This window comes from Myotis yumanensis, unplaced genomic scaffold (assembly GCF_028538775.1).
Source record: "Myotis yumanensis isolate MYYU_CA2020_CCGP unplaced genomic scaffold, mMyoYum1.0.hap1 SCAF_18, whole genome shotgun sequence".
Lineage (NCBI taxonomy): Eukaryota > Metazoa > Chordata > Mammalia > Chiroptera > Vespertilionidae > Myotis > Myotis yumanensis.
Window position 1 is genome coordinate 20,876,981 of NW_027223769.1, and position 288,358 is coordinate 21,165,338.

The 288,358-nt window shown below is 43.1% G+C and overlaps 3 protein-coding genes and 1 non-coding gene across 9 annotated transcripts; 2 read left to right on the forward strand and 2 right to left on the reverse strand.

Moving 5' to 3' along the window:
* Window positions 1-39,365: 39,365 nt before the first annotated feature.
* Window positions 39,366-167,435, forward strand: ADAMTS18 (ADAM metallopeptidase with thrombospondin type 1 motif 18). 2 transcript variants are annotated; one of them, XM_070397880.1, is made up of 23 exons: window positions 39,366-39,455; window positions 39,557-39,644; window positions 42,799-43,115; window positions 100,947-101,229; window positions 103,463-103,656; window positions 103,909-103,992; window positions 105,813-105,972; window positions 107,341-107,446; window positions 110,930-111,067; window positions 113,750-113,903; window positions 119,569-119,664; window positions 123,946-124,094; window positions 129,960-130,132; window positions 133,033-133,163; window positions 133,868-133,991; window positions 134,700-134,944; window positions 150,763-150,904; window positions 153,318-153,444; window positions 156,594-156,798; window positions 158,358-158,543; window positions 160,425-160,637; window positions 163,271-163,418; window positions 165,654-167,435. In XM_070397880.1, exons 1-23 carry the CDS (start codon window positions 39,366-39,368, stop codon window positions 165,767-165,769), a joined length of 3,669 nt encoding a protein of 1,222 aa, XP_070253981.1. In that variant the 3' UTR covers window positions 165,770-167,435. The 2 variants fall into 2 exon arrangements, with proteins under 2 accessions (XP_070253981.1, XP_070253983.1); XM_070397882.1 differs by lacking the exons at window positions 39,366-39,455; window positions 39,557-39,644; window positions 42,799-43,115 and having other exon boundaries at window positions 100,972-101,233.
* Window positions 74,229-74,367, forward strand: LOC138997475 (U4 spliceosomal RNA). The gene has a single exon (XR_011468941.1). It is a non-coding gene; the product is annotated as a U4 spliceosomal RNA (small nuclear RNA).
* A 57,801-nt stretch (window positions 167,436-225,236) lies between the features above and the next one.
* LOC138997225 (vacuolar fusion protein MON1 homolog B) lies at window positions 225,237-246,323 on the reverse strand. Of its 5 annotated transcripts, XM_070398770.1 has the most exons (12): window positions 245,618-246,323; window positions 243,129-243,458; window positions 231,937-231,996; window positions 230,299-230,358; window positions 230,055-230,129; window positions 229,447-229,494; window positions 229,158-229,212; window positions 226,906-226,969; window positions 226,024-226,096; window positions 225,846-225,933; window positions 225,543-225,627; window positions 225,237-225,371 (listed from the first exon to the last, which is right to left on the reverse strand). In XM_070398770.1, exons 1-12 carry the CDS (start codon window positions 245,763-245,765, stop codon window positions 225,294-225,296), a joined length of 1,164 nt encoding a protein of 387 aa, XP_070254871.1. In that variant the 5' UTR covers window positions 245,766-246,323; the 3' UTR covers window positions 225,237-225,293. The 5 variants fall into 5 exon arrangements, with proteins under 5 accessions (XP_070254871.1, XP_070254870.1, XP_070254869.1 ...); XM_070398769.1 differs by lacking the exon at window positions 225,237-225,371 and having other exon boundaries at window positions 225,389-225,627; window positions 226,024-226,093; XM_070398768.1 differs by lacking the exon at window positions 225,237-225,371 and having other exon boundaries at window positions 225,389-225,627.
* A 14,247-nt stretch (window positions 246,324-260,570) lies between these two features.
* LOC138996929 (metalloproteinase inhibitor 1-like) lies at window positions 260,571-262,308 on the reverse strand. Its single transcript, XM_070398209.1, has 6 exons — window positions 262,293-262,308; window positions 261,955-262,077; window positions 261,707-261,780; window positions 261,441-261,555; window positions 261,043-261,164; window positions 260,571-260,765 (listed from the first exon to the last, which is right to left on the reverse strand). The coding sequence occupies exons 1-6, from the start codon at window positions 262,306-262,308 to the stop codon at window positions 260,592-260,594; spliced, it is 624 nt and encodes a 207-aa protein (XP_070254310.1). The 3' UTR covers window positions 260,571-260,591.
* Window positions 262,309-288,358: the final 26,050 nt, after the last annotated feature.

Sequence of the window (288,358 nt, forward strand, 5' to 3'; positions counted from 1 at the left end):
CCTTCCTTCCTTTCTTCCTTCCTTCCTTCCTTCCTTCCAATCGATCAATAGATCTTATCCATCAACAGGGAGATTTATTTTAAGGAATTGGCCCATGCAATTATAGAGGCTTGGTAAGTCCAAAATCTGCGGAGTACATACTACTGGTAGGTTAAAGACCCAAGAAGGGTTGTACTTCCAGTCCAAAGGCAGCCTGTTGGCAGAATTCCTTTTTGCTTAAACCTTCAACTGATTGGATGAGGCTCACCCATCATGAAGAGTAATGTGCTTTCCTCAAAGTCCACCAACTTAAATGGTTAATCTCATCCAATAAATGCCTTCACAGAAACTTCCAGAATAATGTTTGACCAAATATTTGGGCACCATGGCCCAGCCAAGTTGACACATAAAGTTAACCATCACAGTTGTATCTATCTAAAATTGGGAGCTGTGTAGCTTCTTATATGCCTCAAATAATTATATGTATTAAATAATCATAGTCAATATAGACTTCTTTCTTTTTTTTTTTTTTAAAGATTTATTGATTTTTTCACAGAGAGGAAGGGAGAGAGATAGAGAGTTAGAAACATCGATGAGAGAGAAACATCGATCAGCTGCCTCCTGCACATCTCCTACTGGGTACATCGATCAGCTGCCTCCTGCACATCTCGCAACCCAGGTACATGCCCTTGACCGGAATCGAACCTGGGACCTTTCAGTCCGCAGGCCAACGCTCTATCCACTGAGCCAAACCGGTTTCGGCAACTTCTTAATACCACTAGTGTAGTCCCTGAATTTGTGTGGAAAAAAATGTTCAACAATTTTGGCTGCTCATTCCCAACTTCACATTTCGGATCTTTCAAAATTTATTCCACTCTGGTTGTGTGTGCCAAATCTTGAGTAAAAGAAAAAATTCCCCTCTCCGGCTGACCTGAAGCAAATCCTTTTTGGGGGGGGAAATAGAAGCATGTTTAGGCAAGACAAGTGCTGAAGAGAAAGGAAATGCAGTCACTCTGTCCTCCAGCAGACATGTGACCTCGTCTGCAACTGTAAACTCCTCCTTGTGGCTTCAGTGGCACCGTCCCCGGCGCTGATGGAGGGACCATTTAGCTTTGTCAGTTCCTTGAGGTCTATGGGCCTTCCCAGCGTGGGCAGTGAGCTGCTCGTTCTCTTACCACCCCAACCACATGGAGCAGAGTTTGCACTCATGGCACTCCTTAGAGCCCCTTGAAATGAGCCTTTTATATACATAAGGACAGGCTCCAACACAAGGACTCTTGGATCTGCCGACGGAGTCACTAGCATTGCAAACCTGGGTGCAAGCACCTCTGGTTCACGAGGCTCCCTTTCCATAGCAGCCTCTTGGCTGGTGGGACACTAGTCTTGGCTTCCCCACTTGTGCCTCTCAGCTTATGGTGTCTCTTGGTGTCACTAAATTGTATAGGGCTTTGACCACACCCATAGGCTGCCTCCACAGAAGAACATGTTTGAGAAAATGCTCTGCTCCCCTGGCCCCTCTCCCTGCTATGGCTTTTCGCTTTCTTCTGGATGCCAACGACCATCTTGAAAGAAAAGGCTGATGTGAAATGAGATAGCACAAGTTAGATCGATCGGGTTCTTGGATATTTTAGGTTATTTTAAGGCAATTATTCCAGAGAGTACATTTCCACGGATCCCTCCATGTAGGAGGTTTCCTGAAGAGGCCCACATCCCAGTGTGTATGTGAGGTGGCCAGTGTTTCCACTTTTCCAGCTTCCCCTCCTCTGTCTGTAGCGGCTGTGGGAGGTAAGGGCTTTCTCTCTCATCTCCACAGAGCCTCTCACGTGTCTGTGCTGTTTTCCTAACTTGCCTCCCTCTCCCCCTGCTGGGTCGCCTCTCAAACTCTTCCTCGCCCACAGCATTGAGTTCCGCTGTAACTCCATCCAGAATGCCTTTCCTGGAAATGTGACCTCTTTCTTCTCTGTGCTTCTACAGAATATATCGTCTCGATTACAGTTCTTAATCCATGAGTGTAACTGTTAGATACGTGTTTCTCTCCCTGCTCCCCAGACAGGGCATGGGGGTCTACATCCTTAAATTCCCACCATCCATCACAGATCACAGCAAAGAAGACCCTTCATAGGAGTGTGTCAGGTGGCTGGATAGAGGGATGAAAGGAGCCTATGGGAAGATCTGAGGCATCCCAGTCAAAGTTTGAGTGCCAGCTCTACCCCCAGCTTGCCGTGGGACACGCAGAAATGTGCTTGCTCTCTCTGGTTTTTCTCATAGGTCAAAATGAAGGTACCTTTTAGTGGATAACCAAACACTTTACTGTTCAACGAATCACACTGTCGGCATGCCGCTAGGTCTCCGTGTGGCAGGCAGCTTCCAAGCCCAGAGGCATCACTGTGGTATGGTCCCAGCATCCCACAGCAAGCCCAGATCATGGTGTCACACTAGCCGGGACTCAGGCAAAAGTCTTGCTCTTCTGATGCTGTTGCTGGATTGATTCACTAGAATGAGAAAAAGAAATACTAAATGCTGAGGAGTCCTTTCCAAAATTCACATGTCCTGTGCAGTCGGCTTAGTGGGGTGGGCAGGATCATGTATAACTTGATGGCAATGGTACAGTCTGAGAGATACAAGGAGAAAAGCCAGAATTAGCAGGTCAGAAGCCAAGAAGCAAGGCCTGGAAAGCAAGTCATAAGAATCATAGATGCCCAAGAGTAAAGAAGCCCTAAGGTTAATGGCCTCACCCTGGACCACAAACACGTGTGTGTGTGTGTGTGTGTGTGTGTGTGTGTGTGTGTGATTTGATTTCAGAGAGGAAGGGAGAGGAAGAGAGATATAGAAACATCAATGATGAGAGAGAATCATTGATTGGCTGCCTTATGCACACCCGCTACTGGGGATCAAGCATGCAACTCAGGTATGTGCCCTTGACCAGAAATCGAACCATGACCTCCTGGTTCATAGGTCGATGATCAACCACTTAGCTACACCAACTGGGCCAGAGGCATATTTTCTCAGTGCACATCCCACACCTGCTCGATTCCCGCTTCTGATGTTGAGCTCCCTACATGCGGAGGCCGTCCTCACTATTGTCAGAACACTCAGAAGGAATAACGGTCAAATTCTACTCAACATCACCAAAGCTGCCCCACATTGTTTGAGAACAAAAACAGCTGTGGTCCTAAACACCCATGTGTCCCAGCCACTGGGAGTGTGAGTGTGGGCCCTGCATTCAGGTGTCACAAGCCAGCCGTGTGCGAGCTGTGTGACTTTGTACAAAATCCTGAACCTCTCTTGCCTGCTTTCTCCTCTTCAAAATGGGGGTAATAATAGTACCCAAGTTGTAGTATCATTTGAGATGATACATATAAAATGCTTACTTAGCTTAACGATTGGCATAAACTGATAACATGTATTGAACACATACTACTCTTAGTAGCACATCAACTGCCATTCATAGGAGCCTCTCTTTAATGGAGAGGTGATGATGACAGACACCAAAACATGTTCCAGTCACCAAATGCATGAATGTCATGAAAGGGGGGTTGAGTTGAAATTGGAGTATTTGGAATCAGAGTATCATGCCACTTCCACTAGCTGGGTTGTGTTTCGTAAGTGACTCCTGGCATCAGTGTACCTATCCGTAAATGAGAAGTCATTACTAGATCAGCATTACTCCCTTTTTAATAAGTATAAACAGCTCGATCCTTTGAAATTTCCAAATAGATTAAATTGTTTGAACACCATGAAATCTAAGCAGTGCAATAATTTTTAAAATCTTTAAAAATGAATGCATTTATTTTCCCCTGGGGAAATCTGCCTCATGCTTTCCCATTTCCCACCCTCCCCACAAGACTCATGCACAGCAAGTTAAGCCTTTCTTCTACAGGTTTCTCTGTTTTGTCTCCCAGCCTGGCAATGTTCGCCCATTATGTACATGCAAAGTAACCAATGGAGGTTATGACTCAAAAACCATAGACATTTGTTCATCTGTCAAAACAATAACAAAATTGCATTGAGGGGAACGGGGGTATAATATTTCATAAGCTCTTTCAGTGGCATATTTAAAAATAAGTGACAGATAACATGGAGTGGCATAAAACCATGGCGGATCAGGATTAATATTCCTTATCTTAAAATACTTGTGCACACAGGGAACTATAGTGTATTCATATTACCCTCCCCACAAAGAACTAAAAAACCATTAAGCCCCGGAAAGTTCCATTTGTCCACAGTGCCTGCATTTATCTTTTCCTCTTCTCCACCCATTTATCAGTGGCTCTCTTCCTTCTCCTCAGGTTCTATTTCCCACCACTACCCATCTCAGACTGAATGAAACCGGATGGAGGCTTGCAAATACCCGAACAATAGGTTTCAGTAGGTTTCACTGGCCGGGTGACTTCTTACCTCCATCCCCTGAAGGCAGCATCTCTGCCCCATATTTCCCTGGCTCCCACCCTCAAAGGCAGCAAAAGGAAACAATAGTTGTCAGCCCCCGCCCGGCTGTGTCTTTCTGAGATGCAGCTGAATAATCAATGATGGGGTGAGTGTATCTGAATTTCCCTGGCTGCCTTCCACATGCCTTCACCACACCTGAGACGACGGGAGCCCGGGCACTCTCACCATCCTGCCACTCATCCTGAGCCGGAGGCAGCCCCTGCCCTCCTGGCCTCCTTGCTTCATCATCCTTTCCCGGGGCGAGGCGCAGGGCGTCTGGGAAGAAAGACCATTGTTCCTTCAAAGGGACCCGTTGGGAAGGAGAGGGTGCAGACAGCACCATTTGGCAACTTTGTGGCTCAGGGCGAGGACAGGGAGCTGGGAAATAGATACTTTCAACAAGTTTTATTTTCATTTTGGTACGTTAAGTGGCTGTATTAAAATAAAGCAACTAGGTCCAAACTGGGAGGACCTCCTGAGAGAAACAAGGACCCTGAATGCCCTCGTGTTCCCATGTACCCAGAACCCACACAGTCGGAGAGGGCGTCTGCGCTTCTGGTTGTCTGAAGTTTACTGTAAAAAAAAAGTCAGAATATCAAGTGATTCAACAGAGGCGTCTTGCCAGCTGGGAGAGCAAGCTGGGAAACCACTTAGGAGGCAGAAAAATCCTCGTCTGTGAAGATGTCCAGTTCTTCTGAGTGTTGGTGTGGATAGTGATGTCATTTGGGGGAGGTGATGGCACAGGCAGCATGCCCCACAGGAGGGTGGTTGGCGGGCAGCTCAGACAGCAGAGTGTAAGGGTTCAATTTAAAAACAGATATTGTTTATAGAACAGGTTGCGCACCCAGGCCAGAATCAGCCCTATTAAGACAACCTTTTCTAAGAGGTATGACTTATAACTTTTGCGTTTTGTTGCTTTGCTAAAGCTGAGAACTCAGACAGATCTGTGTTGAGCAAGTGGGTTGATAATTCTCAAAATCAGCCAGCTAGCTGCGAGGGAGAGCTAGGCTTGAGTGTTCTTATCTGTAAAATGGGAACTATAGTGATTCCCTCCACAGATGTCTGTGGTGGGGGTAAGATGAGATAGTTGCCAGCTGCCAGAGTGTGAGGTTTTATTTGTGGTGTTTTTGTATGAGGGGTGGGGTGTTTGTTTGTTTCTGGACACCAGGGTAAAATGATCAAGTCCACCAAGTAACAATATTTATTTTGAACAATCTTTGGAGGGAATCTATGACTTAAAAATGTGTGATGACAGCACAAAGATTTTAACTAAGTCCCGTACGTATTTATTGAGGGCACTGAAGATGGATTTGTTGCTTTTTTAAAACATAGAAAGTAGATGCTTTATTGCTTAGGATGGAAACAGTGGAGGGGAAAATGGGGAGCGACTGCTAAAGGATATGAGATCCCTTTTGAGGCAAAATTCTTTAAAATTAGATAGTGGTCACGGGTGCAGAATTTTGCAAATATACTTAAATACACTGACTTATACACTTTAAATGGGTGAATTGTATGTACATGAATTATATCCCAATAAAGCTGTGGAAAGAAAACAATGTATAGAAAGAAAAAAATGTATAGAATAATATAAAACAAAGAGAGGAAGGAAGGAAGGAAGGAAGGAAGGAAGGAAGGAAGGAAGGAAGGGAGAGAGAGAGAGAGAGAGAGAGAGAAAGAAAGAAAGAAAAGAAAGAAAGAAAGAAAGAAAGAAAGAAAGAAAGAAAGAAAGAAAGAAAGAAGAAAGGAAGGAAGAAAGAAAGAAAGGAGGAAAAGAACAAAACAACACAAAAACAGGTCTTGGGCAGGAATATGCCAGATTGACTTGGTTCCTATCATCATGGAGCTTAAAGTCTTGCAGGTAGCGCCACATTTGCTAATTGGTCCAATAAAGAGGGGTTTGGACAAAGGACAGGTGGGAATAGGGCAGTGAGGCAGGTACTGGTAACCACCCCCCATGATCCTGCACATGTTCTTTGTGTCCTGGAAGCAGTAAACTCCCTGCGCTTGGAGACTGTGCTTGTAGGCATCCTGGCAGCCATGTTTGGTGCTGGGACTCAGTTCTGGCCAGTGGGTGTGAACAGAGGGAATGTGTGCACTTTTCAAGTCATGCCCCTTAGAACATGCTCTGTTCCCTTTTCTACTCTCCCCACAGACTGGGAAGCCAGATCCAACCTTCCAAACAGGTCAGCACTTTGGATGGTAGAGCATGAAGACATTGTGGCATGCCCAGCCAGTGTGGCTCAGTTGGTTGACCATCATCCCCTGCATCAACAGGTCACCAGTTCGATTCCCAGTCAGGGCACATGCCTCGGTTGTGGACTGGATCACCAGTAAGAGGCATGGGGAAGCAGCAGATCAATGTTTCTCTTTCATTGATGTTTCTATATCTCTCTCCCTCTCCCTTCCTCTCTCTCCCAAATCAATTTAAAACATTTAAGAAAAAAAAGACAGTGTGGCCTGCTTCCTGCTCTGGACTGCCTCACTCTCTTCTTGCTGGCCTCATCTCCAATGAGATATCTGTTTTCATCCTTACCGTAGTCTTTCTGTACATAACATGTCTCTTTTCCATTGGCTGCTTTTGAGATTTTCTGTTTATACTGGTTTTAAGCAGATTTTAATGGTGCTTTTTATTGTTTTGAGCAGGTTTTTATTGGGATGTGCCTTTGTATAGTTTTGTTCGTGTCTCTTGTGCTCAGGGAGACACTGTGTTTCTTGGATCTATAGGTATATAGTTTCCATTACATTTGGGAAAAAGAACAATTGGCCATTATTTCTTCAAGTATTTTCTGCCCCCACCTATCCTCTCCTTTACAGAAGACAATTACACATACATTAGGCAGCCTGAAATTCTCCTTAAGTTCACTGATACTGTTTAGTGGCTCAATATTTGTATATATTGCTCAATGATCAACACAATAAGTCTAGTTTACATTCATCACCATGCATAGTTATAAATTTTTTTGCGTGATGAGGACTTTTAAGATATGCTTTCTTGGCGACTTCCAAATATACAAAACAGTATTATTTTAATTCTTTTTTTTTTTTTCTCTCTGGATTTTATTTTGAATAGTTTCTGTTGCTGTAGCTCCAAGTTCACTAGTCTCTTCTTCTATAATGTCTAATCTGGAATCAATCTCAGCCAATGTATTCTTCATCTTACACATAGATTTCATCTCCAGAAGTTCAGTGTAGGTCTTTTAAAAAAATCTTTTTCAAATCTTCTATGTCTTTTTAAGTCATCATCTTCAGTTTAAAATGTAATGTTTGAACATCTGGAATACAGTTATAATTGTTTTTAATGTCCTCATCTACTAATTATAACATAATGTCAGTTCTGGGTCAGTTTCAATTTATTGATAATTCTCGATTTGGGTCATACTTTCTGGTTTTATGGCATGCCTGGTTATGTTTGGATGTTAGCCATCGTGAACTTGACCTTGGTGGGTGGTGGATATTTTTATATTCCTATAAATATTTTTGAGATTTTTTGGGGTTGTAGTGAAGTTAGTTGGAAACACTTTGATGATGTTGGGACTTCACAGTTGTGATTTCCAAGGCAGGTGTGGAGCAGTGCTCAGTCTAGAGCTTACTATTTCCCTACCACTCAGGGAAGACCTGCCTGAGTCCCCTCCCCCACGCCCATGACATTGGAGTTCTAGCCTGGGTAAAAGGCATGCTTCCTGGCCTTGTGTGCATACCAGACGTTTCCTTTCATCCTTTTAGGTGGTTCTTTCAGTTATTTTGAGTAGTTTCCTCACATGGAAGTGCTGATTAGTACTCTGCTGGATATTCAAGAAGGACCATCTGCTGGTCTATGGGGTGCTCTCTAAGTACAGATCTTTCCTCCCCCAAATTCTGCCCTGTGGACAGTGGTCTACATACTCTCCCTGCCTTGTTCTCCCTGCACTCAGCTCAATCTTTCAGCTCGGAGTCGTCCAGATCTCACCTGGGTTCCCCCTCATCACCCCACAGACCTCAAACCTTTTCAAAGAAGCAAGCTGGGGCAATCGTAATGCAAGCTTCACTTCTTCCCCCGCTCAGGGGACACTATCTCTCATTGCTTGATGTGCAGTGTCTTGAAAATAATTCTCCATGTACTTTATCTGTTTCTGTTTGTTGGTTTATTTCAGGTGGGAAGGTAAATCTTGTTCATTTATCTTGTCTAGAAGCAGAAGACATGCTTCTCCAGTTTCTATTTAATTGTATCCATGAGCCCTTGAAATCGTTAGCCCTACCCCTACTTACAGGGGAGGAAGGTGAGGTTCAGACAATAACATAGCTTGTCTAAGCTCACACAGCTCCTAAGTGGTACAGCCCAGATTTCATCCTAAATGTGTCCCTTGGAAATAGTTCCTTATACTATTTCCTGTACTCCGCATTCCCTTCGCTTACAGTGCTCTGGTGTGGGAGGGGGAGTGGGAGGAGAGGGATTAGGCTGGAAATAGGACCACAAAATACTGTTTGGAACACTGTAGGCCAGCTCCCTGCTCCTTTAGGGTGTGAAAATTAAGTCAGGGTGGAAATTTGAACATCTGATCCAGACACAGGGACCACACCAGTGGTCCTCATAGCAAAGGATCTTCTAGCTCAGTGGGTCTCACAGTTGAAAATAAACAAATGCACTCAACTCAGGAGTTATTGAAAACAATAAAATTAGGAAATTAAAGAAAAGATTGAACATTAATATACTTAAATTTTCCCCCTGAGATTTTGGCATGTGGCCCTAACAAGAACCATTAACATCTAGGTATAAATTCTTCAACCTAGAGAATTTCATATAGTGAAAATGTACAATTTTTTTTTTCAACACCCCTCTTTCTTCTGTGGATATGCTCACTCCATTCAGTAAGGGGTCAGCCGAGCCTGGGTGGGGCATGTAATGCAGACCCAGCCAATCACTAGAACCACACTGTCCTAACCATGGCGACCGGCCCCCTTTCAGTCCGAGGCCCCACGCTGGGTCATTCCAAATTCTTCCCTAGGACTTTGTTCATCCAGGGTTGAAAGAAAAAAGGGGTTTTTGTCTTGTGGGATACACAACTGGAAGGCATGAATCAGCGCGATCGGGGAGCCATCTACCAAAACATGCAAAGAAAACCTGTGTGCAGTAGGAGAGGATAAGACGAGACACAGAGAAACACAGAGAAGAATTGGAGTACACTGGGGATGCTGGTAATCCATCAGAAAAAAAAGAGACCATCAAAGTTTAGTCCTTCATCGTTTCCAGATCCCATAGTGCCTGTAGCCAGTGCTTGGACTTCCCAGTTGTAGGATCCCATAAATCCTACTTTATGTTTAAATTGGTTTGAGTTGAGTTTCTGTTCCTTACAGCCAAAATAAAGTCCTGGTAAATATAGAGAGGAAGTAATTTACCCAACAGCAGATCCTGAATCAGTAGGGGGGCTGGTAAGAACACTACTCATTCTATTTCAAGTGTAGCATTGAGGACCCTGGGGTCCTTGCACAAAAACTACTAACATTTTTTATTGTCGTTGGCACGCGCATGTCAAAACCATAAAAGCTCACAGCCAGGCACATCCTAAGGGTAGTCTATGACCTTTCCACAACCTGTGGGGAGGATTTGTTAGGACCTCCCTTTTGAAGATGAGGGAGTGTTGGCTCCCGGATTCTCACATGAAGGCAGCCTGACTTCCCAGCCTTGCTCTTGCTGTCCTGCCTTACCTGTGCTTGTCCCCAGGAAATGAAGCTTTGTTACTGACAGCAAATGATGGATTTTCATCCTGTTTCAGGCTCTGCCATGTGGATTTCTCACTGAAGAAGGAAAGGGCAGGTGGAAGCTGCAATTTTAGAGTAGGGGAGAGAGAGAGGGATATATATATATATATATATAGAGAGAGAGAGAGAGAGAGAGAGAGAGAGAAAGGAGGTTGGGATATGGAGGAGCCAACCGGGGATCGAACCACAACCTAGGAATGTGCCCTGACTGTGAATCAACATTCGAACTAACTGAGCATCCGGCCAGGGCCCTCATTTGTTTGCTACTAGAGAGTGCCATGCGGATGGCTGCCTGCAAGTGGGTCCTGGTACACAGGGGAATATCCTTCACACACGTTTCCAAAAAGGGTCACACTTTCATCACAGGTGTCATTCTAGCAAAATTTAGAAGCAATTCCTGCTGAACCAGCAAATCTGAACCAAGCCAATGCACTTTGCCTTCAGTGACACCAAAGCACTCGATTTTATAGAATTTGCAGTTGCTCTGATGACAAAATACGAAAAGAAAATCCCGAAGGGGGGCGCGGGATTGGGCCAGTGCCATCTTTGCAAGTTGTGGTATCTGAATGTGTGCACCACCCAGGATTCAGTAACATGCCTGTCACTCCAAGGGGACAGGCGCCTGCTTGGCCAAGTGAGGCCAGGAAGCAATGTTCCTTCTGGTGATTTTGTTGTTTTTGTCAAAAAGTAAGTGGTCCTAGTCTGGCTGGCATGGCTCAGGGGTTGAGCGTGGACCTATGATGTAGCGGTCCTGGTTCGATTCATGGTCAGGGCACATGCCCATTTTGTGGGCTCCATTCCCAGAGTGTGGTGTGCAGGAGGCAGCCAGTCAATGATTCTCTCTCATCATTGATGTTTCTCTCTCTCTCTCTCTCTCTCTCTCTCTCTCTCTCTCTCTCCCTCTTCCTTCCTCTCTGAAATCAATAAAAATAAATATATTTTAAAAAAGGAAGGGGTCCTTCATCTCTCAGTGGGACCAAATCTAATAAGCAAAAATGACACAGACACCACCGGCATTTGCTACAATTGCTCTTGGCTTTTCTCAGCAGTGGGCTGGGGCGAGGTTTTGCTGGGTCTGCTGCAGGGAGCCCGGTAGGGGCGTCCTGTCCAGACAGGGAGGGGCTGGGAAGCAATCTCTGAAGGCCCACCCTGCGCCTGGGCTGTGGGAACAGTAAACACAGGGTAGACTCCCCTGTCAGAGGAAGGAAGCGGTCGTCAGTGAGCGCTCAGGAAGAAGGAACGGAACGGCTGGGTCTCCAGTGGCTGGGGGCTGGTGTCATCTCATCCCTGAGGTCATCGCCACACATGTCTTTCTCACACCCCAGATGGTCTCTGCCTCCGCGCTGGCAAGCGGTGGCTCCTCCCGTCCCAACTGGCCAACACCTACAGGCTAGCATTCGCAGGAAGGAAGTACGTTTGGGTGGAATATTGCCCCAAACCTTCGTGGGCAGCTTTGCTCGGCAGATGGCAGACGGGGAGCCAGGAGCTTGGTACTGGCTCTGCCCCTCCCCAGCCCCGTGAATTTGGGCTAATTCCATGACCTCCCTGAGCCCCAGGGTTCCCCTCTGAAAAGTGAGAGTTACAGCTTGAAGAAACCTTAGCAATCGCCTAATTAAAACCAGCCATGATTCTAGAAATGAAGACAATAGCCAAGAGACCATTGTTCTATTGTCTGCAGGATTGCCAGGAGATTCAGAATTCCTCAAGTTCTCTACTCTCTGGTTGGAGGTAAAGGGGCAAAAAGTAGGTTATAGGGACACATCAGAATTCAGGACATATCTAGAGGACCCTGTGTGCTGATATTTCTTTAATATTTGTCTTCAAGCCAACTCACTGTTTTTTCTCCAAAAAGAAATACTTTAAAAAGGAATCCTTCTATCATTTGCCACAATAAGAATTTTTAAACATTGCGTTATTTTCATTGTATTTTTTTTTTTTCAATTACCTTCTAATTAGGTACTTTTTGCCTGCCAAGGGTTCTCGCCTCGGGCTTGTTCTCTCCTGAATGCTTGCTAATCTCTCTTTTTAACAGAGAGGTATTAAAGACCTACTCCTTCTGAGCCAAAATGCTTCCCCTTGATGTAATCAGCAAGTGAGAAGTGAGCCCCTTTCAATTCTGTTCCCTCCCGAGATTTCATTGTTATGTCCTGTAGGCACTTCTGACAACTCTCTCCAGAACCCTCAGTGGCGCCTGGTTCGCTTTTCTGCACTCTGGCGTGGGGGATGCGGACTCCCCAGGCCTGACCAGAAGTCCAATTAAACAGCTGAATCCTTGGTAGGCTGAGATGAGTGCTGGCCATTAGAGAGCTCTCCTTGCAAAGGGCAGGACCCTGTACTTTTTATCCCTGTGTGCTTTGGTGCAGGCTTTGTACAGTCCTTCCATAAAGATAAATTCTTCTCCAACATGCAGTCCTGCCCCATGCTTCCTGGACAGTGGCACACAGACGCCTCCGCAGGTAGCACCAAGCGTTGCACAAGCCACCCTGGAAAGTCAAGCTCTTGACAACTGGCAACGTGCGTGTATTCATGCAGAGCTGCTGAAGTCAGCTCTTCCTCAACACACCAAACAGCTGGCCACATCGGTCAGAAGCTAGGCACGGCGGGACAATGTGAAGACGGAGGTTTGGTAGAAAATCGCTGTTTTCCTTTTTAATTGGCAAATTTTAATCGGAGCGTGGTGGTGGGCACTTGGGAAGGAGGATACCCTCAGCTGCCTGGGTACGACAGGAAATGCTGCTGACAGTTCATGAGCTTCATGTAAACAGTGACTGGGGGACCACATCTTCGGGAATGTGGCCGCTGCTCCCAGTCCAGGGGCCGCCCAGCAGATCCAAGGTCTTAGGGCCCAAGATGGGTTCGGGGGCGGGGGGGGGGGGGGGGGCTAGTAATGGAGAGCTGGAGTCCTCTGTAGCACATAGATTTTCCATTTACTGTATGAGGGAGGGAATGGTGGTGGTGATAAGAATAGCTTCATTAGCCCGGCCGGCGTGGCTCAGTGGTTGAGCATCGACCTGTGAACCAGGAGGTCACGGTTCGATTCCCGGTAAGGGCACATGTGCGGGGCTGTGGGTTGGATCCTCAGTGTGGGCCATGCGGGAGGCAGCCGATCAGTGATTCTCTCTCATCATTGATGTTTCTATCTTTCTCTCCCTCTCCCTTCCTCTCTGAAATCAATTTTAAAAAATATTTAAAAAAAAAAAAAAAGGAATAGCTTCATTAACTACCTGAATTCAGGAGCTATTCTACTCATCATCTCATTTAACCTGGCCATGAGCAGTTCTGTCGGTCTAATGATTCCACTTGTGCCAAAAAGATGCTGAAACTCAAAGAGGTTAAGATGCCCACAGCTGCAGCGGAAGAGCTCCCTGGAATCTTATTGAGGAGGGAGCTTCATCTTCTGTCAGACTCGCTCCAATGTGCTCCCTGAATCCTTCAGCCTCTCTCTCCCTCAGGACGCTTCTGCCGTCCCCGTTCCTCTGCTGCCCTTCATTCTCTGCCACATGTGCTTTGGTTCCGTGGAAGCTCTAAACAGAGCATTTTCAATGCAGAAATGTTATGTTTAGAAGACATTAATATCCCTAAATGCATATGTGCATACACACACACACACATACACAATCATGAGATTCTATGTTTGGAGGAAAAGAGTTTACTAGAGTTCCTTAATGGAACTTTGAATAAATTATATGGGGCATTTTTCTACCCGTAGTAACTCAAATAAATACATGCTATTTGAAATAGTGGATTTGGAGCTTAAAAAAGAAACACACTATATCTTTGCTGGAGAATGGCTCTTGATGAAAAAAAGAAAGCTCACACTAATTTGAAGACTTAACGGAGTTTGATGCTATTTATGAAATTAAATTGCTATAATTTGTCATCATGATGCCCTACGATACTCTGGCTACATTTACTGCTTCCACCCTGTAATAAGTTTTTATTGAGCACCTACTATGTGCCACATACTGCAGTAGGGAGACCAGTGTGAATGAGCATTAGGGAAAGTCCCAGCTTTTTCCTTAACCTAGTCTACAGCTACAGAGAGGGCTTCCCAGAACACATGTTTTGTAAGCTTGCTTCCGAGGAAGAATATATGCAGGTTCAGAAGTTCCCAACTCACAAAAATTATATTAATATACCTCCAAGCTCACAGTAAAAATAAAATCCAAATAGAAGAAAAAGCTTCTCAAATATAGCTTTTGACTAATGAATATTAGTTAAAACCACCAATCATAAAAGTCTTATCTGGGGGAAGACAAAGAGTAGTGTTATAAATCATTATTCACTTAATTTTTTCCCTTTTTGTGGTAATGTTATAAAAAAATTTTGCCTTTTTACCTATTTTAAGTGCGCAATTCAGTGACATTAATTGCATTTATTGTGTTGTGCAACCATGACCACTATTTCTGAAATTTTTTCATCACCCCAAAAAGAAACTCTATAACCATTAAGCAATAACTCACCATGCTTCCTGTCCCTAGTTCCTGGTAACCTCTCATCTATTTTCTGTCTCTAGGAATTTGTCTGTGGTAGATATTTCATACAAATGGGATCATACGCTACCAGTCTTATTTCACTTGGCATGATGTTTTCCAGGTTCATGTACATTGCAGCATGTATCAGAATTTCATTCCTTTTTATGGCTGCATAGTATTCCATTGTATGGCTACCACTTTTGTTTCTCCATTAATCTGTTGATGGACAATTGGGTTGTATTCACCTTTTGGCTATTGTGAATAATGTTACAATGGACATTGATGTACAAGTAGTATCTGTTTGTGTCTGTTTTCAATTCTTTTGAGTATAGGATTAATAGTGGAATTGCTGAAACTTAATTCCGTGTTTAGCTTTTTGAGGAAACATCACACTGTTTCCCACAGGAGCTACAGAATTTTACATTCCCATGGCAATGTGTGTAGGTTCCAGTTTCTCTACACCCTCACAACACTTATTTTTTCATTTTGTGATTATAGTCATTCTAGTAGACATGACGCGATATCTCTCTGGTTTTGATTTGCATTCCCCTAAAGATTATGTTGAGCATCTCTCCATGTGCTTATTGGCCATCTGTTTATCTTCTTTTGAGAAATGCTTATTCCAGTATTCTTCCTGTTTTTCAATTGTTTTATTAGATTTTTTGTTGTTGAGTTTTAGAAGTTCTTTATGTATTCTGGATATTAAACCTTTATCCAGATTTATGACTTGCAAATTCCCCCCCCCCCCCCGCCCCCCATTTTGTAGATTATCTTCCCACATCCTTAATAATGTTCTTTGGTGTATAGAAGTTTTTTAATTTCGACGAAGTGCAATTTGTCTATTTGTTGTTGGGTTGCATGGGCTTTTGGAGTCTGCATTGGTTTGCCAGGGCCGCCATAACAAAAACACCCCTGGTTTCCTGTGAGGCCTCTCCTATTGGCTTGCAAAGGGCTTGCGTCTGCACATGCTCTTTTCTCTGTTTATGCACATCCTGGTACCTCTTTGTGTGTCCAAATTTTCTCTTCTTATAAGGATGCCAGTCATATTGAATTAGGGCTCACCTATGGAACCTCCTGTAGCCTTAATTGCTTCCTTAAAGACCCTGTTTCCAAATATAGTAATACTTTAAGGTCCTAGAGGTTAGGGCATCAACATATGAATGTTTGGGGGGACACAATTCATCCCACAACAGTGTCATATCTAAGAATTCATTGCCAAATCCCATTTGTTTCACTTTGCTTTAAAAAAAATGTATTGACTGCTTACCCTAAGGCAGCCAATGTGGCAAGCACTAAAATGAATATGACAGAAAAGAACTCTCCCCGCATGTAGCTTACTTTCTTGGTAAAGGAGACAAAAGGTAGACCAACAAATTAGGTAATATTGGATAGTAAGAAGTTCTATGATGAAAAATAAAATGAATATACAATTTTAAAAATTAAATGCCAGCATAAAATAGAACTGAGAGTGATTGGGGGAGAGAGAGGCTACTTAAACCGAAAGATCAGGGAAGCCCTCTCTGAGTAGTTGATATTTCAGCCCATACCTGAATAATTAGAAAGGACCAGTTCCTTACAGATCTAGGAGAAAATTCAATCTCCTTGCATAGGAAACACACTCTTGAATCCAGTCCACTTGTTCATAATGGCAGAGTCAAGATTTACACCCAGGTTCCCAACTTCCTTATGAAACAAATTGTATTGTACATGTCCAAGAGGAATCAGCCACGTTGAGATGGCCATAGTGGGCGTTCTGGGTGGCCAGTGAGCTACTCAATAGCTCACTGCTAGTGGGAGAAAAGGTAGAGTGAAAAAGGGGATGTGATTTATATTTATTTATGTATCAAATTTATGGAATCTTTGGCAGCCATGAGGGGGTAATCAAATGACATATTAATTTGACCAGTATTTTGACAAGCTGCCCTGGAATGTAGGTTCCCAGAATCACTTAAGATCAATAAACAACATTCCTTGCTGGGTAAGGTGGCAGGCACCCTGGTCAGCGATCCCAGGGAAGGAATGCAGTGCGTACATTCCATTCTCCAGACCTAGGGCTGGCCACAGTGGGAGTTCTGGGTGGCCAGGAGAAACAAGAAGACCTAAACGCTTGGTCTTTGGTGGACTCGCCGGTCCCCAGAGCTGGGCTTCCACGGTCCCCAGAGCTGGATGGTTCAACATGGTGGTGGCCCAGTGTCCGAGTCACATTCCACTCTTGCGGGATTGCAAGGAACCGTGTCCAATTCTCTGAGTCCTTCTCAGACCAAGCTCTCCTCCTTGGGAAAGTATCGCCCAAAAGCAAATGCACCACCCAAAAGCAAACACACCCCAAACATGTGTTTATAGTCATTCTAGTAGACACAACGCGCTATCTCTCTCTCTGGTTTTGATTTGCATTCCCCTAAAGATTATGTTGAGCATCTCTCCGTGTGCTTCTTGGCCATCTGTAACGTGGTGTGTATGGGATGTGTTTGCTTTTGGGAGGTGCTTTCGAAAAGCGTTGCCTGTCTCAGCACAATCTCAGCTTTTACAAAACCAAAGTAGAAGACCCTTCTCTGGGGAGAGAGTTTATTCCCCATTCCCTGGAAACCAGCCTTCTTTGGCAATCTTTTCTAACTCGAGCAGCAGAGCAAGTGTCTCATTGGGGCTTTGATAGGTCCTCATCATCATGAGCTCCACCCTCTCCTCCGGCCCCACAGAGGGAATTCTGAATCCCAACTTCATTTCTCCAACCTTTGCCCATCGCATTTTGTACACTCAAGGCATTTTGCACAGTCTGTCCCCTATCGCTGTATTTTCTTTCCCCTTCATTGCTCCGCATCAATGACATGTTTCTGAAGATAAGGGTCATGTCTCACTCATTCTTGCTTCACAGCACTACCATGCTTGGAACAAATGTGTTCTCAATATTTTCTTTATGACAGATAAATGCAGTGAGTTTTGAAAGCTGTTGCGTATCTTGTGTGTGCTTTTCAGAGTTTCAAGCTGTCATTGTTGGTTTCACGGCTGAACTAAAGTTAGCATTACAGGCAACTCTGATGCATGTACTAGGTAGATCTGATAGAAAAAAAATGATGTAAGATTGCCGAATCAAAAAAATCTAGTTGCAATATTTTAAAAGAGAGAGTTAAACAATACCATTGTCTTTTTAATTTACCACGTGGGAAATTGATATAACAAATGTCACAATTTGTATACTGTCTAAATAGCTACAGACCACGAATGTAAGGCCTGATGGGATAAATACCAAGGAGAAGGGTCTCTATTGGAACAGAAAACTTTAAAAGTTAACAGTGGATATAACACACGTGTAGTTTAAAGAGCATAGCTATGCATGAATGGTAGCAGTATAAGTTATTTTACACATAAATGGTGATAGACATTAAGAGGAATGAAGGTCATCGTTCACTTTGACCCAATTCTCTGTCTCAGGGGCAGTAAGATCAAGGAAATAACTCGCATAGATAAAAAGCAATACTTTACTAGTAGAGACAAGATTTTTTCTATATTTATATAAAAGTTAAATTGAAAAATGTTTTAAGGTCTACAATATAGTCTGGACAGTTGATATATGAAAATTGGCTTAGATGTTACCACAAAAATATATAACAACAAAACAATATATTTGAGATTAGTTTAAAAATTCAAATGTAAAAGTGTATCAATTATTATAAGTAGATCAATATGAACTATGCATGCATATAAACAAAAACTGATTTGTTTTAGTTACTGGGCTGACATAACTCTATTAAAGAAATGTAGAGATTTACAAAAAGCTTTGTAAATGAATTTTCTCAATTCAAAAGATAACAAACGAGAAATGACATAGCAGGAAGAGCCAAAACGTGTTGAATAAAAGAATAATGTATCATTCACATACTGTCCATTCCTCTCCTCTGCTGGTCTGAAGCGAAGCTGCGTGACACTGTCTTCTAAAAGCAAAGAAAAGATCAAATACATTGTTGATCAGCAGGAACTTTCTTAGATAGGAAAGAATATAGCAAACAATTGCATAAAAGCAGTTCTCTTCCTTCAGGGCTTGTGAAGACAATTTTAGGGTCTGAAGATTCATTAGCATCATTTTCTGTAACTTACAAATTTTATTAGAAAATAGCAAAGATGCCATTAGATTAGAAGTACCCAAATGTTCTAAAATGGAGGCCATCTAGTTAAGTCACGACTATAAACCGAAGAAGTGACTGCATCTTTCTAAAGCGAAGTAATCTCTGAAAGAGTCTCATGACGATTGTTAAATGGATGAGCGTGTTGATAGTAATGTGGTTTGGGTTTGAGGGCCAGAATTACTCCACAGACTATAGTGATGGTTTGACTGCGAGGCTGGGGGACCAGGAGACTAGTGCATCCTGGTTTCAGAGAAGCATTTGATAAAGTTTCCCTCAGAGTCTCCTGTGTGGGGTTATGACGTGGGAATGGGATGGTAGGACTGCCGAACACACACCTCGATGACTGGGGAGGCTGATTAATGACTCCTTGTCAACTTGGTGGGAGGTCTGCGGCAGAGGGACAGGGGGATCACTCCCTGGCTCCATCCCCTTGCCCATTTTTTATCAGCTACTTGGGTTGAAAGTGTGCTTATCACATTTTCAGCTGCCACCCAGTGGGGAGGGTTTGCTAAATAGCCCAGAGGACAGAACCTGGAGACAATGAAACCCAAGGCAGGAGCAGTGGCCTTGAACTTTAGAAAATGGAATGTAATCAGGAGAAAAGGAAGTTTTACCCTTTTGAGACCAATGGAAAAATCAGTAAGTTTACCATGGGAGACTGGAGACTTGGATAGAAAGTAGGGAAAAGAGGTCTGATTGTTTTTATCCATTTCCAGGGCAAATATGAACCTTTGGAATGATGAGGACATTTAAATTAAAAAGTCAGAGTGTTTATGTCCTGGGATCTGACAGTTCCACCTTCCTTCACATCAGAGTATTTTGGGAGCGTTGTCTCGATGGGAGCCTGGGTTCATGGGAAAAACTAGAGGAAAATCAACAAAACAGTGAAATAGAAGAGAAAACCATGGGTACTAGATTCTTATTCTGTGCCTGGCACTATGGATACTGGGAACATTATTTTTCCCCAAAAAGCCCTATGACATGGGTAGTGTGTTCATGAATTTATAGATAAGATTGAGACTCAGAATTTAAGCAAGTTGCTCAAAGATGAATGACTAGTACCCAGCTAGTGTGGCTCTGGGGTTGAACCAGAAGGTCAAGGTTCAATTCCTGGTCTGGGCACATGTCCAGGTTGTGCACTTGATCCCCAGTGGGGGGCATGCAGGAGGCAGCCAATCGATGATGCAAAAGAAAATTTCTCATCACTGATGCTTCTATCTCTCTCTCCCTCTCCCTTCCTCTCTGAAGTCAATTATATATATATATATGTATATATATAATTTAATATATATCCTATATAATAAAAGGCTAATATGCAAATTGTCCCCTCGACCGGGAGTTTGACCAGGGGGCGGGACCGGCCAGCCAAACATCTGTGGCCCCTCCCCCCCGGCCAGCCCCACCCCCAATCGCCCCCCACCCCCACCCAGATTGGGGGTGGGGCCAGACCGGCCCTATTGGCCCCAATTGGGGCAGGCCGGCCAGACCCCACCCATGCACGAATTCATGCACTGGGCCTCTAGTCTACTTTAAGATTTAATATATATAGATAGATAGATATAGGTATCTATATCTATATCTATCTATCTATCTATATCTTTATGGTTGAAAGTATTACATATGCCCCCTTTTTTCTCTCATTGACCCCTTATAGCCTGCCTCCACCCCCCACCACAGGCTTTCACCACCCTATTGTCTATGTCCATGGGTTATGCATATATGCATACAAGTTCTTTGTTTTATCTCTTCCTACCCACTCACCCACTGCCCCCCCCGCCCCCCACCTCACCACCTTCCCTCTGAGATTCCACAGTCTGTTCCATGCTTCTGTGTCTGGTTCTATTTTGTTTAGCAGTTTATTTTGTTCATTAGATTCCACATATGAGTGAGATCATGTGATATTTGTCTTTCTCTGACTAGCTTACTTCACTTATCATAATACTCTCCAGGTCCCTCCATGCTGTCTCAAAGGATAAGAGATCCTTCTTTCTTACTGCTGCATAGTGTTCTGTGTCAATAAAAATATATTAAAAATAAATTAATTAATTTAAAAAGATTAAATACTAGTGAAAGGCCAAACTGAGATTTGAGTGTAGGACTCAATTGTCTAAACCTTAACTACTTTTTCCTCCAGAGAAACCATCCAAATGTATTGAGAAAATTAAATATTTTAAGCATTGACATATGGAAAAGGAAACAGGTTTCCAGAGATAAGAACTAAGGCATTTGGTGCAGTTTCGTTAAGCAGCCGATTTCTGCCTAAATTAAGGAAGAAGTTGTCATTAGAATTATTCAACAGGACAAAGATCTATCCACATAAATCTTGAATTTCCTTTTGCCAAAGCTATTTAGGCAGAGAATTGGTCATCTATCATAGATATGTGGAAAATATTCCTTACTCTTTTCATGAGGTGAAGGTTGAGCTCAAAGACCTGCACCATCCCTTCCAACACCAAAAATTCAGAACCTAAAAGCCACGCCCACAAGAAAGTCAAGTATATTCAAGGACCAATTGGCCAACTTCTCTGCTTTGGTATTTTGAAGTCCCTGCTCTTTAATCCCACCTACAGCCCAGACTTTTGGAATTTAGCTTCCAGTTCTAAAACTTGCGAGCCCTGTGACCATAGATCAGGTACCTAATCTTTCTAGTATAATTTTTCCCTTATGTAAAATGGGGGTGACAATGCCTTCTTCGAACAGTTGTACAAACATCAAATGAGGCATTCACTTAAAAAAAATACTAGGCATCATTCCCAGATCAAAGCAAAATACCAATAAGTGTTAATGATAGATAGTAATAACATTGAGACCATTTTTTTTTTCGTGCTTCAAGTTCACTAAGGCAGTTTGAGGCTTGAACAGGCCAGAATGTCTGAGGTGCCTTGCCTATTACTCCACTGCACAGCTCACCTTAGAATCAAGCCAGCCCCTGGCCGCATGCCTGCCATTCTGGGCAGAGCTCGGGATGCAGGCGAAGGACCGAGAACCCCTTCCATGGGCACCTTTTGTCTTATTGCTGGTTTTATTCTGCAATATCTTTTTCATCGCTAGCATTTATACATGAGGCGTGTTTGTTTCAACCCATTCAAATAGTTTGAAAACATGTAACATACCCAATGGGATTTCTCTGTCGTGCCGTGTACTAATCCCCATCCCCAACACACACCTTCAGACACATGCACATTCCCCCAGGGAGAGCTGGGTTGAGAACTAGCTGTGTATCCCTCTCAGATTCTTCTTTTCTGTCCAACCACGAAGAGTTCCCACTTGACTATTTCTTTTATATCCTCAACGATCGTATGAAGTGTTACTACTTTACATATGGCGGCTATAAAGATCAGAGCGAGAGGGGGACCTTCTCCAGCAGGTAGTAAGTAGCTGTGAGGGTTGGAACTCTGCTCTAAATCCGCTGATTCTTATCCCAACACCAGCTGCCTTGAGGTTGTTTCAACCAGTCTCCTGGCTCATGGTATAAAGAATCATAAGCAAGATTATGAAATCAAAATTGAATTCATTAGTATTTGCTTTGAAGCTTTTACATTGAAGAGGAAACTAACTTATAAAAAAAACTCTGTAAAGAAATAGATAACCAAAACCTTTACCATCCAAGAATGTGTCAGACTGTTTTCTCTAAAATGTAAGACAAAGCAATAACACTTAAAATTTTAAGAGGCAATTTAGGCACTTTGATATTTTATGTTTAGAGTAAAATATGATTTGATAGAGCCTCAATTTCTAGCTAGTTTAGTCTTTTCCTACCTCCAACTGGTGAGAGGAGTTCAAAATGCTGCAATTCAAGGGAAGAAAATGTTTGTCTTTCTCCACAAGGCTTCCTTTTTTGGGAGTTGTTTACTTAATAATCAGAATCAGACATTGTTTTGCAGGCTTGGCAAGTGGCTACCAGTTTTGAACCCATTCTGATTTGATTAATTGGACCACAGAGAAGACACTGGAGCAGAACGGACTAAATGTTTCCCTTTTTTTGAAACATTTGGGCTTTGCTGAATTTTTTTCTTCTTGTGTACATGAGCCACAGTTCATGGTTGAACTTAGAACGTTTCACATATTGTTTTGTGATACCTTCTCTTCCTGATGCCTGACGTTTTGAATTTTAAATTCAGAGCTCGTTGTCCATAAAATATTCCGATGCTGGGTGACATGTCTATGACAGGTCCTTGGTGTGGCTAGGGAGCCCTTCCATATGTCACGGGATGACATGTGGTCAGGTTATGCAGACCAGAGTTTCCCAGGCAACTGAGCCGTGCCCTATGGGGAGTCCTGGGGAAGTTGAAAAAAGATGTTGCATCTGAGAGGTCTGGAGCCACCATGTCTCCAAGCCATTGTTTGCTTTCTTTTGTCTTCTTCCCTGCATTCCCCATCCTTCTAACTGGAGTCTCCAGCCTGGGGGACGCATTCCACTGCCCGCACTCCAGAAGGTTCTTGGGGGCACATTGAATTGAAAAAAATTATAATGTTTTAAACTATGAATATATTCACTTTAGATAAAGTCATCTTAAAGTTTGTTAACTGAATCAAGTTACATAAGAATAAGTAAATAATTCAGGTGGTACACCAATTTGACAGAAGGAAGGAAGGAAAGAAGGGAGGGGAGGGAGGGAGGGATGGAGGGAGAGAGGGAGGAAGGGAAGGAGGGAGGAAGGAAGGAAGGGGAAGAGAAGGGAGATTATATGGATGGCACAGAAACTATTGGATTCAGTTTCTAAAATTCTACCATTCTAGTTTTTCTATTTATATCATTGTTAAAATATCCTTAACAACAATGATAATGATACCTAACACTGTATTTTACTTCAAATGCACAACATTTTCATATCTATCTACATAACTATATGATCTCTCTTGACTTTTTTTTCCCAACAAGGAGGAAGAATTATTATTTGTTGGCTGAAGGGAGAGAAAGACCTACAAAACTGCCTCCTGGTTCATGTTAAGAGAGCTTAGTCTGGCGTCAGATAAGCCATTTGTACATAGTAGTAGATCAATATTTGAGCAAAGACACTGTGATGAAGCACGATAGGATTATCACATAATTTAATAAAGGGACTCGTGCTCTAGTTATTGGTGAAAAACAATTCCTCAGAACAGGAGTGCTCCGGCTATAGTGACGATCAGTCACCTGGAGGGCTTGGTAAAACAGGGTGCTGGGCCCTGCCTCCAGAGGTTCTGATTCGGTAGGTGCCACTGTGTCAAACATGTCCATTTCTATGCGTCCCCTGGTGCTGCTCCTGCTGCTGGTGTGGGGACCAGGCTTTGAAAACCACGGTGCCGGCCCACACCTATTTTTGGAAGCGAGTTCCTACATCCATGTGTTCCAAACATTTTAAAGAAATCACCCCTTCTTCATTTATTGCACTAGGCAGTGTCCTGGGTGCTACGGGAGATGGACAGGTTTGCTCTTATCTAGACCTGGGAGAAGCTTCCAGACTTTAACAGCTGTGCCCACCCCACTCAGTTCCCAGCAAGGATCTGCTCACTAGCAGGACTCTCCTGAGCCTCCGCAGGGACAAGCACCTCCAACTGAAAGCAAAGTGGGGAGAGGAGGTGGGAAGCTTCGGTTTCAGGCATCTTTCACTGAGGAATTAGTTTTAAAGAGACACACGACAATAAAGCATGAACTGAGTCCAGACACCGTCATTCAGAGCGAGCTCACCCTCCGAAGCTGGCTCCTCGCCAGCCTAGAGCCAGGTGCCTCTCTTGGATGTGAGTCAAGTGCCCTGCGGCCACCTTCGGAGCACTCAGGTAGGATCCTGAAAGCCTCTCACCTCCATCCTTCCTGCCTGATTACTAGTTTAGGTCCCACCAGAGGACTCCCAGCGGGCTGGCCAGGGTCCAGCAGCACAGGCTCGCCCCTCACACTGTTCACGACGCCCTGGGAAGGACGGGCAGGTTCCTCGGGGAGAAGAATGACTATCGAGCTACCTCCTTGGCTTGGGGCTCACCTCCGAGGGGTATTGTTGACACATGATTACAGTGTTTAGAGTGTATTTATCCCAGGCCTAGTGGCTGCAGAAAGAAACAGGAGGGCCAGACGATCAATGCTGAGATACAGGTTTTAATATGAAACAAAACAAAATAATAGGACTTTGGAGGGGAGAGAAAGGTGGGTTGGGAGCAGGTCAACTGTACACAGAGAAGGGCATGTGTAGCATGTCCTGCAAGCAGGTGAGCTCACTGGCTTTAAGCTAGTCCCACAAACTGATGCTCGAGTGCAATTCAAAGGGCGGGCGGGCGGGTGACAGCTGTTTGCCCAAGTGGCATGTGTTTGGGTCCATGCCTGTCTAGCTGAATGGAAGGCAGAGGATTTGTACGTGTTTTATTAAACATTACAAAGTACCTAGTGTGGTGGTCATGAGAAAGCGCCTCACAAACTTTCAGCTGCAGGACGGGTAACTGACCAAGGGCCCAGCTGCCAAGCACTGAACGCCATTGCAGCAACTGTGCCGAGGCCACACTTCCGGTGGGGTGCTCCTGACCAGTGAGTGAGCAAAGCAGCTGTTCTAAGGAGGCCCATTCCTAGGAGACATGGAACTCCTGGAGGCCTCTTCAATGGCCTTTTGGAGCATTCCTTACACCACATGAAAGTCTAAGATGCTTCCACTCAACATCCTGCTTTTTTTAAAATATATTTTTATTGATTTCAGAGAGGACAGGAGAGGGAGAAAGAGATAGAAACATCAATGATGAGAGATAATCATCTTTTGGCTGCCTCCTGCACAGCCCCTACTCGGGATCAAGCCTGCAACCAGGGCATGTGCCCTGACCAGGAATCAAACCATGACCTCCTGGTTCATAGGTCAGTGCTCAACCACTGAGCAACACCAGCTGGGCTCAACCATCCTTTTTTCTCTCCTTCACTTGGGGTGATGGGTTTTCCAGTCTTCTTGGCTCCTTCCCACTTCTTCTCACAGATGGCCCCTAAAAACCTTGCACATTTCCTCATTCTCAGAGGATCCTGGTAAAATGGGAGAGCACAGAGAGAGGTCATCAACCCATGTGGGGACAGTTTGAGGGGTTGGGATAGTTTGAAAGCTTCGCATGGAGAAATCCAGGCTCTGGCCCATGCAGGTTGTGGCCTGCTGGATTGACCTTTATAAATGGACCTATTAGGTCCATCTGAACTGGTGATGAGCAGATATGCTTTTATATTTTAGAAACTGACAAAAACAACAATGGTTTTGCTGAAGCCTAAGCCAGTGATTAATATTTCTGCTTCTGAGCCAATTGGCCTCTGTCCAGCCTTTTCACCTGTGGAGACTGGGTGAGCGGAAAGGGATAGGAAACATCAGTGCTTCTGTTATTCTGTTCTACTGAAGGGTGAGGCAGGGAGTGAAGACACATTGATGAGTTATTTGATGTGCTGAGATGGACCTGGAACTGGACAGGGGGTGGAGGCTGAATTGTTCTGCACAAAAGCAGGAGAAAAGGAGAGGAAGGGACAGTCTTTGGGTTTCTGGAAACCTCAAGCAACACGGTGGGTGACCAGATGGCTTGAAAGAAAGGGCTATCTGGTCACTTTAAATCAGGTTAGTCCTGGGATGTAAACCTGTTTGATGGTGGAGATGGTTGCACAGCATTGCGGATGCACTTAATGCCACTGAATTGTTCACTTTTAAATGGTTCAATGGTACACTGTATGTTATGTATACTCGTGATGATTTATCTGAGGTGTCAGCTTGATGGGGCTAAGGGGTGCCCAGTGAGCCGGCAAACCATTATTTCTGGGTGTGCATGTGAGAGTATCTCTGAAGAGATGAGCATTTGAATGGTAGACTGAGTAAAGATCACCCTCACCAATGCCTGTGGGCATCATCCAATCCACTGAGGGCCTGAATAGAACAGAAAGGTGGAGGAAGGGTGAATTCCTGCTCTCCTCGGAGCTGGGACATCCATCTTCCGCCCGTATGGACCTCAGAGCTCTGGCTCTTAGGCCTCTAGCCTCAGAGTAGGACTTACACCGCTGGCTCTGCTGGTTCTCAGGCCTTTGGGCTTGGCCTGAAGTACACCACTGCCTTTCCTGGGCCTCGAGCTGGCAGATGACAACAGTGAGGTTTGTCAGCACTATATATATATTTATATTGATACAGGGTTTTCTGACTAATACAGTATTTTATCACTATAAAAAAAAAACATTGGAACCCCAAACTTTAGTAATAACTGCTACACACACATATGCCTTTCTTGAATGTTTTGAGACAAACAAAAGAGGTTGTCTCCTATGTCTGGGTCAAGGGGGGACAGAGGAGAGAATAGGAGAAGAGGCAAGAATCCGTGATGTTGAGAGCTCAGTGGGAACCAAGAGGGACATGATAAAGTAGATGTCTAAGAAATCACTCAAATTTCAGCAAGGCCACCGGACTTCCAGTAGTTGAAGGGATTTAGGGACCCTACTGACCATGTCCACATTTAAGGGGCAGGGTGAACTGAGCTTACATAAAGATGGAGTATAAAAGGTTCAAAAGCGCTGAAACCTATACGCTGGTTTAGAGTGTATTAACAGCTGTTTATATTACTTATCTCACAGGGCTGTTGTAAGTGTCAAAGCAGTTAAATGGCTGTGCAAATTTAGTACATTCCTATGTTTATCATCAGATGCTACCTTTTCATAGACTATTCCCTCTCTTTGCACCTGTTCAATGTTTACTTGTCTTTCTATTGTGTTCCATTCATTTGATAGTTATTGCCTTTGGTCTTTTTCTCGAAGTTTTTGTCTTCCTACATTTCCTCCTCTCTCCAGCACATGCCCTGGTTTTTGCTTCCCTGATTCCCCCCCCCCTATAATTTAAGCATATATACCGCATCTTGGGTCAGGCCTGTGCCTTGCCTGAGTGAGTGTTCTGACACCCAGGGATAGCCCGTGTGAATTAGGAAGGTCTTTTTTGAAAGTTAGGATGCATTCCAAACACGGCCCATTCCCAGCTGAGGTCTTACCTACTCAGGCCTTCAGGGTGGCTACACAGACGTCTGCTGGTGACTCCAGGAGTACAGGGCTTTCTTCTCCCTGGAAGCCTGAACTACTGCTGGCATGACTGGGGGTGGGTTATACCTGCTGGCCCAATGCATCCTGATCCCCAAGAAAGGATGTGTTTCTGGAAAACAGCAGGTCCGGTTCAAATTCTCCCCCTGCCACTCATCCAAGTTATGTCAGCTGGTAATTACTTAACATTTCTTTATGCTTTAGACATTCTTACTTTCATTTTCCAGATTAGGAAACTATTTTGCAGAGTACTTTGATGCTTCTTTTCTTTAAATGTCCACAGTGCTTGGCCGAGTACCAAACAAGCAATTAATTAGTGGGAGTAACTTTGTTATTGTTGTTACTACTGTCCCTTTCTCAACCCAACTAGAGTCTCTCGCTTCTGCAGCAGAACTTTCTGAGAAATAGGCCTTGTGCTTCTATTTTCTTAGTTCTACACTATTAACTAAACCTATGGCATTCTTCATATATAAAATGGAATTCAAAATGGGAGCTTTTGGGAGAAGGTGCCAGCCTTGCACATCTGCTGTTTTGTGGGTGAGAACACCCATGAAATGTGAGGAAGAAAAGGTATTTATGCAACATGTATTTATTGGACACCTACTGTTTGCACATTCTGAGGCAAACACTTCGGCTCATTTTTCTTTTCTTTTTTTTCTTTTTTTTTTTTTACCTCTTTTGACTGCACTGCTGTGTGTCTACAAATCAAATAGAGAGTAAGAGTGGAGATCCGAGTCTTCATCCTGGCCCTGCCTCTCTAACTCTGTGGCCTTGGCCAGTGACCTCTCCTGTCAGGGAACCCCAGTTTCCTTACCTATGAAGGGGATTAGTATACACTCCCTCACAGCGGTGCTGGAGGATTGAATGAGGTTCCCTACCGGAGGTCCCCGGGCACAGTGTTTGGCCCAGAGTAACTCAGGGAGCATCAGTCTCCATCTTCCTTCCCCAGTGTAGGGTTGAAGGAGCACAAGTCCCTGCAGCTGCTATTACAGTGTAGCTCATCTGTCCCACCCAAGGGAGCTCCCACAATTTTGCTAAGTGTGTTATGTTACTTTCCTTTAGTGGGTTAGGTCCCAGCTTTAATGATGGTACCAGCAATTTTACTATCTGCAACATCATATCCCATGTCATAATACCAAACGAAGCAGCACACGGAAGTATACACAACGCAATCTCAACTACGTCAAACAGTGCCTACAGATGGAAGATACCATGTTATCTGTGGTCATCTCTGGTGGGTCGAAGATGAATTATTCATATTCTCTCATTACACTTTCATTTTGCAACATTTTCAAAAAGAGCTTTACTGGTTTTGTCATCATAAATACTTATTCCTATTTCTAAATTACATAATATCTGCAAACCCTCCATATTAAACCTGCTTGTCAGTTCTATCATATATGTGCCAATTCATCTGCTTTTTCTGGGAAGCCTGGTTGCTTTTGTTTTGTTATTTATTGGTTGATTTTAGGGAGAGAGGAAGGGGAGGGAGAGAGAGAGAGAGAGAGAGAGAGAGAGAGAGACTTGCTGTTCCACTTATGTATACATTGATTGGTTGATTCTTGCATGTGCCCTGACCAGGAATTGAACCCATAACCTTGGTGCATCGGGTTGATGCTCTAACCAACTGAGCTACTCGGCCAGGGCCTTGTTTTGTTTTTGACTGCATCCTCCTTATCTGCTTTAAAACCAAGTAAATGTTTCAATAATGAAATCATGGTGTTCAAAGCTGTGTGTTTGTGAGAGATCTTTCATTTACTGTACAGTTAACTCATCGGACTAAAGCAATGTTTAGGCAATTCTGAAGAAGTGGACGGTTTCTAGGCAAGAGGGAGCGCGGGGTGTGGGGGAAGTCTCAATCGTAATGATTTTCCTCAGTGTCACTTAGCCGTATTCCAGGGCTTTTTCCTTATGGCAGCGCTGGGCCATTTGAGGTACCTGCTTGCTAATCAGCCTGGCTGCCAGCCAGTCAGCCTGGGCGGAAACTCACTAGGCACAGGGTTTAATTGGGGCCACCCACCATGGAAGCGCTTCCCCCCTTTGTCCAGAGAGATGGAAGCTCTTAATGTAATGCACATAAAAACGTCCAGGACTGCAGGGCAGGCACGGGCTCTGATGTCCCGGGGCTGTTATTATGTCCCAGCGCAATGTTAGCTTTTCCGAGAGCCTCCCTCCAATCACGCGGGGGCTAGAGCGCCTCAGAAAGAGAGCGATAGAAAGTATTGGGTTGCAGTCTGGACACAGCCCCTGATGTTTGGAACCTCTCTAAATAGATCCCAGACTGCTTCAAACATAAGAAATACCCGCTCCCATCCCTTCTACTACTCTCCCTCTGGCACCTCGGATTCCTTAAATTAATTCCTTGCAAAGGCCGGTTGCGTTCCAATAATTGTTTTTAAATGATCTGCCTCTTGACATTGTGCCTTGCAGACCCGTGCAAACGCCAGCCTCCAGCACAGTGGGGGCCTGGCCGCTATGTACGCAGCTTCTGGGAAACAAACTGCCTGCACAGCGGGGTGCAGCTCCCTGCAGCACTCTCAGAAGGGGGGCGCTTGTGGAGCTGGGGAGACATGGTGTCTGCAAGGCCAGGTGCTGCAGGTCAGTCAAGGGAGCTGCAGCCCTACAGCGTGCTTAAAATTGCATGTTGAGCCCTTGCCGCTTTGGCTCAGTGGGTAGAGCATGGCCTGCAGACTGAAGGGCCCTGGGTTAGATTCCGGTCAAGGGCACATGCCTGGGTTGCAGGCTTGATCCCCAGTATAGGGTGTGCAAGAGGCAGCCGATCAATGATTCTCTCTTATCATTGATGTTTCTATCTTTCTCTCCCTTTCCCTTCCTCTCTGAAATCTATCTATCTATCTATCTATCTATCTATCTATCTCTCTATCTATATGTCGCATGTTGAATTTGGACGTGAGTGTTGGCGTCTACAAGCTTCCTATGGTTTGTGCTTCCCAGGATAATGCAGTCAGCATCCTGGGAATAAAGAGTATGCTTGCTCTGCCTGCACTGGCCATAGTGGGCTGAGGGATGAAGAGAGAGAGACAGGAAGAGAGAATGATAATGAGGCCACCACTGATCTAGTGCTCAGTCTGGCCCTTAACCTGCTGATCCTGATGATCTCTTTACTCCCCCCTACACTCCTGGGAGACGGTACTGTTATTAGCACCACCTTCTAGGTCAAGCATGTCGAAGTCGCGGCCCGCGGGCAGTGTGCCTCATTTATTTGGCCCGTGTTAGCCTTTGAGTTTGACATGTTTGTTGTAGATGGGTAAACCGAGGGCAGGAGACTACCTAAGTTCACCCAGTTAGTGTCCAGGTCCTGTCTGTCTGACTCCACTGCAGCATTTCCAAAAAGTTAACGACGGACCGTCACCTGGGGATCTTGGTCTGATGCAGGTCCTGACTCAGGAGGTCGGGCAGGGCCTGAGACTCTGCATGTCTTGGGAGCTCCCAAGTGATATGTGGATGCCGCTGGTCTGGGGACTGCACTCGGAGACAGACAATGGTATGGTCCAACTGGATGCATATTAGAGTCCCCTGGAGCCAGGGGGCTTTAAAAATATCCCCAATGGCAGTCAGGCCCATCAACACAGAATCTCTGGGGGTGAAACTTGGCCGTTGCGCACCCAGGTTGAGAACATGTGCGGAGGTGGGGAATTGTACAGCTAAAATGGCTAGGGCAAGCCTCCAGGCACTTAGACTTATGTTAACAACAAAAGCAAGTGTGTGGTTTAGTCAGGAAGGGAAGGAGAAAGAGACCACTGTGTTTGAGAGGATGTGGGAGGGAATGGAAATGAGGTCAAGGTGGGAATGCTTGCAGGAATAAAACAAATACAAACAGCTGGAGCTGGTTCCCGGCAGGTGTGCAACCTGTTCGGTGGTGGAATTTGGTCCTTACAGGAGGCAGCGTAACCAGGTTCCATTGATGGCTGGCTGAAGAGGTGATGCCAAGGGCCTGTCTCAGCAGCCTGGATCCATTCCTTCTGGCCCTGAAGTTTCCATTCAATGCATTTCCAAATGCGGATGTGCTAGGCCTGCTCCTGGTGCTGGACACAAAGAGGACAATGGCACCCTCAGCTCTAGGCAGCCCAGGAGGCCCAGAGGCTGGGTGGGGCCATGGCCTCCATTGTACTTGCCTTGCTTATCTAACGGAGGCCTGAGGGATTGGCAGGTTCTTGTGGGAACCAGAGCGGCAGCCAGGAAGATCAAAGAGGTTTGTCTGTCCTGGTTGAGAGGTTTCCTTTCCCATCCTAGAGGGTGGCCAATGCCAAGAGCTTGAATCAAGGCAGGAATGAAGGCAATGAGATGAGGAGGAGAGGGGCTGGTCTGGGGCATTTTTAAAGTAGGTTTGGTGACCAAATGGCCCCTCTCTGCTCCCCTTCACCTCCCACGTGCAGGGGAGGCACCAACACTTCCCAGCTTTGGATTGGGGCAGATGGCGGCTGATGGAGAGCTGCGGGTGGTTTATGGTTGGCTTGTGCCTTCTTGAGTTCAAGGCACCTTTGACACATCCAGTTTAAAATGTCCCATAAGCGGTTGGAGATATGTGTCTGGAGTTTGGGACAGAGACCTGGGCTGGCCCAGAAGATCTGGGAGTTATCAACCCGTCAGATGGGATCTGAATGCTCAGGAATGGAGATCTTTTTATGAGCAAAGATAACAGACAAGGATGGCAGACTGGGAAGCACCAGTGTTTCAGGGACATAAAAAAAGGACAGGGATAAGTAAAAAGTAAACACGAAAGAAAAAAGATGGGACAAAGGAAAGACGGGGAAGAGGAGAAGGCGAGAGGGTTGGAGGAGGTGGCGATGGCTAGTTTCAAAGGCCACGACTGTTTAAAGATAAACACTGCTGAGAGCTCTCTTCTCTCTCAACATGTTTAATGGTTTTCTTTCAGTGAAAGGAGCAGTGTCCATGTCTTTATATTTCTCTGTATTTATTGTTAAGTAGCTTTATTGTCCTTTCATGGTTAGGAAATTATATTTTTGGAGTCTGGCCTTGGTGGGGACGGTTTCAGGGAGCTGGGGTAGAAGTGAAGGGTGAGTGACTAAGGACAGAATGCGTGGACCTCCCCCTGCACAGCCCCACGGTTTCTAAGAGCGGCCTGAGATAGTGCGAACACATGGGAAGGATGCTGAGGGAAAAGGGGGGAAATGATGAAGTTGGTAATTTAGACATAGTCGCCCAGTACATTGCAGTAGGTGGGGGCAGATCTTGGCTCCTGGTCAGTTGCCTGCTCCAATAAGAAAATGCCTAAGAGGAGGTTGCAGGGAAGGCTGGCTGTGCGTGTCTGTGCCCACTCTGGCGTGAGTTCTAAGTCCTGTCCCCCAACGGTGTCATTAGCCCAAAGTGGACACTCTTGTCCTAATTTGCACAGCTTCTGAGTTCTGGCTACTTTCATGGGCCTGTCCAGAAAAGAGCACCATTTTTCTAATGCTCATGTGGGCGCTGTGTATGTGAGCTGCAGCCCTGAAATCACATGGGAAATATCGGGGTCCAGCCTGGAGTTGGGGTGAAAGAACGTGCAGGTGGCATCCATCTCTAAACAAGAGTTCACAGCCTCGGAAGTGGAGAGGCTTCAGGAATAAGGGTCAGAGGAAGTTCATAAAAGGGGAGATTGGCTGCCATTCCTTGAGCACTGGTGGTGCTGGGTTGCTTCATTCAATCTCATGAAAATAAAAAGGTGTGAGGTAAGGATTGTTCTCCCTGCGTGAGAGATGATCGAATACTGCTTTGTGTTTGAGGTCACCTAGAAAAAAACACTAGGATTGCTTTGGTGAAAGCGATAGCAACCCCATACAGACCAACTTCAGACAGAAGCCTGTGGCTTCTCCTCTTTCATACTTGTGGTGTATTTCTTTTTGCAGACGGCTGCTGACCACTTGAGGCTGTAATCATATATTGTGACAACCTCAGCTGAAAAATGGGTTCATTCTCCCAACTTTGGCAGATCAACACCAGTGAATGATTCTAATAGGCCACACTTGAGTCCAAGACCTACCTCTTGACCAATAATTCTTGCCAAAAAAGGAAGTGTTATTACATGTTTGGGCAGGTCTCTATCATGGATTAAACCAGAAAAAGGAAGACAAAAGGGAGATAGAAACATTTAGAAGTCAAATTACCCTCTGCTACCCCAAAATCTAAGTAACAAATACTTACAGTTCATTACTGTAGCAAGAATTCAACCCCTTTGCTTTCTCCATGAATAAGAAACGAGTCAAAGGCATTCCCACAAGCTTTAGATCCCATGGACTAGGAAGTAGCTCTGGCATTCAAGTAGAGGCCTAAGTACCCTGGACCGCAATTACTGGGTTGTAGTATATTTAGTTACATCAGAAACACCCAGGTGTTAGTTAAAAGACAGATGTCTGGGCCTCATCCCAGACCCACTTAATTGGGCTATTCCTAGGGATGCCCAAGAACGCAGTTCTAACGATCCCCCAGGTGGTTTTGATTAGCAGCGGTAGTTCCCAGTCCTGGCTGTCCCAGGTGTGGGGAGGCCTGGCTGGTGTGAGATGCGATTGGGGAACCACTGGGGCAGGTGTCAGCCTGTGTGCGATGAGGTCATGGTAGGGGAGAATGAGAGAAAAGGTCATGTGGACAAAGCTCATCTCCCTATCACAGGCAGCCTGATATTTTCCAGAGCTTTTGCAAGATCTATATAACACTCTTGAGAGCTCAGAACTTGGCCTTGGGTTCGTTTGTGGAAATAAGTAGTCTAGTTCTAATACTGCCTCTAGCCTTGGGCAAATAAACTACTTTCAATAGTAGGACTTGGGAAAGGACTAAACATAGACCAGGGAAGCAGTATACAGCCAGAGTGTGACCAACAAAGGAAGCTGAGTGACACCTCATCCTATAGATAAGTCAGACAAGCACAGGTTGCAAAGGGAAGAAATCCATTGTAAGAAAGTGCAATGAGCCCGGCCAGCATGGCTCAATGGTTGAGTGTCGACCTATGAACCAGGAGGTCACGGTTCGATTCCGGGTCAGGGCACATGCCCAGGTTGTGGGCTCGATTCCCAGTGTGGGTCATGCAGGAGGCAGCTGATCAATGATTGTTTCTCATCATTGGTGTTTCAATCTCTCTCTCCCTCTCCCTTCCTCTCTGAAATCAATAAAAAAAAATATATATATATAAAGAAAGTGCAATGAAAGACTGAATAAAATGCGAGGAGGGAGAATAGTTGATAATTCCTAAATTGTGTTTGATGACACTATTTCCAGAGCTAGTTGGTGAGAGATCCTGTTCCCCATATGTGTCCCTGGCAAATGAAAAATAAAAGCCTCTGCATGCCACTTGCTTGGATTCCGCTCTGTTTTGTGCGATGAAGCAAGCAGCTCATCTTCCTGGATGGTTATCTCTAAGGAAGTTAGAAAATGTCCAGACCTGCTGCTCTGTTGTCTCCACCTCCTCCCGCCTCCCCGCTGTCTTTGAGGACCGGGTGGCTCGCTGCACCTGTTTCGGAGACATTGGCCAGAAGGCAGCCCTTGCTTCTCAGGGCTTTGAGGATGTTGGTGCGTTTCCATCTCTCTATTTTTCTCGTTGGCTCCCGTATTGAAATAAGTGAAGCCTTGTTTTCTGTTTCTGTTTTATCCTGTGCTAGGTTTGGATGTGTGGCTTTGGATAGCTTTCTCTTCGGACATGAAAATACTTTCTACGGGAAACTGCCCGGAGTGTGTTGCATAAAACCTGACAGACTCGTCATTGCAGCTTTGAGATACTCAAGGAAGGGCAGTCCCTCTGCTCTGCATGGAAAAGAGAGGAGAAGACTGAGGTCGGTGATTATAGGACCGGAAAGTCAGCTGCGGTGGGGGAGGGGCTGACCGTTTCTTACTTTCCATGGAAGAGACACTTGCATCTTCGTGGAGCAGAGACCAAGGGAAAAGGGAAGAAACAACAGGGATTGCCATTTACTTCTTGCTGTGGCCAGGAGGAGGTCCTTGACTTAAGGCATTTAATTTGGAAAAAAATGGTTAAACTTATATCAGTGTGAAAAGAAAAACCAGTGTACCACTGATTTTAGAGGGGGAATGGGGAAAATTTTTTACATAGTTAAGAGTGAATGGTGTGACCTCTCCACCTCAAATTTTCCCATTTCCTTCCTCCTTCCTTCCTTCCTCCCTCCCTCCCTCCCGCCCTCCCTCCCAACAAATATTTGCTGAATGCCTTCTGCGTGCCAGGCTCTAGGCTATGTTTGACAGAATACAGCACAACGGGAATTTTTTTTTCTTTTTCTTTTTCCTCATTGGTTGATGCAATGGACTGAATATTTTTGCCCCTCCCCCCAATCCATATGTTGAAATATAAACCCCGATGTGATGATATTTGGGGCTGAGCCCTCATGAATGGGACCTTATAAAAGAGACTTTAGAGAGCGCCTTGCCCCTGCACCATGCGAGGACACAGTGGAAAGAAGGCTTTCTATGAATCAGGAAACCTGCTCTCACCAGACAGATCTCTGCAGGAGTCTTGATCTTGGGCTCCCCACCCCCCAGAACTGTGAAAACTTTCTGTTGTTTATATGCCACCCAGTCTATGGTATTTTGTTATAGCAGCCCGCATGGACTGAGACAGATTACCGTGATATTCATTATGGTGTCTTAGATTTATAGTTTTAAAATCAGCTAAGATTTGTATTTCCAAGTGCACTTCCTAACTGCTAGACTGGACCACTTGCTCACGACTCTCTGTCACCATCTAGAGACAATTTATACATATTGCAGGGCCAGTTCCTAGAACATTGAAGGCCGGAAATCATTCTGGAAGTTATGACTATGTTTTTGTATCAGCTCCACAGAAAGAATTGGTCCTGAGCATCTTCAAATGAATGAAATTGCAGGTTTTGACCTCCAGATCTACTAACATGTGAGAAATAGGTCTTGGTTTCTACATCAAACCATGGAGGGCTGGGATCTACCAAGTGCGAAGGTTTACTGGGGTGTGGGAGCAGAGCTGCAAAATTGGTGGGGCATGGGGTTCTTACGTTATCGGTTCAAGAGGAGGCCTCCAGACCCTCAAAGGGTGAGCACTCAGCAAATATAACAAGTATTTGTTCATCGGAATGAGAGGCTTTGAGGCTCTAGGCTGATGGAGGAAAAGATCCCAGAATGGGATTGGGGTCCATGCTGTTTACCGGGGTTCTCAGCAGGGGTGATTTTGCTCCCCAGGGACATCTGGTCATGTCACAACATTTTGTCACAGTTGTGGGGGTGCTAAAACCCTACACGGCACAGGACAGCCCCCAGCACAAAGACCAATCCTGCCCCAGATGTCAGTGGTGCCGAGGCTAAAAACCGGCACAGTCTAGCACTGAGTGTGGTAAGAGCGGGTCTCTGAGAGTTTCCTGGGCCATATAATTCAGTGCTGTCCACCCCAGTCTCCTTTTTTATCTAGTCTGTTGCTTGGTGACCTGACATCAAGCACGGTTTTTGCTGCGTGTCCTTAATGTCCACTTTCCCTTAGCGTCCAGTCATTTGCTGAAATCGCATAAAGCCCTGACGTCACGGTGTGGGGGTCACCCACAGGTGCTGGCTGCAAATGCTTATTTGGGGCCTGCACCACATCTACTGGATCAGAATTTCCATGGCTCATGGTTCAGGAATCTGCCTGGTGAGCCAGCAGCACAGGTGAATTTTGTGCACATTGAAGTTTGACCCGACGATCTAGAAAGCAACAGAATCACGGGGTATTCTCTCTTCTTACTTTAAAAGCCCATTTATAAAGCCCAGAAAAATATATTCACCTAATCCTTGCAATATTCTTTTGATGTATGACTTGTATTCCTATTTTATAAGTTATAAAATGGAAGACACAGTGCTTACGCAGCTGATGCAGGGAAAGCTAAGTGTTTTTGTTGAACCCAGATCTTCTCACTGGGAGGTCTTTCAAAAAAGCTTTGCCCTGGGAGAAGCTGTGCCCTTTCTCTGTCTCTGCCGCCCAGGTCTACCTCTCCACTGCTGCATCCAGGGAGACAGACGTACACTTGTTGGGCTGTCACTTGTTCTAAACTGTGACATGGACCTCGTCTTAACCACCTCCCTGCCCTGAGGACCGGAGCAGGGATATGCCCACTCCACTGCCACTACCTGGGTCCAGGACACCAGCGTTGCTCACCATGATTCTAGCACAGCTTCCTTGCCATTCTCCTCTGCTCAGCACTTCCAGCATTATCCACACATGATCCATCTATTGCCTCCTACACATTCTCTCTCTGTCTCCCCTTAAATCTAACTGATTCCTACATGCCGCACCCCAGCCTACAAGGTCCGGTTGACCTGGCCATGTCTCTGCCTCTTGCTCTGGCCTAGAACTTTTCCATCATGGCAGCATCTGAGAATATATTTTGCTCATCACTGCAAACAGTAGGGATCAAATAAATGTACTGAGTAAATGAGCAGGCACATTGCAGATGGGGTACCCATCTGTGGTGATAGCAGCGCTGTTTGTTAGGGCTGATTCCTGCAGATTGGGGTGTCTGGGGCCAGGGTTCCAACTTTAGGAGTTGGAAGCATGGTTGCTTGGAGAAGAGAGAAAGATCCTGAAGAGGTGAAGCCCCTGCCAGCCGGCTGTGTGATGTTCTAATTTATTGGGATAAACTGGTTAATAACATTATATGTCATCATATTTCAGGTACAACCTGACGGCATCTGTGCATGCCACTGTGTGCTCACCACCCTGGCCTCCCTCAGTCATGCTGCCGACAAGGCTCAGGGTTCCAGCCCTCCGGTTGCCTGGATTTTCGAGTTTCCAAAGTATATGTGCTTCTTGAGCCCATCTGAGCCCAGTTTCTTCATCTTCATCAAGGAGTTAATCATTCCCACCTTTGCGAGGATAGGGCCCAAGGTAAAGGAGATAAAGCAGGGGAGGCACCTGACACTTGGGAGGTGTTGCGAAGGCCCTCAGTACCTGTCTGCCCCGGCACCCAGAAGACTTGTAGAAGAGAAGACGGGCAGCAAAGAAGTCGCGCCACTTACCTGTGCCTCCCTCCCCCTTGCTCAACTCATCTCTTCCTGCGCTTAAAGCTGAAATTCCGTCTTCCAAGCCCGACCCAGGGCGCTCCGCGCTCTCTCTCGGCGGTGGGTCCCTCCCTCCCACTTGCACTCACCCAGCCTCCCTCCCTCTTCGCCCCCTCCCTCGGAGCAGGAGCCGGGAATCCCACGCCCTAGCACCAGCCCGGGGGCTCGGACGGGCCCGGGAGCCGCTGGTCGCCAATCACCGTGCGGTGGAGAGGCGGGCGCTTGGCTCCGGCGCGCTGGGGGAGCCAGCTGGCGCTGCTTTCCCCGGGAGCCTCAGACGCTCGCACAGACCCAGACAGACGCACAGACTGGCGGGCAAGCGCGCGGGCAGGCACGGACAGAGTCCCCCGGCCGTTTGCACTCGGAGGCGCGCGCCAGCCCCGGCCCGCGGAGCCCCCCGTTCCCCAAGGGGAGCCGCAGGCGGCCGCTCCGCAGCCGGCGCCCGCCGAAGGGAGGGCGCGCAGGCGGTCGGAGGCGGGGAGGCCCCAGCGCGCCCGGCCCGCGATGTGAGCGGCGGCGGCTCCCACCTGGCGCCGCACCTGGAGCGCCGCGCTCCGGGGCGGCGGGGAGAATGCGCGCCGTCCGCAGCCGCCTCGCCCGCACCTGACCATGGAGTGCGCCCTCCTGCTCGCGTGCGCCCTCCCCGCCGCCGGCGCGGGCCCGCCGTGGGCTCCGGCGGGACTGGGGCGCGTGGCCAAGGCAGGTGCCCGCCGAGGGGGCGCGCCGAGAGTGGGTGGCGGGGGGCGCCAGGAGCAAGCCCCCCGCGCCCCTCACGCGCCACGTCCCCTTTTCTCTTGCAGGCGCTCCAGCTGTGCTGCCTCTGCTGTGCCTGGGTCGCCGCAGCCCTAGCCAGTGACAGCCACTGCGGCGGCAGCGGATTGAATGACGGTTCGTACTTGTCCCCCCACCCCACCCCTAGGAGTCTGTCCAGGCACTTTGTCCCTTCTTTTCCCCCCCGCAAAGAGGGAAAAAGGTACAAAGGCTCACCACCTACCCCCCCCCCCCCGCCCCCAACGTGGCAGGTGTGTGTGCGTGTTGGAAATGGTTCCTGTTTGTAGAGGGGGGAAGTGTGGCAAGGACTCAGAACTTATCAAAAGAATCAATGCCTCAAGCTTCAAGTCACATAAATGAGAAAACAATACTTTCCCTTGTTCACAGATGGCTTGTTTTAAAAATAAAATCGTACTGTAGTGAGAAATTAGGAAGTGGATATGGACTAGGCGGTTGGTATCAAAAGGCACCTTGCTCCCCTCCCTTCCTCTCCTGGGCAAGCCTGCAGGACCTACTGTCATGGGGATGAAAGAATATGGACCCCTTTCCTTCCCCACACCTCTCCTCCTCCCTCTCCTCTCCACTTCTGTTCCCTTCTCCCTTTCCTCTCCACTCTGTTTCTTTGCCCTTGTGCCCTGGATTCCCAAAGGCCACTGTTAGAGGGAAGAAGATAGCTTGAGGTATCTGGAGTCTTTATCTCTTCCGAGGTTCCCCAGCTGAAAACCTCCAGACCACCCCTTCCTTCTATCATTTATTAACTTCTCATGGCGCCCAGAAGGAAAATCCTTGTCTCCACGTTCCCACCAGCTACAGACCAGCCGATCCCTGATCCAAGGTGTCCAGCAAGACCTGAGGTTCAACCGATTCTCTAATCTTTAGCCTTGCAGGATCATGTCCTCCTACCAGGGGACAAGGGATCATCTTGGGGACGGGGAATGGCAGCGCCATGAAGAGGGACTGGGGCCGGGGGTGAGTCAGTGAGGGAGGCAGGAGGACAGAGCAGGAATTAGCTATTGAGAAGAGCTTTGGTCCAACCAGAAAGGCTGGCTGCAGTTTCTAAAACAACCTCCCATTGTCCCATCTGGTCAGATGGCTGCAGGCCCCCCCTGTTCCAGCTGCCACCTGTAAGGACCTCGTCTTCAGTCAGCCCCTGAGCTGATTGATCAGATCACTCTCCACAGGGGACTCTCATTGCCCCTTCCCATCAAGAATGGAATAGCATCATCAGCCTGCTCCTTCTCCCCTTGGAAGCAAACTGGTTGCAGGTGTTGGTGTCTGAGTGGGTGGGGCTGGGGGCGGGGGGAAGGCTTTTCAGGCTGATTCCCTTAAAGCAGCGGTTCTCAACCTGTGGGTCGCGACCCCTTTGGGGGTCGAACGACCCTTTCACAGGGGGTCACCTAAGACCATCGAAAAACACATATATAATTACATATTGTTTTTGTGATTAATCACTATGCTTTAATTATGTTCAATTTGTAACGATGAAAATACATCCTGCATATCAGATATTTACATTACGATTCATAACAGTAGCAAAATTACAGTTAGGAAAATAATTTTATGGTTGGGGGTCGGTCACCACAACATGAGGAACTGTGTTAAAGGGTCGCGGCATTAGAAAGGTTGAGAACCACTGCAAAGGCTGGCTAAGGATCCCACAGGGCCTCCCAGGCAGGGTTTCAGATGGTTCTAGACAAGGAGGTCAGAAACAACTTATTGGAGAGGCTCTGTTGCACGTGTCAGGGATGGTTCACACAGTTAGGTTTTAGTAAGGGAGGAAGTGGATTTTTCACTAAGAAAAAGCTGCATTGAATTGAAAGCCACATACCTGTAAAGCATCATAATAGAGATTTTTTTTTAAAAGAAGAGAAATAGTATACACCTGCTTTGTTTCTTAAGGTTAAGAGAGGAGGAAAACTTCTTTTCCAATTATTTTTTTAATACGTATGTCAATTTGGAAGTATTTCCAGTTAAAGGAGTCAGAGAAGGAGAGAGGCAGGACATAGAGAATATTGTAAGAAATAGAGTTGCTCAAGCACTAAGAGTCACAGATGGTCAAACAGGAGAAAACATTTTAAAGTTGTCATATTGGTATTTTTTTCAAACATAATAATACCTTGATATGATTCCTGTTAGCTACAGGGCTTCTTTATCTTTATCTTTTTTTGCTATTTTGGGAAAAGGGAAATTCCTGTTTTCCTCCTCCTAGAACCGAGGACCCCGGTGACTCAAACATGCCTCTTAGTTATTCGGCATCTTTCTAAACACTTTCCAAATTAGCTTCCCATTCTGTGCCTAGAAAGTGGAAATGCAGAGCGTTTTTTTTTAAAGCGCAGAGGGCATATTCCACATCATTTTGTGGGATGAGACTTTTCAGTTTCAATGTGTTGTGATAGAAAGCAGTGTGCTGGCTTCTCATTTTTTTTTTTTTTTCTTCCAAGCAGCAAATTGTTTTTTAGCTCCTCCTCTCAGGAACAAGCAGCAATTAGTGCAGCTCCAGGGAGCAATGGTGAAGGTATTTCTAAACATGCCTTTCCAGGTGTCCCTGCTCTGACAACATGTCTGAGCAATTTGAAACATCATCCTGCTTAGGAAAAGCCCTGACAGTGTTGAGCCATTTTTACGCATCCACTCTATTGGGTGCTTACAATTAAATGGGATTGTCCCTGCAAAAGCTCATAGTAAAAGGTTAAGAGTGCTACAGGTTCTGGAGTTTTATTGTCACGTATAATTAATATTGGAAATAGGAAACTGCGGTTACTTGTGCATTTTCTGAGGAATCCTCTCAAGTTACTCAGCACTGTGAGTTATTTGACATTTAAATTCTGCCTCCCCTCCCCCCACCCCCAACACACACCCAATTCAGATTAAACACAAAGATGGTAATCTCCTTAAAAAAATTCAATTCTTTACTTTGGTAGTTTTATATGTATGTTGTCTCCCAAAAAGCAATGTTTATGAATGAATGGCTCTGTGACTAATATAGGAAAAGTCCATCTCCTCCCCAGACCAGGAGAGTTTGTGGCCTTTTCCACAAATATTCTTCACATTCATCAAGGTTGTGCTTGGCTGTTAGTGTTTATAGTAATCAGTGAGGCAGAGCTAATGGGAAGGACCATGAGTCCTCCTCTGAATTATATTTCATGTAGACGCATGGCCACAGGAACAAAGATACCTTTGAGCCGTGCATCGCTCTCGGCCAGCCTGGTGGGAGGTGACGGGTTGGCATTGTGGGCTCCGGGTGCTGACAGCTAAACCTTCCCCCTTGCAGATTACGTCTTTGTCACACCAGTCGAAGTGGACGCGGGCGGGTCCTATATTTCCCACGACATTGTGCACAGCGGCAGGAGAAAGCGGTCAGCGCAGAGTGCCAGCAGCTCCCTGCATTACCAATTTTCAGCATTTGGACAGGAGCTCCACTTAGAGCTGAAGCCCTCGGCGATTTTGAGCAGTCACTTTATTGTCCAGGTACTTGGAAAAGATGGTGCTTCAGAGCCTCGGGGACCCAGGGTGCAGCGATGTTTCTATCAGGGATTTATCAGAAATGACAACTCCTCCTCCGTGGCCGTGTCTACTTGTGCCGGCTTGGTAAGTACCCCGCACTCTGCGTCGACTCCCTCTTCTGCGTGCATTCTGTACAACTTGAATGAACAGATGTCTGCAATATTAAGTGCTCTTCCAGCCAGTTCGACCCATTCACACTGTCAGCTTTGATACTTATGATATTCTCAATTGAATTAATCTGCTCCCAGAAAGAGAAAATAGAATAGAACTTTAATGACCATTTAGAACATTTCTTTTGATGTTTAATGGTCTGGGCCTCTTCATTCTCTGTGTTTGAGACAATCCCCAAGGAAATTAATTTGATGGATGCCATTCGCATTGTAAAGTCTTGGGAGACCAGGCATTATATAAATCGAACAAGCTGCGTGCCTCCGCGTTGCTTTGAAACGGGAAAACTGTATTTCGGTGCAGAATTGCATTCGGCAGCCCTGCTAAGTCCAACCTTCATGGAGAAGGGAGGCCTTTTGTTTTCTTTGACCTGTTCCTGTTCTGCTCGTGTGAGACATCCTTGTAGAGTGTGGTGTGTTCTGGGCTGCCAGGCTGAAGTGTGCTGTCCAGGGACGCAGACCGCTTAGAAGCATTTGGGACAAGTGTTCTTTCCCCTCTTGTGTGATCCTCATCTGTTGAGCTCAGGGCCAAGAATATTCGTGTAAATGATACTTGACTCAGAATTCAATCAAATGCATGAGGCAGTAAATGGCATTTGGGGTTGATTTCATTCTGTGTTGCAATTGAGAAGTGTCTGGAACTGACAGAAGTGTGTGTGTGTGTGTGTGTGTGTGTGTGTGTGTGTGTGTGTTGAGATACTGAAACACATGAAAGGCATGCTCTGGGATGACTAGAAGAAGGAGAATGTGAGAAAGCCCAGTTGCATATGTAGTAATGTACATGGTACATCATGACACAAAATAAGAGTGGCTCCACCCAGCCAGCATAGCTCAGTGGTGGAGTGTTGACCTATGAACCAGAAGGTCATGGTTCGCTTCTTGGTCAGGGCACATGCCCAGGTTGTGGGCTACATCCCCAGTGTGAGGTGTGCAGGAGGCCGATAATTCTCTTTGGTCATTGATGTTACTATCTCTCTCTCCCTCTCCCTTCCTCTCTGAAATCAATAAAAAAATATTTAAAAAATAAAAAAGAGTGGCTTGGGTGCAGGTGAATGAGGACTCCCATGTTCCTGGCTAGTTGAAACTTTACTATTTAAGTTTATTTTCCTGACACTGTGGCTTGAAATTTAGCTAAAATATTTTACTACCACCAGAGTTATGATATCCTTTGGTACAGTCTTTAAAGCAGCGGTTCTCAACCTGTGGGTCGCGACCCCTTTGGTGGTCGAACAACCCTTTCACAGGAGCTGCCTAAGACCATCCTGCATATCAGATATTTACATTACGATTCATAACAGTAGCAACATTACAGTTATGAAGTAGCAACGAAAATAATTTTATGGTTGGGTCACAACATGAGGAACTGTATTTAAAGGGCCAGAAGGTTGAGAACCACTGCTTTAAAGCATAGAGTGAAACAAAGATTTAACAATTCCCAACTAAGCTTGATCCATTTAAATGATCAATGTGGCTCTCTAATAACCTGTATATCATAACATGGTTGTATGCACATATGTGTGCCTGCACAAACATGAATATCTCTTGTTTTTTTGGTTTTGTTGTCATGAGTCTCCTGCTCTTTGGGGAGCTTCCTTCCATCTTTCCCTCTCTCTTGTCTAGTCCAGTGTCCTGGTGTCTTCAGAAGGCACCCACCATCGTGGCTTACACTATCCCAGTCCATACAGCAGTGGTTAAGAGCAGTCTGGTCAGGATCATTCTCACCCCAGCACTCACTAGTAGGACCTTGGGCAAGTTACTCATCTCTGTGTCTTAGTTTTTTCACTTCTAAAATGGGGACAATGAGAGTTTAGATAATAGCGCCGTTGGGAGGAAGTGACTTCTTACATGGGAAGTGCTACAGCTGTCCCTAGAAGGGAATAATTGCTCTGTATGTGTTCTGGTTCCCACAAAACGTAGTCTCCTCTCGTTTAGCTCTCTCAGGATTCCACTCTTGTGAGTGATGGGAAATCTGATCAGTTGTCTCGTATGACTAGATGTTGGGTTATTTCTCCTAAGGAGGAGATTTTCTTTTGAACAGAGAGCAAATGATCACTTAACACATACGAATGAGGCAAGTTAATGTTCATCTTTGTGATGGATGTGAAAGAGGTCAGTGTCAGCCACATCTGCCTGTATATAAGGCTGATACAAAGTGGATTCTGTTCCAATGTGCAACATACTCTTAATTAACTTTACTTCTGTAGGCCTCATTTCCCTCTCCTGAAACATGTACAGTGATTCCTGAGACCATTGCCATCTCTAGGCATCTGCCTCTGATTATCCAATTTGTTGGTCCTGGCAGGACCCATTTGGCATGGGGTAGGGGGAGAATCAAGCTTATCTCATTGCATTACCCACCTCCCCATGACCCTGCAAAGCACATACACCCAGACTCTACTCAACAATAAGAAAATAAAACAAGAAAGAGGACAGAGCCACAACTGAGAAGCCAAGACACTGCTCTGTATTAATTTGTTTAACCTTGTGTTGAAATATACTGTATATACAGAAAAATGCAAAAATCATTGAGTACAGCTTAAGGAATTTTCAAAAAGTTCACATGCATGTGACCACCAACCAGATCAAACAAGACGTTGCCAGTGCTTTAGAACAGCGGTCGGCAACCGGTGGTCCGCAGACCACTGGTGGTCCATGAGGTCTGAAAGGTTGGCGACCGCTGCTTTAGAAGATCCCCCATGGCCCCTTCCCAGTCACTACCCACCATAGGTGACCACTCTCCTAACTTATAACATTGCTCAATGTTGCCTATTTTAATGTTTTACATAAGTAGAACATACAATATTCCTCTGTATGAATACTTTACAATGTTTCTATTTCATGGTCGACATTCAAATTGTTTTCAGTTTTGGGTTGTTATGAAGACTGCTGCTGACCCTTCTTCTGTATGCCTTTTGGTGACCTTATGGACACATTCTGTTGGAAAACTACCTAATAATGAAGTTTCTGGATCACAGGTTATGTGTATATTCAGCTTTAGTAAATTCTGCCAAACAGGTTTTCAAAGTGATTGCACTAATTTACACTCCCATCAGCTGTGTGTGATTTTCAGAGTTCCAGTTGCTCCACATGCTCACCAACACTTGCTATTGTCTATCTTTTTCTTTTTAGCCACTCTGATTGATGGATGTGAAGCAGTTATGGGTTTAGTTTGTATTGTCCTGATGGGTGTTGAAGTTGAGTATCATTTCTCATGCCTTTTGCCCATTTATATATTCTCTTTGCCGACCTATCTATATCATACTTGGACAAGAAATAGTACAAATATTTTCAACCTAAACTGTGGTTGTTTTTCCTTTCTTGGTGAATAGAAGCAGGAATTCTGAGCAAAAACACCTTTGTCAACTTAACATCATGGTTATTACGGCTTTGGCTCTCTAACAGGGCATTGACCTGCTTGTGAACCTATCAAATAGCAATAGGTGAGCACTGTGAAATCACATGAGATGCCACATGGAGGGGACTCTTCACTAGGGACGTTGAGAAATGGGGATGGAGGGAAATAACTATGTTGGGAGGAAGAATTTCTTCATCCTTTCTGCCACCTGGAACCCATAGACATTGCCCAGCTTCTTGGGCTAAACAAGGGGTTAATACTTTCTCTAAAGTTAATTAGCAACTACTGTAATGGATTCAGGATAATGAATGATTCACGAGTTCAGGAGAAAGACAACGTGCTTCTAACATGCTTGTTGGAGAGACTCATCCAAGTCCACCTGCTAGAAGAGATGAGCAACTCTTCTTAATACAGAAACTGACATGAGATGACTGAGACTAAGAGATAGAGCTCCTTCCACTCAAAGTCTCTACATTAGTGTTTCTTCAAGAGTGGGGCAGGGCAACTGGCATCAGAATGCCTTTAGGGGACAGAGCAATCTCCTAGTGTGCATGCAGTGTGCACTGGGAAAGTAATAAGTCACCTTTGGATAACCAAGTGCCAGTAGGGAAGCTAACCATTGTCTTGACTGCTAGGGAAACCCCGGGAGAAAGCAACAATGGTTCAAAGGGTTATAATAGTGAAATGTAAGTACTTCCATGTATACATGTCCACTCCAGCTAGGGTTTCTCAGGCAGGGAATTTCCCTCAATAATTCAAAATTAAACTACTTAAAATATTTTCTGAAAAGGCGCTCCCCACAACTGACAGGTCTCACTTTACTCAGGAGTTGAGTAGGCAGTTATTGACTTGGAATAATTCATAAAACAGGAGTTGGGAACTACCCTGAGTGAATACTGCCTACCTTTATGTCTGGGGTGATTGTTTTTAAATTTTGAATGCCTTTATCACCTAGCAAGCCTTCTCCAGCTTAGCACTGCCCCCTACACCTGGCTGCCTTGCACTCTATGAAGGTATTTGGATTTGCAGCCCTTGATCCAGAATCTCAGGGTTGCAGATTAACCTAATCTATATCACTATCTGCTGTGATGTCCTCTTTACCATATCCAGCCTCTTATTTATATTATATTACTAGAGGCCCAGTGCATGAAAATTCATGCACTGGAGGGGGGTTCCCTCAGCCCGGCCTGCCCCCTCTCACAGTCCCGGAGCCCTCAGGGGTGGGAGGCGATGCCCCCATTACACCTCTGCTGCTGCCACTGCCAGCAGCACAAGCCTCAGCCTGCCCTGTTTATCTGAGCCTCAGGCAGCTCTGGGTGACTGGGCAGCTGACATCCGAGGCTTGCCTGTGCCTCGGGCCAGCCCTGGGCAGCTGGGGGGCTGAGGGCGAGTCTGGCCACACCACGCGCCTGCCACCACCACCCCTCCGCCCCCCCCGCCAGCGAGGCTAAAAGGACGGGGGGACTCCGGCGGGCTGCCATCTTTGTGACAGTGTGATGGTCAATTTGCATATTCCCTCTTTATTAGATAGGATTGATTTCCAAGAGTAAGGGAGAGGGAGAGAGAGATAGAAACATCAATGATGAGAGAGAATCATTGATCAGCTGCCTCTTGCATGCCCCACACTGGGGGATCAAGCCCACTACCGGGCATGTACCCCAACTGGGAATTGAACTCTGACCCCCTGGTTCATGAAGAGAAAGTCATTTCATCCAGGAAGTCCATGCCATTGTTGAGAGACTCTTCCTCTTGCTGTTGAACTTCAACCTACCTTCTTATTACTTTCACCAATATTTCTTAATTTTCTTTTCCGGGGTGATAGAAAAAGAACTATGTTTTTCTTCTTACATGATGGGAGATCTAAAAAGACCTTTCTCCCCAGAAATGTTCCACCTTGGTGATCCCTTTTATTAGGAGAGTGATTTTCAGAGTACAATCAGAGGCATTAGCTTCACTTCAAGTGTTAAATTTTTGAATTTCTTTACCCACAACAGAAGCTGGGCCCAGGAATGTATATTTTTAATCCTCCAAATCATTTCAATGCATACTAACAGTAGGGAACCATTGGATTAAGACCTTGGATATGCAGGAAAATCTTTTTAATTGGTTTATTGTTTGTTTGACAGATTGATTCCATTTTTGGAAGTTGGTGGAAGGGTATTTTGAGAAGTGACTAATGATTAGTCTTTCATTCAACAACTATTGATGAGCTTCTGTTATGTCAGGCACTGTCCAGAGCACTGTGAGTAAAACCAGAAGAGAATGAATGCTGTACTCTAGCCCACAGGATTTTGTTCTAAGGGAGAAATGGAGCAGCAATTTTAGCTCTAGAAATTGGTGTTTTATTTTGAACCAAGCTATGGTACAACAAAACCCTGGAACAAAGGACTATGGGGCATGGTTTTAGAAAAGGGGACAACATGGTCAAGATAGGGTCAATGCCACCTTTTAGAGTTTTACCAGGCACATTAGCACATTAATAATTCAGAAATATCCTGCATTAAAGATGTTTAACTCTGTTTAAACCTAGAGTTTCCCTAATTTAGTTGGTCATGAAAACCTTTTTCAAGGAGCATCTCTTGGCAGTCTTTTAGTAACAAGAAAGTCATGAGAGCAATAATTCCCCGAAGAGATATTATAATATTATGTATTGATTTCTAACTGTTAAGCGATGCTTCAGGAAAAAAAAGGATTTCATGATCATATAAATGATTTCTTGGCCATATATCGTCATATAGGTAGGGATGTGTTAAATTTAAATGCAATTAGGTGAATGTGTTTTCTGTAATACATTTCACACCTTTTAATATGCCAATAGGTGTGAAAACTCTAAAAGGTGGAATTTTGATACTAATTTAACTACTCCCTTCCTTGTAAGCCATAGTTCTATCAACAACTCGTCCAGGGTTCTGTGGTTTGCCATAAAAGAGCAATACCTAGGTCTAAGATTATTTGCCCTTGACTGGTACCTGATAAATCCAATACCCATGTGTTCCAGTTGCGCAAATGCACCCCTTGCTTAAGAAACTCAACACCAAGCGCCATTCGCAACATGAAGATCAAGTGAAAAGATGTAAAAAAACCCCAAAAAACTGTTCCCCCTGCTGCATTTGCGCCCAGGTCTGTAACACATCAATGCTTTACCTTTGATGAATGACCTGAGCTGGTGAGAGTGGCAGACGGCTGTGCTGTTCCTCTTGGCACCTTCCGTCCGGTCTCTGATTAGGAGGATCAGCCTCCGCATGACATCAGGGGCTCAGCAAGGACTGTGTGCCAGGATCCAGGCTGCCACCAGATCCTTCCAGCCTCCACTCGGACGCACTGTCCAGTTGTCACTTGGTTTTCCTTCCTCGCTCTTTGCTTTGTCCCCGACAGTTAAACTGTAAGTGGGTTTCTCCTCCATGGCTGGCTGCCCTCATGTCCAGATTGTATCTTTCTGAGCGTTGGCCTTTGTAGATTGTGATGGCAGGGGCCCGTTCTCCAAAGAGCCTGGGTCCCTGAGAGGAACTTGGAAGCAGTTAGGTTTCCATGGGTGGTAGGGAGGCTTTGATCTCCTCTTTTCTGAAGTATTTTATGACTCAGAAGGCTCAGCCATTGACTTGTCTGTTGCTGGCCACTGCCTGCCCAGCAGTCTTTAGAAAGCCGGTTTCCATTCATAAGAGGGCTGAAGTTAAATGACCTTAGTCCAGGCGGGCGGGCTCTGCTGCTTCATGGGGCCTTGTTAGCTAGCAGGGGTTTGCTGAATTACACAGACCCCTTTGGAGCTTTCTAGTCACTTGAGAGGATCATGTGAAATTCAGGATTAGCCTGAGTTGTATTTACAAGTTTTTGGATACAGGCTGATCCAAACCAGTGATTCTTTCTTTGGTTATTACTTGATTCATCAATAGTAGAAAGATTTTTTTTTTTTTTTGTCTCTGTCCTGTATGCCCTCTTTTGACATGGTTTGTGAAGACAATTATTTGCATATAGCAACATTTTTTTTTAATCAAAATTCCACCCAATCTCTTTTTGTAAAAAAATGGCCAAAGTTTTAGACCGAGAACTGGACCCCTAGGACTGAGTTGAGGGTTGTTCAGATGGGAGGGAGCAAGACTGCTCCTTCCCCCATGCTCTCTGCCTGTCAGTGAGGCCACCGAAGCATCAGACTCCCCAGCTTCTTCAATGCTCCGTGCCTCGGTTTTCTCATCTGCAAAGTGGCCATGGGAACGCTGTCTCTCACCAGGCGTAGCATTGTGACACGTTACAATGAGCGCTTAGCCTGGTACGCACCCGATTGTTCTTGACCTTGGACGAGGAGAGGGTCTGGGAAGGAAGTGGCAACTTGGGAAGGCTTAGTCCTGGACTCTCTCCCAGCCAGTTGGGACAGGAAGAGAGCTCTTGGGTATTGGCCATCATCCCATTGAGAACATTTAGGGATTTTGTGTGTGTGTGGGGGGTGGGGGACTAACCACTTTTTATCAACTCTGAATAAATAAAATTGGAGAAAGATAAAGAATCAAAGAGGAAGGCTCCACAAATAAAGATGTGGCTGAATGCATGTGTGCGAAAGCGGTGTGGCGTAATGGCCTTGAGGGCCCACTCCGACGTCCAAGCTCTTAACTGCGTGATCCACGTCCAATTATTTGCCCTCTCTGGGCCTCATTTCCTCACTGGTAAGATGAGGGTAATAGTAGTCCCTCCCCCGTGGGGTTTATGGATGCTTAACAGAAAGAAAAATACTCCATGTGCAATGCTCAAACTAGTACATGGCACCTAGCAATAATATGGGTAGTGGTAAAGAGAGAGTGATATTGTCATTATTGCAGACCTTCTCCCATAAAGGAGCTTTCAAATCAGCTAAGGCCAATCCTCCTCACCACCCACAGGCAGGGAAATTTCATCCAAGACAATAAGAATAGTTTATATTTAAGCACTTGCTGAGCTATTAACCCTGGAGCTGTGGAGAGAAGAGTGAACTGAGATTCAGCCCTTGGCCTTTATAATATTTCCTGCCAGTCGGCATATGGGCAGTCAAGGTTCTCAGTGGCATGTTTTTTTCTCAATACACTTCAAAAAGAGCTGGGCACTTTGGGGGAAAAAACACAAACATATAGTTGGGCCCCACTCCTGCAAGTTCAGTAGGTCCTGGGTAGGGCCTGGTGTCCATTTGAATAAAGGAGAGAAAGCTTCCCAGGGGTCCCAGCGGCCACTGGGGACTGTGAGTCAGTGTCCTAAAGGGGTCTGCAAGGCACCAGCTCAGGGCAGGGGAGGACGACTGGGAGCTCTCTGGAAGGTTGCCTTTGCTTTATGGCGTGCATCACACCACGTTAGGGTGGTTATCCGTGCTCTGACTAGCGTTAGCCAGTATGTATGCCGGGGGGGGGGGGGGGGGGGGGGGGCGCGCAGGCAGGGATGGCTAGGGTAAATCAAAATATAGAGATTGTTTTTACTTACATATTACAGGACTTTTCATTTACAAGCAGAACAATTCTACCTACAACTAGATTAAGCATTTAAAGAACGTTGGGGTTTTTTTGGCTCTGGAGTGATCTTTCTAATTCATCCCTCCCTGGGCTAGGACGGCTAGCTTTCAGCAAGGTTGGAGCAAAGATCCCCAATGATGTCAGCACTGTGGTTCTCTCTTCTCGGTCTCTCAACAATTTGCTGTTGCTAGTCTTCCTTTAGCATACAGGACATCCTGAGCTCCAGAGATCATTCAGAATTTCCTTGAGTGGCTGGTGTCTCAAGAGACGTACTCAGCAATAATAACACAGTTGTCACCTATCCTATATAATAAAAGCCTAATATGTAAATTGACCAAACAGCAGAATGACCGGTGGAACAACTGGTCACTATGACACACACTGATCACCAAGGGGCAGACACTCAATGCAGGAGCTGCCCGCAGGCCCCAGGCCAGCCAAGGTAGGTGCCAGCAAGGGCCCCCCGATCACCCTGCTGGTCACCCCACAGATTGGCCCTGATCGCCAGCCAGACCTAGGGATCCTACGCACGCACGAATTTTGTGCACTGAGCCTCTAGTATCATATATGACAGCAAGCATGTGGGACTGAGCTTTATTTGTTCTCTCACCTGTCTGTAAGCCTCAGAGGGCCAAGTCAATTCATCTGTGTATCTGAACAAGATGCATCTTCTATTTTAATTTATGTATTGCTATGTGAATTACTGCATAGGAGGTCTGGAGTGTGGTGTAGAAACCTGGGATCTCCAATTATCCATCAGTCTGAGCTCTTTTTGAAACCAGAGTTTATTGTTTCTGTTGTGTGTGCTCACGTGCATTAAAAATATGGACAAATTTCATTAGTACCTTTCCTGAAGTATTTTGGGGAAGGAGGTGTGCCTTAAAATAATATGTATCTTGGAGTTCCTTCCTCATCACATATACATCTATCTTATCCTTTTAACTTCTGCATTTATAATCATTACCTTCTGGGTAATGGTTTTTTAAGTTGTTGTTGCTGAAAAGAACATGCATATATATATATATATATGTCTTCTTAGTTGCATGCAATTCTATATTTTATGGGGGGAGAGGAAGGAGAGAGAGAGAGATCCTTTGTGAAATGCTGAGGCACCAAACACACATGGGACAGTAGCTGTGGCCCAAAATGTGCTTGCAGATATTGGCGTTAGCCACCCAATATCACTGTAGCTATCATCTTGGTTGTGCAACATGCAAAGTTACTGGGAGCTCATTTATCTTTGTTTTCCCCGAGCCTACAACTGAGTCAGTTCGAAGTATAGTTCTGTCCCTCGGAGCATGTGTGTTGGTAAAATCGCACGGTGTTCCACCATCAGAAATAAACAATTTAAGAGAAAAGCGTACTGAAGTCCAACTATATACAGGCCCAAGGATAGCCCTGCACATTAAGTCTTTCACAACCAAAAATATTTGCCTGGGCTTCCTGCAGATCTCGGCCCACAAATGCAGGAGTTCCTCCTCAGTTATATCCAGTTATTCCCATGAAAGCCTGTTCCCACAGTTTTTTTCTGTCCAATTACAGGGCAGAGCCTGCTCAAATACCATAGTACAAGTCTGGCGAGAGTGGTCTGTCTGGACGGCATGCTCACCTCTCCTGCAGGGATGCCTTTGATCTATCTAGGATTTCATTTTCAGCTGAATTCTTTTGATTGCTTATTCATGCTTCTGAGCTTGGGAGTATTTTATCTGCCCTTATTCCCACTGCAAGTCAAGGGGGCATGCCTTCTAATATAAATTATCTAGCGCACATCACTAATTTACTAGACGTCGGCTGTGTGCACAGCCCTGCTCTGAGAGACGGCACTTGAAAGGGATTGAGATAAACTAGTAAAAGGAGATTATCTCTCCGATGATTTACTGAGTTCTCCTCCACAGGAGTGCTGGTTAGTGTCTGTGGGTTCATTCTGTGATTTTCCAGTTTCTCATCTCTCTTTTATATCTTACTTTGCTGTTTCCAGGAGGCAAACAGTTACCCAGCGTAAATTTCCCTGTGAATAGATAACGAACACCTTTTTTGTGTTCCACCTTAATTACTGAGTTTAGGTCTGTTTTAATCGGCACAGAGATGCGGTGGAGAGAAAATATTAGCTGACTGCATTCTCACTCTTTAAATTTGTGAGCGTATTTTCCTGCTTCTTATTTTATCTCAGGCTTTTGCAGTCCTTGCTTTCCCGTCAAATGCATTGAAGTAAGATGAATTTCATCCTTTCAAAAAGATTCCTTTGGTGGGTAAATACTAATTTCTGTTTCACATACATATTTAGCATTGCCATTTATGATTCAACAGTGTCTAGATCAGTGACTCATAACATGCAGAGCTTTAAAAAATACAGAAGCCCAGATCCCACTCCAAACCAATGAAAGCACCATGTCTGAGGGTGGGGCCCAGGCATCTGTATTCTTTAACAGGTTCCCAGTTGGTTCTAATGCAGAGTCAAGATTGAGAACCCCTGGCCTAGATCAATGTCAGGGGCTTTAGAGATGCTATCACTTTAGAAATGTCATGTTCCAGGAAGCATGGGATTGTAGAAGCCTCGCTTTCACTCACTAATTATGTGGTCTCTGTGAAATCATTCTTTTTGAAGGCATTTTATTTTGAAATAATTTTAGACTCACAAGAAGTTGCAAAGGTAACGCAGAGGGTTCCCATGTGCCCTTCGCTCAACTTTGGGACATGATCACATTATCTGAAAATCTAGTTTCCTCGTCTGTAAAGTGGAGATGAAAAGAGAACGTCAAAGAGCTGTTATGAGAATCATTGAGATGATGATATGTAATCATACATTGCTGTAGGTAGAACTGTAAGTTGGCCCCAAGCTTCTGGGCCCCTGGTGTACACACACCCTCTCTCAACGATTCCATCACTGATTTAGATCCTGCCGGGAAGGGGTTTTACAGGTAGAATCAAGGCTTCAAGTCAGTGGACCTTACGAAAGGGAGATTTTCCAGGTAGGTTTGACCTCATCATGTAGAATCAGAAAGAGTCGGTGGTTCATAGCTGGAGGGATTTGACATGGGAGAAAGGCTCCGTTTCTGAGAGCTGGGGCCACGTGGCGAGGCATGCAGTGGCCTCTGGGAGCCGAGAGGGCCTCCAGCTGACAGCCAGCGAGGAATGGGCAGCAGCCCGGCAACTGAGAGGCACTAAATTCTGCCAACAATCTGGATGAACTTGCGGGTGGATTCTTTCCCAGAGCTTCCAGAGAGGAATGCAGCCTGGCACGCATCCGGATTTTAGCCTCAGGAAACCCTGAGCAGAGAACCCAGTCACGCTGTGCCCAGACTTCTGACGTGCAGAGCTAATAAATGGGTGTTGTTTGTAAGCTGCTCTATATATGCGGTCATTTGTCACACAGCAATACAAAAAAACTACAGAGGATGTCTATGGTGCTTACTCTGTAGCAGGTGTGAGCACCTAATGAGTTTCTTCCCTTTCTGGAATCATAGTCATCTTAAATGATTCATCAATTACTCATCTTAAATTATCCATCAGGCACTCATGCTACCTCCTGGGGCAGGTGGGACAGTGGATCCAAGGAGAAGAGCAAGTGTCCTCAGATCCTCACTATTTGAAATTGCTTAGGAAATTGTCATATTTACCCAGGGTTTCTCCACGGGGTACTGTTGACATTGTGGATGGGTTCTTGTGGGGCACTTCCTGTGCATTGCAGGATTCTTAGCACCCTGAGTCTCTACCCACTAGAGGCCAGTGTCAACCAAAAGTGTTTCCAGATATGGCCGAGTGTCCCCTCGGGGCATAATTGTCCCGAGCTAAGGACCATGGATACAGCACCATTGCAAAGTGGCCTCTTTAATAGAATGCATTTATGTAAGCTCCTTTTTTTTTTTTTTTCAGAGCATACTTGCTGTTTATTAGTGTCATTAAGAATAATGATGTCAGGTACTTTACCCACTTTTTGAAGAACTCAGCTGGGGAGGCGGAGTATGAAGATGCCTGGGGCTAAGGTGAATTGGGTAGCAGCAGCAAAACCGTCTGTAAATACATTACAAGATGTGTATTTGCTTTTGAATTTCACAGCATGCTATACAAGCTACTGAAAAAAATAACTGGATCTCTGAAGACATAGAGGTGTATTTATAATAAAACTTGAGGCCCGGTGCACCAAATTTGTGCAACGGGGGCAGGGGGGTCCCTCAGCCCGGCTTTGGGGGATGTCCAACTGACGGTTTCTGGCTGAGCGGCGCTCCCCCTGTGGGAGCACACTGACCACCAGGGAGCAGCTCCTGTGTTGAGCGTTTGCCCCCTGGTGATCAGTGTGCGTCATAGCGACCGAGTTTTGCCATTCAATCAATTTGCATATTACCCTTTTATTATATAGGATTACTCTCGCCTTCTTATGAGGGAGGGAGCCTAACCAGGTGGATTCTATTTCTGTATTTGCAGTGGTGTATAGATAAAAGTTCATTGCCCTGTGTGTTCTCTTGACCTATAGGAATGAGGGCAGTGGGCAGTTCTGGGGATGAAATGGGGAAGGGTCTTCGTGTTCTGTGAGGTGTGCTCAAGCCAGAGAACCTTATAAAGTTCTATTAGATTTTTCTGCCTCCTGCATGGAGTTGGGGAATTGATACATTTACTAAATATATAAATTCTTCACTGTACTTGGAGCTCTGTTTTAACTGGAATGCAAGATAAGGAGCCCAATTCTCTCAGATGCTTAGACTCACCAGCTGACCTGATCCTTTAACCTGTCTCTGTTCCCCCTTCCTCGAATAGACCCGTCATCTAAGAGTGAGAAGTACACTGGTATCTGTATAATTTGCAACATCCTTTAAATTCCTCAACCTCTTTATAAGTATATCAGCAAATAAAGTTGAGGTCACTTTGGGGCTTATATTCCAAGCTATCAGCACCTAATTGCTTGACATTTCTTATTTTCCCTTTATTACTTCCTCTTTCCTACCCACCCATTCACTCACCCACACATCCACCCACCCACCTATCCACCTACCCACCCATCCATCCATCCTTCTAACCCAAACATTTATTCCCAGCTTACTGTGTGCCTTAGAACTATGATAGACTGTGGAAACTCAAAAGTGATAATACGGTTCCTAAATTCTAGGATATTCTAGTGGGAGAGTGGGGAGTAATAGGAATGTAAACACTTAAGGACAATGCAACGAAATCAATTTTATACTTAAGATGTGGTTAAAGCACCATGAGAGCACAACCAGGGGAGTGATGTGTCTAACTTTTAACATCATGGCTGAGCAATTTAAATGATTGTGTCAGCCCGTGAAGGCATGTAGATGCCTGGTGATCTGACACACACGTCCTTGCACCTTTCATTGCTCATAGGTCAACTCATAACACTGACCACTTCTTATCACCTCCGCTGCGACCTCTGTGATCTAAGCTACAGTTACCCTCTCGCCTGGATTCCTGCAGCAGCTTCCTGTCTGGTGCTTCTCTTTCATCTCCTGTGTCCCCATCATCCTTTCTTCTCCACCACCTAATGGTCTTTCCCTTACCCACAGCATGTAATCCAAATTTCTTACCATGGACTACAAGACCCTGTGTGATCTGGCCCCTTTGCCCTAAATTTCCTATCCCTTTTACCATCATACACTCCACCCAAGTCCTTCTGGACTCCACTGTCTTTCAATGTCCCCGAGAGCCCTTACTCCAGTGACTTTGCACGTCGAAGGCTCTTTCCCAAGGTACTCAAATGCTTCCTTCCCTCTCGGTGCTCTACTGTTCTCTGTGCAGATGTCAACATTGCAGAAAGTTCTTCCCTGCCACCTGTCACTCCCCAACCCCTCATCCTGCTCTCTTTTTCTTCATACTCTTCACTTCTATTATCGTATACATGCCACCTTCGCCTCTGAGAGGGCCAGGCAGGGCTTCATCCCTGCTGTCTCCCAGAGGCTAGATTGGTCCCTGGCAAATAGTAGGCACTCACTAAACATTTGTTCCATGAATGTATGTAATTAACATGCTGGTAATTTAGAAACAGACACATCATTTCTATGTTTGGAATACATCATGATTTGGATATTTCTTAGGCATCCATTCATTTATTGAAAAAAAATGCATTAATTGGGTATCTTTTATGTGGATATTAGATGTGGAGATTTAGAGATGGCAGAGGCCACCTGTAATTTTTTTGTCTGGCCGGCAGCTGTTTCCCTAGTCTTTTGGTAAAAAAAAATTGCAGTTTTCCTTGGGCACCTACCTTCCCCACTTCTACCGCAAACCCTTAACATTTCAGTAGAGGTGACATGTTTTCCATAATGACCCGTGAGAACATCAGATACCCTCGAGGACAGTCATTGGTTCAGGGATAAACATGGAACAGGATCAGAGTCCATGAAATCAAATTCCGGGGCACCCTCGGGGGTAGTGAAGTGGATGGAATATAAGTCCAGAGTTGCTGGCAACCACCTTGTCACCTGAGAATAGGGCCATCCCAGCCTTGATGTCCAGCTGTGCCTGAAATTAAAGCACTCTGGGCTTTTCATTCATATGAACAATACCGCCCCCCCCTTTTTTGTTGTTCATCTAGTTTAACTTGAGTTTCTGTCATTTTGAAATGCAAGTCCTCACTGTGGGAGGGATGAACAAGTTATGGAAAGTGCTCATAGTCTCACAGAGGAAACAGGCAAGCATAATGCAGTTAGGGCTCTTGGCACAGAGTAGCCGACCGGTAAACACAGAGGCAATTTGCCCGCACACGTCGTGAATCAACATTTATTGGGTGCAGTGCCCCACCGCAGTCTTACTGCAGCCAGCATCGTCAATATTTGTTCCTACCAGTGCATCTTGGACACATTATCTGTCTTGTTGATTCACTACTCTGTCTGTCAATTGTCTTGTTATTACACACCTCACCATGTCTGCCAACAATAACTGCAGATGGCTTTAAAGCAGCAAATACCAGCGAGCACATTATATGCCTGTCAGAGCGCAGTCGGAAGGAGAGGGAGATGCCATGGTTGGCTTAGGGGATGACTTCACACGCCGTAACCACTTTTAATTGACTTCTTTGATTTGTTTGGACAATGACATGTGGGCCAGTGTTGTAAACCAAGAATGCTTATTGATGGATGACATCGCTCAGCTTTCATATGCTGTTCAGTTGTGTCTTTGAAGATGTTTATTTTAATGAATCTAATTTTAGTGTGCAGTGGATTTTTATTTTTAAGTAATGACAACATTTAAAAAATGTCTCTCCCCCCCCCCCCCCCCCATAAAAATCCTCTATTTTCTTTTTATGATGCATGGAATTCCATCTCCTCTTTGCTCTGGCACAGTGGTGTCTGGTAGAATATAACACAAGCTAGCATATGTAGTTTACATTTTTCTAGTAATCATTTTAAAAGGCGAGGAAAAAGACAGGTGAAATTCACGTGGATTTTCGACTGAGTGGTGGATCAGCGCCCCTAATCCTCGCTTTGTTCAAGAATCAGCTTTATATTTTATTTAATCCAATATGTTGAAAATATTATTTCAAAATATAATCCACACAAAATTATTAATGAGGTACTTTTATCTTACATAATCCAGTATGATTTTACAGTTACAGTTACTGGACAGTATAGGTCTCTACATCTCCTATCCTGAAGTTCCCTCACACGTACAGCGAAAGCAAACAGGCAGGAAGGATTCACTTATTGACTAGTTTGCTGAAACTGCGTGTCTTCCAAACAGAACTTTCACAGCATCTTTAGTTTGCTTTTGAATACTTTCTGCATGGGATAGTTTGATATTTTTGTTTGGAGGCATCCCATTTATACAGTTACATAGTAATTGCACAATTCTGCTAGTGAAGCTCAGATTTAAAATAAGAATGCTAAATGGAATATTTCTCTTGAAGGTGAAAGAGAGTATGTCTTGAAAATTTTCAGAATTTTCACATGGATTTTCTTCTAATTATATTTGGTCAGATCCTGCTAGTTAACTTTCACTTTTCTAAAAAAAAGAAAGAAACTTTATTAAGTCTCACGTCTCTGGTTTGTTTTTATAATGTTTCCTAGTTAACTAATTACCAGATTGCAAAAGCAAAGCAGAATTATAGTCTTAAAAGCATTCATGCTCAGGACGTTAAAAGCTAAAGTCACACTATTATAAAATTCTTTTGATAATGGAGGGGTTCAGTGGCAAAAATAATCTAAATCAGTGAACATTTAAAAATAGATCGTATCTGACAGGATGACACTTAACATATTAGAATATGTACTTAACGCATTGTATTTCTGCAATGGTGTCTGGGCCCATTTTCCTGGCTGGTGGCAATGCTGACTGGGGTTTCCCACGCCTCCCCTGCAGTGGGTCTGCCCTTGCTGGGGAGTTCCAGCTGCCTGGCTTTAACTCTAATGTTACAGCCCTTTGCTGAGTCTGACTTTCTTGGGCCAGAAAAGAAGAGGGTTCCTTCGAAAAGATATGAAGTGAGGAGCAGGTGGCCTTGATTCACAAAAAGAAAGGAGACATTCTTGGCCCAGCGAAACAGCGCACCCCCTTGTCAGGTGCACCCCCTTCCTCTTTCTATGTGTGGTGGTGGGCTCAGCGGGAAGGTTCTCTAGAGAAACAGAATGAGGTGTGTATTATAGATGTCATATTAATATATAATTATTATAGAATACTTTATTAATATATAACATTGATATATTACATATTATAACATTGCATATATGTAACTAAGTATAAGGAATTGACTCGTGCATTCTGGAGGCTGAGAAGTCCCTGGACCTGCAGTTAGTGACTGGAGGCTCAGGAGCGCCCGTGGTGGAAGGTCCAGGCAGAGTCAGAAGGCAGTAGATGACCGAGGTCCTACCTAGTGACAGGCGGAGAGACCAAAGGCACCCTTACTCCGACTTTTCGTTCATCCAGACCTTCAACAAGTAGATGAGCCCACCCACACTGAGGAGGGCGGTCTGCTTTACTCTGTGCACCGGCTCAGATGTTCATCCAGAAATGCACTCACAGGCACACCTGAATGCTCAACCAGCTACCTGGGCACCCCGCAGGGATTTAATAAAACAACCATTGCAGGGTCTTTTCACCTTCCTTTGGAGAAGTTGGTGTGTCTTTTGTTCTCATAACTCTAGTTGTGCTTTTATAGTTGGTAATGTGGTTGTTTCATTAAGGTCTGACTCTTGAGCTAGACAGCAAGTGTCATGAGGCCATGCACTCTGCCTTTAATTTTTTTTTCCTTGTAGCTTAAGGACCTGTCATAGTGCCTGATGCTGACTTGTTTACCTACTGTCTTCATACATATATTCAAATATAAATGTATACACACATGTAATTTCACATTGATTGTATATGAATGTAATCAAATAATATTTTTTTATAATTCCTTTTAATACCATTTACCACTTTTCTGAGGGAGAAGAAAGACCACACCATCCCAGATACTTCCTTACACACTACCCAACTTTATTACACCTCCCATATAGACCATCCATGAATTCATGCTTAATGCAAAGAGTTTTGCATTGAGAATTCTGCATGCAGAATTCTGCATACACATTCAAATAATATTTTAAATATTGAAAATTTGTCCAAAGTAATACACTCAGTAAATATGTATAGCGTGCCACCCAGGTAGTGTCAAGGGAACAGTCTAGCCTGGGGGCCCTGGCGAGGGCCATTAGCATCAGACCGACGGTGTGAGTTACAGCTCTTCATCTCCTGAGCTGAGAAACCCTGAGCAACCTGAAATCTGTGCTCCTGCGCTTCTCATTGTCCTCATCAGTAACATGGATAAGATCACCTGTCTCTTATGCTTGTGGTGAGTCTCACACCCTTCATGCAGAACGCATCACCCATGCCTTGGAGAGAGCAAGCACCTATCTCTTGGCCATTTACCATGTAATTTTTGGTGCCTTCTGTCTGCTAGGATGTGTTCTGGATACTGAGATCCAGCAGCGAGTAAAGAGAAAAAGTCCCTGCCCTCAGGCCGGGAGGAAATCGGACAACAAACACACAAGCGAATACATAATCTGTCAGAAGGTCAGCATGCTATAAAGGGCCGGGAGGGAGACGGGAAGGGCTGGTGGGGCAGAAGCCTGGGGAGAGGGGGTATTTGCTCTTCCCACTGGGTGGTCAGGAAAGGCCTCACTGATGAGTTGAAAACTAAGCAGAGACCCAAGGCCATAAAGGAGCCAGTCATGTGGCCTTGCTGGGGAGGAACGGCCCTGGACAGGCAGCAAGTACGAATGCCCTGGGGTGGGCGGTGTATTGCAGGAGCCTCAAATGTCCAGTGAGCTCCTACCATCACAATAAATCGTTGCTGCTGCCCTCCTCTCCAGCTCCTCGCCAAAAACAGGCAGGCGGTGGATACTTACGTCTCATTGGCACTTTGTTAGAAAAAAAAAATTTCAAACACATCAATGAGTTTGAAATGATGTGAAGTTCTTCCAAAACTGCTGGGTAAGTAGGAAGTAGCTGAAAGGCCAGAATATTATCTTGTTGGCCACACTGTGCGGTTTGAAGTTGAAAAGGAAGATGCTAGAAAGGTTCACCATGGTGAAGACATTCTGTTGCCATGTTCAGTGGAAGGAAGAAGGTGTTCTCAGTTACCTGTGCTCAGTCCTGGGTTTGGGTCTAGCTAATTTCTAATGTTATTCGTTTTTGCTTAAGCTCAATTTTATGTTCACTTTTCCAACAGAACTTAAAAGAAGGGGGAAAGGTTATTGGATGCCTGCTGAGATGGTCGGCGAGCCAAGAGACTTGGTTCTAGCTCCTAGACTAAGCATGTCAAACTCACGGCCTTCGGGCCACATGCCTTGTTTATTTGGCCCAGGTTAGACTTTGGTTTGACATGCTTGCCCTAGCCAGTGGTCGGCAAACTGCGGCTCGCGAGCCACATGCGGCTCTTTGGCCCCTTGAGTGTGGCTTTTCCTAAGCCTTAGGAGTACCCTAATTAAGTTGATAACAATGTACCTACCTATATAGTTTAAGTTTAAAAAATTTGGCTCTCAAAAGAAATTTCAATCGTTGTACTGTTGATATTTGGATCTGTTGACTAATGAGTTTGCCGACCACTGCCCTAGACCCTTATGGCTAATCCTTTCCCTTCTCTGGGCCTCAATTTCCACATCTGAAGGCGAAGGGATGCGATTAGAGACACATGTGTCACGCTGTCACCTCGGTCTTCCTGCACAGGCATTGTTGGAGTGCCTGATAAATGGTCCCATTCCTAGGCCCCACCCCAGATCTAAAGAGTCATCGTCTCTGGGATTGAGACCCTCAGAATCGGCACTTTCAATAATGCGCATGCTCATCACACTTGGGGGAAAAAATCTGATTCGTTATAGAGAATTTTTGTTTCAGAATTTGGGTTGCAACCAACTAGTGCGTCATGAGTCAATTTAATCAGTTCTGATGACCATTAGCAAAAAGAGAAATATTACAGGTAGCATTAAGTACACTAGGCTAGACTCCTCCGGTTATTGTCTCGGAAGAGCACTGAATGAGATTTTTCAATGTGCGTGCCCACTGAGCCATGTTATAACATGTATGCTAATTTTCTTAGACATGGCTTTTAGCCAAAATAGTTAGAGACACTATTATAGAGCATCCATATTTAATGGCTGTGTAATGTGGTTTATGTAATTGTCCCTCAAGAAGGTGGTATTGTGTGGACCACTTAGATCCAACCCAGACAAACACGCAGGGTTGTGCTGGGGCAACATTCGCAGGAGCTGTGGAGACCCCAAGTAAATGTCTCCTCTCTCGCACTGATGGGTCTTAAAGATTATGTAGGTCTCTATACATTTGTGCCATTTTTTTTCTCCCTCTCCCTTCCCCCCCCCCCCCCCCCCCCTCCCGAAAGCACGAGAAAGGTTCCCAGTGAGTATTTGAACAGAAAGGGAGCACTTCCCCTCCCATGTCAGCAAACGCCTGCCTTTGATAGCCCAGCTTTTAGCTGAGCTCAGATTCAAGCCGGGGCTTGTTTGATGAAGCAGCCCTGTCAGAGGGCTCCGCCGTAAATGCCATAAACCTGTTGATTTAAGGGGTTCAGTGTACACTGTAGGTCATCAGCCCCAAACACAGCACATGGTTTTTGATCTGAGGATTCAGTTCTCCATTGTAAATCTGTCAGCCTGGCCTGTTGAGTCAGCTACTGAGAGCAGAACGTCTGTGATACTGTTTATCCTGTCATATCAGCTTAGGTGAACAGTTTTTTGTTCCTCTCCGCTGTTAAATGCTACTTTTGACTCTAATGCAGTTCCTTATCTCTGCTTTCTGCACCGTCTGTTTCGGTGGGACAGGGCTCCAGGCGATGTAGCTTTAGTCTAGCTTTTGACTAAAACGTGGCCACTCCGTTTACAAGGTGCTTCTGAAATCCTGCATAGCACTTCTCTCCTTTAAAGAATGTTTCACTTTCTGCTCTAAAACGTTCATTGGACTCGCATAAATATAAATAGATGCCCAGATAATGAGTATAACGCTCAATCAATTTTTGCAAAGTGGCCACACTCATGGAACTGCTAATTCAATTAGAATATAGAATGTTATCAGCCCCCAGAAGTCCCTGGCTACCTTCTCTCAGTTCCTCAAATATTATCATTACTAGGGACCCGGTGCACGAATTCGTGCACAGGTGGGGTCCCTCTGCCTGGCCGGTGATTGGGACCAATGGGGTGGGGGCAGCCAGCCCCCCAATCAGGGGTATTGTGGGGGCTAGCCAGCCAAGGGGAGGGACCGTGGGAGGTTGGCCCCAGCAGCAAGCTAACCAATGGCCGATTCTGCAAGGAATTGGGCTCCCTCCTCCCTCCTGCCTGGGTCCGGGGTGCAGGTCCAGGGTGCAGGTGAACCAGATTCAAGGCTGTCAGGGCCCCAACAGCAAGCTAACCAATGGCCAATTCCATGAGGAATCAGGCTCCCTCCTTCCTCCTCTATGGGTCCAGGGTGCAGGTGAACCAGATTCGGGGTTGTCAGGGCCCCAGCAGCAAGGTCTGTGTCAGTCGGTCATTCTGGTCATTCGGTCTTAGCGGTCGTTTAGGCTTTTATATATAGAGATAATGAGTTCTATCACTGATACAGGTGCCAGAGGTATGCTCTCTTTTATTTAAACTTCTTGAAGTTTGTTTTGTTTTGCTTTGTTTTGTTAATCTTCACCCAAGGATATTTTTTCATTGATTTTCAGAGAGAGAGAGTGGAAAGGAGAGGGAGAGACACACAGAGAGAAACATCGATGTGAGAGACATATTGATCGGTTGCCTCCCACATGCACCCCAACTAGAGCTGGTATCAAGCCTGCAACTGAGGTACATGCCCTTGACTGGAATCGAACCCAGGACCCTTCAGTCCACAGGCTGATGCTCTATCCACTGAGCCAAACCAGCTAGGGCTTCTTGAAATTTTCAGTGCTTCCTAGATGTGTGACCGGAAGTCATTTTTAGTTTTGGAAAATTCTTGGCCATCATATTTCATCTGCTTCATGTTGTTTCATCTCCTCTTTTGAGACTTCAATGGCACATGTACCACACATATATTTTTAAACTACCCAGAGCATGTACATTATGCGCTTTCCACTGACCTGTTTTCCAAAACACTAATCCTCCCTTTAACTGAGTCTGAATTTTTGTGAAATCATCTGAGTTCTTAATTTCAATGATTATCACTCCCATTCTAAAACTTGACTTTTGAAATAAATTTTGCTTTTCGAGTGACATTTTTCTCACCTGCAATTTCTTTTCCTGGGCGTGCTAACCATGGTTACTTTAACGTGGCCAGTGACATTAATATCAGCTTCACCTGAGCCACTCTGTCTAGTTTCTGGGGTTCATCCCCACTTTGGTCCCGTTTATTATTATGCCTTGTGATTTTAATTACATGGTGAGCTTTATGTATGAAAAGTTATAGGGATTCCTTTAGCTTCTGAGGTAGTCAGGTAAGGGTAGAATCTGCCAGGTAGATCCATTTAATCCAATCAATGTTTTGAGGGTGAAACTTCAGCTTTTGTAGTCTCGTCCACTTCCCATTGGCCATTATACCTGTGCTGCACTGCTTCAGGCGGGCTCAAGGGGAGACTGCAGGTCCTTACCAATCTTCTTCTTCCTTGGTGGTTGCTGAACCCCATTTACTTTTTATCTCCCCATGAAACTGCCAACACCATGGTTTGGCCCCCTCAAACTTTGGCTTGTCACTCTCTGCTCAGCTTCTCTGAATCAGCACCATTTATTAAGTAGAACATTCCTCAAAGAGATAAGCATTTCAGACTATTTGGATTCACTTCTTTGTACTTCTCTCCTCTGTAGGATGTTGGAACTTCAAGTCCTGGATATTTTGGTAGCCTGACACGGTTTCTGTCTTCCTAGTTTGTTGACTCAGCAGAAAATTATGCTGACATTTCTGTCTCTTTGCAATGTCTAGATAGTCATGTAATATCTTATTAACAGATGTGTTTTGGTCTGTGGGGGTGGAAATCTTATAAAGCTTATCTAGTTGTCATCAAGGATGATCTACTATAAGATAGTTTCAGTTTAATTTTCTATTAAGGACTCTATAGAAAAGAAACAGACTTCCATTGCACACCTGTGCTTTGGTTGGCACTGTGAGGGACTGAGAGACAAAACACACAGGTATTGACCAAGAGGACTCATCATTTTTCATGTAGCGCCATCTTGTTTTTTATGAAGTTGTACTTAAGAAGGTAATGGAAGTCTTCATCCCCTTTCAGAATTCCTTCCACATATGTTAAGATTTAAAAATGTCTTTCTTGGTCCAGGGCATAATATTTTGAGCGTTCTGTTGTACTACCTTTCGATTGATGATAACAATGTTTTCTTCCTTTTAAAGTATGTTCTGAGTGCTTCACTTTGTTATTCAGCTATGTCTTACTAGAAACACCTGCTAGGAGTTCGTTATGATCACCATTTTGCAGAAGCAGAAATGGAATATCAGAGAGGTGTTGTGAACTGAATTAATTGGACATTGCAAGAGGTTTTCCCAAGTGGGTTGGAGAGGTGCTCAAGATATTGAAAAAAATTTCCTTGTCTGAGTTTGATTTTCAGGATGGACATTTTGGGATGTCTGGACCTGAATTTAGGTTCACTTTGCTGTCAACACACTTCCGAGGCATCCAGATTTTCTCTCCCTGATCCGACAGACCGCACAGGGGTGGCCAGATGCTGCTTCAAGACAAAGTCTTAAATTTCCTCTCTCCTTTGCATTCCCCCTGTCCGCACATCAATACCACTTTTAGTCACAGCCAATCTGCCCAAGATCACTTGGAATTATTTTCCTCACCAGTGGCTAAGGTGATTAACAGCAGCGCTAAAAACATTGTTTTCTGGAAGTACTGGCCTTGTTAAGATTTTGTTCAAATATCCTTTTCACCAAAGAAATCTTCTCTGATGCTCCCGCACTGAGTTAAGGACTCATTCTTTGTGCTCTCGGGCTTCCCTTTGTCATTATGCTGTATTGCAATGACCTGTCGGTTTGGCTATCATCCCCACAAGATAGATAACTCCTTGGGGAAAGAGACCAGATCATAATCTTTGCAGTCTCATATCCCGGCACAGAATCAGTCACAATAGATGCAAAGAATCACAGAGTGGACTGTGTCAGAAACACATTAGAAAAGTACATGGATAGAATGACCTGGACTGGGCTTTGAGAATATATAGCCTTTCATTATACAAACAGGATAAGCAAACAAAGAACTTTCGCATTATTAAAAGTCCCATCTACCATGTATTTGAGAATCAAGTCATGTTTGCTATTGTTTTTCATGTTAATTTAAAAAAATATTTACCTATGGAGTTTACAGGCAGTTTTCAGTGATTTTATTTCTTATTTTCTTATTATACTACTGTCATTGGTTCAGGTATTTACTTATAAAGAAACCTTGGGTCCATGTGATAATATGGTAGGGTAGCATTGAGGTTCACACTTAAAATCCATTTTCTGTCAAACATAATATTTTGTAACCTTGAGAAGTTATCCTCAAAATCTACTTTCTTATCTCTCTTCTCTGGTCACAGGCATTCATTGCCTCATGGAGTTTTATGATGTTACAACAGGAATGCAGAACTCAATTCAAGCTCCTGATTCATTCATTTATAGCTTTTTTTCTTCTCTACTCCCTCCTCCTCCTACTCCTCCTCTGCAAATGGACACTGGATTCTTAAAGACCGAGGCCTTTGATTTACAAGAACCAGCAGTGGAAGACTTTCAGATGTCGTTCCCTGATGAAAGCTTGCCCCATGTAACTCCAGTTGTCCTCGGGTCTCTGTTCCACCCTGAGGAAAGCCCTCTCCCCACTGGATCCATTCAAGTCCCTTTGGTTACACGTTCACAGCACCATGTCTCTGCCTTTTAAAGTACTTGTCTCCATTCATAATTGTACACTTAATTGTGTGATTCTTTGAGTATTGTTGATCTCTCCCACTAGGCCGTAAGAACTGTGAGGCAGGACTCTGATTTCCCTCACAAGATCGAACATATACAAGTACTCTTGATAAATATTTTGGATGACATGAATGACTCCAGTTGTGGTTCTGTACAACATGAAGATCATTTAGATGTTGTTCAAAGGACCTAACTCGGCAACAGGCTGTATTCCAGGCAGAGGGACCTGGATATTCAGAAGCAAGGAAATTGTTGACTTTTGATCATATGGATCCCAAAGATCTCCCACCCCGCCCTCCCTTTCCCAGCCTCATATGTCGTACTGCAGTGGAATATACTGGGATGAAAGCACAGGCTCTAAACATAGACAATCCTAAGTTCAAATCCTACCTCTGACACTTGATAGCGTGTTACATTGCTAAACTTGCTTAAGCCTTCATTTCTTCACACTGTCCCCCAAATATGGATAAAATCTTCCCTACATCCAAATATCATTATGTGGATTGAATGAAGTGACTCAAAGAAAGCATGCTCAATGTATGCTTGCATTATTATTTCCAGTAATATCAAATCTTAGCCCAGGGATACAGTCTCTCTTGACTTACATCATTCCACCTCTTAAAGGTACCAACACCCTCCTATCATAAATTCCTGTATTTTCATCTTTTCTATATGATAGTGGGCAAGTGACTTAACCTCTTTGTGCATCAGTTGTCTTAACTATAAAATTGACATTGTTATTATGTGTCTCATATTTCTAATGAACATGAAATTGAGTTAATGCATGCAGAAGGTTTTAAACCATGCTTGGCACATAATAAGAAGTTCACATATTAGCTTTCTTTGTTATGATTTATAGTGATGATTATAAAAGTAATAATTATTAATGCTGTACCACTATGTGATTGCCCAGTAATTGCTTCATGTGTATTTGATAGAGATTGTATTTTTATGACATTGTGGGGCATTTCCCACAGGGAAGCCAGATGCTGGGGTAAAGAATTCAGGGCATTCAACCATGGCCAGAGTTCTTGGTCTTGAGCCAGGCATCTCTTAAGTTAGGATACTTTTGTAAAAATAAGAACTGGAAAGTTAAAGCTTTGTGGGAGTTTTTTTTTCGGGGGGGAGCAACAAATGCTAATCCAATTTTCCTTTGTTTTATAAAAATGTATTTTCTACTGTTAGTCTTTAGATTAATTATCCATGTTGATCAAATGCAAGTTTGTATAGTAAAAAGGAAGAGAAGGCACATAAACATTCTCCAACTTTGGTTGATTTTTAAAGTTGTTTATATGCTACTTAAATCTGGGGCTTAAAATGGGACTCTCTGGGTTCCGGTTCCCATTAGTAACCTCAGCAGCACTCAATGGTGGGCTCCTTCCCACTTCTCCTGCCCGAGTCTCCCAGGCCACGCTCCAGGCTTTGCAGGAGACCTCTCTGTGGGAATCTCTGTTTAGAAGGATGTCCCAGGACTGTGAGGATAAGGAACACTGCTGGGTTCTGGAGTTGCCTCCAGGAAGAGGACAAGAATGATCAGAAGTGGGGCATCTCCCAGTAGAAGGGTCTGCTCTGGGTGGAAGACAGTAGTGGGTCATATTTTGTGCTGTAACAGGAAACTTAAGCGCTTGACTATATCACTGTATAACTGAAGTTCTTCTGTCTCCGAGCTTTTCCCACTGTTCAGAAGGAGACAGAGCTCATGAAGTCTAGTGTCTGACGAGGGCCGTATAACGGTGATTAAGGCTCTGGAGCCAGACCAGGTTCAAATCCCAGTTCCACCATCTGGTGGAAGGTGACTTAAGGTCCCTGGACCTCAGTTCCCACATATCTCAAGCAGGGTGCAAAATATGACTTACTTCAAAGGACTGATGAATTAATTCAGGGAAAGTTCTGGAAAGGGCACCTGGTCCACAGTAAACATGTTTGCTGTGATTATCTTGGATCATTGGGCCTCAACTCTTGTCTAAATTTGTTTTTTCCCAAAGTAAAACCTGAGACAAGGATTTGGGTGCTTCTGATTTGGGATATTTTATTGGAAAGATGATCCCAGAAGTGAGAGGGCAGGGAGAACATGATAAGGAAAGAAAAACAACAGGATTCAACAGTATTGGGGTGCTTTCTGGAGGATTCTTTGGGGCCACAGTGAGCTCAGGTCTGCCAAGATCTCTTGAGAAGCACACAGATGTCTCCTAGAACTCTCCCTGGAGGGTGACCTTCACTGAGCCCCATGCTCCACTGGTTGAGGATTACCCCAGGGGGGTTGTAACTCACTCCATCCTCAATGCTGGGCTGGAGGCTGAGTGGGCGGCATAGAAGAAAGCCATGAGGCAGACATGCTAGGAGACATAGCGCGGGCTTGAGGTGGGATGTGGTCATCTGGCTATAAGTCTGAGCTCACCCTGAACTGTCCATGGTGGTTGGGTTGAAGCCAGGGTTCCTGAAGGATATGTGATATAAGCACCGCAGAGCTTCTATGAGGTCCCGGGTCAGAGGTGGACTTTCCACTGTGCAGGGTCAGAGGTTCCATTTTAAATGTTATTAACTTATTCGAGAAATCTGCTGTGGACATTAATTCACTCTAACTAGTTGCCACCATATACTTCTTGGTACTAGAAAGTCTTGGTACTTGTTTTAAAGAGAGAGATGCCTGGCCAGGTATTCATAAAAGCCACTATCTTCTTAAAGATAGATCCATGTAGGATTATAAATTGTAGATAGCAAAGTTATCTGTAATTAATTTGTATAAGGGACAGAATTTGGGGGGCTTATTACAGTTGTAGTTGTAATTATCACTAATTAGTAGTAGTAGTAGTAGTAGTAGTAGTAGTAGTAGAGACATGGGCGCTTCTTATTTTGGGTAGTTTATTGTGGAGATAATCAAGTCATGATTGCATACTGAACAGTAATTATTGACATGTGTTATGTATTGTGCTTGTTATAAGCCAGCCACTATAATTTGTGCGTGGCAGCATAATCTTACTTGCAGCCCAAGGCAGCTATATGAAGTATATAATTTTATCTTCTCCATTTCATGACTCAAGCCACCGAAGGTCAGAGAAACTGAGCAACATCCCAGCATCGTAACACCAGCAAGTAGTAGAGTCTCTGACCAAGAAAACACAACCAACATCACTTAGTTTTATCTTCTTTTAGGGAGAAAATAAAATAAAAACTTCGGAATTCCTCTAGGCTCTAGCTTTTATTTCAAGAATGAAAAGATTGACTCACCTGGTTTAAGGGGAAAAGGAATGTCTGGTTTGGGCTCTGCAGGATGTAGGTGCTAAGTGAGGTCAGCAGGCCCGGGTCTCTATCCGATGCCTGGGCCTGCTTCCCTCTGTGTCGGCTTCCTCAGGCCTCCCTGCATGAGGGCAGGGATGACCACAAGCAGTCCTGGTTGCCTTGCTTGCAGTTGAACAATCTCAGACTAAAGACAGCCTTTTCCCAGGAGATCCAGCTAAGTGCACAGGCTGGCCCTCATCGGCCGGGTTGAGGTGGGTTGGGATGGGCTCATCCCTAAACCCAGGTGAAGTGGCACAGCCTCAAAAGGCTAGTGGTAGGTCCACCTCACACCTGAACCACATGGCGTGACAGTGAGGTAAGGCATTTTCCCACCAAGAGGTGTGGCTTCCGGCCCCAAAGAAAAAAGGCCGGGCATGTTGATGACCACTGTACAGGCTCATGTCATCTCTGTTTTTATGGATATAAATGAATAAACTATCTTTTTGTACACAAGTAGTCCCCCCTTATCCATGGTTAAATTACCCACAGTTGACTGCAGTTCTCACAATGGAAAATTCCAGAAATAAACAATTCGTTCATTTGAAATTGTGTGCCATTCTGAGTAGCATGATGACTTTTCTCTGTCCTCTCAGGATGCTAATCATCCCTTATCCAGTGTCTCCACGCTGTAGAGCAATGATGGCGAACCTATGACACGTGTGTCAGAGGTGACACGTGAACTCATTGTTTTGGTTTTTTCTTTGTTAAATGGCATTTAAATATGTAAAATAAATATCGAAAATATAAGTCTTTGTTTTACTATGGTTGCAAATATCAAAAAATTTCTATATGTGACACGGCACCAGAGTTAAGTTAGAGTTTTTCAAAATGCTGACACGCCGAGCTCAAAAGGTTCGCCATCACTGCTGTAGAGGCTACCCTCTCGTTGGTCAGTCAGTGGTCAGTTATCAGGGCTCGTGTGTAAGCAGCCCTTATTTCTCTTACTGTGTCTCATTTATGAATTCAACTTCATCATAGGCCCGTATGAATAGGAAACATATAGAAATCGGCACTATTTGCAGTTTCAGGCTTCCACTGAGGGGCTTGAAGCGTATGCCCCGCAGATGAGGGGGGCTGCTGGACTCAGCATCTCCCCCAACTGTCATTCTATGACCTCTTCCTCACCAAACCTAACTTCTGGATTCTACAGATTTTAAATCCTCCCTTTATACAGTTCTTGGATTTTCACTTCTTAACCCATTTCTGTTAGTTTTCTACCTAGAACAGCGGTTCTCGACCATGGGCGATTTTGACCCCAGGGAACATTTGGCAATGTTTAGAGACATTTTTGGTTGTCACATCTAGGAGTGGGGGCCGAGCTACTAGTATCTAGTGGGTCAAGGCCAGACAGGCTACTGAATATCCTGTAACACACAGGACAGCCCAACACCACAAAGATCAATATCAGTAGTGCAGACGTTAAGCAATATCAATAGTGCAGATGCTAAGAAGCCGAGGTCTAGATCAATGCCTTAAAACTGTTGTGACCAAAGTTACCATGTCTCCTTTTCGCTGAAGCGGGCACATTGGTGTCATCCCTTAGGTTGCCTGTTAGAAGTATTTGACCATTTTGATCATGGCCTTCTGGAAGCCCTGCACGTCCTTGGAATATGTGATTGTTACACCATCTCCTGGTCTCTTGCTATACTTTTGGCTGCTGCTTCTTGTTTCTTACCTTTATCGTTCTTTTTATCAGGTGTCCCAAGCTCAAGTCCTGAGGCCAGGCAGGACACGTGAGGAAGTCAAACAATCTTGATGCATGTGAGAGGGCACAGAGGGGTCGGTGGCGTGCAGGGCAGGGTCCCCATCTAAGGAGGGGCCCTCCAGCTTGTTGTCACGTCCAGTTTCTCAGGAATGAGATAGTGCCACCAGCTTCTCTGAGTTTCCCAGACAAGCCATACACCTGGACAGTCTGTGAAGTCTTTCCATGTTTAATGTGGGCGACTGAGTCAACATTTTTGTACAAAGCTCTGGGTGGACAAAGCAAAGCTCTCAGTTACCAGAGTGAAACCACCTCTGCCTTAACGATCAGAATTTCCTGGGGATCCCTTTTCATAAACCTCATTATCTTCTCAGGCTCTCGATAGTGGCAGGTTTACCCAGTTCCTTGGAATAGATCAGTGATTCCCAAAGTGGGCGCTACCGCCCCCTGGTAGGCGCTGCAGCGATCCAAGGGGGTGGTGATGGCCACAGGTGCATTTGGGGGTGATGAGTAACTGCTATTAAAATTTTTTAAAAATTAATTTCCAGGGGCTGAGTAATATTTTTTTCTGGAAAGGGGGCGGTAGGCCAAATAAGTTTGGGAACCACTGGAATAGATTAATATCAATATGCTAATGACTCGAAATTCTACAAGGTCTATGTATCTAGTCAATATGGATCTATTAAGCTTGTTAACAGAATGGAGTTCATTATGCTTTTTAAAAAAGAAGTGTATTGCTTTTTAGAGAGAAAGAGGAAGATGGAGAGAGAAACATAAATGTGAGAGCACAACATTGATCAGCTGCCTCCTGCATGCCCTCTACCTGGGATCGAGCCCGCTACCCAGGCATGTGCCCTTGACTGGGAATCACACCAGCAACCTCCAAGCTTTGCTCAGTGGAAGTATTGTAGCCAATGATGTATCCAAGGTGCGATTATTGCTAATTGAAAACTTTTCCCAATACCCCGCCGTGACGACTTGAAATAGAGTCGGCACTGGCAATATTTGATGGTCTCTAAGGAGACTGAAAAAAACAAACACAACAAAAATAAAAACAGAAGAAGCAACCTCCTGGTGCAGGGGACCACGCCCAACCAGCTGAGCCACACCAGCCAGGGATAATTATGCATTTTTAATCTAATATCTGCTGGGTAATGGTGATGAAACCTATTACAGCAAAGAAAAACTTAACGTGATGTATTAACATAATAGCCACAGCAGTTGGGAAGTCTGACATCCTCTTATATTTGTACTTAAGAAAATTGGAAAAATTAGGATCCTGCCCCTTTTTTCTATAAATTTCACTCATAAGGGAATAAATAAATGTGCAAAGTTCCTCTTTTCTATATGGTTGGTTTTTCTTCTTTCCCACATCTAAAACAGATTCTAAAACTAATTTTTACTCTTTGCTGTACTTGTGGTAATAATAGCATCAGATCTGGAATAATTTGATTGGCACATGTTTAGTGGACAAAACTGGGATATTGTTGAATGCGAACTCTCTGAAAATAATAATGTTTTTGGAATCCACCTGGTTTGTGATTTGGGTTTACAGAATAAACCAATCCCTGTTTCTCATAAGTCTTCCTGGAACCTATATTTCCCCTGTGTGCCGGAATTTGGAGCTTACTCTTTGCAGGTTTCCTCTTGACCAATCGCCTTACCTTCAGCATTTGTTTTTCCATTAAGATTTTTACCTTTGAATATTTCCTGCGGTTTTGGTCTAAAATGATTTTTCAACCTTGTGGTTCTGATAACAACTTCCTTCAGAAATTATACTAATCATGTGAAACTGGTACATAACCCATATGGTGTCTGGAAATAGTTATTTTTAAATGACTTTATGCTGAAATGTAGTCATATTTTTGTAAAAAAAAAAAAGGCTGTGATCTGTTTTTAATTTGCAGCAGTTTGAAGCCATATTGATTTTTTTTTCTGCTGATATTTCAAATTTCCCTTTATGGCAAACACAGTAAGTCGATTAACCTCTTGACTTCCCTTGCAGTCAAGTGGCAATAGCTTTATTTACCCAATTGGAATGTCTAGAGATTAAGAAGTCTTTGATTCAATGTACGACTTGGCAGAGGGCGGTGGGGAGTTACAGACAGATGGCTGTGTCTAGAGCTCCAGCTTGGTAGCCAAATGGTTAGCGAACGCCCTGGTGTTCCCACGTTCCCACACCAGCTGGGTGGCCCTGGGCAAGTGGCTTCACTTCTGCTGAGTCTCGGTTTCCTCATCTAGGAAATATTAATCGTGTTTTTCCTACTCGAGAACGCAATGAGATGAAGCAGCTTGGCACTCCGCCCGGCTCCCAGTGGGAAGTGCTTTGTAAGCATTGGAAACTACTACTCCTAACACTGGTACTTGTAGTAACTGTGGCAGTGGTTAGAGTAGTAGCCATCCATCACATTTCCCTAGAGTGGATCTAAGACTGCCCAGAGGCTTTTTTCAATTTAGGTTTCTCCAGAGTCCTGTTTGCTATTGTCCATTCCATTCTTTTATTAATTTTTTTTCACTTCATTCTCGATGTCAGGGCCTTTGGTTAGGTGCAAGCGATGGAATGATTGTTTTTTAAAAGGTATGTTCCTGCCCTTGTGGGATTTATAGCTTATAATCTTGTGGGAGCAGATCTGTCCATTAAGGAATCACGGAAACATGCAATTATAGCTTCGGTAAGTGCTTCCGAAGAAAGGGACGCGGAGCAAGGAAGGCATGCTTGGTGGAGGGGGGTGCAGAGGAGGCTGCTGTGAAGGAAACTGTGATTAAGCTGAGAAGTGATGGGAAGAGGAAACCTCATGAACCTGCTGGGTAGAGGGAATGGCTCAGTCCTTAGGAGGAGGAGGAAGTGTGGCATGGCTGGAGGAACCAGGGAGGCCACCATGGAGGGGCCACACCGGATGGGCAGCTGGAGGAGCAGGGTCCTTGGTGCGGCTGCAGCGGTGGGCAGGGCCAGACCCCAGGGACCTAGTGCGCTTTCAGAGCAGTTAGGCCTCCTCTCTACCAAGCACTCTCCCTCCCCGCCTTCTCCCTCCATCTCAACACACATTTACCAACTGATAATCCAGTTGGAAAGAAGATGTAGGTATGGTTTCTAGTTTCTCCTGAGGTCTCCTTTGGCACTGTGGCTCAGTCTCTCTTTCCTCAGACCTACTTGGGCCTGTAATAAGATTGTGGTGAAGCGAGGCTGATAGGGAAGATGGTCCATATTCTCACCAGCCACAGGCAAACAGCTTCCTGTGCCTATGATTTTCTGTATGTTGAGAGCCCGGACATGGAGGGAACGTGGGTTGTAACTTAGGTGCAGATGATCTTGTTACCTTGCTGCTTTGCTGCACACCCAAGTGTGAGGAGAGCTGCAGTGGTTCACCCATGGAGCTTATAAAAGCAGTTGCTGCCCTAACTGGTTTGGCTCAGTGGATAGAGCATCAGCCTGCGGACTGAAGGGTCCCAGGTTCGATTCCAATCAAGGGCATGTACCTTGGTTGCGGGCACATCCCCAGTGGGGGGTGTGCAGGAGGCAGCTGACCGAAGTTTCTCTCTCATCGATGTTTCTAACTCTCTATCCCTCTCCCTTCCTCTCTGTAAAAAATCAATAAAATATATATATTTTTTAAAAAGCAGTTGCTACAGGACCATCCCGGACTTGATGAGTTGTAGTCTATCATGGTGTGTGGCCTGTGCAGTGATAATCATCTCAGGCTACCCAGAGGTTCCAAAGCATGCTTCCTCAGCTCTGCAAAGGTGGTGTCCTCACATCTGTGTGTTTGGATCCATAAGCCAGAGATCTCTATTATTTTATTAACTAGAGGCCCGGTGCACAAAACTCATGCACTCGGGAGTGGGGGGTCCCTCAGCCGGGCCTGCACCCTCTCGCAGTCCAGGAGCCCTCAGGGGATGTCCAACTGACGGCTTAGGCCTGCTCCCCCATGGGAAGCAGGCCTAAGCCGTCAGTCGGACATCCTTAGCACGGCCACGGGGGCAGGAGAGACTCCCACCACCACTACTGTGCTCGCCAGCTGTGAGCCTGGCTTCTGGCTGAGCAGCGCTCCCCCTGTGGGAGCGCACTGACCACTAAGGGGCAGCTCCTGCATTGAGTGTCTGCGCCCTGGTGGTCAGTGTGTGTCATATTGACCAGTCATTTGCCATTCAGTTGATTTGCATATTAGCCTTTTATTATATAGGATTCCTCAAAGACAAATACACCTGTGCAGATTGGTTTTCAATGAAAAGAGAAGAATAAGAAATAAATTTGCATTTGTTTGTTAAACATATGTGTGTATACCTGTACATAGTTACACATATATACATATACATGCATGCATACATATATATATCTGGGTGTGTGTGCCTATTCTTTGTCACCTATTGGTGACAAAATATCCTGTTTTGTATTTTATGAAATGATGTTGCTAAAAGATTGCAGTTTGGGGAATAAATGTGGAAATCTATGTTAATATCAATCAATTAAGTTTTTATTGACAGGTCCAAGAATTTCAAAAGCCTTAAGAACTGCCTGCTTTTTATGTTAAGTGTTAAATTTTTTATGTTAATTTTTATGTTACATTTTTCTTGAAAAATTTCTTGTAAGTTACATTTTGGGTGGGAATGTTTTGTTAGCAGTGCAATTTTTATTTCTTTCAAATTGAGGTAGAATTAACACATAGCATTGTATTAGTTTCAGGTATGCAGCATAATGATTAAATGACTGTGAAATGATCATCACGATAAGTCTGGTTGACATCCACCACCACGCATAGTTAAAACGTTTTTTTTCTTGTGATGAGGACTTTTAAGATTTACCCTCTCAGCAACTTTCAAATATGCAGTACCAATCTGTTCTCTGTATCTCTGAGTTGGCTTTTTGGTTTTTTTTTTCTTTCTTTTTCTTTTTAGATTCCACTTATAAGTGAGATTATACAATATTTATCTTCTCCATCTGACTTAGTTCACTTAGCATAATGCCCTCATGGTCCATCCATGTTTTTGCATATGGCAAGATTTCCTTCTCTTTATGGCTGAATAATACTCCATTGTGTATGCGTATCACATCTTCCATTGATGAATACTTAGGTTGTTTCCATATCTTGGCTAATGTAACTATTGGTGCAGTGAACATGGGGGTGCATACACCTTTTCAAAGTAGTGTTTTCATTTTCTTAGACTAACTACCCAGAAGTGATATTTATGCTGGATCATGTGGTAGTTCTATTTTTAATTTTTTGAGGGATGTTCCTACTATCTTCTGTAATGGCTGCACCAATTTACATTCCCACCAATTGTGCACAAGGGTTCCCTTTACTCCACATTCTTGCCAGTATTTGTTACTTCTTACCATTTGTTAAACAGGAAAGCTATTTTATTCTTATTCCTAAGGTAAATCAGATGTACTTAATCTCTGGTAGATCTTTTTTTGTCCTCCTTTCTGTTTATTAGGATATTACAAAATATGTTTGATTCCTTTTGACACAAATTTCTAATGCCTATGTCATGTTTGCTTCCTTCCAAAACTTGCTTCTCAAAAATAACACTGATAACTAATATTTCTCTATGCGCTAGTATTGAACAAATATCTAATTCTCTCATCGGCCACGCAAAAAAAAAGCTTTTGTATTCTCAATTTTTAAATGAGATTACTGAATTTCAGAGAAGTTAAACAACCTGAAATCTATGATCAGTATTTAAAACTAGGCTTAACTAACTTCTTATCTATTCTGTGACTCTGGGCTATCTCCACGTACAAAGCAATGAATAGTTTATAAACAAACGCCTAAGTGCAGGAACCTAGTTGTGAAGTTATGTTCAAAAATCTCTTGGCAGCAAAATCAGTGCCTCCCCACCCCCACTCCACCCACATGACTGCTAAGGTTGTATATTCATGTACAGTGGTATCAAGTTTAATGGTTTCTGGGGGGGCGCAAATTTTTATAACAAAGTTGATGGTCTTGAAAGAAAACAAACAAAATTATCATTAATCATGCGGAGCCCTGTTAACGTGAGTCAAATATCTCAGCAGCAACAATCCCATTGGGCTACATGCAGGGTTCATAGCCAGGACATTCGTCAGTGTCAGAGGACGCTGGAAGGGAGAATGGACCTGGAGTGAGAGTCATATTAGAGGCCACTGGACCATAACGGGCCCGGCCCATTGGAGGTGTTTTTTTCAGGCTGGATTTTATGGCAGCTCGGGGTTTTGAAAACTGTCCACTGGGCTGTGCGTGATGTCGGTGCAAACTGCCGAGCCCCTGCTGACTCAAACCTGCCTGGCTCCCCGTTTGGGGTGAACTGCACACCCCCAGGCAGCCTTGCATTAAATCCATGGTGCGGTAGAGACTGTGCTGAATTAGCAACTGACTTGGGAGGGTTGCACATTGGGTTCTAGGCAGAGCTTGGCCACTCCATGACCTCCTACAAGCCACGCCATCCTCTGGACAATTATTTTCACTTCCATGGTGACCAGATGGTCACTGGGACCCTTTTAGTTTTATTTTTATATATTTTTAAATTACAGTTGATGTACAAGATTATATTAGTTTTAGGCGTAAAACATAGTGGTCACACATTCATGACCTTACAAAGTGATCGGTCCCATAAGTCTAGTGTCCATCTGTCACCATGGGTAGTTATTACAATATCACTGACTATATTCTGTGTGCTATACTTTATATCCCTACACTGTTGTTAGAATTGGCAGTTTATACTCCTTAACCCATTCACCTTTTTCATCTCTCCTTCAAATCACCTCACATCTGGAAACCATTTATTTATCCCTATTCATTTGTTCTCTATATCTATGAGTTTGTTTCTGTTTCATTTATTCATTTATTTTCGTCCTTAGATTCTACATAACAGTGAAATCATATTGTCTTTCTCTATCTGACTTATTACACTTATCATAATACTCTCTAGGTCTATCCATGTTGTCACACGTGACAAGATTTCGTTCTTTATTACGGCTGTGTACTATTCCATTGTATATATGTACCACATCATCATTATCCAAATGTCTTTCAGTAGACACTTAGGTTGCTTCCATATCTAAGCAATTGTAAATAATGCTGCAATGAACATGGGGATGCATATATCTTTTCAAATAAATGTTTTGGATTTCTTTGGATATACACCCATAGTTGCTGGGCATTTGAGGACCCTCCCCAGAGGTCCTCAAACTTTTTAAACAGGGGGCCAGTTCACTGTCCCTCATACATTCCACACATGCGCACTGCGGGCCCGGGACGAGTCGGCTGCTAAGCAGGACAGGCAGCGGCAGCAAAAACACCTGGCGGGCCGGATAAATGTTTTCGGCGGGCCACATGTGGGCCGTAGTTTGAGGACCCCTGCTCCATACTATTTTCCATAGTCCCACCAAAAGTACATGAGGATTATTTTTTTCTCCAAATCCTCACTAACACTCATTGTTTGTTGATTTATTGATGATAGCCATTCTGACAGGTGTGAGGTAATATTTTATTATGATTTTAATTTGCATTTACATAATGATTGGTGATGTTGAACATCTTTTTATATGTATAGTGGCCATCTAAATGTCCTCTGAGTTTGCAGGCCTTCCCTGAGCTAGTCAGGTTAGCACGTGACTCCTTTTTGTCCGCATTCTTTAATGACACCTAGTCTTTTAGACACTGTGAGCTCTCCATGCTGCCTGAACGTTTCCATGCCAGCCCACTCATCATGTCAGTATAGCAAAGGATTGAATAGTTCACACTTATTCTTTGACTTAATGCCTGATTAAACTTAATAGTAAATGAAATGCATTGCTATTATTATATCAAAAAGATATGATTTTAGTACTTAATGCAGAGGGATTTGCCAACGAGGGTTCAACAAGGACAGAAATACTGATGCAACAAGTAATTTTCATGCCCAGTCTATGCCAGGAAAGGACCAGGCACTGGGAAGACAGCAGTGCACAAACTGAAGTGAGCGCTCCCCTAGAGCTTACACTGTAGTGGGAGAAAATGGACCATAAGCAAATACATGTGCAATCATCAGCAGGTAAAGTATTATGAAGGAATGTAAAGCAGGGAGGTGAGCATGGGGAGTGATGAGGTGGGAGGGCGTCAGGGAAGGTCTTACTGAAATAGACCCATGAGCAGGAAGGAAATGAGGGTGTGAGGCAGGTGTGGGTGAGTGTTCTGGGCAGAATAAACAGAACTTATAAAGGCCCTACACAGGAGCATTATACTTAAACATCTTGAAGAACAGCCGTCAGGCCAGTCTAGCAGGTGCTCATTTAGTGAAGGATGACCATTAGGAAGTGAAGTCAATGAAGAATGCCCGAGTTCAGATCATGCAAGTCATGAAATAAACATGACAACGCCATGGAGACCATGACAAATACTTTGACTTTCACTCTGACCTGGACCGGAGCTGACCAAGAGTTTTGAACAGAGGAGCAAGGTGATACCACTTGACCTTTCCTTGCCCATAAGATTACCAGTTGTGCCCGGCACATAGTATGTGGTGAAAATTTTGATTCAGTGGTTCTCATTGTTTTTGTACAACTTCCTGTATGATGACTGAGTATCCTCTATGTGGGAGGCACTGTTTTTCTGTGATGGAAGTTTCTGTGAGCACAGGTGGTCAATGGAACTGTTTTCTTAGTTAATAGCGGTACGAGTTACATTTCTCAAAGTTGAGGCACCTTTGTCCAAATCACCAAGCCCCCTTCTCCCATGATAGAGATGGACCCCTTGGCAAGGCCGCTGGGAAACTTAGAAAGGGACCTCTCTGTTGATCTGAAGTAAACTCCTGGAGCCCCTTGCCTGCCACCTGCATGAAGAAAATAACACCTTTTCTTTCTGTTCAACCTGAAACCAAATATAGTTGTTGTAGTTTTTTTTTATTGTTTTAAGATATTATCATTCCCATTATTTTTTTCCCTTTTGTTGAGTTTATTGGGATGACCCTGGTTAACAAAACTGTACAGGTTTCGGGTGCACAATTCCACAACGCATCATCTGTACACTGTATTGTGTGTTCACCACCCCAACTCAAGTCTCCATCCATCACCATTTATCCCCCCTATACCTTGCTTTCCCTCTAACCCCAGCAGACTATAGGTTGTTCATAGGGTCTTTGCAGGTATTAAAAGGGAGATCAATAGAACCTTACTGTTGACTCCTCCCCCTCCCCCTGGCTATTGGTACTTTATCCGAAACACCCTCATAATCACCATAATGACTTGTTATTTGACATTAGGAGGCTCCAGCCTGTTTGCAGCAAGCCCCTTTTAGTTTTATCTAAGACTGAGGAATCATGAAGGGTTGGTTTCCAATCCTGCCTCCCTTCTCTTCCAAGTGCATGTATGCCATGACATTGAATTTCTGCGTGTAAGTAGATTGAAATTCCGATCTTTAGAAGTGGCTTGACATCTTTTAATTTCAAAAGGAAAACAAAATATAAATGTGTGGGACCATGGGCAACTTACTAAAGTTGATGGAAGAATGGGAGCATGGTGCAGCCAATATAACTTTCTGCTCGGTTCAACGTGGCAGCCGCTAGCAACATGCACTTGGAATGTGGCTAGTGTAGCTAAGAAACTGCACTTTTAATTTTCTTTAAATTGTGTTAATTTAAACATAAATAGCCACATGTGGCTAGTAGCAGCTGTATTGGACAGTATAGCTTTGGTGGGCTGAAGGAGTTGTCTATAGGAAGTCAGCAGAGTGGGTGACAGAAATGAAATCAAAGGCTCTTTTCATCGTTCATCTATCCAGTTGCCTACCAAAGAGATCTGAGTACTTTCCTTAACTACCCAAACCCAATAATTAAACCCTTGTAAGTCTACAGTCTTCTTTTTCCTAATTCATGTGCTTTATTCCATCTTTACTGCCGTTGCCTAATCTCCATTGCCCTTTTCTCGTGCAGAAACCAGGGCAGTAGGCTCGGAGGGATTGCTTAGTCTCGATTCTTGTCTTCCTTTCAATTAATTCTTCCTCCATTGCAGCCGCATTAACTGCTCAGGATTAAGTCCCTGATGACGCTCCCATTTTTCTCAGGATGAAGCTCAAAGTCCTGAGCTTTAATGAACATAATGGCTTTTTTGCTTTGTAAGTTGTAAAGCTCTGACTATTTGAACAGCAGATTAATGTACGTTTTATTAATGATATTTCTATTTGGAGTTACATGTGGGTACACATTATCTTCTTAGTATTGAGGGCTTTTAAAAGTCTGTCCCTTTCTGCTCTCAAAAGCATGTGCATGCCAGTGCACATAAGCATTCTATGCTTGACAAATCAAATAGCTGCAGGCAACCAGCGCTCTTTCTCTTTCACCTCTGCTCCCTCACCTGGATACCCCGCCCCCGCCCCTTGCTCACCTGGCTGACACCAGCCTCATTAAAGACTAAGCTAAGATATTCCCTCTTCTAAGAAGTCCTTCTAAGAATTTGTTAGGTGCCCCTTCTGGGATTTCCCCAGCTCCTTGGGGGGATGGGTGGGAGGGCAAAAGGGGGCTGTCTTTCTTGTGATGTCTGTTTAGCTGTTGGTCCCCCTCGTCAGAATCTCAGCACCCCTGGGTGCAGGGGCCAGAACTGTTTTATTCCTGATCCCCAGGGCCTAGGTCAGTGCCTGGTCCATTATAAATATTCAATATTCATGAATGAGTTGAACTGACAGTTACATGTTACCATGTGGGGAGTTTTCCAAAACCCCTGCCCCAAAGAAACAAATTAAAACCAAACTCTTCATATAGGCTTTCATTTTATATACAGTTCGTGGAATAGATAATACAAAGCTTGAGATACTCTTATTCTCATTAAATCACATCCCTGGTTCTCCACCTAATGACTTCTTTACTTAGGTGACTGCCGCCAGCTGCATTAGTGGCTGCTGTCTTGTCACAAAAGCATCAGACACTACTCTTTTGTTGTTGTTGTTAATCCTTACCTGAGGATATTTTTCCATTAATTTTTAGAGAGAGAGGAAGGGAGCGGGGAGGAGAGAGAGAGAGTGAGAGAGCGAGAGTGAGAGAGAGCGAGAGAAAGAGAAAGAGAAACATTGATGTGAGAGAGACACATCGATTAGTTGCCTCCTGCATGTGCCCTGACCAGGGCTGGGGATGGAGCCTGCAACTGAGATACGTGCACTTGACCAGAATTGAACCTGGGACCCTTCAGTCTGAGGGCCCAGGCTCTATTCATTGAACCAAACCAGCCAGGGGGAGACACTACTCTTTGGTACTTGGAATTTAGGAAGAAAAAAAAAAAAAACAGGACAAGATCATGGCAAGGTTCCTCCTCTCTGCTACCCCACATGCTACTGGGACAAGATAAATAATCAGTCAGAGAAACACAATACTCGCAGGTATTGAAGCAGCAAATGAAATAGACCAGCCAGGCGCCGGCCGTATGTCAGGCACTGTTCTACACAGTGTATGTCTTCAGTGCTCATCGCAAGCCCATGTCTTTCATTCATCCTCAGGAAGCAGGCGCAAAGGGTCAAGTAACTCAACCAAGGCCACAAGTAGTGGAACCAGAACTTGAACCCAGATATTTGGTTCTGGTCTGTGATGTGACAACCATGCTGCCCACCGTTGTGATGTCAGGAGGGGTGTTTTTAATGAGAAGGTCAGGGAAGACCTTGCTGAGAAGGTGAATTCAGCCTTGCAGAGAGCTTGGGGTTTCCAGTGTTCCTCCCAGAGAAAGCCCCAAACAGGTTTGACAAGTTTCAAGGACAGCAGAAAGGCCTGCCTGCTCAAGAAGTATTAAAGCGGGGTTGGGGGTGGGCGCAGTGGTGAGAGATGGAGTCCCAGAGCACATCAGAGCAGGCGCTGTCTTTCTTACTCCAGCTGCATTAGGTGGGTCCCGGCACCCAAATGCAGGCAGCAGCCATTAGGTAAATAAATCACCTGTTGGGTAGCAAAGGGCCAGTTTTGCTCGCAGGCTTGGTTGTTGATGGATAAATGTAAGATATTAGCTGTAATCTCAGTACACATGTTATCTTAGCTATGGTTGTAGACACAAACAAAACTCTCTTTTTTGGCACAAGCTAAAGAACTCAGCATCCTGCTGCCGATGTCCTTCATGTGATCATGGTAAACCACCACTATGCAGCCTGTAATCTCTGATTCAAGGAGAAACATGACAGCAAAGCAATTCGCTTGAAAACACTTCACGCTGCAATATGAGAACAGGCCATGGGGTAAACTGCAGGCAGCGGATGCAGCGTGAGCGCTGAGTTATGATGAGGCTGTCTCCGTGTGCGCGCACTGGCTGGGGCACCCAGATTGCTACCAGCACCTGGCCGCCTGTTTCTATCAGCAATCCGGAAGCCTGCACATACTTGAAGCACAGCTTAGCCTAGGACAGTGTGGCCGGAGCCGTCTGACATTTTGAATAACTTTGCAAACCAATCCCTAACCCACAACAGACTAATGTGTAACTATTGACATCAGATGGAAGTGATCCAACATCTGGCAAGAGACCACTTCTCGTCTCCCTGCCACCCTGCACTTGTAGCAGGAAGAGAGCTCGCATGACTGTTGGGGAAGCCAAGGAAACTCTGAGAGCCGGAGGGAAAACTTGGAAATCACCACACATACTTAATTAATCCCTCTGTTGTATGTTAACGAGTTAACAGCATATGCCTTTGCCTGACATCCTATCTTATTTATGTCATTCTGAAGCTGGGGCTGGATGGAGGGTATGACTTTAATTTAACGCAAATGGTCCTCGGCTATTTTTGCCCCCAGGCTCCCTTCCTCCATCCCCAGCATCTGTTTGGAGGAGTAATTTGGATGCTACAGAAGGCGAGTTTGGTTCCCATAACAGAAATGTTTACCCATTTGCAGGCTTCTGTAGTTTGTTTCTGCATGAAGGCACCAAATATTTGCAAACTCACAGGCTTTACAAGGTAAATAAATGATGCTTCTGTTGCAACCTTCTGAGAAAGCTGTCTATCTGCCGTCCCATGCAAACAGGGATCATTTATCGATCTCTTAGTGAATGCCTGTCGCCAAGCAGTGTGCTTTGCCTTATATAATCCCAAACAGTGCTACAAAGTAGACTTCTATGTCGTTCTCGTTTTACAGGTGAGGAAACTAAGGCTAAGGGGGGAAGGGAGGGAATGCAAATGGTTCAAGGTTGCAAAGATTTTCGTGTGGAACCAGAACTTGACTCCAAATCCCCGTTCTTTTTCCCTTTGCTCAATATAGACTCTTCATTCATAACCATATTCTTTTGGGTCAATAACTACATCTGCAGAGTTAGCACTATATTCGGTGATCTGGCAGGTAAAAAAAGAAGGAAAAAGAAATGTCTCTGATAATAAGACATGACTCATATAAACAACGCATCAACTATAGGGTTGAATTAGGGGAAAGGTCGCAAAGCCAAATGTGGAAGCACCAGACTAGTAATGTAATGAGGGACCGTGGGACAGTGGGGAGGGTGGGGACTGTGATAAACTAGAGAGCATATGCCATATCTGTTCCTGGTGGGGACAGGTCCTCGTCCCCACCTGTTGCTACTGGGCATGGATTTCCCTGAGACTCACACAGGAGAACAAGTGATTTTTATTTGCATGGAATCAAACCCTTGAGCTTCCAAGGTCTCATTTCCCTTTATCCCGCCAAGAAAAAAAGTCCCATTTTGCCTTCAGCAGGGCTAATATCAGAGAGTGTCCAGAGTTTCCTCTCCATGTTAGGGCATAGTCCAACCCAGCGTCAGGCTAGCTTAGCTTGTGTTTCCCGCTGCAGCCCATCAGTCCATTGCATGGGGTTGGGGGGAGGGTGTTGCATAGCCAGAGAGCCAAGAAAGGATCCAGAGCCAAGAGCCAAAAGAGAGCATTCCTTTGCTTAGGGGAGCGTGTATTCCCAGCTTTTTGCGGGCTTGCAGTGGCCCTGGCAGTTCGGCCCAATGATGTCTGTTCCCAGTTTTGACAGAGCAGCACCTTCCGAGTCACTCCGACTTCACTGCCAGGCATCCATTTCCCCTTTGTCCAGTCTCTTCCCCAGAGATCTGCGGGGAGTGGGCCAGTGGTTCCCTGGGGAGTGTGAGGTTGCAGCTTCCTGCTGAAGCTGCCCAGATGACATGCCTATAGTGTCTGGCGCCCCCCTTTGCTCCTGTCCTGTTATTAATAACTAATTACAATGGTATCATATCCTTAGGGGGCAGCCTTAGCTGCTGCCCAGTAGTTGTATATACAAAACAGAATTTCTGACTTCTCTTGAAAAATTGAATTGAAATGGCAAAATTGGGTTCACATTCCTACATGGAAAAAAAAGTGTTAACACAGAGTTGAACAGCAGAACCTAATGGGGAGTGTTTTCAGCAAGATGGAGGAGTAGAAATTTACAGGGCTTGTCTCATAGAAACGTCAATTTGAACCCATCCATTTAAGCAAAAACCTTCACAACAACTAAGCTAAGTGCATTAAAGACTTAAACGTAAGACTGAACGCTGTAATGCTACAAGAAGAGACTATGAGGGAAAGGCTTCTTGACATTGGTCAGGGCAAGGAACTTTTGGATATGACCCCAAAAGTACAGACAACAAAATAAAAATAGACAAATGGAATGGTATCTAATTAAAAATGATATGCACAGGAAAGGAAACAGTAAACAAAGTGAAAAGACAACTTTTGGAATGAAAGAAAATCTTTGTACACTGTACATCTGTTAAGTGGTTAATATCCAAAATATGTAAGGAACTCAAGAGCAAGAAAACAAATATCCTGATTTTCAGCATGGACAAATGACCCGAATAGACATTTCTCAAAAGAGGGCATTGAAATGGCCAACAGAGATATAAAAAAAAATGCTCAGCATCACTAATCAAGTAAACCAAGTCCAAACCACAATGAGGTATCACCTGACACCTGTTAGAGCAGATATTATCAAAAAGACAGGAGGAGATAAGTTTTGGGAAAGATGCTGTACACTTTGGTGGGAATGCAAAGTCATTATGGAAAACAATGTGGAGGTTCCTCAAAAAAATTAGAAGTACCATATAACCCAACAATTTCACTTCTGGGCATGTATCCAAAGGAAATGAAATTGGGATCAGAAAGAGATATCTGCACTCCCATGTTCATTGCAGCATTATTCACAATAGCCAAAATATGGGATCAACAGATAAGTGGATAAAGAAAATGTGTATGTGTGTGTGTGTGTGTGATATATATAATGGAATATCATTCAGCCATAAAAAGGAGAGAGTCCTATCATTTGCAAAAACAAGAGTGAACGTTTTGCTAAGTGAAATAAGCCAGGCACAGGAGGACAGACACTGCATGATTTTACTTATATGTGGAATCTAAAAATGTCATACTCATAGGATCAGAGTAGAATGGTAATATCAGGGATTAAAGGGGGGAGGGGATAGAGAGATATTGATCAAAGGATACAACTTTCAGTTATGCAGGATGAATAAGTTCTTGAGATCTACTTGAGGCACAGTGACTATAGTTAATAGTACTGTGTTGTATACTTGAAATTTGCTAAGAGAGTAGCTCTTAAGTATCCTCCTCACATATGCAAAATATATGGCAACTGTGAAATGATAGATATGTTAATTAGCTTGATTTGGGGGATCATTTCCCATATGCCAAAAGATAATATACAGTTTGAATCAATAGTTCTCAACCTTCTAGCCCTTTAAATACAGTTCCTCATGTTGTGATGCAACCATAAAATTATTTTCGTTGCTACTTCATAATTGTAATGTTGCTACTGTTATGAATCGTAATGTAAATATCTGATATCCAGGATGGTCTTAGGTGACCCCTGTGAAAGGGTCATTCGACCACCAAAGGGGTCAAGACCCACAGGTTGAGAACCGCTGGTTTAAATATGTACAATTTTTATTTGTTGATTATACATCAACTAGAGGCCCAGTGCATGACATTTGTGCACTCAGGGGGGGCGGGGAGGGGTGTTTCCTCAGCTTGGCCTGCACCCTTTAGCAGTCCAGGAGCCCTCAGGGGATGTTCAACTGAAGGCTTAGGCCCACTCCTTGTGGGGATTGGGCCTAAGCCGGCAGTCAGACACCCCTCTCGCAGTCTGGGGCTCTCGCAGTTTGGGACCCCTTGTTCCTTACCGCCCACCTGCAGCGGAGGCAGGAGAGGCTCCTGCCACTGCCGCTGGTCTTGCCAGCCGTCAGCCTGGCTTGTGGGAGCGCACTGACCACCAGGGGACAGCGCCTGTGTTGATCATCTCCCTGGTGGTCAGTGCAAGTCATAGTAACCAGTTGTTCTGCCGTTTGGTCAATTTGCATATTACCCTTTTATTATATAGGATAAAGCTGGGGTGGAGAGGGAAACCCTACCAAGGGCCAGCTTGGACCTGCAGGCACCTGTTCGTAGTCTATTCTGGAAGACTGGTTTTCAAACTCTAGAAATGTAGACTGTGAAGGTCTGAGTTGGGCACAGGTGTCTACATCTTTAAGCTTGATGTCCAGCCAGGTTGAAGGTGGGCTCTACGGCCCCTGACTGGGCTCTGATGCTACGCTGCACCACCAGGAAATGTGTTTCTTGCTACATGTGTACCAGGCTCTCACACAGGCTTGCCATCTTGTGCAGAAATTGTATTTTGCGTCACAGTAAGTAACCTGCATGTCATCCCAACTCATAAAAAGAATAGAATTACAGAAGTAGTAAGGCCCTTAAATTATCAAGTCCAATGCCTGCATTAAGTAGGTGAGAAAAAAAAAAAAAAGCGAGGCAGGAACGGTCTGCTGCTAAGCAGTTGTGAGACTTTGGTCAATTTCTTTGTTCTTTCTGGATCCCATTTCCTTTCCCTGTAAAATCAGGGGGATGAAGTACATAATTGCTAACATCCCATAATCCTATGATTATTTTCATTGGTTTTACCTTCAGGCGGGGATTGAGGAGGGGCAGGAGGAGATAAATAACTGAGGAAAATTGGGACCAGCCGTTTCCAACGTGGTGTTCATCTCTGGCTCTTCCGCACCACCCGCGGGAGAGCGTGGGCAGTCCGGTCAGTCACCCAGCCCCTCTGTGCAGCCACCCAATCGGCGGACGCCACGTGGTGTGCTTCATCACATCTCTAACAGCTGGTTCTTGGCATGGCTTCCAGCTCCAGCTGTCTCTTTAAAAAATGAGTGCTGTCAGTTCCAAGGTGGGCAGGGCAAGGTAGGGTGGAGGGCTTGACATAACCCATCAGCACTACAGAAACAAGTATAAACATATGTCTTCCTGATGCTGTGCATCCGCAGGCCGCAGCCGTGGGGATGCAGGAGCACCATTTATTTCAAAGCGGGTTGCTCCAGTATCTTGCAAGTATCACAGACACGGTTCATGCAGCTCCAGCTGAGTCGCTGGGCCCGTGTCAGCTGTTCCTCCCAGAAAATCACTGTTTTCGGCAAGTGTATGTTAAGCATCAACTACATACATTCCTTTCTGTCCAAACTCAGGGACCAAATAAATGTGGACAGTGAGAATTGAAATAGCAGGAGACACCAATAATGTAGTGATTATTGATTATCAGATAGCAAGGAGTTAGAGTTTTCATAGCAAACAATACTAATCTTATATGAAAATGTTCACCATAATTGATTCACTACGGAGTTACTTTATTTCTTTTTTCTTTTATTTTTCAACTAGAGGCCCGGTGCACAACATTCGTGCACTGGGGGAGTGGAGGGGGCCCCTCAGCCTGGCCTGTGACCTCTTGCAGTCTGGGACCCCTCGGGGGAATGTAAGCCTCCCCCAAGGGGTCCTTAGTGCTGCCACAGAGCCTCTCCCGCCACCGCTGCTGCGCTCGCCAGCCATGAGCCCGGCTTCTGGCTGAGCTGCACTCCCCCTGTGGAAGCGCACTGACCACCAGGGGTCAGCTCCTGCTTTGAGCGGCTGCCCCCTGGTGGTCAGTGCACATCATAGTGACTGATGGTTCTCCTGTTGAGTCGATTTGCATATTAGGGTTTTATTATATAGGATTACAGTTTGCATTCAGTGTTATTTTATAGTAGTTTCAAGTATACAGCATTGTGGTTACACTTTAAGAAGTGTTCCAATATTTCCAGTACCCACCTGACACCATACATAGTTATTACAATATTACTAACTATATTCCCTGTGCTATACTTTACATCCCCATGACTGTTTTGTAACTACCAATTTGTACTTCTTAATCCCTTCACCTTTTTCACCCAATTCCCCCAAACTCCCTCCTCTCTGGCAACCATCAGTCTGTTCTCTGAGTCTACGAGTCTGTTCCAATTTTGTTTATTTTGTTCTTTAGGTTCACATGTAAGTGAAATCATATGGCATTTGTCTTTCTCTGAATGACTTATTTCACTTAATATAATATCCTCTAGGTCCATCCATACTGTCTCAGATGGTAAGATCTTATTCTCTTTTTTCATGGCTGAGTAATAGTCCATTGTGTATGTGTACCACAGCATTTTTCACCCATTCTTCTATTGATTGGCACTTGGGTTGCTTTTATATCTTGGCTATTGTAAACAATGCTGCAATGAACATAGGGGTGTATATATTCTTTCAAATTAGGGATTTGCATTTCTTTAGATATATACTGAGAAGTGGAATCACTGGGTCATAAGGCAGTTTACTTTTTTGAGGACCTTCCATACTGTTTTCCATAGTGGTTGCACCAATCAGCATTCCCACCAATAGTGTGCAAGGGTTCCCTTTTCTCCACATCCTCACCAGCATTTGTTGTTTGTTGATTTATTGATGATAGTCATTCTAACAGGTGTGAGGTGATATCTCATTGAGTTTTTAATTTGCATTTGTATGATGAGGAGTGACATTGAGCATCCTTTCTATTGGCCATGGGTATGTCCTCTTTGGGGAAGTTTCTATTCAGATCCTATCTATTTTATAATTGGATTGGTTGTGTTTTTTTTGGTAGTTTTTAGGTATATAAATTCTTTATACATTTTGAATATTAACCCCTTATCTAATGTATCATTAGCAAAAATCTTCTCCCATTAGGTAGGCTGTCTTTTGGTTTTGTTAATGGTTCCTTTGCTGTGTAAAAACTTTTTAGTTTGATGTAGTCCCATTTGTTTTTCTTTTGTTTCCCTTGCCTGATGAGATATAGCAGGGAAAAAAATATTGCTAAAAGAAATGTCAGAGATTTTACTGCCTATGTTTTTTTCTAGGAGTTTTATGGTTTTGAGTCTTACATTGAAGTCTTTAATCTATTTTAAGTTTACTCTTATATATGGGTTGATATGGTGGTCTAGTTTCTTTTTTTTTTTTGCTTGTATCTGTTCAATTTTCCCAACACCATTTATTGAAGAGACTGTCTTTACCTCATTGTATGCTCTTGCCTTCTTTGTCAACTGTTAATTGACCATCTAGGTGTGGGTTTATTTCTGGGCTTTCTATTCTGTTCCATTGATCTACATGACTTTTTATGCTAGTGCCATGCTGTTGGAATTACTATGGCCTTATAGTATAGTTTGATACCAGATAGTATGGTACCTCCAACATGTTCTTTTTTCTCAAGTTTACTAAGGCTGCTTAGGGTCTTTTGTGGTTCCATATAAATTTTTGGATTATTTTTTCTAGTTCTGTAAAATATGCCATTGGTATTTTAATAGGAATTCTGTTGAATCTATAGATAGCTTTCGGTAGTATGGACATTTTTGTGATGTTCATTCTTCCTATTTATTAGCACAGCATATGCTTCCATTTATTTGTATATGGAGAGTTTAGATTTCCATACTTGAATACCTATATGTATAATAATTAGGCTCCTTAAAATGAAATGTGAAGCAAAGATGGCATAGTAAGAATTGACAAAGTGGATGTTAGCTGATGTGTGTTCATTATATAATTTTCTAGTCTTGCCTAAATTTTTGACACATTTCACGATAATACCAAGCACAATAAAAAGTGTCAAATTAGTTTATTCTTCACTGTTACAGGAAGCAGAGAGTCCCTACAACCTGAGTCCAGCCAGTTTTCTATAACATAGATTGTTTCTTATGGCTTTTCCCTTCAAAACCTTCTGCTCTTCCTCACTGTACAAGAGTTTGAATAGTATCCTCAGAGGTGGTCTGCCCTGACTTTGTACTCCCATAGGATTCTGTATGTTTCCTCATTCACTCAGGATGATCTCAGTGTCATGTCAATGCTATCTGAGTACCAGGGGCACACTATCGCCACTTTGCAGGGATGTACATTACAATGAGGGAGGAGGAAAGACCCCTTCGATGAGTGCCGTGGCAAAGTACAGACTAGTAGAGAAGCCTACGCAGGGGCATGTAAATCAGAATGACGAATCAGGAAAGGACTTCATCTATCTCCCACAGTAGATGTGTCCTTAAGTATTGACATCAATGTCTTGCTTGTTCTTATGTCTCCCTCCGTACCAAGCACATTGCCTTGCTTCTAGCTCATTCCACAAATATTTACAGAGCATCTACCATGTGCCAAACACTGAGCATATGAAAATGAGCAACATAGACAAAAGCCCCAGGTTTTATGGAGCGAGTAGGCGCAATGGACAAAAAGCAAACAGTTACATGATGCACCGTCAATAATGATAAGGGTTCCATAGACAAATAAAGCTGACTGACATGGAGAAGGACAAGGTTGGCTGTGTGTATAGGGTGGTTTGAAGAGGTGACCTTTGAGCAAAAATCGAAATGCAGCGATGTATCTAGGGAAAGAACATTCTATTCTAGACCAGCGATTCTCAACCTTTTTAATCTCATGGTACATGTAACTAATTAATAAAATTCCTCAGCATACCAAACGTATATTTTGTGTCAATCTCACAGGAAATAATTTTGATTCATTCACACTGGACAGTTATTGTCACTTTTTTACTTGACAATCTAAGGGAAAAGAGGTCAGTGCCCTGACTAAATAGTCAGGGATTGCATGTTTTAAACATTCTTGTGACACACAGATTGAAAATCACTGTTTTAGACACAGAAAACAGTAATCACAAAGGTCCTGGGACAGGAGTGTGGCTGTCCTGTTGATGGGACAGCGATGGAGCAGGTGTACCTAGAGTCCAGTCTAAAGGGATAGAGGATGGGTCCAGAGGCGACCAGGCACTGGACTTAGGCTGACCTGGACTGCAATGTTGTTTGAAATCCCTGTTTCTTGTTCTGGCACTCAGCGTGTAATAATACCGTGTGAATAATACACTCTGCAAAGTGGTGCTTTAGAAAAATGACTTTGGAGCCCGAGAGGGTAGGCATTGCCCACAGGGAGATAAAAGAGGGGGCCAGTGCTTTCCTCTACGACCGGGCGATACATGACACACTGGAATCAGAACACAGGGAAGGACAGAGTTAGGGGCCCAAGGGATCAACTGCCCGTTTAAAATTGTCAACATTGTTTAACCACATAATACTGCATTTGGTAGGATGTTATTTGGAGGAAATGGAAATTTGAGATTGGGAGAACAAATTTGGATTCTCAAATTGACATGAAAAAACACAGCTCTGATGGATGTGAGTTATGACTGTCTCCTCCCAGACTTTTAGCATGCACACCCCCTTCCCCAGGACGTCAACGTGACACGTGACGAAGGAGGACTGTTATTAGCAGACACAGCACCAAAGCCTGGAATGATCCAGGGGGAAAGGCTGGCTGCATGGACCCATGTGAAGTTCGTGCAAAGTCTGGTTTCTATTAAATCCAGACGTGCTAGGTCTCTCGTCTTGGTCCCTCACAATTAACCAACAGCCATGATGGCCGTCATGTGTTTTCCAAATGGAATCCTTCCTTTGAAATGATCCGATCTAAAGGAAAGTCTGGAGCAAAGAGGGCTGTGTGACACAAGACTGTCAAATAGCCCCTTCCTTAGTCTTCTCTCCATGAGAAAGTCCTCGTGACCAAGCTGCTGGTCTGGGCCATGCAGCTCTGACATCGGGCCTCATTGATGATCAGGGCCTAATAAGCTATTGGAGGAGCAGAGAAGTCAGGGTGTCACTTATCACTCTCCCGAAGATGTGTGGAGTACCTCTGACACACAGGAGGACATGCCTTGGCTGTTGCCAAGCAGAATAGCCCAGCCGTGCCCTGCAAGTACTTGCAATGCAATAGAAGGGAGGAGACCCCAGAGCATTGCAGGCTGGACCTGAACTAGCTTGGGAACGTGCAGGTGAGCCAGCTGTCTCCAGATCCAGGGAGAAGCTTTCTCAGTGACACTACGCAACACCCTCCCTTTGGTGTGAACACTGAGAGGGGAAGCCAAAGGGATGACTCTGATTTTAGCATCCCTGGACCCCAGCCTTCATTTCTAGACTCTCTCAGTTCTTGTTCCCTATGAAGTGGCAGTAAAAGGTAGTACGCACTTAAGTTAAGCCAGCCCAGAAGTATTTTGTTCTTATCCTCTCTGGAGCCTTTCTTGTCTTTTTTCAGCATTACTGGAGTATAACTGACAAAGCTGTAAGATATGGAAAGCCTATAATGTGATGATTTGACTACCTGTACATTATGCAAAGATTTTCCCCATCGAGTTAATGATCACATTCTTTCACCTCATATTATATACCTTTAAAAAAAAACTTTTACGAATACATTCAAGTTCTCTTTTAGTAAATTTTAGTTATGCAATACAGTGTTCCTGGAACTTTTCCTGAATCCTAATGGGATACATGTTTATGGGTGAAGAAAGGCTGTGTGATAGAGAAAGTTTAATAAGAGAGCTAATCAAATAGGACTATTGTGAGAGGCAGGTGCGATTTCTCAGACAATGTTGCGCACGCGCAGTGTCTGGTAGGAAACAGTAAACAACTGCTCTTTCAGGCAGGGCAGTGAGGAAGGTGGGGAGAAAAGGAGAGAGAATCTGTCAGTCATGATTAAACAACTTGGATTCGTTTATAAGTCTAAAACCACAGATTTTGACTGCTTATAAAAACTTTATTTAAGAGCATTTGTGGATTTACATTTTTTTAAATTAATACTGAAATTTATACAATACGCTATGGTAAACATGCCAACCCCTTTGATATTAATACATTGTTTAAAAAATAAAAAGAGCTTCTTATAAGCATATGGCCTTCTGAGGAGGGGCACAGCCAGGCACTGGACAGAATTGGCTCACACCCCTCCACCCCATGCTGAGTTGCCAGCCACTGCATGCTGGTCTCATGAGATTTGGGCTGTTGAAGTCATTAAGTAGTTCTTTCAATAGAAATATCGTTAATTGGCCAAATAAATAAGTTTCATCACTATGTTATTAATATCGCTTAAGAGCCACTAGCATGGCATGATCTATACCCGCACAGGCAGTTTGTAGTTACAGTGCTTTGAAGAAGGGACCGAGAATATGCATCTTTGTGTCAGTAGCATAAACCATTGCATATGGCCAGAACCGTGCTGGCCGATAATTGTTTGGAGCCCAAATTGGTTAAGTCTGAGTGAAAGAAAGGGATAATTTGTTTTGAGCCTACTGCACTGTTTGAAGAAGGAGCTAGGAAAGAGGGAAAAAGCCAATCATTTCTAAGAACTTCTGAAGCAAGATTTTTGGACTTTTTTTTCCCTAATCCATCACTATCAGTGTGACTCGGAAAGACATAGAGACTGAGAGTGCATGAAGACTCTACCTGCCTAAGCTGAGGTCAGAGGTCACCTGGATAAACACCTTTGCCAGTGATGCAGCCGCATGTACCCCGGGCAGAGTGCTCAGTGAGCATCGGAGGAACAGCCTCAGAGTGATCTGCCCAGGTGCTCCCTGGGAGGAGGTGGGCCTGTACCTGTCCCATCGAAACTGATGGCTGGCATCAGAGAGCTCTAGTCCAGAGGTCGCCAACCTTTCAGACCTCAAGGACCACCAGTGGTCCACGGACCATCCGTTGGCGACCGCTGCTCTAGTCCATGGTCATGGTGCATTCTGCCATATTCTCCAAAAAGTCCACTTCACTTTTTTCTCCCAGCAGTAACCACCCATTTATCTCTTTAAGGCAAATTAAAAGTATTCTTTCCCCCAGGATGCTGTCTCCTTTCAGGGGAGGGCAGGTGGGTAAGAGATTGGGCCTTCAGAGTGGACAAAAGCTGGATTTAGACATTGTGACCCATGAATATTATGGTTCCTAATAGGGTTGTTTAAGAGGCACAGTCTAGCAATTTCCTTTCCTTTCTCATTCCCATCAAAACACACCAACAAACAAATCAAAAGTAAAACATAGATTCTTTGGGTTAAGCAACTCTCCCAGGTTAAAAAAAAAAAGTTTATTATCTCTCCTCTATTACTATCTTCAGTTACATTTGTAAGAATTTCATTCATATGTCTCTTTTTTTTGTCCTAGCCAGTTTGGCTCAGTGGATAGAGCGTCAGCCTGCTGACTGAAGGGTCCTGGATTTGATTCCGATCAAGGACACATACCACGGTTGCACACTCAATTCCCAGCCCTGGTCAGGGCTCATGTGGGAGGCAAATTAGTAATCTGCGTCTCTCTCACATTGATGTTTCTCTCTCACTGTCCTCCCCCCCCCCCCCCCCCCCCCGTCCCTTCCACTCTCTCTAAATATCAACAGAAGAATATCCTCGGGTGAGGATTAACAACAACAACAAAAAAGTCATGTCTCTTTTCAGGTCTTAAAACTTTGCCTGGTCCTTTCACTATTTCTCTCAATAAACAGAAACTTACGCCACATCCCAGAATTTCAGGTCCAGTTGAAGGGGGACATTACAGTGGGGTCTTGACTTACGAGTGTCCCGACTAACGAGTTTTTCGAGATATGAGCCATCTCTCTCGGCCGATTTTTTGCTTTGAGTTGCGAGCTAAAATTTGGGTTACGAGCCAGCTTCAGATACCCCACCGCTAGGTGGCGCAGCGAACATCACAGTGAACGCCACAACATCAGCCCAGCATCACGTGCCTCACTCGTTCACTTCTTGATTTGACATAGGAGTAATTTGAGTTACGAGCTCAGTCGCGGAACGAATTAAACTCGTAAGTCAAGGCCCCACTGTATAAAACAAGCGCACTGTTAGAAAAAGGCACGACTTCTCTGCTTTGTTCCCTCAAATAATCAAATGTAATAATGATAACAGTAATAAACACGTACTGAGTGTTTTCTCTGTGCCGAGCACTGTTCTTAGCACTTAAAAGTACTAACTCTGAAAATTCTCTAAGGGAAGTGCAATTACTATTCCCATTTTACAAATCAGGGACTTGCGTCCCTCAGAGGTGTATGAACTTCCTCAGGAGATAAGGAAAGGACAGAAGGGGCGCTTGGCTCTTGCCGACTGAAAACACTCTGTGGCTCTTATTAGCTGCCGACCCCCCCTCACCAGGCTGGGAAGAACGGGGGGATGGTGACAGCCTCTGATTAAATGCGGATTGACTGGGCTCTTGAGGAAAAGGCTGCTGGCCCGGTGAACATGCCGGTCCTCAGCAAAGCAGCCCATCGCCGCCCACTCTCAGATCAGTGTCCCCCTCCTCCGCACCCTCCCCGTTACCGTCTCTCATAGAAGCCTGCTCTTTTTCTTCGTGCTTCACACACAGGAACAGTTCGTAGCCCATTGGTGATCTTCGTTTAATTCCTGCTCCCCCCCATTTCATCAGAAGCCCTGGGAGGGCACCGATCCCTTCAGAGCACCTCGAGTGTTCAGCAACTGAGAATGCTTCATTCACACATTCCACAAGCGCACTCACAGGTCTCTCCTTTTGGAGGTACCGGGTTTAGATACTTAAACTATACCATGCATTTATTTGGTGATACTCCGTGTTTTCAAACTAAACCCCCCAGAGGATGTTTTCTTCTTTAAGAGCCAACACTGTCAAACCCTAGTTTTCTTAGAAAGAACCGTTCTAGCTGTTGTCCTTGTCGCTCCAAACTGAAAAACAGTGGGCTGTGTGGGCCCCGTGTGTTTGTCCCAATATAGGATGACAATCGTGTTATTTTTTTATTGCTTTCTCAAAATGGAAGTTTTCTCTCTGCATTTGAGTTGCCTATTGTTCTCCTGAAACGAAGGTGGGGGGGGCGGGGAAGCTTTCAAACTGGTTTGTCCAGTTAAGGCACTTAAGGGGTTTAAGCCTTTGATACGAGTTTAACCAAGTTAGGAAGTTACTAAGGCTGGAGGGCTTTCAAGGATAATTCACTTTTTTTTTATTTTTTTTTCAAAAACAATTGAATCTGTTCACTCTGTTGGAGACTGTAAATGGTGCCCCTTGCAATGGTGCAGCTTGAAGAGGTGAGGGTCCTATTCAGGGCCCTGTCCAGCAGAGATTGGCTCACAGGGTAGCTGCGAGTTTAAAGATGGGACTGCTTCAAACTCTGGCTTCCCACCTGTGACTTGGGCAGAGTTCATGGTTTCTATGAATTTGAACATGGCATTCCCCTGCTCTGGTTTCTCCATCTGTGAAGGGAAGGGGTGCTGGCACCCCTTTAAGATCCCCTGCACGCTGAGTTTCTTTAACTCACTTATCCAACAAATATTAGCAGCCAATCAAATATTTATTACCTGTAAATGTGTGGCACACACCGGGGTGCCAGCGCAGCGCCTGCCCCTTGTAAGTAAGTGCGTACATTGAAACTGTACATCAGAGGTGTGGGAGAAGGTGCCTTTTGTTTGTTTCCTTCACTGAAGATAGACTAAAGCACGTAGTCCGTGGCCTGAGATCACTTGGATGGGGGGGAGGGTAGTTTTAAACAGGGTCCTGAGTATTTAAGCTGAGACATAAGCGATGAGCCAAACCAGTTGGAGGGAGAAGATCGCAGTGAAAGAAGTGTGTGCAAACTCCCTTACGCGTGTGTAGGGGAGGAAAAGTCATTTTCTCTTTATCCCTTATTCACCTAAGAAATAAAAAGCCAAAGTGAGAGGCCACAGGTGTTTATTTAATTTCACAGAATTGCAGTCTCAGGGCACAGATTCAGGCAGAAACCCAAGGTGTGCCCTGATTACAGGGTGAGGACCAAGAGGTTTTGTGAGAGATGCAAGGGAAATGTTTGCATGAATGAAGGAACAATTTCTACTGATGCTAACAAGTGGAGTCACTGTTTAGCTATATGTGCTGATTGCTGATTCTATCTTCAGAGAGTCCACAATCACAGTGCTTGTGGTCAGGATGTCTGCTTTCCTGTTAGTTTTGCAAACAATTCTGTCGTCTAAGACCATGTGGCTTTGGCTCAGTCCAGAGGTTATGTTGTCCACTTCAAACTTTCCGAAGGTTCAAGGAGCAAGACATGCAAGCAGTTCCTCTGGGCTGACTTCTGGCTCTATTATGCCAACTTTTCACACCTTCTAGGTTCTTGGCTGAGATACGCCTGTAATAAAACAGACTTAAGGTAGTGGCTTGGGCCAATTCCAGGAGTTACTCAGTTTTCCTGAGTATCTCCCATGTAGAGAGGAAGGTATACATGTCATTAAACATGTTTGTTTTTCTCCTGTTAATTTGTTTTTTTATTACAGGGGGGTTCTCAGCCAAGAACCTGGAAGGAAAGAGGGAAAATTATTCTTCCTTTCCCATAGTGCCAGTATTAGCTTTCCCACTTACTATCTTAGCCTCGGTTTCCTCATCTGTAAAATGGGAGTGATAAGAGTTTCAAGTAAAATGAGAAGATACGTGCATGCATTTAGCACAGTGCCTGCACCACAGGAAGTGGCCAATAAGCAGTTGCTGAAAATCAACACATACAACAGGCATGCCTGGAATCATTGATGTTTTCTTTGTATTTGGCTTTTCAGTCAGGTCTAATAAGGACACGAAAAAATGAATTCCTCATCTCGCCATTACCTCAGCTACTGGCCCAGGAACACAACTACAGCTCACCTGCAGGCCACCATCCTCACGTACTGTACAAAAGGACCGCCGAGGAGACGGTCCAGCGTTACCATGGCTACCCAGGCTCCAGCCAGATTTATCCTGGTCATACCCTCAGTCACACTCCCCACACGTACCAGAGTCAAGAAAGAGGGCATCACCATCGAAGGTCGCAAAAGCAGCATTTTTGTGGACGACGCAAGAAATGTATGTAAGGAAACTTTTTCTTGTTCTGTTCTTATGTGGGCGCTCGATTGGCTTTGTTGAGCGCCATTGGGTGTGCTGGCTCTGCAGATTAAGATGGGGTTACACTGAGCGCCCCCAGAATTTAGTCTTGGGGATGGAGCAGACATCACCCTGTCAGGCAAACACTAGGTGATCAGTTCTCAATTTTTCTCGGATAAACTAGGAAAGATTTTTACATGCTTTTTTTTCTGTCATTCTCTTAGCATCTCCTACATTTTAGTCACAGGCTCCACTGTTATCTCTGTGCTCATGAGAAAAGCACCCAATCTTCCAATAATTAAAGAAACCAGATGTGAATCCTCAGGGGTGGTTGGTGTTCCTTTTGAAGATTTGAAGGAGAAACTTCCCAGGAAATAAGAACATTGGCACCTGAGTGGAATTAGCTGGACCTGTGGGCATGTTTGTTGACCCAGGCACAGCCTTCTGCATTTTCTAGAGCAGCAGTGCCAGTAGAAATATAAGGCCAGCCCCAAATGTAATTTTAAATGTCCTAAGAGGCACATCTTTTAAATTTAAAAATGGTTAAATTAATGTTAATATAGATTTTAAAATATATCTCATTTAACCCAATATACACAAAATATCATGTTAATATGTCATCAATGTGACAAACTACATTTTTAAATGTTAAGTTTTGGAAATCTAGTATTTAGTTTGCACTGAGAGCACAGTTTCAAGTGAGATGATAAACTCTCATCAGAAACACTCAACCTGTATTTAGGTTTCATTACATTTAAGGTTGAAAAAGTAGATTTGCATACATTCAAGTTGTTCCACACATGCTTGAGTTTTTTTATAACTGAATCAAGTATTGCTTTTTAAATACAACTTTACATTAAATTAAACTTAACATCAACTTCCTCCCTTGTCACCACATTTCAAAGGCAAGTAGCTGGACAGGCAGCCAGGTGATGGTCCCACCCCTGGGGAAGGGGAGCTCCGATGGCTGAGGTCTTGATTGGGAGCTATAATGAAAGGCCATGTTTTTACCATCTTAATTGGTTTATGCATTTGGAGTGGTATGGACACACTCTCTTTTAGAGACATCTCTTTGGCATGGGTCTACAGTAATAGTCATACTGATCATTGTAATGATATTCACAGTGGCAGTGAGAGATGAGGACTAAACTCAAGGTCACCCATCAACATGGCCAACCTGAGTTTTTAAATCTGCCTCTAACTGGTTTGTTCCTTTAATTTCACGCTGTGGAGAGAGGACGTCACTATTGTAACTATACCAGTTGTTAAAGCACTAAAATAATTCCATATTCGTTTACATAGTGACTGGGCTTTCAAATGCCCTTTTCCTTCCCGGCCACCCTGGGACTACAGGGGCCATGCCTGGCCCAACAGGCCCATTCAGGGCTCTGAGCAAAGGCCATGGCCAGCATCCATTCTGTTGAGGTGGTGCCCACGCTTTCCCTGTTACAAAATATTTATACTTTCAAATATCAACCTGACTCTGCTATTCCCCTATAACTACGTCAATAGCAGGCGAGAGACCTGATTTGACCACTTATTTTGTGCTACATTAAAGTTCATGTTGATGAAATAGACCATAAGACATGGGCAGTATTCTACAGGATATTCATTTCTAATTTTATTTAGAAAGTAATATATAAAGTGTTATGAATTCAGATGCAAAGAACGATACCTATTTCTGCAGTTTTTAAACACTAAAATAAAATGAGCACTTTCTGTTTTTAAAGACTACGCTCACAAAATTGATTTTTCTTGACCCCCTAGAATTGTATCTTTTCTTTTACTCGTTAGAGCATTTTCATTTATTGAATCCCTCCATCCACCCACCTATCCATACATCCATCCAAACTTCTATTGAATGAATCTTTTTCTTTTTATTTACTAGACGAAGACTTTATTTTCTTTTATTTTTTTAATTTAAATTTTTATTGTTGGAGTATTACATATGTCTCCTCCCCCACCCCCCACCCCCCACCATTGACCATTTCTAGTCACCCCCGCCCAGGTTATGCATATATGCATACAAGTGAATGAATCGCTCTTGACCACAAACTTGGTGCAGAGCCTCAGGACAGGCACTGATGGCATCATAGATGAGTGAAGTGTTGGTTACAGAGAACTTCTCCTCCCCTGGTTTAGATGTCTGCCTATCTCTGTACTACCAAGTGCTCTGTACTGATATCCCTTCCAAATGCTCTTCTGTTCATTGTAGATGCCCCCAAGCCTCCCACAGGGGACACCTATCTCAGGTTTGATGAATACGGGAGTACAGGGAGACCCAGAAGATCAGCTGGAAAGTCACAAAAGGGCCTAAACGTGGAAACCCTGGTGGTAGCAGACAAGAAAATGGTGGAAAAACATGGCAAGGCGAACGTCACCACGTACATCCTCACAGTCATGAACATGGTAAGGGGGGCTGTCGGACTCCAGCCCTCCTGACTCTCTATGACAGCTAGAAAGCATGAATCCCCGCTATGAGTTGACTAGGGGGATGCAGCCATGTGTTTTTCTTGAGAGAAAAAAGAAGTGTTGAAATTGGCTTCATTGTACATATATTTGGTAAAACTCAAGCCTTTATACATATAAATATTTTGGTTTCCCACCGCCTCAGTCCTGGAAACTTTCAGATTTTGTTTTTGACTTTGCATGTTCCAACAGGTTTCCAGCCTATTTAAAGACGGGACCATTGGAAGTGATATAAACATTGTTGTGGTGAGCCTCATTCTTCTGGAACAAGAACCTGTAAGTGGCAAACTTCATTTATTTCTTCACTCAGGATACACTTATTAAGTATCTGCTATGTGCCAATCTTGTACTTACTGGTCATTAGAAATTTGAATTTGAAAATATGCTGATCCTACTCTTAAGGAAAGTATAGTCTAATAGGGTTGTACAGTCAAATAGCTGAAACATCACAAAATGATACAAAATATGATTAATATATATAATGATACAAAATATGATTAAATATGCATATATAATATGAATACAAATGTAAAATATAAATTTTACATTATATACAAAAATATAAATATTACGCAGGCTTCATAAGGAAGGTGCATTTGGTAATAGATTTAAGGGTAAATTGGATTTTGCAGGTTGGATAGGCTGGGTAATAGCAGGTATATGCAAAAGGATATTTTGAAAATAAGTCATCAGAAAATTTTTGTAGTAAACCTACTGTCTCCACAGCACCATCTTGGGTACTATAGAGAATAAACAAGGAATATGTAGCTGCCCTGATTGATTACAGTGAGGTGCAAGGGAAAGGCATGGGGTAAATTATACAATCAGAACACATAATCAAGTGTTAAATGGCACGACACTCACTGCTTTGCAGTATTTTGATGTTAAAGCTGTATTTTTCTCACTTGGGGATTACCAATTAAACAGACTATTTTTAAAGTCTCCTGTGGCTTTTTATCTTTATCTATAGCCCCAATAATGAACATGGAAGACAGGTAGTCAGAGACAAAAGGAAAATAAGTCTAACTGCCCAGGTGTGTAGAGCTACAGAGGTTAACAACTTGTCAAATGATTCTTGGAATTTTAGGAAGGAAGAAATGGTGTGTGCTTTTTGAGAGACACTTTTGTCTTTAACCTTCCACTTACACCTACCTCAAGGACGTTGAAGGCCCAGCATCCTAATTCACTCAGAACTGAATATCTCTAAGAACCCTCAGATTGACTCAAGTCAATCATTTTAAACAAACATTTCGATTAAAAATTATTATTTTTAAAAAATACATTTTTATTGACTTTTAGAGAGAGAAGAAGAGAGATAAAGAGAGAAAAACATCCATCGGCTGCCTCCTGCACACTTTCTACTGGGGATCGAGGCTGAAAGCGGGCATATGCCCTGACCAGGAACCTAACGAGTGACCTCTTGGTTCATGGGTCATTGCTCAACCACTGAGCCACGCCAGCCAGGCAAGAAAAAAAAAGTATTTTAAGGGTAGATTCTATCTAACCCTGTAGAACCTTGTAATTATTTGTTTCTGCATTCTTTCAATGAGCTTTCATTTGACTGGTTGGTTGGTTGGTTGGTTGGCTGGTTGGTTGGTTGGTTGATTGATTGATGGTAACCTCTGATATGCCAAGCCCTTTCTTGGAAATGTTGATATAGGAGTAACTGAGCTATACTCAACTACATTTCTCATGTTCTATTGAGGAGGCATTGAACTTTATCACATTAATTTACAATTATATTCTAAAAGTTTTAATACTTTTGTATAGGTGGAACCAGCAAGAGATGAACAAGGATGGTGCTAACCAATGTCAGGTTCCTTGTTGTATAAATATAATTGACCATAAACTACACTACTGAAACTCTGTAGTTACTTTAAATATTGTGAGCACTTACCTGAAGTAGATTTTAGGCGTTTTTCTTCTTTCTTTTTTTTTTTTAACCAATTGTCACCAACCTTAGCTCAAGTTTTTTCCTCTACTGACCTTTCTCCCTAGAAACATTCTGTTTCTGTGTTTGCCTGTAGAAATGGAATGATTCAACGTTCTCATCTCTGTGACAAATTCACACTCTGATTTGTGTGGGTTTTCCATAGGGAGGATTATTGATCAACCATCATGCAGACCAGTCTTTGAATAGTTTTTGTCAGTGGCAGTCTGCCCTCATTGGAAAGAATGGCAAGAGGCATGACCATGCCATCTTACTCACGGGATTTGACATTTGTTCCTGGAAGAATGAACCATGTGACACTTTAGGTATGGTATGAACAGATGCTTTCCACACACCCCTGGTAGCTGAAAACACAGTATGGAATCTTTCTATTGGGTGGGTGGCCCTCATGATCATTAATAAGGAGATCTCATACTTAAATGGTGGAGTGTCTTCACTGTTCCCTCTTGTGAGTATTGTTCTATTTAACTGAGCTCAGTCCAGAAGGGGGAGCCCACTTCCTTTATTCCTTTCTGTGTTTTTCTTTTTAACTCTACGGAGGCTCATTGAGGCATGAGATGAATTATTTAACTAGAGAAGCCGTGGTTTATTCCATAAGCATCATGACTGCAGAGCTGGGTGGCTGAAGAGAATGTGATTGGTCTCCATGGTACTGAACTGTGCTTCTTGGTAGCAGTGTGTCCTTTAGGAAGTTAGTTGAGCTTTGAAGGACTCAGCCCTCCTATATTTGTACAAGACAGTGAGTGAGCACTAAAGCTTCTACATCTGTACTGTGTTTTCTAGTGTATTCTATTGCATATAGTAGGGATTCAACAATTTGTTTAATGACTTGATGGTCATCTAGATCAATATTGATGGTGATGGTGGTGGTGGCGATGGTGCCATCCACGATGCATGCCTGTGCATTAGGTCCCCGGTGATCTCACACCCTGACTGTAAGGTGGGCGCAGTCCATTCACAAGTGTGCGTTTAACACTAACTGGGTACGTAGCCCTGCTCTACTGGTTATGAGGACTCAAAACTTGGGAGAAGCCAAAATCATGTAGTTTAAGATACAATCAAGGACTGGCTGGAATGATTTTATAACTGTCCTCAGAAGGAACTAGTTTTTGGAAACAGGAATACTTATCACATTATAGTGAACAGGAGAAAAATGCATTTAATCTATTCACATTGTTTAGGCATTTTCATGTTATATGCTTTAGAAATAGACCAGAATGTGTGTTCTCTTAGAAAATAAACCTTGAGCTTTGATGCTAATACTACTCTTAAGGGAGCATTTTGCACTGGTTTAGATATCATTTCTTCAGCTCCTCTGACCCAAATAATAAACTTAGATAAGGCATATAAATGTTCTGTGACTTACTGCCCTATATATAAAATGAGAATTACAATATTCAATTTCAAAGTGTTGTTATGAGGATCGATTGATGATAATATCTTTAGAAGAAAGGAAATATTAAACACTACATTCATGTGTTTGGACAGGAGAGAGAACCATATTAGTGTTTTCCTGCAAAAAAAACCCCCACAAAAACAAACAAAAAACCCCCACAAATTAATGAATTCATTAAACTAAAACTATGCAGAACATTTGGAGCACATAAGAAATGATGAGGTATCTGTATGGCTTGTTCCCTTTGGACTAACATTTGAAATTGATCTTTCAATAGGGTTTGCCCCCATCAGTGGAATGTGCAGTAAGTACCGAAGTTGTACCATCAATGAGGACACGGGGCTTGGTCTGGCCTTCACCATCGCTCATGAGTCAGGGCACAAGTAAGTGACTTTATATGGAAACGGTGATTCATTGACATTCCCCTAGTGATTATTATTGATATAAGTCGAATACTTAGGATAAGTCTGTGTAAAGCTGAGAATACTGCCTGACTGGATGAAGGGCTCCATAAAGGCCATTGTGGATGTTGCGCTTTTTAAACAACAGCATTTAGTAACCACATTACATTCTGCAAAAACCAACTTCAGGTTGTCTAATAAATCCTCTGGCAACTTAGGCATTTGTTTATATTCTTTCATGTTTTACTGAAGATACTTTGAGTTTATTATAATAAGGAAATAATGATGGAGCCATGTAAATTCTCCAAAGTAATGGCATGTTAATTGTTTAAAAACTTTTGATGCATTTTCTGGATATTCTCTTAGTTGGCATCATTGCAGGCACTTTTGTGAGAATATAGTTAGGAATGAGGAATCAGAAACCCAAGAGAAATGAGATGGATGTATTTTACAAGGCATATGATCTAGTGTGGATACAATTCTACAGAGAATTTTTAAACATTATTTGAGCCACAGCATCTACATTGGGATAAGCATACTTTGCAAAATGACTATTTCAAGGGCAAACTCTTTGGACGTATGAGTTTAGGCTTGTGTGTGTGTATGTGTGTGTGTGTGTGTGTGTGTGTGTGTGCGTGCGCCTTATATTTGACATTTATATTGAATGCTCATTTTCAGAACATCCAATTAATTTCTGACTTAAAAATAAAATCAAATGTCATCTATTCCACAACTATAATTTATATTTGATATTTTGGTGTTAGTCTCTCATGAGCTAAATTTATTATCTCTAAGAAATTTGAATCTTGACCATACTGTTATCTAATAGTTTCCTAGAATTTTATGTATATACACAATTGCTTTCATAGCAAGATATGAATGAACCAATTTTACCATGAATGGCGGTGGTGCAAAAATGCCCATTAGGCACAAGACCCCTTTGTACAGAGCAGGAAATAAAATATCTGTGAATGTCAAATGTATATCTAAATTTGTTTCACCAACACGAAGTCCAAATTAACAGGTCTCTCACTTTTCAAAATACTGGCCATTAAAAACTTGACTCATTCTTGGTTATGAGTTAAAGTAACAAAAATTGAAATCCAACATTTTAGTAAGGAAAAACAAAGACATTCTCCAGATGGGGTGAGGAGAGAATGGTCAGAATTAGAAGAAAGAACAGATATAAAATAAAATATACATACTCACATTCTAAAAAACATAGCCTCATAGGGGTAAATTTTGAAACAGACATTTCATGAGATTTTGATATGCCTTTTGACATGTGCTAAGGAAAATGTATATTATTCTCTAAAATGCTGTTGAATCAAAATAAATTAGAAAAGTTAACATTTTAAAGTTCAAAATTCAATTCAAACTTGATTTTATTATGTTCATAAAACTCCAGTGAAATGCTAATTTAATTACCATTTCCACTTTAAATAAAGACTTTCATCTCTCCTCACCCATTCCCATCTGTCTGATTTTTACCCTTTCCTCTGGTTTTGATATATGAATTTCCTTCTGGTTTTGACTTTCACAAATACGTTTAGAAAGGAGTGTCTCCCAGACTAACTCCCTTAGTCTCCTGGTTCAGTATAAAGAAGAGTTGAATTGGGCAAAGCTGAGTAGGAGAAAATGCTTTCTCCGAGTATTTGTTGAAGAAATAATACCTATTTGTAATAAAACAAAACAAAGACAAAAACTATTTGTGAATCTGCCACCTATAAATAGCGGGGCATTCCCTGATCCTGTCACGGTGCACAGCCATCTGGGGTTACCTGCCTGGTCAATTGAGAGGAATGTTAGAAAAATGGCTAGTTTTAGACATGAGTTACAATGGAATCCCACTTATGGTTGTAACATAATTATCTATTTACATTTCATTGTAATATGTTATCTGGTAGAGGCTACCTTCAAAGGATAACTACATAAATAAGATTATATCGGAAGAACGTGTTTATTTCCACAGGAATCCTATCTGCTTCATAGAAATATGTTTTTTTCAGAGGCAAATTATGCTCCTTTAGATATTTTTGTTTTGCTTTATTTTTTAATATATTTTTATTGATTTCAGAGAGGAAGGAAGAGGGAGAGAGAGATAGAAACATCAATAATGAGAGAGAACCATCAATCGGCTGCCCCCTGCTCACCCCTTACTGGGGATCGAGCCCACAACCCAGGCATGTGCCCTTGACCGGAATCAAACCTGGGACCCTTCAATCCACAAGCCGGCGTTCTACTCACTGAGCCAAACCAGCTAGGGCCAAATTATGCTCCTTTAAATAATTAGGTTAAGAACAATCTAAGTTAATGATAAAGTTGATATCTGTCTATTATCTGCCTCTCTAGAAGAACCACAAAAAGCTTCCTGGTGAACTGAGTTTTTTAGAGATGATTAAAGACACTTATTCTCCTATCCTCTACCACTTTAATATGGCCTGAAGTAAGCGCTTTGTGGTGTGTGTATTACACATGGGTTTGTACATCACTGTCACATTTATTCTCCCAGTCAGGAGATTTAGGAGCCATGTAGGTGTAATGTGCATGATATATAGGGAGTAAACCACCTAAAATCATTTTTACTCTGTAATTGCTAGAACCTTCTGTGTAAAATGGGACAAATCAAAGTTTTCTCATAAAATGCACTCAAGAGAAGTCTTTTATATGCCTTCAATAGATGGGTTCAACCACTAATTTGTAAAGAAGTTTATGATTTAATTATGACCAGAGTTTGCAATTTCAGCTAATAAATGGGTCGCCATTACAAGTTTGTGTCACACTAGCTATATGCATGAACAGCCCACAGCTTTCTATGAGCTTCTCTCTGTACCTACCTCCTACTCACGCTAAACTTTCTTACCAAAGTTCCGCAGTTGGTGGCAAGAAATTTTGCTATTTGAGTAAAAAATAATTTGACTCCCTCTTCACTTCAGTTTAGCTTAAAAAATCTTGACCAAAAATTTTCCCCCTTAAAATACGTAGCAGGCATACCATTCTTTGATTTTTTTTGCAGCCAAGACATACTATAACAAAGCTGTCAGCATTCTTTAAAATTTTCTCCAAGAATTTCACAACACTTTATGTAGTAATTCATTTTTGTATTTCCATTTTCTTATAATCTTTTCTTTTTTAATATATTTTTATTGATTTCAGAGGGGAAGGAAGAGGGAGAGAGAGAGAGAAGCGTCAGTGATGAGAAAGAATCATTGATCGGCTACCTCCTGCACTCCCCACACTGGGGATTGAGCCCACAACACGGGCGTGAGCCTTGACCAGGAATTGAACTATGACCTCCTAGTTTATAGGTTGGTGCTCAACACTGAGCAACACGGGGCTGGGCTTTTCTTACAACCTTGATCACTTTCTCTCCCTTGGGCTCCTTGATTCTTAGGGCACCATTTCTCTCGGCTGATTATAATCAGGGAAGTGGTTGTTCACAGAAGGCTTTGTTGTTTGCTTCAGCTTCGGCATGGTTCACGATGGAGAAGGCAACCCCTGCAGGAAGGCCGAAGGCAATATCATGTCTCCCACACTGACCGGAAACAATGGGGTATTTTCATGGTCTTCATGCAGCCGGCAATATCTCAAGAAATTCCTTAGGTAAGACAGGCCAAAGCAGGGCTGCTCCCAGGTTTGGAGCGGTGCCAACGCACAGTGTTCAAGAAGTGTGACAACAAATGTGCAGTGGGAATATCTTCTGACCCCCAATAACAGAAAGGCTGACACATTCCGATAACGATGATGGTGATGGTGATGATGATGATGATATTGTCATTGTTGAAAGAACAGATTAAAGGCCTAATACTGTGCTATATGCTCTCCACACGATGTCTCGTTCAATCCTCACAGCAATCCTATTATTTCCTCATTCTAGAGCTGAGGAAATGGAGGATAATTGTGTTGCCTAAGGTTCTCCATCTGCTAAGTTACAGACATAAGACCCACACTTACGTCTAATAGGAATCCAAGATCTGTGCTTGTAACTATTTCTTCTTATGACCTCCAGAGATTGCTAGATGTATGGGCTTTTCACTGTGACTAATTATTTTAATCTGATTAATCAATTTGATTGTAAGAGTATTAAAACACACTAAAATGGTGTGCATGATATTAATGAATGGAGATTGCCTGGATTGGCTATTTTGTTTGGAAGGGTTGAGAGCTAGTTCTATGTCCAAACGATATCCAAAGGGGATGATAGCTATGTAAAACTTATTTTATAACTAAGAACTCTTATATTACATTAATAAAGTGTGAATTACAAAGGTAGCACTACTTGATTCATATTAAATGATGAACCCAAAGTTGAAACTCTCTGAAGTTTCCTTTAATTTTATTTAGCAATAATATATATGTGACTATTTGACCATTGTAACAGCACTATATAATTATATGCATGTAGCTATACCTTATTAATCTATGTTGACTCTAAGAACTCTCAGGTTCTAATCCCATCTCCCTTTGACCAAATGTTAGGGAAACTAAACATTTCTTTGGGAACTGATATTGATGCAGTAGTCTCCCCTTCTTTGTGGTTTTAGATACGTATGTTCAATCACAGTCCAAAAACAATAAATGGAAAATTCCAGAAATAAACAATTTAGAAGTTTTAAACTGCTCCTCATTCTGAGTAATGTGATGGAATCCACTCCCTCCCACTCGGGGTGTGAATCATCCCTTTGCCCAGCATTTCACACCGTATACACTACCTACCCCTTCATCATTTAGTGGCGGTCTTAGTCATCATCAGCTATCGGAGGATGTGAGAGTTCACATTCACATAACTTTTATTACAAAATATTGTTATAGGTGTTCTAATTTTATTACTAGTTATTGTTAATCTCTATGGTGCCTACTGTATAAACTTTAACGTATGTACATATGTATAGGAAAAAGCGTAGTATACATGTACTGGTATAGGGTTCAGTACTGTCCATGGTTTCAGGCGTCCACTGGGGGTCTTGGAGCACATCTCAAAGAAATGGGGAGACTACTGCACTTTTTTTGACCTGTACCACTGCATATTATTTACAAATATTTATAGGTTTAGCAATAGATACAGCACAGGCAAAGCTGATTAAATGTTGATGTCTAACAAATGCCGTCCCAAAAGATAGCGAGAAATTGACAAACCTTTGGCTCACAATAAGCTTTGTCACATAGATTTTCTTTTTAGTCTTAAGTCTATGATTTGGTGCCTGAAATTATCTTTTCTACCTCATGTGAGAATAGATATTATACATCAAGGTCAACTTAATATACGGGGCGGGGGGCGGGGGCGCAAAAGAAAGTTTATAGTTGTTTATATGAAAAATAATACAATAATTAATAATAATACAAGAATAAACTCTGCTTGGGGTATTCGCAACTATAACCTACTTTTGCCCCACCCTGTAGATAGAATTTCCATTATCTGTGTGAAACAGTTAAATGCTTTTGGATGATAATAACAGCAGCAGCTGCTAACTTTGAACACTTAACTACGCTGTGTTAAGCGCTTTCCTTTTTCTTGTTTGATCTGTGGGACGATGTGTATGGGAGTCCTGTCATAAAGGAGATGTCCAAGAGTTGCATGGCTGACCAGGACCCCCAAGGTCACACTTAGCCACCATGCTGTTTTACCTCCCATTGATATCATAGTTTCAAGTCAGTGGAGATAAGGTGATTTCTAAGAATAACCATGCCATCAAGACAGCTCGTCCCAGTTAAACATGCCTCAGGGACATTGCTCTGCCTTATGCCCATGTGTCCTTTCTCCTGATTTCTTTCAAAAACCTGATTCACTTTTTACTTGTAAGTATCATCTGAGGTAAAATACATCTTGGATTACTTCCCCATTATCTATAAAAAATATATCATCACTTTAAACTCCATGAACATGGGCACTCTCTGTGTGTCTAGTTTACGCTGCTCCCTTAGTGCTTAGCCTGTGCTGTCCACAGAATAGGCACACAATAAAAATCTGTTGAATATTATTGAGCAAGACTGTTGGGGGAAGGCTTCTAATATGTTGACCTTGGCCATCTCTTCGCAGGCCAGGCCAGGTCACTTGGATGGCTATAACTTCAGTACCACATGAAACCCTTTATAACCGTATAAATTTCATCTTAAACAGGACAAAACTCACTATTTGGAATAAATACGCATCTCAACCTTAAGCACACACCTATTTCTTTAGCCTTGTTATATTTTTCTCTGCACGAATGCATTCAGAGGAGCATGATTTGAAGTTGCAGCTCACAGATAAACAAGGTCATTAACAAGGCTGTGTTGTCCCTGCAGTACACCTCAGGCTGGGTGTCTGGTGGATGAGCCCAAGCAAACGGGACAGTATAAATATCCGGACAAACTCCCAGGACAGATTTATGATGCCGACACACAGTGCAAGTGGCAATTTGGAGCAAAAGCCAAGTTATGCAGCCTTGGCTTTGTGAAGGTATGTTTGCTTGTGATGTGAAACTTACATTAAGATCCTGCCATGCGTCTGTGTACCTAACCGAAGTATAAACATTTAGTTTGCTAAGGCCAAGGGTTGGAGTCTGGGTTATCTCGAAGATGTCAGTTGTTTGGCATGAAAATTAAGTGGCAATTTTACCATCAATGAATTATCCAGCCTTATCCCCCATAGACCATGCCTGGTTTTAATACCATCTGACGGCATCCTTGAAAGAACATTCCTCTGCTGTAGACGGAGATTTTTATCTCAAGTGGTAAATCTGGGTACCATAGCTTTTACCCACAGCTCATCTCTGTTTTCGGTATCATCATGTTCACATTCCCTTTTAATATGATATGTTTGAGATAATCACCACCCAAAATACCTTCATGTGCCTTTTATACTATACAAAAGCTCTTGATGGCAGCCAACTCTTTTTGATATGTAAACATTCAAGGTGTATCTTGAGCAGTCTTAATATGTTTGTGTCAAGCCTTTCATTCATCATTTGTGAGAAAGGTAGATGGGAAAAGCAAAAAAGAGGATGTACAAATGGAGGGACATTGTTCTAGTTGGTCAAAAACTACAGCACTGACAACCTCAACATCACTAAAAAGTAGATTCACGTTTAACTTGGTTTATCCCTAGTACCATAAGAGAAACATGCAAATCCTAGGTCTGGATGCAGAGAAATTATGGAATTTTAAAGCTAATTTTCCCTCCTCTGTTCCTACTCTTTTTCTTTCTATTGCTCCTCTTTTCTTCTTCCTCTTTCTCCACCCACCACCACCATCACCACCACCATTCTTACTATCATTACCATCAATACCACCGGCATGATCATTACCAATAGCACCACCACTAAGTTCAGTTCTAGGAAATAATAACCATTAAGTCACAGTTTTGATATGGGATTACATATTTTTCTAATACAATTTAAATGTATAACTATTAGAGAAGTTTTATACATACATCATTCACAATTTTTTGGTGTGTTCTCCATGATACATGAACCAATATGATATGTATAAATTAATACACTTATAACTATTTCAAATTACATATTAAGTTGATGCATTTGGCAGAGTAAATAGCCATTCACTTTGTTGAAACTGTTTGCTAACTTTGTCTCCTTGTCACTTCATTCTTAGTGGATTCACTAGCTTATTCACTAATCAAATGTGTATAAAGCACTTACTCTTCAGTAAATGCACAATTGGTAATGAGTTAGATTGTCTTTAGTAATATGAAGGAAGTTTCTAAAATTACTATCATTCCTTTAGGATCATACATTCAGCAAACATTTGTGGGTGCCTGTTCTGTGTCAGACAGTGTGCAGGGCTTAAACAACCATTCTTAAATCCTAGACCTTTTTTTTTTTTTTCTGAAAACACACCATGCTTTTGAAAGATAGCATCTCCGTGTGATGGTCTTTCTGAGGAAGCAGAGCAAAGGGAAATGGAAATTCCAGACTAAAGGATGGAATAAAATTAGGAAAGGCACAGGGATAGGAATGCCTGGTGGGGTAGGGAGATTTGACTAAGAGAGAGATCATTGACGATGACTATGGGGTAAGGTAGAGAAGGTAGGGTTGGTAGGTGGGTCCTGAATGTGGGATATTTCTGCCCCCACCGCTGATGTTTTGGTATTATTCCCAAACCTACTTATAACTTGGACCATGGCTGCGTCTCTGAGGATCATGAGGCGGTGCCTGCCAGGAGAAGGGGCTTCAGAACAGCAGTCTCCTGTTCATCCTGTTGATCTCAACAGGTCAGACCAGCTCCAGCAACACAAGAACAGGATGACGTTTCTGTTCAGGGTCTTCACTGTCCTCTTATTATGTTCCTTTTCTGACCTTTTCTCCTTGCTGCCTATTTTTCCCCTCAATACCTCCTAGAAAGGCAGTTTTGCATAGTGTTTAGAAGCAACAGAAAAAGGCAAAAAAAATAAGATATCATTTTCAAAGTGTCCTCACCAACCAGCAGATGCAGTAGATTAGTATCACCTAGAACAGTGATGGCGAACCTATGACACGCGTGTCAGAGGTGACACGCGAACTCATTTTTTTGGTCGATTTTTCTTTGTTAAATGGCATTTAAATATATAAAATAAATATCAAAAATATAAATCTTTGCTTTATGGTTGCAAATATCAAAAAATTTCTACAGGTGACACGGCACCAGAGTTAAGTTAGGATTTTTCAAAATGCTGACACACCGAGCTCAAAAGGTTCACCATCACTGACCTAGAACTTGGCAGAAATGCAAATGCTCAGGTCTCATCCAGGCCCAGAAAATAAAAAACTTTGGGGTAAGGCCTGGAAGTCTAAGTGAGTCAGATGCATACTCAAGGCGGGGGGAAGCGGAGGGAGAGCTACTGAATTAGATGATCTTAAAATTTAAACACACACACACACACACACACACACACACACTCTCACACTCACTCATCCACTGGCCTTTGGCATTAGATAGACTTGAGTCTAAAGCCTTTGAAATACAACTGGAGAACATGGCCAAGGAGTGACAGGACAGAATGTATGGCATTGAGACTCTTCTCAAAGTCACACCCAGGCAACAGGAGACCTCGTAGTCTCTGTGGTTATTTCTTTCCCTTAAATTATGACTTAAGTCTAGGGAATTATAGATAAGGAAAAGTGAGTCGAATATACTAGGGGGGAGAATGAGCAAAAAAAGTGCAAACTCTCATTTCTGCTTACTTTGAAAGGGAGCTTTCTCAGAGGACCCCGCGGCCGTCAGAGCATGTAGTCGGCTGTAATTACGTTTGACTTCTGTGCTTCACCACAAAAGAAATAACATGTTCGTGCAGCTGCCTGACTTCGCTCTGGAATCCCTGTGTTTTTGTGTTTGGCTTTATTTTCCTGGTCTTCTCGGGCTGCCCCCTTCCCTTCGCCCTGTGGCTTGGCGTTGGCGGTGGAATCTGGGCCTCTGCTTCTGTCTGCCCTGGGTCATCTCAGTGGCTGCCACATAGGCGCTGGGAGTGTGTGTGTGTTATGGCTGTCCCCTGGCTGTAAGAAGGAAAACAACTTAATCCTGAAAGCCTTTCTCACTGTGGCTTTCACGGTTTCAATGGTCACATCCAATTCTTCCATTTTTTTATTATCTTGTTTTTTATGGCTTTAAAAATATTTTTTTATTGATTTCAGAGAGGAAGGGAGAAGGAGCGAGAGATAGAAAAACATCAGTGATGAGAGAGAATCATTGATCAGCTGCTTCCTGCACGCCCCACACTGGGGATCGAGACCGCAACCTGGGCACGTGCCCTGACCAGGAATCGAACCTCGACCTCCTGGTTCATAGGTCGACGCTCAACCACTGAGCCACGCCAGCCGGGCCATTCTTTCATTTTGCTGTAGACTGTTCTTTTCCCATATCAACTTGTCGCCCTCGAGCCCAGCATCACACGATACGGTGGCGCACAGAGATGAGGAACCTGATTCACGGTGCTGGGAGGCTGCCCTATGCTTTCTCCTAATGTCAATGGCAGGTTCATTTCCATGGGAACATGTTGTGTCTTCTGAGCTGTTTGGAGGTTTGGAAGTGGCATGTGTGGCACATGTCGGGCTGCTGGTGGCAGCGGTGTTTCCAAGTGGTGTCCTGAATAGCCTGCCCATCTCTCTGGGGAAGGGGGGTAGGATTTTATGGTCTGCAACAGCACACTCACTGCACACATCTTCACTTCCCCTGTGTTTTCTTTTCTCCGTCCTGTGGAAAACTATTTTGCGAAATATTTCTAAGTATGTCCTTGCTATATGTTCTTACTGTGAAATCCATATTAACCCGAATGCTCGGGGAATTGGGTGCCCGGTTAATTGAATTTTCAGGGCTACGACAAGTGACCACAAAAACGATTTTGTTTCCAACCTGGTGGTTGATATTTCCCCCAAAAGGAATGTGTTCACACTTCTACCTAAGTCAATAGAATGTAGCAAATAAAATGAAATCACTTTGGCGTTTTGTGATTTTGACATTTTATTAGCGACGTCGTTCCAAAGAGCAGCTTCAATTGTGTGAGCTGGAAGGAGTCTGGTTCAGTCCCCTTTCTTTATCGTCAGGCAGCGGAGGCCTGGAGAAGGGAGAGCTTTCTACCATCCATTGATGGTAAATCCCTGTCCATAGCAGTGATCAAGGGCCTGCATTGGAATCAGGCCATTTGGGGTCCTGCCTTTGCCACTTACCAACTGTGTGACATCATGGCTTTGAACGTATCAGTAGCTTTCTCAGTTTCCTCATCCAAATGAGTTTTTATAATGAACTGGTTTAGTGTCTTCCACTAAAAGGCATTAAGATTAGTTTCCTATGGCTGTCACAATAAATTCCCATAATCGTAGTGAGTTAAAACAACACACGTTTATTTCCTTACAGACCTGGAGGCAGGCATCTGACGTGAGTCTTACTTGGCCTAGATCCGGTGTTGGCAGGGCTGTGTTCCTTCTGGAGGCTCTAGAACAGTGATGGCGAACCTTTTGAGCTTGGCGTGTCAGCATTTTGAAAAACCCTAACTTAACTCTGGTGCTGTGTCACATATAGAAATTTTTTGATATTTGCAACCATAGTAAAACAAAGACTTATATTTTTTGATATTTATTTTATATGTTTAAATGCCATTTAACAAAGAAAAATCAACCAAAAAAATGAGTTCACGTGTCACCTCTGACACACATGTCATAGGTTCGCCATCACTGCTCTAGAAGAAAGCCACATTCTTGCCTTCTCTAGCTTCAGGAGGCCTCCTACATTCCTTGGCTCATGGCCCCTTCCTCTATCATCAGAGCCAGCAGCATCCCCAAGTTTGCCTCCCACTCTCATCTCCCGGGTTCTCTTCTGTCTTCCTCTTCCCCATTGTATAGACCCTTGTGATTACCTTGTGCCCTTCGAGAAAATTTAAGATAGTCTCCCGATCTCAAGGTCAATGGATGAGCCGCCTTAATTCTCTGTAACGTTAATGCTTCTGTGCTATATAACCTCACATACTCAGTTTCCGGGGATTAGGAGGATGTGGTCATTGTTGGGGGGCTTTAGCCTGCCTACTACAGAATAGCATGGGAGTTTATGTATTTCATAGACCTGCTGTGAGAATTAAACTGTCTAAATGCTTGACAATTACTATAAAGATAAAGAAGGTAACGACAATGATCACTTACATCCTGTATCCTTGAGAAGAACCCTTCAGGGGCACGTGCTAACATGATCACTATTTGGCAGAGGAAGAAACTGCGCTTACAAGCCTTCCAGAACACGTGCACAGGGCATGCAACCTGGAGTTTCCAGGCAAGGATGGGAATCGGGCTTTAGTCCAGTCTTGGCCTCTTCTGCTTCACTGGTTGTTATATTGTTGTTTTGTTTCTGTTGTTATTAGAAACCAGACCTCTTAGCTTCCAGCCAAATGGTCTCTAAATTGACTACTGTTTGCTCCCAGTCATTCCTAAACATACCTGAATTGGGGGGTGGGGGGGGGGGGTTAGTGTAGGGAATTCGTCGGTTAGAACATATTACTGGTTACCTTGCTATTACTAACTTCTCTTGCCTTCGCTTTCTGGATAAAGTGTCATTTCAGCCACCTCTGAATATAATATGTGTACGAAAACTTTGGATTTTTTATTTTATTGAATCATCGCCCTTACCAGTTCCTCCTTTCCTTCCAGGACATTTGCAAGTCACTTTGGTGCCATCGGGTGGGCCACAGGTGTGAGACGAAGTTTATGCCTGCAGCGGAAGGGACCGTTTGTGGCTTGAGTATGGTAAACTGCATACTTGTTAGTTTTTGTCCTAGAAACTTGATGGAACCTAGAATACAAACTCTTTGCGCTGTAACCTCAGACTAGAATGCCTCTCTGTGTGTATATGCTGACTTCTCATTAAATGAACCAGCATTAGCTAGCAGCTTATAAAACTCAATGCGAACGTAGCCCGGTTGGCTCGATTGTTTAAGACTTTGTTGTAGTTGTTGCTTTTTGCCTTTATTTTTTATTTTCAGCTGGAGGTTTGGGTCAAAATACTTCTCTCTCAATGAGCTGGTAGGTTTCATCGCATATTCTTTGTCTTTTAAACTTGATTCGGCATAGAAAGGCCTCAGGGAGCAGATAGCCCTTTGATAGCAAAGGAAAGATGGCCCCTCCATACAAGGCCTCTATTAAGCACTTCCCAGGACCAGCATGGAGCCTGGGATAAGCCCGATCGAGGCCCGTCACATAGTGACTCCCATGGGAGGGTACGCTGTGTCTCCATCCGTGTTGTACCAGAAAGTCCTTTTTGCTTGCCCATGTCTTCAACCCTAAGAACCACTTTCATTGTGGAAGATTATGGGCGATTTTTGTGTTTTGAGTGAAGAACTCTCACATATTAGTTTCTATTTTTCTTCCCCTGTCCCAGTAGAATCTGGAGGGAGAGGTGCACTTGAAGTTCAGTAAATGCTCCAGATTTGGGGCGTTCCTTTGAAAGGCCGAGATAAGGGAGCGATGACGGATGAAAGAGCATATGAGGTTACAGGATGTTTATCTCGGCTTTTGGCTCTCTCGAGGCAGCACAAGCCTGCATATAAAAGAATTGGTCCTTGAAAGTGAATTCAATGCCACAATAATTTCCTGACTACTAGCTATCAGAGATAGAAAGCTCTGGGGATACACCGATGAGTAAAGCTCAGTTTTATCTCTTCAAAAATTTAGTTTAGTGGGGGAGACCTGTGCAGAAGCCAACAACTCTAGCTTTCTTTATAAGCACACTTTCTTTAAGCACAGAATTGCTAGCGAGGCCCATGTGAATGGGAGAGGAAGCTTGCTCGTGATTGGTATGCTCTTAGAATCAATGACAATGAGTGGGTGCACCAAGGCGGATGCTGGGATTTGAACTGAAGTTCTTCAGTCAGATGAGAGAGAGACTTTTAGTGACAGAGTAACAATAAAGGCAAGGGTAGACACACCTGAAAATAGATGTGTCAGAAAAGGCTTTCTGATATTAGTTGTCATTTTTCTAATGTCTTAAAAGCCTGCCAGTTTTTCACTGTTTTGTACTTTAAAGAAAATAGACATTTAAGAAGGCATTACATGGAATTTTTAATCAGATGCACCTGTCTTACACAATTCCGATAAGGATTCTCATGAAAGCAAGCACAGGAGTGGTTGGAATGACACAAAACAATGAATTAATTGAATGATTGAAAATACAGGTTCTGCTCAAGTTATTTGTATTGTTAAAGCATCAAAATTTAGAACTTCAACTTGAAGATTAATAGATATTTTTGCCATTAAGAAAGCAACAGTATTAAATGTAAGAGGGATGTACAAGAAAATACTGATATAATAAATGAGGAAAATAGTGCACAATGGCATAGGTTAAGGTTTGTTACATACATATATCCGGGATCTAGTTCCAGGGGACAAAAATGCCCCTGGATTAGACTCCAGCTAATATTACATGAGACACATCAAGCCAGGAGTTAGAAAACAGATATCCTAACACTTTCCCCACCCACTATTTTGAAAGACCACACTATGGATCTATATACTGGAGGAAAGCCCTTAATTGTAAGGCCACCCTCTGTAGAAAGCATTCTGGTAAGTTTCATTCAGTATAATTCTTCCTCATTCATATTGATGGTTCTCTGAGTCTCCCTCCACTGGGGGAATGTAACTGGCTATTTATTAGACTGTAAACTCCATGAGGCCAGAGCTGTGTCTTACTCATGCTTTATCTCAAGGGTCTTGCAGAGTAGCAGCTACTCCAGGTTTTGTTTATTCCTCTGTAACTGGAACCCAACTGAATCCTTCCCCATCTTTCTCCAGTCCCGCCCTCGTCCTTCAGTGACAGCTTTACCATGAATGTTCAGTAAATGGGTGAGGATATGGGAGCCACATTCTTTTATCTAGATCTGTGTGCAAGGAAAGAAAGGTTTGTGCTTGTTGTGTATCAGTAAAGACGTTTGCCCAGCTATGGCCATTCTATTTGAAATGAGAAGCAGTGCTAGAAATACATCTGTTTGGATAGATACAGTTCTATGTGTGTCTGTTTTACAGTCACATGGTATATGTACTAGTAGAATTTTATATATGCATGTGGATTATGCATGCATGGGTGTATATTCTTGTATGTTCCTGACTCCTCTACTAAGTGAAGAACCCGGAGGAGACTGTCAATACTACGATACTGGAATAAAAGAAAGTTGGAATAATTGAAGGGTTGGAACAGAACTAAAAAACACATTTTCAAAATAGAAATTAGGTCAGAGTTCAGAAACCTTGGTGGGCAATTTGCCTCCGAGGTGAGAAGTCTGTGTGTCCTGTTCAGGAGTTTTGGCTGCTGAGCTGAAATCCAGTCTCAGCTAGTTGTGTACCTACTTGGACAGATGTGTGATTCCGGTCAAGTTAGTTAGTACCTCTTTGCTGGAGTTCTCTCATCCAGAAAATAGTTATTAACCCCTAAGTACTTTGTGAGGATTACATTAGATACTGCATCTAAAGTCCCCCTCCGTCCCCTGCCTGCACCATTTGGGGTACATAGAAGCCACTTAATAAATGGTAGCTGCTGCTGTTGTTGGCTGTTTGTTATTGTTATTTTGTCTCAGCCACTGAGGTCTGTCCAGGAGGGCTCGGGGACTCTTAGTAGGGAAGATTCAGATTGGCGCTTATGGTCGATAGAATCCTCAAATGACCGATTGCTTCCTCCCCGACCCCAAAGTCCTCAACAGTGTTTTAGGCTTTCGTGCAAACCCTGAAATGGCAATTAATCCGAGGGAAAGCAACAGTATAAACAGAATTAATCAGTTCATGGCAAGAATTTGAAGACAGGAAGCAATATCTTGACCTAGACAAAGTGCACTAGCAAGACAATAAACAGCCACCAGCCAAATGGATCATGGAGGCAAAGTGAACATTTGAACGTCAAACCTCCCCGTGATCCTGTAACCAAACCCCCCGCTGTTCGGCAGAACCCAGCGCAGGCCTGTGGGTCTGACTGCACAGGCTTTCGGAAAAGTGTGCACTTACGCTGGGTCATGCAGAACTTGCTCCTAGTAAAAGCACCACAGGAAAGAAACCACCCCCAGAGGCTAACGCAACCCCCAAGGACAGAGAGGACCCGCAGCGCCTGGATTGTGTTACAGAGGAAAACTAAAAGGAAAGGTTAGGGCAGAAAACCGTTCTCGCCCTGGCGAGCACATCACTGACAAACGGAAGACCCAGAGCTAAGTCATAAGAGACCCTCAGAGTTCCAAGTCATCCAAGGGTCTTAAGTAGGGACCTTTTATACACACAAAACGGTGTTATCTAAAAGCACAGTGGAAGCTATTCAGTTCTATAAGACAAACGCAGTTTTTTAAGACCGCTATAGGTGGAATAAACAGAAATGTTTGCATGTCTGTATCTGTTTTTATGATGAGATAACCATCAGAATGGTGAATTCTGTTAATGTCTTCAAAACTGGCTCTCCGTGAGCGCATGCGCCAAGCTGTTCCTACACAGCGATGTCCCTAAAAGTCTAGGGAGGCTCTGTTGTCATTTTTCTGCTCTGACTCCCTTGGCTATTGGGGGTAGAGGGGGTGATCTGGTCTGAGCATTTCACCTCCACAGCTCACAAAGCTGGTGGGTGACAGATGGCCCTTCTCTCTAGACGTCAGCTTTTCAGTTTGTTTTTTTAAATGTATTTTTATTGATTTCAGAGAGGAAGGGAGAGGGAGACATAGAAACATCAATGATGAGAGAGAATCATTGATCAGCTGCCTCCTGCACACCACCCCCCACCTAGGGATCGAGCCTGCAATCCGGGCATGCACCCCAACGGGGAATGGAACCGTGACCTCTTGGTTCATAGGTTGACGCTCAACCACTGAGCCACACCGGCTGGGCAATGTCAGCTTTTCAAAGTGCACGTGGGAAATGCACACTAAGCCGCTGTTCCTACAGCGCAGCCTGGGAAGGAATGCCACCTGCCCACAGACTCGGTTTCCCTGTCCACGGGCAGGCGTGTGTGTCTCCTCGCCCTTCCCCAGGTGGCCCTGACAGGAGACATGTCCCATGTTCTTTCCACAGTGGTGTCGCCAAGGCCAGTGTGTGAAGCTCGGGGAGCACGGCCCCCGGCCCGTCCACGGCCAGTGGTCCTCCTGGTCCAAGTGGTCGGACTGTTCCCGGACGTGTGGCGGAGGCGTCAAGTACCAGGAGAGACACTGCAACAACCCCAAGTAAGGCTCCGCAGCAAGTGAGGCTGTGTCAGGCATTAACCCTCAGCCGGTAACATAGTGCTTCTGTTTGTTTTATGGGCAGTTTTCTTCGCTCCGGCTCATAGCAGTCATCGACGGTCTTAGTGCTGCATGTAAAGGTTGGGGGCGGGGGGGGGGGGGGGGGGGGGCGGAAACCAAAGAACAGCAAGGAGTGATTCCCCGCATGAATAGTCTGACCAAGGGCTCCAGCAATGGTAGTAACGGTCGGTCCAAGCTACTCACTTTCTGAGTCTAAGTTAGGGCCGCACAGTCACAAGCCCAAACACCGTGCAATTGGGGACCAGAGAGGCTTGGCTGGGGGAGTGTGTGTCTCTCAAAGTGATGAATTGGAGAAAGTATGCTGATTTTTGCCTCGCAGGAATGTACAGCAACACGTGTTGACAGATCTGTCTGACTTTGCAAGAGAAACCAGAAATCTAAAAAAAAATGTGTGTGAATTTTCCTAATTTCTAAAATATCAATGACAAATTCAATTTTCTTAAAAAAAACAACAAAAAACAACCCACACACATGATGAGGATTAATCAAAATGTCCATGGATTGAAATTGGCCCGTGATCACCTGTGGGCACCCTCTGTTCTGGTCCGGGGATTCTGAACTAGTTTGTGCTGTGTGGAGAAGGGGGTTTAATCTACTTTTATGGGCTCTAATTCCCACAGGAAACATGTATGTTTCCTGATTGACATGGTTCTGTAGAAAGAGCCCAAGTTCAAGAGGCAGACTGATATGACCCCAAAAGTCTGGCCTTCCATGTATTCACGGTGTGGCTTTGGGAAGGTCATGTGAGCTGTGAGCTTGGGCCTATGTGTATAGAATGGAGATGATAATACCTAAAAGGTTTGGGGAGGATTAAAAATTGCACCTGTAGAATCTCTGACACACCAAGGAGCACCTAATGGGCATTCAGCGAAGGTTCTGAGGTCCATGTGGTTTTCATCATTTCATCTGAAAGCTCGCTAGGAACACAGGGCAACAGAGGGCCGGCCCTGAGAAGCAGTGGGGAGAGGCCTGACTAATGCAACTGGACTTGGGCGGATGCTATGGAGTAAGGAGGATGTGATGGGATGCTGGAAAATAGAGGCGTTGATTTGTACAACATAACCGGAGTGGTGGCACAGCGTGGGGGGTGGGAATACAGACTCGGTCCCAATCACCTGGGTTGGCCTCGTGGCCCACCGCTTCCAGGGCTGTGGCCATGGACCACAGCCTCTCCCACTCTAGGTTCCTCGCTTATAAAGTGGGATAAAGATAGTACCTTCATCAACTGAGTTCATATTTGTAAAGTGCTCTTTAAAAGTGCCTGGCAGGTTGTAAATATCGCAGGACTGCCTGGTGTGTTGAGAACTAAAATAAATAATGAAACGAAAGCCCAAGCAAATTTGTAAAGAGATAGTGATACTTTGTGTAAGTGAGCTGGGTCAAGAGGCCATTTTATTCCAAAATACCAGGGAGGGTTGGGAGATACATCAACCATGGCTTGCTAGGCATGCATTGGTCTATCTCAGGCTAACGTAGGATTTCTCAATGTCGGCACTATTGACAGATTATTTTAATTTTTTTAACTTATTGATTTTAGAGAGAGAAGGAGAAAAAGAGAGAGAGAGAGAGAGACAGAGAGAGAGAGAGAGATCAATTTGTTGTTCGTGTATTTAGACATTCATGGGTTGATTCTTGTATGTGCCCCGACCAGGGATCAAACCCACAACCTTGGCGCATCAAGACAACACTCTCACCAACTGAGCTACTCGGCCAGGGCACTGTTGACATTTTCAGCTGGATCGTTATTTTGCTGTGGGAGTTGGCCCTGTACATGGCAGGATGTTTAGCAGCATCCCTAGCCTTTCCCCTCTTAACACCCCTCCCCACAGTCTCCAAGTTATGACAACCACACTGTCTCCAGACCTTGCCAAATGTCCTGTAGGGGCAGAGTCATCCCCAGCTGAGACTGACTGCCCTAGTCAGACCCAGTGACTGTGTGTAATGGTAGGGAGGTTTGTGGTACATGTACAATTTATATCAGGTTATTAAAACCACTCTTGTCTACTTTGAACACAGCCCGTGTCTTGGATAGGATTGTTAAAATTCATCATATTACTTTTCATTTTTGCAACATATTTCATGGATCTGGTTTTCATACTTCACTACATTTTACAATCTCGATTTTTTTTCCCCCAAGAAAGTAATAGATTGCCTAATATAACAGCCCTGCTGGTAAAGTGCATGAATGACGCCCCTGAGATTTAAAGGAAACCTCTCCCATATCTGCGGGATTGAGAGCTCTTATGATAATAGGGCATTGTTCGTGGAAATACCCTGTCATAATTTTAGAGATGCCTAATAGGAGAATTAATCACTAAAGTAGTTCCAATTAGTGCAGTTTTAATTTTAAACAAGTCTAGTCAGGGTACTGTTTGCTTTCATGAAGTTCGAAGTCACAAATGAAACAAGCTAGTGGTCGACTATCCCAAGGCCATTGGGTTAGATCAGTGGTTCTCAACCTTGGCTGCACATTAGAATCACCTGGGAATATTTTTAAAATCCTGATTTCTGGGCCTCATCCTCCGGAAATTCTGTTTGTTACTAATGTTGTGGCCCCACCCCATAACAAAGAAACAGAATTTCCGGAGGATGAGGCCCAGAAATCAGGATTTTAAAAAGATTCCCAGGTGATTCTAATGTGCAGCCAAGGTTGAGAACCACTGGGTTAGATGTTCTCTGTTCCTATTTCACTTGGTTGTAGTACAGCTGCTTTTTTCTCCTCCCTGCAGGTTCCTTTCTTCAGTTCAAACATTCGGTCTGTTCCCATCACTCAGCCTGACCATTTTTATTTTTTCATGTGGAGGCAATGCGAGCTTTTTATTTCACACCACGATGGTTTTCCCAGAACATATTTTTGTTTCATAAAAAGTGAGTTATTCCTGGCCAGTTCGGGGATGCATTTCAGCTTCCCAAGACTTGACAGGTTAATCTGGTCCGGGAATGGCCAATCCCAGGTGCATGTGGCCCTTTTTATTCCTCCGTGAGTTGCAGTCTGTTGTCTCATCCAGTTATTTTATAAGTAGGGTGGCAGAGGGTCCCACTCACAGCAGCAATGCTTGCCCAAGTCACCAAGCTGATCATGTTAGAGTGGGACCGAGAGCCCACAGTCTTAATCCCTTTGACACTTTTCTTGGGTCCCTGGCTATTAAATGATTATACTTACGGGAGCCTAGTAAAACTCCTATAAACTGTTTAGGAAAACTGTGAAAATTAAACACAGTAAGGCATTCTAGAACTTTTTCCTAAAATGTGAGTCTACTTGAGAAAGAATAATACACCACTAGGTTCATAGCTTCAGAATAATAATTGAATCCAACCTCTGGCTCTTTTCCCAACTGGTAATTTCTAGGCCCAGCTGATGATCAGAATCACCAAGTGTGCTTTAAAAAAATGAGGTTGGGATCTCCCCCACCATATATTCTTAGGGAAAATGTCTGGGAAGGGCCCAAGAGTGTGTCTGTGTATTTAGCAGGGCTCCCTACATGGTTCTAATATCAGCCAGCCAATATGATAACCATTTACAGGGAGGACCTGACAAATTATGCAGAAGCAGATTATGGGTAAACTTTAAAATAGTCTAATATAAACACAAAATCATGTGCCTAGACATTTGTTTTCTCACTTTCTACATTTTTTAAAAATCTTAAGTTATTATACCGAGGGATGCCCCCGATGAATTTTCTGTTAACTTATCCTAGCACCCATGCTCATAGCTGCAGAAAAATGGACCTGTATTGGAAGATTTGATGGAAAAGTCCAAATGCTTGCCAGTCATTAAAAGTAGAAAGCATTTTTATATAGTTATGATTTACTTGTGCAAACTGGGCCTGAGACTGTGTCCTAAATTCTTTCCAAATGCGGTCTCAGTTCACTGTCACAATTGCCCCCCCCCCCCCCTTTACAGATTAGAATAAAATTGCCTAAAGATAAGCTGGGAAGAGGCAGAGAATAGTTCAGTCCAGATCTGCAGCCTTAGCAAAGGCCAGCTCCCCAGCCACTGTGTGTTACTCTTCCTCTCCCGTGCACGGGTCCTACGGCCTAACAGTGAGGCGCGGGCAGAGTGCAGTGGCGGAGAGCCCGGAGATAAGAGGTTTAGCTCCACTCTCCTGTAGCCCTGCGACCTTTATGCAAGTTTTGTGAGCTCTGTCAGCCACTTGTCTCATCTATCAAATGAGGAGATGGCTCTATGAGCTTTGAGGTCTTTTCCCTGTTATCGTTTCAGCGTTGAAAAAGTAACACATGTGGTCCTCTTTCACTTGAGTGCGTTTAAATCGTCGAAATGCAGGTTATGTGTAAAATCTCAGACAGAGGGTCTTACACTGAGAAAGCTTGGCATCGGCTCTCTAAAGATGACCAGCAATAGGAAGACTGTCAGATGTGGCCCTTTAAAGTTTTGCTCAACGCTTTTTAGGTAATGATTTAAGAAGTCCTCGGGGACTTGATCTAGCCCAGCGACTGCTGGATGTTTAAGTAGTTACTCCAGAATGTTTTGAAATAGCAGAAAAATCTCATTCTGGCAGCGTGACACTTCCCGTTTCTGCTGAATCCATTTTCGCATGCAGTTCTAGGAGGACTTGATAAAATATGCTGAAGCAAATCCAGGGTGTTTTATAGCATTCCTGTGCTTCCTAAAGAGACAAGGAATTTTAATCACATCAGTTTATTAACCTGGAGGCTTCTTTCGTGTTACATGTTTGCATTGAGCTCTGGTGCGAGACGATCCATCCTTGGGTTTTAGCCTTTGGAGGAAACCGCCAAAAAAATAGTGGGACTGAAAAGAAGCGATTGCTCTGGGCCCGGACTAAGCTGGACACGATGCTAGTGGTGACTTTCCGTGTGGTTTGTGCTCCTCTTTTCCTTTATTTTGCTTTCTGATGTTTTGCAGCCTGCCTACCAAGGCCTTAAAGAGTTTGCCATTAGATCCTAATTATTTATGTTCTGATGGGGTTCCCTACTCTTGAAATCCATTTCCCATCGTGCTTGGCAGGAAAAGCGTAGGCCACCTGCAAAGTTAAAAAGTGATTGTGCAGATGAAAACGAGGGAATGTTTTGCCTTGGAGCTTAGGAACAATTAGAACAAAACACACAAGAGTCAGACAGTAATCAAAATATCAGCCCAGGGACTGACAAAGCTGGCCTGGGAAGCATGGCAGATGGGGCTTTCTGCTCCGTCTCCCCAGGGTCCGGAATTTGCACGCAGCAGCAGGTGCCGGACGGCCTGTGGGAAGATGATGAGTGTTTAGAAATGGGAGAGAAGCTGGCGAGTGGCTTGGGTTCGCATTTGAAGAGCTTTGATGCCAACGTAGGGTGTGTGTGTGGCACACATCGACATTAATAAGAACACTGAGGTGCGTTTATAGGTTTCCTAACATACAAGGTGATAGGATGAGTGTCAAAATATGCTTTCATCAGTTTTTAAGGAAATTGCCAGAATGTACAAATTGGATCAGAAATGGCAAATAAGTTTGATCTAATCTGCCAGTTCCAGTTGATGAGCAGTGATAGCGGCTACCTTGAGGGCTGTGATAAAGGGGGATTTTAAGGAAATGTCAGGTTCTGCCAAAAAAAACAAAACAATCAAACAAAAAGGGTCTTTGATTGATTAGTTATGTCTGCCATGGATACAAGAAGGGTTGTGACAAGTTGTATGCTACAGACTTCCGTTCTCATAATAGACTATATATGCGGGACAACACCCATCTGGATTGTTCCTCTGTCTAGTACCCTCTGTGACGAATAGTGAGCCCTTTGACTGCCAGCATTAAAGTTCTTTACTCTTCTTTTTAGGCCTCAGTATGGTGGCAAGTTCTGTCCAGGTTCTGGCCGCATTTATCAGCTGTGCAACATTAACCCATGCCATGAGAATAGCTTGGATTTTCGAGCCCAGCAGTGTGCAGAATATAACAGCAAACCTTTCCGGGGATGGTTCTACCAGTGGAAACCCTATACGAAAGTGGAAGGTAATTTTGTCTGTGTGACCCTCAAATAAATATGTCTCTACATGGACGGTAATGTGAACGAACAGCTCAGGAGAAATCGCTGCCTGTATGAACGTTTCAGTTTTTATCTTTTGTTCCCCAGACCCATCCTGGCTCATGTGTTTTCTCAGTTCCATAGGTTTTGTTTATTTTTCCACACTTTTTTATTTCACAAGACACCCCTTGTCTCCCACATCTGTAAGCCAAAGTATTCATGTGTTTGGAATGCACTTATATTTCCAAACTTACCTTTGACATTTGAGCAATTAAGTCTCCCAGGGATGTTAATTGAAATTGGTATGAATTATCCAGACTAAAAATTCGTGAAACCATATATGCCCCATGGAGACACCATACTCAGTAACTGACATGTTCGATGATTACAAGCATGGGAAGGCCTATTTGCAGAGTATGTACACACACACACACACACGAATAAAAATTATCTCCCTACTAAGTTCTTAGTACTTATTATAACTTAAAGTAATGGTATGTATTGTACTTTTAAATTAATTTGTTTTTATTTTGGCTAAGCATCAAAACATTTATTTTAGTTCTAATATGCAAATGTAATGTGCTTTCTGTTACCTGTGCAGAATAAGCTGTCACTGTTCTACTTATTTCTTTTTCATTACTTCCATTCACTTGACTTATTAGAACTCATCCATGCTCCCTTGATGATGCTTACTGCCTGGCAGACACCCTGCCCGATGCCAAGGAAACTACATTGAATAAGACAGAGACCCCAGCCTTGGGATCTCAAATCCCAGTGGAGGGAGACAGAAAAGTAAAGGTCTTCTTGTCCCTCCCTCTTCTCCTTTTAAATGTAGACCATCCTTTTTTTTTCTTTTTTGTTGTTGTTTTTAATCCTCACCTGAGGATATTTTCCCATTTAGAGAAAGTGGAAGAGAAGGGGAGAGAGAGAGAAACATCGATGTGAGAGAGACATGTTGATTGGTTGCCTCCCACACATGCCCCAACCAGGGCCAGGGATCGACCCTACCCTTGACCAGAATCAAACTCAGGACCATTCAGTCCTCAGCCCAACACTCTACCCACTGAGCAATCCAGTGAGGTCAATGTAGACCATCCTTGTCTGACAGTAGTGAGCTTTTTTCCTTCTTCTGTATTTCTAATGGACTAATTTATAAGTTGCTCAGGAACCTGTGCTGGAAAAATGGAGCTTTCTAGATTGTGTTAATTTCAGCTCCTGAATCTCAAATGCAAAAGTTAGTAGGCATTAAATAAAACCGCTATTAAAACAAAAAACAAAAAACTGTCCCTAGCCGGTTTGGCTCAATGGATAGAGTGTTGACCTGTGGACTGAATGGTCTCAGGTTCGATTCCAGTCAAGGGCACATGCCTGGGTTGTGGTCTCGGTCCCCAGTAGGGGGTGTGCAGGAGACAGCCAATCAATGATTCTTTCTCATCATTGATGTTTCTATCTCTCTCTCCCTCTCCCTTCCTCTCTGAAATCAATAAAAACATATTTTTTAAAAAAAACTAGGTGGGGGAAAAAGTTCATCCATCCACACATCTGCATATTTGGAACATAATAATTGAGCTTCTTCCTCATTTTTGGCTTTGTCCTTTATTGAGAGAGTTTATGAAGCACAACTGTTTGCAAACTGTTTACACATTTGTTGTAAGATGTTGTCAGGGATATCACACAGTGCTGCCTACGTCAGGTCTCGTGAGAAATGTCATCTGCAGTTCCTGGACTAGAACAACTCTTTCTATTTGAGAAATTAGCATAACAACGTCTTTCTGATAACAAAAGCTCTATAAGTATAATGCTCTCATTTTTTGCCTGTGATATCTGAAATCTCAGTAACTTAGTGGTCAATAAAACTTACTTTTTTTAGCCTTTAAGTTCAGTTTATTTGCTTCCTCTTCCTTTTCATGATATGATACTTCTCTGTATGTTTTATAAACATTATTGACATATGTCTTTTTTCAGATATGCCTAAATTTTTTTCACTTAGTTGAATAAATATCTAAAGTAAGTCATGTGCTAAATCTCAGGTCAGCAAACTATGGCCTGTGAGCCAAGTCTGACCTGCTTTTTTATGAAAATTATAAAGTTTTATTGGTGAAGGACAGATATGGTATGATTTCACTTATATGTGAAACCTAAAAACACAAAATAAGTGAACAAACAAAACAGAAATAGACTCACAGATGCAGAGGACAGACTGATGGTTGCTAGAAGGGAGAGGGTGGAGGGCTGGGTGAAAAGGGATTAAGCACAGATTTGTAGTTACAAAATAGTCATGGGGATGTAAAGTACAGCACGGGGAATATAGTCAATAATATTGAGGTAACTATGTATGTTGCCAGGTGGATACCTGAATTATTGGGGGGATCACTTTGTAAATTATATAATTGTTTAACCACTGTGATGTATACCTGAAACTAATATAAAATATTATTAAATGTCAACTGTCATTGAAAACCAAAGTTTAAAATATAAATATAAAGATTTATTGGAACTTTAAACACTCCTTCATTTATATGTTATCGATGGCAGACAGTAGGGCCGAGGAAGCCTCAAATATTTACTATCCAAGCAGAGTAGCTACACAATCCACGTGTGTATCATACTAGTACTAAGGATTGGAAAAAATTAAATTCTTATATATTGATGTTAAAGCAACTTTATATGGATTACTAACTGGCATTTGTATTTTTTTAAAGCCACATACATGAGCACACGTGCACCAACGTACACACACACACACACACACACAAACCTGTAAGTAACATTTTCCATTTTGATCATGCTAGCGTTTTAAATAAATGTAATTCATCCTTTTGGAGGGCATGTCGTTGTCCTGTGATTTCCTCTTGACCGTGTCCTATCTTGCTCTCTTTGCTTCCAGAGGAAGACCGGTGTAGACTGTACTGCAAGGCTGAGAACTTTGAGTTTTTTTTCGCAATGTCCAGCAAGGTGAAAGACGGAACTCCTTGCTCCCCAAACAAAAATGATGTTTGTATTGATGGGATCTGTGAAGTAAGAGAACCTTTCTGCTTTGGGATGTCTGATCATGTTTGTGTTTTCTCATATCAGATGGCAAATGTGAGAAGGGTGGCAAGAGAGTCTGTCTGCAGAAAAGCAGGTGGCATAGGGTTCAGGGGCAACATTAACCCTATGACGTAGCCTCATGTACATAGTAGCTGTAAAAATTAAATAAGAATGTAAACTTTTATTGCGTATTCACTAAATACATTCACTATATGATTAGAACCTCACACATGTGTTTGAAATAGTACTACTGTTTCTTTCTAGTAGTTTTATTTGGGTACCCACTTTCTCTTTTAAATTGATTGTGAGATTGTTGATCTCTTCAGGGTGTGTGTGTGTGTGTGTGTGTGTGTGTGTTTGTGTGTGTGTGTTTTGTCCAGCATTTTTAGGTTTCGGTAGTAGAGCTGGCTCACCTGCCGTTGGTAACAATGGTGACTTTTTATTCTGATTTTACAGATGACGAGTCTAAGCCTAGATAAGTTATATGACTGCCTGGGCATAAATCTAGTCATGGATGGCAGGGAAGGATTTGAACTCTGAGTCAGTCAAACTTGACAGTGTGCTTTTCACCGTAAAGCTGGACCTCCTTCCTAAGGTTCTGCAAATACAGGAAACCGTGGACCGCTTGGTTATCCTTAGCCACTGGCTTCTCTGACCTTCGATTTTTCTCGCTCTTTGCCTCCTTGTCACAGCCAGTGGGATGCGATCATGAACTTGGCTCTAAAGCGGTTTCTGATGCCTGCGGTGTTTGCAAAGGTGATAATTCGACTTGCAAGTTTTATAAAGGCCTGTACCTCAACCAGCATAAAGCAAATGGTAAGAGACGCTGCTGCTCCGTGGCTGTCACGGGTAGGACACATCTTCTGCTACTGAACAAGTTCAAGTGATGCTAGATGTGGTCGAGCCTTTAGCTGGCTCACCTGACGCAGGGCAGATGATGGCGTTTACACTTCTGCCAGAGCTAGGGAGGACAGGCGGGGATTTTCATGGGAAGGGTTTTAGCAACACACTCATCTCAGATGTGTTCAAACAAATGCCCTTCTCCTCGGCAGTCTGAATCTGCTGATCAGGCTGTCCTGTGCCCCACATTCATTCGTTAAATAGAGAACTTATTACGAAACTTAGATAATACCCCCTCAGATGTTGGATGAATATTTGAAGCAATTATCTAAACGTCTCGAGTAAGATTAAACTTGAAGCCCTGTTTTCTGCATATCACTGTGAGAGGACACGGCTCTCACTTTCTCGTCGGTAGATGCAAAATAAATCGCACCCTTGAGTTCCGTGGCCTTGCGCAGTACCTTCAGTCCGCACACAGCTGCTGGGGACAGCCACATACACCTCTCTCTCCCGTGCTCCTGCCACTTGGAAAATGAAATTACCAATCACTGTCACTTCGTAAGAGTAGAAATGAATGTCAGTTGATGATTCAAAAACCTCCCTCTACAAAAAATGGCCACTCCGTGTCTGAGCCTTTCTGGTCACCTCCCGTGGAAAACAAATTGCTCTGTTCTTGCCGCTTAGAATATTACCCGGTGGTCGTCATCCCGGCGGGAGCCCGAAGCATCGAAGTCCAGGAGCTGCAGATGTCCTCCAGTTACCTCGCCGTCCGGAGCCTCCATCAAAAGTACTACCTGACGGGGGACTGGAGCATCGACTGGCCCGGGGAGTTCCTCTTCTCCGGGACCGTGTTTGAGTACCAGCGCCCCTTCAACCGCCCGGAACGTCTGTACGCGCCAGGACCCACTAATGAGACGCTGGTCTTTGAAGTAAGCACCTTCTGTTCATTCAGTTCCCAGTGCCTCCTGCTAAGTGGGCAGTGATGATCCCAGCTTGAGGGAGCTCTGAGAGCCCCAGTCTTTCTAGTCCACGCCTCCTTAACAGGCTCGATTTCAGAGTGCAAAGGGGAAGAGGCAGCAACTCCATTTACGGAGGAAAGGGCAGGGATCCAATGGGTCCCCAAGAAAATGTGTGAGTTTCACTTTTTTTTTTTTGAGGTCCTTCCCAGTCTTTATTTTTTTTTATTTTTTTTTTTTATTTTTCGCTAAAAGTATTACAAAGGGTATTACATAAGTGTCCTTTCCCCCCCCCCCCCCCGCCCTTGACAAGCCCCTGCCCTCCCTTACCCCCCAGTGTCTTATGTCCATTAGTTATGGTTATATGGATGCATACAAGTCCTTCGGTTGATCTCTTACTCCCCTCCCTCCTGTCCCCCAACCCTCCCTGGCCTTCCCACTGCAGTCCGACAATCAGTTTGAGGCAGCTCTGCCTCTGTATCTATTATTGTTCAAAAGTTTGTAATGGTCTTAATTATCCATGAAAGAGTGAGATCATGTGGTATTTTTCCTTCATTGACTGGCTTGTTTCACTTAGCATAATGCTCTCCAGTTCCATCCATGCTGTTGCAAATGGTAAGAGTTCCTTCTTTTTAACAGCAGCATAGTATTCCATCGTGTAGATGTACCACAGTTTTCTAATCCATTCATCTACTGATGGGCACTTAGGCTGTTTCCAGATCTTAGCTATGGTGAATTGTGCTGCTATGAACATCGGGGTGCAGATATCCTTTCTGATTGGTGTTTCTGGTTTCTTGGGATATATTCCTAGAAGTGCTGGTGGGAATGCAGACTGGTGCAGCCACTATGGAAGGCAGTATGGAGGTTCCTCAAAAAATTGGAAATGGAACTCCCATTTGACCCTGAGTTTCACATTTAGACGCCAGCCTCTCACTGTGGCACGCGGCTGTCCCGAATGCTGAGGAGTACGTAGAGGAGTACTTTGTACATCGTTCCCGTGTGTCTGTGTCTGCCATTGGGGTAGTCCATTGCTGCAACTCCCTGCATAGGTCAGCTGGCCCGGTGGGGCGGGGGGGGGGGGGGCGGGTGCAGAGTGATGGAGCAGAAAGAACACTGGCCTGAGCGCCAAGAAAGTTTCCATCACAGCAAGCCACCTTGCTTTTGTAGGCTGTCAGTCTCTTAGCGGTATGAATGGCTAGTAATGGTAATGAAAACAGCCAGCGTATCTGCAAATGGCTCTGCGGACTGTTGTCACGTGTACATTTTCTTTGGTCCTCATAACGTTCAGCGTATAAGCCGGGGCTGGTCATTTGCTTCCAGAGACAAGTGATGTGCTTCGGGTTGGGCAGAATCACACTGGCCCCCACATACGGAGGGCTTACATAACCAGGCACTCACGTTAGTCATCTCGAGCTTCAGTTTCTCACCCACAAAATTGGGATAGAAAATCTACCTCACTGATGTGCCAGAAAAATAAGCAATGGAGTGTGAAGAAAGCTTAAAAGATTTGCCTAACTCACACAGGGAGGGGAAAAGCAGAGTTGAACTGTAGCCCAAATCTTTCCCATCGAGCAGGGTGATACTGCTCTTCTCAATTAAAGGAAACAGTAGCTTAATTCAATAATTATAATAATTATAATTATACTAATAATTATTGTTATTAAAGGCATTAGCCTTAAACATTTACTAAGGAAAATGAGTAGAAGACAGTTTTAAAAAATGACCTACTGTAACTCTGGATTCTAAGTCAGATATTGTACAAGTAGTATGGTGGAAAGTACAGACTCTTTTTTTTTTAATCCTCACCCAAGGATATTTTTCCATTGATTTTTAGAGAGAGTGGGAGAGAGAGGAAAAGACAAAGAGAAACATTGATGTGAGAGGATACACATCGATTGGTTGCCTCCTACATGTGCCCTGACCAGGGCCCGGGCAGGGGAGGAGCCTGCAACCAAGGTACTGCCCCTGACCCGAATCAAACCAGGGGACCCTTTGATCTGCAGGCCGACGCTCTATCCACTGAGCCAAACCAGCTAGGGTGCAAAGTATAGACTCTTAACTAGCTATAAACTTGGGCAAGTTTCTTAATCTCTTAATACCCACATCTGAATTATGGGCAAACAATACTAGCTAACTATTAAGGCCAGTTTGAGGATAATTTAAGATAAGTCCAATGCTTACAGAGTCCTTGGCACATAATATTTGTAACCATGATCATCATTTTGCCCTCTGAGTATATTGCACATATATTTTTAAAATCTAAACCTCAGACCATGGTTAGCCAACTGCTGACCACAAGTCAAATCCAGGTCCCAGATCTGCATATTAAAACAAAATGGATCAATACTTTAATATAAGGTGATTTTTAAAAATACAGATTTTTGACATCTCTTTAAAAAAATAAAAGAACTTCTGGCCCCAGTAGGTACAGCATTTGAGTTTGCAGCCTAGGCCCTTGATCTTGACCATGAGTTAACCTCCACTGTCTTACCAATTTGAGGCAACAGGTCCTATCACCTCTGTCTGTGTGATAGAAGGTCCCTCAGAGATTCCACAACACTAAGTCTGAGAGAAGCCATCAGCACAAGATATTCTTCCAACCCCCTCAGGTCTCTCAGAGGATAAGATAGGAACCCCGAATCAAACTGGACTGAAGTTAGGGTGGCGGGAGCTCAACAGTGCATCCAGCCCCTGAAATTGCGCTTTCATTAAACCTAAAGCCCCAGGGATTGAACTCTCTGATTAGGGATTTCTGGACATTTTTTCCCCAAATCTCTTTCTTTTAGGTGTGTATGTTTGCTCTGTTTCTTTTCTACTCAGCATCTAAGCCACAAACATCTTTTTCTTTTCTTTCGAAAGGTATGTTTTCTTCAGGGGTGGGGTATACTGCGCTCGAAAGGTTTATGTTTTAGAGCAACATGGCTTTACTAGAGGCCTCTGACCCATCTCTGAGCAAATGTACACACACCGAGGTCTGTGGCTGAACAATAATGTCGGTCGGGAAGGGAACGAGGTGCCTCCTACGGCTTCTGCCACGAGCAGTCACAGGCACGCGCAAATCGATCCTCGTGAGAAATGTGTGGTTTACTCTCTCGTGACAAGCAGCCTTCTTTGTTGTTGTTTCTTCGGTTTTGTTCATAAACACAGAGCCACGCCAGTAGGTGTCGACAGTCCTGTTGGTAATTTCGGGCTTGTTGTTAAGCATATATCATCCGTAGGGAAACCACAACAAAGAGTCAGACAAGAATGATGGAAAGTGCACAGCAGAATAACAGAGTTCCTTCTCGCTTTCATCTTCAGAGCCCGGAATATCCCCTGGCACTGTCGGTGTTGATCACATTAACCAGATAATTGACGCATTGTCACTGAATGTTGTACCAGCTTCAGGCTGAGAATTTTTATTTGTGCTTTGCTTGATCTAAGCATAGCTCCATCTCTCATTCATCTATATTATTTTAGACCTGGCTGACATTAATTAAATCTTTGGGTTGTTCACTAGGTCCAATTTTTTTTCTGATGTTTAGGAGCTATTTTTAAGAAATAGAAGGATGACCTTAGTGGGTGATGGAGTTTTCCAAAATTGGTCAGGTTCATCAGTCCATCTGCTTGCAAATACAGGCAGTGCCTTGGCGGGGGGGGGGATATGGGGGAGCAACTATAATATAAGGGGAAATATTATGTAGATCTAAATAAAATTATAAAAACATAAAATCTTCCCCAGTTTTAATTGGATATGTATTACATAATTTTAAAAAAATATATTTTTATTGATTGCAGAAAGGAAGGGAGAGGGAGAGATAGATAGAAAATCAATGATGAGAGAGAATCATTGACTGGTTGCCTCCTCCATGCCCCCTACTGGGAATAGAGCTCACAATCAGGCATATGTCCTGACTGGGAATCGAACCCTGACCTCCTGGTTCAGAGGTCGACACTCAACCACTGAGCCAACGTGGCTGGGCTATATTTTTTTAAAATAATTTTTACGACTATATGAATAGAAGTAAGAACTATAATAATATTTCTATTAATACAAAACCATAGTTTCGCTGCAATGGAATAAGGTCACATTTGCTTACAAAGCCACACTTCTTGTACTCATTCTACTTACAGAATCAATGAAAGCTTAATGTCCTAGGAATGTGACCTGTCTGAAAGTAACCTACAGGGAAACTTACTTGATTAATTGGACATGAATTGCTTGTATTTTTAAAGGAGTTGTGGTTTCATTCAAAACTTGCAAATGTGTTAGGAGATTTAAAAAAAATCAAATCCAGTGACCTAGTATCATGTCTATTTTATCTTTTAAAAATATTGGGATTAATGACTTTAATATTTAAATTATACATTATTCCTCTCAGGAGAACATCAAATTTCAGGCCAGTTTTTGTCATGCGGTCAGACCTTCCTAAATCGATATAACACAGTGATTTTAAAAAGTTAAAATCATAGTAAGCAATAAATTACATTTTCCCAAAACTAGACTGTATAGCAATATCCAAGTGATCCATGGCTGTATTCTTTAAAGGGAGTTCAAGTTCATACGCCTCTCCATACAACTGTGAATTGAACCAGAATGAATACTCTGGGAGCCAAAAATATGTTCACTCCAATATAAAAATGTTGAATGCGTTTTACAATCCTGGGGGATGCTGAAAATCAAAGTGTGGGAACCGACCAAAATAAAAAATGCTGTTGCATCCAAAAAGTATAAGTCTGTGAAAGAAAGCACTTTCTCTCTCAGCCACTTAAAATATCTGTTCACTAAGTTCTCATAGTGTAAAAGTCAGCAGGAGGGTGTGTTTACCAAAACACATGAGGATGGCATGTTAAGGATACTTTCCCTATTTTTTTAAAATATATTTTATTGATTTTTTACAGAGAGGAAGGGAGAGGGATAGAGAGTTAGAAACATCAATGAGTGAGAAACATCGATAAGCTGCTTTAAAAAATCACACATAGAGATGATAAGCTGCTTCCTATCCACTGAGCCAAACCCCTTAGAGCATACTGTCCCTATTTTTATCTCGTTTATATATATATTAATCAGACCCTCCCAATAGCTTAGCTAGTTCCCATCTTCGACTGCCTTGGTGTGTATTGACTTAGGTAACTATTTGCAAAGTAATTTTCCCCTGCTTACTTCCTCTCTTTGTCTGAACAAAATTAGACATTTGTTGGGTGCCTTGAACTAGACATAGGGAATACACAGTGGTTAAGACACAGATCATGTCTCTGCTCTTTAAGGGATGTAAAGAGTGAGTCCCGGTATGTGGATCCCATTCTTTGGGAAGCGCATGGGCTGGTGCAGGGAGCGTTGTGTGAACAGTTGGCAACACAACACGGGCTACTTGCTGCTCCTCCCCGTGCCACGGTGCAGGAGTCACTTCATCGATCCGGGTCCCAGTTTTCTCATTTGGGAAATGATTTCCCAGAACTCACGCTAAACTGTGCCTTCCACTGTACTCCACAGCACTGTCCTTGCGCACTTTAATAGCCCCCGGAATCCCACATTAGCACAAGGACTTACTCATCTTTGCAGCTTCCAGATACTGACTTAGTACCTGGGACATCGTAGATGCTCAAAAAATATATCTTTATTGGATGAAGAGCTTCCAGTGATAAAATTCATTTATACATTTAAAAAGTGGAATCTTCTTTCCAAATTGAAAAAAATCACACATAGAGATGATAAATAAGTTAAACGATAGCAAAGTTTCTCGGACCAAAGGCAGGAGTGAGAGGCCCAGAGACCAGCCTCTTCTTACCCCTTTTTTGCTTCTGTCCCAAACCGCAGCTGTAATCTCTGACGTGCCCAGACTTCTAAGGGACACATTTAAAAACCACGGGGTTTCATCATCTCTCGGGACTAGTCTTAGAACTGGGTTGAGCTGAAAGTTGAGTACGGTGAACAGCATTTAAAGTATTGACATTTGATCTCCTGAATTGCATTTGAGGAATCAGCGTGGTGGCTGAAATGCTTGCCTTTCCCAAAGTGAATCGTTTACACAGGAGAAGTTTCTGACCAGTGGGCTCACAATAGACTCACCCCAGTCTGAGAGAATAGCAACTTGCCTTCCCAAGGTGGTGGGTTTCCCAGACCCTTCTTTCTGATCGTTTTCTAGTGCAAGGAAGGCAGAGTGTTGCGATCCTGGGAGTAACTGACGGCTGTCAGTTAACCCCAAAGGCAAGGTCTTCTGCTTCTGGTTATGTTTATCTGTCAAAGCTGTGCAGAACGTCTTCATAGGGAAGCTCAGTCTAAATGGAAAACAGACCGTTACTTCTATCAGCAAGGCGTGCACCCGCCCAGTTTTAAAATGCAGTCTCCCTTCCACACACGCATTCTCCTGAGAACCTTTGGCTCTCCACGTGTCCGCATTTGCAAGAGCTGCATGTCAGCGGACACAATGCTGGAAATTCACAAAGATAACCGAGGGTTTATATGATTGTCTTAGATCTTAAAAATGTTAGGCATTAGTTAAGTCCATCAATCAACATCTCATTGAGAAATACACATATATATATGTAAATGAGTTGGAGGAAAAGAGCTCATTTTCAGGGCCCTGTATTATAGTTGTGCATTGCCCCCCGGGGAAAGACTCCTCAGGCACATGCAGAACCAGCACCAAAAGAAGTCAGTATTGATCTGGCAGTCACACACAACCTGAGGCCACTGCAGATACCGTTATTACCAACTAGTTCATTCCCACATTTTCTTACTCAACTCCTTCCACACAACATGAGCCTGGAATAAAGGCTAAGGAATTGCTCATTGAATGAGTTCACTTGTCAGTCATCTGAAAGATTGAAAAGTCAGCTTCTATTTCTATAGTCTTTAGGAGATCATGGATAGACCACCGCATTGTTTAGTTTATGGGGTTTGGGAAGACCAAGAAAAACTAAGTATGTTACTTCCACACCCATCATTTAGTGTGTGTGTGTGTGTGTGTGTGTGAGTTACGTAAGAAGTTCAATTTTGAAGTGGTAGAAATTTGAAAACTGAAGATCTGAGTTGACATTTACACATGACTTGTTGAAAAATAATCACTTAATCTGAAGTCAACATAGATGTGCTGGGCTTTTGAGTATAGCTGAAAACTTGACTTTTTTCCCATTTTGAGATAATATAAAGGTCATATAAGGCCACCGACTCTTTTTTTAAGCACTGTGCAAAAGGTGTGTCTAATATATAATTTTAGGGGGTCTTGACAATAATAATTAAAAACACAAACACTTTTTTTTTCATGACTAGTTAAGGTGCCCACTTAGAGATGATACATTCTTTGGAAGTGACTGAGATGAGCTTTTCTGCCAGCTTTGCCCTCTCTCTCATCCCCACAATCCCACCCCTTTCCTCCCTGCCCCATTTCTTCTTCCCCCACCGTCTTTCTCTTTCCACTTCCTCTCTCTCTTCCTCATTTTCCATCTGCTTCTGTTCCTCTCTGTCTCTGCTTCTGTCTCGCACTCACACACACAAAAACAATGAGAGTCACGTTCTCTGTCAAGCTGTCTCGCAGTTGCAGGGTATGAGGAGATTCATCAGAGTGCTTCATTATGAAGTAACTTCATCTCCGTCTGATGAACGCTGATTGGGAACGACAAGATAACACGGGTTGCTATTCTAAGACTGAAAGGTGATCCCCTGTGTTTGTACAGCATTCCTTCTTTTCTTTAAAGTCTTAAAAATAAAAGCTCTCCTTTATGTGAAGGCATTTCCCCCCTCTCTGTTAAGTGGCAAAGGGGGTGTTTAACTCTTTGAAACTCCCTTCCCAATTAATAGCGCACCGAGGGAGAGTCCTGCAGGGGAAACGGACAGCGGCCTTTGTAATGACAGTAAGTGAGAAATAGGTTAACCACAGGCCAGTTTCAAGGCAGAAAAAGACATCTAAAGAAAATTGCTATAATAAACAACTTCCTCCGCTCTCCGGCGAACGGAGATGATGGAGTGGCGGGGGACCAGGTGGCCGGGCACATAGATCAGTGCGCTGACAGTGTGTGAGCAGCGCGCCGACGGAGCATTACCTTCTCATTTAGCCCCTTCCCTCCGACCCTGCTGTCTGAGTCCGCCCCTCCCCCAGGGAAAGGAGCTGAAATGAATGAAGATGAGCCTCCAGATAAACTCAGTGTAAGGAGATTAGCCAAGGAGCACGGACTGAGCGCAGACACAAAACACAAAAGAGGCAGAGACGTAATGGAGGGCTAATGCAGAACAGATGATCTAAAACTCAGACTCCAGGGGACAATTCGGAGGTGCTTTGGCGATGCCACGTCATTTGTCTAGAGAGCGCCATGTGCTATTAGAAGCGCAGGCTTCAGCGCATTCACGGCAAATACTTCTGTGACGGGTGGGAGGACACCCTTTCTCTTCACGAAACCCGAAGGAATGTTGATGAGTTGAATTAGAACTGCAGTCGGGGTTCAATGTGTCAACCGCACCTTTGAAGCTGCCTAACAGATGCGTTTGCAAGTCCCCGTCCGCGTCTCTGCGTTGCTGTCTCTTGTCAAATCCAGCTCACTCACACTTAATAGCAATGATGATCCCGGTCGTGCTCCCCGGGCTTTGAAGCACACAAGGAGGCAAAGACAGCTGGCCGGCTTTTCCCGTCACAGGGCCTTCCAAAAAGCCACAGGAACCTACACAAACACGAATCCGCACCACGGAAACGTCCCTTCCGGAGCATGAGTCCCACATGGGACGGGTGGTGCAGTCTCTGACTTAATCAGGAGGGGCCAATCTATAACGTGTATTGCGTTTCAGTGGCTAAAACAGCAGTGAAGTAATATATCTAAATAAACACAGGGGGACGTGAATTTAGGAGATTAAGAATCGTGAGTGCTTAAATCAGACATTAGCACGTTCACGAAGTAACATGTCCCGGGTTGGAACCCAGTAGCACTATGTAAGTAGTACAGCATGCTCTGGAAGCCCAGTGATAAGCTGTTTTCAACAGTTGGTACAGTTTTTAGAAGTTTGTTAGAATCCTGGACACTGGGTTTCATACCTGGGGAGGCAGTGTCGCGAGAGTTAAGATGCTGAGTTTTGGAGTCAGGGATATTAGAGACTGGAGTCCGGTGCTTCTGTTTACCAGCTTCGTGATCCTGTGGATTGGCTTATTGGTTTATTCGTCTATTGATGTGGAGTCTTAATAGCACTGTCCATTCCTCATAACGTTACCAACTTTAAATGAGAGATCACATGCGCAGTGTTTTGTCTGGCGCACAATAAGTGCTGCTATTGGTGTTTTGTAAGCAATCTTCTATACTAATAAAAGGGTAATATGCTAATTAGAACGGACATCTTCCGGATGTCTTCCAGACAAAGCCACGGTGGCGGGGCTGAGGCAGAGGCAGAGGCAGTTAGGAGCGATCAGGCCAGCAGGGGAGGGCAGTTAGGGAGCAATCAGGCCAGCAGGCAGAGGCAGTTAGGGGTGATCAGGCTGGCAGGGGAGCAGTTAGGGGTGATCAGGCAGGCAGGCAGAGGGGTTAGGGGCAATCAGGCGAGCAGTTAGGAGCCAGTGGTCCCAGATCGCAAGAGGGATGTCCCGGATTGGAGAGGGTGCAGGTCGGGCTGAGGGACCCCCACTCCTGTGCACAAATTTCATGCACTGGGCCTCTAGTCAAATATATTACTGAAGACAAGAAGCAAGATTTCTAGCATGCATTCAATAAAAAGCCAGTCTTTCCAGCCCAGGCATAACTGGTAAATTCCATTGGAGGATGAGAACAACCTCTCTCTCTCTCTCTTTTTTTTAAGGCCTAAATAATGAAACAAATACAAAGCTGGTTGAAGTCATTTGTAGTTTTAACACTAAAAATTAAACATGGGAGCAAAAGAAAGAAGGCTGTTTACCAAGATTACTCAATGTGTCCTTTGTTTCAGCTGTATGCAACGGAAGCAGGAGCGGCCGCCCCTCCTCCCGAGGGCAGTTGGTAGCGTCCAGCCCCCGTCTGTGGTTTTCCAACCTAAGAAGCTGTAAATTTTATAACCCTGCACCCTGTGGTCAGAGCTGCTGAGTGTTGTGTCTGAAGTCAGGTGGTTCGTGTGTTCAAGGTAGACATTAAACAGCTCTGCCGAGGACCTGGAAGCGTTTAAGGAGGTTGCTTGCCAGCTGTAAATTAGAGACCCAATGCCAGTTGGCTGGAAAATTCTCTGGACTAAGACCAGTTAAGTAGACGGAATCGCCGGCGGTCTTTCCAAATCTGTGCATTGAGCCGCGCGGTGTTCCCGTCTGACATGCAGCGCGGGGTGGCCAGGATCAGCGCTACTGTGATGCCGGGATGGAGATAGGGAGGGCCGTGTGGCATTCCCGGGACCTGCAGGGCGTTTCTCTTCTCCGCTGGTGCTGAGAAGAGTTATGGACTGCTCCTGTCAAGGTCACTGACAATGTTTTAAAATAGATGTGAGGGGTGGGAATTATTTTCAAATTATGCATTGGCCCAGCTGTGTTCCTCAGCATTCACAGAGGCAGGCAGAGTCCCAGCTGTGTGGTTATCACATGGCACCCCAAAGTCCTCCCGCTTCCCAGATTCTGGCAGGACCGACCGTGTCAAGATGATGGTCATGGTCATCCAGAGGGAGGGAGGTATGAACAAATCACCAAGACTATAGGGGGCTATCGTCTCCATCTAGGAAGAGCAGGTGCAGTCATCGTTAGACCACAGGGCCATTTGAAATTTGGAAACTTTTAAATTGTGCCTTCATACAGCTGCAGGTGAGAAAACCTCCACCTTGAGGTTGGATGGAGCCGGCTTCACGGATGTGGAATTCTGCAAAGCCATGCGGGACCTCATGCTCAGACGGGCCCTGTGTTTGGTTTCATGCTTGGCTGTCACCAACTTGAAATTCTTAATAATTTTTTCAAGTCCAGGCTTTTTGAGAATCTCTATTCTATTAGCCAGATGGGAAAAATAGGAAAAGGAAGAGAGAAGGCTACTGCTATGTAGCCTGTTCCTCGTCACCTTTCTCCTCAATACAAGATAAAGAAAAAGGCAGATGTACCTTAATTCTCAAGAAGCAAATAGTATGTTACAATTGCCAAAGGTTCATCTTTTATATATTTGGTCTTGGCATCTATTTGTTTAATTATTATCTTTAAGAGGTTTTTAGGAGGGGTTGCTACAATAAATTCTTAAGTCAGCGTTCCGCTAGTTTATACAAATATTGTCTCTGAGCGTACGTGATCACACAAACAGCTGTCTGTGAATGTATAGCTGTGTAGACATTACAGTTGGGCCTTGAGTCATTTGATTTTTTAAAGTTGAGAGTCGTTTATTCATTTATGCATTCATTGAATGCTTTAATATGCTCAACAAACAAACTATAAACAATAGATCCTTTATGCCACTGGCTATAAAACTATAACAGTAATACAACGATATCCAGCTCTATGTATTTTATGAGCTAGTAATTTAAAGTTGTATAATCCTGTAAACAATTACAGTAAATTGTGTAAGTTATTTCTCTCTTGCTTTGGCTAAGTAAATGCCTTATTACCTTGACTAGAGGCCCAGTGCACAAAATTTGTACACTGGGGAGGGGGTCCCCTCAGACCAGCCTGTGCCCTCTCGCAGTCCGGGAGCCCTTAGCACTGCCACAGAGGTGGGAGAGGCTCCCACCACAGCCACTGCACTTGCCAGCCGTGAGCCCAGCTTCTGGCTGAGTGGTGCTTCCCCTGTGGGAGCGCACTGGCCACCAGGGGGCAGCTCCTGCATTGAGCATCTGCCCCCTGATGGTCAGTGCGTGTCACAGCAACCAGTTGTTCTGCCGTTCAGTCCATTTGCATATTAGCCTTTTGTTATATAGGATAATATGGAATGGATTAGTTGCCTTCTTGCTATTCAATATTATGTTTGCTACTATTCTTAATTGTTGCTCAATAATTTTACTTTTCAGAGGATCTTTACTTATTCTTGTTTGAGCTATGAGGGAAGGCACATGGGAAACTCAATATAAGGGTTCATCCTATTGAGGTAAATAGAAATCCTCCAAGAAAACTTAAGTTCTCTTTTGTTGTTTTGTGGCTTTTTTGCTGAAATCATCCACAGCATGCTTTACTAATTAAATGACAGCTACTCAGCTTCTTTAGTCATGTGATTCCTTCCCCCAGTTTCACAGCAGCATTGGATTTTTCTTGGCAATTGTGTAGTACCTTGTTTTTAACCTCTTAAGTGCGGTATTATTTTTGTGTGGTCTGCCTCATTTCCTCCACTGGAGACTAGGTGTCTCCTCATCTAGAGAGGGCCATGACCATGAGAACCAGAAGAGGCGATGTAGCTCAGATCTGGGCAGCCACAGTGGCCTAGACAAAGGGAAACATGGTCAGAGCTGAAATTTGTTGAAAGTAAAGATATCACCATTTCTGGCTGAATTAGCTATGGAGTATGAGAAAAAGAGAGGAGATCAAGGTGCCACCAACTTTTCATTTTGGCCTCAACAATTGGAAGGATCAGGTTGCCATTCTATGAGTTTGGGAAGAACAGGGAGGAAAATCAAGAGTTTAGGGTTAGACGTTGATGCACCTTTTAAACATTCAGGTATGGATAAATGAGAGAAGCGGTCAAGAGGTTGAAGGTCACTTTGATATTGAATAGTTAGGAGATAAGGAGAATGCAACAAAGGAGACTGGTAATGAAGGTCAGTGAGTCAGGAGAAGAACTGAGAAAATAAAAGGGTTTCTTGTGGCAAAGGAAGGAGGAAGTGGTCAACTATGTCCAGTACTGGCGATTGGTTGAGTAAGACGAGGCCTATCACCTACTGAACATAACAAGGTGTTCTTAAAAGAGGAGTTGCAGGGATGTGGTGGGAGGGACACCTGATAGAGAAGAATCAGGGACTAGTGAGGAAAGATACGGAGAGAGAGTAAAGGCAACTTTTGGAGAAATTTTTGCTATGAAGGGGGAAAATGGGACAAGAACTGGGGGATACAAGAAGATAATTTTTTTCTTAATATGAGATACATTAGCATATTTGGATTCATTATGGGAATGATCCAATTGACTGGGAAATTTAAGGCTCAAGAAAGAGTGGGCAACTATAGTAGTGATGTCCTTAAGCAGGTGAGGGACAACCTGGACTAACACGAGAGTCAGGACAGGGCATCCTGGGTAACGGGAGTGTGGTGGTACAGGAACAGAATTAGGTTTGACAGAGATTGTCTAAATTATTTTGTTTGTAGGAAGGTAATTTTGATAATTTTTTTCCTGGAGATCTGGGGAAACCTGACATCTTGGTTGGTTTTGCTTGTTCAACAGTAATGACACTTTGATCTTCAGTCTAATTTTTTTTTCTTAAATGCATCCTCCTCTTCACAGCAACATTTAAAAATGTTTTATAGTAAAACCACAAGCCATGCATGGCTTAAGTTCTACAATCTGTGTATAAGATGAAAGTAGAATATATTTTAATTCCCTTTGAAAAGTTGTTAAACCACTGTTAAATCACCAGAATATAAGTCCTTGAAATCCCCAAAGCAAGAATCAATGTTTAATTTTCTTAGCATTCCCATTAGGGACCACTCTCCCCTGTGGCAGTGGGAGTCAGGATCTAGTTTGAATGGCGGGAATGGGTGGTCTTAGGAAGAGGAGAAAAGTGAGTGGGTTTCTTTATCACACTTACACTTGAATATGCTTTCCACACATGTATGTGTGATGCAATGCCACTGCTGTAATACCATCCCGCCTCGTGAGCCTTAGCTCCCTGAAACTCTTATGCAGTCCCTGTGTTTTCCTTCGTGTACGTGTGATGCACTGCGTTATTTTCTCCCCTACACGATCTCTCCATTCCTACTGCATACAGAAAGTGTTGCATTTGAGATACTGTGTTCATTGAAGGAGAAATTTGAGTTGAGAAATCAGTGACCATCAAGAGGATCTTCTAAATGTAAAACTTCTCTCACAATTCTAGTTTGATTGTGAAAAAAACATGTGTCTGTGTACTTCATAGCACATGAAGACATTTCTCAAATAAGGAAAGCATGCTATGTGTTCAAAATGTGTGAAATGTTATAACACAATTGAATACACATGATTCCAAGAACCGTTGTATGATTTAGCTGCAAAAATAAGAAAACCAAAAACGAAAAAGGTCCTCGGAACTAAAAATCCCTTGGGACCTCGACTTTAAGAAGGTTTTCATTGGTGACTAATATAATTTGGCAGTTGTCTATTTTAATGGTCCTACCTGTTTGCTATTTTTGGTTTGGGTTTTGGATGGGGGTGAGAGGAACAAAGACGCATCTATTAACATTTTAGTTCTTTCTGAGAGGCACCAAGATTCGTTTTGTTGTGCAACACATGATGCTCACACCATGGAATCTTTCGTGTAAGCCATTATATTCCTGGATCCACTTACGCTAATAGTGAAGTGGAAACCATTTTTGCAGCATCCTGAGGAGTGGTCTGGTTTAATGGAGGTCCTTGAACAGCCGCCACCCGCCCAACTTTAATCGAGGTGGGATCCCACCAGACAGAGATAGAGCCAGAGGTTTCTATATTTAACTGGAAATCTGCTTTGCTTCTTGGGCACGAATGCCCAGTTCTGGTGGTAAAGAATTTTCCACAAGACTCATGGGGCAGAGACAAGCAGCTATTTATATTCATGCTTCAAGCTTGAAAGAAGAGAAGAAAGGAATAGTGAAGAAAAGAGAGAATCAGGAAGGGAGGCAAATATTTGCCCACGCCCAAAACAAGGTGACATTTTGCAGTATTGAGATGCATTTTATTGGAGGTCCCAAGGTGTTCTGTTTTAAGCTCAATCACCTATGTGACTTGCACAGGGTCTTAACACTCCGGTGTGGGGTGAATTTCCCGCCAAAATATAAGATGGCGCGGGCAATTATTTAGGTTTCCCGCGCAAAATCAGGGATTTTTATGACACCTATTACCCCAATGGGTATGAAACGGTTCGCATACGCAGGTAGGTATCTTTGTGAACGGCAAACAAACAAATATTTGGTAATACGCAGTTACAATCGGCCCGAGTTTACACGTTTCCCGCACTCCACCGCAAATCTATATGAACCGAGTTAAGACGGCTCCCGCGGAGTACGCGCAATTCACGCGAGCCGACTTAACTCGTTTCCCCCACTCCAAGTGTTAATAATTTTTTGTTTTGGTGGGGGTTTTTTTCAGTGAAAAAATAGCTACATTATAAAGTGGTTAGAAGAATGTTTTGAGATAATGCATAGAAAAAATTCAGAAGGGTGCCTGGTGCCTAGAATGTGCCAGTAAATTATTGCTCTTATTTTAGCATCTTGTAGGATCAGATTTAGCCTAAGTCTCTGCCCTTTTAAGGTTAAGTACTTTTTAAACTTATATTATTTATATTATTTATATTTATTTATATTTATATTTATATAAAATCAACCCCTACTTCTGATGATATTTCTTTTTGTCTTGTCTGTTGCTCATCCTGGTACACAGTTAACAGACACATTCCCTTTGGTTAAGACCTCATAACTTTCTTTCCTTCAATATAATGTAAAACATTTTTTTGTTTTTATTAAATGTATACCTAGAGTTGAGGGTTGTGGGCTTATGGCAAATGCCAAGTCAAGTTTCTCTATGTAACATTTATCTTAATCACAGTTTTGATGCTATGGCGTACACATTTTTAAGTGGCATGGGAAAACTTTAAATCAACATACACCATACTTGGGAACAATGATGTGAACCAACTTTAAGGTCAAAATGTCATACAAATATCTTCACCATGTTCAGCGAGCTCTCAGGAATTCCAGGGCCTGACCTGCGTCTTGATCTCTGATTTGTGTCTTACGCTGTCCGCTGTCCAGATTCTGATGCAAGGCAAAAACCCGGGCATAGCTTGGAAGTACGCGCTCCCCAAGGCCACCAATGGGACTCAGCCCGCTGGGAAGAGACACGCCCACACCTGGAGCACGCTGCAGACCCCGTGCTCCGCCTCCTGCGGTGGAGGTAAGGCGGCTTCTAACTCCACCTTCCAAGTCTCTCCTTAAAACAGGTCCTTCTATGCCAGGCCTCTTCAAAGTGTGTGGTTTGAATACGCAACAAAATAAGTGTCTTTTATGGGAACCATCGCTGTAAGAAGCAAATATCATTGCACTGAGGATTTTCCTATGTAGAGAGGAAACAGTTCTCACAAAACTCAAGTCAGCCACAACCCAGACTCAGAAGTTATACATCAGAAATGTATAGACGGAAAAAGAAAAAGAAAATCTATAAGAATATCTACACATATATCTGCATATTTTTTAAATTTTTCAGCTTACAGTTTAGTTTCTCCCTGCCCTGACTTTTCTGTTGTAGAAGGTGGGTCATGACAAGTGAGAACACAGCAAGGCAGATCGAGAGGCCTTGCAGTGTGGACACTGTGTCACCCCTTCGGGGGTCAGCAGTCTCATCAGGGAGGGGTTAGCTCTGAGAAACACCTTTGCAAGAGAGGAAGTGCAACAGTGATCCCCTCAGCAAGTAGAAGGCTGGCATTTTATTGAGAGCCAAAAACCTCATATATTTTTGTTTGTTAGTTCATCTTAGTCACACTTGGAAAAAGGAATGGAAAGTCCATAAATGGGTCCGTGAAACCGAGGCAGGAAGGTGGGTCACTCACTTCCTCCTGTTCAGAGCACCTGGTGACAGTGGGTCGCCTAACTTTTCCATCCCCCTTAGCAGAGGGGGGCGTCTTGGAACCACAGACTGAGCAGAAACATAGAAAATGAAGAAATTCTCATGTCTGTAAGGCCTGTTCTTCAGGTGCTCATGCTAATTAACAAAATATGAGGAAATACTTCTTTTTTAAAAATATCAAATCACCCAAAGATAATGTTTTTGTTAATGAACATTTTAAAGGCAATATGCTATAAAGAAGAAAAATAATTTCCCATAATCCCTTAATCAATAGCCAATGTTAAATATTTTGCTCTATATCATTCAGTTTTTATTATGCAAACATAAAAATATGTGTGTTTGACCTCCTCAGACATATGCCATCTGTATCATTTTGTTTGTTATTTTTAAAGAACAGAAACCATGCTAATAGACCAGCGATTTTCAACCTTTTTCATCTCATGGCACACATAAACTAATTACTAAAATACTGTGGCAAAAAAAAATAGGTATAATTTTGATTCATTCACACTGGATGGCTATTGTTGTGTTGGCTGCTGTCATTTTCTTATTTGACAATTTAAGGAAAAGGAGGTCAGTGCCCTGACTAGTCAGATATTGCATGTTTTTAAAATTATTGCAGAACACTGGTTGAAAGTCACTGCTGTAGACATAGCTTTACCCTTTTTTACTTAGTTTTGGAGCATGAGCAGTTTTTCACACATCAAATGTTCTTTGAGATTATTTGCAGTAACTTCCTGGTATTGCAGAGAGAGCACAGTTCCTTGGGAAGCACAGAGATCCGATCCATTTTCCATTTCCAGGGAATGCATGCAGCCAAGGGGAGGATGCTGGAGAAGTGCATTCTGGGGTTCCCCCTTGCCTTGATCTAGCAACCCCTTCAGGTGACTCGCAGGCATGTTGTGTCCAAGGCATATGTGAAGAAGCGTTCAAGTGAATAAGATCTCCGGAAGTAAACTCTTAACTTTAGGGAATCCCAATGTGGTTAAGTGCCACCTCAGGCAGATCTACTTCAATCTAATGGTAATAGCAGGGTGACTTTTCATGGCTCCTCCGATTCATTTGAAGGGGAAGCACTATATAAATAGGAACAAACAATTCAAAGAGGAGGCAGCATTCCTACTTGGGGAGCTGACAGATACAGCTATTCACAGAATGTACACCTCTGATGAGAAGCCCTGAAGTGAGCATGGCAAGCAAGGCGTAGGATGGCACTGAAACAAACAAAGCAATCAGAGTCCTAGCTGGCAGGTACAAATACACACATACTCAGTGGGCTGCACTTTTGTTTATATATGCATCACATGCGTATGGAAGTAGAAGGCGCTTCATGGAAAAGTAGAATCTTAGAGTTTCCACGCATAGCCCGCCAATGGCTTTTCATTGAGGAGCATTTCCATTTGATGTGTGCAGGGAGAGTTACAGTTGGCAGGATATTTCCCTTACAACCGCCCTATTTTCAAGGGGCTGTGTGTATCACTTGTGTGGTTCTAGAGCCCACAGCCGTCTTGAAAGTGAAGAAGCTACACGTTAACATGATTAAGATGTGAAGACTATTATTTTGGGGGGAAATGGGATTCAAATTAGTTGCAGATTTCATCAAAAGGAGGCGGTCTCACCCAATATATGGATTCTGTATCCTAAATGCAGTATCAGAACCCTGGTAAATCAGAAGCTACATTTGGAAATGAAATTGAATTGGTTATCTGTAATTTTTACTATGTATCTTTTGATGTCTTGTTAGGTTACACAAGTGTAAAGGCCATTTGCTTACGAGATCAAAACACTCAAGTCAATTCCTCATTCTGCAACGCAAGGACCAAGCCAGCAACTGAACCCAAAGTATGCAATGCGTTCTCCTGCCCTGCCTAGTAAGTCATCTGGAAATGTCTTTCTGGTGATATTAGTTCTTTATATGCCTTCATTGTTGATGTAAGATCATTAAAGCCACGTCAATGCTTCTGATCAAAAGTAATGGTAGGATAGATAGAGAGATAGATGATAGATAGATAGATGATAGATAGATAGATAGATAGATAGATGATAGATAGATGATAGATAGATAGATAGATAGATGATAGATAGAATGCCCCAAAAAGTAATAGAAGAAAGAAGGTAGTTGAGGTTAAAATATAAAACTTGAAAAACACAAATTGGCTTTAGACATTCATTTAACTCTGTCTATGCAAACCTAACCTTGGGCTATAAAGGTGGCGGTGGTGTTTTTTTTTAACCTTTACATACAGACTCCTCTTCTCTGCACTAAATCAAACAGATATTTAACCCAGATTCCTACATTAGTTAAGGTCACATGTGGTTGTGTGCTTAACTTTTATATCGTTGTCTAAGAATTTAGAAAGCAGACCATGAAACCCCAAATGCAAATTACACAGTAGCAAGACACAAAATAAAAAGAAAGGGGTAAGAGGCCAAGTGGTAATCCACTTCTGATGATGGTAACCTATGGGCAGCTCGGTGGGTTTGTTTTTGGATGGAGTTTAGCCACACTATTGTTTGAACAATAATTTTAAGTAATCTTCCCAGCCAAATGGAGCCTTTTCTTGTGTGATTTATCTTCTGCCAAATGTATTTATATAGAATTGACAGAGTTTCTTCCAAAGCAAGGTTGTGTTCACTAATGTTTCAGATCATCTTAATAAGTAGTGTTTGCTTTGTGGTAATGCTGTGAGTTTATACAAGCTTTTTATACACATTCTGTCATCATCGCTTGGGGCTGTAGCTATCTACCAATCCCATATGCCCAATAGTCAGTTTTTCTCTTAGAATCTGGAACCAGCTGTATCCTAAACACAAAAAAGAGGAAGGAACTTGGGGGGCTTTTATGGATTTTCCACTTTTGCTAAGAAATATCTGGTTCTAAGAAATATGTGACTACCAGACAATGTTATTGACCCTCATGGAGTAACCTCTCCTTTGGGTGGTAGGTGTGTGTGTGTGCATGCATAGGAATTGTATGCCTGAATGGCAAGCTGATGTTTCCTATTTTAAGCCGCCTTTCCATCATTGGTTATCTCAGCCAGCCAAAGAAAGGGACTCCGTTTACATATACACCCATGAAAAGAGAGAGCCTAGCTCCTGTCCAACTCCTAAGCCTCCCCTGATGGCTCCATGTGGAAATGATACTCTACAGTAGCGGGTTTACTGGCTATTTACAACTAGAAAAGCGCCTCACAATGACTGCCAGGGTGGAGCAGAGAAAGGGGCAGGATCTTTTGTTGCCTTCTTTTCTTCGCACCCTATTATTCCTCATTATTTTCTGTTCTAATAATGGGGACTCTCCAGGACTATTCTTCACTGGGGGTCTATTAGAAATAAAGTTTAGACTCAGACTATTAGAGCTAGAAGGAGAAAGGAATTAACCTGAGCTAACTCCCTTATTTCCGCATGGAGCAATCATGTCACATGTGTACTTTTTGTATGCCAGCTCTGAGCTGAGAACTGGGGTGTGGAAACGAGTAACTTGAAGCTCTTGCCATTAATGAACCCTCAGCCGAATGGAAGAGATGGAATTGTAAAGAAGGAATTGAGATGCAGTGAGATACATGTATAAAAACAAGTTTACATAAAAAAGCAGTAAGGGAGACATGGAGGTTGGAGGGGTCTGGGCTCTGAGGTAGGGGTTGATAGGGAGGGAGGGTAGGTGAGAAGTAAGCCTACGGCCCCGATGTGAGGAATCACGCATGTCACGCAAAGCGTCTATTTGTGTTATACTTCGTCTAATACTTTTACAAAACCATCTTTGCCACATAAAGGAAAGAGATTTTAATTTGGAAGACAAGAAAATGCCATCTTGATAGACAACTGTTGAAGCTACTAATAGCAAAATATATATTTTCTTTACATCTTATAAGATACAAATAATTGTACAAACATAAGAAATTATTTGATACAATCTTTAAATAAGATAGTATGGACTAACTAATGTTTTAGAATGCATATTACCCTAGAATCCATGTGCTAAATTCCCTGGCCAAAAGGTCTTTAATTTCACGTGTCAGGCTTGTGGGGGAAACCAAAGAAAAAATGTATAGGACTAGGAAAGGTGAGAGAAATGCAAAGATATAACAACATATGTGTGACGCTGTGTTTCTTAAAATGATACCTAGAACCTTGGTAGAACAAGCCGAGTTTTAGACATTGCTGCTGGGATTCAAATGTAGGTATTAAAATCATATCTGCTAGATCTCTTTTTATGCTAGGCCTTCAAATCATAGAATTTCAATTCATCAAAAGTAGCTGTTGAAAAGTATTAGTAGTTTCTGTTGATTACCCTTTAAATATAAAGCAAGTCTCAGACCACTGTGAAAAAGCTGGCCTGGTAATTTTTAAATAAAGATCAAGGTTCTGTCCCTAACCCATCAGTAAATTTTAAGACTAATCAGAAAAGTAGCTGGGGGACTTGCCTCCTTAGAAATTTCCTCTGTAAGAACTTCTCTGAATGTACCCCTGTCTCCTGCATGTGCACATGTGTGTACACACACACATGCACACAACCTCTCATTGATCCCTCATCCATTACTCTCATTATTGTAGTTTATGTGTTAACGAATAGCATGGCAATTATCAGAAAGTATGGTCGGCATTTGTTCACATGTCTGCCTCTTCACTGAGTTGTAGGCTCCTTAATGGAAAGAACATTGCCTCATTCCTTTTTCCAACCCTAATGCCTAGGAGAGTCCCTGGCATAAAGTTAAGATCCCAAGAAATTTGGCTGAATGAGTGGATTGCTCAGATTTCCAAATGGCACATGTTTCTTCCCCTGCAGAGGGCAGGAATGTATTTTTCCTCACAACTTTGTGGTGACTGAGTGACTCCCTATAACTGGACCGCGTGAGCACGGGCTTCAAAATCTGCGCAAGAATTAGTATGCATGGCCGTCATCGGTTCTAACATTGCCCTAAGGCTTTCATCAGGTGGTTAATCTTTCATAGGAACTGCTTTGAAAGTGATGAGCCAAAGTCTCAGCTTCATTGGAAGTAATTTTGCTTTTCACTGGCAGTTGGAAGCCAGGCGACTGGAGCGTGTGCAGCAAGCCATGTGCGGGGGGCCAGCAGAGCAGGAAAATCCAGTGTGTGCAGAAGAAGCCCTTCCAGAAGGAGGCGGCGGTGGTGCACTCCCTCTGCCCAGTGAGCACACCCACTCAGGTCCAGGTCTGCAACAGCCACGCCTGCCCCCCAGAGTGGAGCCTCGGGCCCTGGTCTCAGGTAACTGGGTCAGACTTAGAGCCGCTGGTCTTGTTCCCCATGGAAAACGAAGGTGACAAAAACATAGGTGGTACCTTTGCTTCCCAAGAGACTCTCAGGTGTTTACACCTTCAAGAGAACCACACTGACTTAATGCAACGGGGCGTTTTAATGAACGTTTTCAGTGATTTTTTATGCAACCTGCAGTTTGGGACCCTTAGACATCCAGAAATTAGAGGACGTTTCGGCTAGACTAGTGAGCACAGCTAGACAGGATTCGAGTGTCAGAGGAATGGCCAGTGAATCTGGCTACTGAATTCCCCAAAGCAAATGGGAAAGACAAATACAGAGAGAGCGGCCTAAAGGGATACAGTGGGGCCTTGACTTACGAGTGTCCCGACTAACGAGTTTTTCGAGATACGAGCCATCTCGCGGCCGATTTTTTGCTTTGAGTTGCGAGCTAAAATTTGGGTTATGAGCCAGCTTCAGATACCCCACCGCTAGTTGGCGCAGCAGATGTCACAGTGAACGCCACAACATCAGCCCAGCATCACGTGTCTCACTCGTTCACTTTAAGATTTGACATACGAGTAATTTGAGTTACGAGCTCTGTCACAGAAGGAATTAAACTCATAAGTCAAGGCCCCACTGTATCTAACTCTTGCGTCAATGGCCTACAAAGAGGAGTTGTGCCTAACGTTTGCTATTGTCACAAATTCCCAGTGAGAGATACAAGGTTATAAAGTTGGAGGAAGCATAGAACTACCTGTCATCCACACAGAGGTTCTCAACTGAGGCCCTGATGTTAATAACAGGAGACATTTTCTATTGTCACAATAGGGAGGGAGCATGGGTACCAGAGGTGAGATACACATCCCACAGTGGGCGGGACAGCTCCCCAAATGGTGCTGAGGGGGAGAACTCTGCTCTGTAACAGCCCAGCCTCTGCTAAACCACAGCTGGCAAGACAGTTTTCGGCAATAATAAAAAAAATCCAGGGGTTTTCTTGCCTGAACTAGGAAGCCAGGTAGCAGCCCACATTCCTGCCATGCTCTCTCTTAGGACACACAATATCTCGGAGGGTGTTGATTTCGGATCAAGTTTAACAGTGCACTACCCTGTCCCCAACAGAGGTCAGAATGAGGTTTTGTGTATTTAATGAGAAGACATGATGGAAAATGTTTTCTAATGTTGGGAGTATATCTCTTAGGGGGAGAATGTGTGAGCAGGCATAGATGTACTTTTAAAATGAGGGTATACGTTCATCTATCGCTTAGGGCAAATCTGTGTAGTATGTGGTGCTGTCTGGTCTCTCTCTCTCTGCCATTAGTAGTTATAATTTACAAAAGGGGAATTCAGAGGGCTGTTTCAGCGCAGTATGTAGGGTGGGCATGGATAAAGGACATGGAGTTCTTCACGGAAAGGAGCCTTAGTTCATGGAGTTTGCCCCGAATTTCACACGGAAATATTTTGGGAGAGTATTTTATTTCTCTTTCCTGACTACTAAAACCAACTATGTCTGAGAACTTGAAAGTCATTTGAAACCAGCATGCCAACAGCATTTTTCTTTTCACCTCAAGTGTTCCAAGACCTGTGGGCGCGGGGTGAGGAAGCGGGCAGTGCTGTGCAAAAGTGCCTCCAGGGCCGAGGGCCTCCCCGAGAGCCTGTGCGCCGGCGTCCCCAGACCAGAGTCGCAGGAGGGCTGTGTCCTGGGGCGATGCCCCAAAAACACCCGGCTACAGTGGGCCGTCTCCTCGTGGAGCGAGGTAGGACTTTCTATCACTGCTGCTTCTGGGTTTGGTTTGTTTTAATGCTCAGCGTATCCACCAGCATCCGGATGCTCAAAGCTTCTTTCTGTTCAACACACATATACCAGGTACCTTCTAATTATTCATTCTTCTCGTCTGATTTCTTCATCAGATGTTGCTAAAGCACCCATCATGGTGTTGGGACAGTGGAGGTACAAAACCCCCTAAAGTGTTGGGATGGAAACATGGCAACACTGGGGATGCAAAGTGCTGTGACGGGGGTTGGCCTCCCGTGGGACAGCCTAGCTCCACTCAGCCCAACAGCAGGAGGAATCCTTGTCAGAAGAGAGTTTGCAGGGAGTGTGAGCCTGAAAGATGGGCGGGGGAGGAGGCTGCTCCACGTAGAGGTGTTCCCAGAACACACTTGGTAAGGATGGAGCCGTGTGTGGGAGCTGCAGACATCGGGTATTGAGGGCCTCGGGGAACAGACTGAAAATCTACCCTTTAAACATTGGGGGCCAATTAAAATGTTAAAGAAGAAGAACAAGCAGGTTTTCGTTTCAGAGAGAAGGGGAATCGATGCAAATGGGCAGAGGCCAGAAAGGCGCTTGCATGGGCATCAGCGTAATAAAGACAAAAGGGGAACGTGTTTCAGGGAGAGAGAAGTGGTACCTGTGAGAGTTCCTAGAGAGGCCGCTGGTCCCTTCAGGAGTACGTGGGCAAGACGAAGATGCCTCCTCGGCTTGGGCACCTCAGTGGAGCTCACAGACACAGGAATCCTGAGGGAAGGGGCCAAGCCGGACAGAGTTTGCCTAGGACAGTGGTCGGCAAACTGCGGCTCAGCAAACCGCGGCTCGAGAGCCACATACGGCTCTTTGGCCCCTTGAGTGTGGCTCTTCCACAGAATACCTACTTCTGCATATGGGCCACGAAGTTCCAGTCGCACTGTATGTGCGCACCCGCACATGGTATTTTGTGGAAGAGCCACACTGAAGGGGCCAAAGAGCCGTATGTGGCTCGCGAGCTGCGGTTTGCCGACCACGGGCCTAGGAGACAGGTGTCTGCTCACAGTTCAGTCTGGTGAGGTCCAATACAGGAGGGGTTTCTATGGCAACAGCTCTGGCGCTTGTCCATCAATGCCCTTCTACTCTGCCTCAAGGATAAGTGTAGAGCAGTGTGTCCATCTCTCCTTTCCTCACTCATTTTCTTTGAGAAACATTAAAACACTAATTACATGCTTGGGCTCGCCCCTCCCTCACAGAGCTGTTGCATGAGTTCAGTGCCAGCCATCCTTTATTGTTTGACTGGTACACTGATGCCAGTGCTTACTTATTCAGTTCACCAAGGCCCTACACTTTATCCCGTAATACTTGAAACACAAACACGTTTTTCTCACACTGATTTCATCAGTCTCCATCCTTCTCTCTTTTTCCTGCGGCAGACATCATCAGGTTATATCTCGGCCTCGAGGGGCAGGGTAAAAAGATAGGGTTGTTCTTCCCCTCGGGAGCCTCCAACTCTCATCTTTGTGCCCAGCCTCCTTGACACAGACTCCCGAATCCTTAGGCCTCAGGTAGACCTGGACATCCAAATGAACACCAGCCAGAGGCCCTGACTCCATCCCCTGCCACCTCATCTTTGGACTCTGCCGCCCTCACATCCATAGGGCGATGCCTCGTTTTGGTTTGTTGGTGCTGATGAGCCCTGTGACTGGTTTTCTCACCTGTAGCACGAGGGACTTGGTGCCGTATTTGTGGGATCCTTGCGTGCGTGTGGCTGACCTGCCATCAGCCAACCCCTCTAACTTCACATGGATGGTACGTCCTCAGGCAGGGGCACGTCTGCTCGGCAGACTTGACGAGAGCTCTGCACGCTGATGCCTCCTTTCTTGGCTCCTAGTGCTCGGCGACCTGTGGGCTGGGGGTGAGGAAGAGGGAAATGAAGTGCAGCGAGAAGGCCTTCCAGGGGAAGCTGATAACTTTCCCAGAGCGAAGGTGCCGCAACATTAAGAAACCAAACCTGAATTTGGAGGAAGCCTGCGACCGAGGGGCCTGTCCAGTGCGTCCTGTGTACAATGTGGCAGCTGGATGGTATTCATCGCCATGGCAACAGGTGAGTGCCCCCAGATGTACGAGGCTTGTATTTAAGTGAGATTCAAAAAGAGGAGGCAGTCCACCAAGGGCTGCTGGTAGAGACCTGTCCACATGTCAGGAACAAAGGGCTTCACCACCTGTGTGGCCTGGGAAGGTTACGTAATCTGGGAGCCTCCGTTTTCACATCTAAAAAAACAGAGGATAATATCTTGCAAGGTTTGATTTTTTTTCCACAATAAGATAATATAAATCACTTAGTACCCGGCTTGTCACACAGTGCCAGCAGTTGCTATTACATCCACCACTAGCGTCTTCTATATTCTAGAAATGCTCCTCACGGTCTCGACTCGTTTGGTTCTTATGTCATGTTTCCAAGTAATATAATAATAGCTAACGTTTGTCAAACCCTTGCTATTCACGATGCTAAATGCTTTACATGCATTTGCTATTTTCTCACTCTCACTGCATCCTTTCAATGGTCTTATTGTCTTGTGGTCGCTGTTTTGTGGATGAGGCAGGTAAAGCTCAGAGGTGGGCACTTCAGCCATGGACCCCCAGCTCTTTTAGCTCAGCAGATGTCAGTGCCACCCTCTTTCTCGGAAGACTTCAATGAAGGTTTGGTGACTTTGGTTGTTTTATTCTTTTTTTAAAATATATTTTTATTGATTTCAGAGAGGAAGGGAGAGAGAGAGGAACATTAATGATGAGAAGGAATCATTGATTGGCTGCTTCCTGCACACCCCCTACTGGGGATCAAGCCCACAACCCATGACCCTTCAGACCACAGGCCAACACTGTCCACTGAACCAAACCAGCTAGGGCCGTGGTCGGCAAACCGCGGCTCGCGAGCCACATGCGGCTCTTTGGCCCCTTCAGTGTGACTCTTCCACAAAATACCACGTGCGGGCACACACGTACAGTGCGATTGAAACTTCGTGGCCCATGCGCAGAAGTCGGTATTTTGTGGAAGAGCCACACTCAAGGGGCCAAAGAGCTGCATGTGGCTCACAAGCCGCGGTTTGCCGAGCCACAGTTTGCCAACCGATAGGGTGATCACTTTGGTTCTCATTGGTAGGAGTAGGTGATGCAAAGTCTGAGAGAACACTGTGTTTTTGTCCTTGTGGTGCACAGCTCTTCGAAGAGCTTCTTGTCTTGAGAGGTGCTGTCCACACCTCATCGTGAAACACGGAGTATGTCTGTGTATCTATGTTTATATACACATATTTGTGTGCATATATATTATATATACACAGGTACATGTATGTATTTAGTTGACCCTTGAACAAGATGGGTTTGAATTGTGCAGGTCCACTTATACAAGGATTTTTTTTCAATAAACACTGTAAGTGTATTTTCTCTAGCTGACTTTATTAGAGTATACAGTATATCATACAAATAACACAAAGTATGTGTTAATCAACTGTTATCTATAAGGCTCTGGTCAACAGTTACCTATTTAAGAAATTAAGTTTTAGGGGAGTCCAAATTATATGTGGATTTTCAACTGCACAGATAGGTGATACCCCTAACCCAAGTTGTTCAAGAGTCAACTGTGTATATATGTGTGTTTGGGAAGTAAAACATGGAGGAAATTAGCATGATTTTCTATCTCTAATTGGCTAGGTGCTATACCTATGTGGTTACCTATGTACTAAATGCAATGCCTGTTGCTATGGCTTGTTTTTATCATTATTTTACAGATTTGGAGATTGAGAGATTGATTCTTATAAGATTATTTCAGTCAGTAAAGAACTGCCAGCCTAAAATATCTACTCTCTTCACTTCACAGGAAAGTTTGCATACTCCTGGTTTAGATAGGCAGTCGCCAACCTTTTGGACCTCATGGACCATCAGTTGGCGACCGCTGGTTTAGATGACATAACGATCATACAGCTAGATTTGAATTTGGGGCTAATTACAAACTCATACTTTTTTCCACCAGAACTTATTTTTCCTAAATACCAGTCTATATAGTGATGATTGTCCAAGATAAAGTTTCACCTGTCTGCAATTTTAAAAAGCAGAAACAAAAAAAATAATTTAAAGGGATGTCTTTTTCCCTGATAATATTTTGTTTATTCTTTTGTTATGAAATCTGTTATTTTGTTCAGACACATGAAAATTTAAGAATGCTAAAAGTCCTTGTTAGACTTTTTAAAAAATAGATGACTAATTAGACAGTAACAGCATTGACTTCTGGGAAGCACCCTATCTGCCATGCTAACCAGGAATCTGGCTGGGCACCCAGAGCATTTCGTTTGCTGCCCTCGTTTTGAACCATTCCCTCCACGATTGCATCTGCAGAGATTATTTGGAATTCCTAAGCTACAGGGATTAATTGCCTAGATGTGTCTGTATTTGTTTCCACATTCTTATGGCAGCTTTTGTGTTTCTGGAAGCCCTCTTCTTTATGAGTCACCTACCTGGAGACACACTGTTGGGTGAGATAGCATTAGCCTACGACCCTTCTAATCAGATCCACTGGCTCCCACGTTAGAAAGACTGGACCGCAAGCGCATGTACCTGGCTCTGGACGATTTATCAGCAGGCACCTTGGTCATGTCATGAAGCCTGGAGACCCTTTCTTTGATGTCACTGACATTAAATGGATCCCATCCAGCTGAGTGTTTCTGATGCTTCCCTCTTCTGCAGTGCACGGTGACCTGTGGGGGAGGGGTCCAGACCCGATCCGTCCACTGTGTGCAGCAGGGCCGGCCTTCCTCAAGCTGTCTGCTCCGACAGAAACCTCCGGTGACACGCGCCTGTAATACGAACTTCTGCCCAGCTCCTGAAAAGAGAGGTAAAAAGGACCCCACACTCCTGTCAGTTTTACTGGTCTTCAGAGAATGCTTCAAAACGCCATCAGATCTGGTTGTGCAGCTTGTGCATTCCACACCTCTAGGGGTGCCATTCACATCCAAGTCCATGTGAACAGCACTCCTTGGAGGTGTACAAGGCACAAATCCAGGCAGTTCCCATTCACCATGATCTCATGTGCAGGAAGATTTTGTGCTATGATAAGGCTTTATAGGCATTAATTCTTCGCAAGGGAGAAATGGTAATCTTGCAAGTCCATTTTTTCTAAGCTAAATTTTAATTGAGCAAACACATGAAAAAGTATACACTGTGTGCCAGAGATTGTATGATCAATGGCAATGCAAGAGTGAACAAGAATTGCCCTCCAGGAGCTCACATTTTAATTGAGAAGACAGTTACATTACAGTCCAGTACAGGGACTATGTACTGTCCTAGGATGACAGCTGACATGTTTTCTTAGTTCAGATGAAGTGCATGTGTGCTGATAGGAAATTCGGTGAAGGAACTGCACCATCCCTCACTAGTGCAATTTATTTCAGTGTGATCTGATGAACACCATGAAATATTTTTCAGCATAACCAGATTTTCTTAGTCTCAATCGTGTACCTGCTGAGTTTTCTCTTTATGTAATCAGTTTTTTCCAAGACTCCCCAATCTCTTAGCCTACACTTGCCAATTTGTGGTGAATCAGATTCAGGACAGTTACTCACTTCCCAGCTGAATCTACACTGTTGCTTGCTTACCTGCTTCGGAGATAGACTTAGCTCCAGCATCACTTTCCCTTCCTCTGCTCCCTCCCCTGTCTTATCTGAGGTTTGGAGGCCAGAAAGCTAGTCCTGTAGCAGTTACTCAGAGCCAGATCACCTCTAGGCAATGCCAGGCTTCTACACACCTGCAGGCTTTCTCATCAGAAAGCTTATGAGGGAAAAGTACACACATTTTGAGCATGTGGCCATGTTTTCCGGACCATCTCCTCCTTCCTTCACTATCAGTGATTTCAAATTTCCACCCTTTAGTCAGACAGCTCCAGACGCAACCACACATACAAAGATTAGGGGAGATTAGGAGAACCACATCCTGGGGCCTGTAGGCCAATGCAAGAACTACCTTTTACCCCGAGTGGCTGGGAGCTAAGGGTAGAGTTTGGGGCATAGGTTTTACATAAAATGGCTTACTTTTTTTAAAGGATCACTATTAGATGGGATGTGTATTTAAAAGGGAATTTTTTTTTTAGGCAGAAGAACAAATTTAGGTAGTTCTGAATCACAGAAAGATGGGCTACAAATTGGGAGCTTTGTATGCTCTGACAAAAAGCACAGTGGAGAGCCACTGAAGGGTGAATTCAGAAGACACATGAGTAGATACCTGTGGGCAGTGTGTGGTTTTGAGTTGCAGGTTAAGGCTTGCCTAGAGGAGGGGAAAACTATCCCAGCTGTGAATGAGACTATTTACAGAGGGTAGAGTCTAAATATGTTTAATGTCAAAACTCCCTGAGAATCCAGTAAAACGACTGAGCCCTAACTCCTCAAACATGTGTTTATATTTACACGAAGAACATCTTACTCACAATTTCATGCACATTCTGTATCTTGTGAGATGCTTCTGGGTAAGAATTCCTGATGTGCAATGTCCTGCTTCTAATCGGTAATCACGGCTGTTCTACTTGAACAAAGACGTTAGAAAAGGCTGGTGTTGACTTATATGCATTTGGTTGCAGATTAAATAAATCTCAGAACCAAACTTAGAGAGCATTGCAGCTGGGCCTCCATTAGGCTCCTGGTTCCCCAAAGTAACGCATGGACCAGCAGCATGTGTGTTAGAAATATGGAATCCCAGCACTCACCATAGACCTTCTGAATCAGAACCAATGGTTTCACAGGATCCTTAGGTGATTCTGCATGTGCTGTTCTAGATACTTCCCTGGGGTGTAAAATGATACCTCCCAGGTTATTTGGGGAGGATCAGATAATCTCTGGCTAGATATGACTTTTTTTCTTAACATCCACTTTTCCCCCACCGGTTTAAGTTTTGTTAATGGTCCTAGTCCCTTTTGATGTCTTAATGCCGCTCTTCTCACCCTCCTATCCAAGTCCTAATGGATAAGAAGAAAAGCCACTCAGGAGCACAAGCAGGTAGATCCAAGGCCGTTAATCTGTAAGCCTTCACCTTAAGACATTGAGCCTTTTCCTAGCATGCTAACTATGTTTTCTCCTTTTAGAGGACCCATCCTGTGTAGATTTCTTCAACTGGTGTCATCTAGTTCCTCAACATGGTGTCTGCAACCACAAATTTTATGGCAAACAGTGCTGTAAGTCATGCACAAGGAAGAGCTGATGCCCTCCCCAGCACCTTAAGGCCCGGGTCTTACCTTTCGGGCCAAAGGCTGAAGACTCAGCACCTCACGGGTGGTTGGCAGTGTTGAGGGGCCAGCTCTGAAGAATAGTCCGGCTTCTTTTTCACTTCCCCAAAGCACATGGTACTCTGAAGCACTTGAAAATGGGAAGCGATGACAAATCTGACTCGCGAAGAAACAACGTTGATTTGCACTGTTAATTGAAAGAAGTGATGAACCACACAGATACTTCAATGTGAGAGCCTGGTCAACTTTGGGACACATCCCCCTTTGAATTTAAAAGGGTTCCATGGCAAAGAAATCTGTTTTGAAAGGTCTTTCAAGACTTCAGGTCACAGACTGAGAGTTGGAGGAACCAAGCATGGATGGAACGTTTACTTGGAGCTCACAGTGTAACAAACTGTGGACACCCCCAACCAGGAGTTACACAGAAAGCCAAATGGTGCTCACGACAGTGCTTGCTGCTGGACTGGCAAGCTTCATGTATGTTTATTTAGTGTGAGTGTGTTGTTTTTACGATTTTGTTTAAAGTATATTCTGCTTATAGAGAGTCTTCAAGACTAAAATTCACAACTTGAAAAGAATTCCAAGGAATATTCAAAAAAACAGGGCAACATGGACTATTTAAGATCTCCATTTAATTAAAATGCACACTCTGAAGAAAAATAAAAAGAGCTCATAAGAAAGGTAAATATTGATGCCCTACACGTTATATCAACCTCATAACTTTTGGTGCTAGACAGGATCCTCGAGTCTGCTCTTTGGGAATCCGAATTGGTGAAATGTTCTTTTCTGGTAAAAATCTAGGAGGAGTTAAATAGCAGTGTGTTGAAGGAGAGGGGACCATTATTTGTAATGCTCCCTACTTATTATCAGAGCTGCTTGGAAAATTAAAGGCCACTTGTGGTTTTTGCCTACCAACTGACATGTTTAAATCTGCCCTAGGATTTAGTTAACAAGAAAAAAGTCATAGTGGCAATAGAAAAATCCATCTGTCTTCCTGCTACGTTAATATTAATAAATCATACTATGACAAAACTATTCAATGAATAAGTATTTTACAATCTTTCAGATGATATTTTCAGTCTTCAAAAGCCAGCTGTTGGTTGGCACTAATGAGTTTAAAATTGTTCTCAATTGCAAAAACACCATACTCTTTTGCCAAAACCAAAGTAACTTACAAGACTGGGTCCTTCTGTAATTTTTTGAGATGTGGTTATAAAACATATTTATATAATTCTACTCCATTCCTCAGTATTTTTGATGAATGTAACCCAACTACTTTTTAAAAGTCTCAATTCAAACAGGGATTTGCCAGCTCAGCACAACCTAGACAGTGGTTTATAAATTTAGATCATCCTTTGTTCCCATTCTAATTAATATCATGCATTCTCGAATCTCAGAGAGATGATTAGATATTTTCTCAACTCTCTGGACCTAGAATAGTGGTCATTTTATCATAAAAAAATAGTTCTACATCACCACCCTCTGAAAATTACAAGTTATCTGTTCTTTATATAATTATCATTTTATTTTATGGAAAAATTAATTTATTAATAGCCTATTGTTGTGTTCTCACTTGCTTCTCTGAGTGATATTAATTCTGAGGAAAAGTGTTGACTAAAACCATGGGTTATAGAGAAAAGTCAAAATATATGTGTAATATTTAATTATTTTATAAGTTTTATAATAAAGTGTTCTGTTTATCTTTGAAATTTGTTAAGTTTTTGAATAAATTAGTGAGAAGTCAGTTATGTCCAAGGTAATTTAACTGTATAAATGTTAATTTTTCAATGAAAAGTTGAGAAATTTTTAGGGGGGGGAAGATAAGATATTCATTAATTAACAACTTTTCCTGTTTGTGTATTAGAAAATTAGAAACTGTCAAACAATGGGATTAAATAGATAACATATTTACCACCTTAGGAATATACTAAATTTTTTTCTATCATAACAGTCATGCAAACATTTATGGAAATCATCCAAGTTAGTTAGAGAAATCTATAAATGTAGTTGGTTTTCTTTTTTTTTCCTAGTTGAAAGTCATTCTGACAAAATTGTTTTGCAATGAGAAAGAGAAAAGGGAGGAAGAAAAAAAAAACTAAGTAAGAGCCCAGAAATAAACCCATGCCTATCTGGTCAATTAATCTATGATCAAGGGAGCAAGATTATACAATAGGGTAAAGACATTGTTTTCAATAAATAGCATTGGGAAAACTGGACAGATACATACCAAGAAAAAAATGAAATGACCACAGTCTCACACCATATAACTCCTAGAAGAAAACATAGGCAGCAAATTCTTTGACTTTACTCTTAGCAATATGTCTCATCAGGTGAAAAATAAGCAAATGGGACTACATCAAACTAAAATGTTTTTGCACAATGAAGGAAACCATCAAGAAAATGAAAAGACAACCTACTAAATGTGAGGAAATACATCCAATGAGGGGTTCATATCCAAAATATATTTAAAAACTCACACAACTTAACACCAAAAAAACCCCCAAAATACCACTTGATTGAAAAATGGACAAAGGACCTAGACACTTCTCCAAAGAGGACATTCAGATGGCCAATAGACATATCAAAAGATGCTCAACACCATGAATCATCAGAGAAATGCAAATTAAAACCACAATTAGATATCACCTTAACCTGTCAGAATGACTGTCATCAATAAATCAATGAACCACAAGTGTTGGCAAGGATATAGAGGTGAGGGAACTCTCCTGCACTGTTGCTAGGATTGCAAACTGGTACAGCCACTTTGTAAAACAGTATGGAGATTCTCAAAAAATAAAAAATAGAACTACTATATGATCCAGAAATTCTACTTCTGGGTATTTATCTGAAGAAAGACATATGCACCCATATATTCATTGCAACATTATTTACAATAGTCAAGATATGGAAGCTACCTAAGTGTCAATCGATAGATAAATGGATAAAGTAGTAGTGCAATGGAATATTACTCAGTAATTGATTATTACTCATAAAAAATAATTGATTCTTACTATTTGGGATAACATGGATGGGCCTAGGCAGTGATGGCGAACCTTTTGAGCTCGGCGTGTCAGCATTTTGAAAAACCCTAACTTAACTCTGGTGCCATGTCACATATAGAAATTTTTTGATATTTGCAACCATAGTAAAACAAAGACTTATATTTTTGATATTTATTTTATATATTTAAATCCCATTTAACAAAGAAAAATCAACCAAAAAAATGAGTTCGCGTGTCACCTCTGACACACGTGTCATAGGTTTGCCATTACTGGCCTAGGTGGTATTATGCTAAGTAAAATGTCACATAGAGAAAGACAAATGCCATATGAGTTCACTTATATGTGGAATCTAAAAAAAATGAACAAACAAAAGAAATAAATTCATAGATACAGAGAAAAAATTGATAGTTGCCAGATGGGAGAGGAGTTAGAAGAATGGGTGAATAAGGTGAAGGGATTAAGAAGTATAAATTGGCAGTTAAATAGTCACAGGGTCATAAAGTACAACATGGGGAATATATGGTCAATAATATTGTAATAAGTATACATGGTGTCAGGTGGGTACTAGACTTATTGGGGTAATCACTTAGTAAGTTACACTTACTAATTACTATGTTGTGCAGTTGAAAGTGATAATACTGTATGTCAACTGAAATTGAAAAATAATAAACAATTTTTAAAAGATGAAAGAAGAATAAGAAACCAGAAAGTATAAAGAAACTGCATATATTCCCTTGACTGGTCTTCCTCAGACCAGAGCCTAAGGGAAAAGCAATGGGCTGTCATTGGAGATGAAGCCCAGAGCTGTGATATCAACCTCAAAAGAAACATTCTCAAGACAAAGAAACAAATCAAAGACCTGGAGTTTCGTTTATAAAATCTAATTCTAAAGGGTGGGCCCTGCCCGTTTAGTTGTAGTGAATTTATTCCACCAGAATTTAGTACTCCAAAATCCCCTACCTATAACTTTCTAAAATTTGTACATAACTGTGCCAAGCTCGGGATCATTCTAGGCCATAATTACAAAGTTTATATATATATAATCCTTTTTATTGAATACTATACCAAATCTGCGTGTAAGCATCAATTTCCTACCCTAATAAACATTCAAATTCTTTTAAAAAACTAAAATTAAAAAGCATTTTTTTCAGGCTTTTCAAATTTTGAATCATCAGACCAGAGGAGAATAAAAACTCTCTGGGCAAAGTGAATCCAACTGACCTGAATAAAAAGTTTTTTCCCTGCATACATAGAAAGAAAAAAAAAATAGATGATAGATATAGATATATATAATTTATGCATGTATAACTAAAAACATGTAAGAAGGTTTTTATATGAATTATTGCTAATTGGCACATATAATAAAATAAATGTGGTTAAGAATGAAAAATGGTATAAATGGCAGAAAAGAGAAAGTATATTTATACCTTTTGGTAATAAAGTATCACTAATAAAAGTAACCACATATTAGTATTTAGCAGGTGCCAGGTACTGTGCTAATAAGCCCCGCATACCTGTTGCCTCATTTATGCTCACAACAGCCTAGTTAGGAAGACAGTGCTATCTTCCCACCACAGATGAGAACTCTGGGTTCAGAGATTTGGCCTCAGGGCACATGGTCATCAAGTGATGGGTCAGGATTCAAACCCAGGTCCATTGGACTTAAAAGATTATTCTCTTGTTACTGTGCTGCATTACCCTGAGAAAGACAAAACAAAAAGGACATGTAGGCCTTGGAACTCTGCATGTGAAGAGAATCTGGTAATAAATGATTTAACAATGAATTATGGGCAGAGCTGGGATGCTACAAGGTGGGGAATTGGGAATGGGAGGTAATAAATTCCCACCTGACCCGTCTTTTCAATAAAGGATACTTAAAGACTTGTTGCATAACTGTCTTTATCCTCTAATAACTGCTTATCTCTTGGGTAAAAATGTTTCCTGCACAACAGAATCTGAGTCCGGAGCCTACAACATCAAGTCCATTAGGAGAGAGGGAGAGCAAGCAAGAGAGAGTGAAGAACTGTGCCTTTGCTGTGGATTCTATATGCCGACTGGAGGGAAGGATGGTCTCACAGCAGCGTGTACCATGCAAAAAAATCCTTTGGGGAATTAACAGCATAGAACCCATTACTGCTAAATGCAATGTAGAAAAGGCCATTTACTTACGTTCTATGTGGGTTTATTTTAGGAATGAAAAGTACATACCGTAAATCCTCACTTAATGTCACCAATAGGTTCTGTGACATTAAATGAAACGACATACAATGAAACCAGTTTTTATAGGCTAAATGATATAAACGAGAGTTAAGTTCTGACAGCGTCTTGTCAGTGTTATAACAAAACAATGTGGAATGAAATGGTGCTATTCGTGGGCCTTCTGTATTTGCATTTCATGTTTTGTCTGCCTTACCTTATCTTTCCCAGAAGACCTTGAATTCTGGAACACCTGTATGGCCTCCTCTGATGCTGAGGATCTTCACCTCAGTAACTCTTCATCAGTCACCCTGGGTCTAGGTCAGTGGTGGGCAAACTGCAGCTCTCGGGCCACATGCAGCTCTTTGGCCCCTTGAGTGTGGCTCTTCCACAAAATACCGACTTCTGCGCATGGGCCACGAAGTTTCAATTGCACTGTGCATGCGCGCCCACACGTGGTATTTTGTGGAAGAGCCACACTCAAGGGGCCAAAGAGCTGCATGTGGCTCGCGAGCCACAGTTTGCCGACCACTGGTCTAGGTCATTCTGTCTTCCTCCTCCAGGGAGGACCACAGGGAGAAGTGATTCTTTAACTGCTATCATCTTTTACTATCATCTTGAGTTTCCCTGTAAACACAAATTTCTAATTTATTTAAGTAAAAAAAAGTAATCTAATAAAATATTCTTTAAAAAATAAACTTTTAATAACTCCTTTACTGGGAAAAATCATACTTTTTGCCATAAATAGAAAGTAGCTATAAAAACAAGCCCAATAAATATTAACATTTGTTAATTTTAATTAAAAATAAACTGTCACTATAATTAATTTACAGAATTAATACATGATCTGGCCATAGTTCCTCAGGAATATTCCATTTAGCACTACTAAACTTAGGATAAAGATGAAATTTTCTGTCCATAAGACTATTTTTATCTTGGATCCCAATTTATATATGTACATAGGAAAGGCAAATTATATCTGTTAACTGTACCTTTGCTGATAGTTAGACATTGAAAATAATGATATTAGTGACTTTTGTTCAATACATTTTTGTTACAGAGAAGCCATCAGGAGCAATATCCAGAATATATTTTCCTGAATGTCTAGTTATTTGTTAGTTTCTGCAAAGTAATGGCAAATTTCCTTACCCATGCACAACCACCATCCAGTTTGAATATTATGAAGAGATACTTGCAAGGTATTTCTAAGTGTTTTCCTGAAATGTGTTTAGTGAGAGTCATAGTTAAGTTCATAGTCAGTTCACTCAATAACAAAAGGTAATTTATATAAATGTTGGTTCATTTAATTAACAGATGAGATTCAAGGAGTGTTTCCAGCATCCTAATTGGGTTGAGAAAGAGGTGCCAATGCCTAGGAAAAGGAAACCCTGTAGGCCATTTCTCCCCAAACCCCTCTGTTTCCTTCTAGCCCTCTTCTCTTCCTCCCTACATTGCCTTGGGCTCCCCACTTAGGCTGCCTCTGCCCCACACAGGTCATGAGATCTTCTGAAATTCCCTAGTGTTGGGCCACAAGGCCAAACCACATGTTGGAGAACACTACTCTAAATGAGCACTTGGTACTCCTTAGTCCTCTATCCCCATGGCCAACAGACTTTCGAAAACTGGTGTGCGGTACAGACCGTGGCATTTTTGCTGGAATAAATTAACCATCAGAGCCCTTGGAAGAGATGGACTTTGAAGGTGAATCCAGGGCCAGGGGCTATTCCTGCTAAAGACAAGGCCCAGACAGGTTTCCCTCCAACTCCCTCCTTTCTCTCTTTTATGCGACTGGCGCACAGGAAGGACAGGCAGCCCACTCTGGGATGAAGGCCTGGCCAGCTCTGCTGTTCCTGCACTTCCGCTCCAAATGCTCTGTGGCTGAGTGGTCCCTTTTCTGGGAAAGGGGGGCCTCTCTTCCCTGCCCCGCCCCCTTTTGGATGCAGGTTGGATGTAGACCAGTGGTTCTCAACCTTGGCTGCACATTAGAATCACCTGGGAATCTTTTTAAAATCCTGATTTCTGGGCCTCATCCTCTGGAAATTGTTTCTTTGTTATGGGTTGGGACCACAACATTAGTAACATAGAAACAGAATTTCTGGAGGATGAGGCCCAGAAATCAGGATTATAAAAAGATTCCCAGGTGAGTCTAATGTGCAGCCAAGGTTGAGAACCACTGATCTAGAGTAAGCCTCCGGACAATAGTCTCTAAATAATTAGTGACATCACAATCAAGAGAATACTTTACAAATCTCCCCAGGCCTCATTTCAGAAATTTAATTAAGCCTGGGTTAGGACCTGGGAATGTATATTTTAAAAGGCATCGAAGGTTCTCAATGAACAGCTACTTTTGAAACCAATGGTTGATGGCAAGTAAGGAAAACCTTGGATCACCCCTCCTTGTGTAGGCAAAGGCGTTCCCTTGGCACCACCCGCTTCTGGTGCAGCTCTGAGGTGTTCTGGGACAAACTCAGTTAATATTAAAGGAGCCTTGGCCTATTCTCATCCCCTGCATGTAAGTTTCACCTGGGAAACTCTTGGGGAGGTAAATAATGAGTCCAGAGGAGGACTCACCAGCAGGGACCAGTTCCCTGGTCATCTTTCTCTCAGATTCTTCTCATTCTCAAGAACGTTGATAGCCTACAGCAGGGTTTGGTGGGCAGTGGATCAGCAGGATTGAGGCAATTGGCCATTTCTCTCAGTCAAGCATCTGTATGCAAGAGCTAGTGTACTGTGGGGGGGGGGGGGGGGGGGGTTGTGTGTGGATTTTAAGGAAAAAGCATGCAAAAAAAATGGTGAAATTACCCTCAGAAAGTTTCTTCTGGCAAATTTCTCCCAGGATCTCGTGTGTGTGTGTGTGTGTGTGTGTGTGTGTGTGTGTGTGTGTGTGTAAACCGACAGTGCATGAAAACAGTTGTGCTTATTTGTGAAATATAATGAACAACATAAACTGATGAACAAAAACAGAACGAGAGTCATAGATCAAATAGACCAGGGGTCCTCAAACTTTTTAAACAGGAGGCCAGTTCACTGTCCCTCAGACCATTGGAGGGCCGGACTATAGTTTAAAAAAAAACTATGAACAAATTCCTATGCACACTGCACATATCTTATTTTGAAGTAAAAAAACAAAATGGGAACAAATACAATATTTGTATTTGCATGTGGCCTGCGGGCTGTAGTTTGAGGACCCCTGAAATAGACTGTCCAACCTATGAGGGAAGATGGGGGGTGAGGGAGTAAGATCAACCAAAGGACTTGTATGCATGCATATGAGCATGGCCAATGGACACAAACTGGGGGGTGGGAGGTGGTGAGGGAATGTGCTGGGGGTTGGGGTTGGCCGGAAAAAGGTCAATGGGGGGAAAAGGAGACTTATGTAATACATTAAACAATAAAGAACTTAAATTTTTTTAAAAAGTTGTGCTTCTGAGATCTAGAGTGAAGGCAGAATGAAGGCTCCTGTCCTATTTCCTGCCCAGTCATTAAGTGCCAAGAGGTAAATTAATCATTTTTAAGAATCAGGCCAACTGTAACTTCCTTACAAATTGCCAAAAAATGCATTGGCTGACTCAACTGAATAAAAATAGTAACTTCAGCTTTTGTACTACGGAAGACAAAAGAAACATCTTTATAATATAGAGAAGAAATGCTAGACTGATGCTTTTTTGGCCACACTAAAGTAAAAGACACAAGAAAAATCTTAATCTAAATTTATGCCCAAAGGAACTAGAAAAAGAAGAACAACGCCAAAAGTGAGTAGAAGAAAGGAAATAATAAAGATCAGAGTGAAAATAGAGTCTAAAAAAGACAATAGAAAAGATCAACAAAACCAAGAGTTGTATTTTTTGTAAAAGATAAAATTGATAAATTTTATCCAGATCCCTAAAAAAAAAGAGAGGTCCCAAATAAAATTAGAAATGAAAGGGAAGTAGTGACAACTGAATACAAAGTATTTTAAGAAAATACTACAAACAATTATATGCTAACAAATTGGACAACCTGGATGAAATGGACAAACTTCTAGAAACATACCAGCTGCGACAACTGAATCAAAGAATCAGAAAATGTGAACAGACCAATAACTACTAACAAAATCAAATCAGTAAAACAAACAAAAAAATCTCCCAGCAAACAAAATCCTAGAACCAAACATTCAAATAGAATTAATACCAATCCTTCTGAAACCTTTTCAAAAAAAATTAAAGAGAAGGAAAGCTCCAAACTCATTTTTCAAGGCCAATATTAACCTGGTCTCAATATGAACACCACCACCAAAAAAAGAAAATTAAAGCTCAGCCAGTGCTGCTCAGTTGTTGAGCATCAACCCATGAACCAAGAGTTCCCCAGGTTTGATTCCCAGTCAGGGCACGTGCCTGGCCTGCTGGCTCAATCCCTAGTAGAGGGCATGCAGGAGGCAGCCAATCAATGTCTCTCTCATCGATATGTCCACCTCTCTATCCTCCCTTCCTCTCTCTAAAGTCAATAAAAACATATAAAAAATTATATGCTAATAATCCCTGACGAACATGGATGAAAAAGTGCTCAACAAAATTTTAGCAAACTGAATTCACCAATACATTAAAAAGATCATACACCATGATCAAGTAGAATTTATTCTCAGGATGCAAGTTTGTTTCAGTATCAGCAAATGAATTAAAGTGGTGCACCATATAAATAAAATGAAAGATAAAAATCATATCAATAAATGCAGAGAAATTATTTGACAAAATCCAACATCAATTTAAGGTACGAACTCTCAGCAAAGTGGGAATAGAGGGAACATATTCAACATAATAAAGGCCATATATGAAAAACCCACAGGTAACATCACACTCAATGCTGGAAAGCTAAAAGTGTTTTCCTTAGGATCAGGAGCAAGACAAGGATATCCACTTTCGCCACTTTTATTCAACACAATATTGAAACTCCTACCCACAGCAATCAGACAAGGAAAAAATTAGAAGGCATCCAAATTAGAAAAGAACAAGTAAAACTGTCATTATCTGAAGATGAATGATTCCATATAAAGAAGACCCTAAATATTCCACCACAAGTTATTACAGCAAGTAAATTCAGTAAAGTAGGAGGATACAAAATTAATATTCAGAAATTGATTGCATTTTTATACACCAATAACAATTATCAAAAAGATAAATTAAGAAAACAATCCCATTTAAGATTGCATCAAAAAGAATCAAATAGCCCTAACTGGTTTGGCTCAGTGAATAGAGCGTCGGCCTGCGGACTGAAGGGTCCCAGGTTCGATTCCGATCAAGGGCATATACCTTGGTTGTGGGCACATCCCCAGTAGGGAGTGTGCAGGAGGCAGCTAAATTGATGTTTCTCTCTCATCAATGTTTCTAACTCTCTATCCCTCTCCCTTTCTCTCTGTAAAAAATCAATAAAATATATATTTTTTTTAAAATCAAATATCTAGGAGTACATTTATCCAAGGAGGTAAAAGACCTGTCCTTGGAAAACAATAATACATTAAATAAAGAAATTAAAGAAAATACAAATAAATGGATGGCTATATCATGCTCGTGGATAGGATTATTAACATTGTTAAAATGTCCATACACTTAAAGCTATCTACAGATTCAATGCAATCCCTATCAAATGCCAATGGAAGTTTTCACAGAACTAAAACAAATAATCCTAAAATTATATGGAACCACAAAAGATCCTAAATTGCCAAAGCAATCTTGAGAAAACAAAGTTGGAAGTATCACACTATCTGATATCAAACTTTACTATCCTACAAGGCTGTAGTATTCAACAACAGCATGGTACTGGCATAAAACAGAAATATATCAATGGAACCGAATAGAGAGCCCAGAAATAAACCCACACCTAATTAACATATGACAACGGAGATAAGAAATATACAATGGGGTAAAGACAGTCTCTTCAATAAATGGTGTTTGGAAAACTGGACAAACACATGCAAAAAAAAAAAGAAACTAGCCCACTTTCCTGCACCATATACAAAAATAAATTAAAAATGACTTAAAGACTTAAATGTAAGACTTGAAACTATAAAACTTCTAGAAGAAAACATAAGCAGTAAACTCTTTGACATCTCTCTTAGATATATACCCATCCGTGGGAAAGAGAAACAAAAGAAAAATAAACAAATGGCATTCCATCAAACTAAAAAGTTTTTGCAAAGCAAAGGAAACCAGCAAGAAAATGAAAAGAGCCTGTTGCAAGGGAGAAGATATTTACCAATGATACATCAAATAAGGGGTTAACATCCAAAATAAACAAGGAACTCATTCAACTTAACAGTAAAAAAAAAAAAATCCCATTTAAAAACAATGGGCAGAGGTCCTGAATAGACATTTCTCCAAAGAGGGCATAGATATGGTCAATAGACATGTAAAAAAAGATGGTCAACATCACTAATCCTTGAGGAAATGTGATTATGTAACTTTTTAAAATTTCTTTATTGCTTAAGGTATTACATATGTGTCCTTATCCCCCCATTACGTCCCCCAACCCCCCACTCATGCCCTCACCCCCTGCTGTGTCCATTGGTTAGGCTTATATGCATACAAGTCCTTTGGTTAATTATGTAACTTGATAATTTAGATGAAAGGATAAATTTGATGTTAGCATTTGTTTTAAAAGTGTTCTAACTGATTCCCTATACCTTTTCCAAAAGGATAAACATTCATCGTATCAACGTTAAGGGCGAAGAGAGTAAGTATGTTTTGACTCAACTCATATTATGAATCAATAAGTTTAAAATGGTCATCTATGCCCAGTTAAAAGAGTAACTTGATTTACTATGCTTGTTGTGTTAAAAAGACAAAAACAGAGAACAGCTGAAACAATGATAATTAAATCCTCTTGCCTGACTGGGTCATAGGAAGAAATAAACCAGGTGGAAAGTAAACCCTTCATTGTAATTGTGTGGCATTGAAGAATAAGGATCTGTCAGGAACGAGACTATTTCTCCTGGATAAGAGTAGGTGGAAAGCACTGCCACACAGTTCTGAGCTCTGGTTGCAGAAAACAATTTAGAGAATGGAAGCATATACATTACCCATTCAACCTACTCTTTAAGAGTTTGCCAGGAGAGCTATGTCTGTATTTGTAGCCACCTGCGTCCTAGATGACAAGATTGAGGTTATAAAAGGAGGAGGGAAGGAAAAACTAATATGATCTTACTCCTTTTTTCCTACCCCCCACATTAAAAAAGAAAGAGAGATATACCCAGGGGAAGTTCTTGAATATTTTGTGGGTTCTCTGAAACAGGTGTTTTTTAAAATATATATATTTTTAAAAAGACATCAGATTAAATTTAAATGTTTTGCTTATTTTCATCACATGTTCCTAGGACTTACTTGGAAAATCAAGATTAACAATGCAATAAGATGCTAGAGTTCCCAAAGATTAGGAGTGGGAGGAGCAGGGAGGGGCAATGTTGATGGGATGATGATGGTTGTAATAACGAACAATACACATCTGCTATGCACAAGGGGTATTCTTGTACTTCCCATACATTAATCTGAATTTCTGCAGTTATCTGGATCTTAAACAACATGTAAAATTATTATTAACTCCCCTAATTTTGCATATGAATCACAGCTCACAGACATTTCATAGGACGACATTGGATTCATGGAGACACTATTGTGTTGATAAGGAGCAAGGAATTTGCACCCACATACATTTCAAAGTCATATCCTGAGTTTCCCCAAAAGACTCCTCTGGTCGGTGACAATGTCACCTCATTTCTTTGAGCCTTAATTTCTTCACCTAGAAACAGCATCTAATCATTTATTCAACAAAGTGCTGGATACGACAGGGTTGAGGACATATAGGGTTCTGCCCTCATTGGGCTTATGATTCATGGATGAGGACAGCCATGAATCAAGATATCTCATTGAAAAACACAAAATAAAGACTGAGCAGAAAAAGGTGTAGGTGGTAGCAGAGGCTACACAGTCAATGGAACCCTTACGCCTTTTGCTGCGCACCCGTCTTGGGTGCGATTTTACTCCCACAGCCAGCACCTGCGTTTCTTTTTCCAAAGTCGTACTCTTGCTGCCGGTACCCACTTTGCAGCAAACACACAACCACAAGTGTCTGGAAATTTACTTCCCCCTCAACTCTGGGAAGACCCTCAACCAATGTGTCCTTCCTTTATTAGTGACTGACCTAGTCAGGAGTAACAATAGTAACTAGAACTGTTTGAACATTCAATAATGTATTGTGCACTGAACAGGAATGCCTGACACATACTAATACTCAACAAATGGTAACTACAAAAAAAGAACAATCAAGAAAAAGAAGACAGAATAGCGAAGAAGGCCGCAGATGTTCTTGCAACAGTGAAGGAGATTTGAAGCAGAAAAGGAGAGTTTTATGATTTTGAAGCTTTTCAGAAAACAATGAGGAGCAAGTGTATTCGTGGCCAAGATTTCTCGAGGGCCTGGATCTGACCCTCGGCTGCCAGCCTCCTGGCACAGGTGCACGGCCGAGGTCCTCAAAGGACTGAGAGCTGGCAGCCTGGGAATGGCCAGCTGCCAAACCCCTCCTTTCCCCAGAGTGGGAGGAAGTTGGTTCCTGTGTGACTATTAATTAAACCCTAACTGGGTGGGCACTCTTAACGTCTTTTCCAGTGGCAGTCTTACCAGCAGAGTTCATAACTGAACTGCAGCCAGCCTCCGTCGGGGAACAGGAAACAACCTTTGGCTGGGGCCAAAGCACTTGTTCTCCATCCAAATTTACTCACCCAGGTAGAGGTCTGAGTTGGAGGTCAGCCTGTGATTCTCAATGGATCAATTGTTTCCACCCAGCTCCCCTCTGCAAGGTCCGGAAGACATGAAATAGGATTTGGGAAGATTAATGCGCTGCTTTACCATATTGTCTATCTGGAAGGCACACTGGGTATTGTTTGCTAGCACAAAGAGTCTTTCAGCGTTCCTCTGTAAGGCTGCTTTTTGGAAGATTATGTTTGGGCGTTAGGTGTCTCGGTATCCCCACTACAAAGTGGCAGGGAGATTTAGCAGTGATCTAGATAATCTTATCGACCTCGATCATGCAGATGTCCGTTTACTGCCTTCAAATGCGGTAGCCAAAGAATCACCAGCTAGTTCAATTCTTTTCCAAAGCCTTTACTGCTACACAAAGAGAAGTGGGCTGACATTTACAAACCCTGATCATGTGCCAAATATTGTCCGAGGCACTTTGTCGGCACTCTCTCCTTTAATTCTCACATCAAATCCCTTATTATAATTTCCTCCCTTTTAAGGACAAGAAAACTGTGGTTCAAGAAAGGTAAATAATTCACTTAAGGCCACACAGTAAAGCATGACATTACGGGGCTTAGAATATAGGTCTGTTTCAGGTTATAAAACCTTTCCACTTAGGAAAGAAAGAAGCCCACTTTTTAAAAAACAAGCCAGTAAGATTTGTTTAAAAATTGCCCTGTGGCCTCCACTTATAGGCTGATGTTATAAGCCTCCTACAGACCAGCTCTCAAACAGACAGACTTTGGACAAAATATGAAAAACACCTGCCTAAAGATCCAGAGGGTAACGTAAGCAGGCACAATGTGGAGAAGCAAAGAGCAAAGGAGTAAGTTTCTTTTCCTTTCATTTTCTTTCCATGAGGAAACCCAGATGTTGACTTTGCAAGCAAAGGTTTTTATTCTATTTCAAGTCCTTCAAAAATGGGGGGAAAAACCATGTCTAATGAACTAAAGAATAAGAGTGATGGTAAAAGCCCTGACCGGTTTGGCTCAGTGGATAGAGCATTGGCCTGCGGACTGAAGGGTCCCAGGTTCGATTCCGGTCAAGGGCATGTACCTGGGTTGCGGGCACATCCCCAGTCGGGGGGTGTGCAGGAGGCAGCTGGTCGATGTTTCTCTCTCATTTATGTTTCTAACTCTCTATCCCTCTCCCTTCCTCTCTGTAAAAAATCAATAAAATATATTTTTTTAAAAAGAGTGATGGTAAAATACGAGAATGTTGTTCCAAATAGAGAATGTCAATAAAAAGACTGAAATTGTAAAAAAGAAACATGTAAAAATTCTGGAGTTAAATTGTTCAATAACTGAAATGAGAAAAAAAATCATGAGAGGGGCTAAGTAGCAGAGTGGAGCAAGAAAAGAAAGAATCAGAGAACTTAAACACAGGTCAATTGAGATTACAATAGCTTTGTAATTAATTTAAAATCGGAAAGTTTGATGACTTCAGCTTTGCTATTTTTCCTCAGATTTGTTTGGCTATTTGGGTCTTTTGTGGTTCCATATGAATTTAGAGTTGTTTTTTCTATTTATGTGAAAAATGCCATTGGAGTTTTGATAGGGATCACATAGAATCTACAGATCACTCTGGATAGTCTGGACATTTTAACAATAGTATTAATTCTTTGAACACATAAACACAGGGAATCTTTTCATTTGTGTCTTCTTTAATTTCTTTTATCTATGTCTTATAGTTTTCAGTGTATAGATTTTTCACCTCCTTTGTTAAATTTATTCCTATGCGTTTTATTATGTTGCTATTGTGAATGGGATTTTTAAAAAATTTATTTTTCAGATAGTTTGTTGTTAGTATAGAAACACATCTGCCTTTTGTATGTTGTATCTTCAATTTTACTGAACTTGTTGATTAGTTCTGACATTTTATTGGTAGAATCTTTTGGGTTTTCTATGTATAAGATTATGTCATATGCAAAGAGAGATAATTTCACTTTTTCCTTTCTAAGTTGGGTGCCTTTAATTTCTCTTGCTTAATTACTCTGGCTAGGACTTCCAGTACTATGCTGAATAAAGTGGTGAGAGTGGGCATCCTTGTCTTGTTCTGGATTTTAGAGGAAACTTTTTTACCATTGAGTACGATGTTAGCTGTTGGGTTTGTCATGCATGGCCTTTATTACGTTGAGGCATATTACTTCTATACTTAATTTGCTCAGAGGTGATTTTTTTAAGTCATGAAAGAATGTTGAATTTTGTCAAATGCTTCTCAGCATTTATTGGAATAATATAAAATTTAGCTTTAATTCTGTTAATTTGTGTTTCACATTTATTGATTTGCTTACGCTAAACTATCTTTACATCCCAGGGATAAAATCCCACTTCATCCTGGTGTATGATCTGTTTATGTGCTGTTGAATTCAATTTGCTACTATTTTGTTCAGGATTTTTTCATCCATATTCATCAAGAATATAACCTGTAATGTTCTTCTCTTGTAGTGTCCTTATCTGGCTTTGGTACGAGGGTAATGCTGGCTTTGTAAAATGAGTTTGGACATGTTCCCTCCTCTTCAACTTTTGGAAGAGTTTGAGAAGGTTTGGCATTCATTATTTGCCAAATGTTTGGAAGAATTCATCCATGAAGCCATCTGTCCTGGGATTTTCTTTGTTGGGAGGTTTTTAATTAGTGCTTCAATCTTCTTGCTTGTTATTTTTCTGTTTAGGCTTCCTGTTTTTCATTATTTAGTCTTGGTAGGTTGTATTCCTAATTGCCAAAAGTTGGAAGCAACCCAATGTCCATCAACTGAAGACTGGTTAACCAAAGTGCAGTACAACCACAATGTGGAATATCACTCAGCCATAAAAAGAGATTTTGCAATGGGTGCACAATGCAGTGTGCAAATTATGTTATTGAGTTGTACACTTGAAACCTGTATGGTTTTGCAAGCCAATGTCACCCTAATAAATTCCATAAAATCTAAATAAATAAATAAATAAATAAATGAATGAATTTTGAAAACACTATGCTAAATGAGAAAAGTAACTCACAAAATATTACATAGTATTCCATTCATGTGTAGGGAAACCTATAGATTCAGAAACTACATTGGTGGTTGCCTAGGGCTAGGGCAAAACTAGGAGTCAGGGAGGTGATGATAGCTAAAGCAGGTGGGGTTTCTTTTGGGGTTTGAAAATGTTCTAGAACTGGCTATGGTGATGGATGCACATTATCTAAGACAATATCAAAACCATTGCATTGTACACTTTAAATGGATGTATAGTATTCAAACTATAGCCTAATAAAGCTGTTTAAAAAAAACTTAAACAGTGTAGCATATGCCAGAGCCATAGAAATCTTTTCACCACAGAATATGAGAACTGGAAAAAAAAATGTTCTCTGGGGATCATTAGCCCAGGGGTTTGCAACGAGGGATGGACATCAGGATCACTTGAGGATCTTGTAACATCCATATTCTTGGGTCACTATAGATTTTCTAAATGAAAATACTTGAGAGTAGAGTTAAAGCTTTTATATGTTTAAGCACACAGAAGTGATTCAGGTATGCAGCCTGGATAGAGAACCACAGCCTAAACTGAAAGCATTCAGCCTACATTGATAGCTCATCTAAAGTTGATACTACAACCCAGCTTTACCTGACCCAACATGCTTTCTATGTGCTCTGCTGCCTCTCAGAAATAACACTCAGCCCAATTATCAACAAGCATTGGAGTCCAATATTCTGGTGACTGAGAATCTCAGATGTCTGAGGCTCATTACTTAAAGAAAAAGATCTTAAGATTTACTGTCTCTATTCCCTGAAGTGATTAAGTAGACATTACTAAGTGCATTAATTACTCAGGGCATTACTATAGTGCCTTTCAAAAAAAAAAGGAAGGCAGAAAACCTGGAGTTTAAACTTTGCTCTCATATTCTCCATGACCCCAGGATATCGTTAGATCTTGTGATATTCGACCCTGAATGTATATTAGAATAACCCAAAGAGAATGTAAAAAATATTATGCCCATGCCTCATCTCCAGAAATCCTCATCCCACTGATTTGAAATAGAGCTGCAAGTTCCCCAGGTTATTCTTATTCAGCAGGGCTGCGAACCACTGGTTCAAGTCCAACAACATTGTAGATGAGTCATTTAAGGGCTCTTCCAAGCCCTTGATTCTCCCATAAGTTTACGTTGGTTTCTATTCTCACTGAAAATCTAAGAATGACTTCAGCCTATTGTGTAAGTGGCCTGAAAGAGCAATTGCTAAAGCAATTTATTTATCTTCCCTGGGTGGGTTCAACAACAAATTAAAAACATTTGTGCTGAGTACTAGTTGAGACACAATGGGAATGGGGGGAAGTGGTTCTCAGGGAGCTTGTGGTTGGAAAACTCTAATCAAACCCTTTTGGGATGTGTGTTACTGTTGCTATGGTGTCAGCAGCAAATGCCCTGCCTACATCTTACTGGTGCATTTGGTATGGTGGCACCGGAGTTCTCTGGTTCCACAGATACCTTATTTTCCTTCTCCTTACCCAGGAACATCAGAAATCTCACATGGATATTGGCATAACTCTTGACAAGGAGAAACTATTTGTACCACTTCTGGACGGGGACAGTCATAGAGGAATGAGATGGGCATAAATGAGCCCTGATCTCCCCATAAAAAAAGTACAGCTTACATTCAAGATTGGGAAGAGGCAATGTTCTCTCTCTGTCCCCTTTGCAGTGTCCTCGATTTTTCACTCCCGAAAGAAAGTCAGCTTTATTATTGAATGGTGATCTCCAGGACTTGCTTAGCAAGCCTTTGCCACTGTATTTATTTTTCCTTCTCCAGAGAAAATGCACCCCACTCAGGAAGTTAGGATTCTGCACTGAGCTCAGAGGAGAGGGGAATGGGCTGCCTGGAAGTTCTCTCTCTTTTTGAAGACTTCTTCTCTACCTGAGCTCGACACCCAATGCCTGAGTCTTCTCTTGGTGTTTTGGAGTTACCATCTACTTTCCTTCTGCCCTGTGAAGGAAATTGACTCATTCTGTCAATTTACTCTATATTGCTCTTCTTTAAGAAAGACTCATGGGGCCCTAGCTGGTTTGGCTCAGTGGATAGAGCATCAGCCTGAGGACTGAAGGGTCCCGGGTGTGACTGATTCCAGTCAGGGGCACATGCCCGGGTTGTGGGCTCAATCGCCATTAGGAGGCAGCTGATTAATGATTCTCTCTCATCATTGATGTTTCTATCTCTCTCCCCTTCTCCCTTCCTCTCTGAAATCAATAAAAATACATTTAAAGAAAAAAGACTCATGGGGATGAAATTAGAGATATTGGGCCGTGAGAGGGATAAAAACCAAAGTTACTCAAGTGATTTAATTCTCTTCTTTCTATCAAAGTTAGTTAACCCTCTTTTATAGTGTCTGCCAAAAATATATATATTAATATTAGGCCTTAATTTTTCTCATTTCCAAAAGAAAAAATTTGGGCAACATACTGGTAATTTTTAAGGCTTTTTATCTGCTCTAACAGTTGTGATTTCCATTTTATCTCAACTTTTCCTCATACAAGGTTGTTTCTTATTAAAATGATATGTAAGTTTATGGTTTAAATGAAAAATAACACTTGGCACCTTTTACTTTATCTTAGGTTCTATTTTGTATTTTTACTTCCTTAGTATTAATTTCAGTCCCTGAAAGTCGGTTAGGGATGATCAGATGAGGGAAGTGATATAAACTCATTGACATATTCCATAAGTACCTGTTATTTGCCAAAATTCAACTCAATCTTAGAAACACTAGATAAGATATGGCCCTTCCTTTTATGTGTCTCTTGGAGAGATAAAGCTGTACTTTACAATAAAATGAATCTTTTTTATAAGAGATAACCTAATAGAAGTATGTGCAAACAGAAAAGAATATTATGAGAATATTATGGGAAAACAGAAAAGAATATTATTAGTTCTGTTTAAAGGATTCAGAGAAGACTTCACTGAAAAAGGCAGTGGCATGTGAGATGGTTCTAGCAGGATAGGCATGTACTAGGTAAAGATGAGACCAGGGCAATCGAGGCAAACAGAATGGCATGTTCAGCGTTATGAGTACAGCAGCCAAGCTCCAAGAAAGTCCCCAGTGATCTCTGCCTCCGCATTTATGCCCTTGTGTAGTCCCCTCTCATACTGAAAAAAGCTTAGCTGTGTAACTATAAAATATGCCAGAATAACTGTGATTTCCAAAGCCAGGCCATAAAAAATATTGTGGTGTCTGCCTTGGGCCCTCTTGGATTTCACTCTTGGGGGAAGTCAGTCTCCCTATTATGGTGAGGCTCAGGCAGCCCAGGAGGAAGCCCCCATGAAGAAGGACTCAAGCCTCCTGACAGCAGCTAGAACCAGGTGAGAGCATCACCTTGGAAGAAGATTCCCCAGCTAAGTGTCCAGAGAGCTGAGACCTGCCTGACATCTTTCCTGCAGCCTCCTGAGGGACCTCAAACCAGAACCACACAGGTAATCTCTTCTGAATGCCTGTGACTATTTTGAGCCACTGTTTGGGGGTAATTTGTTACACCCTGATAGGAAGGTAGATGATAGAGGGATAGATAGATAGATAGATAGATAGATAGATAGATAGATAGATAGATAAATAGATAGATAAATAGATAGATAGGTAGATAATAGAGGTGGCATCCAACTTCATGCTATGCTCTGGGATAAGAAGGGAAATGATAAGGGATAAGGGTACAAAGGAAATGGGGAAGATCTAACTGGAAAGGTTTTGTATTCAGGGTGAACCACAGAGAATTATAAAAGGGGATTGTTGCTTATTTTAGCAATGAAGTGATGGCATTAGATTTGTAGATGGCATTAGAAAGTAAATGCCTATTACTAGATCATTATTTGAAGAAAGGTGTGGGTAGATATATTAGGCATGAATTATAGTGAATTTTTTTCCTACTGGATTGTCTATGTCTAGCTTTATTAGAGGTTGACTTTCAGAGTTGCACGAGAATTTATGGATTCCAATCTCCTTCCCTCTTCAAGACTCTTCTCCACAATCTACTTGACACATGACATTCCTGCCTCTGCTTGAATATCTCCAGGGATGGGAAGCTCGCCTCCAATTGAGCCAGCCATCGACATATTGATTTGAAGAGCTGTATGACTCCCCATAATTCTGACAGACTATTGGAGTGGGGTTTAGGCTTGTTTCTCCCACTAAAGAGCTGGTGACCTTGGGACTAGAACTTTTAAGATCAGCATGAACTTGGATGGGGTTCAAGATCTAGTGCCAGTCTGCTCACTCTGCGATGAACTCACATAAATCAGTAATAAAGTAATGATTCTGAGCTCCAACCCTGGAGATATTTGTTAACTCTAGGTTGGGGTCTGCCGAGTAGAGTGATTGAGACTTTACACTTACTACCAAATTGAGCAACAGTATCATCTGAGGGAAAGTTAAACCCATCTCCGTCTCTCAACTTGACATCCTATTTTGCCAGCTACTTTAAAGCATTGGATTTAAAATGGCTTTGCATTGATTTGTAGTTTTCTGAATACTTCAGAGAGTTCATGTAATAGATCCCATGCCATCCCACTCTGATGGCCCTCAAGTGGCCATAGATGGAGGTGGTTGAAAGGCTGCAGTCCCAGGATGTCTATAATGAAGATGAGGTCATGGTTAATCAAGACTTGGCTCAGACCAGCTTGTATAAATCCCCTAACTTTCCAGTCCAGGGTTACAACACTTGGCGACCATCAGAGCCCTGTTAAATGATTTGGATGTCCATATAGTTGCTTAATCAGTAGGTTCAATCATCTGGGGTTTTAATAACTTTTAATCATTCAGTATATTATATGATCCCTTGTAGGTTCTGCCAAAACGTAGTTTCAAGAGAGAGGAAACAGAGTAATGGAAGCAAGATTGTGAATGAGGAGGTCACCTTGTATCTGGTTTTTCAGAGGAACTTAAACTCTAGTGTCATATGTGTTGGTATTGTACTGGTCTTGGTCATTCATGTGATCTTTAAAACTATGTCAAGATAAGTAATAGGAGGTCCCTTAAGTTTGAGAAGTATAGTGTAGTAAAAACTGGACTTAAAGTCAGGCTGACTCATGTTTTCAAGTCATGGCTTTGTTGGGACATCTAGATTCCATATGGAAGGGCTACAGTTAGCTGAGAACTTCCAACTGTACCATTTCTTCATTACCATTTCTGCTCAACATGGGGCATTTCTAATGGGCAATGTTTGCTCTGGAGTTCCCTGTTGAATTGGCCTATACTTTGTCAAAGTCCACTCCCCCCCCCCCCCCACACACACACACACACTCTTAATTCCACATGAACTATTAATTCCATTTCAGTGTCTGCTTCCCAAAGGATCCAACTGACAGGGCAAGTTACTTAAATTCTCTGAGAGTCAATTCTTCCTCTTTCAAATTACATTGTACCATATACATCATCAGAATTTGAAGGGGTGCAATGAGGTAGAATACATAATGTACCCTGGCTCATAGGAGACTGTCACCAAGAATTTTTTTTACCTTCACTCAGCTCACTAGTATGATCCTTCTCATCACTAGTGTATAAAAATGAAATATATTCTGCAGTTTTATTCACCAATTACAATATGCCTAGAACAGGGTTTAACCACAAAGGGAATGGGATGCTGGACACATCTCTCCCAAGTCTGTGAGCATCTTAAGGGTGGACTTCAGGTTTCCTAGGTGCTCTGACAAATGTAAATACAGAGAGGGAAATCTAGCACAGAGCAGGGAAATCTAGCCTGGAATGTCATGAAAAAACTACAAAGAGAGAAAACACTCTATTGAGTCTGGAAGAATGAGTATACATTCACCAAGCAACAGAGGAAGGTCGTTGGTGGAAAAAGGGACAGCCCTTGCCAAGTGTCCAAGACACTGAGAACAAGGAAGAGTGAGACAAAGTCAAGATTTCCACAGATATTATACAGAAAACAGGTGAAGGAGAAAAAGGTGTCCCAGTAGACCCACCCCATGAGGGGCTCATGGCAGGGATTATCTACCCCATTGTACATAAATGGAAGCTGAACAGAGTGGTTAAATACCTGGCCCAGGGTCACAGAGTGGCAAAGCCACTGAGCCTCCCAGAGACAAAGCCCAGGTCTGTGATACTCCTCTTCCTGAAATGTACAGAGACTACCCCTCCCCAGGAGTTACTGAGTGATCCAAGCCCCCAAGCAGGTCTTAATTAGCTGACTGCCTATGGATCAGGGAGAGGGACACAGAAAACAACCTCAAGATCAACACTTGAGGCTTTTTCCGAAGAGAAGATCACTGTGCTCAATAGTTCAGGGAATATGAGCTCCTAGAAAGCACAATTCTGGAGAAACAGAAGCCAATGTACACATTCACAGCATTCAGTTCCCCCGAATCAATTATGGTTAAGTGATGTTAAGGGCCTGACAGAGCCACAAAAGAAAGAACAATCTTTAACCTCAGAATTGAGGCTGATCCTCGTGCCTTAATCTAATCCATTGTGTCTGGCCCTACTTGCAAGCCCAAGTCTGTTTTTCATTGCTTTTGTGGATTTAAGTGAAATCCTTCCCATAACTTAAATTAGGTTTTGTGTTGATGATATTTCTTTTGTTATGACATGAGAAAAAAAAAAGAAAGGAAGAAAAACACCCAAATCCCTAAAATCCAGACCATTGTACTAGTGGACACAGACTGTCCCAACAGATGATGGAAAGAGCCTTTTCCCCAACAATGAGGGTGACATCCGTGTGGGTGGCATGTGGGGTGTGAAGAGCCAGATGGGTTCGAGCTGTTCCCATCCCCTGCTATTGCTTGTTGGTGCAGAGAGGCTAATACAAACCACACAGGATCAGATGGCTACTACAGGAGGCTGCTGGGATAGACTGTAGGACTGCTGGACCAAAAGCGGCTTCAGATGCCAATTATCTAGAAGAAACCACATCTCATGCTGAGTGAGAACACCAAGACCAATTAAGCTCAACTTCTCACCTTTTAGATGGAGAAATGCGGGATTTGATTGGCCAGATGACGTGCTCTAAATCAAGGTCAAGCCCATGGCACAGGCAGAACTAGAATCCAACCTTTCTAGTTTCCAGACCATCACTCCTATTTGGCTCAACTACTCAAAAAGCAAAGAAAGGCTTCTGGTTCCAAGGTTTTCTTTCCATTTGGGTGAGAAAAACGAGATACAATTCTGAAAGAAAAGGCTGTTCAGGGAACAGTGAAAAAATAAACAGTTTTGGCAGCAGTGAGAATGTTGTGAAATGCATGTCTACATTTTGCATATTATCATCTTCTTTGTGCACGCACTGATGTGTGTATTTTACCCATGTGGCTTTGTAAGTACAGACCTGTCAGCTGCCTAGACCACATGCTTTGGGATTGACAGATATGGCGCCTATCAACAAGGAGAATATCCCCACTTGTACCTGATGTTGAAAGCACAGAATAAAACATCCAATGTAGGTGTGTTGGTAGAGAGAAAAGATGGTCAACGTTGAAAACGCCCATAGGTCACCTAGTCCAGCATGTCCCAAAGAACAATCCACATGAAGGGGATCTGCTGTTATGGAGAGAAATGGGTCCTGTGGTCAAATGACTTTGGGAAACTTTCATCTCAATCTAACAGGTTTCTGTACGAGAGGACTCCTTTACTTCAGGGTCTTTACTATGGTGATGTGCACTGAAGATTTCTGGGAAAGGAATATAAGATACAAACTCTCTCATACTTGCATGTCCACTGAACTCCTTTTCATTCCTGGACAATCTCATGAGGTGAATGTTTCTTGAAAAATACCTTTTTAAAAAAATATATGTTTTTTATTGATTTCAGAGAGGAAGGAAGAGGGAGAGAGAGAGAAACATCAATGATGAGGGGGAATTATTGGTCAGCTGACTCTTGCACACCCCCTACTGGGAATGGAGCTCACAACCGATGACATCCTGGTTCATAGATCGACGCTCAATCACTGAGCCACACCAGCTAGGTGGAAAATACCTTTAAATGTTGATCTTTTCCAATATCTTCATTTTACAGATGAGAAAAAAAAAAAAATCGAGAGAAAATGTGACTTTCTTTAGGTGGTACTAGTCATCTGAACCAGGTCTCTAACCTAGTCCTCAGACAATAACCAAATGACCAAATCCTGTATTTGCTGCTATATCCCATGTGTTTTCTAAAATATATTTTATTGATTTTTTTACAGAGAGGAAGGGAGAGGGATACAGAGCTAGAAACACCAACGAGAGAGAAACATTGACCAGCTGCCTCCTGCACACTCCCCACTGGGTATGCGCCCGCAACCAAGGCACATGCCCCCGACCGGAATTGAACCCGGGACCCTTGAGTCCGCAGGCCGACGCTCTATCCACTGAGCCAAACCAGCCAGGGCCCTAATGTGTTTTCAATAGCTATCAATAAGTAGTAAGACAGTGACTAATAAATAACAGCTGAGTGTTTTTACCTGCATTATTGCACATCTTGATTAAAATCCTAAGGGTTAAAAATTCTTATTACCAGTTTTATAGATAAAGAGATAGAAACTTAATACCAGCCATCTGACCTTTGGCAAGTGGTAATATAGGAAAATGAGTAACTGAATAAATAATACAAGATAAGACACTTTTTACTACAGATATAAATGACGACCCCCTATATTCTTCTCCCAAAAGAGGAAGCTATAAAAGGGAGGAATAATCAAGGAATATGATTTCCCTTTGATCATGGCAGATCCTTCTTTCAAACCTGAGCTGAAGATCACACTCCATATCTGGTAGCTCTGTAACTCAGCCCCATGACCAACACAGAGAGGCTATGCAGGTCTTGCAACATAATGTCCTTCTGAACCCCCTCATCAAAGCCTGAGAGGTCCCGTCCTGGCCATCAGGAAGGCATTAGCCTAGCCCTCCCACACTTCCATTGTCTCTTGAAAGTCTTTTATGCCATCACAGAAACCCCAGCTCTTGGGATTTCACATTGTTTCCCATCCTTGCCCTTAATTCTGTGTTCCTTTCTCACAATAGAAAAACCTTATATCTTAAAGTTAGAACTCCTGGGATTGGACCCTGGCTCTGGACCTTACATGATGAACGACCATGGACTAATAATTTGAGGGGTAAGAGAATCATCATCATCATCATCATCATCATCAAAGTGCTTATTGGTTGACTTTAACTCCCATTATCAGCTTTAAGTTTCACAACAAATCACTGGAGCAGCTGTTATTCTTGTCTACATTTTATAAATAAGAAAATGTGTCACAGAGAAGCTAAACTAGTTCTTCCAATTCACAAATGTTTTAAGGTACGTGTGTGTGTGTGTGTGTGTGTAAGTATGGATGGATTCTCTGTGTTGTCACAAGCCTGTAAGGTAGATATTATCATCCCCATTATAAAGATGAGGAGACTGAGTCTCAAAGAGATTTTAAAATCTGTCACACATCAATGAGTGGTGAAGACAGAATTGGAGCTAAGAGCTGAATATCTGCAAAACCCAAGTTCTTTTAATTATACGATTCTGAAATTTCTGAACCACAATTTCCACGTTTGCACATGAAGGCCCTAACAATGCCTCCCTCTTGCTGACTGCAGTGAAGACCATGGTCGGTGAAAGAGGTCATAAGCTGTAAACCCAAGGACAGTGGCCTATTTCTCGTCTTTGTCTATGCAAACCAACAATGAGGAGCCTCTCTGGCAGGCTGCCATTTGCTGACTCTGGGTTCATGTGTTGGCTGCAAGTTAGATTCACTCACCTAATTTTTTAGGGCCTTTTACAACCTATGAAGTCATTTGTCTTTGTTAGTGAAAAAGATTTAGTGATGAATTCACCCTACAGCATAATTAGCCCCAGGCCTGTCGGTCCCTGAGGGAATCCTTCCTATCTTAGCAAAACATAGACAACCTGAGGCGCAGGGGCCTGTCACTCTATAGAGTCTAGCTAATCTAACACAAAATGTGTTGAATCAACAGGTCTTTATTCCTACCACCTCTAAGAGACTCCATTTCTCCCCAAAGCAAAACAAAGGACTCATTTTTTGCCAGCATTAAGGCTGATTGAACAACATAAACCCCAACTGCCAACTATTAAGAATGGCTGGATTCTTGGTTTGCATTTCTACAGATGTTCCTTTGGGTTGAAAGGAACAAAGGGATATACTTAGGAAGCGGAAGACACTTGTTATGCTTGCTATGGCTTCTAGAACATGCCTCTACTTGATTTTCAAAAGACTTTCTGAACAGAACGGCTAGGTGGTTGCCAGCCGGCCTCAAAATGACAGAAGGGTTTACTCAAAAGAGAGAGTCTGCACTTTAATTTTCAATCAGGCTTTGTTCCTGCCCACAGAGCAACCAAAAATGTGAGGAAATGTTTGCGATCCATCCCCAGTGGCTTAGATCATTTGGCTATCAAATGACCTTCGGTGATCTAAGTCACCTCTATCCTGGCTTTGCCAAAAAGTTGATTGCTGTTCAATTCTTCCTCTCAAAGGCCATTCAGCAGTAACATGTCTTCTCCCAAATGACTGAAGATAAATGGGGGGAAGGGAGGGGGGGAATCCTGTGGAAATCCAACTGGCGGTAGATACGAGTTGGCTTAGATGGCTTCTGCCCTCATGTGCTGAACTCACGCGCTTTCATAATAGTCCTCAGTCACTGGTTTCAGTGTCCACAATGAAGCCAGAAGGAGTATTGGTAACCAGCTAAAGAACAGACCTCTCTTCCACCCCCAGGGAGGTATCCTGACCAAAATGGGAAGCAGGACTCAGAGAGAGGGTCAAACCAGGAGATACAGCAAGGACCAATAGATAACAGACACAAAAGACATTTTTCTAGGTATTTTAGAAAGACCGCATACATATAGAAAGTCGCAGGAACCTTTCTGTTTGGGAAAGCAGATTATTTCCATGGAAAAGCCTCAGTTTCTCCCACCCTCTCTAACTAATTCCTAGTCACTATTCAGGTCTCAAATTAGACAACATTTCTCCAAGAGTTTTCCTCCGACTCCCCTGAGATGGGGGTAGGTGCCTCTCTGGTGGGCTCCTTACCACCCAGTTCTTTCCCCTGTTACAGTACATTTTATACCTCATGGTTGCGATATCCGGATATCCGTTTTCCCCATCAGACGGAGGTTCAACAAGGCGAGGACAGAGCTTGCCTCGTCATTATTGTGCTCCCAGCTTTAATTCAGCATGTGCCCTGTGTGTGGAAAGGAGTTTCTGCTTCAGTCGTCATTGGTCCATTGAGTGTTTACTGACCCCCCTCACCAGGCCACCTATACCTCTTGCCAAAATGTGGCAACAAGGTCCTAGCACCACCAGGAATAATCGGACCAAGCCACAGTGGAGGGAAATGATCCCATCCATTATGTAGAACTCCTATGCTTTTGTTACTGCCCCTTAAGATCATCCAGGTTCACTGGTCAGACTCACTGTGCAGAGCAGAGTGCAGCCCGGGTGACAAAGACCTCTGGGTCCGCATTCATTCACATCTCACCCTGACCTGAGAATGCGCGGTTCATTTTACTTTATTGACTAACATGTTCGAGAACAAGCACAGCAGCGTGCACTTTAGCCTTGTTTTAAAATGTATATGGTACCTGGACGTTGTAGGTGCTCTTGTGATGACAGAGAAGGGGGGGTACTGGGCAATGCTCCTGTGAATTCCCACATCACATTCCGCTTAACTAGAGCTCGCCTTTGGCGGAAGAGTTTCTGTTTAGCCCTTGGCAAAAAGCCTTTGTTTAATTCCACTGTATTCTATTTGGAAAAGGAAAAACAACTGCACGTGACACTAAATTCCTTTCAGAGAATTGAATATTTCTTCAGAGATTTGAATGTTCCCGTGTTGTAGGGGAAGCAGCAGAAAGAGGCTGTAGAAATAACAGAGTATTTGGAATCAGTTAAATTTGGGATTGAGTCTCTTTTCTGTCGCTGGGCAGATTATGACAGTGGAGAAGTAACTAAGAAGTAACACTGAGCAGCAGCTGCCTAAAGTGGGGAGGGGGGCCAGAGTTACTCCTTTCACAAAATTAAACTATATGCGCGTCTAAAATCTCATTGGACATATAGTTCCACAATTACTGCGCGAGGCTCATAGAAGCACAAAATCCGTCCTTGTTCTTGATTTGCTGTTGTTTCCTGCTGGATACAACCTGTCCATCTGGTACCCTGGTTGACCTTGGAGTCTAGTAAGTCCTGCCACTGAAACTTGCATTGAATAAAGAGCACTTCCTGTGGTCGCCAAAGTGTAAAAGAAGTAGATAGAGATGACAGCTATCTCTGAACCTTGAGATTTGGGGGGTTCATTGGTCCTGTCTCAGATTGCAAAGTGTGTGTGTGTGTGTGTGTGTGTGTGTGTGTGTGTAATAGCCACGGCTTTGTAGACAGCCACAGGACCCTCTTTGTGAATAGGTGTAGGTGTGTGGGGGGGGGGGGGGGGGGGGGCGGGGAGTAGTTATAGGGTGGAGTTATAGGAGGACTGTTTCCTACGAAGTGGTCCTCTGAACAGCTCACTCTGTAACCAGTGGTGGGCGCTTAGAGCCCCCTAGTGTCCCTTACACATAGCCCATGGTGTGAGGCAATACATGGGCTGGCTGGTACATCTATAGGCACATGCTGCCATCTCCTGGTGGGAGTCACACTTAGCAAATCCCAGATGTTCACTGTTCTAGGAGGGAAGCTGCAAAGACTGGGCCTCTCTCACCGGAATCCCTGGAGACCCAGAGTCAGCTTTTGGAAGGCATGGAAATACAAAGGAAAAAAACAAGCTGACTGTCCCCAAAGCCCGTAATTCCCTTAAGACATAATCTGGGCTCATTATCCTCTACACATATCTCTACCATTGCACTTTGCAAACTGGTCTGTGCTGGTAGTTTTCTTTCTGGTCTTCGAAGTGTCAGTATTGTTGTTGTTGTTGTTGTTGTTGTTGTTAGGAATTAAGCAACTTTGCCAGAAAGTAATTTTTTTAAGTTCTTCCTACACTGAAACAGGTGATCAAAAATACTAGCAAATAGCCTGTAATATAACAGGTATTTTTTACATATTAATTCCTTTTCTAACTGCTCCCACCATACCACAACCCAACCAAGCTTTTTACGGTAACATCACTGCACACATCTGCAGCTGCACCATCATCAGCCAAGGCCTCACCTGTTTGATTACCTCTGCTGAGAGAGCTCTCACTACCCTAGGTGGCTGCTGACTCTACTGTTGGACAACGGTATTGGCTAGCAAGTCCTCGTTTGTCTCACTGGTTCCTCTTTTCACATGATATCTGTTCAGATATGCAGAGGATTTTAGTATCAAGTCTCTGTTCATCGAAATAAATATTCTTAGGTTCTTCAGACTTAGCACTCACGACATGCGTTTCAAAATCTTTATCATACTTCCCCTACTTATCTGGACATGCTTCATTTTATAATATCCATCTCCACCTGAGTTTATCAGGGTTTTATAAAATGCCCTGAGCAGTGCTAAATCAGCACAACCATGATCTCCTTGTTCTGAACACTAGAGTTGCATCAATGTGCTTTAAGAGGCATAGATATGGTTTTAAAGGATTAATGAACATGTTTGCACAATGGCATCTAGATCTTTTTCACAGGAACACCTGCCAAATTTTCTATATACAGACCCTGGTCTTTTAGCATCTATCAATTATTCACATTCATGCCACTGAAATAGGAATTTTAGGGGGATATAGGCAGGTTTAGGGAATTTTTCGAATTGGGGGTTCATGGAAAAAAACACAGGGCTACAGACTGGGAGAAGTTACATTTCCATAAGACAAGAGAGCTGGGAGAAGGTACATTTCCATAACACAAGGGAGCCAGCAGTTATATTTACATAAGACAAGGGAACCAGGAGTAGCCAAAAGGTCTATATTTACAAAATAAAGGAGAAAGAAAGCCCAGAAGGAATAGGAGGACAATGGGGGAGGAGGACAATGAAGGAGGAGGGCCTTGGGAGTTACTGTAGAAACCAATTCAAAAGGAGATATTGACCAATCAAAAGGGATATCGGGACATAGTGACTTGCAGCCTTTATAAACCATGGAAACAGGAAGTCAATGGGACTCTTTCCCCCTCCCCACATGGGAGTCTGTGCTGTGAGATTCTTTCCCCTTCACCACGTGGGAGTCTGTACTTTTCTTCAATAAATCTCCACCTTTGCTATACCATCTTCAGTCCATGGATTCATTCTTCGACTCCAACAGACAAAGAATCCAGGGAACACCACGTGTTCCAGTCCCAAAATCATGTATCACCACACGGTTCTTTCTGCCTCTGTTTTCAGACTTTCCGTATACTCGTCCTCTCTCTCAACTGTGACAGTTTAATGCTGTGTAGTTCCTGTTTGCTATCCTTGAACTATGGGAACTGCTGACTTGAACACATGCCCCTCATTGGTCACAACAGTGACTCATTTTATTTATTGATTTTTTTTTTTTTTTTTTAGAGAGAGAGTAAGAAAGAGAGGGAGGGAGGAAAGGAGGGGGAGCAGGAGGGGGAAAGGAAAGAGGGAGGGAGAGAGAAACATTGACTTGTTGTTCCACTTATTTATGCACTCATTGATTGCTTCCTGTATGTGCCCTGATGGGGGAGCAATCCTGCAACCTTGGCAATGCAGACAATGTTCCAACCAAATGAGCCTACCCAGCCAGGGCCTTGACTCATTTTATTTTAAATGTTTTAAAAATAAACTCATTTTTACTTAAATTTATTTAAAGGATTCTTTTTATTACTATCATATATGAAAGTAATAGCACCCCTTGTCTTTAGAGGAAAATGCAAAAGTAAATAGAAGGAAAACTAAACAACACATGAAGTTATAGGAAAATATAGTTGCTTGCCAAAGGTTTTATTGAAAGGAGGTGTGGGGAGGTGAGGAGGGCACAATTAGAAGTTTTAGGAATTTAAAACTAGAGGCCCAGTGCACCAAATTCGTGCACAGGTAGGGTCCCTAGAGGCTGCCAGCTGCCGGCCAGGGCCTCCCTTCCCCCAGCTGCCTGCCACTGCCACCCCGAGGTGGTCAGTGCATGTCTAACTCCCAGTTGGTAGAACTCCCGCCCATGGGAACAATTTGCATATTAGCTTTTTATTATATAGGATAAGAGAGTTGTTGTGTTTTTGGTGTGTTTTTTTTTTCAGGGGAGAATGGGGCATTATTGCTTATAGGGTAGAGTTTTTATTGGGGGTGATGAGAAAGTCTTGAATACAGATAGAGGTGATGGTTACACAACATTGCAAACGTACTTACTACTAAATGGTACACTTAAAATGGTAAATTTTATGTTATGAATATTTTACTAATAAAAACAGGAATTTCCGCCTCAAGGACCTAGAACCCATCACTTTAAAATGTAACCATCAAGCCCCTGTCATCCAGTTTCGGACAGCAACCTGACTTGGCAGGTGCCTTGCTCCAAAACTACCGCCTGTCATTTAATTTTCCTTTGGATAAAACCAACTGGCTATCACAGAAGGTCACCCTAATTACCAAATGAACTTAGGGTGACTGACGTGTGTGTGACAAATGGTGCTGTCGTCCGCTGTTTGAGGACTAGTTACTGCCTATCAGTGGGCTGTATCTGCTTGGCTATGTATAAGGGTGAGATTCCTTTGTCTCTTTTTTAGTGTGTGGCCTGAGATGTGCATCTCATTCTAGTTTAATGCTTATTCAATAATAAAACTGTCTTCTCTCTCTGCTACACTGTGTGCAGAGGTTTTCTGGGTTGGCAGGAGATTTTGCTTTGCTTATATTTCCCCAACAAGGTCACACAGTGAACCAGGGCTGAGTCAAAAAAGGAACCACCTGATTTCCGGCCTGGCACTCTTTCCCCTGGCCCCACTGCCCCTTAGGAGTAAAGGGGGGCATAACATGCCACCCCAAAATATGCTTCCTTGGCCTATTGGTTATTTTGAGATGGTTATTTTTAAGAAACAGCAGACATGGGAAAAGCTCTGAAAACTGAGTAGAAGGTACCCTTTTGTAAGAGACACATTTATAATGAAAATGTCCCCATTGCAAGGGTCTCTGCCTCTGTACCAGGAAGAGGACGTGACTAAATCTTTTTATCAATGGAGAAATCAAGCAAGGACTTAAATCTGCATAACAACCTCACCCTTGTTTGCTGGGCTTTTCTTGGTAATCCCTGTAACTGGCCTCCCCTTCCCCCAGTGTCTTCTTTCCTCTTTAAATAGGGATGCTACTTAAAGTGGTGGCTTGGGCTATGTGGGAGAGTTACTCAGTTTTCTTGGGTATGTGCCATATATACAGCAGGTATACATGTCATTAAACTTCTCTTTATTTTTCTCTTGTTAATCTGTCTTTTCTTAAGAAGGTGGGGGAACGGGTCTCAGCCAAGAACCTGGGTCTCAGCCAAGCACCTAGAAGGGTAGAGTGAAAATTCTCCTTCCTTCCCTACAAGAGCATACTGTTTCAGGTGTTGAAGGGGTTCAGCACGGGCCTCCTTGAGACATGCCACTTTGGCATCTGAATTATTTTGAGCTGAAGGGAATGGAGCTTCTGCAAGGCTCAGAGGAGCTTTGACTTCTACTTTAAAGAAAATGTACTTATCATTACCCAGGAAGTAGTAATTTCATTATTTATATTTTATTGGAGACCCCTACATTATATCTTTAAGAAGCATTATATCTCGATAAAAGATGCACGTGTCATAGGCAACCAAAGGGAGTAAGCTTCTCATTGGCATAAACAGCTCTTCTATGCAAAGGGAACAGAAGAGATGGTTTTCATCCCCTTAGTCTCTGTAGGGCACTTCAAAATGCATGGAAATAATCAACACTCAAAAGAATTACATCTTTGGCAATGAGAGGTTTTAGAGCCTTGCAAACTGCTACTGGAGCTTATTATTTATGAGCTCTCTGCTCTTTAAAATGGAGAACAGAGCAATTAGCTACAATTTCGCACCTTCAAGAAGACTAAGAACACAGCCTGCCATCTATTGTAAATTCCAAAGTGTGTTCTTTCACTTAAATTTATAGTTCCATTGTGTGGAAATTTCCCTCTTATTCAAAAGAAAGTTTGAAAGTGAATCTTTTATTTGGTTCCCTGAAAATGGGCACTGCATAGCAATTTTGTTCCTAAGAAAATAAGCTTAATAGGCCCATTGTAAAAATAATAGCAAGGCCGGTATTTAAGAACATGATGCTCTCAGGCAGACCACACACAATAGGCTCCTTGGTTTGTTCACTGACTGCAGTGGCCGGGATTTTGGAATCTTGATGACAGTCTGCATATCAGGTAGTGAGCCTGGGCACTTACTCCAGGTCAGGCCCTGTGCTCAGTGCTTCATGGAAACCCCTAATCCCCACAGTGGCCAGACCACACGCACACCACCACCAACCTCACCTGCACTTGTGTCAGTGAGATTAGGGTGGGTCACCGAGTAACGCTCAGTGGGAAGGTGTGGATGTGAGCCCAGCAGCTGAGGAGACCTGTGTGCTTCCTTCTGTGTGTGCTGCCTTCTGCCCAAGTATAAGTAGACATCAGGCACCGTGAAAGGCTAGGCGAGGTAAGTGGCTTTATACCAACTTACTACTACTCAGCACATGTTCCACCAAAAGAAAGTAACGCAATGTTCCTTCTTGATGTCAGCAATGAAAATAATGAAATCTCACTTGATATTCACATGTTAGAGCTGTTCAAACAAGGAATTAGAATTGAACTCCTCTTGTTCTTTAGATCTCAATATTATCATCTCTTTCTCCTATTCTTACTGCCTGGGTGAGGCAAGCCCCTGTTGCCTCCTCCTAAAATATTATATTTAGTTCCGATATAATCTTTCCTCCTTCAGTCTCCTACTCAATTAAATTTTTCAAAGAGTGGTTCTGTTCACGACCACGCTACTGCTCAGGAATCTTTTCAATGGCTGCTCGTGACGACACCACCAAATGCATGCAACCTGGACTTCTGTGTCTGGTTCCCAGCTGCCCTCAACTCTTCCCTCCTCCTCCCATCAAGAGGGAGCCACCAATTCAACCATCTCCATGTAATCCCCTTCCCCTACCTCAACCCAGGACTCCTCAACACACACTAAGATCCTGCTGTGGTTAGTGGCCTGTGACAGGACTTGAATAAATGCAAATACAAAGTCTATGTGGATCCCACCCTCAAGTCGCAGATATTTAGTGGTGAGATCAACCATGCACGCACCCGGCTGAAATAAAATACCCAGAAGGAGGAGAACTTTGGAGATTTTATTGAATTCAATTAGAAAGTGTGTGTTTATTTCAGCTATTTTAGGCTTCTTAACAACTGAAGCAACCTAACATGCCTGATGTGAAAATGGTACTAGGTTTCAGACAGGGGGACCTTAGGGTCATGATGTTGACCTTCAAGAGGAGAGAAATGCACAGTGATTTTTTTACTTCTATTCTGCCTTGAACTCTGCACTTATTTTATTTTTCAAATTTGCCCTCAATATATTTTGTCACTTTCTTAATATTGGTCACCCAGTTTTCTGTCCTAGAAAAATTATTTTTTCACTTTCTGCCTATTCAAAATATATTACAATATACTACACTAATCTATCAGAGCTCAGCATGCAGCCCATGTCATTGTAAAGTGACCATTCTGTTCTGTGAGGTCCATTTTCTCTCACTGTTCCCTCCAGTCCACACTTCTACCATTATGGGGGGTTATAGAAACAATGTTTCCTTCATACTTCATAATCAGATTACATCTACTATATCTGCAGTCTTGTCAGAGCCTATATCAGGTCCCTAAAAATGTGTTGTTCAATAAATATTTTCCCCTCAAAATTCTCCTGTCCTATTATTTTCCCTACATAGTTTCCTTTTAAAAATAACTTATCATTCATTTACTTTCTCTTTTTTATCCTTAAATTTTCCAAATGATTTTCTAATGCCATGTGCTTCAAACACTTAATCTGTTAAGCTTCAGTTTCCTCATCTGTCAATGGGAGACATTATCTAAAATATAAGATTACTGGAGGCCCTGTGCACGAATTTGTGCACAGGTGGGGTCCGGCCAGCCTGCCCTGATGGGGGCCTATCGGGGCCAGGCCGGTGAGGAGGAGGGGACAAGGGAGGTTGGTCGGTTGACCCCGCCCTCAATTGGGGAGGGGGGGGGGGCAATTGGGGGCGGGGCCAGCTGGGGGAAGGGGCCATAGAAGGTTGGGGGGGCCGATCAGGCCCCGATCAGGCCAGTTGGCCACCATAGTGTGCGTCACAGCCACTGGTCATTCTGGTCATTCCATAATTGCGGTTACTTGGCTTTTATGTATATAGATTAGGGAGTGTAGTACACAAGGGTATGAATCATTGGAAACTTGGAGATATATATATAGCTAATATGCAAAGTGTCCCCTCGGGAATCCTACCAGGAGAACGGGAGTTCAATCGCTCGCTATGATGTGCGCTGACCACCAGGAGGCGGCATGGAACATGGTGGGCAACCAGCAGCAGTGGCAGGGCACTGGGGGAGCGAGGGAAGGAGGAGACAGGGAGGTGGGGAACCTGATTGGCCCTGATCACCGGCCAGGCCTAGGGACCCTACCCACGCATGAATTTCATGCACCGGGCCTCTAGTAAAATAAACATAAATGAATCAGAATAAATATTTTCATCTTACGAGGCGAGTTTTATTTCTGATAATAACCAATAGTCATTTGGTGCCAAGTAAGATGAATCAAGAGGGTAACAAGCTGGGTAATATTGGCTTGTGTCAGAACAAACTATCAGTTTGCAGCAATCATTCTATTCTCAAGATCAGTGCATGCTTGCCTCTCCCTTGCTCACCATATTCCTTCCTTTCCCAGCCTGCAAAATAATGGCCATTCTTCAAGTATCTGTTCAAATTCTACTGCCTCCATTAACATGTTAATCCTCCCTAGCAAATGTTATCACTCTCTCTTCTGAATTCTCCCCTCTCAGATGTCTTTCATTTTTCTTGCACCAACATTTTTCCTATATTGCAGTTGTTAATCTAAATATTTCTTCCTACTGATCCCATTTCAAAATTTTGAGAGGAAGAACAGTGTCTTCTTTACTGGATGTCTTGCACAGCAGGTGTTCTAACAATTGTATAAAGCTAGTGAATTACTGTGTAAAGGAGGATTTAGAGACAGCACTCTGTCAAAAGAACTCAAGAACAAGGAGGAGCCTAAGAGATTGGAAGGCATGAAGGGCTAACTTAGAAAAATACATTTTGAGATTGAAAGTAGGTAAAATAAATAATTATAGAAATATGCTTTTGATGACAACTCTATCCACAATATTGATCTATCCTGCATACCTTATCCCCCAACTATTATAGTAAATTCTCCATGTAATTGGAAATATTTTTGTTACAGTTATTAATTTTAACATTTTTACACATATATATGAATTACAGCTTATGCAGTTCATAATATTTTAACTTATTACTCATTTCCATTTTCTTTTTAAAAGTATAGAGATCCAAACTAGAAAATAGTTCCATCTCCGTTATATTATCAATTCCTGAACCCTGCTTGTTATACTATCACACAATGTATCATGTAATATTATTGATGTATTATTCCATCATAATACATTAATAAATCCAAAAGTTTTTAATTCATTGAAGTTCAAAAGAATCCTGTTAAAGATTAAAAATAAAATGAGTTGGCAGGCTGGAGTGACTCAGTGGTTGAGCGTCAACCCATGAACCAGGAGGTCTCGGTTCAATTCCTGGTCAGGGCACATGCCCAAGTTTCAGGGTTAATCCCCAGTAGGGGGCATGTAGGAGGCAGCTGATAGATGATTCTCTCTTATCATTGATGTTTCTATCTCTCTCACCCTCTGCCTTCCTCTCTCTGAAAATCTATTTAAAAAACATATTTTTAAAGTAGGAAATTAAAAAATAAAATGAGTTGAAATCTGTTTCTACCACTTAACCTTAGTCTATGTCATTTCAAAGTCAATGTCATTTCCTTCAGCATGTCAGCCCTATGACAATGTCAGTTCTTTTCCATTGGATGGCCTAAGATTGTTTAAATCATTAAAGTAGATATCTATTAATTATGTAGAATAAAAGTTAATTTTATTCAATAATGTATATTCATTCAATAATTTGTATTGAATAGCAGACGTAATACCAATTAGCAAACAAGAAATGGAATTACCATATTGACCCATTTTCAAACAGTGTACTATGACTTACAAGACCCTATATAATTCAAACTACATATTCCCTGGCTTCAATTCTGACTCTCAGCACACTGGTCCATTTCCAGTTACTAAATATGCTAATGCTTCAGCCAGCTCCAGACTTTTGCTTACGTTCTTCCCTTTTCCTAGGATGATACTGCCAATTTTTCACTTGATGGTTTAGTAATTTCACTGAGTGTGATTTAAAGACTAATTCCTGGCCCTAGCCAGTTTGGCTCAGTGGCTAGAGCGTTGGCCTGCAGACTGAAGGATCCCAGATTCAATTCTGGTCAAGAGCACATACCTCAGTTGCAGGCTTCTCCCTGGCCCGGGCCCTGGTCAGGGCACATGCAAGAGGCAACTAATTGATGTGTTTCTCTCACATTGATATTTTCTGCCTCTCTCTTCCAGTTTCTCTAAAAATCAATGGAAAAAATATCCTCGGGTGAGGATAAATAAATAAATAAAATACTAATTTATTGAGGGATTTGCTATAACATTTTCTGAAAAAGAACCCTACTAAATTATTCTCTATCATAACATTCATCAAATATATGTATTTTAATATAAATTAAAATTTTCATTTGTTCACTTCTTTATTGATTGAATCCCAGATTGAGTTCCTAGGGCAGTGGTCATGTTTGTTTTGTTTTTATTACTAACTTGTAACTCAGCATAATATAGAGCCTGAAATGCACAGTGCCAGGAGGGCATTTAGAAATGGAATAAAGGGAATGACTAAATATCTCATTAATCAAACGCAATATTTTACCAATAATTCTTTATAAAATCTCACCCTGCCCTCTTGTTTTTTCCTGAGCAAACATTTTCATTTCATTTTGTAGAGTTTTGTGTTATCGCTCACCCAAATGATCAGCCTGTCTAAAGCACATTTTAGGAAATGAAGGCAAAGCCATCCCCCGGACGGGACTCAGCACAGTTTCCTGCAAACAGCACTGACAATAAATCTCTTTTAAAGAAATGAGAGAGTGAAACTGCCAGCTAAACATCTATTCCAAAAGACAATTTCATTGTGGAATGCTGGAGATCTTTCATGTTTATTAACCCACATGAAAAAGGCTGTGAGGAGCTCCAGTGGCCGAAGAGCTGCACAGCTGCAGAGCAGGAGTGACTGGACCAGGCTGTGTGGCCTTTCTCTCTGTCCCTCTCCACTCTCCCTTATCATGTACCAGCCCAGGAAGCCTTCTTGCCATGGTCCTCAGTGGCCTATGTGGTGATAATCATTTCCCTGCACACGCACAGAGCCCCTCCTGTGCATTTACACTGGAAACTACTGAGCAATGGTTACTCCTTCTGTAAGCAGCCAGGGGAAGCTGATGAGAAACTGTCAAGAGCCTTAACAACTGAGTCTGACAATTCTTCTCGTTATATAAATACTAGCCAAAAAGTTATATTTTGAGGCTATTTCTATATCATATTCCTATGACTATAAGAAAGAAATCCAGGCATTCTGGTATCATACACACACACACATTCCTGGTCTGACAAACTTTGTTTCAACCTAAGAATTCTACTCTTTATTTTCGAATAAATCAGACTAGTTACAACAACTGACTATATTTATGACCTGTCTCCTAGGTTCAGAGATTAAGTGTCTGCTTTTGAGAGCTCATGAATGAGTGTGACAGAAAATGATGGTGTATAAATATCCAGAGAGCATTTAATTTTAATCTTGTATAAATATATAATACTTGGAGTAAAGCTGGACATAAATGCAAGTATACTAGGGAAAATATATTGAAGAGAATTTCATTTTAATGTATATTGGTTCCTATTTAAGTTATACTTGTGTTAAAAAGTAATACTGACATATTTATTCATATTATTAATAAACTATTTTCTTTGTTCCCATCACAATCCAAGGATCATAAAATCCGATCTGTCCAAATGGATGTATGAACAGATCAACCTGCAATTCTTATGTTACAAATGCAAGAAGTGAACATGCATCTTGCATTCAATTTGTACATAACCAGGCCTGGGCAGAGGCCCCTATCATGCTGACAGTCTCAGATACTCTTTAATTCGAGCACATGCAATAAGATGAGTCAGTACAACTTCAGACAGCCCTACCAGTCACAAATGTGATTTATGGGATGTGAGCTGCTCTCTGGAGGGACTAATGTGAAAAGCCTAAGGAATCCTAATCCCCCTCCAGGGTCTCAGCTGAAATGCTGGCTCAGAGCTTTACCTCTCATTGTTCACCTGATGCCCATGTGTGATGCCTGCCCAGTGGTCTGCAGGGAAATTGTAGGGCTTTTCTATTAGGTGTTTAAAACTTACATTTTTCTAAACAAGAAAAAAATAACCCCAACTTTTTTTCCCATCAGCGCTTATAATTTCTAATTGTGGTGACTTGGTATTCTCCAAAGAAAGTACATTTACACTCATCCTAGCATTACGCTGTGGAATATGCAGAGTCTGAAATCCATAAACTAGAATTCCTATTTTAGCCCCATAACCAAGGTTTCTGGGCACAGACAAGTCACATCTCTTCTCTAAGTTTCAGCTTTATCTCTAAAATGGAATAGCTAGAATATGTCTATACTATATGCCAAAAAGTGTATCACTTGAATAGACTGAGATAACCTAAAGATTTGTATTACCCTAGCAAGCCCTAAAATTACAAATCATTGTAGCTAATAAACTGGCAATGGAGATTACAGGGAGTAAAGAAATACATTATACAAAGAAGTTACCAAAGAGAAAAAAATAAGCAAATACCAGAGGAGACTAATGAAAAACAAAAACAGAATAAGATGGTGAATTTAAACCCAACCAAAAAGAATCACATGAAATGTAGATAGTGTAAACATGCTTTTGAAGACAGGGACTGTCAGATTGGACAAAAAACAACACCCAACTTTAAGATGTCTACAAGAAAGGAGGAATCCAACTCAAGGCCCTTCAGTCCACAGACTGATGCTCTATCCACTGAGCAAAACCAGCTAGAGTGAAAAAATACTTAAACTTTTATATCAAGTGGCTGCCTAAGGAGTTCCATAATCCTCAGCTGCAACATTTGAATACCCATAGCACCTCTCCTCCTGCCCTACCCCATAGAGAGAAGCAGGATCTAGATGGTGAGAAAGTGTGTCCTATGATGGGTTTGGAAAGATGCTATAATGAGAAGTATAAAGTAGGAAAAACAGAAATTTTATAGTCATGCACGTTGTCTTAGTCTCTTCAGGCTGCTTTAACAAAATACCACAGACTGCGTGGCGTAAACAACAGAAGTAAATCTCTCACAGTTCTGGAGGTTGGAGGGTGTCAGCTTGGTTGGGTTCTTGGAGAATCTTCTTCAACCTTGCCCTCACATGGTGGGAGAGGGTAGGTAGCTCGCTGGGGTCTCTTTTATAAAGGCAATAATCTCATTCATGAAGGCTCTGTCCCCATGATCTAATCACCAATGAAAAGCCTCCCACCTCCTAATACCAACACCTTGGGGGTTACATTTCAATAAATGGACTTGGGGGACACAAACATTCAGATCATCACAGACATAATGGCTGAAAATTACATGTTCATGACAATGATTAATGTGACTTAAAAAAGACTTTTCTAGGAAAGAAAAATATTATTTGATGATGATAACCCATGTCTATATTTGTTTTTTTTTTTAAATGTTTAAATACAGAGTATTTTTCTGATCAATTATTCTCATGGACAATTATTAGGAACTAGAGCCCCAGTGCATGAAATTCATGCACAGGTAGGGTCCCTAGCGGCTGCTGGCCAGGGCCTCCCTTCCCTCAGCCGCCTGCCACTGCTACTTCTGGCCAGGATGGGGCCAGCCAGAGGGAGGGGCTGTGGGCAGTTGGCCGGCTGGCCCCGCCCCCTGGTCAAACTCCCGGTCGAGGAGACAATTATGACATCTTCATGAACCATGTTCACCACTCTCAGGACTAGTGACTTAAGATTTTATCAGTTTGTGGGTTTAATATTATACCCTGGTTATGTTTCTCCACAGCTGTATTTTGCCTTAAGTCTAAGTCCACTCGTTTTGGTGAAGGTCACCCTCATGTAACAAAGCATGGAAAGGTGGAAACCCTGTCTCTAATAATAAACGGGGCCTGTTTTATGGCTTAAAAATCTGCTGAGACTCTACCCAGACCTGAGGCCTCTGAGGCCCTGCAGGAGCTCAATGACCTTGTCATAGAGATCACCACTCTGAAACCAAGGGCAGTGGGGATCCTCAGAAGACAGCTTTGTCGAATGTTGGTCCCTGGCAGAAGCCAGACTTGAATGAAAAGCATGGAAGAGAACCTATTCACCCAAAACACAGAGCCCATTCTTTCCATCAGTGCAAATAATCAGAGAGTGTCCTGGCACCTTGAGTAAGTATCGGTTAACTCCTCAACCCTGATAATGGAGGGAATGGTTGAAACTTTAAAGAGGCTGCCAACTTCCAGCCTCAACACTCAGCTGTGGCATCTCCTAGCTCACATAGGAGTTCATAACAAGGGACTTATACATGTGCATGTCTAATATGCATGGTTTATGTACAGGGTGGGGCAAAAGTAGGTTTGTAATTGTTCATTTATATTGAAAATAATATACTAATAAATAATAATACAAGAATAAACTGCGTTTTGCATACTCACAACTGTAAACCTACTTTTGCCCCACCCTGTATGTACATACATTTCCTAAGTAATGGCTCAGTATTTGGAAGTCAATAAACTAGGAATCTTTTTAATGACATGTGGAGAAAAACATTAATTTATTTCGCTAGAACTGGAACTGCCAGTTCAATCTGAATAATCAGAGATATAACTTGATCTGCAAATTATGTACATTTGTAGGCTGCTAATATGCCAAAGGGAATTGAGGTCCCATATTCTAAATGGCATATATTGTTAAAACACTTATAGCAACGAATTATTGTTCTTGGTACAGAATAAACAACAAAAAACTAAAGAAGAACTGAATTCTCCAAAGTGACTAGATTCTATGAAAAATCTATCATGACTATAAGACAAAATATTTTTATGCAATGTTTGTTCTTATCTAACATTGATGCTTCCCTGAGAAATTTGCCTTTTCTTCTAACTGAATGATTAAATACATAATGCTTTTCAGAATTACCAATATTTATGGCATCATCAAGAATTATGACTCAACTTCCTTTCTAGATAATGGGGAATTTTAAAAATTGGCTTATTCATGTCTGGTCATTCATATCAAGATGTAATTGCCTTGCTAAAATCCCACAGATGTAAAAATCTGCTTCCAGTTCTTCTTTTGATTGCAAAAAATGGCTAATATTAGGAACAGTAAATATATCACAGAAAGAGTATGCCAGTGAAAGACTGAGAGAAGAGACATTCTCTGACAAAAATATAAGCCATGGAATGCTGTGATTAAAAACAAAACTAAATTTTAAAAAACCAATATGTCTAGTGATTCTTGCAGAAATAAAACATGTGCTTACATTATCATCATGGGTTGAAACAAAACACTGAAATGGTTAACAGGTGGTTGAGATAGAAAACAGAAAACTTAGTATTTATCAAGAAAAATATTACCATGCTTCTCTTCTATTTTAGCAAAATAGTATCGTCAAATAAAATCAGTTGGAATGGGTAGAAATGCCCTGACTGATTGGGGCAGGGTAGTGCTGGGTGGAGGTGCTGGGTTTCTGGATACTGGACTCCCCCTTATCCTTCTAGGTTGCCCCCAAACAATTCCAGTTTTTAAACAGTGTTCTATGATCAGGATAATAGATGGAATAACCAACATTGACTATTCACCACAAGCAACCCTGAGAAAAAAATCCAAGTGAAAAACACGACTTTATGGTCCTTCCATATCTGTTTATACATTCTCCCCTCTTATTCTCCCACCGCTCTTATCTGCAATGGTGCTGACAGCTGCCCCAGCCCACCAATATATCACCTACGTACCTGCTCACCCCACAAGGCAGATATTGTGGAGGTCGTTATTAACACCTTTCAATGCAGTAAAAGCTCATTGGATGGCTACTTGTTACAAGGTAATATATTTGACACCATGGAAGAAACTATAAGAACTAGACACCATATAACCCACTCCATTTAGCCTAAGGCCAGCACCACTACTTTTTACTGCCTTTTATCACCTCCATAAAAAGGAAAGATGTTCTCTAATAATAACACCTATTCTTTAATGAGAATCTACTATGAACTCTCTCGTACGCTCTTAGTTGAAGTACAAATTGGTACAATCACTTTGGGAACCTGTTAGACAATAGTATATACTAAAGCAGGGGTCCTCAAACTTTTTAAACAGGGGGCCAGTTCACTGTCCCTCAGACCGTTGGAGGGCCGGACTATAGTTTAAAAAAAAACTATGAACAAATTCCTGTGCACACTGCACATATCTTATTTTGAAGTAAAAAAACAAAACGGGAACAAATACAATATTTGTATTTGCATGTGGCCCGCGGGCCGTAGTTTGAGGACCCCTGTACTAAAGCCTAACATATACATAACCTCTGATCCAGAAACTCCACTCTTGGGTAGGTGGGTGAATGTGTGCACGTGTGTGTGTGCGTGTGTGTGTGTATGCACACGCACACGCGCGTACAAAATGAATGGATACAATCAAAGGCACCTGTCCAAGAATGTTGATATATGCACTGATCATAACAGAAAAAAAAATGATGCAAACCAAATGTCCATAAACATTACAATGGGTAAATAGATTGTCACATATTCATACAACGGAATACTACCCACTAATAAGAATAGACAAACTACAACTACTTACAGTAAAGGTTAATCATGCAAATATAATTCTAAAGGAAGGAAGCCAGATGAGCCCCCCCTCCCCCGGCTTCCCCCCAAAATAAATAAAAATTCATCTATGGCATTAACGTCAAGATACTGCCTTAGCCAGTGTGACTCAGTGATTAGTGCGTCAATCTGCATACCTAAGGGTTGCGGGTTCAATTCCAGTCAAGGGCATGGGCCTGGGTTGCAGGTGTTTTTGTTTGTTTGTTTTAATATATTTTTATTGATTTCAGAGAGGAAGGAAGAGGGAGCGAGAGACAGAAATGATGAGAGAAAATCATTGATCAGCTACTTCCTGCACACCCCCTACTGGGGATTGAGCCTGCAACCCGGACATGTGCCCTTGACCAGAATTAAACCTGGGATGCTTCAGTCCACAGGCCAACATCTATCTACTAAGCCAAACCAGCTAGGGCTGGGTTGCAGGTTTGATCCCTAGCCCCCGTCAGGGCACATGTGGGAAGCAACCAATGAATGTATCTCTCTCACATTGATGTTTTTCTCTCTCCCCCACCCCTCTCCTTTAAATTCGAAAAAAAAAGTCAAGATACTGGTTACCCAGTCTCTATCCTGAAAGGGGTCATAGAGTATTACAGATGTCCTAGTAGGGCTTGTTTCTTCATGTGAGAATTGAGCACTCTCATTTCATTTGTCAAAATTCACGCCACTATACATTCATGATTTCTGCACATTTTCTCCCAAAACAAAGAATCAATTTTAAAGCTCACCACATTGACAAAATAATGGAAAAATAAAATATTCCCATTGATGCAGAAAAACAATCTATAAAAGTCAGTCTTCATTAATAAAAACTTTTGTAGCAAACTTGGACTAAAATAGAACTTCATTAATCTGACAAAGAATATCTAAGAGGATTTTCCAGCAAACCTCATATGTCACTGTGAAATACTGAAAGCTTTCCCTTGAGATCAGAAATAAGACAAGCATGACTGCTTTCACCAATTCTCTCTGATATTTTACTCAAAGTCCTATGTAATGCAATAAGGCTTAGGAAATAAAGAAATAAAACTGCTATTATTCATAGATGATTTGGTGCACAAAGAACATCCAAGTGAATATAGAGATAAGCTATTAAAATTAACCTGTGAGTTTAATAAAGTCATTGGATTGAAGGAAAATATAGTAAAAATCAATTTATTTCTAGATATGCATAATAAAAATAGAAAAATGTAGAAATACATAGAATCAAAATACATCTAAACTTAGGCATTGGTTCATTACAAAGCAACTTAAAAACTCTACACAGAACATTTCAAACCACTATTTTAAGAAATGAGAAGACATTTAGGAAACACTCTATTTAATAACTTCCTACAGTAGTAAACTTTGGAGGCAAGGTTCTTATTTTAATAGTATTGAACAATGCATTTTTGGACTAAAAAATAAAATTTTAAAAAATAAAAAACATGTCATGATTACTTTTCCCTGAAATTCATTTTTAGCAAAAATGTAGGACATATCACTCCAGAGAAATAATTGTGACTAAATTATGACTCCAGCTTTACTATTTAGAATCAGCTCATTTATAAAGCACTTAAATGTGATATCATCTCTTTCTTGATCACTTTAATGAGGGTGAGAAACTGAAGGTACAGACAACAGCCAGAACACGAGTGAAAACACACTGAGCCACAGTCTGCCCCAACCACAACCTGCAGGAAGCCAACCTACAAACCCGCAACCTGCAGCAGCCGGTCCAGGAAGCCAGACAGCACCTCCTTTAGCAACTGTGCCAAGATGGTCAGGACTCAACCAACAACTGACAGCTTCCCTAATGTCTGTCATCACTGCCAACGCGGGACCCACAGAGAAAGCCTTACCCAGTGCGGCAGAATGCACCCTTCACCCATGACACAGGAGGCCTACTTGCATTCCCCAATTACAGCTTCCGTGGAGAGCAGCCTGGAGTCAGGCCCACGGAAGCCTTCTCTCTCTTTTCCACTGTAAAGCCTTCCTTCTCCCTGCCAGCCTTGAGTCTGTACCAAGTACAAGGATGGTGGCTGCCCCTGTAGAGTGAGCTCTGAATAAACAGCCTTTGCCTGCTCTCACTGGGGTGGTCTTCACTGATGCCACGGGGCCCTGAGATGAAGGTTTTCTGCCTGCTGGGCGTTGAGAAGCAGGTGTCCGTGTGCCTGATCCCTAAGCAGAACAGACTCTGCCATGGCCGTTTCAGGGGCTGACTCTCCTCAGGAACTTGGGCCTTTACAAGAATTTGTCCTGTTTTTCATAATGTTCTCTGTCCTCATACGTACACCTCATAGTCCACCGTTAGCACCTGACTCCTCAGAGGTGTTACTTAACACACAGGTTTCCTTTTAGTAGGTTCTCTCTTTAATACCTGCTTGTATTTTTATTTTATTCTTCCCCATGGATTCCCACTTGTCATCAATGCCAATAGGCTATGGATCAAATGTAACCACGTAAGGACTGACTTCTTATATTCAGTCTGTGCCACGTTCCCAAGGAAAACTTGGGAATTATTTCCCTGTGATCCTCTGTTGTCTTTGCCCAGATGCCTTACGCTATACAATAAAGACATTGTAACCAAAACAGCCTGGTACTGGCACAAGAACAGGCATATAGATCAGTGGAAGAGAACACAGACCCCAGAAATCAACCCAAGCCATTATGTTCAATTAGTATTTGACAAAGGAAGCAAGTGCATACAATGGAGTAAAAACAGTCTCTTCAATAAATGGTGTTGGAAAAATTAGACAGATACATGCAAAAAAGTGAAACTAGACCACCAACTTACACCATACACAAGAATAAACTCAAAATGGGGGATAAAAGACTTGAACGTAAGTCATGAAACCATAAAAATACTAGGAAAAGCCATAGACAGCAAAATCTCAGACATCTCTCGTAGCAATATGTTTGCCGATATATCTCCTAGGGCAAGAGATACAGAGGAATAAACAAGCAAATGAGACTACATCAAAATAAAAAGTTTCTGCACAGCAAAAGAAGCTACAAACAAAATGAAAAGGGATCCCACTCTGTGGGAGAACATATTTGGCAATGATACGTCTGATAAGTGGTTAATTTCCAAAATATGTAAAGAACTCATACAACTTAACAAAAGGAAGACAAACAATCCAATTAAAAAATGGGCAAATTGAAGGCCTGAGGCAGGAAGGGGGGCTAAAGGGGGTCAATGGGGGAGAAAAGGAGAACATATGTAATACTTTCAACAATAAAGAATTATTTAAAATAAAAAATGGGCAAAGGACCTAAATAGACACTTTTCCAAAGAGGACATACAAATGAGCAAGAGACATATGAAAACATGCTCAGTCACTGATCATCAGAGAGATGCAAATTAAAACAACAATGAGTATCACCTCATATCTGCCAGAATGGCTGCCATCAACAAATCAACAAATGACAATTGCTGCTGAGGATGTGGAGAAAAGAGAACGTTGGTACATTGCTGGTGGGAATACAGACTGGTGCAGTCACTGTGGAAAACAGTATAGAATTTCCTCAAAACAATAAAAATGGAACTGCCATTTGACCCAGTGATCCCATTTCTAGGAATATACCTTAAGAAACCCAAAACACCAAATAAAAAGAATGTATGCACCCCTGTGTTTATAGCAGAGTTACTTCCAATAACTAAAATCGGGTAACAGCCTAAGTGCCCATCAGTAGATCAGTGGATAAGTCATGATATTTCATTTACACCATGAAATAATATGCAACAGTAAAAAAGAAGGATTTCTTACCCTTTGAAGCAACATGGATGGACCTGGATAATATTATGCTAAGTGAAATAAGCCAGTCAGAGAAAGACAAGTATCTCATGATCTCATTTATATGTGGAATCTAATAAACAAAATAAACTGATGAACAAAATAGGTCCAGAGACATGGAAGCATGAAATAGACTGACGAATCTCAGAGGGAAGGAGGTTAGGGGGGTTGGGGGTGGGGAAGAGATAAACCAAAAAATTTATATGCATATATGCATAACCCATGGACACAGATAATAGTGTGGTAAAGACCTGGGGGTGGGTGGGAGTGTGGTGGAGGGGGTTAATGGGAGAAGTAAAGAGGGACATCTGTAATACTTTCAACAATAAAGATAAATTTAAAAAATAATTAAAAATAAAAAAGTAAGTGCTACTGTTTGAAGGGGAGATGCAATCACAAGGAAAAGAGAGTGAGGGGAGAGAGAGGAGAGGTAGGGAATGTTGGGAATCAAAGACCCAACAGTACATCAGTTGGGTGGCTACACCACAAAGGGAAACATTTACACAATGGAATACAATGCAGCTGTAAAAAAGAGGTCCCTCAGTCACAGGGGACCTCTCTGCATAGCAGCTCCCCACCTCAGACCCTGGCATCAGAGGACGAGAGAGGGTAGTGTGTCTCCAGCTCCCTCTCATCGCCTGTCTCTCATTGGCCAAAATTTGCCCCACTAGCAGTTAACTCCTCATTTCCAGCTGTGTCCCCTGAGCTTTTCAGACACCCACTGGTGAAGCCATAGGGCACACCCTGTGCCAGGCACTTCATTCCTGCCTGGAAATGCTGGGAGGAGTCAGAGCCCTGGGGGCCTATCAGGTCAGGGCTGCCTGCTGGAGCCTGTGTCTTCCATCAGATGCCAGCACTCACCCTGGGGGGAAGGAGGAGAGGATACCTGTGCTGCTCGTACATGGGGTGGCGGTGGCCATGGTTTACAGGTGGCAACAAAGGCTGGGACACTTTCCACGAACTAGTAGCCAAAAGCCTAAGACACAACAAGACCCAGGGAAACATGGCCCAGGCACGTATCACATGGCAGGTGTCAACACAATAAAACTTCCCAAGAAAAATAAATAAATTCTGACCAAACTTGAAATAGAAAGTTGTAGGACCCAGAACTAAGTGGTTAATAGCCACCTGTCCTCCCAACAGAGCGAGCAGAATTAAGTCATGATATGCAATAATGGTAACCCCCAGACTCTAGAGTACTTGTCTTCAGCTGATATGCATACAGAGAAGCAACATGGAAATCAAATTAATCTTCCTCTGAGATTAAGATTTTAGTGAGGCTGCCCAGGACTAAGACAAGATATAAAGAGAACATAAGACATTGTTTATGCCTAGAAATAGTTATCTTGAGGGAAAAAGATCAATATTGACTTTGACATGTAAACATATTCCTGCACGCATAACAAGGAAAGAGCATTCACTGAAGGAAATGCCACGTTGGGGGAGAAGCCGAGATGTTTGCAACTGTTTAATTGCATAACCAAACACTAACAGCATTATTTTAGTTCGTATGTGTTTGTTATAAGAATGTAGAAATTTACAGCTCAAAAATGATGACAAAACATGTCTGTGTCCGCCTTGTATGCATATATGCATAACCCATGAACACAGACAATAAGGTGGTGAAGGCCTGGGCTGGGGGTGGGGGCAGGCTGGAGGGGGTCAATGGGGGGAAAAGGGGACATAGGTAACACTTTCAACAATAAAGATTTTTTTAAAAACGACAAACATGTCTGTGTCTGTCTCTGAGCTTTGAGTGAGTTAGGTCCTGGGACACATGGGGTCTTGCAGGATTCATCATCTAAAGTGCTCCTGAAGAGGAACTAAGAGGGCACAGGTAAATGCCTGTACTCACCACCTCCCACAACCACATCAAAATTACAACTAAAATACAAAACAACGATCGCTCAGGACCACCTGAAAGCTGGCTGAATGGAAGTCCTACAACTAGAGGAGAAGAAAGCACACAGACTGGTAGGAGGGCAGAGGCGCAGAAAGGGCTGGCCCGACACCCACGTGTGCCGCCTTTTTAATTGGGAGGGAGACCCGTGAGGAGCAAGGGTCCCAGTCCCATACCAGACCCCCAGCCCAGGGTCCCAGAGCTGAGAAGAGAAGTCTCTGAACTATGGGCTGTAAAAACCAGCAGGGATTGGGGCTGAGGGACATGGAGGCTGCTGGAAACCCAGGTGTCCCTCTTAAAGGCACGAACTTACTCAGACTCGCTTCCTCTGAGCTCCAGCGCCAGGAGGTGTAGGGGGACTCAGACATATATGGTGAGGAACTGGATTGTCTGTCATCAGGGCAGGAACTCGGGGTGGCTTTCTCCCAGATGGGGGTGCTTGCAGGGCTCATTGTTCCTGTACTGGGACCTCCCTTGTTGCAGGGCTGACTGGCAGCCATTTCTGTTTCCTCTGCCCTGGTGATTCCTTGAGACACCAGCCCATCCAAGTTGCAGCCCCACCCAACCTGTTTGCATTGGCTTTTGCATATGAATGGCCTGTCCTGGCTCAGGTTTCAGACTTTCCTAAAATCTCTCAAGCTGCAGCTGGGTCAGCATACCCCAAACCTATCAATTAAAGGCCCAAGACCCAGCACTAGCCCCAACCTGCCTTGCTTCACAGCTGGGCCTCGCCTGGGCACCTTCAAGCCCAATACAAATGGCTCCTGCAGGGTGGCCCCAAGAAGTGGCTGACCTTGCACCTCCCTGGAGCTCTAGAGCCAGTATACCTGGGGGACAGCTTCAGACCATACCAGATTACAACTCTATACGTCCATAAGCGACACACTCAAGGGGCAGACTTAATGAGCACCAAAGCCCCACTGAAGAAAGTCCTGCTCCATAGGGGTGTTTCCTGCACAGCAGCTCTCTCACTGTAGTAGCAGCTGGTCCTCACAGCCAATTGGCCTGGAGGTCAATTCCTTCCAGTGATGCCAACAGCAATCAAGGCTCAACTACAAGACTGTGTGCACACAGTCCACACAGGGGCGCACCTGGAGTGCCAGCTAAGGTGACTGGGGAGGCTGAGCCACTGGGCCCTATAGGACACTAGTACACAAGTCCACTCTACCAATTCCAGGAGATATAGTATCTCTACCCAATACATAGAAACAAACACAAGGAAGCAGGCAAAATGGAGAGACATGTCACAAATGAATGAAATGAAAGCAAGCAAACTTTTGGATACAAAGTTCAAAAACCATGGTTATAAGATTACTCAAGGATCTTAGTGAGAAAAGCAAAGACATAAAAAAGGACCAGTCAGAAATTATGCATACACTGAGATAAAGAATAACCTACAGTGCCTCAACAGTAGAGTAGAGGATTCCAAGAATCAAAACACCCGATCTGAAGAGCAAAAAGAAAAAAGAATCCAAAAATAGAAGGATAGTGTAAGGAGCCTCTGGGACACGATCAGTGTGGTGCTGGAGGTGGCTAGGACCTGCTCATGAATTTCAGGAATTACATGTGTTGGTTATTAAACACAGCCTTTAGTAAAAATTAAACTACAGAAACTCATTATGTTAAAAAACAAGGGCAGCAGATCCTCAAAACACAACCCTCCTTAATTATGTCATTATATTCTACTATTGTCTATGCTCCCGTGATTATTGACTCCTATTGTTTGTTCTTGGAAACACTATACAATGGGCACTACTGCATATCTTTTCTGACAGTGAAGACACTTCATGTTGGTAGCCTGAAATCAACCATGGTGTATTTGCACTGCAGAAATTGGCCAACACTGCAATCTAGGCCTTAATTTACTTTAATTGATTGTTTACACCAGAAGCTGGCAAATCAGACACAACCTGTTTTTGGTTCAGTCCTTAAACTAAGAAGATTTTTTTACATTTTAAATATAGAAAGAAGAAAGGGGAGGACAGGGGGGGAAAAAGGAAATATGTGAGAGACAGACATGGCTGCAAAGCCTGAGATATTTACTAGCAGGCCTTCACAATGAATGTTTCACAAGCCTGATGCAAAAAAAAATTTAATAATTCAATGAAACTGAGAAACATCCTTGCTGGCCATCAGCTCATAGAAGCAACCTCAGTCCTTGTCATGTGGCCCCTCAAGCTTCAAAGCCAGAAAGGGAGAACACCCCTGTATTGAATCCTTCTCGGGCCTTGAGTCTCTTTGGCCAGGAAGCATGCAGTCCCTGTTAAGGGCTCACCTGAAAAGGTCAGGCCCACTGAGGCTGAAAGGACAGAACAGGACGGATAGCTGTGTCCTTAACCCCTCTTCCAAGAAAAAGCTGCAGAATGTTATCAGTTACTCAGCCTGCCCTTATCTTGGCCAATGGGAAAGTGGGGAAAACTAGCCCAAGGCCAAGAGTATGCTAGCCACCCCCCTGTCTTTGTGTAACCAGACCCAAGCTGCACCCTGCCCTTGCGTCACTAGCCCCGGGGCCCTCACTCAACCAATCGGAATCGACCAAATCAGTGGTCAGAATGTGCCCCCACCCCCAACCCCAAACCCTATAAATTCTTTGTTCTCTTGGAACTCGGGCTCTCTCTTGCATCCAGTAATGGAGACAGGAGGGGGACCAAGTCCCGGGTTTGAATAAAAGACCCTTTGCTTTTGCATCGGAAAAGGCTCCCTGGTGGTGGATTATTGGGGACCCTGAACTCTGGGCATAACAAGGCTAGTTACCCTTTCATGACATCAGCTATGCATACAGCATCATCTAATCACAGCGTGACATCCTGTCACATACATCAGACCTGCCCCAATCAAGAGGATGGATTATACATGCCTTTGGATCACAGCGTCATTCTAGAATTTTTCCTACTATAAGGAGAATCTCATAGTTTCTGTCACATCTACCTCTTTCATTTACATTATTATTTCAAGAAGTTAATGAAATCATGGATATATAGTGAATATATATATGAATCACTCATGCTTCTTCAACAAAGAATTACCACATCTGATTTGAGCCTCTTTATAAGTGAAAGCAGTATTTTAAGACTGATAGTTAACAAGAATTTACTTCAGGTGCAGAAATAAAGCAATAACCAACCAGCTGTATTTTTCATGAGGTCCACAGAAACACTTGGTTAATAAAAACTTACTTCAGGTGCAGAAATAAAGCAATAACCAAAAAGCGGTATTTTTCACAACATCTGCAGAAACACTTGGAACCCACATGCATTTAGATGATAGGTAAAGAAAACTTTGCATCTGCCATTTCAAATGCCCAGGGTGTCACCTCCAGCCTAGCTTTTTCACAAGGAAAATACCCCTAGCCTTTGTTAAAACAGGACAACAGGCCTGGAAAATGCCCCTAGCCTTTGTTAAAACAGGACAACAGGCCTGGAAAATGCCCCCAACCTTTGTTAAAACAGGACAACAGGCCCAAAATGGGCCTAGGCTAAGCCCATGTCACCAAACCAAGGCATAACTGATTGCATTTTCAGCAAAACCAAGGGTGAAATCTTGAGCCAGTCAGCCCGGAGCCACCTGAGCAACACTGTTAGGCCTTCTGTCTGATGGACCACCAGGCTCCTAAAGGAAGGGGACTTTGCGTAACCCACTCGCCTTTTGCCTGGTAAACTCCCCTGTTCCCACCTCCTGTTCAAAATTCTCATTTTGAACAGCGCCTCAGAGCACCTTTCTATCTGCTAGATGGGATGCTGTCCGATTCAAATAGATTTTTGCTCAAATAAACTCTTAAATTTTTAAATATGCCTGAGTTTATCTTTTGACAGTTCTGGCCTCAGAAGAGGGAACCAAAGGAGACACCCCACGGCCCCCAGGAACAACAAGCAACCAGCACAGGTACCTGCAGAGCCCCTGGCCCGCTGCTTTCTCGCTGCCTCTGGAGGTGCCAGGCAAGGCCCCCGGGGCTCCTGGATCCTGCTCCCAGCTCTGCGGTAGGAGCTTTCAGACTGAGCACTGCTTGTCCTGGAGCGCGGCCTGAAACCTCAGGAGCCAGACTGGGTCAGACGTAGGCACCTGCTGCGTTCAGGGTCGGACTGGGTCTGACTTGGAAACCTATGGCGTCCAGGCTCGGACTGGGACTGGGTCTGACTAACCTGGAGTAGGGCCAGTGTGAGGCCTCAGGTGAATATATTTTGTGTGGAGGCTGAACAAGCAGGTTTACCTTATCAAAGAGAATCAAGTTAGAGTGGCCACAGTGGAGAACGTTTAACCTAGATGAGCTTATCCACTTACAAAGTGCCCAGCGTAAAAGGAGTCTCATCAGGCACTCTCCATAAAGGATAAAGGAAACATTATTTTTCTTCCTCTACAGTTTCAGGGGTCTGGGATGAGACCTTCTGGGACGCCCCCCTCAGTCCAGAACCTGCAGAAGGGACCCTGGGGAAACTGGCAGAAGCTGTCAAATGGGGAGAATTCTTACTGAATCAGCCCTCCCAGACCTTTATCTGTGAGGCCTGGTCCAGAGAGAAGGAGAATTTCATGTTGTCCTTTGTAAATTCCAACTCTCGTGAATTTGATTGTGGGGTACCCACTGGTTGTTGATTCTTCCTCTCCTGAGACAGCTATTGCCTTATTTTTAATATGTATTTAAAGAATAAGGCTTTTTAATACCACTGTGTGTCTGTGTGTGTATGCATGTATGTTGTATGTATATGTGCATGCTGCATGCATACACAGCGCACACACACACACACATTTCATCTATTATCTCCGCCATATCTACCTTCTCAGCAGTGATTTTAAAAATCTAAATACTGTAGCAATGTTAATTATATTATCTTGACAGAACTTGTTTTCCCAGTAATTGCTCTGTGAGAATTAAATGCTAAATCAGCAAATTTCTAGAGTATTCAGTCAATTTGCTATTATGCGAGATTATGCCTTTTCTGTTAAATGGTTTCCAGAGGCTTACAAAATAGTTTAACTTTGTCCTACATGTGGATTGATTTCCTTTTTCTGGTTTTATTTACATATATTGTGAAATGATTACCATAATAGGTTCATCTAACATGCATCTTCTCATATAGAGACAAAAGAAAGAATAAAGGGGGAAAATTCTTGTGATAAGAGCTCTTGGGATTTATTCCCTTAAACTTTGCTGTACATCACACAGCAGCACTAGTTAGAGTCATCGTGTTGTACATGACATCCCTAGCACTTATTTATCTTATTAGTGGATGCTTTTATCTTTTGACTACCTTCCTCCAGTTCCTCCTACCCTCAGCCCCTGCCTCTAGTAACCAGAAGTCTGATCTCTTTTTCTATGACTTTTTCTGTTTTTTTATTTCTCATTGTAAGAATTTTATTACAAAGGTCACTCCTAAAAGAATAACATGGCCGAAACCGGTTTGGCTCAGTGGATAGAGCGTCGGCCTGCGGATTGAAAGGTCCCAGGTTTGATTCCAGTCAAGGGCATGTACCTGGGTTGCAGGCACATCCCCAGTAGGAGATGTGCAGGAGGCAGCTGATCGATGTTTCTCTCTCATCGATGTTTCTAACTCTCTGTCTCTCTCCCTTCCTCTCTGTAAAAAATCAATAAAAAATATTTTTTTAAAAAAAGAATAACATGTCTTTAATAAATTTTGGTGTTTTTTAGAGTCCACACATAAGTGAAATCATACAGTATTTGTCTGACTTATTTCAGTTAGCATAATACCTTCAAGGTTCATCTATATTGTCCCCAAAATGATAGGATTTTCTTGTGTGTGTGTCTGCGCAGCAGAGCTGGGATTCTAAGGGAGGAAGTCTGGCCCCCAGTCATCCATCACCTGCCCAGAGGGAAAAACTATTATCTACCTGGAGAATCTAATGATGTCCCTGGGCCACACCCTCTCAGCACTGCAGGCTCTGTTCTGCATGCATCCCCTTCAGTCCCTCCTCTGGCTCCTCTGTTTTTACAGTTGGTTTCTTTCTAGCTCAGTTCTTTCAGGTGCACCCTTTAGTCTTTGGCAATGCTGATCTCTCCAGGTCCATTCACATTTGAACCTGAAAGACACAAAGAAGCCAAGTTCTGAGAATGAATTATGGGCACTGAATGCAGGAAGTAAGTGTAGACATCTGGAGCTGGATTTTCCTGATTGTCTAATGTCATCACAAGGGCCCTTACAGAAGGGAAGCAGGATAGTCAGAGTCAGCGAAGGAGATGCAAGATGGAAGCAGAGGTCAGAGTGATCAGAGTCAAGGATTTCAGGCAGCCTTGAGCAGCTAGAAAAGGTAGAGAATAGATTCCCTCGGAGAGCGTCCAGAAGGAACATAGCCTCAATGACACCTTGATTTTAGTCCTCCAGAGCTGAGGCTTCTGACCTCCAGACTGTAAGGAATAAATTTGTGTTGGTTAGTCACCAGGTTTATGGTAGTTTTTTTACCACAGTGACAGGAAACGGGTACATCAGAGCCTTCTCTATTCTTCATGACGGTGACTCCTTTCCAGTGTCCAGGGCAATTGTCCCATAGCACTCCTCACTGTGTTGGTTCCCTATTGATTAAAGTTAAACATGGGTGATGACGTGTGCCTCCCACACATCACACCAAGAAGAAGATAAGGTCAAACTGTCCCACAACCGGTGATGCTAAATTTGGCCCTGGTTCAGGGTAGCTCTCTCATCTCCCCACTGCAAAGGCATATCCTTCTTCAGTATGAATAAATAAACCATAGGATATAACTTTAAGAACATGTGATTATCCTGCTCCTAAACAGCCATGCAACAGTTTTGGTGGCATGACAGTTATGTAAAATGTATTCTGGAAGCCTGGTAATTTTGCAGTGTACGCATTTTGAGCCTCTTGCTAATGGCATTAGAAGAAACTTGATGCTAATCTAGTTGTTCAGGGGATAAAGTCAGCGCTTTTGCTCGAGCTACTTAAGAAATCTGGTTTCACTGAGAATTTCCAAACATCCTGCAAATCCACTTTTTCTAACATTTTCTGAAATGCAAGACTATGTGATCTGTTCATCCACAAACTGAGATACATGTACAGAGAAGGGATCGGGGTGCAGATCTTTGTGTGTGTGCCCTGTGGACATGTCCATCCACCTCAGAGTCAGTCCAGTCGGGGAGAGACAATCCCAAGCACCAGCTGTTTCCTGTACTGCACCACAGAGAGGCAATGTAGCATATCTAGGGGTTCAGAGGAGGTTTCTGGAGGAGTGGGGAGTTGGTCAGGTGTATAATAAGTTCTGCGCAGTTGGTAAGACCATTTTACAAACTTGGTGATTGAGTTAGGGAGACATTAAACAATTCCTGAGGTCACACTCAGCCAGTGAGCCAGGATTTGAATCCTAGGAGAAGAGTGATTATGTCTGTGGAGTATTAGGCCATCCTCATTTGTGTGCCACAGAGAGGATAATGAAGAAGACACTAAAGTTTCCTGGAGGCTCACCTACAGCAGGTGGGCAGTGTCCGTGGGGCAGGAGATTGGCATTAAAGCCAAGGTTTTAAGCTTCCTGGGCCTCATCTGTATACCTGGGGTGATAATAGCAACAATGGTGAGACCCAACATTTACTGTGGGCTTACTGTCTACATTTACTGCCATGATTTTCCTCATCTCTAAATTGGGAATATCAAGAATAGTCATGAGGATAATAAATAATAAGTACCATTTATTGAGCATTTATTGCATAAAAACCTCTGTTCTAAGAGACACACACACCTTGGAGTTCCTCATCAGTGGCCTGGGAATAATAACAACAGCAGTAATAATAAATGATAAGGACCATTTATTAAACACTTAATAGATTATAAACCCCTGTTCTAAGTGACTCACACAGCTCAGTTTCCCTCACTGAAGACTGGAAATAATGAATCATCATAAGTGATAGCCAGCATTTACTGAGTGTTTGTTGTGTGCCAGGTCCTGTTCCCAGAACTCTATTCAGACTAGATAGACAAGGCCCAACTTGACTGGGTCGCCAGCAAGCCTTCCATATCATCTCCCTCCCTCTTCACCTCATTGTGTTCCTCCTCGATGTTGGCCTCCAGATGCTCCCCAAACACACTAAGCTCAGTCCCCCTCACAACCCCCGGCATGCACCATTCCCTCTGCCCATGCACATCTCCCCAGATACCCACAGGACCCACTCCACTTGCCCGCTCACCTTCCTGCTCAGACATCACTTCCGCAGCGAGACCTTCCCTGACCATGTCATTTAAAACCCAGAACCCACAATAGTACTTATTGCTGCTGCAAAAGAGGCATCCAGCAAATGCTTGCTTAATCAGTACCTGCTTACAAAGTGGCAGCGGCCTGGCGCAAGGTGCCTTTTGGAATTGGGTATCCTCCCCTCTCCGCCCCCCCTTCCGCCCCCCGCAGCTTCCTGAGTAGCTGACATACAGCCCAGCTAAGTGAGGGCAGAGTCCCAAGGAGACCTAAGGGAAAGCACCCCAGATGAGGGCCCTGCAGCATAGAGGCTCTAAGATGACAATGTGCTAGGACAAGGGTGGAGAGCTAGAACCTAACGTGTGAGGGGGAGCCCAGGTAGGCGGCAGGTCTCAGAGGCCCAAGTGGTCAGTCAGCAGGAGTCTGTGGGGAACGCAGGGACTCTAGGATTTTACGCTGAAACACAGGAATCCGACACGATCTGATGCGGGTTTTTAACGTTTCCTCTTGTTCGTGTTGGCAAAACAAACGGTTCAGGAACCGGAGATGCAGCGGTGGAGATGGGGCGGACATGACACTCCCTTATTCACTGAGCTGCTCAGGAACCTTCCCAGTGTTGAGCTGGTGAGCGCCCGCCGGGCCTGGGGGCGGAGTCCGGACGAGGCCCCGCCCATGGCGCGTGGAACCCCGCCCCCGCGTCGGCCCCGCCCCTCTCCACCACCCCGGCGACTCCTGGAGCACAGACTCAGGCCGGGAGGTGAAGGACTGTCTGAATCATTGCCTTTATTTCTCCGCGGGCCTTGAAGCTAGGGATCGGTGGGTCCCACTGGCCTAGGGGGACCACAGGGCCAGCTCCACCAGCGGCTCCAGGTCCTCCTCGTGGCGGGCGCACAGGGACTCCGGGTCGGGCTGCCGGAGCGCAGAGTCAGGCTGTCAAGCCCGTGGCTGCCTTTGCCCTGTCACCGTCAGCACCTGGGGTGCCCTGCTCCCCACAGACCCTCCCTCCGAGGGACTCTGGGGACATCCCCGCCCGCTCTGCCTCCCTCTCTGGCCGCCTCGCCTCCATCCCTGGCTCCTGACCTCTTCTTTGTGGGCCCAGTCGCCCGAGGGGCTCTGGGTCTGGGTGGGGACTTGCTCCCCGGATTTCTCCAGCTCCACCTTCAGCCTGCAGAGAAGGGTCAGAGGAGAGAGAAGAGAGCTAGAGTGGAGGGGTCAGGAGGAAACCACTGAGACCCAGTGACCTGACGAGGCCCAGGCGGGCGCGCACGGGCAGGAGCCGAGCCCAGAGCCAGTCCTTCTGGGAGGGGTGGTGCTGGGGGAGGCATTGGCCCATTCCCTTCCTCCCTGCCCCGTCCCCTGCCAGGGCCTCCTTTCCCCTCTCACTCTTCGTTCACTGCCAGGGCGCCCTGGACCGTGGGCGAGGGGCGCAGCCTCTGCTCCACCTGCTCCAGCTTGGCCCTCGCTAAGTTCTCTGCAGAGGGTGAAGGGTGGGCATCACGGCGGGGCCGGAGCTCCCACGCGCCGCCGCGCCCCTGTCCCCCAGCCCACGCGGGAGTCCCACCTTCAGTGAGCAGCTGCTCCTTGCTGCTCTGCAGCGTGCGGATCTCCCAGGCCAGTCGCCGCTCCAGCACCTGCTGGAGAGAAGGGGCCTGTCTTTGGTCTGTAGTCCTGGCCCCCTGCTCCTTCGCGCCTCTCCGTAAGTCCTTACTTGTATTAGGTCATTCATTCATTCAACTATTTATTAACTCAAAGTGCAGTTTCTGCGGCGGCTCCCGATGTCCCTGTGTACCTCTTCAACCTTAGGTCCTGCCACTCCCCTGCCCATCCTCCAGTTTGCTCTTCCCCAAATGTCCAGGGTAGAGTTCAGCCTCAGGGCCTTTATATTGGCCTTTCCTTCTGCCAGGAGACTTTCCACCCAGCTTCCTGCCAGCTTCCTCCCTTACTTCCTTTGTGTCTGCATTCGGATGTCACTTGCTGAGGCCTTCCCCAACTGATGCTACATGATTGTCTTACTTATTTTCTTATTTAGAGTATGGGTATGCCCCAAACCATCCTGGGGCCGGCAGACACTTGGCCCTTGGGTTCCCCACTGTCTCCCCCTGCCTGGAATGCTGCGAGATGCATCCGGGGACATTGGTTGAATGCAGGAACAATCTGACCATGGCTTTTTCCCATTTGCCACTGCAAGGTAAGCGCACTCCAGGTGAGCAGGAGGGGAGCAGGGTCAGCAATGGTTACTGTGAGAGTCTGGCACCGTGTTGCAGTGGGGGATGGTGAGAGGTGGCCAGATTAAAGGTAAACGCCGAAGGGTTGGGTGGCTGGGCGAAAAGAAGAACAGAGTCAAGGATTATGCCATGAAGTTGGGCTGGAGCAGGTGGGCCTGAGCAGCTAGTGAGACACTGGAGAGGAGAGGCTTTGGTTGGAGGCAATGCTGATGGCTCACCTGGAATTCCCAGAGGTCCTTGTGCTGGCCCATGAAATCCTCCAGCTGTTCTTCCATGTGTGACCTAGGGGCCAACACCCAGGAGTGAGAGAACACCTACTAGGACTGACACACAGCCCGGCTCATTCTGAGGATTCCTCATGCACAGGCCTTTAGATCTTTGCCTGGTGCTCCATCTGCTAGGAGCCCTTTTCTGGGCTTTATCCTCCAATATTGCCGGGGTTCTTGTCCCAGCATCAAGAAGGGTTCAGCAATCTGGAGAAGGCTGTGCGTAGATTAAATAGGAGTCCGGAGACAAAGCATAATTTTGAAAGGCATTAAGGGGTCAGAGGAGCCTAGCAAAAGGAGCTAAGTTCTAAGTTCTCTGGTCTCAGGTCTTAGGTCTCCTCGTCCCAGGACCCCATGCTTTTTACTAACACAATTTGTCCTGAGGCGAGGCAGAGGTATACACTTCAAAGGGTATACACAAGCATTGTCAGAATGGGGGAATTAGCCTAAGGCTGTTCAGGTGTTTGGCCAGTAGGAGGCAATAACATGTAGATTAAGATGCCTTTTAGCTGTCTGGCAGCCAAGCAATAATCCCTTTTCAGATTTAGGGAAATGCCTTCAGCCATTCCCAACAGTGACTACATGTATGACTCAACCCTGTTGCGTCCCCAAGTTTCATCAACCTTTTGATGAAACTCTTGAAATTACGGCATGCTGGAATTGGCTTCCGGCACTCCAAGCCTTGGTTCCACTAGCTCCTCTGCCAACAAATTCTCCCTGATGCAAACCCCACGCCCACTCCCCACCCAGTGCCACGCCAGGCCCCAGTGGTTACCCCAGCTTCCTCTGTTCACAACTCTCTTCAATCTGAGAGTTATGGATGGAAATGTGATCCATGAACTCCTGCAACATGTGCTTCCAAGGAAGGGAAAGACAACCTCAATCATTCTCTGCATGATTCTCTGCAGGAGTGGGAGTTCGGGGTTTGTTTGTAACCTTCATCATTCCCCTTTCTTCTGTTGACTGAATGTGAAAATTTATGGGCCTCTGTTGAGACTATCATCCTGTCCATCCTGTCCCCCATCAAACCATGAATTTGGGCCTGATCTGAGCAGTGAGCAGAGACACTGAAGCCAAAAAGGAGGGGCTTCGGTTGGAAGAACACTTTGTGAGGGGAGCAGTAGTTCAGCTTCATAGATTCTAAAGTCCTGACTTAAAGCCTGGATCTGCTATTCTACTGTAATCCTTTTGCTGTGTAAGAGGTTAAGTTACTTAACCTCTCTGGTCTTAGTTTACTCATCTGTAAAATGGTGATAATGATGGGAGTGTGACATTAGCCTTTAACTCCTTTAATTGTCTTTGTGAGGATTATGTTGATAAATGAACATAAACTGCTTATCAGACTCTGTGTGTGTGTGTGTGGTGTGTGTGTGTGTGTGTGTGTGTGTGTGTGTGTGGTGTGTGTGGTGTAATTAAGCATTCACACACTTTATCCATCATCAGGTTTTCCTGCGCAATTAAAATCATGGTGCACCAGGGTGTGACAGCTCTGGTCACAGAACAGTTAAGTAAAGGTTCAAATGATGGAAAGATGGACGGATGAATGGTTGGCTGGACAGTTAATTGGATGAGTGAATGGCTGGCTGGAGAAATGACCAGTGGAGGGAGATGGCTGGGTGGAGAAATAAAAGGATTACTAGAAGGATAGAGGATGTCTGTGTGGATGGTTGGGTGAAGAAATGAACAGCTAGATGAACAGATAATTGGAAAGATGGAGAGAAGATGAATGAATGATTAAACGGATGGAAGATGATTATATAGAAGGCTGGAGAGATACTGTCTGTCTGGCTGACCGGATGAAGGGTTGGATAGTAGGACAGATGTATTGATGGGTGAATGGGTGAATGGGTTAATGGGTGAATGGATGAACAGGTAAATGGATGAATGGGGGGCCTAAATGAGCAGATAGATAAACAGATCTGGATAAAAGCAGAAGATCTGGATAACCAATAGGGGAAAGCTTAGAATAATACCAATGGATGAAATTTATAAATAAAGTAGCAAGGAATGATTAAATGAGTGAGTTCATCTTAACACCACTATCTGATATCAAAGATGAGCATAGAAGTGTTTTGTCTAGCTAGTGTATATTATAAAAGGGGGAAATGAAGAGTGTGTGTCCAAGATTTATTTTCCCTAGCTTTTGCTCCTCGCTCCTTCAAGCTAGGGAATAAGGTGGGGCAGAGCTGGGCAGGACCTCTTACCTCTGAGCCTCGCTTTCCTTCCTTTGGCAGTGCAGCTGAAGGATCCTCAGCGCTTCTGTGGAGAGGAACCAGGAGGGCCATGTGAGAGCTCTTGGGGAGCCAGGCTTGGGTGGAGGTAATGGGCACTGAAGGGCACTAAGAGCACTTTAGTGTTTACTTCAAGTCAGGTGGCAGCCAATGGAGAGGTCTGAGCAGAGAGGGAAGCAGCCTGACTCAGGTTTCAGTGGGATTCTTCTGGCTTTTGTGGGGTGATGGGGTAGAATAATGAAGACAGAACGGCTGTAAATACCTTGCTTTTTTCTCAAGACCTCCTCTAGGTGTACTTTCTCTCCATTCACTGAAAAACACAGTAACATTTTGAGCCTCCAAGGAAGGGGCTATATTACCTGCCCCCACTGCAACTTCATGCAAAGGGCATGCCCAAGGTCATACAGAAAGTCTGGTGCAGCCCCAGGAGAGAGGAGGTATGTTCTTGCCACCCTGCACCCATCTCCCACTGGGGACCATCCAGATCCAGCTTCTCCGTGTGGGTGCCCACATTCCCTGTAAACTCCAAAGGAGTAATGACTCTGTAGGATGCACAATGTTTATAGCGAGGAAAGAGTTGACTAGAAATAAATCCACTAAGTCATGAAGAAGCACATCAAGCAGGAGAGTGAGAGTAACAGAGAAAGAGAAGATGACAGCCTATTTCATATGGGACCATCAAGGTAGACCTGTTGAGTGAAGTTTGAGCCAAGAGCTAAAGGATGACTTGAGATAGCAAGAAGCAATCTAGATTACATAGCACAAGAGCATTGCAGGCAGAGGGAACAGCCCATGCAAAGACCCTGAGGTGTGCACAGGAACACCAGCAGTGTCATGGGATCTCTGGGTCCCTCTTTTGGTCTCACTTACAAGAGTCCAATTCCCTGTGCAGCGTCTCCCAGAGAGCTTGAGTTTCTCCCAATTCCTCACTGGATTTCTTCTTCGCTGAGTCAAAACACAGAAGAAGACACTGTGAATGCAGCCTCTAGCCTGGCTATCCTCTCTTAGATTATGACACAGCACACCATCTTCAAGCAACCTGGAGGGGCCTGAATTTTATAGATGAGGAAGGGGAGTCATTCAAAGTCCAGGGCCAGCCTCAGTCCCAGTTTACCTTGCTGAAGCTCATTAATCCGGCTAATCAGATCTTCTATCTGTGGCTCCAGGCTTCCCTCTGCAGAAGGAAAGAAAGATTACATCAGAGAAGACAGGTGCCTGGCTGTCCAAGGCAGATGGAGGGTGGGCAGGTGTTGGCATTGTGTCTCTGCTGCTATCATCAGCACACATTTATTGAGTGCCTGTTGTATGCTGGGCTCTGTAAGAGGCCCTTTGCAGGGCTTGCATTCTGGGTGGGAGAGATGGACATTGAACAAAGATATATATCAATGTAGGTGGCAGTAACTGCTGTGAAGGGGAATAAAGTGAAGCAAGGGGTTGGAGAGTGAAAGCGTAGAAGGTGCTTCTTGAGATGTGAAAAAGGCTCCAAATGTAGAAAGGGAAGGGAGCCCTGCAGTTTGGCGGGGATGTGGGGTGTGGAGGGAGGAACCCTGCCAGGCAGATGCACTAGTGCAGAGAGAGTGAGGCAGATGCCCAAAGTAATGGCTAAGGGGCTGGTGTGGCAGGTGTGAATCTAGTAAGCAAGTGGGGAGCAGCAAGAGGCAAGGTGGGGGGAAGTGGGGGTGCAGATCACTGAGGGTGTCCAAGGACATGCTGGGGGCTTCTAGTTGTAATTCTGAGCGTGGTGGGAGCCAGGGAAGACCCCCTGCCTGCCCCACCCTGTTAAAAGCCTGGCAGGGTAGTTGTCACTCTGTCCTTCCAGACCCTGGTATGGGTCCCATTAGAGAAAATGGGAAAGTGCTGCTTTAATCTTGTGGGTGGCAGCTTTCAAGTTCTCCAGTGACAGGGAGGTCCCTGCCTCTTTAGTGTAGCCATCTCTACCTTCTTAGAGCCCCGTTATCAATGTTTTGTGTGGAGAAGCCTTCTTCCTCATCCCTCTTTTGGCTTCAAGATCAGCAGCACAGAGCTGGGGCAAAAAGCTTCCCAGCCCTTGCTGGGTCCCCAGCCCCAACACTCTGGAGTTAATAAACTCAAGCCCTGGATTTTCCGAGGCCACCAGCTCCAGCTCCTGTGACTTCTAGCACAGTGGGTGCTTCCAAGGTGCTAATTATGGCTGACAAAGCTCCAGTCCTGCAATTTCTCTAATGTTAGCCTAGGCAGGAGCCCCAGTGCACTTCTGCAGGAGCCACAGGGTCTGGGGAAGGGGAGGTTCCCTTTTATTAGGAACAGATCAATGCACTGTAGAATTTAACCTGAGGATGGGCTGGGGAGGGGGTGTGTCCAACCTCCAATCCAGCCAGAATTTAGCCCAGCCCTGATATAGAGGGCTCCCAGGCCCCCTTCAACAGCAAAGCAAGGCACAAAGCTATTTGTATTGCCATTTGTATGTAAAAAGGGCAGACAAAGAACACACACCCACAAATGTATTTTTTTTTAATCTCTAGAAAAATACCCAAGAATTTAAAAATAGTCACTGCTGGCCTGTGGGTCAGGGAAATGGATGGCGTGTGTGTGTGTGTGTGTGTGTGTGTGTGCGCGCGCGCGCGCGCGCGCGCGCGAGCAAAGAATAAATTGTGTTAGAGGGAGAGAGTGCCATGGGATAATTCTCCAAGGTTGTGAGCTGAGGGAGCTGGGTTTGGGCCACATGCCTGACTCAAAACCCCAGGGGAGCCTCAGATACAAGGAGACACAGGACCTTTCTGCAGCTTTTTCACCATTGACAGCAAGTCCTCAGTCTTCAAAGGTTTGGTCTCCCCTGTGGAGATGAAAACCAGAATTACAGGATCCAGTGAGAGTGAGGGGACTGCGGAAAGGCCTATCTGGGAAGGGAGGAAGGAAGCCCCAGTGGGTTCTACAGACACCGCTGGGCTGGGACCCAGGCCAGGCTGAAGGCGAGGCTTCCAGCAAGTGGAGGGCCTCGGCAGGACCCGGCTTCTTGTGCCTGAGGTTCATGGTGTGTGCTGGATGGATCGGGGACCCTTATGGTCAGCTTCTCCCTGAGGTCAAGGGACACCACAGATCCCTTATTATAAGCAGTTCTCAACCTGTGGGTTGCGAACAATGAAAATACATCCTGCATATCAGATATTTACATTACAATTCAGAACAGTAGCAAAATTACAGTTATGAAGTAGCAACAAAAATAATTTTATGGTTGGGGGTCACCACAACATGAGGAACTGTATTAAAGGGTCGCGGCATTAGGAAGTTTGAGAACCTGTATTAAGGCTTAATACAACACAGGCATGAGAGAAGGGGAAGCACTTTTGCTGCTGCTGTTCAGAATAGTATGAAGTTCTAATCAATGGGATAGGGCAGAGAGATTTCATATGAATTCTGTAAAATCATGATAGGCCACAATTTGCAAATCTTAAAGAATTTATGGGTCTAGGAAATAGTTATTAATGACTAACAATAAAAAAAAGACAACAGGGTATTATGAGCTTTTTGATGGAAGAACATAACAGCACCTATGAAGGATTCTTGCCAACCAAATTAAAAAAAAAAAAAGAAATCTTACTAAGGTTTCCATATCTACATGCCAATTCAAAGGATGTGCAAGGGGCAGTAAAATATGTTAAATTGTATCATGGGGATGTGATCAGCATTATAAGACTCTGGCAAATTCCACAAGACAATCTTGTTTCTTCAACAAGTAAATTGCAAAGACGAAAAAGGGAGAGGGGGAAACTATGATTAAAAGACTTGAGACAGCCCTAGCTGGTTTTGCTCAGTAGATAGAGTGTCGACTTGCGGACTGAAGGGTCCTGGGTTCGATTCCAGACAAGAGCACATGCCTGAGTTTTGGGCTCCATCCCCAGTGGGGGGTGTGCAGGAGGCAGCCAGTCAATGATTCTCTCTCATCATTGATGTTTCTATCTCTCTCTTCCTCTCTGAAATCAATAAAAACATACTTTTTTAAAAAAAGACTTATATCAATCAATTGTAATGAATACCTAATTTGGATCTTAATTCAAACACACTTTCACCATATATACTTCTATACATTTTTTTAAAAAATATTTTTTTTAATGGTTTCAGAGAAGAAGGGAGAGGGAGAGAGAGATAGAAACATCAATGATGAGAAAGAATCATTGATTGGCTGCCTCCTGCAAGCCCCACACTGGGGACCAAGCCCCACAACGCAAGCATATGTCCGTGACCTTCTGGTTCTTAGGTCAACACTCAACCACTGAGCTATGCCAGCTGGACCTTCTATACATCTTTAACAGGAGCCTATGTTACTTTTAGAATTATAATAACAATAAAATAACAGAAAAAAATATATATTGACATCTTAAACTTTTGAAATCAATGATAAAAGGTCAAATCCCAATGACTCATCCCTCTCCAAGGAAAACTGGGCAGAGACTATAAAAGGCAGCACACAAATCACACATGATAGCTAAAAAGCAATAAACAGAAAAGTCTCTTCCCCTCAGACACCAGTTCCTCAATTTCCCTCCTCAGAAGTCACTAGTGTTACAAGCTTAGAGATAATTCAATTCATATGCAAGCATATCTCCACCCTTTCTATATAAGTGGTATCCTATCATAAATGATGTTCCACAGCTTGTATTTTTCATTTGACAATGTATACTGGTGATCTTTTTATTCTTTTTAGTGGCTGCATAGCGGTCCACAGAGTAAATATACCATAATTTAAGAGAGGTCCCTTAGTAGTGGATATTTAGGTTGCTTTCCTTCTTTTGCTGCCAAAACTAAGTACCATCAACCGGGGCTTCCTTTTGTGTGTGTTTGTGTTTTCGCCTTGCATTCTATCTCTGTGTCCAAAATTCCCTCTTCTTATTAGGACACCAGACACTGGGTCAGGGCCCACCCTGATCCAGTATAACCTCATAGTAACAAGTCATATCTACAGAGTAAATATCCAAAACTTACTCAACTCCTCTGAACCAGAAATTCCACTTCTAGGAATCTATCTTAAGGAAAAAATTAAGGATGATGGCAAGATGTTCATTGTTTCAAATCTTAAAAGATGGAAACAACCTAAAGATGCCTTAGTTGATTATAGCACTTTTGTAGGATGAAATTCTTTGCAGCCATTAAAAATCATGTTGTGAATCAGGGGCTTGTAACCTGAATTTATTAAATTTTGTTAAAATATTTGGTGGTGTATTCACTCTACATATTTTGTCTTGCCTGAAACCTTTTACAAATTATACGCATTAATTTAATTTTGCATTTGAATTTTTAAATTACTTATTAAACACATGAAGAACATAGAGTAAAAAATATGTCTCCCCTCACCATTAGCCCCTTCCCCAAGTCAATCCCCTTCCCAAGAAGTAATTACTGCCAACAGTTTGGTAAAGACATGCAGATCTTTTAGTAAAATGTCTTTTATGTATTGTTTTAATTTTTACTTTCTTATCCAAGTAACATTCTAAAAACATTCAAACACCACACAAACATGTGAAGTTAAAAATGAAACTTTCCCTTCTCTCCTTGGCCCCAAATCTCAGTGCCTTTCTCTGGTATTAATAGGCTGGTATGTAGTCTCTTGAGATTTTAAGCTATTTAAATACTCTTACTATTTGGAAATTAAACAAAAAATTAAAGCTACTTTAATAATGAGGATAAGTATTTGTTATTGTTTTTTAAATAGTTCATTATGAAAACTTCCAAATGCACATAAAAGTAAGGAGAATACCGTGATGAACTCTGATTTACTTATTGCCCAGATTTGACAATCCTTAATATTTGCTTCAGCTATGTTTTTCCTGGCAAGCCCCAGGCTTCGTAACATTTCATCCCCAGATACTTAAGTTTCACTACTCGAAGACATTTTCTTAGATGACTCCAATCCTATAATTATACCAATATTAACAATTATCACTAATCATTGGATCATTAATATCATCTAGTACCCAGAACATATGTGATTTCCCCAACTGTCCCCATGCCTTTTATAGCTGGCTTTTGCAGCCATTTTTGTGAAAGCTCCATCTATGTTTTTCCTCTCCCCTGCACTTCTAGTCCTAATCATTGGGGTATGATCATGGGTGATCAGTGAATCTTTTAAATAATCCAGCTAACAACTTAATAAACGTTTTTTAAAATCCATGTTATAAAACAGATTAAATGCATGAGCCCCTTTTAAACATTTTATTTTGAAATCATTTCAGATGTACATAAAAGTTGTAGAAATAGACCACAGTGCTCCTACTTGCCTTGTATCAGGTTTCCCATTTGTGAGCATTTCTGTACCATAAATCGCAGGCACCATGGCCCATTATTCCTTAATGTTCCAGTGTATATTTACTCTATTCAAGGGGAATCTACCAGATAACCACAGTATAACCATCCAAACCAAGATGCCAATATTAATCAATATTAATATGATTCTCGGATGCAATTCAAATTTCCCTCGTTCTCATCTTTTAAAAAATTATGCAGTGCTACTTACAGTTTCCTAAAAGAAAAACAATCACAAAAATGTCTCCACTTTTGCACAGCCCCCAAGATCCAAGTCCCTTATTAAGAGTCATCAGTGAGGCCTTTTGCCTTCAGATATTTTTCTGTGCAACCTACAAAGGGCTATGGCTGACATTGCTTCTACTTTATTTTGGAAATCCAAACTTTTTCCTCATAAAAATATCTTTTTAGAGTTCATTCTGTGCCAATAAATCATGGTCTTATCCTTTTAAATTTTAATTATTTTAAATTAAATTGCAACTTAACCATTTTTTTTCCTGCTGCTCAAAAAATTTTAAAGGTCCACCACACACAGGCATTCCACAATATGCATGAATATACCTAAGCTTAGCCATTTCCATAATTGCTCCTTTTTTTTTTGGCTTCCATCAACAACGTCCTAATGACTTTTTCTGGCCCAGGTATCTCTATATTCTCCTGATTACTAAGCACAGTGGTCGAATATAGGGAATAGCATTTTAGATGCTAAAAATGTTCTGCCAAACTGCATCCAGCTAAGCGTTTACTGGTCAGCTCTCCAAGTGAGATAAAAGATGGCCTTTCCCCCCAGAGTAATCAATATTAGATATCATCTCTCCTTTTATAAAGCCAATTTTAATGGCTAAAAATGGTAACATCACCTGCTCTTAAATTTCCTCCTTGCTGATGAAGTAACTTCAATTGTGACAAACTTGAAAGTGGATACTAAAAGCTTTGTAGTAGGTGGCAGCTGCAGTAAGTGCTCAATGAGATCTATTGGCATCGGTCTCATTTCTGTCAGGTCTTTGTTGAAAGCTGGCATTCAATGTGTGGCCCTAATCTGAGAGAGCTCTCCATGTTAGTTACTTCATTATTCATACAATACACAAATTATTGAGCACCTACTATGTGCCAAGCAGGCATTGTTTGGGCCTTGGGGAAAGAGCAACGAATGGTTCTCATGGCGCTGACATCCTAGGACAATAAACAAGTTATTGCCGATGTCTGCAGACAGGTCTGGACAAAATGCAACCGTGTTTACTAACACAGCGGTTTAGGCTGCAGAAAGGGGGCTATGGGTGAGCGGAGGGCGGAAAGGTGGCAGCTGTTGAAACAGTGACGGGTACATGGCGGGTCAGTCTTGGGGGTTTTCTTCTTTTCTAGATGGCAATTCCCCTCCCTCCCCTCTCCCGAAGGTGTGGGCACCATTGTCACCACGCCCTGGAGAAAAGCGGTCTGTGGGATTAGGATTTAAGAGTCCACACAACTTGTGAACCGCCTGGGTGTCAGAGGATGGGGAGTTACTGTGAATTTCCTCAGATGTGGCAGCAGCAGCAGCAGGGTGGTTTTTGTGAGAATGTCTACCTCCATCTGTTGCTTGAAGAGATGCATACTGAAGTATTATTTACCTTGTTATAAAAGGCCTAAATTTTCACTTCTTTTTTTTTTTTTTTGGAACCGCTATCAATCTCTCTCTATTGGACTGGGACAGAGGCTTCCCCTCTGCCCTGGCCGGAGCGGCCGCCTTACCCGCGCATCCCTCGCCCTCGCCCTCCTCCGCCTCCTCCGAGGCCGCCAGCGGCTCCAACTTGGCCGCCATGTTCCCAGCAGGAGTTAGGCGCATGCGCCTTCGACAATTGATGGGGGGGGGGGGGGCACGCGAGGGCAGAAAGGCTCTGCAGCGCGCATGCGTGCAGCGCAGTCTGCTCACTGGACCAGGATGAGCGCAATGGAGTTTCCGCGAGCCTCTGGCTCAGTGACATGCGGCTGTAATTCGTTTAGAGAAAACAAGGCTAGAACTAGGGTCTTAGTGACTGGGGACCGAGTGTTGTGAGTACATATACAAATTAGAAAGGTCTCGCCCCCTCCAGGTTGCTCGTGTAGTGCAGGTTGTCAGAAAGTCTGGGGCAAAAGTCCATGTGTCGTGGGGTGGTACACAAGAGTCCGAGTCCCTTTTCATTCACAAATGCTCACTTAGCCGGTGAGAGGTCAGTTATCTCTATTTCACGAATGAGCAGAAGGAGCCTTAGAAGCTAAGTCACCTCCTACGTAAAAGTTCTGGATCTCTGTGTGAAGTCGGGGGCTTTGCCCTGGGTTACACAGACAGACTGCGAGGACCACCTTTCTCATTAACATTAGCAGCAGCCAACACTGATGGGGTCCCTTTTGACAGGAAGATGAAGTACAACAAGGGCGAAGGAATGTCCCTGTGGGGATTGGTTTAGACCTTTTCTTTTAAGTATCTTTAGGTCAGTTCCAGCACAGGCTGGTCCCATGGGTCACCCACAGAGACCTTGGCCATCCCTGGACACTCAGGGCTAAGAGCCCACCGAGGAGGCCGACTCCAGATGCAGGACAGAGGGCACGGTGCCTAGGTAACGGAGGAGAAAGTCCCTGACAGAGGCTGGAACATCATCCAAGTGGAGATAGTGAGGCAGAGGGAAGGGAAGAAGCCTAAGGATTTCTCCATAGGTGGAGATGCATGAGGGGCTGAGGAAGCAGCCTGCTGACCTATGTCCCGTCATCTCTCATTCGCCGGCAAGCCCTCAGATCTTGCCTTATTGTCCAGGGGGAGAGAGACCAGCCACAGACACCACCATCAACCACCCCACTCCTTCCAGCTCCCCCTTTGCAGGGTGGAGACAGAAGGTAAGAGCCAAAGGTAGTTGTTCCCAGCACTGCCCAATCTGGGAGGTTCTGCCACTCAAGATCCAGTGAACAAGCCATTATGGGAAGCTTGGTCCGTAGAGGCAGATGAGGCTGCCGGAGGTGTCGAGTACTTGGGTGGATAACGAATGAAAAGCCGATCTTCCTCTTTCTTCACCCAGCGTAGGAGTTTGGTCACTACCAAGATGGCACCTGCCTTGGTCACCAGGGGGCTGAGGCAGGTATAGAGCTCAAATTTGGAGGTCACCTGTGGGTTTGAGAGGAGACAGAGTCAGTTGGGCTGGAACTGGTCATCCCTAACCCTGTCCATCCAACCCGAGCCCCATGCCTATCTCCTGTTTGGAAGACGCCCCTGGCAGCAGCTCCCACCTGATGCTGTCTGGTCACTGGGCTAAAGCAGGCAAGCTGATATTATTGTGTCATGGGAGACCCAGGGGTTCTCAGTTGAACCAAGGGATCGTTTAGATCTAGTGGCTTCAACTGGGTGATGCTGACTGTGATGCTCACCTATAGAATGGGTATAACAACAACAGTGCTTTTTAATGAGCAATTGTTGTATACAAGGTCCTGTTCTGAGCTCTACACACCTATGTCTTCATCATCTGTACCCTGAGCATCAGAGGATTAATTCCATTTAATCCTCACACCAATCTGAGAGATGTAATGTCATGAGATCACCAGTTCTTTCCACACCACTTCTCACTGCTCTCCCCTCACTTCCTCTGTTCCAGCCACTCTAGCCTTTTTGCTCTTCCTCAACCATAAACCAGGCTCAGTCCCACCTCACAGCATTTGCACAGCCCTTTCCCTCTGCCAGCTGTACTCTTCCTCCAGATACCCACATGGCCCACTACCTCCCTGCCCCACTTAGCTGCCATCTCCTTGGTGAGTAATCCCCCAATCATCCGATTTAAAATCCTGGGCCTACCATATCTTGGTTTTGAATCACCATTCTTCACTAAAAGGTACAAGAGCTACTTGGACAAATGGACTGACACAGAGAAAGTACAAGATGAGCTTGGAACATCTTGTGCCAAAAAGTAAGAAGTGTTCCAGCAGCGATGGAGACATGTCAAATGACACAAGGGCCAGTGTACCTACATCACGGCTCCCACTGGCTATGTGAGAGACAATTTGAGCAATGAAATAAATAACAGACAAGAAAAATAAAGGATAGAGAAGATTTTAGCCCACTGAATTAAAGAAAAATCCATGAGACCATACTAATATAAAATTAAAAATTCAACAAATACAGGAGGAAAAGGTCTCTAAGACAGTAGAATATCAAACAATAACTGCAGAAGGAATGACAGGGTTAGAAAAATGACAGTCTAGTAATAAACACCAGAGTAATAACTATTGCAGGCAAGAATCATTAATGGATATTAAAATTAGTGGGTGAAAATATGATGAAAAACAGAACAGTAACATAATCACCTCATGCTATTTACTAATTACAAAGGGGAGAAATACTAACCTTACTGTGGATAAATCTGACAGACACCACCTTAACTAAGTGATCAAGGCTAATATCATCAACAACAGGACAAACTGACATTGTGGGCCTCCTGATATGATGCAGAGAAGGACACATCACTTCTGTGATATTCTTTCGAAAAATGCATGACCTCTATTTAGTCAGGATAAATACCAGGAAAACCCAAGTTGAGGGACATTCTACAAACTAATTGGCTGGCACCCTTTAAAAGTGCCAAGATTATGAAAGACAAAAAAGGCTGAGGAACTGTTCCAGAATAAATGACACTAGGGAGACACAATAAGTAAATCCAACATGTGATCCTGGACTGGATTCTGGACCAGTAAAAAAACATTAGTGGGGCAACTGGTGAAATCTGAATGAAGTCTGTGGATTAGATGTCATTATACTGGTGTTAATTCCCTGATTTTGATAAGTTACTGTGGTTATGTTATTATCTGGAGAAATTAGGTGATGGAGTTATTTATAGTAATTTTTTTCTACTATTTTTGCAACTTCTTTGTAAGTCTAAAATTGCTTGGAAATAAAGTTTAAAAAAATAAAAAATAAAAAAAGCCCCTGGCCTAGAACAATGCCTGATACTCAATAGGTACCCAATACATTATTTAATAAATGTGCACTGAATGGCAGAGCCCGGGGGGAAGGTGCCATTTCCTATGGGGTCACCTTGACCAGAATAGATGACATTTAATACATCCATAGAAAGTGAGGACAGAAGCCTTGGAAAGACTGCAGGGAAGGATATGCCAGGTAGGAGGCATAGCATGGAACCAAGCCTTTGGTATTCAAGGAGTTCTGAACTGGTGCCTGAAGACACATGGGTGGGACTAATGGGAATATAGGAAATCAGCAGACACAGTGATGGTTGTTAATGGGGCCTCTTGAAAGTTGACACTGTCCTCGTTGCTAATGGGGGAACAGCAAACAGAATGATGGGGTTAATGAGGTTTGGAGACACTGTGATTGACCCTTATGGGTTTCAAAGACACATGTGTAATGGCAGGGACAGTGTTGAAAGCGAGGGTATACAAAGGCTATGGATGGAGTTTGTTATGGCTGGGGGGATACAATGGAGGCAAAAAGAACTGAAGCAGGGAATTAACCCCTGAAGAGCCCTCTCCCCAACTCACCCAGGCCAGCAGAGTCTCCTTCTCAGCCACGTGGTAAATGAGGCGCAGAGGCCGGGAGCTACTATGGAGGCGAGCATGCAGGCGGTGGTATAGGTCCGATAGTCGCTGCCGTTCCTCTTCTCTGCTGTACGGGGCCTCTAGCTCAGGGCTGCAGTGAAGGAGGGAGGCCAGCGACAGGGTCAGTCTAGAGCTTTCTTGGCTGGCCATCTCCCCTCAGTCTAAGGAGTTCAATTAAGCTAAGGAGCTAAATAAGCCTTCCCCATTAGACTTAAAGAATCTCTATGGTCAGAGGCCCAGCTTTTCCCTCAAACTATGGGATTCCTTAAATACTGGGGCCTTAGTTTCCATTACAATAAGGGATTCCTTGAGATTGGTAGTTGAGCCTCCCTCATCAGTTATACACCTGTTCTATTCCATCATTCTAGAGCAGTGGTCGGCAAACTCATTAGTCAACAGAGCCAAATATCAACAGTACAACGATTGAAATTTCTTTTGAGAGCCAACTTTTTTAAACTTAAACTATATAGGTAGGTACATTGTTATTAACTTAATTAGGGTACTCCTAAGGCTTAGGAAGAGCCACACTCAAGGGGCCAAAGAGCCGCATGTGGCTCGTGAGCCACAGTTTGCCGACCACTGTTCTAGAGCATCGGTTGCCAACCTTTCGGACCTCATGGACCACCAGTGGTCCATGGACTACCGGCTGGTGACCACTGTTATAGAGCATGGCTGGCTTTCTTTCCTGAAACATGTCTATGAGATGCTGAACCTTCAGTTAGATAAGCCTTCCCACCTGGCGGACTGCCCAAGGATCAGGACCCACCTGGTAAACTGAGGCAGCTGGCGGTGATGGTCAGGGATGTCCAGTGGCTTATAGAGGAAGTGCCGAAGGCCAGGTGCTCCCACAGCCTGCACACTGTAGGATGGGGCAGTGGCTGATGGGGCATTAGAGAAACTGGCAGCCTCCCCAAGGTTACGCATGGCACCAAGCGTGTGCATGCCGTCTTCCACCAGGCGCCGGCAGGTGGCCATGTCATGGAAGGCCTCAGGGTCAGTGCCAAGTAGCAGCAGGCAGACAGGCATGGCGTCCAGGCGTGCCACATAGGCATAGAAGAAACCATCTGGGTTGAAGCGGGGCAGGCACACAGGTGCCCACGCTTCCCCTGCTGCAAAGGCAGGTGCACTGACCCAGTTGAGCAGCAATTGCAGGTCAGCTGGGTCCAGCCGGCACTCAGCCAACACATTCCGCTCCTGGGCTGCTGTCACCAGTTGACCACCCACCGCCAGCACGGACAGTGCCAGGCCAGGTGCTGTGCAACGTCGGAGCAGTGTACCCAGTGCTTCCCGCAGCGGGCGAGTGAGGGGCACACAGCGCACGGCACCCAGGAGCAGGGCACCTGGGTCCCGCTCCACACTGTCCAGAAGCCGGTCTAGGGTGCGCTCAGAGCCAGCTAGCAGGCGGCGGAGGTCGTAGTTCTGCTTACGGGCGAAGATGCGGGCCACACTTGCACGGGTCAGTGTACTCACGATCTGTGCATGCACAGCTAGAAGCTCCTCCCGCAGCTGGGCTGCTGACTGAGGAGTCCTTGACACAGCCACCAGCAGCAGTGGGCCCTGCTGTAGGAACACCAGCTTGTGGTCCTCTGGGGGAGGGAAGGGATGGGCAGGGGGTAGCAATGAGTCGGTGGTGACTGAGAGGATCAGGTGAGGCTCTTCCCCCCTTTCCCTGAACACACACCTCTGGCCCAAGCTTGCGCGGTCACTCTGTGGACACTCGGACTTAGGGTTAGGACAATCTGGGGGAGACTGAACATTTGTAGAGACATGATGGGATGGTCAAAGAATCAGGTTAGACATATAACATGAAGTGGGGGAAGATGAAGCAAGGACTGACACAGCCAGAAAGATACCCAACTCAGCCACATAGCCACACAACCATGCTGTCAGATAAACAAGGAAGTATCCAGCCAGTCACTTACATCCCAGGAGTTAATCACTCAGAACCCAGAAGGCCAAACTGACAGATGGACACAACACCAAACCCTCACCCCTTCAGGACTGGAAAGCCAGCCACACACACTGACCCACACCTGGCTGGCTGGACAGTGCCCCCAGACAGCCATATTCATATTCACTGTCACCGCCCCCAGTTCCACCTCCTGCCCCTTTGCTCACCAGCATAGATGGCACGGATGGTATCTCCTGCACTCTGCACGAAAGACACGAGAGCTGTCATCACACCCATGGTAGTCGACAGTGCCTCCACACTACCGTACCTCGAGTAGATGGGCTTGCCTGCCTCACTCAGTACAAACACATGCTTTCGCTTGCTGCGCCAGTCCTCGTCACTTGGATCTCCGCCCTGGCCCCCGGAGCCACTCTCAGAGTCATCCATGGCATTATTCTCAGAGGCTGCAGGATCCCAGAGCCCATGGGTACATGAAGGGGACTCTGACTGGGGCAGTGGTGACAGCAGGCTGGGTGGCTGGTCCTTGGTCTCGGATCCTGAAAGGGAGCCCCTGGTGGGTCACCTGCCTGTGGACTCGCACTAACCCCCTGTGCCCAAGGACCCACCAAATGCCTACCAGCCCCTTCCCCCAATGACCCCTGATGCTGACACAGAACTCCAGGTATCTTCTCTGCCCCTCAATCACATCCACATGATGCCCTTAAAACCCCAATAATCCAATCTCTCATTGTCATAATTGAACCCTCTTATGTCCTAAAGACCAATTATTCCCCTTTCAATAACTGCCATTTCTAAGTCTTCAAAGCACCCCATTTCCTGAATAACTTACATCTTCAATGATCCCCATTAATAACCTCTGATCCCTCATTCTCCTGATACCATTACATCTATTTTTTTAAATATATTTTATTACATTTTTTTTTTTTTTTTTTTACAGAGAGGAAGGGAGAGGGATAGAGTTAGAAACATCTATGAGAGAGAAACATCAATCAGCTGCCTCCTGCACGCCCCCTACTGGGGATGTGCCCACAACCAAGGTACATGCCCTTGACCGGAATCGAACCTGGGACCTTTCAGTCCGCAGGCTGACGTTCTATCCACTGAGCCAAACCGGTTACGACCCATTACATCTATTAATATTTGGGTTTTTCACTGCTCCTTGTCCCACTACCTTAATCCCTTAGTTATTCTCACTGATGTCCACTGATCCCTAATGACCTTATTGACTCTCTTGAGCACCATTTATATTCAGTTATGACCACTGATTCTCCCAATGACTGCATGAATATCCACTAACACCCAGATCCTTCATCCCCTCTATTTACTCCCACTGCTGTTCATTGCCATTTCAAAGACTCCACATTAACATCACTAATACCTGGGTCCTCAATGACCTTCAGTGACTGCTCTGACCCACAATCTATTCTACTCCATGTCCATTCCATCCCTACCATGACCACTATTAATGTCCACTAACATCCAAGACTTCCAGTGATCTCTGTTGACTCCCCTAACCCTCTCTTATTCCCTTCTCTCCAATGATCACTATTAATCTCCACTAACACCTAGGACTTCAATGACCTCCACTGACTCTCTTGATCTCCCTTTATTCTCAGTGGTATCCACCCCCCTCCCTACAATAACCACCATAATATACACTAACACACAGGACTTCTATGAATATGACCTCCACTGCCCTTCCCCATGATTATTATTAACAATCACCAATGAAACCCACCACTTCAATGCCCCCTACTGACTCCCCTGACACACCTCCTATTAATCCAGTCAATGTCCATGATTTCCCCAAAGGACAACCATTATTACCCACTGGCAACTATGTCTCAACAATTTTCCCATGAGATCCCCATGACCTCATATTCCTTCATTCTCTCACTGACATTCTATGACTCCACTTGCTCCCAATTACCAACAACCTCCTCCCAATCTCTGCCATTACTTGCTAACAATTCCCAAGTTCTCAAAGACCACCCCCCTCCACCATTTAATCTTAAGAGATGTCCACTGCTCCTTCCAACGTGATCAATGAGCAATGCCCCCAATGACTTCCATCGACGCTCCACAGAATACCTTTACACATCCACCTGGGTCTTCAAAGACTCTCCTACTGGTCCTCTAACTCCCCAAATAATCTCATGGATGTCCACTGCCCCCCCACCCATAATCACCATTAGTAGCCACTAACATCTGGTTCCTTAAAAGAGTACCTCCAGCAACTCACCATTGTCTCCTCAATGAGGTAAATACTCTGGGTGTCCACGGGCTTCCACTGACCCTCTTCCCCACCTCAGTGACTTAAACGACACCCTAGTCCCCAAAGACACCGATTTCTAAATAGTCCACCTTGGACCCTCTTAACTTCCTTTCGGTCAGTCATTGACCTGACCATCTTAAATCCCCAATACCCTTCTTTGACCCCAACTAATCCCTTTTTGATACCCCAAGGGCCTAAACTCATCCCAAGTCCCCAGTGAACATTCACCGATGCTCACTGATTTCCTCCTTTTCATTCCTCGAGGGTTTAAACTGCAATGTGAGTCAACGACGACCTCTTACTGACCACATGCAACCCTGTTAAGACCCAAAAAGGCTCGTTACTGGTCCCTTCATTGACCTCCCTCAACAATGACACCCCTATACATTCTTTGGAATTTGTGGTGAGGAAAAGACATACCTGTTTCCTCCAGGCTCCGGTCCTCGGAATCTGTGGGGTCCTCCTGAACCCCTCCACCGTCTCCAGCCTCCTCACTGGGGAGCCGCGTGTCCTCCAAGTCCTCGGCGTCCCCAGGGGCTGGGGCAGCAGCGTCTCCTCCGGCCTCCATCTGCACATCCCTGGACGGCAGGGGAAGTGAGGGTGATGGGCAGCAAAAGAAACTTCCTGAAAGCCTTTACTGAGCTTAGCCCTCTTGTCCACGCTCCTAGTGCTCGTTTACCCTCGGTTTTGAACAGGATGAGACATTTAAAAATGTGACCAAATTACTTGCATCCTCCAGCACTTGCCGAAAAGGGAGGATCTACCGAGCCGCAGGAATTAAAAGATACATAAACATCTGTTTTAACCCGGTATCTCAACTGGCCGGGTACCATTACTTCCCATGGCCTCGGAAGCATCACACTTCCGGGTGCGACTGATGTCTTGCCACACTTCCGGGTGCGACGACGCTCTGAAGGAACTTGGTGCCGCAGACCTTCATTCGCAGCCCGCCGGCCCGACCCCTCTCCCGCTGCCCACTGGTCTTCGCTCACCGTTGAGAAGGAGCGCACCACTCCCGGGTCTACGTCGGGTCTGGTTGGGAACCCAGCGAGCCCCCTGTGCACGCCTTTGCACCAAACTGGCTCCACAGCTACGCGAGGCGAGCCGGGCGCACTTCTCGTACCGAAGGCTGTTGGCGTGAGGGGGGCGCGGCTCACGGTCAGCCAATCCGGAGTACGGGGGCGCACGGCCCTCCGTATGGCCCAATCAAGAGAAGCCGGCATCCCTCTCCCTCCCCGTATCCGCCTCTTCTCTCTACCAATAATGTGCGCTGGATTGCGATTGCACCCGCCCATTCCTTGACTGACAGTTTCCTGGGCCCAATCGAAAGCTCGAGCCAATTCCCCTTTTCGCTCGAGGACGTTCACAGCCTAAACAACCATAGATACAGTACCCGACCAATAGGATGTTTGACGGACAGCCGCCGCTTCCAATTGGAGTGCCGTGCGTAACCTGGTTAGCCTATGGAACTCGGTGCTCAAGCAGAAGGCGGACCTCTCAGAAATAGGAAGTATTCGCAAGTCTCTGTATTCAGCCAAGCAAAGGGCTCGTGGCCTCTGGAGAAAAGGGAAGCACGAGCCGTGAACATCCTCACGGCGCGGAGGAATGAGTTTGCGAAGGTAATGTGCAGGCTGATCAGGGCTCGCCCAGACGGGCAAAATACCGAGCCGACCTCCTTTCAAATAAGCCACGGCCCCGTGGGCGGAGCTATAGAGATGGGAAGTCCCTGTCTGACGGGTTAGCCGGTGGGCGTGGCCTTGAGAGCCTTCTGAGTTCCGTGGGCTGAAGAAAATGCCCATTGGCCACTATCTGGCAAAGCTGTATAAATGGCGTGCTTACATTGTCTAGTCTTCCCTTTTCTCCTTTTCTGTTAAATAATAACCGGGTTTTTAGAACAGTATCACCAAGAGCCAATTACGTAGTTAGCTAGGAGGCGATCCTCCAGCAGTTGAGTCTTGACATGACTGTAGTTCTGATTTTCATCTTGGTTGCAACCTCGCAAAAACACCCTGAGGCACAATCACTAAGGCTAAAACAGAAAAATTTGCTCCATTGGGCTTCATTGAATTTTTTAAAAGTATGCTCTTTGCAAGGCACTTCTAAAAGAATGAAAAGCCACAGATTGGGGGGAAAAATATCACATATCTAACAAAAAACAGTTAGTGGGAATGTGAGCAACATATGCACAAGACCTATATCCAGGTTACTATAAGATTTTTCTGAAAGAAACTAAGAAGATCTCAATAAATTGGGATTATACTATGATCGTTGATTGGAAACCTAAAAAAAGTCTACATTTTAGTGTAATTGTGATGAATATTCTACCATAAATTTTTGAGGAAACATGATATTATCCTAATAAGATGGGGACTTTGGGAGGTAAATAGGTTCAGAAGGTCATAAGGGTGGGTGCACCCGAGGGGATTGGTGGTGTTAGAAGAAGGGCCCAGAGAGCTTGCTTTCTCTTTCCCTCATTCCCGTGAGGATACAGCAGCAAGGCAGTGGTCTGCAAACCGGGAAGTGTGTCCTCACCGGATACCAGTCTACTGCCACTTTGATTTTGGACTTTCCAGAAATAAATTGGTTTGTGCTATTTTATTATAGCCACTTGAGCTGATGAAAAACACTGCCATACTCCTTACGCCCATGTCACACACCTGCCTTTAATTACAGAGGATCAAGTTAACTGAGGGGGTATTTGAATTCATTTATATGACTTCGAAGGAGGATAATTGTGTTTACGTCTGAAAGTGGACATCTCAGGAGAAATCCCTCACCTAGGGTAAAGTGACCACTCTCCAGATTCCCACCCCTGTTCCTTGGCATGTGTTTCTAAAAAGTGGATCACACCCATCTTCCCAGGACAAAAGGTCCCCATCTGTGCACATGATTCTTCATGAGTCACTCAGCCTACTGCACTCCCAGGAGTGGCCAGCCATGCGCACTTCTACACCTGCCTCAGGGTGCTCTGAGTCTCTGCAATGGACTATTTGTAAAACACAATGGGTTCTTTTCTGTGGATATCTGCACACACTGAAGCGATTCCCAGGCTCTGCCTTCCATTCCCACACACCTTTCTCAACCATAACAAATGGAAACAATATACGCAGCAGAAATTACTGAGTGGAAGATTTCTAGCTGGGAACACCAACAAGGCAAAACTGTGGGTCTACAAGAAAACAACAACACAATTATGCTATTTTATACTGTACCTCAGACATTTTGGGTATTATATGACATGCTTCCATTTTAGTAAGTGGTCAACCTGTGTTGGTTGGTAACATGCACTCTGGCCTACTGTTGGTGGGGCTGTAGCTCAGCTATGAATTTAGCTTCCAAAGCCTTTGCAGTGCAGTTCTGGTCTCCCTCACTTGCGTCAATTTTGAAACCGGTCTGGTACTCAATGCTGTAGTTCAGTTCTCAAACCTTTTGCCTGTGTTGGTTCTGGTCATTTTCATACATGCTTCTCTTAGAGGTTTGCCAGGACATTATATACAAATTTAGTGAATCTCTTTCTCTTGCTTCATCTTTTCCATAAAGCTCCCCATATTCTCTAGTTGGGATAGGGACAATGTAGGGAGGTAACAAGGATATAGGGATGGAATTCCAAGCTCTAGGCAACAAGGTGACAGCAGTCACACACACACTGATTCTAATACTCTACAGAATTAATCCAGCTAAGTCACTAAACAAATAAACCAACAGAAATCTAGCAACCACAACGATCCACAAGGTGGGAACAGAATCCAAAGTTGGTATATGATCTACAATGCCAATTTTTCAATATTGCAGGCAAAGAAATAGGAAAGTGTGCATGTATACACCGGGGAAAAAACACTTGCTGATAGAAATGCTCTCTGAGGGGGCTAAGATGTTGGATTTAGCAGGAAAGGACTTCAAAACAGGTATTATAAATATGTTTTTAAAACTAATAGAAACCACATGGACAACAGTGGGTGATTGTGGGTAAATGGGGAGAGTGGAGGTGGAAAAGTGTAGGGGGGGATAAATAGTGATGGGGAAAAAATAAAAAAAAAAACACAAATAGAAACCATATCTAAAGAATTTAAAAATGCAATTGCATGACTCATAAAATAAGCAATATGAGTAAATAAATTGATATTGTAAATATGAACCAATAAGAATATCTGGAGTTTTAAAACTACAGTAATTGATATGGGTAATTTATTAGAGAGGTTCAAAAGCAGATCTGAGCTAGTGGAAGGAAGGAAAAAAGGGAGAAGATAAAACTGAAGATAGATCAGTGGAGATTTCCCAATTGATGAACAGAAATATAAAAGAATGTAAAAAAATGAATGAATGCTAATAAGATCCTTAGGAAACCATTAAACATGCAACATGGGGAAGGAGATTGGGTGTGGGCGAATGGATGAAGAGGTACAAACTTCCAATTAAAAAATGAGTCATGGGATGTAATACACAGCATGGTGACTATAGTCAATAATATTGCATTGCATATTTAAAGATTGCTAAGAGAGTAAATCTTTTTTAAAATTCTTTATTGTTTAAAGTATTATATGAGTCTCCTTTTCCCCCCCATTGATCTCTACCTTTCCACCCTCTTAAAAGTTCTCATCACAAGAAAAAAAATGCTATAACTTTGTATGGTGATGAAAGGTAACTAGATTTTGTGGTGATCATTTTGCAGTGTATAAAAATGTTGAATCATTATGTACACTGAAACTAATATAATATTACATGTCAATTATACTCCAATTTAAAAAATGCAATATTAGTCCCAGAAAGAGAAGAGAGAGAAAGAGGCAGAAAAAATTAATAGCTGAAAACTCCTCAAATTTGAAAGAAAGATGTAATATCTGTACTTAAAAAGTGCAACAAAGCCCCGGCCGGCAGGCATGACTCAATGGTTGAGCAGAGACCTATGAACCAGGAGGTCATGGTTTGATTCCTAGTCAGGCATATGCCCAGGTTGTGGGCTTGATCCTCAGTGTAGGGCGAATAGGAAGCAGCCGATCAATGATTCTCTCTCATTATTGATGTTTCTATCTCTCTCTTCCTCTTCTTTCTTTTCTGAAATCAATAAAAATATATTTAAAAAAAAGAAGTTCAACAAACTCAAAATAGTTTAAACATAAAGATATCTACACCTAGTTCCTGTGGACAAGAATCACCTAGTCTAGGCCACTGTTCTAAAGTGTTGCCCCTTGGAGGTCTTAGCTGAGATACTCCACAAAATTTCTGTAGGGCTCTCAAGCTCCTTGGAGGATAAACAGTTAACTGCATTTTATTTTCATCTCTTGAGCATATCCATTTGGGAAATAAGGCCTGATGAAGGGTTCACAAATGAATAGGAACCCTTTAGAAGAGTTTCCTTTAGAAGAGTCACAACTCCACCTGCCCTCGGACTCCTTTGCTTTATTTTGTTTATTCCTTTTAGGACTTCTTACAATTTTATTTTTACATTTCAACTTTTTAAACAAACTTTTAGTTTTGGAATAATTTTAGATTTACAGAAAAGTCGGAAATTTAGTATGGAGAGTTCCTGTATACCTTTCATCCAGTTTCCCCAAAGTTAACATCGTTTTTATATATATATATATATATATATTTCAGGGAGGAAGAGAGAGGGAGAGAGATAGAAACATCAATGATGAGAGAGAATCATTGATTGAGCATGCAACCCGGACATGTGCCCTTGATTGAATTGAACCCAGGACCCTTCAGTTTGCAGGCTGATGCTCTATCCACTGAGCCAAACTGGCTAGGGCCAAAATTAACATCATACATAACCATGATACATTTGTCAAAACTGCAACATTAATATTGGTAACAATACTGTGAGCTAAACTTTAAACTTTATTTGTGCTTAATCTGTCTTGACACCCATATCCTTTTTCACTTCCCTGATCTAATTCTGGATAACAGATTACATTGAGTCTTCATAACACATGACAGTTTTCAGTCTTCTCTAGTTTTTCATAAACTTGAGAGTTTTGAAGAGGACAGGTCTTTTGTAGAATTTCTTAAGTCCAGCCTGCAATGAAAGAAGAGGGAAGTGGCCCTAGCCGGCTTGGCGCAGCAGGCCTGCAGACTGCAGGGTCCTGAGTTCAATTCTGGATAGAAAAATGTCCTCGGGTAAGGATTAACAAAAACAAAAACAAAAAAGAAGAAGGAAGTGAAATCCTGGAGGGGTATCTATGTGTTATTTGGAATTCTTTTGTAGGAAAGATTTGCCTCTTTTCATTTATTTCTTTATTCAATCTTTTATTTACATCCACCTGCTTATGCATATGCTTTTTATTCTTTTAGAGTATAGTTCTGTAGTATCAGATATTTTGGACAAATTATTCTAGCTTTAGCCTTTGTGAGCTCTTTTCGATCTGCTCTTATGTCTTGGTATTTCTATAATAATTATTAATTTAAAAATTGTGCTCTACATTTTTCTAGATCATGGTCACCTGTGGTGGGGAAAATGAGAAGAGGTTGGGTAAAGGGAACTGCTTTCAGTTATAAGATGAATACATTCTAGGGATCTAATGTACAGCATGGTGACTATAGTTAACCATACTGTATGTATACTTGAAATTTGCTAAGAGAGTAGATGTGTTCTCAGCATGAAAAGAAGAAAAAAAGTCAACTCTGTGAGATAATAGATGTGTTCCTTTAGCTTGACTGAGGTAATCATTTCAAAGTGTATATAGGTACCAAACAGTCATGCCAAAGAATTTAATAATATACAATTTAAAAAATTTCCTCTTTTCATTTAAGAAATAAATGAAAAGAGGAAAATCTTTCCTACAAAAGAATTCCAAATAACACATAGATACCCCTCCAGGATTTCACTTCCTTCTTCTTTTTTGTTTTTGTTTTTGTTAATCCTTACCCGAGGACATTTTTCTATCCAGAATTGAACTCGGGACCCTGCAGTCTGCAGGTCTGCTGCGCCAAGCCGGCTAGGGCCACTTCCCTCTTCTTTCATTGTAGGCTGGACTTAAGAAATTAAAGCTGGAAAAAATGTACATCCTTGATTTATGGCACCAGATGACCCCCAGAATCATTTTGCATTTTCCCTGCTTGATGCTGCACTCTGTCACATCCTATTGAATTACTTCCTAATGCTGAGCCTTCCCACTAAGGGCTTCCCACTAAGTTAATAACTAGGAAAAAGTCATAGTATAACCCAGCCAGGATACGTTGAGCCTGCTAGTAAAATAGGACAATATCTCAATGTGTTGGCAGTATGTGATGTCATGTATTGCAAGAACCAGGGAGTGGTCATGGGACCAGAATCTGGGGTTTCTGGGTAAGTGGTATTGAAGATTAGATTTGAATGGGGTGTGGTGGTGGTGGTGGGGGGGAATACAGGATTTAACACCATAGCAGGGACTTCATCAGATGGTGTGAACATGTCTCTAGGATGGTTCCTGGAGATGTGGAATGACTAAAGTACAGTGCGGCCTTGACTTACGAGTTTAATTCGTTCCGAGACCGAGCTCGTTAACTCAAATTACTCTATCATCTCAATGCAAAAAATCAGTCGAGAGAGACAGCTGGGATCTCAAAAAACTCGTTAGTCGGGACACTGGTAAGTCATGGCCCCACTGTACTTGGTGGAGAAATGCCAGAATTGCTATGGCAGACAGTAAGAGTAGGAAACATAGAGCCATCGAGGTAGGCATGTTAAGTGGGTAAACTGTGTAAGACCCAGTCATTTATTATTTGCTCCAGGCACCTGAGCGTTGTTAGTATGCCTTGTAGTGATTTTGAACAATGTCTGTCACTTTTCTGACCTGCTATCCTTCTGCTGACTTCCAAGTTAATTGAAACAGAGATTGAACAACTTGTATCAGTCTTTCAGACACCCCCCCCCCCCCCCCCCCCCCCGCCCCCGGACAGGTTTGAACAGACACACGCTGTAATGTCTGCTCTCTTCCTCCCTGACTCAGGGACCAGATGCCTCTCTAGCAATGTGTGTGGCCACTGCTTTAAAACCACTGCATGCCAGGGAGGGGGTGGAACAAGGGCGAGTAAAATCACCACGGAAATTGTCTACAGTTTTGAAGTCACATTTTCCCTTGATTCAGCATTTGCTTGGCTGCCGTAAGTTGTTGATTGTTTTGCAGAGTTCTGATAAAATTGGTCCTGACATTTTCTGCTTGTTTTGATGTGTCTGCGGGGAGATGAAAGCTTGGAGCTGCCTACGCTGCCATTTTGCTGACATTACTCTTCCAGATATTGGTTTTTAAATACCATTCTCCGATTTTAAAAAAGATGGGCTTTGCAAATGGGCACGGAAGCCAACATGAAATTGCTCTCAATGGGCAAAGCTGGAACAATTTAAGAAAATACATAAATAATATTAGTGCTGCATTATAACCCAAGACACAAAATAAATATCCACGAGTCCATAATAATATAGATGAATAATTGAACAAATAAATAGATATGGGGAAAGGGGCAGATCTTCTTTATGGGACAATGTGAATTAATTCCAATTACTTTCCCTCCCCTGGAGTGTGAGCCAGAACTGTGACTCACTTCCAAGTGACAGGGTATGGAAAGGGAACATAAAAAGGTCTTCACAGTGCCGATCAAGGATAACATCACCAGAGATATCAGGTGCAGATAATGAATGCACCCTTGATCTGATTTGATGGGAAGGGCACTTATTTTTTTGTGGTAGGTTTTCTTCCATAAAAACCCCTCTTTCAGGTCTGAGGCATTTAGGAATGACGAGTGCTGACATCTCAGACCTGAGTCAGTCTCAAGGTATTGCCCCTATTGGATAGTAATCGCAGCAGTCATGTGTATGCCTGCTTCCGGCAGGCAGCCTGCATGAAATGACTGGTCTGGACAGGATTGAAAAGTCCATAGACAGTCCATTACTGAAACTATGTGCCCCATTCTTTAAGCCTACAGACCCCTATTTGCTTCCTAAAACCCAGAACCACTGGTCCCGTGGACATCATTCTGGCAGCAAAGGCTCTCCATCACCCACCTACTGATCCTATAGCCTCCCATACTGACCCCAGAGACCCCATCACTATATTCAGAGCTGATACATCAGCAGGCTCAGACTCCCATCACTATCACAGAAACCCCGCCTACTAGCATAAGACTTCGTATCCTTGAGCCTCAAGACTCCCGGCACCCTGTCTAAACATCACTTGTCCTACAGACAAAATAGATTCCACATGTCAGATATGTCAGTCTCCAATTCTAGAAAGTACTTCTAGAGATCCCTTTGCCAACTCTGGAGAAACCGATTTCTGATTCTGCAGCCTTTCAATCACTCAGCCCTCAGCCCCACTCCCTGACTCACAGAGCCCTTACTACTGAACCTATGGACATTCATCACTGACTCCACACAAGCTCATCACTGTCTCCATGTACCACCACCATGAACCCCCAAACCCCTGTCACTTATTCCACAAACCCAATCCCACACCCCACAGCTCCAGTGAGGTTTGTGGCAAGGCCCCAGGTGGGCCACAAAAGAGAGACATCTTCTCCCTCCCCCGCAGGCAATCACACAAAGACTGCTGTCCTTCTCAAAAATGACCAGTAGATGGCAGAAAAATCCATGATTTTGATAGGTAGACACCTACTCCAAAGATTAAGAAGCTCTGAGAGTCTATACAGTTTTTCTGAGGAGACCAGCTCACCTGCCTGGTAAATACTGAGAATTGGAGATTGTTGTGATATTAGAATATTTTCCATCGAGTCTTTCTCTTCTCAGCCCAACGTTTATAACACAGCCTATCCCACTCCCATGCCATTTAACCAAATCTGTACCTGTCTGAAGAGTCTTGTGGTCAATCTCATCTTTCTCTTCATTAAAACCCATTAGGAAGACATAATCTGCGTTGAAAACTATTTTATGAAAGGCCTGATTATGGTATTTCATGTTCCTTACCGGAGTTTTCTGCAATACCGTGGAGATTTGGCAATTCAAAGTGATGAATCTGTAATGGCCAGAAAGGTGTATGTAATGTTTTGGGACAAGCAAAGAGTTCATCTGCTTCTAAAATTAAGTTGGTGGAGGTAGCCCTATTACTTTTTGTAATAATAGTAAGAGTGGATATTTATTCAGCACTGACTATGTGCTTGGCACTGTACTACACACTTTATATTGGCAAGTTTAATCTTCATTAATACCTATGAAGTGATGGATATCTCACACTTTTTACTAAGAAGTACACTGATGCCCAGAGAATTCAAGTAATTTGCTCAAGCTATACAATAGAAAAACGAGCAGGACCATTTCGTGTGCATTCACACTACATGCAATTGACAATATGGTGCTTGATGGTCGCATTGCTGGACTTTATGAATTCAAATTGTTCTCTTGACTCTGTGACACCTGTTCAAATCTTCTCATTACTAGATCTGGGAAAGAGTTTCAACTGTGTCACTCCAAGTAAAGAGCACACATTCTTAAGAGAGCATTGTGACAATGCTGACATTAGCAGAATGTGGTAAAGCAGGACTGTCCTGCCGGCTGCATGTTACCTGACCTTCTCGAGTGCAGTGGAGAGTTTAAGTCATCCCAGCTGCTGCCAGGGACCAACTCAGTCCATCTTCTCCCTCCCCCGCAGGCAAAGCATCATCTACTCCTTCCAACCTGATGTGTCCCTCTGGTGGCCCAGCGTAAAGCTCAGCACCAGCACCCTCACACATGATGCACGTGGCTCCTGGGAGCCTGTCCGCAGGTCAGTGGAAGGGGGCACCACACTGAGGGTACAGACCAACGAGGCTGTGCCAGAGAAGCTTCTCTTCACAACTCTGCTTTGTATAGACCTTGCTCAGCACAGTAGAGGGTGGCGGATGGTGTGTGAGGCTCCATGCTGATCCAGTGCTGGACTCTTTCGGGTGATTGCCATATGATCAGTCTTTCTGGTCAGAGAACACTCTCCCTTGAGAACTTTTCCTCCCTCTCCTATATGGCCCCTTTGGTCCCTGAACCACTGGGCTCCACCCTTCCCTGGACGGAGCAGAAGGCCTGGGTGGGCCCTAGCTGGGTATCTCAGTTGGTTAGAACGTTGTCCCTATAGGCCAAGGTTGTGGTTTGGATCTCTGGTCAGGGCACATACAAGAAGTAACCAATGAATACATAAATAAGTGGAACAACAAATCTCTCTCTCTCTCTCAAAAATAGAAAAATAAAAAGAAGGCCTGGCCAAGCCAGTCTAAGCAGAGTAGCGAGCCCTGAGCATGGCGATTGGTTGGTGAAGGGCACGTGACCCAGCGAGAGTTTGTGGAATTTTTTTCTGCTTGAGAAGAGAAAAGGCTGCCTTCTCAGTGGGCTTGCGGAACTGGCAGGTGGGAGGCTCTCTGAGGAATGATGCCGGAAGAGTTAAACAGAGCTGTGAGGTCGAGAAACAGACTAAAAGCCTGGAAGGTCCCGAGTTTTGGAGTCAAACCAGGCCAGAAGCCAGAGGGCAGTTCTGTACGAACCAGTTATGAGAGCCCATGAATACCTCCTCTTATGCTTAAGTGACTTTGAGCTTCTTTTCTGTCACTTACAACCTAATGTCATTTTGTGTTTTACCTGCCACAGCCCTTTCTACAAAGGGCTCTAGTTTCTTTTAAAGGATAATGATGTTTAGAAACTGCGATCTGGGCCCTAGGTGTGCTCATTGCTATTAGGTCTGCTCACAGGACAGAACAGAAAACAAATAATTGATTAATACATATGTGTACATATCTGATAACTTTTTATAGAAACATGCCTATAATTATTTCTGCATCTAAGTACCTGAATATATATTAAAATAAACATCAATTCACACTGCACTCACACATCTAATTAAACCATCACCACAGTATACAATGCACTTATCCCCTTTGCTTATGTGGGGAAGGAGTGGGAGGTTGAGTGAATTCATTGGTGGCACCAAAAGACCCTGGAAACAGGTTTGAGGACAAGCAACTGATCCTTGACCTATTTGTGACCTCGTCCTGAGGTAAAAGCTTGAGTGTGTGGTTACAGTCAGGGCATATGGCCTAACAAGATTTTATGTTTTATGTTGGAGTATATTAGGAGGCATGGCTACCGGTCCCTGATCCACAAGTAAGATCCAGCTACATGCCTGCCTGGACTTGGGCATTCTCAGAGGATGGGGAGAGATTAGATTATGGCCTCACCCTGGTGAGTGGCCAGTGTGGGGTGAGAATGAAGGAGCATGACTATGTCCAAGAAAATTCATGCCAACTTTGAAGGACAATGTGGGATAATGATTGAGGTGATTAATCTCTGAGAAATTTTGTGACATCCTACAGAACTCTTTCATGCAGGACATTTCAGGGCCAACGAAGTTGTGTTAAAATATTGGCATTCTCTCTGGTTTTCCTTTATGACCTGGGGTGATTTCAGTACCTTGTTTATTTGCATCAACATAGCATTAAAACCATGATTAATACTATCCTGGTGAATCTTGTTCCCTCTTAATCTCTATGAAATTGAGATAGTTATACTGCATCATTGATACTATTTTTTTCTTTCACATTAAAGTATAATTGAAATTGATACTGCAATTAATAATGAAAAGATACTTGAAAATTAGGGCATAAATCCATATTTTTATGGGTATTGTGAGGTTTGTTAAAGCAGTGCTCATTATTGCTAAAGTATTAGTAATAACTACTAACCATAGGGTATACTATACAAATCCAAATTTATTGAGTGCTTACTTGACTTCAGGTAATATTTCAAGTGTGTTCCATGTATTAAATATTTAATCTTGGCAGTAATTCTGTAAGAGAAGTTCTGTAATTATTTACACGTCACAGTTGAGGAATCTGATGCAAAGAGCTATTGACCGACCTGCCCTGAGGTACTACAGCCAGGAATTAATACAACTTGGATTTTAACCCAAGCACCTTGAGTCCAGGTTCCATTTAGTTAATCTTTGGGTTTCTCACAGTGATTACAGGAATACTTAGCACAAAGCACTAATATTATTTACCCACATTCTGTCACTATTATAATGTTATATCAAGAGGAACTATAAGAAAGTCTCTTCCTAAATCCTTCCTTGTCCCCCTTGTACCCACCTGGCTCCCACCCTCCTGGTGGTCTTTGCATCCTCCTGACAGATGTGCAGGGGTGGGCAGGCCTGTTCTTGTGCAATTACACCACTGGATTGTTTACCTGGAAGTTGGTGAGTCTGGTAGGTGGTGAGTCCCTCACTATGGTGTCTCCCCATGTATCTATAAGGGGTGAGAATTCTTGCTCTGGGGGTTGAGTGGGGGGTCTTGGGTGTGGGTGCAGTGGGGCTGCATATTTTGTTGTTTTGAGACTTGGCTGGAGGCACATAAGTGGCATGTTGATACCTAAACACAGGGGGTCTCTTTCCACCCTCTCAACCGTGATTTCTTTATTCTAGGGCTTGGCCATGTCAACAGGAAAATGCAGCTCTAGATCATATTACCAAAGTAACCCTGCCAACTTCTCCCCACTCCTCTCTCCCCACGAGCTCACCCTCCCTCCCAGCCCTTTGCCTTCTCTGACCCCTGCATGGGAACCCTCCATTTTAGCCAACGAACCAGAAACACAGTAATTGTAGCTCCTTAGTAACCTGGGACATTGTGCTCCCAGGACTACCCATCCATGGCTGATTTGGGACCATGCCCAGGGGATCCGGAGGCTGGACTCATGTAAACCACAGAGTGTTCACACAGTGTGCTGACGTCTGTCCTCCTGAGCAGTCCTGAGTAACAATAAATTAAAACTGAATAGATGTAGATGAACTATAGAAAAGAGTGCAGCCAGGAGGGAAAGACGGCATCCTGACAGCGACAGGTTAGAAGGTCTTTCTATGAGTGACCCAGCAGCTGTGCTTTCAGCCCAGAGCCTGTTGCTTACTCCTTCCCACCGAACCTCGCTCCCTCTCCCTCTTCCCTTCTCCTTCTCTTTCTCTCATTGTTTTATCACTGTTTTTGCCTCCTTTTTCCCGTTTGATGAGCCCCCTGATCTTCCCTTTTCTCTATCTTTTCTCCCTGCTCCTACTTTCTACTGTTTGCTCTACCTCCTGTCCTTCTGTTCCTCCCTCTGCTCCATGCTCCTTCTCTGCTCACAGAACTGTCTTCCAGTCCCTCATCTCCTGCTGCAATTTTTTTTCTATTATCTACATGGGAAAGGGCATAACAAGATGTGCTAATCTTTGCTTTGTTTGCTGCACCCCCAGAGAGACTCCCGTAGAGATAGCAGGTCACTGCTTCCTCACAATCTTACAATCACACAGGTGTAATATTGCTCCTGCCTTGTATTCAAATATAATTTACTGAACCAAGCACCTGTCTACACTCCGCAAACAGTCATTTTGAAATAACTCAAATAAGGCCCACACAGATTCCATGCCAGTGTATAGAGTGTCGGCTGTGGACTGAAGGGTCCCGGGTTCGATTTCTGTCAAGGGCATGTATCTTGGTCGCAGGGGCCCTGGTCAGGGAGAGTGCAGGAGGCAACCAATCAATGAGTTTCTCTCACATTGATGTTTCTCTGTGTCTTTCCCTCTCTCTTCCACTCTCTAAAAATTAATGGAAAAGTATCCTCTGGTGAGAAAAAAAGAAACAGAACTAAATATAATAAAGAGAGAAGGGACTAGTTTTGAAAGAACTCTGGAAAATTTTTAAGTTGATTATGTTCAAAGGAAAACTTCAGTCAGTACCCAAAAACATTTACTAACCAGACCTCACATAAGGGGTAAATACTCTATAATTCCAACTTATGTCTACATCTTATATTTTTACAGTGTTTATGGTATTTTATTCTTGGAAAGATGTTTTATTTTAAAATAGTCAAATTTGTCTATTTTCTTTCATTTTTTTTGCCTTTTGTGATTTGATATCCTAAGATTATTCCCCTTTGTGTTCTTATAAAAGTTTAAAAGTGTAATGTTTTACACTCAGGACCTTAAGATGACAAGGAATGATTTTTATATTTGCAAAGCAGTCTTGATTCTGTGGGAACAAGGAACGTCCTTTCTCTTTCACCTGGTGGGTTTTGATTCTGCCAATCATCAGGGGAAGTGAGGGCATGTCAGGTGGAGTCTGACCCTCGTCTTTCTGGTTTATCCCTTTGCCTGGGCCCTGAACTCTTGCTTTTGGTAGGATGAGGAGATGCAGGAACTGTGGAATGAGAAGGATTAGGGTCAGGCGAGCTGTTGCTGGATGAATGGAAATGAAATCTGATTGAAGAACTGAGGTAATAAAGGAAAAGCTGTCACAGTCTCAGTCTGGGATTTATTTTTTATAAATTTTACTAATACATACACTGCTTACAGAATAGTAAGCAAAACTTAGGTGTACAACCCAGTTCTGTTAACAGTGGCCAGATCGAGCAATAGAATATTAAAGCCTAGGCCAGAACCCGAGGAGTAGTGCTTGGAACAGTTGCTGCAGCCTAGGCTTAGACGTTAGAGAGGTTAGTCCATTCACAGCGACCAGCTGTGGAGGGGACACACATGGAGTTTAAGGAGTGGTTTCCGTTCCATGATTGATATTGACAATTTGTTTGTTTCCACACACAATCTGTGAGATCAGCTTCAGGGCAGCCAAGTGAGCAGAGGTGGCAGGGTTGAATCTACAGGTGGAGGGAGATACAGGATTTACTCTCATTCCCTTCCCACCTCTTGTTCGCACACCCCATCCTAAAAATACAAGGGTGAAGGGGTGGAGGGGTGGGGGAGGAGTCTGAATCCAGGGAGAAGCTAAAGGGGACAATGAGAGGGGACAGGGAACAAGAAGGAAGCGGGGAAGGAGGCCAAGGTCACCCAAAGAGGGAGATGACAGGGAGGAAGATCTAGGAACAATGACCAGAACCTGGGCTGCAGAGGAAATATACATAGGAGGCTACTCACGTGACATTTGCAGCCTGTTGGGTATGCCATCTGGAAACCTATTTTCTGCTCTCTGGTGAGCAGGTTCCAGAGATACACCATATGGCACTTCGTGAAGTTCACTCTTCCGGCCCTCAGGAAGCCTACGGTGATCAGAGAGCATGGCCTGGGGTCAGCACAGCATGCATGGATGCCCCCTGGGAAGGACATGCTAAGGCCCTAAGGTAGTTATCCCCAGAGAGTCTGGAAACCCAGAGGCTGGTACAGTGATCCACAAATCATGGATGATTTTAAAATGGTCCGGCATTTTCCTAGGATGCATCTGTCAGATTATGAACAAGAGGTCCCTGGTCCTCCATGGAACTGGGGTTGCGGAAATACAGTGGTCATGAGGGGCTACATGAGGATGGGGTGCTCACCTGCAATAAGTAACTGTGATTGTTTAGGAAATGTCCCCCGATATCCACAGTCATTCCAACGAAGAGGGGTGTAGATATTACTGATTAGTGGGAGGGGTTTGGGACCCTTGAGGATCTGTGATGGGGGAGAAAGAGAGGCTAAGACCTTAGTTTTCCTTGAAGATGCTAGGCTCCAGACACCATTGAAATCCCTCTGCCCAAGCAGTTTGGAAAGTCTAGTTTATTTTGAAAGAAGGGGTTAAGAAGGAAAGAGGTATTGGGTTTACCTTAATGGTGTTGACTTTGAAACTTCGTTTTTGGAAAGTGTTTTCTCCTGGCCCTAGTATCTGCACAAGTAAGACTGGGAGGAGGAAGAAATAGGTCAGGAGCCCATAGGTTCATTGATTTAAGATTTTCCATCCTGAGTCTCCTGGAGACATTGTTCAGATCTACAGAGCTCCCCCACCTCTGCATTTCTCCACCCCATGGTGAGACCTTCTTGATGCAGGCTTCCCTGGCATCTCCCTAGACTCACCAATGTCTGACGTGCAGAAATATGTCTGAGGGTGCTGAAGTTTACATTGACAAGCACTGCAAGGTGTGGACAGAGCCAGGAGCAAGGGTAAGGCCAGCAGGACTGAGGGATCCATGGTGGGTCCTGGGGAACACAGAGCATGTGTTAAATCATGAACTTTTTCTAGCCCATATGGGTTGTTTAGCCGCCCACATCTACCTACAGATAGAAACTGAGCTGGCTTTGGAGGACTGTCTACCTCTCTAATGTCTAGAGACCTAGAAAGATAGAGTCCAGCCCCCCAACAATCTTGTGGACCACATGCATGAAGTTGGTGACTCATGTCTAAAATGTCTTACCTGTCCTGGCTGGCATGGCTCAGTGGTTGAGGTTCACCCTATGAATCAGGAGGTCATGATTTGATTCCCGGTCAGGCCACATGCCCTGTTTGGAGGCTCAGTCCCCAGGAGGCAGGAGACAGCCTGTCAATGATTCTCTCTCATCATGGATGTTTCTATCTCCTTCTCCCTTTCTTTCTGAAATCAATAAAAATATATTTTAAAATGTCTTACCTCTGTCAGGTTGGTCCAAGGTATACCACTGCTTCTACAGAACACCAAGCACTAGGGAGGTTAAATAGTCTTCTGAATTTCCTTTTCATCCGGAGGCTTATCACCTGGAAGGTACAATCTGATTACTGGGTGTACCCATCACTTGGAATCATTTTTCTCTCATCTGCATTTTCTTTTCATCTTTCAAGCATTTCAACCAGGCAGGTATGGTCCAACTATTGGGTACATTTGTCACTTGGAATTTTTCTCTGATGATTATTTAAGGAGCCACCCAACTCCACCTATTCCTGGACAGTACTATGGATTCAACTGTGCCTCTTTAAAATTTACAGGTTCAAGTCCTCAGAATATGATTATTTAGAGACAAGGTCTTTTAGAAGGGCATTAAGGTAAAACGAGGTCATTAGGTTGGGTCCTAATCTAACATGGCTTACCTTTATCTGCAGAGATTAGGACACAGATAAACACATAGAAGGAAGCCCATTTGAAGATACAAGGAGAAGATGGCCATGTATGAACTAAGGAGATACTCAGAAGATCCAGACTTCCAGCCTCCAGAACTATAAGGAAATACATTTCTGTTGTTCAGGCCACCCAGTCTGTGGTACATAGTTATGGCAGCCCTAGAAAACTGACAGACTCCTTTGTTTTATTTATAAAGTAGTGCCCCAGTGCACAGATTCATGCACACTGAAAGGAAACTAATTAGAAGATGGCTGGTAGGGCAGGACTGGGTGAGAGGGACCAGACAGGCCCTGGAGTCAACCTCCTGCGGTCCCTCCCCAGCCCGTCACACCTGGGTGTCTTTGGAGTGAGCAGGTTCCTACGGCCTGGCCTGCAGGGATCCATATATATAAAAGCCTAAGGGACTGTCCAACCGTCCGACTGGTAGGTATGACATGCAATGACCACCTGGGAGCAGACACTATGACTGGTAGCTATAACACCCACTGACCATCAGAGGGCAGATGCTCAAGTCTTACATCACATATCTGACACCGCCTCTTCTGTGGTGACTTGGCAGCTGCGGTTCTCGGGAAATGCACCCCAGAACTAGAGAGGAGGTAGCCCGATTCCAGGGTGCGTCACCCGAGAACCGCACCCTCGCAATCCAGGACCACTCAGAGGATGTCAGAGAGCTGGTTTCAACCAAATCCCCGCAGGCCAGGTGGAGGAATCTGTGCACTGGGCCTCTAGTAGATATATATTTAAGGGCCTTTATACAATTTAAATTTGTACAGGATTTTGAGAAAATAAAATCACCTCCAACACCAAATTTACCAAACAAGATTTATTCCATCATTCCACTTCTATTCCTGCCCCTACTTCTATTTCTGCCCTCCCCCCACCCCCTCACATTTCCATTTATGATATTATGGCTTACCCTCCCATTGCTATGTTAATTGAAACATCTATAAGCACATGCATCCACTCTCTCAGATAAAACTGCAGCACACTGTCTACATAGCTTTTGTTATCTTGCTATTTTTATTTTATGGCATATCCTAAAATGACACTACAATAGTATATATTCCTTTTCTTCAGACGGTTCTATAATCCTCCATGCTGTTGTGCCCTGGATTACTATCCAACCGGTTCCTGATTATTGGTCCTTTCACTACTTTTCTGTTGTTTGCTCTTACGAATAGTACTTCAATGAGTAGGCAAGTGAAGACATCATTTGCTATATTTGAAAATGTGATTTTAGAAGTGATTTCTAGAAAATGGATGGGGCTAGGGGCTGTTTGCATTTTTTGTGTGACTTGTCCATATCATGTCCTATTTTTTTCTATAGGTTTGATTGATTTTTTTTCTCTATATCAATTAACCCAATACCTCTACTACAAAGATACCTTTTTCCATTCTTAATCGAGACGTCATCTTTATCATATACTAAATTTCCTTATGCATTTGAGACTGTATTATGATGTTCCAGCCAATTAACCTATGCATCCATTCCTTCATCAGTACCACATAGCAGAGACTTTAAAAATAATTGAATATGTTCTGTTTTAATATTTTCTAGAGAATTTTTTCTTTTGCATTTTTTTCACTTTTACTACTGCTAGAGGTGGCCCCAATTTTTTGTCTCATGGCCCCTCTCCATCTTTAAAGCCAGCAATAGATAGTCAAGTCTCACATCACATATCTGACAGCACCTCGTCTGCCTTTTTTTAAATACATTTAGAGCAGTGGTTCTCAACCTTCCTAATGCCGCGACCCTTTAATACAGTTCCTCATGTTGTGGTGACCCCCAACCATAAAATTATTTTCGTTGCTACTTCATAACTGTAATTTTGCTACTGTTATGAATCATAATGTAAATATCTGATATGCAGGATGTATTTTCATTGTTACCAATTGAACATAATTAAAGCATAGTGATTAATCACAAAACAATATGTAATTATATATGTGTTTTCCGATGGTCTTAGGCGACCCTGTGAAAGGGTCGTTCGACCCCCAAAGGGGTCTCGACCCACAGGTTGAGAACCGCTGATTTAGAGGATCTTTGGGATTACACTGGCTCCATTCTGATAAGCCAGGATAACCTCTTTATTTTTAAGTCAGCTGATTAGCAGATTTAATGCCATTTGCAACTTCAATTCCTCCTTGTCATTTGTGATTATCTTTGGAGGGGCATTATTTTTTACTAGTATAGCGGTAGACACACACACACACACACACACACACACACACACTCTCCATACTCTTCCTATTGAGGGGCACAGAAAATCAGAGCTCCATTGCACACACACCATCTCTGTGTGAGGCTCTTTATTGGAATGCCACTCCAGGCAAATGGCGCCACATTGATGTATTTCAAGAAAGGGATAATTGTTTTCTTTTTCAATTTGACTGCATGAAATATTCACTATTTTCTCTTAGTCCGATTTGTTTTTTTGCTCACAGTAGCTTTTGAATAAAATAAGTACGTTCTTTTAATAAAGTAAAAGTTATTTAAAAAACCCTTCATGCTTTCTTTTTTGTCCAGTATAGGAATTATTTACCTAGGCTAAGATTGAAAAAATGTTCTGTTTTCCTCTAGAAATTGTGGGTGTGGGGGTGTAAACTTTTACACTTAGTCTATTATCTATTTCAAGTTAATTTTTGTGTATGGTCTGGGGACAGAATCAAAGTTAATTATTTTCCATATAATATCAATAGTTCTGACATAATTTTTTGAAAGGACACATTTTCATTTTATCACCCTGGCCTCTGTGTTGAAAATCAACTCACCTTATGTATTTGGTTTTGTTTCTGGACATTTTCTTCTACTACCTATATGTCTATTTTCATGCTAATACCAAATTTTATTACTGTGTCTTTATGACATACTTCAAATTTGGTAATTAGTGTAATTCTTTCAAATGTGTTCTTTTCTAACTCTATCTTGGCTATTTCCAATTCATGTAAAGTCCATTGTATATGCATTTTAATAAGGTTCCATGGTGTAATGGTTAGCACTCTGGACTCTGTATATGCATTTTACACAAATGCATACTGGGCTTTTGACCAGGATTCATCTGAATCTAGAGATGACTTTAAAGAAACCTGACACCAATATTGAGTCTTCCAATCCAAGAGCAACTTGTATCTCACCATGTATTCTACCATTTTTACATTTCTCTGGCATGTTTGGTATTTACAGTGTCGTGAATTTGGCACACATTTTGTAAATTTGTTCTTAACTTGCCAGGGCTGACCACCAGACCCCGAGGAACGGATGAATGATTACTCTGACACAAGTTTCTGTGAGAGAGAGGGCTAAGGAACGGCCTGGCTAGAGAAACCAAACAGCCTTGTTCGCCTGCCCCTTCAGGCTTTTATTGTAATGGCAGTTTGAGAGAAAGTTTAACTTTTAGATACAATCAGTAGGGTAAGCATTCTTGGGAGGACACAGGCGACAGCAGTACCCTTTAAGCATAAAGATTAAGCATAAAGATTCGGATAAACAACCGTGGGTCCTCACATACACAGACTTGTTTGGAAAGGTCAAGGAGCAATTAGGGGCGGTTGCCTTCAGCCAACTCCCCTATAAAATTCTTTTGGAATTTGCTCCTTACCAACTTTCCAACCAAGTCCCATGCTCCCTCACATGAACTATTTCTTATTTTTAGGTTACTATAGCAGGTATTAATTTTTAACTTCAATTTGTATTGCTTCTGTTATACAAAAATATAAGAGGATTTTGTACATTGCTCTTGTCCCTGCAACCTGGCTAAATTCACTTATCAGCTATAGTAGTTTTTCTTTAGATTTCCTAAAAAAGTTTACATACAAGATTAGGTCATCTGTAAATATAGTTTTTATTCTTCCATTCCAACCACTATGACATTTATTCCTTTAAATTGCCTTATGTACTGACAACAACTTTTGTTACAATGAAGAATAAAGGGACAAGAACAGAAATCTCTACCCTGTTGCTAATGTTAAGTGGAAATCATTTAGTCTTTCATGGTTAAGAATGATGTTGATTGTAGAGTGGTATTATACTTTATTTAATAGATGAATAATGGTCTCTTATCAAGAATGATTGTTGAATTTTGCCAGACATCCCTCTCTGCATCTACTTGTATAATTAAATAGGCTTTATTTAACAATTTATTTGGTTAATGTAGTAAATTACATTATTTAGTTTTCCTAAAGATTAACCAACTTTGCTTTTGGTGCTAAAATGCCAATCAGTCATGTATTGCTGGATTTTATTGGCTAATATTTTCTTGTGGAATTTATGTGTTTGCTCATGAGGAATGGTAATGTTAGAGGATTTTACTTTGCATTTTTTTAAATTTTAGTTTCAGGATAATTTTTCACTGATAAAATAATTTAAGAAAAGATTTATGTATCTTCTATGTTTTTAAAGAGTTTGTGAATGAATGTATTTGTTTTTCCTTAAGTGTTAGAATTAACTGATGAAGTCAAGTTTATTTAGATTACAAGAAAAATTCAGTATACAAAGTCAAGTTCTTTAATTGTTACAGTGCTATTGAAATTTTCTATTTATTCTTGCATGTAATTTGGAAATTTTTATATTTCAAAGAATTTGTGCAGTTCACCTAACCTTTCAAATTTATTAGCATAAAGTTCTTTAAATACTCTTATTCTTTATGTTTATAAGATGTATACACCAATGTTCTTTTGTTATTCCAGATAAGTAATCTGCACATGTTCTCATTTTTTCTGGATTAATATACCTACTGGGTTGTCAATTTGATTGCCATTTTCAAAAAACAATCCTGTAGTTTAACTGATATTCTATATTTTTCTATTGATTTTCACTCATTTATTTCCTTCCTTCTCTTGAGATTTAATATAACATGTACTTATTTTCCAACATTTTATGGTAGAAGCTTAGGTTGTTGATTTTTTATCTTTTTTTCTAATATAAGCATGTTGAGCTATTAATTATACTCTAAGCACCTTTCTAGCTCTATTGCACAAATTGTTAAATGTTTTGGTTTAATTTTTATTCAATTCAAAATATATTCTAGCCCTAGCTGGTTTGGCTCAGTTGATAGAGCGTCAGCCTGTGGACTGAAGGGTCCTGGGTTTGATTAGGGTCCAAGGGCACATGAGTGGGTTGCGGGCTCAATCCCCAGTAGGGGTTGTGCAGGAGGCAGCAGATCCATGATTCTCTCTTATCACTGATATTTCTCTCTTTCCCTCTTCCTTCCTCTCTGAAATCAATAAAATATATAAAAAATAAAAAATTTAATAAAATAAATACAAAATATATTCTAATTTCCTCTGTGATTTCTTGTTTGGCTCATGGATAATTTTGAAAGTGTGTTGTTTAATTCCTAAATATCTGGAAATTTCTAAATAACTTTTGTTAATAAATTTAATCTTCTGTCATCAGAGAACATAATCTGTCTGATTTGAAAACTTTTAAACAATTAGAATTTTACTTAATGTCATACCATATCACCTATATTGGAGAATGTTCCATTTGCAATTACAAAGAATTAGTATTCCAGTAGGTCACATTGGTTGATAGTACTGTTCATGCCTTCTAAATACCCAGTAATTTCCATTTATGAAGGGGCAGCTGAAATATCTACTACATATAATTCATATACCATTATAAGGACACTAGAGGCCCAGCGTGCCAAATCGCGTGGGACCCCAGACCCGCAACACCATGAGATCCATCAATGCACCTCCTGGTGACCGGTCATTTGGTTGTTATGGCATTACGGCCACTGGCATTTTATAATATAGACTAGAGGCCCATTGCACGAAGATTCGCACAATAGGCCTTCCTTCCCCTGACTGCCGGCACCGGTTTTCCTCCCGCACCTGGGACCCAGGCCTTTGGTCCAGCTGTAGAGGAAAAGCCAAGCCTCCAGGCTAGGCTTCTCCACTCTAGCCAAAGTGAGGCTTGGCTTCTCCACTCCGACCACAGTGGAGAAGCCAAACCTCTTCAGTCTTCAGTCGTCTTCAGTCTTTGCTCGGGCCAGAGCCTCCAGTCTTCACTCCGCACCTGCGTATGCAAATTAATCCACCATCTTTGTTGGGTTATTTTGCAGAGTCATCCTGATTGGCTGGTGGGTGTAGCAGAGTGATGACCAATTTATATATTTCTCTTTTATTAGTGTAGATAATATACCAATATCATGTTGGTAGTTTAAAATGAGTGATGAGATGATGAAAGTATGCCATGGAAACTGACAAATGTGAAAAATCCAGGTACAGTGGGGCCTTGACCTACGAGTTTAATTCGTTCCATGACGGAGCTCATAACTCAAATTACTCGTATGTCAAATCATAAAGTGAACGAGTGAGACACGTGATGCTGGGCTGATGTTGTGGGGTATCTGAAGCTGGCTCGTAACCCAAATTTTAGCTCGCAACTCAAAGCAAAAAAGCGGCCGAGAGACGGCTCGTATCTCGAAAAACTCGTTAGTCAGGACACTCGTAAGTCAAGGCCCCACTGTATTGCTTAATAACTATTTACGTCCACAATTCCTATTGAAAGGCATGAGAGGCCACTTTTGATCTTCCCAACTCACTTGGAAACAATGCCACTTCTTGCTTGGTCAGTGTGTGTAGATGACCTGACAGATGGGAATGGGGACAAGGCCGTAGATAACAGTATTAACAGGAATTTGCTGAGCACCATGATATGTTGACCACCAGTGATATTCTATATAATAAAAGCCTAATATGCAAATCAACCGAAAGGCGGAACAACTGGTGGAACAACCGGTCACTATGATGCACACTGACCACCATGGGGCAGACGCTCAATGCAGGAGCTGCCCCCAGCCCGCAGGCCCCAGGCCAGCCAAGGCAGGTGCCAGCGGGGGGCCCTTCCCCAATCGCCCCGCTGGTCACCCCACAGATTGGCCCTGACTGCTGGCCAGGCCTAGGGAACCTATCCATGCACAATTTCGTGCATCAGGCCTCTAGTGAACAAGAATAGGGGAAGGGTAGCTTTTTGTGTCTTCAACTCTCTAGCATCTTTTAGTTCTCATTATGGCAATGTGAAACTGACCAGTGTTACTCCTGACTCACTTAATAATCCTTGGTCCTTGATCATCTCATAGGCATAGCAAGCATTATCTAACCATGGTCTATCATTACTTGTCCTCCCATCTACCATGAATCTTAGAGCAAGGATGGACAGGGACATATCACATTCATATGTGCATTGGGCAATACACACTACCTTGTCACTGTCGCATATGATATCCCTGTAGCACATGGTGTTTTATCCACTAGTTTGGGTATTAAGAACTAGTCTTAATTTCACCATGAACTTGCTTTCTGATAAGGAACTATTTTGACTCAGTTGTTTTCTGAAAATTAGAATGGTATGCTAAATGGGTTTTAGCTGTCAGTGGGGAAAATCCCTTTAGAGCAAAATTAAATCTCTGATAACATTCACTTAAGCTGGTTTTGAATACCTAAGTTCAGCTTTGAATTGGGAAACTGAGAATTGACCATTTTGCTATGTTTTACCTAAAGAGGAGTAATTGATCTAAATAAAGGAAAGTACCAATTAATATGTTAAAAAATGGGGAGTTTTACAATGTTTAGGTTGGAGTGTGACAAAGAAAGTTTGGCAGTGTAACTAAAACAAAATTATGAGAGAGATATATGAGAAAGAAAGTTTTGAATTTAATTTTCTTAAATATGTTTTTATTGATTTATAGAGAGAGAGAGGAAGGAAGAGGGTCAAAGAAATAGAAATATCAATGATGATAGAGAACCACTGATCAGCTGCCTCCTGCAGGCCCCCCATTGGGGATTGAGCCCACAACCTGGGCATGTGCCCTGATCAGGAATCAAACCGGTGGCCTCCTGGTTCCTGGGTCAATGCTCAACCACTGAGCAACGCCAGCTGGACTTGAATTTATTTTTAATTTTTACATTCGATTCAATGACCCTAAGAATAGTGTCCATTATTCAAGTGTTATTTACTGAGCATCTAATATAAGCCAGGCCCTGAGAAAACTGGACAAAGACTGTCTTTGCCCTTACAAATTCCAAGTTAATAGAAGGGTATATTGTGGTGGGAGGTAGAAAGTGTATGTATCATAATAGTGTGACAAGTACATTAGGGCACATAAGAGATACCTTTTATGGTTTTGGGGGTGCAAGAAAACACAAGAGAAATTTATTCTAGGCTTAAAATTTAGGGAAATGTGCAAAAAGAGTCATAGAATAGGAATCTTTTTAATATAATTCAATATAATTACTGGAGAATCGAAGATGGCGGCATAGGTAAAACACCGGAGACTGCCGCCGTGGACAACCACTTCAAAAATACAACTAAAAGTCGGAGCGGACATCAACCAGAACCACGGGAAGGCTGGCTGAGGAGAGTCTCTTCAACTAGAAGCAAAAACAACAGCATTCCGACGCTCAGCGGAGGCGCAGTGTGGAAAATTTAAAGGTACGGCGGTGCGGTGGTGAGGGTGCGCGCGCAAAGCGGGCTGGCGGCTGAGGGCGCGATTGTCGTTTTCAATCAGGAGTGAATCTCAGACTCTGGGCTACAGATCCGGGCGAGTCTCTAGGGACCCAGACTCAAACGGGAGAAGCGGGACTGTCTGGCTACGGCCCCTCCGAGGTTTGCAGCGATTGCTGGGACAGAGAGGCAGAGCCCCTGGGGACGGACTGAGAGCGGCCATAGCTGCTCCCTCCCCCCCCCCCCGCCCTGTTGAGCCCGCCCCGCCCAAACCCTGCGCACAACCATTTGCCGACCGCCTCAGGCAAGGGCTGGACTAGCACCTCCCCTGAGGACTGAAGTTTTCCCACAGCTGATTTCCACCGCCAGTCGGCCTGTTGGTCAAATCCCTCTAGTGTTAACTACAACAATTAAGGCTTCGCTAGAACAAGACTGCGCACAGAGACCACAAGGGGGTGCACCAAGAAAGCATAAAAGATGCGGAGACAAAAAAACATGACAGAAATGGAGGATATGGAGCTAAGAATCGCAATTTTGAGGGCTTGCCATAAATTTGTGCAGAGCCTCACGAAAACTAATGAGACCCTCGATGCTACGATAAAGAAATTAGAAAGTAAGCATACACGGACTGAAATAAAGAATATTATACCCAATAGCAGACCAGAGGAGTGCAAGAATCAAACCAAAGATTCGACAAAAAACACCCAATTGGAAAAGCATAATGAAAAAGAATCCGAAAATGTGAAGATAGTGTAAGGAGCCTCTGGGACAGCTTTAAGCGGACTAATATCAGAGTCATTGGAGTCCCAGAAGATGAGAGACAGCAAGATATTGAAAACCTATTTCAAGAAATAATGGCAGAAAACTTCCCCCACCTAGTGAAAGAAATGGACTTACAGGTCCAAGAAGCGCAGAGAACCCCAAACAAAAGGAATCCAAAGAGGACCACACCAAGACACATCATCATTAAAATGCCAAGAGCAAAAGACAAAGAGAAAATCTTAAAAGCAGCAAGAGAAAGAGGCTCAATTACCTACAAGGGAATACCCATACGACTGTCAGCTGATTTCTCAACAGAAACTTTGCAGGCCAGAAGGGAATGGCAAGAAATATTCAAAGTGCTGAATACCAAGAACCTACAACCAAGATTACTTTATCCAGCAAAGCTATCATTCAGAATTGAAGGTCAGATAAAGAGCTTCACAGATAAGGAAAAGCTAAAGGAGTTCATCACCGCCAAACCAGTATTATATGAAATGCTGAAAGGTATCCTTTAAGAAGAGGAAGAAGAAGAAAAAGGTAAAGATACAAATTATGAACAACAAACATGCATCTATCAACAAATGAATCTAAGAATCAAGTGAATAAATAACCTGATGTACAGAATGAACTGGTGACTATAATGAATCAGGGACATAGAAAGGGAATGGACTGACTATTCTTGGGGGGGGAAAAGGGAATGGGAGATTCGGGAAGAGACTGGACAAAAATCATGCACCTATGGATGAACTCAGTGGGTGGGGAGTGAGGGTGGAGGGTGGGGTGGGAGCTGGAAGGAGGGGAGTTATGGGGGGAAAAAAGAGGAACAAATGTAATAATCTGAACAATAAAGATTTAAAAAAAAAAAATATATAATTACTATGTTTTAGTGGAATCTGCTCCAGAATGGAAGATAAAATTGACCTGGCTAGTGACAAGGAACCAGTCTCCTCATGCCATTGTACATATCTATTTAAAAAAAAAGTAAAAAAATTTAAGATTTGGTTTCTTTATAAAAGTTTGTGTGTGTGTGTGTGTGTGTGTGTGTGTGTTTTATTATGAAAGACATGAAAAGGAAATTAAAGTAACAGGAAGTAAAAAGATTTTGTGGGTCAAAAGATAATAGGGACGCCATGACCATAAAGACCAAGAACAAACTTAAATATTGAGAATAATTAACATATCAAACTTAAAAATAAAGGCAAATATGACAGCATGTCCTTTCAAAGTCAGACTAGGTCATTGTTAAAAGGTCTCATCCAAGTATTATTTAACTAAGAGAATACATCTGTGTTTAACTTTGCTCTTTATTATCTTATGGGATCATGGATGCTATGATTTTATATGTTAAGTTTTAGATTTCTGTCTGATCAGAAATCTAAACTCCAAAGGTTTCAGGGAACCTGAAGAGTATTAAGCAGTTTTGTATTTATTAAAACATTCATTTCAGCCAAAACCGGTTTGGCTCAGTGGATAGAGCGTCGGCCTGCGGATTGAAAGGTCCCAGGTTCGATTCCGGTCAAGGGCATGTACCTGGGTTGCGGGCACATCCCCAGTAGGAGATGTGCAGGAGGCAGCTGGTCGATGTTTCTCTCTCATCGATGTTTCTAACTCTCTATCTCTCTCCCTTCCTCTCTGTAAAAAATCAATAAAAATATATAAAAAAAACAACAACAACAAAAAAAAAAACATTCATTTCAGCATTTCTTTGAATAACTGTTTAAATTTATGTTTCTTGAATTCTACTTTGAACCAGGTGTATCATCTGATTGATTCCTTCATTTATTAAGAATTGAATCAAATCATTGGCATGTCGTTATTATATATTTATTTGAAAGTCATGTTTTTACATTTCAAAATTATCGCTCAACAAAAGACATTACTTTAGTAGTGAAGTCTGACAGGAAATATTGATGCTTTTCAACATTATTTTATATTAGACAATTCACAGCCCTTCTGTTAGAGTAATCTGAAAGCCTAATTTGCTATTAATCTACAAAGTGGGACAAAAATACAAAGTTCCCAATGGGCTCTACCCCAAAGATAAAGACCTAGAGATAAAATGGTCCACCCTTACATCAAGGTCAAATCCTACTACTGAGTGAAAAATCTGTTATTTTTTTCTAGCACTATTTTTATATGTACCCAAAAACAAATTTGAAAGGATAATCACCATATCTCAGAGCAGGAAAGTAAAAAATTATAAGGAACTTTTATTTCCCACTTTATACAATTGTATCATTTAAGTATTTGAAATGAGCATATATTAATTAGCTTTGATAAAACAATAAAAATAACCCACATTTTAAAATATCAATTTCATATTACATATTATAATATTAACTATTCCATGCCCTGATCAGTGTGGCTCAGTTGGTTGTAGTGTCACCCCCTACATCAAAAGGTTGTGAGTTCAATCCCTGGTCAGGGCACATACCTAGGTTGCTGGTTCAGTCCCAATTGGGGCACACACGAGAGGCAACCAACCCATGTTTCTCTCTCACATAGATGTTTCTCTCTCTCTCTCCTTTACTTTCTCTAAAATCAGTAAACATATCCTTGCATGAGGATTAAAAATATATTATTCCTACTGTAACCATTTGCAGTCATCATAGATAATTTATAATGTTATCCCACTTACATGTTCTTTCATTGAATGAATATTTAAAAAGCGATAATAATACCACTACCAGCAGCACCCCTCCCTGATCAATTAATTGAACCCATACCGTGTGTCATCTATAGGCAGCGTTTGATATATATGATCTTATTTAATCCTCCGCACTCTCTTGGAATGGATAGAACTATCCTATTTTATAGAAGCTTAGAAAGGTTAAATTATTTAGTCAACTCATACTAGAATTTGCCTCTCAGATTTCATGGCACCCAGGTCTATGTTTCATCCACTATTCCATGCCACCCCCTGCTCTACCATATAGTGTTCACATGAAAATGCAAAAACATGAGCACATTTCCAGAGTACAAGGCCACAGCCATCTCATTATTCCTTTGGATAAATCTAATCGGGTCACCCTGTTGCACAATTTACCAGGCGACTAAAAAATACACAACGAGTACCCGGAGATTCAGGAAAAACCCTTTATTTAAAGCAGCACTGCTGGCTCAGGGGACTCGAAGATCCAAAGCCTGAACAACTTATACAATAAGATTACTCCTTACATTATTTCTAAATTCTTTGTTTCCTTACTGCGGGCTTTTGCAGCCCTACCTAAGTCAGTTAGAATGGGGAAGTAAGATTATAGCTAAAGGCCTGGCCTGGGTGGTGCTGGTGACCTCCCCTCTGGCTAAGCTGTTAAATTCTTGGTTTGTGGCCCTTATAAACTGGGAGTATTTAGGAAAACAGATTATTGCCCAAGGAAGGGGCAGTGGCTAACAAGAACGTGCATTAGGACACCTGTCACTGGCACAGGTTCAGCTTACTAGCCCCGCCCCCAGGAGGCCCCCTATATTCCTCCCCAACCCAAACCTCAGAAGGTGGAAACTGCAGGATGAGGGTGAGAGCCTGTTTTCATGGGTCTCTGCATCCCAGACCGGTTTCCCCGTGGAAGTAATGAAGCTCAGCAGCAGCACTCTTCACAGAATTAGGAAACAAGAAGGGGTACAAGATCATCACCAAGTCACCTGCTGCCAGTTAAATAAGATTTGAATGGATTTGCTAATGTCTCAGAGTACTTCCTTGTGGACGGCTAAGAAATTCCTAAAAACAGCCCTGAGAGCTAATTGGGTGGAAGTGTAAACAGCGATGCTAGAGGAGGCACAGCCTGCACCGGAGAGCCCTTTGAAAGCAGACTGATAAAAACAGAGGAAGGGCCCCTTTGATCATTCTCAGGCAAATCCCAACAGTTGACAGAGAACTGCTTTCGGTTGTGCCTTATTTTCTGTTTTAAATGCATATGAAACAACTAGCTCAGAAGTCATACATCCCTTTTGAAGATTTTTTTTTCCCCCTTAAATTGGAAACAATTATGAGAAATAATCGCTTCCTCTTTTTAAATAGAAATTTTCTGTGTAACTTTTCCTCTGGAAAATTCCTCTAGCGGTAAGAGCAAAACTATGCCGTTAGCTTCTGGATTTTGTTTATCAGAATGGTTCAAAGTCCCCTCTTCTTTCTCTCCATCTTGTTATGTAATCAGGAAGAAAAAAAAAAAAGGCGAAAACATCAATGCCAGCTGCCTCATCTCCTATTCCTTGGATTTCAGTTGAGACACACCTAATGGTCTCCCGACCTAGCTGTAGGACTGAGGAACTTGCAGTTAATCATTCCCTTTTATTTGTGTTGAATTTTCTGTGACCTATTTCTGTAAGCACAGCCCCTCCCTGGTTTCCTTTCCGCCTCAGCCACTGGGATGGGTCATCGGTTGTCAGGTGAGGTGGGAACCCTTGTTGGTTGCTTCACTCTAGCTTTCTCTCCAGTTATTTGGAGAGAATATAGTGGTGCTCCCCAGTCGAAGAGGGATGCAGGAACTCCTGTGCTTGAGCCTCTCTCCCAGCCTAGAAGGCTACTCCCTTCATCCACTTTTATCTTCAAGATACAGCTTCAGTGCTGCCTCTTCCCTGACAGCGCTGCCTCTGTTCCTATCAACAGGCATCACTGACTTTTCAGAACTTCTGGAAAACTTCAGCATCAGGCCCCCAGAAGAGACTTAAATGTTCTCTAATTTTAGAGAATTTGGCTTTCATTTATTTATTTCTTCATTATTTGGACAGACAGTCCTTGGGGGTTTCTGGGGTTGGCGGGGGGGAGGGTAGACTGAAGGTGAACACAGTCCCTGCTCTTACGGACCTGCCAGTTTCCTGGGGATGGTAGATAGGACAATGCCTTTTGCAGTGTGCTATGATAATTTTCCTCAAATTCCAATTGTTCTAGACCAGCAGTTCTCAACCTGTGGGTCACGACCCCTTTCACAGGGGTCGCCTAAGACCATCGGAAAACACATATATAATTACATATTGTTTTTGTGATTAATCACTATGCTTTAATTATGTTCAATTGGTAACAATGAAAATACACCCTGCATATCAGATATTTACATTATGATTCATAAGAGTAGCAAAATTATAGTTATGAAGTAGCAATGAAAATCATTTTATGGTTGGGGGTCACCACAACATGAGGAACTGTATTAAAGGGTCGAGGCATTAGGAAGGTTGAGAACCACTGTTCTAGACTGAACCTTGTCCCCTTTCCCAAACTCATTTATTCTCCTAGTTAATGGCAGTAGCAGTCCCAAAGTGACTCATGTCTGTCCCCTTGGGGTCACCCTTGCCTCTGTCTTCTCCCCACGCTCAGGTCCAATATTAATGACCAAGTCAGCACTCCCAGAATTTGATGCAAGCTGCTGGGCCTTTGCCTACACTGTCCCTTCAGTCTGAATATGCTCTTTTAGTCTGGTGATATCAGAAGACAAGAATCTATGAGGACTAATGCAAAATATATGGAAAGCTTGCATGGGGGCATATATGTTTTCCTTATCATTATTATTATTACAACTATAATTTCAAAATAAAGAAAACCCAATTCAAGCTGCCTTAAATAAATGAGCTTTATTGGTTAATGGAGGAAAAAGGCAATGCTAGCTTCAGGTGAGGCTTGATTCAGAGCTCCAATGATGTGATCAGGATTCACTTTTTTCTCTATTTCTTGCTCTTCTTTCTTGATGCTCACTTCAATTTCTAGGACTCTCCCCTGTGATTCCAAGATGGATCCATCAGTTTCTTTGGCTGCTATGTCTAGCTTGCATCCAGAAGGGATTAGATGGAGTCCAATTCTTAGAAGTCTCCACAGAAATCTCATTGTCTCAGCCTGGATCATATGTCCACCCCTGAATCAATCACTGTGGCCAGGCAAGGAGTCATCTGAATGGCCTAAGGCAGTGATGGCGAACCTATGACACGCGTGTCAGAGGTGACACGCGAACTCATTTTTTTGGTTGATTTTTCTTTGTTGAATGGCATTTAAATATATAAAATAAATATCAAAAATATAAGTCTTTGTTTTACTATGGTTGCAAATATCAAAAACTTTCTATATGTGACACAGCACCAGAGCTAAGTTAGGGTTTTTCAAAATGCTGACACGCCAAGCTCAAAAGGTTTGCCATCACTGGCCTAAGGCAATAAAGAGTCACTCTGTTCTTGGAAGGCAGGTCAAGATTACTCAAGCAATAGTATGGAGATATTTTCCAAAGAAAATTCAGGGTGCTGCAGCTGGTGGGGGTGGGGATGCCAAGGAAGCAATAAACAGGTGTCCCTGAGAGGCCCAATCAAGGGATACTTTGGTGGCGTGCTGCAGGTTTGGACTGGATGATGGTGGCCATGGGAAGCCAGTGGGATATGTAGGGAGTCAATTTTTTTCAGATTTATCTATCTTAAATATTGGATAGAGTAATGACGAAGGGAAAGTAGAGATTTTAGAAGCAGGCAGAATGTTAAAGAATATATGGTAGTCCTATTTGGGAGGGATTAAGCCAGTGCTGTGTCATGGCAAAATTCTGGATTAAATAAATCCCACAAATGAATAAGTAACTGTGTATTACTGTGAGTAAAGCATTTCTGGGATTCATCAAGAAATATATGAGTATTAGAAACAAATCACTTGCTCACTGTTGTTTGCATTTAACTTAAGGACTTTAGAGTAATCGAATCAATAAGTCACACAGTCTTTACAAGGCAATTAAGAAGGAAGAGCTTCCCCAAGAGGAAGATGATGTCAGAAACATTATACTTATCCACCTTATCACTGTTGTCCGAGAGCAGCTATTTTCAACTGGTGTGCCGCAAGAATTTAAAATATATTTTTATTGATTTCAGACAGGAAGGGAGAGAGATAGAAACATCAATGATGAGAGAGAATCATTGACCGGCTGCCTCCTACATGCCCCAACTGGGGATCGAGCCTGCAACTGGGCATGTGCCCTTGACTGGAATTGAACCTAGGACCCTTCAGTCTGCAGTCTGACGCTCTATCCACTGAACCAAACCAGCTAAGGCCACAAGAATTTTTAAAATATGCAATATCTATTTACTCAGGGGGCACTGATCTTTTTCCCCTTAGATTATCAATTAAAAATGACAACAGCCAACACAACACTAGCCATCAGAGTTGAATGAATAGAAACTAAATCTATATATCTGTCAAATCAGCAAAAAAATATATTTTGGTGGTGCCGCAGAATTTTATTAATTAGTTTATGTGTGCTATGAGATGAAAAAGGTGTCCTTAGACAATAGTAAATTAGTTAATTGTCCAAATGTTATAATTTTTCTATATATGTTTCTTTAAACAAAGAGTTACAATCTGAAGGACAATAAAATGCCAGAATATTAGAGCTGGCAGGGACCAGCCAGTGCGATTCATCTGATAGAGGAGAGAATAGGTTGGGAGAGAGAAGTGACAGGGCTGAGGCCACCCAGAGAATCAGTGGCTGAGTTACTGGTCTTCAAACAGCCAGGTTGGGGCTCGATCCTCCCTGCAGATCCAAGCTTCTGACTTCCTTCCTGCCTCATTGAGGATTTCAGGTACGTGTAAGCTGAAGAAGATGCCTGGGAGCCAGTGAGCTGTGTTGTTTTAATGGCTTTATAAAGTGTAACTGATACACAAAAATATTTCATGTATAAAATTTGATGAGTGTGGACACAGTTTCACACCTGTGGAGCCATGATTCCACTTATATGAGGTACCTGGAGAAACCAAGCTTAGAGAGGCCAGTGAGGTTCTTACGCACTGTCCAGAGTGGTACAAATGCCTTCTTTGCTCAGATCAAGACTGTTGTCCTCAACGATACCACTAGATGGCAGAAAAAATCCATGTACCTGATAGAAGGCACCTGTTCTAAGATTCTGGAGTCTGAGTATGTAATGAGACCAGCTCATTTGCCCGGTGAGGATAGAGAATCAGGGAGCCTTGTAACATGAGCCCACTCCCACGTCAGTCCTCCCAATATGTACCTCTCTCAGGAGTCGGATGGTTAGATGAGATTAACCATTCAAACATATTAGGAGGAAAGAATCTACATTGAAAACTATTTCATGAAAGGTTGGAATGACCACTAGGTATTATTTAATATTTCCTACTAGAACTTTCTGCCTTTCAGTAGGGATTATTTGATAGCCCAAAGTGATGAATCTCTAAAGGCCAGGGTGGTGTCTCAAATATTTGGGGACAGGAGAGAGTTCATCTGAAATGAAGACAATGGTGGGGGCAGCAAGGTACTTCTAGTAAAAATAATAATGACCGGTGTGCCAGGCACTATACTAAGCACTTTATATTGGCAAATTTATTTAATATTGACAATAATCATAAGTACATAGAGACACAGAGGGTTTAAGCAATTTTACTCATGGTCATATAATTAGAAAAATGTAAGCGACTTAAAAAATTTTACTTATATTTCATGGCATTATCAATATGGTCCTTGATGTTAACATCATTAGGGCTTTATGAATTTGGATGAAAAGCTATTGTCCCACCCTAGCCGGTTTGGCTCAGTGGATAGAGCATTGGCCTGCAGGAGGCAACCAATCAATGTGTTTCTCTCACATAGACTGTTTCTCTTTCCCTCTCTCTTCCACTCTCCCTAAAATTAATGGAAAAATATCCTCGGATGAGGATTAACAACAACAACAAAAGCAATTGTCCCTTTGGGCCTGTGACACATGTATTAAAATCTCCTCATCACTGGACCACTGGTAAGCGAGAGTCTGGAAAAAGTTCTAGTTCTGCTACCCTGAGTAAGGATGAATGTACATTCTTGGGGAGCACTGTGGCCATCGCTAGGCTGATGTTAGCATGATATTTTAAACCAGGACTGTCCTGCTGGCTCCAGGTTATAAGACCTTCTTTGGTGTGATGGAGTAGTTAAATCACACATCCCAGCTGCTTCAAGATGCAGCTCAAGTCTATCCTTGACCTCCTCCAAGGGCACAACACATCCAGTCTGATGTGCTTCTCTGATTTATAACTCGATGTTCAAGAATTTTATGTAATTTCATCAGCACCCTTTCGACAGAGGGCAGGTCATCTGTGAAGTGCTGTCTTGTGTCAGAGTTCTATGCCCAGAAACAGCCTCTCTACTTATTGGCTAATTTCCCAAGACTTGCTGTAGACAGTTAGAATTCTTGGTGGAAGGTAAGAAAACCCAATGCCAGGCAGCTCATTAAAAAGGTGGCCCTGAAATCAATGTGCTCTTCATGACACACAGAATGGAAGGCAACTGGACTTCAGAAGGAATGAAATCAGAAACCAGAGAAACCCTGAAACCTTTTTCTTTGTCCACCTCCCATCCCAACTATTCTTCTCTCTGTATGTCTCCATTATTCTTATTTCTTATCCCTGAACTTTTCCTGCTTCTTAGCAAACATCCTGGGCACCCACAGCTTTAAATTCCCCATTTACATGTTGTGCAACCCAAGAAAATCTGACTTGTTTGCCCCAATTCCAAGTTCCTTACGAAAATATATAATGAGCTCATCCTGGAACAATATTATGCAAAGACCTTGGTTTTTCTTTGTCTCGGGCCACAGCGTGCTTTAGAGGTTTTTTTTTGGTTTTGTTTTTCCATTGTAATGAGGCTGTTCTTGCTCACTTTTAGATAAGGATGTCTCAGCTTTGCTAATATAACCTGTTAATTTCAAAGGACTTTATAAATTGGCTGTAATTCACATTCTCAGAATTGGGAAATCTGTGTCTTTTGAGATAGAAGAGTTCTTTTTCCTTTTAACTTTTGTTTTACGTTTTCCCCCTAAAATATCAAAATGCTATTTTTCCAGGTGCCATGTGGCTCTTTGATAACACACAGACTGCTTTAGCTGTTTTTTAATGAACATTATCGCCAGCTGCTCAGCTGTGAGAATTTTTTTCATTTTCGGGGTGATGGAGAGCCTCTTATAAGACATGCACTCTGAATGTCACAGTCCAAGTCACTGAAGTCCTTCCTTATTTCTCTAAGCATGTGAGCAGATAAAATCGTCAAATGGCCACCATATATGTTTGGACCCCAGCGCTCTCTTTGTATTGCCCTCTCTCCCCTGCATGTCCACCTCAGTGTGATGGGAGATTGATCTCTGGCTCTTGTCTGGTTGCCTAAGAATTGAGAAATGAGACCCAAAGCTTAGGGGAAAAAGGCATAATAGATTAAACTGTAATCAGAGCACAGATCCTCACAGAAGTCTCTAAGCCAGTGGTTCTCAACCTTCCTAATGCCGTGACCCTTTAATACAGTTCTTCATGTTGTGGTGACCTCCAACCATAGAATTATTTTCGTTGCTACTTCATAACTTTAATGTTGCTACTGTTATGAATTGTAATGTAAATATCTGATATGCTTTATGTGTTTTCCAATGGTCACGACCCACAGGTTGAGAACCGCTGCAAAGCTGTCTCCTTCCCTGCCAAGCCTATAAAAACAGAAGGTTAGGAAGAGAGGTAGGGAGTGTGGTTCTTCCTCCAGTGATTTTCCACTTACATTCCGGCCCTTTAGGGATTCTCCAAGAGCATCCTTTATAAAGTATTAGGAGCCCAGTGCAGAAATTCATGCACCTTGAAAGAAATTGTGGGCAGCAAGGCTGCGGTGGGCACAGGGGCGGGTCTTGGTCCATCTTCTGCACCCCTGCCCAGCCCTTCCCGCTGCAGCCCCTAATCCCCTGTCGGCTGACAGCCCCGCTCCCACCGCCTCTGCTCCCATGCACTGATGGCGCCGGCCCCACTTGTACTCGCTGACAGCATGCAGCAGGTGCGAGCGGCAGCTCCAGCGCTGGCAGTGGGTGCAAGCGGGGCCGGCGCCGGCAACAGGTGCGAGCATTGGGTGGGACCACGACATGTGGGAGCAAAGTATTTTCAATAACCACCAGAGGCTTGCCCCGATGACAGTGACTGGCACCCTGCCTTGGTCTGGCGCCCCCGCTCACCTGCTCCACCATCCCGCTGTGGCCGCCACCCGCCATGTTCTGCGCTCTGCAGCCTGCTGCCAATGCCCACCTTACTCTGCGCATGCCCCTTGGTTGTCAGCACACATCATAATGACCGGTTGTTTGGTTGTTCGGTTGCTCTGCCGTTTAGTCTATTTGCATATTCGGGTTTTATATATATAGACTAGAGGCCCGGTGCCCGAAATTTGTGCACGGATAGGGTCCCTAGGCCTGACTGGTGATCAGGGCTGATCGGGGCCTTCCAGCTGCTAGCCGGGGCCTTCCTTCATTCCACATTGCCCCCTGGTGGTCAGTGTATGTCATAGTGAGTGACCAAACTCTTGGTCTCCCAAGGGGACATTTGCGTGTTAGCTTCTTATATATATAGAGGCCTGGTGCACAAAAATTTGTGCACCTGGGGGGGAGCGGGGGGTCCCTCAGCCCGGCCTGTGCCCTCTTGGGTCTGGGACCCCTCGGGAGATAACGACCTGCTGGCTTAGGCTTGCTCCCCAGTGGCAGAGGGCAGGCCCAATCCCTAGGTGCAGCCCCTGGTCAGGCTCAGAGCAGGGCTGATTGGGGAGTTGGGGCGCCACCCCCTGTCATGCACAGAGCACGGCGGATCGGGAGGTTGCGATGCCACCCTCAGTCACGCTCAGGGTAGGGCCGATTGGGGGGTTGGGGCACCGCCCTGTCACACTCAAGGCAGGGTTGATGGGGAGGTTGTGGCGCCACCCCCTGTCACGCACAGAGTAGGGCCAATAGGGGAGTTGGGGCACTGCCCCTGTCACACACAGAGCAGGGCGGATCAGGGGGTTGGGGCTCCGCACCCTGTCACACTCAGGGCAGGGCCGATGGGGAGGTTATGGCTCTACCCCGTCACACACAGAGCAGGGCCCATGGGGGGGGGAGGGTTGGAGCGCCACCCTCTATTACCCACAGAGCAGGGCTGATCAGGGGGTTGGGGCGCCTTCCCCTGTCACGAACAGAGCAGGGCGGATAGGGAGGTTGTGGCCCTGCCCCCTGTCACACACAGAGCTGCAGGGCGATCAGAGGGCTTGGGCGCTGCCCCCTGTCACGCTGATCCCGGTGCCGGGAGGCCTCGAGGCTCCGCTGATCCTGGTGCTGGGAGGGATATTACCCTTTTACTATATAGGATAGAGGCCTGGTGCACGGGTGGGGGCCGGCTGGTTTGCCCTGAAGGGTGTCCTGGATCAGGGCGGGGGTCCCCACTGGGGTGCCTGGCCAGCCTGGGTGAGGGGCTGAGGGCTGTTTTCAGGCTCGCAGGTGACTGAAGCTCCCAACCGCTCCTTTTTTTCTTTTTTTAAAAATTCTGGGCCAGCTTTAGCTCTGAGGCTTGGCTCCAGCTCTTAGGCCTTGGCTGCTGAAAGCAGGTATCTGGTTTGTTTGGGTTCTATTATCGAAACACTGTTTCAACTCCAGCTCTGAGATCCCAGCTGCCTGAAAGCAGGTTTCTGGGGTTTTGTTTAGCTTCTATATTTGTAACAATGTTTCAAACTGCAAGCTCAGAGGCCGGCAGCGGCAGGCGGGGAACGTTGGAGTCCTCTGTCACTGAAGCAAGCAAGCCTCATGTTCGCTTCAAGCTGCCTGGCTGCCGGCCGCCATCTTGGCTGGCAGTTAATTTGCATATCGCCCTGATTAGCCAATGGGAAGGGTAGCGGAGTGACACCAATTTGCATGTTTCTCTTTTATTAGTGTAGATAGGTTTTAGGAAGACAGATAGGCAGCCTCTTTCCTTAGTGGATGCGCCTGCACATACAGCAAAGAGTGGGAAGGAGAACTTGATACAGGCAGTAGGAAGGAAGAAAAACAGAGTGCAATGTAACCCCAGTAATTCTGTAGGGTCAAGGTCATGAGAGTGTCCCAAGGTCCAAGAAGAAGCTACTGTAGAATGAGCTCGTCTTGAGTATCCTTGCTGGTTTTATGTTATAATCCATAGTTATTATACATTCCCTTTTTCATACCATAAGCAACAATCAATACCAGGTGGACTGTAGACCTAAGTATGAGAGACAAAATAATGATTCTAGAATATAATTTAAGAGGATAGCCTCAGCAGCTGGCAACAGTCTCTCCAATAAGACACACCTCCACACGCACAGGCACGGTGTCAATGCTAGTGCAGCGTCAGGTGTTGTACAGACTTTATTTCCTACTCACACAATCCTGTCAGGGAAAAACAACTCCCCACGACTGAATCTCAGAAAATTAAAATTCCACATCTGACTGGCTGCTGGTTTCAAACCCAATGAGTGTGTGATGAGAAGTGTGATTGGAGTTTTCATCTGAGCTCTCCTCTCAACTCACAAGTTGGCTGCAATGATATTTGTAGTTAAAATCAGGGCTCTTTTTCAAACAGAAATGTTAGATATTCTCAAATTAAGAAGAAAATGATCCAATATTCATTAAGCACCTATCATGCCAGGGACTAAGCTAGTTCATTTATATGCATCACCTTGCTCCATCCTAACAACGGTCCTATGAGGCAAAAATAATTATGCTCATTTTTATAGTTGATGAAACTGATTGTTAGAGAAGTTAAACATCCTGTCGAGGTCACAAAGCTAGTAACGGGAAGAGCAAGGGTTGGGATCCAGATTGTCGTCTTTATTTACTGTCTACGAAGCAAAAGGGTAGAGGTTATCTGACTTAGAAATTTTCAGAACATCTGCTCCCTGTAGCTGGCCCCCACTGTAGAACAATCTCATGTTTCCCTCCATTTAACCATGGGGGTTCCACATTCTTCCTTTTCAACTGCCAGTCAAAGGGTTATTTTCCAAATAAACTGTGAGATGTCTAAGGCTGAATTCATTTGGCTTTTGGAATTTCTTGCTGAAAGATTTTAAATGGCATGTCTAGCTGCAGAACTATACATGTCGTATGCTTGATATTTCAGGGTAGTGCTCAGTGCTTCCTTTAGAAACAGATTTAAATTTTCAATTTTATCAGATTCATAGAACTGGAATAGATATAGACTACCATGGGGCATAGCATAATATGTATTTTGTAGTTTCAGAAAATATTTCCCTATAACAAATAAAAAATAAAAGGTTCACAAGAAGAGAGACTATCACTGATAAAGATAACTTATTCTACTCTGTGACTCAAATCTTTATACTTTTGCCTTTCTTATTCCACTCCATGATTATCCACAAACTTTTCTGTGGAATCCATTTTTTTAAAATAAGGCCAAAACAATGTTTTCTTGTTGTTGTTAATCCTCACCTGAGGACATTTTTCCCATTGACTTTTAGAGAGAATGAAAGGGAGAGAAAAGAGAAAGGGAAAGAGAGAGAGAAAGAGAAAGAAAGAGAGAGAGAGAGAGAAACATTGATGTGAGTGAGACACATTGATTGTTTGCCTCCTGAACCAGCCCTGACCTGGGTGGGGGATTGTACCTTCAACCCAAGTACATGCCCTTTATGGAATCAAAGCCTAGACCCTCGGGCTGGCGCTCTAACCACTAACAAACTGGCCAGGGCTGAAATCCATTTTTCTTCAGTCTCCCTCCTCCCCACCCTTTCTCTGTAAGCATCCAAGACTTAAGACAAGTAGTACGTGGTAGACCTTCTATTGCTGGCTTGAGAATGGAGATGTTCACCATATGAAAACAGTGAGGAAGAAATGAATTCTGCCAACTTTCTCCTTCTGTAACCAGAGTTGTAGAAATGGGAGTGGACTCGACGAGCAGTGGTTGCCATCCCTGTGGGGTAGTCTCAGATACAATATCACAAAGTAGCCTCAGAAAGATTCTGGGACAGCAGGCAAAGCCAGAAATGGCCAGCCTTGGAGTTAATAAATCCATCCATGACTTTTTAGGTAATAATCGTATAAACTTATCTTGTATTTTATATTATTTTAGGTGTTTGGTTGACAGTCACGAGTGAGTGACTTTGCGAGGTGGTTTATCCTGCATGAAGAGCCAGAGAATAATAAAGTTATGTAGTTGTTGAAATATTTCAAAGGATGGGATCCAGTCATGAAAAGTTTAGAAACTTGGGACTGCAGGGCGGTGGTAGCCTATAGAATCAATAAGTTTCTTTCTTTCTTTTTTATGCATATTTTTATTCATTCCACAGAGGAAGGGAGAGGGAGATAGAAACATCAATGATGAGAGAGAATCATTGATCGGCTGCCTCCTGCAGGCCCCATACTAGGGATTGAGCCTGCAACCCAGGCATGTGCCCTGACCAGGAATCGAACCATGATCTCCTGGTTCATAGGTTGATGCTCAACTGCTGAGCCACATCAGTCTGGCCAGTAAGTTTCTTTCAACTTTAGCTCACCTCAGAGAGAAACATGGCAGAATGAAGCTAGAGGCAGAGTTTGTTCAGACCTACTGTGAGGACAGCCAGCAAGTCACATGATGCCTTAAGGAGACAGTGTCCCTGGATCCAGAAACTTTAGGCAGCAGGACCTGGGAGAATAAGACAAGTGTGTGGTGTCTGTGCCAAAAAGAGATGGTACCTAACATACCACTTGTTTGTTGGGTTAGTGTCCCTATCCTTGATAAGGGAGGGGCCTGTTTCTTTAACTCCGTTCACATATCATTGAAGGCTAATCTAAGAAACAGGTTATGTTTAGCCAAAGTTAAGGTGTTTTTTAAATTAACTAAAATTTATTTTCTTGAACAGCAACAATAGCAATGAAACGGGAAGATGTGCTAAAATGAACTAGGATTTGAAATCAGATTTTGTTGGGAGTTTGAAACCTTGATTTGCCATTTCCTAATTGGGTGACTTTAGTCAGATTACTTAATTATTTTGGTTTCAGCCTTCTTATTTGTAAAATTGAGATAATGACATCTAATCTTAGGGTTGTTGTAAATAAATGAATTAAAAATAATAAATGAAAAACCTTAGTTCAGTGCCTAAAACTCAGGATGCAATCAATAATCAATAAGGGAAGAGTATTACTTCCCTTGGTTACATATATCAAGACAGTCATTTCTATCCCTGACTCCTTTCTCCCTCGTTGGAAGCATCCTCTCTAATAAATACAACATTTACAAGTATAGAGTTCATGAAGAAACAACCAATTTCTTGATAACTTATTTTGCAAATGCAAGACATTTTATTAATAGCAAGCTCGCTGCTCACAGCTGCAAAAATTGTTAGCTCTCCTATTCCCATCATAAAATGCTACAGAGATTTGTATTGAGTAACAATTAGCATTAGTGAGGGATCATGACCAAATCTTTAAACCCTCAGAACAAGAGGAAAGTTGGGCAACT

Bases quoted from the DNA above. Each gene is read 5' to 3' on its own strand.
- ADAMTS18 (XM_070397880.1), top strand. From the start codon at position 39,366: ATGGAGTGCGCCCTCCTGCTCGCGTGCGCCCTCCCCGCCGCCGGCGCG. The intron at 103,993-105,812 runs GTAAGTGGCAAA...GGTTTTCCATAG, and splicing joins TTCTTCTGGAACAAGAACCT to GGAGGATTATTGATCAACCA. The intron at 133,164-133,867 runs GTAAGAGAACCT...TCCTTGTCACAG, and splicing joins GTATTGATGGGATCTGTGAA to CCAGTGGGATGCGATCATGA.
- LOC138997225 (XM_070398766.1), bottom strand. From the start codon at position 245,765: ATGGAGGCCGGAGGAGACGCTGCTGCCCCAGCCCCTGGGGACGCCGAG. The intron at 241,102-241,776 runs GTGGGTCCTGAT...CCTTCACTGCAG, and splicing joins CAGCTGCCTCAGTTTACCAG to CCCTGAGCTAGAGGCCCCGT. The intron at 238,573-240,953 runs GTGAGTTGGGGA...TCAAACCCACAG, and splicing joins AGGAGACTCTGCTGGCCTGG to GTGACCTCCAAATTTGAGCT.
- LOC138996929 (XM_070398209.1), bottom strand. The intron at 261,556-261,706 runs GTAAACCCAATA...CCCCCATCACAG, and splicing joins TCAAAGTCAACACCATTAAG to ATCCTCAAGGGTCCCAAACC. The intron at 260,766-261,042 runs GTGAGTAGCCTC...CTCCACCTGTAG, and splicing joins CAACAGGCTGCAAATGTCAC to ATTCAACCCTGCCACCTCTG.